Source organism: Leucoraja erinacea, chromosome 5, assembly GCF_028641065.1.
Source record: "Leucoraja erinacea ecotype New England chromosome 5, Leri_hhj_1, whole genome shotgun sequence".
NCBI classification, from domain to species: Eukaryota; Metazoa; Chordata; class Chondrichthyes; order Rajiformes; family Rajidae; genus Leucoraja; species Leucoraja erinaceus.
In genome coordinates this window covers 27,086,169-27,337,772 of record NC_073381.1, presented here as the reverse complement: position 1 = coordinate 27,337,772, position 251,604 = coordinate 27,086,169, and the positions used below count along the sequence as shown (strand labels likewise).

At 43.1% G+C, this 251,604-nt stretch overlaps 4 protein-coding genes across 9 annotated transcripts; 3 read left to right on the top strand and 1 right to left on the bottom strand.

The window, feature by feature from the left end:
• The first annotated feature begins 32,129 nt into the window (after positions 1-32,129).
• Positions 32,130-58,584, top strand: LOC129697065 (uncharacterized). Of its 2 annotated transcripts, none has more exons than XM_055635278.1 (10): positions 32,130-32,296; positions 37,517-37,667; positions 42,303-42,394; positions 43,032-43,194; positions 46,119-46,176; positions 47,458-47,877; positions 50,568-50,942; positions 52,899-53,249; positions 56,017-56,152; positions 58,014-58,584. In XM_055635278.1, exons 2-10 carry the CDS (start codon positions 37,656-37,658, stop codon positions 58,102-58,104), a joined length of 1,698 nt encoding a protein of 565 aa, XP_055491253.1. In that variant the 5' UTR covers positions 32,130-32,296; positions 37,517-37,655; the 3' UTR covers positions 58,105-58,584. The 2 variants fall into 2 exon arrangements, with proteins under 2 accessions (XP_055491253.1, XP_055491254.1); XM_055635279.1 differs by having other exon boundaries at positions 32,140-32,296; positions 58,017-58,584.
• Positions 58,585-64,995: 6,411 nt separating this feature from the next.
• Positions 64,996-74,829, bottom strand: cmpk2 (cytidine monophosphate (UMP-CMP) kinase 2, mitochondrial). The gene is made up of 5 exons (XM_055635277.1): positions 74,157-74,829; positions 73,313-73,427; positions 70,402-70,603; positions 68,132-68,365; positions 64,996-66,278 (listed from the first exon to the last, which is right to left on the bottom strand). Exons 1-5 carry the CDS (start codon positions 74,748-74,750, stop codon positions 66,149-66,151), a joined length of 1,275 nt encoding a protein of 424 aa, XP_055491252.1. The 5' UTR covers positions 74,751-74,829; the 3' UTR covers positions 64,996-66,148.
• A 12,741-nt stretch (positions 74,830-87,570) lies between these two features.
• Positions 87,571-99,805, top strand: rsad2 (radical S-adenosyl methionine domain containing 2). The gene is given in 7 exon segments (XM_055635276.1): positions 87,571-87,867; positions 87,869-88,182; positions 92,555-92,716; positions 93,509-93,738; positions 95,518-95,667; positions 96,494-96,526; positions 97,816-99,805. Coding segments are annotated over 7 exon segments (1,182 nt in total). The 5' UTR covers positions 87,571-87,739; the 3' UTR covers positions 97,981-99,805.
• An 8,485-nt stretch (positions 99,806-108,290) lies between these two features.
• On the top strand, positions 108,291-237,352 carry LOC129697061 (probable E3 ubiquitin-protein ligase RNF144A-A). 5 transcript variants are annotated; one of them, XM_055635272.1, is made up of 10 exons: positions 109,132-109,473; positions 138,680-138,764; positions 139,032-139,108; positions 145,197-145,343; positions 155,968-156,072; positions 156,696-156,756; positions 160,274-160,484; positions 163,089-163,239; positions 170,716-170,805; positions 233,316-233,892. In XM_055635272.1, exons 4-10 carry the CDS (start codon positions 145,209-145,211, stop codon positions 233,511-233,513), a joined length of 951 nt encoding a protein of 316 aa, XP_055491247.1. In that variant the 5' UTR covers positions 109,132-109,473; positions 138,680-138,764; positions 139,032-139,108; positions 145,197-145,208; the 3' UTR covers positions 233,514-233,892. The 5 variants fall into 5 exon arrangements, with proteins under 5 accessions (XP_055491248.1, XP_055491247.1, XP_055491246.1 ...); XM_055635275.1 differs by lacking the exon at positions 138,680-138,764 and adding an exon at positions 234,487-237,352 and having other exon boundaries at positions 109,173-109,473; positions 233,316-233,348; XM_055635271.1 differs by lacking the exon at positions 138,680-138,764 and having other exon boundaries at positions 109,133-109,473.
• Positions 237,353-251,604: the final 14,252 nt, after the last annotated feature.

Below are 251,604 nucleotides of genomic sequence, written 5' to 3'. Positions count from 1 at the left end.
GAAATGCTTAAATACATGGTATCGCGCCCACCGCCCAGGTTGCGTTCCTGGGAATTAAAGCATTAATGGAATCAGTGCTAACAGAGGCCATGGTAACATCACATAGAGAGATACGTTACTGACGATGCACCCTGCGGCGGGAACCTAATCCAACCCCTGTGCTCCCGACTACTACGTTGTGTAGCTGGGAATCTGACACGAATGCCTGCTCACAGCTGGAGCTCACTGCTGGTGGTCTGCCTGTGAGATCTAATATTGGGAGGGCTGGGACGAGCGGTGCGGCCGCACGCTGCTGAGACGCGAGGCTCTGACTGCACCCTGGGGAAGGTAGTGGATGTTCCATGAGGGCACAAACTGCCCAGATTCTCCAGTCTCTCTCATTACCTCCTCTGTGCAGCAGCAGCAGCAGCAGCAGCAGGGAGAAGGGCAGAAACGGGGTGGGATCCCGACCCTGTAGCACTATTGTAACGCATGTCTCTACAATAATGGCCCCTCATGGAGGCGATTGTTGCTGTTGCCTCCCACTCTCTCTGCATGCCTGCACTGCCCTCCCCTGCCCAGTGAGTGCATAGCCACAGAGAAATATCCAGACAGGGGAGCAACACGCAACCGAATAGAGGGCGAAGCCGAATAAAGAGTGGAGCGTGGGACGGAGAGGACAAGACAGGAGCTTACATCACACCCGACAAGTGGCGGTGAAGGATATTGCGAGATCCATGCGGTCTGTCAAGAGACAGGCGCGGCAGTCAGCCTCACATCTCTGCGCCGAGTTGCTGTACCGCTCACCTGACCCGCCCAAACGCCAAACATTACACATAAATCACCGCGTCTGTGTCCTGGGGCGAGTCAACACTGGGGTTGCATCTGGTTTCTGACACAACAACATTTCACTGAGGTCCCTTGCAAAGAATATAGAGGAGCTCCTCTATAATCTTTGGTCCCTTGTCCCTGGCGACAAGCCAGTATTGTGCTCCATAATCCTAGCACAGCCGTGCTGTTTGTAACACTTCTCTGTATATACTATGATGATTCCTTGTGTGCTGTAATTCCTGATAATCCAACCCGAACCACTCAATATGCCAGTGCATTAGGGATGCTATCCTTTGATCAGATATCAAAATGATACTTGTCTCCCTTCTCAAAGAATGCAATAAAATACAAATGAACTATTTTCTGAGGAGAGAACAATATCCTTGGCGAACATGGGGCCAACATTTATCCCCCAAACATGTTTGTAGAAAAGCTCACGAAAATCCAAAGTCATAGAAGCTGTCAGCTTATTTCATAAATGTCACATAAATTTAAAAAATGGCATCTTTGGAGGCAGATTAACGAGTTGATGTTACTTTTGTAATATAAATAATTTGGTTATCATCATATTGCTTTCTGTGGGAGGTGACTGGTACATGACCAGTAGGTTGCCTATTTAACAGAAAAGGGTTCTCAATTTGTTTGAAATTGCCAGTAAAATAGTTCGGAGCACGCTGAAACCTTAAAAGGCGCTCAACAATAAAATATTATTGCCAAAATACTACAGTTAAAGTAGTAATTTCAAAACTACAATTCAACAATTTCTTTAAACGCAAGGATTTTCACAATAATCCTGTTTTTGGCATTCCTATAGCAACTACACTCAATTAAATGACTCAATTTGCTTCGGTAAACCTTTCTGTTTGCAGATTGCTGGGTTTTATCTATGCTAATTGCACCATATTCATTTCACTATTATTTTCCCCAAAGGTTCCAGGCCATTATTTCACCCAGATTGTCAATTTGTAGTTTGTAGTCTCATAATCCATGAATATAAGGTCTGCTGCCAATGAACAAACACAAATTAACTCCTGTGCTTGGGGCTTGGGATGTCTTCCAGTCTTAATAATAAATTTTGCATCTGTTTTCAAATCTCCCCATCGTCTCACACTCTCTGTATCTTTGATCTGTTCCAGACCTCCTGATATCTCAGCTTGTCCCCATCTCCAGTATGCCCGTGACTGATGTCTATACCTTGATTAGCTGAGGTCCTAAGCCCTGCATTCCCACCCAAAGCCTCTTCACATCTCTTTTCTCTTTCAGTTTTTAGGGTGCTTTCTAATGTCTCCCTCTTTAACCAAACATTTGCTCATCTTATCACCACTATCACCACTTTGCAGGGCTCTGTGATTGAATCTGTCTCAATATAAATATCTGGGAATTATAATTGATGATTCTCTTTCTTTTAAACCTCATATCCAGCAACGTGAAAAAACTAAAGATAAAGTTAGGTTTTTACTTTAGAAACAAATCTTGTTTTTCTTTTGAAGCCAAAAAAAGACTTGTTGCTGCAACGTTTATGTCTGTGTTGGACTATGGTGATGTTTTATATATGAATGCATCTTCAAAATGCCTACAGTCTTTGGACACGGTCTACCACGGAGCACTGAGATTTGTTACTAATTTTAAAACCCTCACGCACCACTGCTCTTTGTATGCTCAAGTTGGATGGTTTGCCCTGTCCACCCGCAGACTCCATCATTGGCATATCCTTATTTATAAGACTATCCTCGGTGTTCTTCCTTCATACCTGCAGAAGTATGTAATTCGAAAAAGCACAGGAACTTATCAGCTCCGCTCTGAGGACTTGTTCTTACTAACTGTACCTAAAGTCCGTACTGAACTGGGGAAAAGGGCATTTAGTTATGCTGCTCCCTTCGCATGGAACCAGCTGCAGAATGAACTGAAACTTAAGGAGCTGGTTTCTATAAACAGATTTAAATCCCTTCTTAATGATGTTGAAGCGGGCTCTTCTGTCTGTACATGCTTTGTTTGATGATGTTCTGACTGTGACTATCTATATGTTCTCTGTTGTTTTTAAATTATTGTCTGTAACTGTGGAACTGTGCTGCTGCCTGTCTTGACCAGGACTCTCTTGTAAAAGAGATTTTTAATCTCAATGAGACTTCTCCTGGTTAAATAAAGGTTAAATAAAAAATTAAAAAAAAATAAAAAAAATCTTATATTTCCTTGGGCAGCTATGTTAAGTAATGATTAATGACACTCCGATGAAGCAACTTAGGACACTTGATTATGTGGCATTGCCACATAAATACACACCTTTGTTGCAAGGCAAGACACAACATGCATGAGAAGTCTGGAACAAAAAACTCCACTACGGATTCAATGTATGATACTAGATCAAATTCTGTTTCTAATGGCAGAAATGATTTTCAAATGTGTATTAGCATAACACATCACCTTACTTGTCTAACTCTTTGTCTCTACTATTGCTACTGATAAAATGTGTAATCTCAAGGCCATCTATTTATGGTCGGTGCAGTCATTGCCACATAAGGTTGTAACAACAATGTGAATGAATGAATAAGTTTATGAGTGAATGAATGAATGAATGAATGAATGTATGATGACTGAATGAATAAGTTTATTGGCCAAGTATGCACATACTAGGAAATTGCGTTAGTGCCCCGCCCGCAAGTGACAACATGGCATACAGTGGCAGTTAGGAATGACACATAAAACAATAAACACTAATAATAAAACATCATCGATTAAACATGTGAATTAAATTAAATGCCAGAGCAAAAAGAGGCTTTTTGGTTATTGAGTAGAGCTGCTACTCGTGGAAAAAAATGTTTTTATGTCTGGCTGTGGCAGCTTTGACAGTCCGGAGTTGCCTTCCAGAGGGAAGTGATTCAAAGAGTTTGTGGCCAGGGTGAGAGGGGTCAGAAATGATCTTGCCCGCTCGCTTCCTGGCCCTTGCAGTGTACAGTTTGTCAATGGAGAGAAGGATGCAGCCAATAACCTTCTCAGCTGATCGGACGAATCGCTGCAGCCCCCGGATGTCATGCTTGGTGGCTGAGCCAAACCAGACCAAGATGGAGAAGGTGAGGACATACTCTACGATGGCCGAAAAGAATTGGAACATCATTGCCTGTGGCAGATTGTGCTTCCTCAGCTGCCGCAGGAAGTACATCCTCGGTTGTGCCTTTTTGACTGTGGAGTCGATGGTAGCCCCCCATTTAAGTTCCTTGGAAATGATGGTTCCCAGGAACTTAAAAGACTCCACAGATGTGACTGTTGATGGTGAGTGGGGTGAGGGCAGGGGGAGCTCTCCTAATGTCTACAATCAATTCCACTGTCTTAAGAGCATTGAGCTCTAGGTTGTTGCAATGGCAGCAGGACGCCAGCTGTGTCACTTCCTGTCTGTAGGCAGATTTCTCCCCATCCTGGATCAGTCCAATCAGGGTTGTGTCGTCTGCAAACTTGAGAAGTTTGACAGAGGAGTCAGTGAAGGTGCAGTCATTGTTGTAGAGAGAGTAGAGGAGAGGGGAGAGTAATCAGCCTCGCGGTGCTCCTACGCTGAGGGTTTGCGGGTCCGAGATGTGCTTTCCCAACCTCGCATGCTACTTCCTGTCTGTCAGAAAGCTGCTGATCCATCGACAAAGGGGTTCAGGCACAGTCAACTTGGAAAGTTTGGAGTGCAATAGCTCTGGCACAATGGTGTTGAATGCAGAGTTAAAATCAACAAACAAAATCCTCGCAAAGGTTCCCTGGCGGTCCAAGTGCTGGAGGGTGAAGTCCAGGTCTAGGTTGACTGCGTCATCCACAGATCTATTGGCCCGATATGCAAACTGCAGAGTGTCCAGCAGGGGGCTTTGTGAATATGTTAAGCTATAAACAATGCAAACACTATTCTACAACCTTAGAATTACAGACACCCCACTCATAAGTTAACATTAATTCCCAAATGTTTCCATGTTTTTAAGATACAGTAAGTGAACTTTTACATGGCCTGAGTCTGCCACCTTTGATATAGTCAAACGTCGACAGGAACCAGACAGTGATGGAAATGGGGGGGGTACGCAGGGGGACGGCATTCCCCTACTTTTCAGTTTCCAGTTAATGTCCAATTTCTGTACTAGAAGTGTGTCGGAGACGTTTATTAGCTATCCTCATAGCTTCCAAGTAGTACGGATTTTCTATAATTCGTACGGAAATGCAATACGAATATGGAAATATGAATTCCCGTTGAATTCCCGTTGTTAAATACGGATTTTTGTTTAAAAACGACCAAGGATAATCGTTACGAGTCACCGCTGCAACGGCCATGAGATGAAAATGATTTGTTAACTACCACTGTTAGCACTTGTTAACAGCCAGTAGTTAACACGTAATTATACAATGTGTCATCAATACATCGATCCACATTCCTCAGTAAATATAATTGTGTTTTGACCAAATAGTAATGACACTGCGTCCCTTTGAATAAAATTCACAGGAGAATTTCTTAAAGCTCACTGTCATTGAGGGCTCCGGACCGCGAGCACGGGCTTCTTCCTGGTGTGCCGGTAAAGTCATTCACCCTCTCTCCTCTCCCCCCTCTCTCCTCTCCCCCCCCTCTCTCTCTCTCCCTCCATCCCTCGTTCTCTCTCCCTCTCTCACTGTGTCGCTCTGTCTTTCGCTCTCTCCCCCCTCTCTCTCTCCCGCTCCCCATCTCATCTCTCTCTCACTCTCTCACTCCCTCTCTCTCACCCTCTCGCCTCGGCATTCCCGGAATCATTTGGCGTTTTGCGGGGACGGCTGCATCTGCGGTTCCTTCATGTTGGGGAGGGGGAGCCCTGGCGCGTGGCGGCTCCTGGTCCGTTCCCTCCGTGGGTGCTGCCTGGCCCGCTGAGTTCCTCCAGCACTCTGTGTTTTTTGTTTGGCTCTGGAGTTGAAGGTGGACACGGGGGCTGGGGTGGCTCAGCGGGACGGGCTCTGTGGAGTGGCTCTGAGCATTTTGGGTCGAGACCGTTCTTCAGACAATCACAAGTACTCTCATCGACGAGAGTTCTCTTCTCTCCAGAGTCGCTGCCTGTCCTGCTGAGTTAATCCAGCTTTATGCCTATCTTCAATTTCAGCGTTAAATAAAAAACACAGAGTGCTGGAGGAACTCAGCGGGCGAGGCGGCATCTGTGGAGGGAATGGATTAGGAGTTGTTTCGGGCCAGGGTTCTTCTTCAATAGGAAGGAACTGTAGATCAAAGATACTAGAGCGGATACTAGTATATTTGCTGAAGATCAGGCATGATATTCTTCCGATTTAAATCGGAATTCCGATTTTATAGTTTTCCTATTTGTCAATTTTTTTTGTTCCCGATTATTTGGCGGCCAATCAACCGCTGTCTCCAAGGGGGTTGAGGCCAATCACCGACCAGCTTCCCTTAAAATTCCCGTCCAATCAACAAATCGGTCTCCTCCCTTCCAATCATCCGCTGTCTCCAAGGGCATTGTGTCCAATCACATAATGCGCTGGTCACTCGGCGGCCAATCAGACACAATCTCCGAGGGGCGTTGTGACCAATCACCGACCTGCTTCCCTCACCGAAGCAGACGATGGCTGCAACCAAAAAAGAGATAGAGAGAGAGAGATGCAAGAAAGCAGCTATGACATATAATACACAATAAACTGTATTACAAATACACAATAAACAAGTTATGCATTCTTGTACTTTTACATGGGTATGACCGTATATCAAATTTCTAAAAATCCCCTTTCCCCCTTCCTTCCCAACCTCAGCCTCACGGACCTTAGCTTACCCCAAAGTAGCTAAAACCCATTGCCATCACTGGAACCACGTCACCGAGAGCAAGGAGGGACCAAGAGGGACCAAGAGGGAGGTAGACCGGCGAGAGCAATGGGGGGCCTGGCGGAAGGCCATCGAGAACTTTGGGGGACCCAGAGTGGGGGCGGGTGGCCAGGGAGACAAAGGGGGACTCTGCGTGCAGGGGCCAAGAACAAAGGGTGGCCCGGCAGAGGGTCGCTGAGAACAAAGGGGGGCCCTGCGTGGGGGGGGGGGGGCAATAAAAACGGGAAATGCGGCTTAAGTGGGGGCGCCGAGAACAAAGGTGGAATTGGCGATGGGGGGGTGCTAGCACATGCGGCATCAGGCATCAGATAGAACTGTTTGGTAATTTTATGTAACTTTGTCGGTACCCACAAGTGGCAACACACGTGTACTGCCTAGGTTGTATGCAAAACAAAGCTTTTCACTGCATGTGATAATAAAGAATAGTAAGATTAAACGAGAACTTATCAGTTTGAAGTTTGATCTGTATTTTATGAGGAGTTACGATGGGGGATTACGTGAAGAACCCGTCCAGCACGCATGCGCGACATACTTCAAAGCAGCGGTGTGGAATCACAGAAAGACACAATAATTGAAATAAATATAGTAAAAAAAAGGAGAGCTTAGATACCAGTTTGATCTCCATTATTGAGGGTGGGAGCGGAGGGCACGTAATCTCTCATCGTAACTCCTCATAAAATACAGATCAAACTTCAAACTGGTAAGTTCTCGTTTAATCTTATTATTTTACTTAGGAGGAAGTATGTTATCGTAATCAACCATGAATCTCTTTGTAAAAAACAATAATGGTGTTTATTAACAATAACAAAAAACAAATTGCTCCCTCGGCTAAATTATATATTTGCAGATTCTAATATTTTCTCTGCAAATGATGCAGGTTCTGCCAATGGCTTATTATAAAAAGTTTGAAACGTTCTTTCCCCAGACCACCCCGCTGTAGCCAGGATTTGGTCTATTGGTACGTCCATTCTCTTAGCCGCCAACGTGGATACTGCCCTGGTGGAGTGAGATTTATACATGTTAGTATTTATACCAGCGGCTTTCAGCACCTGCTTGAGCCATCTTGAAATGGTTTGGCTCGTTACCCGACCATAAGGTTTCTTGTGGCTGACCCATAAGGCTTTTTCTCTCCCTCGAGGGATTTTAGTTGTGTCAATATAGTTCAGTAGGTGGGTCATGGCACATAACCATGGTTCTGGTGGGTAGGCCCGGAATTCCATGACTGGATTTGATGTTCCTGGCCTGCTCTGTTTGACCAGCCCCTGGATAGTAAATGAGACATGGTCTGGAATTATGATCATGTTGTCCAGTCGTAATAGGTGAAGTGACTGGACTCTTTGTGCTGACACAAGTGCCATCAGCATGACCGTCTTCAGAGTTAATTGTTCCAGGGTGAGGGACCTGGCTGGTGACCATCCCCTGAGGTATGGCAGGACCACACTGACATCGCAGATATGGGTGTACCTTGGTCTGGGGGGATTGGAGTTAAATATCCCCCTCATGAGCTTGATCACCAGCGGGTGGAATCCCATGGCCTGTTGTCCTGGTGCCTGAATTAAATAGGCAGACAGAGAACTTCTGGTTGTATTAATGGCGCTGTAGCTGAGTCCTTCATTATGGTGAAGGCCTGCCAGGAACTCCAGTACATTGGTTACAGTTGTAGTTGAGTAAGTGGTTCCTGTGTCCGAACAGTATTTCTCCCACTTCTTGATACTTGACAAGTATTGTTTCCTTGTGGATACACGGTGGGATGCTGTCATGGTGTTGATGGTGTTTTCTGACAATCCCAGGCCCAGCAGAGGCCTTTTCAAAATCTGCAACCCAGGAGTTTAATTATATCGTGGCATGGGTGGCTTATGCCAGATACTGGGTGAGTGAGCAACTGGGCTACTGAGAAAAGTCATTGGTGTCTCGACGATCATGTCGAGGAGCACTGGGAATCATGGCTGTGTAGGCCAGTCGGTTACTATCAAAATACATGAAGCAGAGTCCATTTGTATTTTGCATAGTACCTGACTGATGAGGCAGAAGGGAGGAAATGCATAATAGAAGAAATTTCCCCAGTCCAGCGCGAACGCATCTACCGCTGCTGCCTCAGGGTCTGGTTCCCAAGCGACATACATAGGAACCTGGTGATTTAGTCTGGATGCAAATAGATCGATATCTGGCATGCCATATTGCTTGGTAATTTTAGCAAATACTTTGGGATTTAACATCCATTCGGTGTTATCATTGAATTTGCGTGACCTGGTGTCTGCCACTATCTTTGGCTTAACTGGCAGGTAAGTTGCTGATAGCCAAATATGTCTGTTGACACACCATTGCCAGATTGTGTTGACCAATTTGTCACATGATATCGATTTTATGCAGCCCATATGGTTAATATAGGCCACCACCGTGGTATTGTCTATTTGTAACCGAACATGCAAGTGATACATATTTGTTGAATATGCTTTTAATCTATAAAATGCACCCAACATTTCTAGATCATTTATGCCCAGTGTAAGTAGTAATGATGACTCTAGGTTAGTCCATGGATATGGAATTAGTTGCTCCCCAGCCTTGAGCACTGGCATCTGTTTGAATAATTAACGTAGGGTTAACAATGATGATAGGGCTAGAACTATGCCAAATGTTCTCTACCCACCACTGTAACTCTGATATTGCTTCAGTGGGTAATTTCATGACCCGGTCAAAGTGACCTGCATGTCGTTTTAATTCCTGCACTCTCGCTCTTTGTAAGTTTTGATAGTGCAGAAGTCCAAATTGTGTAGCTGGGAATGCTGCTACCATCTTTCCAATTACTCTCGCCACTTGTCGAATGGTTGGTCAATCGTTGATCATTAAATTGTTACATGTATGTGCCAATTCTGCTGTTTTGTCTTTTGGCAAAGTTACAGACATGTGGACTGAGTTAATTGTGAAGCCCAGATAGTTCATGGTTGTGGATGGCGTCAACTTAGATTTATCTGGATGTAAGACAAATCCCAAGGTTTCAATTAATTGTTTGGTAGCTGACACAGCTGATATAGCCGATTCTATGGTTTTGCCTACTATTAAGATATCATCAAGATATGCCATGACAATATGTTTTTGTTTTTTTATTATTGCCAAGGTTGGTTTTAGTGTCTTGGTGAATAATCTTGGGGCTGATGTTAACCCATTAGGCAATGCTTTAAACTGCCATTGTTGCCCCATCCAGGTAAATTTCAGGTATCTGCAATGATCCTTATGGATGGGTACTGAATAGTAAGCATCTTTAAGGTCGATGCTTGCCATGAAGTATCCTTTGGAAATCAGTTGTTTGGCAGTTACAAACGTTTCCATTTTGAAATGTATATACTTAACAAACATATTTAATGAAGTTAAGTCAATGATGATGCGACATCCACCATCTTTTTTGGTTTTAGTGAATATATTAGAGACAAATTCCAAGGGTTCATGTTTTTTTTTTCAATGATACCCTTGTAATTAGCCTCACCAGTTCAGCTTGTCCCTCTCGTTTTTCTTTAACTGAGAGGGAAAGGGCCCTTTGGGGTGAATGCTGAACTGGTGGCAAGTTTTCTAGAGTAAACTCTATTTTGTATCCACGAATGCTGTTGAGTATATATTTGTCATTCGTGATAGACTTCCACGCTTGCACAAACAGGTGTAATCTCCCCCCTGTTGGTATAGAACCCGCACTTTTTATATGCTGGTAGGAACCAGACCCACCTACCTCCATGGTTACGGGTGTTTCTTCTGTTTCTTTGTCTGACGATGGGTTTTCTGATGTGTTGTCTGACGTGTTGCTGCTGGTTGGGGGTGGTGCATTTTCCATGGGGTCCACTCTGGGCCTTGGCCTAAAAAAGGCTTCCGGTGGTGATGTGCGGACCCCAAGCTTTCACCAGTCCCATAGGGTTGATGTCGACTGGTGGACGCGGTGGGGTACTGCCGCTTGGGTTTAGGGGCTTTGCTCGTCCCGGGGCCTGCCCTCACAAGGCCGAATGTTTTGGACTCCTCCTCCATGTCCTTTACTTTTTTGGAGAGGTCCTTGCCGAAGAGCAGGATTTCTGGCTCTGTAGTCGGTGTTTTGCACAAACCCGCGAATGTTGGGTTGAGGGGAGGTCTTATAATCTCCTTACGGAGGTTGTTAATTTCGAACTGGGTATTGCACAGCAGTGCAAGTGTATCCTGCTGATTCGTGGTCATTTCCACCCCATCCACGGAACGAGCATATGAAGTGATGGCTGACGTCAGGAGCCTGAGGATCCGCTGTAGTTTGAGCTCTTGGTGCTATTTGGCCCAACGTGCCCCCAGATTTGGCTATTGACGGCCGGCACGTTGGGAGGCGCAATTCTCTGGGGCCGAATACAGCTCTAGGGCCTCATTAACTATCTGCTCTTGTAGGGGCTTGAAGGACAGGTAGTTAATGCTGGCCGCCAGTTTTGGCTCTAATGGCCGTCCTGCTCATGGAGCTGCCACGTAGCGGCCTACCACACCCAGCAGCTCTTCCTGGTCCTGTACCCCAAGCGTACTCCCGACATCTTCGGCCAGTGACCCCTCTTCTTGACCAGCCCAGCCCTGGATGCCAAAGCTGCCCTCGGATGAGGGGGAAGCAATGGCTAGTGCATTGTGAGGCACTGTGGTGGGAGTGCCTGAACTCCCTTTGCGAGACTGCTCCATCTCCCGAAGCAAGTCTCGCTGGAGCATTTGCTCCACGAGCCGCTCCATGCAGCTCAGGCGGCTGTCTCTGCCCCGTGCGGGCGGTGAGACGTCCCCGTCCGAAGAATTGGATACCACCGGCCGGTTGGTCTTCTATGCTGCTTCACATCCAGCCCGCTGCTCAGGCTGCGCTAGCGGGACTGGGCTCGGCACGGTGTCGGGGATGGCGGACCGCTGGGTTTGCGGTCCTACCGCCTCTTGCCCCCCACTGATGGAACGCTCCTCCGTTGGAGTCAAATGAGGGGGCGGACTTCTTGGATTGTCTTGTTTTGCTCATATTCCTGGTGAGACAAAACAAAACACTTCATTTCGGGGAAAAAACGACCTCAGAATAAACTTACCTAGGTCCATCTTTTTTTAAGCTGTAGCGGGAGCGCCTGTACTCCCGCTTGTCGCTGTTGCACTGCGTGAACGTTCATGTCGCGCATGCGTGCTGGACGGGTTCTTCACGTAGTCACTCACGTGACTCCGAAGTAAAATCATTCATTATATGTCCATAGCCATGGATTCAACTCCGTCTCATACAGATGTCAAAGCTGTGCAGGCCAACTAGCTCTGAAACAAGGGTCAGGTTGCCACAGGTCGGAAGGCGTATCGTTTGAACATCTCTGATTTATGAGAGATATGGCATTCCCATATGTGATACAACCTGTTTAAAACCATCTTTGACAGCAAGTGAACTCAGATGGAAGCCACAAAGGTGGACACAAAGAGAGAGAAGCAAACAGTTCCAGAGAAGGATAGGATATCACAGAATGTCAGCAGACATTAATGGCATGGACTGAGTCTAGGGATACAAGGGGAAGCACTAGAAGGTTATTGGACAATCCAACCACCCCTCAAATCAATCATGTGAATATTCGCTGCACATCCTCTAGCAAATGGAAAAGCAAACACAATAATCCAGATGCATCGTCACGGGGACCATGTATAATTGAAACAAGATGTTAAGATGTCTCTATTTCAGGTACTCAAATCCTAAAAGCCAACTCCAAAAGGTAACTGCATGTTAACTCTGAGTAATTCCTCTGAATACCATATTGTTCAACCTCTCACCATTTAGAAATAAACTTTGCTGTTTTGTTTTTACTACCAAAGCAAATTGCCTCATATTTTTCTACGGAGGTAGACACAAAATGCTGGGGTAACTCAGCGGGTCAGGCAGCATCTCTGTAGAGAAGGAATGGGCGACATTTCGGGTCAAGAGACCCTTCTTCAGACTGATTTTTCTACATTATATTCCACCTGCCATGTTCTTGTCCATTAACTCAATCTGCCCAGAACTCTCTCAGCACTCTCCTTATGCTGCAACTTAGCTTTGTCATCAGTAAACCTGGATGTATTACATTTAATTACCTCATCCAAATGGCAGAGAAACTGTTATCATTTTATTTGGTGCTTTCACCAGCTTTTCAAAATGCCTGCTGAATTGAATGAATTGAATTTCAGTGTAACTGCTTGAAATTAGGTTTGTTCTGTAATAATAGCACAGACATTGTAATATTCACAACAGAATTAGGAGTGTAACTCCAATGGTTTTTAATAGCATAAGCATTGCAGTATTTATAACATAATTAGGAGTGGAACCAAATCAGGAGTGTAATAAATGTTTTTTATTATTTAGAACAGTTTTGACAATGCTCTTTTTATTGTGAGTCTGTATTTGTGTGAGAATGACTTGAATTCCTATGGGTTTTGTTTCACCACTTTCATATGCCAGTATCTCCTCATTCTGTCCCTTTCGGTTTAGGTACAATATAATTCAGTCTAAGTGAGGCATAGTATGGGAGAACAGATTATTGTTATTTTTAATGACAAATCTTTCTACGGAAAAATATCCATCCTTTATTGCCTGAAATGCAAAACAGGCTGTAGAAATGTGGAAAATCCAATTTCAAAGGTGTTCTGACTTCTTTCATAACATATGGCCCACAATATTTCCTTACATTTATTTTAATGTATTCCTCAATTTTTTGAACCATGGTTTCATCAGAGTAGATATTTGCATTCTTGCTGCTAATGTTGCATTTTGCCAGTTAATCTTAAATTTAATCATATTGTGGTCACTAATCCCCAAATGCTCCACTACATGCAGATTAAGTACGTAATCATTTGCAAAATAGGTCTAGATGTGAATTACATGTAGCTATATAACTAGGTCAAAGAGAAGCCTGATGCCAATAGACGATATGTTCAACAAGTGACATGATTAAAATAATTTTGAGAATCAAATTCCCATCCTAGCTAAAGTTAGGAAAATCAGGCCACATTTTCATTCAAATGATCAAACACAAACATTACACTTGTTTTTGGTATGAAATAGTGATGTATGAAATAGTGAAAAACTGCAAATGCTGGAATCTTGAGCTAAACACAAAGTAGAAATTCAGCGGAAATGGTACAAAGATGGGTCCCGACCCGAAAGGCCGCCTATCCATTCTCTCCACAGATGCCGGCTGACCCGCTGAATTATTTGAGCACTTGGCCTTTTGCTTATGAAATAATAATGTCAGGGAAATATTTTATTATCCGTAACTTTTGCTAAGAATGCAACACCTAGCTTCTCATTTCAATTTAATTTTTTTTAATAGGATCTATTAATCTTTGTTTTTCAGACTTAATTTTCCAAATACACTGATATTTAATAGAAAGTTGAATAATTTAATTCCAGCAAAAATTACAATGAATACAATAGCAAGATCACAAACATTTATGCTAAACAATAGCAAATTTTTTTTGTAGAAATCATGATCAGAATCTTATAACTAAATCATCTGGTATTTTTGCCTACATTGATACGGGCATTGAGTATAATAGTCAGGAAGTCATGATGCAGCTTTATAGGACTTTCATTAGGCCACAGTTGGAGTATTGTTTGCAGTTCTGGTCGCCCCAATACAGAAGGTCTGTGGAGGTTTTGGAGAGGGTGCAGAGGAGGTTTACCAGAATGATGCCTGGATTATGGAGTATTAGCTACAGGGAGAAGTTGTACAGAATGGAATTGTTTCTTCTGGGACACTGGAGGTTGTGGGGAGACCTGATGGAAGTATATAAAATTACACGAAGTACGGATAAGGTAGACAGTCAAAACCTTTTTTCTCATGATGGAAATGTCAAAGACCAGAAGACATAGCTTTAAGGTAAGGAGGTAAAATTTAAAGGAGATGTGCGGGGCAAGCTTTTTACACAGAGGATGGCGAGTGTCTGAAATGCACAGACAAAGATGGTGGTGAAGGCAGATATGATAGTAGCATTGAATTGACTATTGGATAGGCACATGGATATGCAGGGAATGGAGGGATATGGATTATGTGCAGGCAGATAAAAGTTGGCCTTGGCATCAAATCTGGCACAGACGTTGTGAGCCGAAAGGACTGTTCCTGTGCTGTACTGTTGGATGTTCTAAATCACCTCTCTCTCTCCACAAATTCTGCTTTATCAGCCTAATGTTATTTCAGATTCCCAGTATCTGCTATATCTTGCTTTTGGATTAATTTGAAATAATGCAATGGTAACTATCTAAAAGTTCCACTCCTGTGACGAATCAATCTATCATGTGAGTGCAATCATTTTTCACTTTAGTCATTTTACTCTCAGCCTCATTATTACAAGAGACACAAAAAGCTGCAGATGTTGGAATCTTGAACAAAAATCTAAGTGCTGGTGGAACTCAGCGGGTCAGGCAGTGTCAGTGGAGGAAGTGGACAGGTGTCGTTTAGGGTCGGGACCCTACTTCAGATTGACATCGGGGGATGAAAGCTGGAAAAGAGGTGTGGGTGAGGCCAAACAAATGATAAGTGGATAGAGGTGTGGGGGTGGGTGATTGGCAGATGGGTGGAGATAGTGACGCAGGCTAGAGGTGAAGAGGAGACAAAAGGGTGTCAGATAAGGAAAGAAGTGAAGTGAAATGTAAAACTGGAGAGAGGGATATAGGTGGGATGAGACAGGGGGAAGGGGAAAGATAGGATTCAAAGGGATTTGAGAGTCTCAGGGATGGGAGCAGTGGGAGTTGAGCATATGGAAGAGGGGAGAGGAGCAGGGTGTCTGTGGTGGTGGGAGAAATGTGTGCACTTGGGACAGCTGGGGAGGAAGAGAAGGGAAAGAGAGGAGGTCACATTGGGATTAACATTATCAATTGGATTTGGTGATCTCTATCTTACCTCCTTCTACATCGGCGAGACCAATTGTAGACGAGCTGACATTTTCGTGATCACTTGTACTCTGTCCACCAAAGTATTCTGGAGCTCCCGGTTGCTAATCATTTTAACTCCGTTTTCCAATACGACCTTTTCTGTCCTGGGCCTCATCCATTGCCAGTGTGAGACCTCATAGAAACTGGAGGAACAGTTCATATTCCGTTTATATTCTTAACCTCATATTCTACCTGGGTGGCTTACAACCCAACGATAAGTACTAGGAAAAAGGCACAAAATGCCGGAGTAACACAGCGGGTCAAGCAGCATCTCTGGAGAACATAGCTAGGTTTGCATCCGAACCCTTCTTCAGGCTGAGTATGGTGGGGAGGAGAAAGCTGGAAGATTGGTAGGAAAAAGCCTGGCAAATGATAGATGTAAACATTTGAGGGGGGGGAGGGGTTAATAGGCAGATGGGTGGACCAAGGCCAGAGATGACAAGACAAAAAGAGTGAGATAGGATAGTTGAGATATAAGAGGCGCCAATTGTGAAGGCCAGAAGAGGGAATATATGTGGAAGAGTTCCGGGGGGGGGGGGGGGGGGGGGGGGGGTTGATTGTAAGTAATTTACATAAATTCAATGTTCAAGCTACCCAAGCAGAATATGAGGTGCTCTTCTTCCAGTTTGTATGTAGCCTTATCTGGTAATGGAGAAGACCCAGAACAGAAGTGTCAGTATGGGAATGGGAATGGGAATTGAAATAGTTAGCAACCGGGAGATCCAGCAGGCCTTGGCAGACTGAGCACAAGTGTTCGATGAAATGGTCTCACCAATGTAAAGGAAATGCAGGAGATGAGGTTAAAGGACGTGTACGTGAACCTGTCTTACCTGGAAGGCCTGCTGGGATCTCTGGACACAGAACATTCCAATTTCAAGTAATTCCCACTCTCTTACCTCTCCCCTGCCCCACCTCCAACCAGGTCCAGGCACATTTATTCCACCACCCCTGTCACCCTGCTCCTTCCCCTCCTCCTCAAGCTCATTGTCCACCTAAGTTCCCCATTTCCCCTTTATTCCAACGAGTCCCAACTTGAGAACGTCATCGGTCCATTTCCTCCACAGATGCTGCATGACCTTCTGAGTTCCTTCAGCACTTCATTTTTTTGCTAAACATATCAGATTTGAAAGTAACTCTGGGAATTGTTGTTTATGAAAAATGTGGTGATTTTGCAATATTTTCTGTTTAGTTTAGTTTATTGTCATGTGTAGAGTGAAAAGCTTTTTTGTTGCAGCGGAAAGACTATACATGATAAAAATCGATCTGCCCACAGTGTGCAGATACAGGATAAAGGGATTAACGTTGTGCAAGATAACTGGTTGATGGTTCAATGGAACTTTGTCACATGTGCAATTGCACAGTGAAATTCTGTTTGCATGCGGGCGCCAACATGTTTTGGTGCCACTTCCAAAGCCCAACGTCTGGTACAACCATGTGCTCTATTGGAGTAGTTCCTGATCTTGGTAAGCCCCAGGCTCCTGCAGGGCTTTCCTCCGTTGCCGTTGACTGGATTTGCCCGCCATCTGATGTCTCTCTCCTCACCTGGCCATCTTTGTGTCCCGGGACGCCTCCTGCAGCATCTTGAAGGCAGTGGAGGCATTACCGTGGTTCACCCTCCTACCAGCCCTTGCTCCTTGCGTCCGACGCCTCCAGAGACTCTTCCCGGTTCCGCTGTCAGCAGAGCCTTCAGGGCAGGTCCCAGATTCCACGGACAGCCAAGCCTTCAGGGTGGGATGTCCTGGGGGTTCTGTGGCTGTGGCACCTCGGGGAGCCCATTAGACCAGAAAAGTCAGATTCCAGACAGTCCGAGGGTCTCCATTATCAGGATCGCTCTCTAGTTGGTGATAGGATGGCACAGTTGGCAGATAACAGCTGGGAAGAAACTGTCCCTGGAGGTATGCGATTTCAAACTTCTGTACCTCTTGCCTAATGGGAGGGAGAAGAGGGAGTGGTCAGGGTGCGACTCGTCCTTGCTTATGCTGGTGGCCTCGCCGAGGCAGCGTGATGTGTAGATGCAGTCAACAGAAGGTTGGTTTGTGTGGTGGTCTTGGCTGCATCCACAACTCTGCAATTTTTTGCGTCTTGGATGGAGCAGTTCCCACACCATGCTTGATGCATCCCAATAAAATTATTTCTACAGAGCATCTTGAACAAAGAGCATCTGTAGAATTTGTTGAGTTGTTCAGGATATGTTGAACTTCCTAAGCCTTCTAAGGAAAGCATTGGTGTGCTTTCTTGACCATTACTTTCATAGTTGCTAGTCCACTACAAGGTGCAATAAAGCTTCATTGTAACTCAATGCAGGTGACAATAAACTAAACTAAACAACGTAGTAAATCGAGGCAAACAGTAGTTTTAAATGTCTGCTGGTGATGTGGTTTTCCAAATGCCTCTTGGACATTGTGGTAATTGAAAAATAAAACTGTGTAAAGAGACCGTGTTACAAGAGTTTTAGAGAATAGACAATGGGTGCAGGAGCGAGCCAGCACTGCCATGCAATGTGATCATGGCTGATCATCCCCAATCAGTATCCCGTTCCTGCCTTCTCCCCATATCCACTGACTCCGCTATCTTCAAGGGCCCTATCTAGCTCTCTCTCTCCCTGCACTGGAGACCCGACCTTTTCTCGTCGGGTTTTCATTGTCGTTGAGGCCGCAACGAGGAGCGGCCTCCAACAGGAAGAGACCGGGGACTCAGGTGCCGACTCACCGTTGCCGTCGCGGAGCTGGCCGGGTCCGGAGCGGTGGAGGAGCGCTGCTGCTGCTGATGCTGTTGCTGTTGCTGCTGCTGCTGCTGCTGCTACCGGAGAGTCGGAGGCTCTCTACAGGTCTGTGGACGGCGGCGCCGGGAGCCCACGGCTCCTTGGAAGGAGACTGCTTTTCAGGGCTCCTGCAACGGCGAATTCTCCCGCCCGAGTTGCAGGGTTGAAGAGCTCCTGGAGCGGGGCCTGACACCACTGCCCCGCGCGGCTGGAATGGCCGCGGACTCTGCGAGCGCACACCGGGGGCTCCAACATCAAGACCCGGTGTGCAACCTCGCACCACCCGGCGTGGCTTTAATGGCCGCGGGACAATCGCCATCGCCAGCCGGGGGCTATGACTTTGACTCTGACATCGGGGGGGGGAGAGTGCAGTGGAGAGATAAGTTTATTTGGCCTTCCATCACAGCTATGTGATGGATGTTTATGTTAAATGTAATTATTGTTGTGTCTGGGGTCTATTTGTATGTAATGTATGGCTGCAGAAACGGCATTTCGTTTGGACCTCCAGGGGTCCAAATGACAATTAAATTGACTCTGACTGACTCTGACTCTGACTCTTGAAAGTATCCAGAGAACCGGCAGAGAATTCCACAGACTCACCACTCGCTGTGTGAAAAAGTTTTTCCTCATCTCCGTTCTAAATGGCTTACCCTTTATTCTTAAACTGTGGCCCATGGTTCTGGATTCCCACAACATCGGGAACATTTTCCTGCCTCCAGCATGTCCAAACCCTTAATAATGTTATGTTTCAATAAGATACCCTAATTCTTCTAAATTCCAGAATATACAAGCACAGTCGCTCCATTGCCTCAGCATATGACAGTCCCGCCATCCAATTAACCTCGTGAACCTACGCTGCATTCCCTCAATAGCAAAAATACCCTTCCTCAAATTTGGAGACCAAAACTGCACACAATACTCCAGGTGTGGTCTCACTAGAGCCCTGTACAACTTCAGAGGGACCTCTTTGCTCCTATACTCAAGTCCTCTTGTTATGAAGGCCAACATGCCATTCGCTTTCTTCACTGCCTGCTGTACCTGCATGCTTACTGACTGATGAATAAGGACCCCCCAGATCCCGTTGTACTTCCCCTTTTCCCAACTTGACACCATTTAGAAAATAATCTCCCTTCCTGATTTTGCTACCAACGTGGATAACCTCACATATATCCACTTTAAACTGCATTGTTGCGAGTTTTGTTACAAGAAATTAAAGATTGGCGTTTTTAAGACTTACTCTTAACTGATCTTCGCACATTGCTAAAGTCCTTCTATTTATGTAATGCATATGGGATAAAATTGTATAGTTATGATGAAAATAGAGGAAAAGATGCAATTTGTGCAAATTTGTGGAAAAAGAGAGACTGTGTTTCACTGTGTTGACCAGGCTGCGCTGCAACGTCTATTCACAGGCGCGATCCGACTACTGATAGGCACGGGGGCTTTGACCTGCTCCGTTTCCGACCTGGGCCGATTCACCCCTCTTTACACAACCTGGTGATTCCAGATTCCTCCGGAGACACCATATCGATGCCCAGCTTAGCGAGGACACCCGATCGGCACAGCCCGCAGCAGCCCAGAACTCCTGGCCTCAAGCAATCCTCGAGCCTCCGCCTCCGAGCAGCCGGATTACAGGCGCGCGCCACCGCGCCCGGCAGTAGCAGCGCCGCCACCAGCCTACTTCACCCGTCCGCTGCACCGCGTCACCGCCTGCATCACAGTATATGTAGCAAGATGCACATTCACGCCGCCTGCTGTCACATATACATGAGAGCACTGAATAAAGAAATACAGCATGGATAGACCACGGGCAGGGAGCACATAGTAACCCTGCTAAAGTACTCAACACCCCATGCATTTGGCTTTTTGCACTGTTATTGTTTGTTTGATTGTATGTGTACATCTGTGTGTGCGTGCGTGTATTTGGCTTTTTGCATTTGTTTTTTTGCAGTGCAGTACTGTAAAAGTACAGTGGAGAAAATGTAATTGCCTATTATAAAAGTTGTAACAGTAAGAGCAATTGGAAAACTAATTTTACTTGACAGCGGATGTGGCGTAAACCGGACCTTTAGAGGTTCTATATAGGGCAATATATCATAGGAACTATATGATCATATATCGATATATACAGTATATATATGTCTGTTTATATATATATAAATATATATGTTTATAAATAATTAACAGATTGGACATCTATAGTTTCTGCGTTTGTCTATAAGTACAGTGGAGACACACGTAATCACTTATATATAAAGTTTGTAACAGTAGAAGAACAAGATGCTGGTTTGAACTCATTCCCTCTTGACAGCGATGCTGGCCTGTCACGCGGTAACAGAGGTTCTGATAGGCAGCATCTATCATAGAGAACTATATGGGTTTCAAACCAGCAAACCAATAGCGAACGATATGACTCGTTCCGAAACGTCACCCATTCCTTATCTCCAGATGCTATAGCCTGCCTGTCCCGCTAAGTTAGGAACTTTGCAGATGCGGGATTTGAAGTCAATTCCCTTTCTCTTTCCACAAACCTGCAGCTTCTGGTATCTGTGACTTCGCATTTCTGTTCAGATGAAGAAATAAGTTCAGTCATACTCCAGTGTAAGTCTTCACACACACACACACACACATATATATGTCTGCAATTGGAACAAGTAGGCGGACCCACGACACTAGACTTCCCACACTCGCAGCAATTAAGCGTGTGCCTCCTATTTCTCTGTGCAAAATAAATCTTCATTTAAAAATATATATACAATTCCACAGTTGCAAAAATTTTATTTTTTCTAAAAACTGAACTTATTTCTTCACCTGAACAGAAATGCGAAGTCACAGATACCAGAAGCTGCAGGTTTGTGGAAAGAGAAATGGAATTGACTTGGTTATCCCGAAGATAGACACGAAGTGCCGGAGTAGCTCAGCGGGACAGGCAGGCAGCATCTCCGGAGAGAAGGAATGGGTGACGTTTCGGATCGAGTCCGTATCGTTCGCTCCTGCAGCGTTCCTCATCCTCATCTCCTCCGCCACCCTGTCCACATTGTCCCTCTGCAGTCCCAGAAATACCTGTGTTGGTTGCTGCCTCTTGTGCTGCCTTTGATCCACGAGGGCTCAGCGAAGGGATTGGACGTCTTTTGAGAACGACTCCCCTGAGTTGCGTTGTAAATTGACATTAATGCAAGTGTAGTGGATGCACCATGGGCAGAATCGCGGTAAACGACCTGGCGCAAATGTTGAAAGGGCCAATGTTGCTATATGTCCCCAGTTGCATCGTAGCGTTCCCGATCGGACTGTACGGCGACATTGTGCATGTGACGGTGCCCGTGAAAGTAACGACCACATCCTATTTACACGAATACATGAGCCAGAAAAAGAGAGCATATAACAATGGACTATGAAAGGATTACTTGAAGACTGTGACTCTACCTTGATATTAGACGACTTTATAAAAAACGACTTTATATAACACATGCCATAGAAGCGGGCGTGTGGCTCATCTGTGCCAAATTAAAAATATCCCTTTCGTTTTTTTTAACCACCCATTCCTACTGCCTTTAAGGATCAGTGGATATTCAATCTTTGGTCATTCTGTTCTTCCACAACACCATATAAGCTCATATGTATTACCTTTGTTTTGTCATTTTCAATTATCTCTCAACGAAATTCTATTTGCTATTTCTCTTAGCCAACCTGGCTTCTTCCTTTAATCAAAGTTCCAAAATTCACTCTTGGATAAGTTTGTTTCAGCCACAAACATATTTCCTGCATTCAGCCTCCAACCCCTATATTTCTAGGCCCTAATAAAAAACAGTATAAACCAAGTCTATCTTTTCGACTAAGATTTGGTAATCATTCAGTAATGTCTCCTCAGTTTGAGAGTTGGGCAATACTCCAGGTTTTCAAGAACAATGATAAACCTCCTGCTCCTATACTCAGCAAAAAACAGAAACTAGTCTGAATCAAGAGCCTCACCCAAAATGTTATCTGAGTCTGAAGGAGAATCTCAACATGAAACATTATCTGTTCATTTCCCTCCACAGATGCTGCCTGGCCTCTGAGACCTTCCAGCACTTTGTTTTTTGCTTGACTAGTTTATTCTGTTATTGGAATAATTGGTGGAAAGATTTCCCATCAAAATGTAATTATATGCTGTAACAAAATGTAGGGGTGGGGGGGGGGGGGGGGGGGGGGGGGGTGTAACAAAATGGGGGGGGGGGGGGGGGGGGGGGGGGGCTGATGCAAGAACAAGCCTCAAAGTGCCTTTAATCTACAGAGAATGCCCAAGCACTGTACATTCAATATGTATCAAGCCATTGGATGGCATGACTAGAGACTTGGTCAAAAACCTATGCCTTAAAATGGGTGAAAGAAGGAGTAAGTAATGGAGAGGTAGAGAGGTGTAGTGATGACTTTCATAGCAGAAAGTTTGGAATGAATGTACAGCTGGCAAAGCTAAAGTAAGTGAGGATTCCAGGATCGGATGAATGCAGTTCTTGGACAGAAATATAATCTGAAGGAGATTACAAAATAGGGGGGACGTGACCATAAAGGAACCCAAACAATTAAAAGGAATTTTAGGTACACAAAAATGCTGGAAATACTCAGCGGGTGCAGCAGCATTTTTGGAGCGAAGGAGATAGGCAACTTTTCGGCCCGAAACGTTGCCTATCTCCTTCGCTCCATAGATGCTGCTGCACCCGCTGAGTTTCTCCAGCATTTTTGTATACCTTCGATTTTCTAGCATCTGCAGTTCCTTCTTAAAAGAGATTTTATTTTTAATCTAAGATGATATTGATAGAAGATGAATGCTACCAAAATTGCACAGATGACAGAAGCCTAAGTGAGAGTTCCAGCCCCGAGTGGATTGAAACTGAGCTGGCACGGAGTTGGAAATAGCCAGTTCTAATGAAGAGGCTTCTTTTAATGAAGCACATCTCGGAATCAAATGGAATTGTACACTTGTCAACAGTCTAGTGTAACATAAGAGTTAGTTAGGTAGTGTAAGAAGGAACTGCAGATGTTTGCTTATACTGAAGATAGCACAAAATGCTGGAGTAACTCAGTGGGTCAGGCGGCATCTCTGGATAGAAGGAACAGGCAATGTTTCTGGTCAGAACCCTTCTTCAGATAGAATTGGTGACACTGTTACTGGATTTTTTATATCACCGGAATACAATAGCATCTATTTTTCCAGTGTTATCAGGATAAGCTGATGGACACCTTGGATTGAATGCCCAACAAACAAGTGGTGGAGAGACTGAGCAAGGTGATGGAGACATAGTACAGAATGATGTGAGTATGCAGGTGGAATCTGACTCCATGCCTGAGGAAGGTTTCACAAAGAGATAGTTAAAAGTAGGGACTTCCAATGATATAGAATCTTATAACATCCCAAAGAATATTCCAGGCATATATTTGTTAGCTGAACATCACTGTGGTAAACTAATAGGTATTCCTGGTAACATTTAACAAAGCAGATCTGTCTTCATAATGGTTGTTAAAATGATTTGATCTTCTTGTACTTTCATATCTGGAAAAATAGTTAATCAAATGTCACTTAAAACATAAGCCATGCTCTTGGGCATCAAGGTTGACTTGAAGCCTATGATTTACACTTAGTACTAAAGTTTAATTCATGCTGATAATATGGATCAGCTTATTTCAAATTGCTTTGTCCATGTTAACAAAATAAAACCTCCAGGTCCCTGCCGTTCACTGCATATGTACTAGCCGAGTTTAACTTCCCAGACTTTGCACTTGTCTCTTCCCCAGCTGATCAGTATCCCGTTGTAACATCAAGCAACCTTTCTTACTGTCCTCTACACCGTCATCTTCAAATTTACTAATCATGTCACGTGTTCTCGTCCAAATCATTAATATATTTGACAAACGACAGAGGACAGCACCATTCCCCATTATATGTAAAGGGTTGATTAAGGGCTAACAGTGGAGATGCAATGGCGAAGATTTAAAGACTGCATAGATGAACTCCAGAAATTGTTCATCCCTGTCTGGCGAAAAAATAAATTTAGGAAGGCGGCTCAACCGTGGCTGATGAGGGAAGTCAAGGATAGTGTTAACGCCAAGGAAGGGGCATATAAATTGGCCAGCAGAAGTATCAAACCAGATGACTGAAAGAAATTTAGAACTCAACAGAGGAGGAGAAAGGGGTTAATTAAGTGGGGGTAAAAAAACAGCAGAAAAGAAAGATTGCAGGAAATATAAAAACTGACTAAAAGTTTCTATAGGTACGTAAAAAGGTAAAGATTAGTGAAGCCGAATGTAAGCCCCTTACAGTCAGAGACAGGTGAATTTATAATGGGGAACAAGGAAATGGCAGGGCCGTTGAATGAGTACTTTGGTTCCGTCTTCACTAAGGAAGACACAACCAATCTCCCAGAAATACTAGTGGACCGAGGATCTAGTGGGAGGGATGAACTGAAGGGAATCCACATTGGTCAGAAAATGGTGTTAGGTAAACTGTTGGGACTGAAGGCAGATAAATAACCATATAACATATAACAATTACAGCACGGAAACAGGCCATCTCGGCCCTACAGGTCCATGCCGAACAACTTTTTTTCCCTTAGTCCCACCTGCCTGCACTCATACCATAACCCTCCATTCCCTTCTCATCCATATGCCAATCCAATTTATTTTTAAATGATACCAATGAACCTGCCTCCACCACTTCCACTGGAAGCTCATTCCACACCACTACCACTCTCTGAGTAAAGAAGTTCCCCCTCATATTACCCCTAAACTTCTGTCCCTTAATTCAGAAGTCATGTCCTCTCGTTTGAATCTTCCCTATTCTCAAAGGGAAAAGCTTGTCCACATCAACTCTGTCTATCCCTCTCATCATTTTAAAGACCTCTATCAAGTCCCCCCTTAACCTTCTGCGCTACAGAGAATAAAGACCTAACTTATTCAACGTATCTCTGTAACTTAGTTACATCTCCAGGGCCAGATGGTCTGCATCCCAGAGTACTCAAGGAGGTGGCTCTAATAATTGTGGATGCATTGATGATCATTTTCCAATGTCCTCTTGACTCTGGATCAGTTCCTGTGGACTGGAGGGTAGCCAATGAAACTACACTTTTTAAGAAAGGAGGGAGAAAGAAAACAGGGAATTACAGACCAGTTAGCTTTACATCGATAGTGGGGAAGATGCTTGAGTCGATTATTAAAGATGTTATAGCAGCGCATTTGGAAAGCAGTGACAGGATCAGTCAAAGTCAGCATGGATTTATGAAGGGGAAATCATGCTTGTCTAATCTTTTGGAATTTTTTGAGCATGTAACAAGTAGAATGGATAAGGGAGAGCCAGTGGATGTGGTGTATCTGGACTTTCAAAAAGCCTTTGACAAGGTCCCACAGGAGATTAGTGTGCAAAATTAGAGCACATGATATCGGGTGTATGGGTATTGGCATGGATAGAGTAGGAATTAACAGGTCCTTTTCAGAATGGCAGGCAGTGACTAGCGGGGTGCCGCAAGTCTCGGTTCTGTGACCCCAGTTGTTTAAACTATATATCAACGATTTAGACGAGGGAATTAAATGTAACATCTCTAAGTTTGCGGATGACACAAAGCTGCGAGGAGGATGCTATGAGGCTGTAGGTTGACTTGGATAGGTTGGGTGAGTGGGCAGAAGCATGGCAGATGCAGTATAATGTGGATACATGTGACGTTATCCACTTTGGTGGCAAGAACAGGAAGGCAGATTATTATCTGAATGGCGTCGGATTAGCAGACGAGGGGGTGCAACGAGACCTGGGTGTGGTTATATATCAGTCACTGAAAGTAAGCATGCAGGTACAGCAGGCAGGGAAGAAAGCCAATGGCGTGTAGGCCTTCATTGCGAGAGGATTTGAGTTTAGGAGTGAGGAGGTCCCACTGCAGTTGTACAGGGCCCTGGTGAGACTGCACCTGGAGTATTGTGTGCAATTTTGGTCTCTTCATTTGAGGGAGGAGTGAGTGCAGCGTAGGTTCACCAGGTTAATTCCCAGGATGGCGGGACTGACGTATGATGAAAAGAATGGGTCGGCTGGGCTTGTATTCGCTGGATTTTAGAAGGATGAGAGGATATCTTATAGAAACATATAATAATAATAATAATAATAATAATAATAATAATAATAATAATAATAATAATAATAATAATGCATTTTATTTATGGGCGCCTTTCAGGACACTCAAGGACACCTTACAGTCAAAACAAGCATGAAACAGAAACAACCTATACAGCAACAATACACAATTCGGAGAGAGAGCAGCGGCAGCCAATCACGCTAGCATTCACTCTCACCTCCAGCAGCCATGTTTTCTGAGCCATCTGCAGCACACCAACAAAAACAAAACACAACATCAAAGAATTTAACACTAAACATAAAAAAATCCCCCACAATGGTTCCCACTGTGAGGGAAGGCAACAAAGTCCAGTCCTCTTCCTCATTGTTCACCCATGGTCGGGCCTATTGAGGCCTCCGCAGTTGCCGAAATGGCAGCCCGTTGTTACAGGCCCTCTCGCCGGATGATGGTGCTCCGGCGTTGGGAGAACACTCCCAGCAGCTTGGAGTATCTGGAAGTCCACAGGCCACGCTGGTCGGATCTCGGTGAGAGATCCCAGGCTCCGCGGTGTTCAAAGTCAGCGCCGCCCGCAGCTGGACGCTAAGCAACCACAGCTCTGCGATGTTGGAGTCGGCGGTCTCAGCACTCCGGAGCTTACCACACGGTGACCCAGGTAAGGCATCGCCCGCTCCGCGATGGTGCTTCAGCGCTGTGCCGTTGCCGAAGCTGAGGATCTGGCCGGTCCCGGCAGGAAACGCCGCCGTAGACCCGTTGGTAGGCCGCGAGGAAGGGGCGAAGATGCGGCTCGAAGGAAAGCTGCAACTCCGACTAGGTAGGGAGCGAGAAATACAGTTCCCACCCCCACACAAAAAAGAGTAGACCTCCAAAACAAAAACTTTTAACAAAAAAGGAGTGAAAAAGACAAACAGCTGCAGGCAGAGCAGCCATACTCGACGGCACCCCCTCGAATATAAAATACTTAGAGGATTGGACAGGGTAGATGTAGGAAAAATGTTCCCGATGTTGGGGGGTCCAGAACCAGGGGTCACAGTTTAAGAATAAGGTGTAGGCCATTTAGGATGATGAAAACTTTTTCACACAGTGAGTTGTGAATTTGTGTAATTCTCTGCCACAGAAGGCAGTGGAGGCTAATTCACTGGATGTTTTCAAGAGAGTTAGATTTAGCTCTTGGGTCTAAACAATCAAGGGATATGGGGAAAAAGTAGGAACGGGGTACTAATTTTAGATGATCAGCCATGCCCTTATCAATCCTCTTGGTCACCTCTTCAAAACCAAAACCATGTTGACTAATCCTAATCAGTCCTTGCCTTTCCAAATGGTGTAAATTCTCTCTCAATAACTGTTTGTCATTGATGTAAGGCACACTGGTCTGTAATTCCCTTGCCTATTCCTGCTGCCCATCCTTTAAATATAGGCATGAAATTAGCGACCCTGTAATCGTCCAGTACCTCATATGTGGCAATAAAGTTTTGACCACTGACATAAGGCTCAGCTGCCTGTAATTCCCTGCTTTATCCCAGCTGTCCCTCTTAAATACAAGCATGGCATTAATGCCCCTGTCTCACTTAGGAAACCTGAACGGAAACCTCTGGAGACTTTGCGCCCCGCCCAAGGTTTCCGTGCGGTTCCCGGAGGTTTTTGTCAGTCTCCCTAATGGTCGAAAGTGGTTTCCGCTTCTTCTGGCGATTATTTCAAAAAATTCAAAACCGGCCGCGACTAAAAATAGGTTGCCGTTTTAAAAATCGGTAATTTTTTAGTCGAAGCCGGTTGCGATGCTAGTTGTAGGTGGTTGCCGGAGGTTGCAGGTAGTGGAAGGTCTTACCTCTGGACCCGCTCCAAAGCCAGCACAAAAGGGAAGACGGGGAAGTAACGCATAGCACCAGAGGGGGGGAAAGCTGGGGCGATTGGAAAGAAAACCCAGAGCATAGAGGTGTGGATAATGAATGGATGGAGGAGGTAATGGAGGGGAAAGGAACTATGGGAGGGGATAGGGAACGTCATCTGTTCTCTTCCCTCCACAGATGCTGCCTGGAATATGGGATGTAAGCAAGCAAAGGTTAAGATTTATCTATGCGGAATATGGGGAGAGTGAAGAGACTTGGGCAAGGGTCAGTGGAAGAATTGGTGCTTGATGGTCTGCTTCCATGCTTTAAGCATAATAAGTATATACGTCATAGGAGAAGAATTAGGCCATTCGGCCCATCAAATCTACTCCGCATTCATTCATGGCTGATCTATATGTCCCTCACAACCCCATTCACCTGCCTTCTCCCCATAACCTTCGACACATAACCTTACTAATCAAGATTCCGTCAATCTCCGCTTCACAAAATACCCTTTTAAGAAAGCAACGCAGCATTCCCTCACCACAAGCGGTGCATGTGGGGTCTGCTCACCACACTCAATGGCAAGAGGACATGACTTCAGAATTAAGGGACAGAAGTTTAGGGGTAATATGAGGGGGAACTTCTTTATGCAGAGAGTGGTGGCGGTGTGGAATGAGCTCCCAGTGGAAGTGGTGGAGGCAGGTTCGTTGGTATCATTTAAAAATAAATTGGATAGGCATATGGATGAGAAGGGAATGGAGGGTTATGGTACGAGTGCAGGCAGGTGGGACTAAGGGGAACAAAATTTGTTCGGCATGGACTTGTAGGGCCGAGATGGCCTGTTTCCGTGCTGTAATTGTTATATGGTTATAAGTGGGTATGATCGACCAATGCTGACCTCCCAATGATGAAAATGATAAAGCCTAGCGTGCTGGATGCATTGAAACCTGTTACAGTGTTACAGCTGATACAGTGCAGCCAAACCCATATTGCCATTGCATTCCCCTCTGAATGGCTGAACCCCCAAATGGACATCATGCTCCTATGATGTTGAGATCCTGCAGGAGCCCATTTACCCCCACCAAGACCTTCCACTACTGATTTTTAAAACGGCATCCTATTTTTAGTCGCGGACGGTTTTGAATTATTTGAAATAATCGCCGGAACATAGAAGAAGCGGAAACTACTTTTGAACATTAGGGAGACTGACAAAAACCTCCGGGAACCGCACGGAAACCTTGGGTGGGGCGCAAAGTCTCCAGAGGTTTCCGTTCAGGTTTCCTAAATGGGCCAGGGGCATTAACTGTCCTCTAGTATTCTGGTACCTGTATGTGGCAAAAGAAGACAGGACCATTTCTGCCATGGTCCCTCCCTTGCTTCCCATAACATCGTAGGTAGGTTACACCTGGATCAGATATTATATCTGATTTTATACAAGGATGATTGGAAAAAAATTACCATGATGAAGATATAGTGATGTACTTTTCATAAAGCATTATTAACATTATCACTATAATCCCAAGCATGACATCATGCTTACATAATAAATAGTTGTGTTACATGGCGGGCAATCAAATGAAAAGGCATCTCTTTCCTAATGAAGGAGCGGTACAGTTGCGCAGCAGAAGAGCTGCTGCCATACAGCGCCAGAGACCCAGGTTCCACCCTGACTATGGGTTCTCCCTGTGACCACATGGGTTTTCTCCAGGTGTCCCGGTTTCCTCCCACCTTTCAGAGCTGTGCAGGTTTGTAGGTTAAATTGGCTTCTGTAAATTATCCCTAATGTGTGATGGTTGATGATTGGTCAGCGCAGTCGCGGTGGGCCGAAGTGCCTGGTTCCATGTTGTATTTCTAAATGAAACAACATTTTAATTCCATGTAATCAAGTTGAAAATAGTATGCTGAGATAATCAAGCATTTTCCCATTTCTGCAACGCTGTCACCTCCAAAGGTAGAGAGACCATGAACCTGCTCCAGTAAAATGCAGTCATATTGCTATAGAAATTGACCTCTTAAATCAACTTCTAAATTAACTTTCCATTTCTAGCAATGTTGTAGTTTAAAGTACAAGAAAGCTACTGTATGCTCTGGTTAAGAGCAATGTGGAATTGAATGAAGTTGTTCAGAATGAACGATATCTTAATTCTCTAAGTGATTTGAACATTCATATATTGGGTGGTACTTCGATTCAGATTATGCCATCTTCAAGAAGCAAACAATTTTCATCTCAGTGAGAATAGAGCAGATAATTGCTTAAAGTGATTTACTTATAATTGTCAATGTAAAATGGATAATTAAAAACACGCGTCATCTGCCTTTTGTCTGACTAAATCAATAGTGTAACGTCATCTACTGTTCCTACTACCTCATCTCAGCCATTCCAACAGCTGTCTATATCTCTCCCCATGCAGACCTCAAGCTTGCTCTGAATGAGCTGTACGCCACTATCAACAGCATTGAGAAATCCTGGTCACTGTCGCTGGGCACTTCAACCAAGCCAACCTCAGGGGCGTACAACCAAAGTACTAACAGCATGTCTCTTGTACCACAAGGGGCCAGAACACCCTCGACCACGGCTGCACATCCATAGAAAAATGTCTACCGCTCTAGTCTATGAACCTCAGCCCGATGTACATACTCCAGTTATTCAAGTAGTCCAGTGCAGAGCAGAGAGCCAGTGTGATCACATCTGCTGTCAATCTGTTGTGGCAGTAGGCAAATTGAAGTGGGTCTGGATCATTACCGAGGGAGGAGCAGATTTGGATCATAACCAACCTCTTGAATGACTTCATCACAATGGACTGGCTGCTGTGTCAGTAGTCATCGAGGCATGTCATCTTACTCTTCTTGGGCACTGGTATTATGGATGTCCTTTTAAAACAGGTGGGGTTCTCAACCTGGTGGAATAGTAGTTGAGGAAGTCTACAAAGACTCTGTCCAGTTGGTCTGTGCAGGTTTTAAGAACATTTACAGATACTGCACTGTCAAATACTGGTGATGGTGGTCTTTCCTGCTCTTTAGTGCCAAGTATAAAAAAGTTAAGATTGTGTGTTGGCTGGAGTATGGTATTTAAAGATGTCAAAGCAATTGTTAAATCAACACTCACTCACTATGGTTTGTCTATCGCATTGCGACAACATTGTTCATACTTTCTCATCTCACATTCCATCTGCTACTGTTAGGAGATTGCACAACAATAGATTCTGGAGTGTTCCTATTACAGTTATACAGTTATACAGCGTGGAAACAGACCCTACGGCTCAACTTGCCCACACTGACCAACATGTACTATCTACACTAGCCTCACCTGCATGCATTTGGTCCATATCCCTCTAAACCTGTCCTATCCATGTACCCGTATAAATGTTTCTTAAACGTTCGATGGTACCAGCCTCAACTACCTCCTCCGGCAGCTTGTTCCGTACACCCACCACCCTTTGTGTGAAAAAGTTACCCCTCAGGTTCCTATTAAATCTTTCCCCCCTCACCTTAAACCTATGTCCACTAGTTCTCAATTCCCCTGCTCTGGGCAAGAGACTGTGTGCGTCTACCCGATCTATTTCTCTCATTGTGCCTATTGTGTATAAATAAGATGATGCTTTTGTCTTAGCCCTGTTAGTTCATCCTGTTTTCCATGTTTCCATCCTATACATGCAAATGCAATTCTCAGAAATAGGAAGAAGTCCTCAGTAGATAGCCCATTTCAGGAAATCTTGACCTAGAGAAAGATATAAAGCAATGCAATGAATTAATGCAGATACTTTCAGCATAAAGCTAATCAATATAGATTATTGAACAAATTTGATATAAATAACATTTTATTCTGTTTGTAACCATTGCTGCATATAGACTACTGCATTTCTAATGTTGGCAATCTTCTCATTCATTTAATATTGAAGCGAGTATTATTTTCTGGGTTTTTGTTTCCTTTCAGAGTAATATTAGGCCTATCTTGCTGTTGCCAGGTCATAGACAGCAGTTTCCTTCAACTGGGGCTCAGTTCCAAGATCTGCTAACCTTTGGCCTGTCGAGGGTAGAAGAGGGTGGATGGAAGAGAATGTGAAACACAGGAAGGTGGTAACAAGAGCAGAGCCCTTGCAGGTAAACTGGAGTAAATCAATATAAATGAACTGAGAAGGAGTGTGTCGGAAAGAACTGCAGATGTTGGTTTAAACTGTGGATAGATATAAAAAGTTGGAGTAACTCAGAGCATGCTGACTGGTTGCATCGTGGCTTGGTTCGGCAACTCTAGAGTCCAGGAACGGAAAAGGATGCAGAAAGTTGTGACCACTGCCCAGTCTATCATCGGCTCTGACCTCCCCACCATCGATGGGATCTATCGCAGTCGCTGCCTCAAAAAGGCTGCCAGCATCATCAAGGACCCACATCATCCTGGCCACACACTCATCTCTCCGCTGCCATCAGGTAGAAGGTACATGAGCATGAAATCTGGTACATCCAGGTTCAGGAACATCTTCTTCCCCACAGACATTAGGCTATTAAACTCGCCATCAAACAAACTCTCAACTGTAACAGCCTATTGCACTTTATCTGTTTATTTATGTGTATATATATGGTCTATGTTATATAGACACACTGAACTGTTCTGTATTTATGCTTACTATATTATGTTGTGCTGCAGCAAGCAAGAATGTCATTGTCCTACCTGGGACATGACAATAAACTCTCTTAACTTGACTTGACGACTTGAGGTACACGGTCTGAAGCAGGGTCTCGATCCGAAACGTCACCTATTCCTTTTCTCCAGAGATGCTGCCTAACCCGCTGAGTTACTCCAGCTTTTTGTATCTACTCTATGTTAGGATGAAAATGTGTTTGTTGTGCAACAGTAGAGACCTTCTGCTGTGAACATCTGTCTGTTCCGAGCCATCGATGTCAAAATAATCTGAACCTTTTGTGGATTCTTCTAATGTATTCCCCAGTCTCAAAGAACACCAATGGTGCACGCCAAGACTTTAAATTAAGAGCATTCAGGGGACATATTAGGAATATGCGTTTTGCAGATGCCATTGTTTTCAGATTGGGCAGTGTGCAGTGAACTGGATGATCCACATTGCCTTTATCCCTTCCAGCATTAATTTTCTTCCCAACCTGCACCCATCATTGTTTTTCATTCTGGAGATCTGCCAGGAGAATGTGACTTTGATACATTCTCGGTTTCTTAAGTTTCCAAGGTGAATGCTATCCTAACAAGTTTTCCCTGAAGGGGGGAATTATGCGATTGTACAATCTGTCATGGTGGCAACCTGCAGTGGATGGCAAGCCTGTTATGGTATGTGAAATCCCAATGCTTGAATTTAATAGTTCGGTATCCTGTAGAGCACTACCCCAAAGTCCCTCTGTTGGTGTACTGTGACTTCAAACATTGGAAATGATGGAGTGGTCAGGGTGCTGTGTAAAAGCTGATATATTGACAAACTGAATTATTGCCCAGTCTGACTCTCAACATTTAACAAATGGGAAGCTCTATCCAGCATCATGATGTTAAGTGAGCCTCTACTACCCATAGGGCAGAATTATGCAAGCATTCAAAAATGTAGCTAATGCTCTACTGTTATTCATGCTCAGTAAACATCTTGCCAGTCCACTACAGACAACCTTATTCTCTCACTGTCACCTTGTACTAACTTGCATGTCCTATGCCGCTGGTTAGGGGGTCACAGCTTAAGGATAAAGGGGAAATCCTTTAAAACCGAGATGAGAAGAACTTTTTTTCACACAGAGAGTGGTGAATCTGTGGAATTCTCTGCCACAGAAGGTAGTTGGGGCCACAGTTCATTGGCTATATTTAAGAGGGAGTTAGATGTGGCCCTTGTGGCTAAAGGGATCAGGGGGTATGGAGAGAAGGCAGGTACGGGATACTGAGTTGGATGATCAGCCATGATCATATCGAAGGGCCGAATGGCCTACTCCTGCACCTAATTTCTATGTTTCTATGGTTCCCAACCTCCAGCCGCGGCACAAAATTGGGCTGAGAAGGACTGAAACCATGTCATGACGGGGTCCAAAAAAATCTTTTTTTTATTTATGTAAAATTTCGGCAAAAGTTGATGGAATAGTTGACGTGCATCCTTACATCTGCCGTGCAAGTTTCAGTACACAAGGGCAGGGCAGTAAATCAATAGCAGCAAACATTATATTTTTTCTGTAAACTCTTGTAACTATGTCTCACCATTTTAATGACTTCAAAGATGATTTTTTGCAGTTTTGATTCAAATAAACAAAAGCTGGTGGTCAAACAAGACCATTCTGTCTTTAGTGTCATAACATTCTCTCACATTCAGCTTCAAAAGCCAGGAAACTATGACAACATCTGAAAACTAATCATCCTTAATTGAACAATAAGCCAGGTGAATTCTGGCAAAATAAACTGAGTGGCCTAAATCACATAATGTAAATCACATAATCACACAATGTGCTCGATGTTCTGTGAAAAAGACTACAGGGGCATCCTTTGAAGTTGCTTGGAAGATTGCTCATGTCAAGCAGCCTCACAATATTGGCAGGACTGCCAACATTGGGTGAGAGTTGAGAGTGAGAAATTGCGAGGGAGTGTAGCGACTGAGGGGGGGAGGGTGTGTTCCCCCTCCCATAGTAGGCTCCGGAGGCTGCACTCACCCGGTCCGCCCCTGGCTCCGGGCCGGGGTTAAAACTCCATGGGGTGTGGACAGAGCGGTCGACGGACATAGAGCCGCCGGAGGTGAGGGTGGGAGGTGTGGGCGGGAGGTGTGTGCCGTGCCTCAGGGAGGAAGGGGGAGGGGGGTTGGTGCTGTTAGTTTGATAGCCCTGCTTTAAACCAATCCCCTCTAGTGCTTGAATCACAAATCCTGGGAAAAAGACTATGCATTCACCTGATCTTCCCCTCATGGTTTTTACTCACCTCTAAAACAATTTTTGCTTTATTTTGAACTTTCAGCACCCGCAGATATTTGAGCGTGAGAAATTTTGTGATCAGCGTGAGAGCATGAGAATTTTGTGAAATGCGTGAGTCTCACGCTCAATGCGTAAGAGTTGGCAGTCTTGCTAATAATGCAAACATTTTATGCAAGTTCCAATTGTTTGGACAAAAATCACTTATTACTGCTGTATAACAGTTAAGTTACTTTAAGACCATTTCAGAAATGATGGCACTCAACAAACAATCAACTAACAAATTAAAGCAAACTAAAAAGTTTGACTTGAGAATTAAGGGACTGAAGTTTAGGGGTAACATGAGGTGGAACTTCTTTACTCAGAGAGTGGTAGCTGTGTGGAATGAGCTTCCAGTGAAGGTGGTGGAGGCAGGTTCGTTTTTATCATTTAAAAATAAATTGGATAGTTATATGGATGGGAAGGGAATAGAGGGTTATGGTCTGAGCGCAGGTATATGGGACTAGGGGAGATTATGTGTTCGGCACGGACTAGAAGGGTCGAGATGGCCTGTTTCCGTGCTGTAATTGTTATATGGTTATTATATGGTTAAAAAGAAATAACATGTTCCCTTTCCTGACAACCTCATAAGTACTTTAACGCTGTTAACAGAGCAAAGGGATATTAATCTCAAGAATCAAAATGGGGAAAGTGGGGGCAATTTTGCTTAAATGATCATTCTAAGCCCATTCAGATCTGTACAGAGTCAGAGTTATCAACATGTACGTGGCTGGCCCAATTTGTCCATAATGATCAAGTTGGCATTCTGCGTGCCCAGGGACTGGCTGCCGTTCCCAGATTAGCTCGCGTCCCAGGGACTGGCTGCAGTTCTCAGGTCGGCTCGCCTGCCCCGACCCTGCGAAAACAAATTGAAAAAAAACGTGGTTTTTCGGGTTACGGGCCGGATTCAGCCCGTGTGCCGTAGGTTGCCGAACCCTGTCCTAGATGTTTGGCCTCATTGTGGTCCCCCCATGTTTTACAACCGATTCACCTGGTTAGTTTTATCTCCGGCTGCTTCATGTTGTCGGCGGCTGCACATCCAACCAAGAAAGAAGAGAAGAGAAGAGATGTGACGTCACTCACAGCCGCCAACTGACGCGCTTCCCCAGACCGCACAGATCGTTGTGATGTGGCGCAAAAAGACAAACTGTGCAGGGACTGAAGACAGCGTGAGAATTCTGTCATCAGCGTGAGAATTGGCTGAAATGCATGACTCTCATGCTCAAAGCGTGAGAGTTGGCAGCCTTGTCTAAGGCCAGGATATGACAACAGACGCACAGGGAGACACATACACGAAGGAAGACACACACACACACACAGGGAGACAGACACACACACACAGGGAGACACACACACACACACACACACACAGGGAGACAGACACACACACACACACACACAGGGAGACAGACACACACACACAGGGAGACAAACACACACACACACACACAGGGAGACAGACAGACACACACACGGGGAGACACACACAGGGATACACACACATAGGGAGATACAGACACACACACAGGGTCACACACACACACAGGGAGATACAGACACACAGGGAGACACAGACACACACACATGGTATATTTGTTTAATATTTGTCCGTGAGGCTTTAATTTTATATTCAATAATTTAATCTGATTTTTATTTCATGCTTTAATTTTGTGTTCAACTATTTAATCTGAATTTTATTTCATGCTTTAATTTGTTTTCAATTATTTAATTTGATATTTAGTTAATGCTTTCAGTTGTGATTATTAAGCTAAAAAGGAATGCTTTGAAAACACAGATTATCTTGACAGAATTATCATTTCATTTATCATGCTATCTTAAATTATGGGTTGTAAATCCAAATGTTTGATCAATTTTTGACGAGGTATGGTAAACTTTGGGAGCATTGGGTTTGTAAATATATATGATATATCAAATGCTATCTATAGCTTGTAATTTGTGAGTGATGTCCTTTCAAAGTATAGATCATGCCCCTCTAAAGAATATTAGATCTGCAAACATTCTTAAGTCGATTTTGTCCGCAAGTCGGAAAAATTACTTGATGTGTTAACCATACCTCCACAGTATTATAATGAAAGGCATCAAAAGCACATAAGAATAATAAGAAAGAACAGTTACTAAAGAGGGAGAAGACTGATTGTGTCCCTTATAGGAAGGACTATATGTATGCGTCAGAAGTATGAATTTCATAATATTATGGGACCTTGTTCATACATGGTTTTTCCCACATGGTTTTTCCCACAAGGGAGGTGTTCATAGCCCAGGGATAGCCCGCCTGCCTGGTTTTGTTTCAGTTCATGTCATCAGGATTATTTATGTTTTGTTTTCCTCTGTAGAGGCTTTAATTTATAATTGCCTTTCTCTCATTTTCAGGTAAACTGTAAGGTTGTACTTCTAGCATTTGCGTTCACTCGGGGCTCATTTTCAATATCAGTAAAGCCGAGTGTCCTGTGGAGTGCAGACAGTGGAAACTACAGAATGTGAAACACAAACAGAGTTGCTGACAAAAGAAATGGCACTGCAGGTAAACTGGGCCGAGATCTGTGCATGCAGCTTGCATTACCACTCAGGTTAGGCTCCAGAATATAAACATGACCCATGTATAGTATAAGTTGTATGTTCAATACTGGTGCCAATTTGGCTGGAGTGTTAAGTGTTATTCTTAATAATTCGTGAGCAGATCACCATGTTGGTTGCAGCAATCACTTGGGCAACTTTTTCAAACGTCATGAGTATTCATGGCAAATAGCAAAGTCAATCAGAATACAGCATTGATTTGACGACCATGCTTCTTCTTTTTTTGTGTCCATCATCTATGTTTCAAATGTTCGGCCGGGCTTTTGCACAGTGGACAGCCTTTCTGTACCAACGCTTGATCTTCAATAGACAATAGACAATAGACAATAGGTGCAGGAGCAGGTCATTTGGCCCTTCGAGCCGGCACCGCCATTCAATGTGATCATGGCTGATCATCCCCAATCAGTACCCCGTTCCTGCCTTCTCCCCATATCCCCTAATTCCGCTATTTTTAAGAGCCCTGTCTAGCTCTCCCTTGAAAACATCCAGAGAACCTGCCTCCACCGCCCTCTGAGGCAGCATTGTTCACCAAGAAGTGGGCATCTGTTTGGCAGCGCGACTCACCCGTTGCAGCGGCCCCTACAGCCTGTCTGTCTTTTTTTATTTTTTGTCTAGTTAAATGTAGTGTTTGGTGTTTTTTAATAGTATTTTTAAATGTGTAAATGTGGGGGGCGGGGGGGGGAGGGGGAAACTGTTTAAATCTCTTCCCTGTCCGGGAGACCCGACTTTTTCCCTGTCGGGTCACGGCTGTCGTTGGGGCCTAGCACCGTGGAGCAGCCTCCAACCTGAACGACCCGGGGGCTCCAGTCCCGGAGACTGCGGAGCTGCGGAGCTGCGGATCTGCGGACTCACCATCGTCGGGGGTGGCCGGCCTCGGAGCGTGGGGAGCGGCGGTGACTCGCTGCTGCGGCTCGACTCCTGGGGCTCGGAGGCTCCAGCAACGCAGCCGCAGGTCCGGTGGACTGTGACATCGGGAGCTCGCGGGTCTGGGAGGAGAGAGAGAGACCGCTTCCCGGAGCTCCCGCAACGCGACTTCTCCAGCCGGTGTCACGGGGTTGGAACAACCCGGACCGGGACAGTACATCACCCGGCACGGCTTCATGGCCGTGGGACTCACCATCGCCCGTGGGGGTTCCAACCTTGGACTTTCAGACCGGGAGCGGGGCCGTAAATCGCCCCGCGCGGCCTAAAATGGCCGTGGGACTTATCATCACCCGCCTGGGGCTTGGACATCGGGAGAGACACGGAGAACAGGGGAGAGAAAAGACTTGCCTTCCATCACAGTGGCTTCACTGTGATGGATGTTTGTGTGAATTTAATTATGTGTATGTCTGTAAGACAGTGTCTTTGTTTGTATGGCTGTGGAAACAACATTTCGTTTGAGTCTCACTGGGGCTCAAATGATAATAAATTTGTATTGTATTGTATTGTATTGTATCTTAGTAGGTGTGGCATGGATTGTACAGATGTTCCACATTCACATTCTGTCTCTGCCGCATCTGCATAGCCCCATTTCTTCGTATTGGTCTTGCATCAGCCCATCCTGGTACGAAGCCTATTGAAGGACTTCCAGGTCTTCCAGTCACACCTGTGACCAAATGGTGGCTGTTCCTTGGTTGGGATAGGCATCTTTACGTGGTGGTGGTTTTCACTGCATTTCTTTTCCCACAAGGCTAACCTGGTTGCTTGAGGAGACTGTGACAACAGCTGGACCGTGTGGAGGAAGCTCTTCCTCAACTTCAGCCGTTTTGGGGCTGGGTGATGGAAGTGACAGGAATGGCGGGTGTCCCCAACTTGCCTTCTACGTTCAGTTCTACCAGCAACTGATCTGCGGATTCCAGGTGGAGCAATACCGGCCAAGGCATGCAAGCTATCCACATCCGCTGGTTTAAAGCAGCCAGTGATGAATCTGCAGTTGTCATTAAGGGCTTTATCAACTTTCTTCACATGAGATGACCTCTCACAAACAGGACAAGCATATTCTGCAGCAGAGTCGCACAGAGCAAGAGCAGTTGACCACAGTGTGGATGCATTGGTACCCCACAACTAGTTTTCCAGCATGCATAGGAGGCTGTTCCTCGCGCTCACTTTGCCCTTCACCCTTTCGATGTGTTGCTTGAAGGAGAGGGTTTGGTCCAGAGTGACTCCAAGATAGGCACGGTAGTCACATGTTAAGAATAGCCATTCCATGTTACGAAAACAGCTTCTTCCCAGCTTCGCCATTACAAAGGTGGAACAGGCTAACTTGACAACCATGCTACAAAATTGACATAGAAACATAGAAACATAGAAATTAGGTGCAGGAGTAGGCCATTCGGCCCTTCGAGCCTGCACCGCCATTCAATATGATCATGGCTGATCATCCAACTCAGTATCCCGTACCTGCCTTCTCTCCATACCCTCTGATCCCCTTAGCCACAAGGGCCACATCTAACTCCCTCTTAAATATAGCCAATGAACTGGCCTCGACTACCCTCTGCGGCAGAGAGTTCCAGGGATTCACCACTCTCTGTGTGAAAAAAAGTTCTTCTCATCTCGGTTTTAAAGGATTTCCCCCTTATCCTTAAGCTGTGACCCCTTGTCCTGGACTTCCCCAACATCGGGAGCAATCTTCCTGCATCTAGCCTGTCCAACCCCTTAAGAATTTTGTAAGTTTCTATAAGATCCCCTCTCAATCTCCTAAATTCTAGAGAATATAATTGTCATCCACTGCAATTGTGACATCCACAATTGTAGTTAATTTCTTGTGCTCAAGTCACATGAGGAACCCAGTATTAATAAAGCCTCACATCCCCAAAACATGACCTTTGTTATTTAGTTGCATGTGGGACTGGGCCCTTTGGGATGTGTGTGCTTTTAATTAGTTATCCATGTCTTTGTAATGTGCACTTCCTTACTCAGAGACGGGCTTCTTTGGTGTCATTCCTGGCTACTGCTGATTACTCTCAGATGGATCTACCTTACTTGATTGGTTTGTGTTTTGTATCCTTGTACATTGATTATGTTTCCCTTGCATCTGCCTCCCTGGGGGCTTCAGTGTTTCTCTGAGCCCTGCCTGTTGTAAGACCATAAGACATCGAAGCAGAATTAGACCATTTGGTCCATCAAATCTGCTCCACCATTCTATCATGGCTGATCTATTTTCTCTCTCAACCCCATTCTCCTGCCTTCTCCCTGTAACGTTTGACACCATTATTCATCAAGAACTTATCAATCTCCGCCTTAAAAATATTCAATCCACTTGGCCTCCACAGTCATCTGTGGCAATGAATTCCACAGATTCATCACCCTCTGGCTAAAGACATTCCTCCTCACCTCCATTCTAAAGGCACATCTTTTTATTCTAAGACTGTGCCCTCTGACCTTAGACTCTCCCACTACTGGAAACATTCTCTCCAAATCCACTCTATCTAGGCCTTTCATTATCTGGTAGGTTTCAATGAGATCCTCCCTCATCCGTCTAAACTCTGGCGAGTACAGTCTCATAGTCATCAAACGCTCCTCTTACGTTAACCCAATCCACCCCTTCAGTGTCAGGATCTCGGTTATTCTCCCATTGCAAGATGAGTAACTGAGCTGCTGCCAGCAAGCATGACCTTCTTAACCACTGGCTGGTAGCTCAGTCATTAACACTGCTTTTGACTACTGATGGTAGAGTGATTATGATGAGAGGGCTGTTACCAATGAAACATTCACCTTTGCACCATCTCAGCTGGTAAATCAGAAGAGTTTGTGTGATGAAGAAGGATATTGCATGTGCCAAGCAGCATCAAGCATGAACTCACTGTCATCATCAGTGGCCTCTGACGGACTCAATGATAGTTGCTCTGATAGTGACAATGGGTGTGACAAAGACCGTGCCTTTCTGGGCCTATACATGTCCCCCGCTGATCTGCCCTTCCTGCTCCAACCTGTTGTGTGCCATCACATTCTGGGAGAGGCAAGTTGGCAGGTGATTGTCGTGCATGTGTCATACTTCTGGACCAGTGACTGTTGACCAGATGACAGCATTGAAAGCACATGTTTAGGCAGGAAATGCCAAGAACTGCTCCTGATGAATAGATGTTGCCAATTGGTGGATGTTTTGTGTTATCAGAGTGTGAGGCTGAGAAGCCAATTATTGGAAAACAAGATTTGATTATATTGGGGAATCCCAGTTTGCCCTGTTGATTGTGTTGGTCTCCACTGGTGTGAGATTCACCACCATCTCTCACTCAGGTTGTCCCAGATTTACAACCAGTCTTAGCTGGTAGGAACCAAACTCTAGCTATTTGGTTCAGAACTCTTGGCCACAGCCAGGATGATATGTCCCATCTATTTTTTATTAATTAAAATAAACTTTATTCAAAATTAAAAATATGCACAAAATACGGAGGCTATTGATACATACATTAGCATCGTATCGTAGTGTTCCCCGAAATATCATTATACCCAGCTTTCATCTTGTCCTGGGGAGAAGGTGACCTCAGCCTTTATATGGGTTATTCCACACAACTACATACTGAGACTTTCATATACAATGTAAGGGCTGATCTTAAATATGTGCAGAGTGTAAGGAATTCTGTTTTGTGTCTAATTCTAGGCAGCAAATATTACCAACAATGTTTCAACTACCAAGAAGCAGAGTGGGAAACGCTCGCCTGAAAAATGTAATAACGAAAACCCACCCAAGAGGTTTGATACCAGCTTTCAATTTGCATTTTGGGTATCATTTAAATGATGAGAGTTGCTGAATGTTTATTTGCCTTTGATAATGTAACCATCTGCTTCTTGAATCCATCCCATTAATTGTTTTACTTTTATCAGATTATGGTGAGTTATTGAACAATGAAAATGCTTTGTATATGTTCATAGAATTTAAATTGTACAGGGTCTTGAATGGGAGGTTACCAGGGAATCGATGTCACTGCTGTAGATGTCATTAACAATGTTGGAAAATGTTTCGCTCAGAGTCTTCAACTTGTCATGGGTTCAACTTGTTCTCTTTCTTCCTGTGTACTGAAACACTTCCTTGTAGCGCTGAAACACTTCCTTGTTTGAAACACTTCTGTGCAGGATCACGTTTCAATCAATGTTCATCGCCAAGTCAACTAATGGATTGAATGGCAGTAACATGATAGATAGGATTTCCTTATTTCAGGTTTACCATACAAACATTTTGAAGTTTATTTAGTAGGTGACTTCTACTGTTAATCATTGTTCGATTATAAATGTACGTACACTGTGTACTCATGCAAATCGGTGTTTTGCAACTTTCGATAATCTTGTGTCTACTCTGAGATTAATTTTGATTGTGGAGCTTTTTTCACAGAAGGAGGCATATTTTAGCCCCTTATTCCAAAGTATCGCCTGCACACACCCCGGGCCCGGGCTCTACATACATGGTAATGAAGACTCCCGTATCGAATCGAATGAACACCGGTCATTTCTCAGCTTGGGGCGCAGAAGACGATCAAATCTTGTACTACATGCAGGTACACTGGACAATAGCAAAATCATTTGCATTTGACTGCACTGCCTTTCAGTGTGGGACAAAGATACAATGGTAGCACACAGGTTTAATTACAAGGTTAATAATTCAGAATTCGGACTATCAGTTCAGGAACAGCAGCTGTGGAATTTAAATTCACTTAATAATGTGGAACAACAGCTAATCTTGGTAATGATCATTGTCATAGACATTGATTGTTAAAGAAACACATCTGGTTATTAATATCCTGCAGGGGAAGGACATCTAAAATCCTGAAGTGGATGTGATTCCAGACCCATGCTATCTGCTCAACTAATGAAATGTCCTCTGAAGTAGTTTTGTTCTGACCACCATCTTCTCAAGGGGCATTTGGGAATGCAAAGAATAACATTCCCAAGAGTATTGGGAATGCACAAAGTACTGTGTCCATGTATCTGTTGTACTGCTAGAAGTAAGAATGTCATTGTTCTGTTTCGGGACATATTGACAAAAAACACCTCTGATTTGACTCTTGACAAAGCAAATACTGGCATTGTCACCATTTGCTTAAAGAAAGCACAGGGATGGTAAATAAATACTGACATTGCCAGGGGTGTTAGGATACAAGGAAATTAACTGATTTAACTCAAAGCCTTTTTGTTTTTGTTTAAATTGACCTAATTCATGAGCAGAGCAGCAGATGTATGAAAACCAATTTAAAAAGAACAATTAGAAATATTAGTCTCTCCTCAAATGTTGACAACTGTTCCAGTGCCATCCTGATGGCTCAGAGATATAAAGTAGGTTTAGCTCTAATCAAGAGCGGCCAAAGAACTCCCGTGTTTAATCAGCAGTCCGTATTATGTTACCAAATCTCAGTTGGCACAGTTATCCAACTGCCGCAACAGGAAACCGTCTGTCAGGATTTCCACTCTTAACGTAGGGAGAACCAGCCCTGGGGGATGCAAGTGTTGAGGGATATCCTGCGAGTGCTCCAGGCGGAGATGTGTTGACACAAGAAATAAAGCCAACCAGTGTTTGCTGCCAAAACTCGTACACGGATGAAACGTATTTTTGGAAAGAAGTGGAAGACCATCACCACAAGAATAACACGGGTGAAGAGGGTGTTCCTACAAAAGCGGAGAGGAGCAAAATGTTTGGAAATATTTACATCTTCCAATGTGCGTTTTTCTCCCCTATATTTAAAACAAAATTTGAGGATAATTTGATGTCATGTTTCAAATCCCATATTAACCATATAACCATATAACAATTACAGCACGGAAACAGGCCATCTCGGCCCTACAAGTCCGTGCCGAACAAATGTTTTTTCCCCTTAGTCCCACCTGCCTGCACTCATACCATAACCCTCCATTCCCTTCTCATCCATATGCCTATCCAATTTATTTTTGAATGATACCAATGAACCTGCCTCCACCACTTCCACTGGAAGCTCATTCCACACCGTTACCACTCTCTGAGTAAAGAAGTTCCCCCTCATATTACCCCTAAACTTCTGTCCCTTAATTATTGTTTGCTTCTGAATATCTTGCCAAATTCCTAATGGTTACAATTTCCCCAACTGGCTGAAATCCAAACACTTATTGTTTTCCAGTTCAGTTCTGATTGTTGGCTTCCTGCCACGTAAAGTACAGCAGTTGCTGGAGAAGGTAAGAGCTGGACATTCTCTGGCGAGTTCATCAGATTAAAAAACTTTGCGCAGGACAAGAGAGTGATGGCATGTTCTCCACTTTCCCTCGTGAGTGCAGCTGCTTAGGTGACTATGTAACATGCTCGATTGACACATCACCCTGCAGTTTATCATCTGCTCTCTTCACCACTGGCGTTCTGTAGCTCCAGCGTGTATTAAGGACACTTTGCAGAATTTGCATCATCTCAGAAGCCCCATGACACACAGCACCTACAAAAGCAGCAGATTGATCAGAACACCATCACTTCAAGAGTCTCAAACACCATCGCAACTGGGATGGTTCATTCAGCGCAGTTGGATCTGAATTAAGGAACTCTATACCTAACCACAATGTCGTGGAAGTATCTTCTAACATGGAGTGCAACGATTTAGAAAGGAGATGGAAGACAATATTTTATTTGGTCATCCTCAGTCTGATGAAAGGTCTTGACCTGAAACGTCACCTATTCCTTTTCTCCAGAGATGCTGCTTGACCTGCTGAGTTACTCCAGCATTTTGTGTCTATAATCATTTTTTTTAAGGGCAACTGGTTAAGGGAAATAAATGCCATGAAATAAAATGAACCCTCATTCTGAGGTATAGGATGTAAAACATGAACCGTTTTCACAAATGTTGTCTGTACTGAATGTATCCTGCATTTTTCAGCTTTTACTAGAAATAAATATCAGACATGCCCAAGTGCCAAATATTACCATTTAATATCTCAAAAATCAAACAATGTGGAAACCAAAAATATAGTTGATTGTCCGCCTGGCATGGTTGAGGGGTTACTCCTGAATAACAGGGCTGAAGCCGAGATCTTTATGGTTTTGTGATGAAATTCGATTTTTAACAATTTGCCTTAATATAATGGAAACCAGACACAAAATGCTGGAGTAACTCAGCGAGACAGGCAGCATCTCTGGAGAGAAGGAATGGGTGACATTTCGGGTCGAGGTCCTTCTTCAGACTGAGGATGACCAAAGCAGTCTGAAGAAGGGTCTCAACCCGAAACGTCACCCATTCCTTCCCTCCAGAGATGCTGCCTGTCCCACTCCACTCCAGCATTTTGTGTAACACATTTTATCTGTGCCTTGATATATCAGGTCAAAGATTATTTCAGCAGAATGGTTAATTAGGCATTAATTAATATTTTAAGTGAAAATGGTTTATTAAAATTACTCAACTATATTATTTTCAATAAATGTCAAGGTCTGAGAGAAAGGCAGTCACTCTCTTCCCTTCATCCTCTTTAACAGAAGACTGGCGACAACCAATCAGTTGCTTCTGTAATTGTTTCAACACCTTGGCAAAAAGGTAACATTTACTAACTTACCTTGTGAAGTGTCAGCAAGTTGTAAACTGCTTATAATTAAATATATATATTCTAGATAAAGGCATGGCAACCTGCATTGTTGATCTGTGCAGGTCCCTCTAGATCACAATTAAATTATTTTAGGCTGAGGGTATAACACCATCCAAAATATATCACAATAAACTTTGTGCCCGTGATGTTACTTTGAAACTCGTCTTGAGCTGCAGCAGAGGTTGCCTGAGGATCTGTTTACTGCTCTGAGTCACGGTGTTATTTAATCCGTGTTTGCGCCACCCAGTGTTTCCTTTTAGTAATTACCTTTCAAGCTTGAATTGTTTGGCTGAAGCCCTTTTCCAAATCACTCTGAAGAAGGGTCTCGACCCAAAACGTCACCCATTCCTTCTCTCCAGAGATGCAGCCTGGCCCGCCGAGTTACTCCAGCATTTTGTGTCTATCTTTGGTTTAATCTGAAGTTCCTTCCTGCACATGATAGTATAACATTAGAAACATCGGTGCAGGTTTAGGCTATTCGGTCCTTCAAGCCATGCTGATCATCCTAAATCAGTACCCCGTTCCTGCTTTCTCCCCATATCCCTTAATTCCGTTAGCCCAAAGAGCTATATCCAACTCTCTCTTGAATACATCCAGTGAATTGGCCTCCACTGCCTTCTGTGGTAGAGAATTCCGCAGATTCACAACTCTCTGGGTGAAAACGTTTTTCCTCATCTCAGTCCTAATGCCCTTTCCCTTATTCTTAAACTGTGACCCATGGTTCTGGACTCCCCCAACATCGGGAACATTTTTCCTGCATCTAGCCTGTCCAATCCCTTAATAATTTCATATGTTTCCATTAAATTATTTTCTATAAAATCAGTTCAATTTCAGTTTTATTCCTGTTTTTATCTGATGATAATCCCAAAGGGATGGGAATCAGGTAATAACACTTGGCTGCAGTAGTGGCTCAAAGCTCATTCTGACCTGGGGATCTGTATTGCAACAGATATTATCATTGGTCTTGATAATAATAGCTGCTTATCCTGAACTCCTTGATGGGTAGCAGAAATATTGTGGGTATAGGGGGGAGGAATGGTTGTGGGAGGATGGGAGGAGTCTGGCATGCTGATTGTTGTTAAGCACTTACATTTGGTGGACCTATACCAAACTTATGCATGCAAAACCTATAAATTGAACATTAAAATACTTATTGAAGTTCACAATTGATCAGTATTTTTAGCTTTGAATAGGGGATGCATTGAAAACTACCATTACCTGTCCTTTTGTAGCATCCGAGTCATCGCAAAGCCACCTGAATTCCAGAAACAACTGTGCTGAGGATAAAAAGAAAAATACCATCTCCACTTTTAAGGTGACCCACACCAAGAAAACTCATACATCCTGTGCAAGAAGGGCAATGCAAAATTCAAAGAAGAACCAAAGAAGCATGTATTGTTCTAACTTTAGCAAAAGACTCATTAACATGCCTGAAGCCCGTTTCCCCAGAGGCTCTGATGACCATGATGAGAAGAACGCTGTCAATTCATCAGACACGTGGACTTGTGACGCATGTTTGATGCCAAACAAAAACCCAGCGGTGAGATGTCGAGGCTGCGAGTCACTTAAGTATGGAGTTGGGCTGGAAAGACAATGGATACCAGCAGTAGACATGAACATTGACACAAGCTGCAACGAGATTCAGACAACCGGTAAACATGTATACTAGAAATCTAAAAATAAGTTTCTCAAGAGAACTGGCCAAGTTTATTTTCTGATTTCAAGTTTAAGAGGGACTTAAACGATGGATGGAGAAAAATGGCGACACAGTGGCACGAATGTCTCCTAGTTCCAGCAAGCTGGTTCAATCCTGACTTTTGGTGCTGTCTTTGTGGAGTTTGCACCTTGTCTCTGTCACCACATGGGTTTCCTTTGGGTGCTCTAACCAATCTACTCCCACATCCCAGTGTGTGTTGGCCACTGTAAATTGCCCGCAATGTGTAGGTCGGTAGTAGAATCTGAAGGTAATTGGTTCGGAATGTAGGTAGAATTATTATTTTTTTTTTTTTTTAATGGGATTAGTTAAACAAGTGCCGGATGATTGTCACAGATTTGATTGAAAGGGTCAAAGGTGAGCTCTACGACCCAGTGGAAACCTATGACCTGGTTTGAGAATTTAAGACAAGGGGATGCAGTCTAATAGCTATTGACGGCCCTATCAGGAATGAAATTTTAAAGCAATCCTACATGTAATAGCTTTAGCCAGCATATTGTCAAAAGTCTTAGAAAGCATTCTGCTGGATAGAATAAATGAGTTTGTTAACTCCACAGATAACCAGTGTGGCTTTAAAGCTAAACATGGCACTGACTTATGCATATATGCCCTAAAGGAGATTGTAAACAAATATAGAGGCAAAAACTCTTCAATCCTTATGTGCTTTATTGATGCTTCCAAAGCCTTTGACCGTGTTAATCACAGAAAGCTGTTTGGTAAAATGAGTCAAAGAGGGGTGCCTAAATACATTGTTAGAATTCTGGCCTACTGGTATGCCCACCAGACTATGCAAATAAAATGGGGCAATAGGGTCTCAGCCCCATTTGGGGTTAGCAATGGTGTTAGACAAGGGGGAATTTTGTCCCCAGTCCTTTTTAATCTATATATTGATGATCTGTCTAAACAATTGAAAGCCTGTAACACTGGGTGCGTGATTGGTAATATTTTAGTGAACCATATTATGTATGCAGATGATCTTGTGGTCTTTAGTCCATCTAGCGCTGGTCTCCAGCAGCTCCTTACTATATGTTCCGTGTATGGTGTGGAACACGACATTAAATATAATGCTAGTAAGAGTGCTGTTATGGTCTGTCGAACCAAAGAGGATAAATGCCTAAAATATCCTGATTTTAAATTGTCTGACAACAATCTTAGTGTCTGTAATAAGATAAAATATCTAGGGCATATTATTACAGAACAAATGACAGATGAGGATATTTATAGGCAACGACGCATGCTGTATGTACAGGCAAATATCCTCTTGCGTAAATTTGGTGCGTGTGCAGATGTGGTGAAGATGTCGCTATTTAGAGCATACGGCACACACTTCTACACTGCACACCTGTGGTCGAACTATTTAAAGACAAGTATGCAGAGACTAAAGGTGGCATATAACGATGCCATGAGAACACTGCTAAGGCAACCTAGATGGTGTAGTGCCAGTAATATGTTTGTGGCTGCAGGAGTCAGTACTTTAGAAGCTATCCTAAGACACCACCTGTATAAATTCATTTGCAGGATAAATGCCTCTAAAAATGTGCTTATTGTGGCCTTGACAAACATAAGGGTTAGCACTACACGGTACAAATCCCAGCTGTGGAGACACTGGTATCGTTGTAGGACATTGATCATCTTTTAATCTGGATTTTTAACTTAAGTATTGTGGGTTTAAAAAATATATAGTTATGATGTTTTTATGTGATATACCATGATTTTATATATATTTATGATATTTGATATGCAATGCATTTTTAATGTAATGTTGCCCCTTGTCTGGACCTTGAGTCCATAATAAAGTTTATTATTATTATTAATAGGCGGAATACGTGGAGGTATATGTAAATTAGATTTGGTGTTTGGTCGAATATTAATCTTAACTTGTCAGGGGAGATAGTCGAGGCAGGGACTATCCCCATCTTTAAGAAACAGTGAGACAGATACATGGGTAAGACAGGTTTGGGGGGCTATGGGTCAAACACAGGCAGAGGGGACTAGTGTAGCCAGGACATGTTGGCAAGTTGGGCCAAATGCTCTGTTTCCATGCTGTATCACTCTGTGACTACTCTACGACTTAAATCTGAGATTTGCAGTCTTTTTTGTTTAAACCACGAGATTAAAATATATTGTTCAAAAGCAGTTTCTTGGAGTTAGGTAATTTGTCAACTAGAATATTGAAGTGCAGAACAGGTGTGAACAGCTAAATGCACTACACTTGCTTCAATCATCTGAGATTCCTAAATTTCAGCAAGGGAGTGAAAGTGGGGTCTTGGAAATAGAGTGTGTGGACAAGGGACGTGAAGGAAGAGAATATTGGGGATAAACATAATGCTGTGAAAAGGTGGGGAGTGAACACTCACATATTTGGTAAAAGTTCAGAGAGTGAGGGAAAGCACAGTCATGAAAGTAGCCAATTTGAGCACAAGAAGAGGAGGAAGAGTCACATTGGGATAAACATAAGCACAACTGGGTAGAATAATGGTCCCCACAAATCCTACTGAATATTAGATTCTTACATTAGATAATAGAGATCGGAACATAGATGAAATATTTAAATGGTGCCAAGCTTATTTAGTGATTTAGCATGTTGTAATCTTTGAAAATAACCAAAGCATAAACAAATATTTGCAGAATTAAGTGCCGATACGTACATGGTGGAGCACAGTTCAGCAGCGGCCCCTCAGACCGCTGATGGAGCAGAGCAATCGCCACCCTGTGCACTTTCCTCCGATTCTCTCATGGCTGATGATGTTTCCCCTCACTCACAAATGGTCACTTCCGACAACTCCCCCGGCGTTAATGCAGAAGAGAAAAAGTCACTGGACTTCGTTCCGCTCAACACAGAGTGCACAACGTTCCTCCCACCTGCTCAGGGAAGTCCTGCTGCTTGGTTGCCACATGGGTTCACTGGAACTGAGAATTTTGAACAATTGCCTGAAGCTGCAACATCTCCTCCAGGGCCAACACAGCACAAGGTCCCACCAGGAAGCAGGGAACAAAACAAAGGTGAGAGAGAGAAGGCAATTGCCACATTCAATTTTGTGGAAGCACTTTATTTAAATTGATGTTGATTATTATAAATTAACATTTAATTTGTAAGAGTTCCCAATTAATTAACAAATCCTTATTTCCTTCCATTGGAGAATGTGATTGGACAGAAGTAGCAGTAACAGTCAGAGATGGACAAGGTGGACAACAAGTGGCGGACTGGCCAGGGTGTCAGCTTGCCCGATGGCAAGTGTGCCCTGATGAAGTGGGCCCTCTATATCAAGTGGGCCCTGATGAAGTGGGCCCCCTTTGTCTCCTGGCAACCAATAATTTTTGACCCAGTCCGCCTTCATCAGTCAGAGTAGACATTCTTGCCATAGAGGGAGTACAGAGAAGGTTCACCAGACTGATTCCTGGGATGGCAGGACTTTCATATGAAGAAAGACTGGATAGATTCGGCTTGTACTCGCTAGAATTTAGAAGATTGAGGGGGGATCTTATAGAAACGTACAAAATTCTTAAGGGGTTGGACAGGCTAGATGCAGGAAGATTATTCCCGATGTTGGCGAAGTCCAGAACTAGGGGTCACAGTTTAAGGATAAGAGGGAAGTCTTTTAGGACCGAGATGAGAAAATCATTTTTTTTACACAGAGAGTGGTGAATCTGTGGAATTCTCTGCCACAGAAGGTAGTTGAGGCCAGTTCATTGGCTATATTTAAGAGGGAGTTAGATTTGGCCCTTGTGGCTAAAGGGATCAGGGGGTATGGAGAGAAGGCAGGGATGGGATCCGGAGTTGGATGATCAGCCATGATCATATTGAATGGTGGTGCAGGCTCGAAGGGCCGAATGGCCTACTCCTGCACCTATTTTCTATGTTTCTATGTGACAATAAACTCAATTGGACCTTTAACTTGTGCATATTGTGCTCCTGGATTTCACGCCTAATTGGACCAATTAATCTCCCCCCTTTCTCAATTCCCCATCAGAGAAAATTCCTTGGTCCGATCATGCTCATGTTTACACTCACGTGAATACACAGCAAATTAATGCAGCTGGCCTGAAATAGTTTGAAATTCTTGTTTTCCTTCTGGCCTACTCCTGCACCTGTTTTCTATGTTTCTATGAGTATTGAGTATAGAAGTTGGGAGGTCATGTTGCAGTTATATAAAAAATTGGTGCGACCGCATTTTGAATATTGTGTTCAGTTCTGGGCACCATGTCATAGGAATATTGTCAAGCTTGAAAGGATTCGGAAAAAATTTGTAAGAAGCTATGTAAGAAATCTGTAATTAAATTGTCGCTTGCTACTATTTGTATACATGCTTCTAATAAAAATATTATATATAAAAATTAAAAAAAAGATTTACAAGGATGTTGCCAGGACTAGAGGGTTTGAGCTATAGGGATAGGTTGAGTAGGCTGGGTCTCTATTCCATGGAGCGCAGTAGGATGAGGGGAGATCTTATAGAGGTATCAAAATCATGAGAGGAATAGATCTGGTAAATGCACAGTCTTTTGCCCACAGTAGGGGAATTGAGGACCAGCAGACAAAGGTTCAAGGTGAAGAGGAAAAGATTTAATAGGAATCTGAAGGGTAACTTTTTCACACAGGTTTATGAAACAAGCTGCCAGAGGAGGTTGAGGCTGGGACTATCCCATTGTTTAAGAAACAGACAGGTACATGGATAGGACAGGTTTGGAGGGATATGGACCAAGTGCAGGCAAGTGGGACATGGGTAGCTGGGACATTGTTGGCTGGAGTGGGCAAGTTGGGCCGAAGGGTCTGTTTCCACACTGTATCACTCTATGACTCTACAATGATGTAGATAAGAATCCAAATTTTCTCTATCCAATTGTTACAAAATTCTTTGTTGAGTTTTATGAAGCTACTGTCATTAAGTTTTTTAAATAATAATAATTTTTACTCTGAAAACCAAATGAGTGTTTTAATTTGTGTTTCCCTCCTAAATGCAGATGATCCCAAAGCAAATGGACCCTTCAGTTTCGAGGCCTCAATGACCTGCATATCTTTCCCGTACGTTTTTGGCCCCCCTCCGATCTACACCATGTGCAGCTCTGCAGGACCACTCACACTTGACGTCCCTGCTGTAACTGGGTCCAACATGACCACCGTGATAGCTCCCAGCCTTCCATTTCAAATCCCGTCGATACTTCTTGGGAGCTCCAACGAAATGAGCAACTACAATCCTAACTATGGAATGTTTGCCTCCCCTGGCACCTTTGGACAGACAGGCCCAGAGCTGTTTAACACTGGAGCGACTAATCCTGGAATCGCTGGGAATCCTTCCCCGTTTCTATCTGCTGGTATGAATTATGCAGTAAAACTTTAGACTTTGTAGCAAGTAGCTTTTCTTAAACATCATGGATGAGAAAGACAAGTAATTTTTACAGTTCTCTGCCTTAACTTTGGCATGAAATAAGAATGCCAAAAACAACCTTCCACCAATTCACAAAGCAAGAGGATGGAATTTAATTCCATTTAGATTATGAATGGATGCCAAATATGTTAAAAGAAAATTATTCATCATTGCCATTGTAGGAACTGGTGTGTAAAAGTTGACAATTGATGAATAAATTCAAAATATTTATTTCATTGAAAAAACATCTTTGACTATGGGTATAATGACGATTTCTGTTTATTAAATGTTCAATCATCTGATCTATTTAAAATATTTCAAAATATTTCATTATTGAATGAAATTAAAAAACAGATGCTGCTTTATACCAAAGATGGGCTCAAAACATTGCAGGTGATAGACTTCTAACCGACATACACTATAAACCCACTGACTCCCATGGCTATCTGGACTACACTTCTTCCCACCCTGCTTCCTGTAAGGACTCCATCCCCTACTCCCAATTCCTCCGTCTACGCCGTATCTGCTCCACGGATGAGGCGTTCCACACCAGGACATCTGAAATGTCCTCACTATTCAGGGAACGGGGGTTCCCCTCCTCCACCATAAATGAGGCTCGCACCAGGGTCTCTTCCATACCCCGCAACACTGCTCTCTCTCCCCATCCCCGCACTCGCAACAAGGGCCGAGTCCCCCTAGTCCTCACCTTTCACCCCACCAGCCATCACATACAAAAAATAATCCTCCGTCAGTTTCGCCACCTCCAACGTGACCCCACTACTGGCCACATCTTCCCATCTCCCCCCATATCTGCCTTCCGCAAAGACCGCTCCCTCCATAACTCCCTTGTCAATTCTTCCCTTCCCTCTCGGTCCACCCCCTCCCCGGGCACTTTCCCTTGCGGCCGCAGCAGATGCAACACTTGTCCCTTTACCTCCCCCCTCAACTCCTTTCAGGGACCCAAGCAATCGTTCCAGGTGCGACAGAGGTTTACCTGCATCTCTTCCAACCTCATCTATTGCGTCCGCTGCTCTAGATGTCAGCAGATCTATATCGGTGAGACCAAGCGGAGGTTGGGCGATCGTTTCGCCGAACACCTCCGCTCGGTCCGCAATAACCTAGCTGACCTCCCGGTGGCTCAGCACTTCAACTCCCCCTCCCACTCCGTCTCCGACCTCTCTGTCCTGGGTCTCCTCCATGGCCACAGCGAGCAGCACCGGAAATTGGAGGAACAGCACCTCATATTCCGTTTGGGGAGTCTGCACCCCGGGGGCATGAACATCGACTTCTCCCAATTCTGTTAGTCCTTGCTGTCTCCTCCCCTTCCTCAGCTCCCCTGCTGTCTCCTCCCACCCTCCAGCCTTCCGGCTACTCCTCCTTTTCCCTTTCTTGTCCCCACCCACCCCCACCCCTGATCAGTCTGAAGAAGGGTTTCGGCCCGAAACGTTGCCTATTTCCTTCGCTCCATAGATGCTGCTGCACCCGCTGAGTTTCTCCAGCTTTTCTGTGTAACCCATGGGCTCAAAACATATTGGGTTGGGATCTTACTTCAGACTGATAATAGGGGTAGTGGGGAAAGAGGAGGCACAGGACAGAAAGGGAATTCAAATGGTAGTTAATGTTGTTAGCCGAGAGATCCAGTAGGCCTACGCGGGGACTGAGCATTAGTGTTCAGTGAAATGGTGGCCGGCTTTATGCTTGGTCTCGCCAATGTACAGGAGCAACATCAAGAACCCTGGACTTGATAGATGACCCTCCTCCACTAAAACTCTGTTAATGACGACCGTCCAGTGGCCTTAACATCCAGCATCATGAAGTACTTCAAGTACATCAAATCCAGCCTACCAAGCAACCTCAATCCACTGCAGTTCACCTACCGTCGCAATAGGTCCATGGCTGATGCCATCTCCCTGGCCCTACACACTCACCTCTGGAACACCTGGATAAGAAGGACACCCAAGTCAGAATTCTATTCATTTACATATGCAAAATGCTGGAGTAACTCAGTGGGTCAGGCAGTCTCTCTGGAAACTGGAAACAAGAAAAAACACAGGACAAATTAAAGCTAGCAACAGATGACCTCAAGCAAGGAGGTTCCCTGGTAGAGGATCATTGTTCGCTAGAGACAGTGTGATCCTCAAGAGGGATACATCGTTGCAAACGGTACAACTGGTTAACTGACCTTTAGTGGAAAATATCGTGGAAGGGGAGGAATGGGGTGGGGTGAAGAGGGAAGGGTGTGTAGGAAGGAACTGCAGATGCTGGTTTACACCGCAGACACACAATGCTGGAGTAACTCAGTGGGCCAGGCAGCATCTCTGGAGAGAAGATGTGGATGACGTCTTGGGGCGAGACCCTTTTTCAGTCTGAACAAGGGTCTCCACCCGAAACGTCACCCATTCCTTCTCTCCAGAGATGTCCCGCTGAGTTGCTCCAGCATGTTGTGTTTCCATTACCCTCTGTAACTGGATTCTCTACGTCTTGACCCACAGATCACTATCAGTATGAATAAACTAAACTAAACTACAACTAAAGACAATCAGTCTGAAGAACGGTCCAGATCTTAAATGTCACATCAATATTTTCCAGAGTTGCTGTCTGGCCCGTAAAAGTTACTCCAGCACTTTTGTGTCCTTCATAAGTATTATGTTATTTTACACTGAGATTTTCTGAAATATAGCATGGAATAACATTTGTTCTTAATCTCATTCCAGGGCCTGGTTTCCAATTTTCTGGCAATTTGGTTCCAGCTTTTAATTTTAGCAATTCAACCAATAATGCCATCTTTCGATTTGAGGCAAATAACAACAATCAATTATTTTCTAATGAACTGGTAGATGCTGCCAATGAGTAAGTACTTTAACAACACTTTCTTCCTTGCTACATTTTTAAAATTATAGAAATACATTTCTGCTGCACTTAATTTCTGCAAAGTCATGTCTACTCCTACTTGCTTATTTTACGTTGGTCACACAAAGAGAACCAGAGGTCTTCACGTAGACATTATTGTTCTATCTTCAGTATGTGATAAAATTACACAACAAAACAGCACAGGAAGCTATTGCTCAAACAACTAACTCTGTGCTGACTTTTTCAAAGAGTAGGTGAGTTTGTCTCATTTTCCCTCATTTGTCATGCAACTACAATAGTTATATTCCAAGTATTTATCCAATTTCTTTGTCGACAGAATCTGTTGCTATTACCTATCAGGCAGTTAGTCCAAAATCACAATCGTTCATCATGCAAATGAGTTTTCTCCTGTTGCTTATGGTTCTTTTCTCACTCACCATGGATCTCTGCACACTATACCTCCTTCTAGCTGAAAGAGAGCAGCCATTCACCAATACTCTCTCTCTGCTAGTTCTGCACCTTTACTGCTTCTGTCCCATTTATATTATTATCTTCAACATTCCTAACTATACAAGCACTTGGTACTTCATCACACATCCTTTGAAAGTGAGTTTGCAGATCATTTACCCTCTCAGGTCAATGTAGTTCATCAAATCCTATTTGTGCTGATTATATACAATGCTTTAAATGAACAGCCTTTTGGACAAACAGACACCAATTGTCCAAATGGCTGCTCATTTGACTGTCAAATACGTTTGCTTGGTTTGGGAATACTCTGCTCACAGAAAACAAATCGACTGAGCACCAAATGACAGCGCCAACATCAATGTCTCCCTTATGGGCCTGTCCCACTTAGGCACTGTTTCAGCAGACAGTCGCCGGCAGTCGCCTGACAAGCAAAATTCCCACAATGCAAAGCCAAGGTGATACAGACACACACCACGATGAACAGGAAGGTTGGCGCTGTAATTAAGATGGCTAAAGCACAGTGTACAAAGTCCTTTACAAGAACACACACACAAGGAGGGAGACACAAGCGGAGACACACACTAAGAAGCCAGAGACACACACTTGGTGGACATTTAACACACAAAACATTACTTACCTTTCTTTCACCTACACCACAAATTCACCAGTCAGCACCGGCTCCAACCTTACGAGAACCTCCGAGAACCTTCGACCTCCTGGCCACCCATCAGGACCTCCTGGCGACCCACCTACGGCTCGAGAATTTTCGCCAAACTACATGGCGACTTCATTTTAGTCGCCGATAATGTTTTAACATGTTGAAAAATTCTCGGCGACCATAATGAGGCCGCGAACTCCTCACGACCATGAAGGCGTCTAACCCGGCAACCACCCGCAAACATGTGGAGACCGCAAAGTCTCCTGCAGTTGCCTAAAAAGCCACCTAAGTGGGACAGGCCCATTAAACTAACAAATGGCTGCACATTATTGCCAAAGGAGCAAAACCAGCCGGTCAAGGAGAAAGGAAATAACAAAAAGGTCACCCAACCCCACCCCAACTGCAGCAGAAGAATACCTCAAGTTGTACAAGAGATTCCTTCTCAAAGCTAGCTTAGATATTTGTTTGGCAAGTATTTGTAGAGCTTCATACACATTTTTAATATATCACTCCTCGTCCTTTTCTCAACTTTGATGACTGTAATGTTTGTGAACTTGGAACCAAAATTATTTGGACTGGTTTCACAATCCTGAGATTAATGTTGGCCAACAATGACTGTGTGGAGTGATGTGTACATGAGCACACCCCTGTTGGTAATGTTCTTTATGTAAGCTAGGATTAATGCAGTAGAACGCTGAGGTCCAGTATGAAGACAGTAATTATTTTTTTTTGCAGCAGGGCATCAGAAACGGTGTACACAGTGCAACCAAGTAGCATCTCCCATCGAAAGATAAAAACTGCTGTACGCAAGCGAAGGCCAAAATAAACCGGCAGCTCGTCTAGTTCGTGTTCAATCTTTACGTACGTGGCACTTTGTTTTCTCCTGTTTCCATTTTGTCAATTTGCTTTGGGAATAATATAAACAAAAAGGACACCACAACTATTTTACTCCTTGTCTTTTCCTGGTGTTTTCAGGTGTGATCCATGCAGTTGGAAACTGTAGCGAACTAGTTAATCAGTGGCACACCACAATGCTTGGGGTCAAAATGGTTCTGTTTCAAGAGGTCAAGAATGTTTAATTATATAAAATGCACAGGGACAGGAACAATGACATTCTTTCTTGCTGCAGCTTTGTTGGCACATTAAACCCAGCAACACAACAAATAAATATACAATAAATTATCCGTTAATCAAGGCAAACCAGTGCAAGCCAAAGCATAAAGTGCAACATTTGGTAGTGAACAGTCCATATTAGTTCGGTGCTGAGGAAGGGTTGTGGTCAGGGTTGTACGGGGTGGTTTAAGTGTATGATGGTTGATAGGAAGAAGCTGTTTTTGAACACAGACGTAACAATTCTCAAGTCCCTGTACCTTCGTCCTAATTGTATAGAACCATTAAAGCATTGTATTATTAGCCAGTTATTAATGTGTAACATAGAAACATAGAAAATAGGTGCAGGAGGAGGCCATTCGGCCCTTCGAGTCAGCACCGTCATTCATTGTGATCATGGCTGATCGTCCCCTATCAATAACCCATGCCTGCCTTCTCCCCATATCCCTTGACTCCACAAGCCCCTAGAGCTCTATCTAACTCTCTCTTAAATCCATCCAGTGATTTGGGCTCCACTGCCTACTGTGGCAGGGAATTCCATAAATAAGTGTAGGATCCTGAACTTGGATAAAGGAGACTTTGAAGGTATGAGATTGGAATTGGCTAAGATACACTTGCAAATTATACTTAAAGGGTTGACATTGGAGATGCAATGGCAAAGATTTAAAGACCGCATGGATGAACTCCAGAAATTGTTCATCCCTGTCTGGCGAAAAAATAAAACTGGGAAGGCGGGTCAACCGTGGCTGACGAGAGAAATCAAGGATAGTGTTAAATCCAACGAAGAGGCATATAAATTGGCCAGAAGAAGCGGCAAACCAGAGGACTGGGAGAAATTTAGAACCTAACAGAGGAGGACAAAGGGGTTAATTAAGAGGGGGGAAAAACATGAAAGAAAACTTGCGGGGAGTATAAAACTGTCTGTAAAAGTTTCTTTAGGAATGTAAAAAGGAAAAGATTAGTGAGGACGAATGTATGTCCCTACAGTCAGAATTTATAGTGGGAAACAAGGAAATGGCAGAACAGTTAAACAAGTACTTTGGTTCTGTCTTCACTAAGGAAGACACAAACAATCTCCCGGAAATACTAGGGGACCATGGATTTAGTGGGAGGGACGAACTGAATCCACATTAGTCAGAAAATGGTGTTAGGTAAACTGTTTGGACTGAAGGTAGATAAATCCCCAGGGCCTGATGGTCTGCATCCCAGAGTACTCAAGGAGGTGGCCCTAGAAATCGTGGATGCATTGGTGATCATTTTCCAATGTTCTCTCAACTCTGGATCATTTCCTGTGGACTAGTTACCAATGTAACTACACATAGTTTTTAAGAAAGGAGGGAGAGAGAAAACAGAATTATAGATCAGTTTGCCTTACATCGGTAGTGGGGAAGATGCTGCAGGCAATCATTAATGATGTTTTAGCAGCACATTTGTAAAGCAGTGACAGGATCGGTCAAAGTCAGCGTAGATTTTTGAAGGGGACATCATGCTTGACTAATCTTTTGGAATATTTTGATGATGTAACGAGTAGAATTGATAAGGGAGAGCCAATGGATATAGTTTATCTGGACTTTCAAAAAGCCTTTGACAAGGTCCCACACAAGAGATTAGTGTGCAAAATTAGAGCACATGGTATTGGGGGTAGGATATTGACATGGATAGAGAACTGGTTGGCAGACAGGCAGCAAAGAGTAGGAATTAACGGGTCCTTTTCGGAATGGCAGGCAGTGACGAGTGGGGTGCCGCAAGGCTTAGTGCTGGGAACCCAGTTGTTTACAATATATGTTAGCGATTTAGACGAGGGAATTAAATGTAACATCTCTAAGTTTGCAGATGACACAAAGCTGGGTGGCAGTGTGAGCTGCGAGGAGGATGCCATGAGGCTGTAGGATGACTTGGATAGGCTGGGAGAGTGGGCCGAAGCATGGCAGATGCAGTATAATGTGGATAAATGTGAGGTTATCCACTTTGGCGGCAAGAAAGGCAGATTATTATCTGAATGGTGTCAGATTAGGAGAAGGAGACGTGCAAGGAGGCCTGGATGTCCTTATACATCAGTCACTGAAAGTAAGCATGCACGTACAGCAGGCAGTGAAGAAAGCTATGACATGTTGGACTTCATTGCGAGAGGGTTTGAGTCAAAGATCATAGAGCGGAGCAAGATGGACCACTCCTGCAAAATCCAATGGATTGACGTGTAGTACGGAACGGAGCGGGACTTAGCAAACAAACCCGACCCAACTTCCGTTATGCCTTTCGCAGTGTAATCCAAAGATCATAGAGCATGTTGAAAGACGTTTTGGGTCGAGACCCTTCTTCAGTCTCGATGCGAAAAGTCACCCATTCCTTCTCTCCAGAGATGCTGCAGCTTTTTGTGTCTATCTTCGGTTTAAACCAGCATCTGCAGTTCTTTCCTGTACACACGTATTGTGTCCAGTAGGGGGCACACTATTGGTGATCGAAATACAATGTGAGTGTCCAAGGATGATTAATGCACCTGGCTCCATTTATGTACTTAACTTCATCCCGCGTTGAAACCGATCCCAGTGTGTATTAATCACCAGTAAATACACGCTTCATTCCCCTCTTTTCAGATCTTGTATGACAGTTTCTAAAATCGGTGCACACAATGCTTTGGGGCCCGTTTGAATGGGTGAAAAATACAGCAATTCCGAATCTCGCTGCACTTAGCCCAGTAGGGTTCTTTTCTTTACTCGTTTCAATGCGCTTAAAAGCAAATGACATTACAACACAAAGATTTTTGTCACAAACAACCAAAAAAGCTTGTAACGATTAGCATTTTATTAACATTTCGCCTTTTCATTTTGGATCGAATAATAAAAGTGATAGACGTTTACATGGAATTCGAAATATATTTTTAATATGGGTAGCATTTTGGAGATTTGAGAAATGGAACACTTAATGTAGAGGCACCGTTACTGTAAACCGACGCTTAAATTGCCTGTATTTTAAAATCAAAATATTTCTTTGCTGTAAAATAGTTACACATGGTCATAGCTGGTTACCCTATATTCTACTAATTGGTATTCATATATATATATTTTTAAATGAGTAAATGATAAATTGCAGGAAAACCGTGTTTTTAAAAGAGTTCACTTCAGTTGTGATTAGTTAACGTGTAAACCATTTGAAATAGAAACCAATTATATTTTCCCAAAACAAAAATCGAGGAAAAATGTCCTGAGCATAAATTCCTAATTCACAATCAAGAAACTGCATCAAGAAACATTGGATTATAATTTGATTTTAGACTCCCAATATGATCCATTAGGAACAGCAACAGTTCTGCGTGCGGCACGCACTTGGGCAAATGAAATGCATCGGTCTTTAGCGATTCAGAACTGTGTTCTGCATTGCAACAGTTTCATACATATTGAGCTCAAAGCTGAAGCTAGCGTCTGCAGTTTTAGAGCACGGCACAATTATAGGTAATCAAAAGAAAAATAATTAATCTTATCTAACACCTGGGTGAGAAGTGTCTCGACCCGAAACATCAACAATTCATTCTCTCCAGAGATGCTACCTGGCCCGAACCGCTGAGTTACTTCAGCTTTATGTGTCTATCTTCAGTGTAAACCAAAGATCATAGAGCGGAGCAAGATAGTCCACTCCAAAGATCATAGAGCGGACGCCATGACCAAAGATCATAGATTGGAGCGGAGACGGAAGCCGGTTACGGAAATGGCGCTGAGGATTACCCATGACCCACTACGGCTTTTTCGATGAGTGGACTATCTTGCTCCGCTCTATGATCTTTGGTTTGAGCTTAGGAGAAAGGAGGTCCTACTGCAGTTCTACAGGGCCATGGTGATATCTAACCTGGAGTATTGTGTGCAATTTTGGTCTCCTAATTTGAGGAAGGGCATTATTGCTATTGAGGGAGTGCAGCGTAGGTTCACCAGTTTAATTCCCGGGATGGCCGGATGAAAGGACGACTAACATATGATGAAAGAATGGGTCGACTGGGCTTGTATTCGCTGGAATTTAGAAGGAGGAGGGGGAGCTTATAGAAACATAGAAAATTCTTAGATTGGACAGGCTAGATGCAGGAAATATGTTCCCGATGATGGGGAAGTCCAGAACCAGGAATCACAGTTTAAGAATAAGGGGTAGGCCATTTAGGACTGAGATGAGGTAAAAACATTTTCACCCAGAGAGTTGTGAATCTGTATAATTCTCTGCCACAGAAGGCAGTGGAGGCCAATTCACTGGATGTTTTCAAAATAGAGCTAGATTAGCTCTTATGGCTAAGGGAATCAAGGGATATGGGGAAAGAGCCTGAATGAGGTATTGATTTTGAATGATCAGCCATGATCATGCTGAATAGCGGTGTGGCTCGAAGGGCCGAACGACCTACTCTTGCACCTGTTTTCTATGTTTCTATGTGTTGCGGATAGGGCACATTTAATGCAAAACATGTTTTTTATCCACATGGTGCTTTATCACTGACAGCACTCGGTGAGTTTGGGAATACTATCTATTCTTTTTGGTGCATCAAAATTCATGAAGCGTACATTTGCCTATTTGTACAGTGCAATCATGTTGCATTTCAATTTTGGTTGTCGGGTTTTTTAAATTATTTCACTTGTTTCAGATGCAATGTTTTGACTTTATTTTGGCACCATAAACTTTTCTTCTTTCAAAATATTGTACTGATCATATTTTCTATATTTTAATTTTCTATATCTTAAGTATTACTTTGTAGATGAAGCAACTGAGGGCAACACTCCTCCTTTGTCACCAATGTAAGTGCGATTTAATCAAATTTCAGAAGTGTACAGTAAACCTCTGACAATATGTTATCTGACAATCCAGAAAGCCGATTTATCGATGGGTGGTTTGCTGACTGCTGTTTCTCGTTCTCCCTTTATAACATATTAGGGCCTCAATTTCCACGCTCCCAAAAATGTATTTGGGACACTGGTATCCATGTGCCTTTGAAGTTCATTTGGTTTATCTGGAGTTGCCTAATTATTGATATTGATTTCACTAAAATTCTTATTGTGGTGATTAAATTTCCTGTATCTTCATTCTCCCTGGTTCACTCATTCCTTCGCACCCAAGCCACCCTCTCCCCAGGTACTTTCCCCTGCAACCTCAGAAGGTGTAACACCTGTCCCTTGACTCTGTCTGAAGACGGGTCTCGCCCCGAAACGACACCTAGTATTTTCCTCCAGAGATGCTGCCAGACCCACTGAGTTACTCCAGTAACAAAAGATTTTCACTGTACCACGGTGTACATGACAATAATGAACTCATCTAATCTCCTCCAAGTACGTGTTTTGTTGCTGGCCATCTGCCTTGGAGTGCACTCCAAGGCCTCTTGAGTTCTGCACGGCTCAGTGTCAGTGATTATGCTGGATTTCACCCACTCCCATCACAAACTGCACATGTTCGTTCACCACTCAGTTTGGGTGGGAAACACACGAATGGTGAAGCACACTTGTTTCACATCCATTACATAACTATTTGAGGGGGCCCAAATTGGCATTAATGCTATGCACAAGTATTTTTTTGTGCACCAAAAAGGATTTTTTGTGTACTTATCTGCATTAGATGGTGAAAATCTAGCTATTTATGTTCTGCAGTATACAGCCCCGATCAGGAAATAGACCTGGGCTAACATTGCCATGATATCAGATTAGACAAAACTACAAAAAAGAAAATCCAAAACAAATCAGCGCAGCTGCTAAATGACTTGTTTCTTTTCCAATTTATTTTGCAGGCATTAAATAACCCTAAAAAGTTGTTGAATGAATGGAAATCATTTAAAAATAAATATTGTTGCAGCAAAATGAAGGAAGAACACAGATAGAAACATAGAAAATAGGTGCAGGAGTAGGCCATTCGGCCCTTCGAGCCTGCACCGCCATGCAATATGATCATGGCTGGTCATCCAACTCAGTATCCTGTATCTGCCTTCTCTCCATACCCCCTGATCCCTTTAGCCAAAAGGGCCACATCTAACTCCCTCTTAAATATAGCCAACAAACTGGCCTCAATTACCTTCTGTGGCAGAGAATTCCAGAGGTTCACCACTCTCTGTTGTTCATTTAAGGTAGTTTGAACCATATATTGAGGTTTTCTGAATTAAGAATTTTCTCATTTCTCTCCCAAGGCTCTGCTCATTAAAGTGGCTTCAGCTGCTGTGCTGCAACATTGAACCACGTGAGCACATGTGAAAAACAAACGACACCCTTTCTGGTCAACATTATGGGGCCACCTATGGCCGTGCTTGCTGTTTACTTAGAGACACAACTACACTTCTGATTGTAAAACAGTAGAAACACAAGAGTGAGTCGAACTCAAAGAGTCATTTAAATTTGCTGAAGTGAAACAAAGGAGGTGTACGAAATTTGGGTGCATGCTATCCAAACAGTTAAGTTTTCCTTTCTTTTGAGATACACAACTTTCAGGAAGTGGATATCCAACTTGCCGCCTGGCTTGATCTCAATGTCTCTGTAACGTCCTCAGGAGAAGACAGAGTTGGGAGTAAATACTGAACTAAAAGAAAATCACTGGCAACATAAGTTGAACAATTTCAGAGCATTTCACACAATGATACTGATTCAGAAGTAGAAACTAGTTGGGTGTATTTTTTTATTCCATACAAAATATGGCCCGATTACAGGATGATTGTACATAACAAAAATGATCAATACAGTGAGATGATCAATATTCAATTTGGGGTTTATTGTAGGACAGAGTAGATTGTGTGCAGATAAGAATAAATGCATCGTTCATCTAGAATGAACATATTGGAACCTCTGAAATCTAAAATACAAACATTAAATGCAATTTTAATTGTAAAGTGGCTCATTCCTGTCACAAAAGTAATTCATTCCTATATCACTTGACCATAACCTGAAAAATGTGGAATACAATGTTTTGAAGGCCCTTTCAGTTTTTGTAGGATTCAGTTTATAATTCCTCTCCAAATTTTAACTCACACGGAAGTAATCTGTTTAATTGCGGATCAGTTGTAGCTCTACTCACATCACCAACTATTTCAGTATAACTTGGACCCTGTCCAGTGAAGATGTAGTTAGGAGTCTGCAATTATTGAGTTCATACAATTTCCTCAGGACTATCTGCCTTTCACATGAGTGACATATTTGATTGACTTCTCCCCACATCCTTTCAAATTATTGATCACTGTTGATCAACATTCTGCATTTATTTGGATTAGAAAGGAAACCAAGTCTTGGTGGTGATTTCCTTCTTCACAGGGTGGTAATCTGCCTGAATGCAGCATTTTCCCGTTATGCTTGGCCGATAATGCTGCTACAAGTAAGAATTTAATTGTGCTGTTGTCGGTACATATGACAATTAAGTACTCTTGACTCCTACTAATGAATCTGATTTGAAATCAATGGAATGGAAACCAGGGCATGTTCCAGCGAGGTAGGTGACCCACTGTGCCTGGCTAGTGGAGAAGCTGGGAACTGACCCATGATCTCAGATGTGGAGACTTTGGTATGTTTAGGCAAATACATGGGACTAGCAAACACTGAGGCAAGTACAATTCTGCAGAAATATTTTCAGTCACTTTGCAGTATACGTCACAAGCAAATTTGTTGATCACTTTATTTATTAGGCCTTGTCATCGCATGCCTTACCTACATATCCAAAACAACCAAAGAGATGTCGGTAATACATTCATGCAAGGTTTTTGCATTGATTACATGAAATATATTTTTGACTCAATTAACGCAGCCCAAATGTATCAATGCATGAAGTCACGTTTTTTTAATGCCACAATATTTTTCAATTATAAGAAGTGCAGTTTTGAGAACCTCTTCCTTGGATGCACTAGCATCAACAACGACACAAGCTGGCTTCTCCATTCTTCTGTATGTTGCTTCCACCCTATAATAAAAAATAAGATTAAATGCATATTTTAAAGAAAGGATGAAACAGTTCTTACCACATACCATGACATTTGTTTCAGCCAGTTAACTTACAGTTTGGAAACAGTTCCAGTCCTGGAACATGCCAGGTTTTGTTGTTTATGATGCAACCTTTAATTTCAGTTTCATTTTCCTGCCCATATCCAAATGAGGTTGCAAGTCACTTAACAGTGTGTTACTCAGTCATCAGAGGCATCAGGCGTGGAGGTAATCCTGGCTAATAGTCAGTGAAGGAAGGAACTGCAAATGCTGGTTTATACCAAGCATAGACACAAAATGTTAGAGTAACTCAGCGGCTCAGGCAGCATCTTTGGAGAAAGGGATAGGTGACGTTTAGGGGGTTCTGACCTGAAATGTCACCTATCCATTTTAGCCAGAGTTGCTGCCTGACTTGCTGAGATACTCCAGCACTTTGTGTCTATCTTTGGCAAACTTTGGCAGGCAATCTGCAGCATTACTAAAGTTGTCTACTTTAAAGAGTGACTCCTGCTGTTACCTTATTTACTGAATTTCTAATGGTCTAATGCATCCACCTGCAGTATTTGGATCAGCATTGTTCAAATAGTAAAGCTAGTGGTAAAGTAGCAATCCCTTTCCCTTGACTCTCAGTCTGAAGAAGGTGCCTCAACCCAAAACGTCACCTATTCCTTTTCTGCAGAGATGCTCTCAGATTCAGATTCAGATTCAATTTTAATTGTCATTGTCAGTGTACAGTACAGAGACAACGAAATGCATTTAGCATCTCACTGGAAGAGCGACATAGCAAATGATTTGAATAAATAATAATAAGTGTCCGGGGAAGGATGGTGATTGACAGTCACCGAGGTACGTTGTTGAGTAGAGTGACAGCCGCCGGGAAGAAGCTGTTCCTCGACCTGCTGGTTCGGCAACGGAGAGACCTGTAGCGCCTCCCGGATGGTAGGAGGGTAAACAGTCCATGGTTGGGGTGAGAGCAGTCCTTGGCGATGCTGAGCGCCCTCCGCAGACAACGCTTGCTTTGGACAGACTCAATGGAGGGGAGCGAGGAACCGGTGATGCGTTGGGCAATTTTCACCACCCTCTGCAATGCCTTCCGGTCGGAGACAGAGCAGTTGCCATACCATACTGTGATGCAGTTGGTAAGGATGCTCTCGATGGTGCAGCAGTAGAAGTTCACCAGGATCTGAGGAGACAGATGGACCTTCTTCAGTCTCCTCAGGAAGAAGAGACGCTGGTGAGCCTTCTGACCCGCTGAGTTACTCAAGCTTTTTGTGTCTTTTTTTAGTTTAAACCAGCACCTGGAGTTTAAGCCAACATAAATAAATAAACTCATTGCTTTTCAAACCATAACTTTATGATGAACCTCCCATTACTGTTGCCTGAATCTGTCCCTGACATTTCATTGCTCGCCATACTCCAAAATCATAAAGTACACACTGCAACAATTTTCTTGGCTGAACTGAATACTGTGTAATGGATTTGGAAAGACAAAGAATCAAGGAAGCAGATGGTATACATGTATGGAAAATCAAGTCATGGAAGCAATTAAAAAAAAATACATATCTTTAAATAGTGGAAGTATTTTATTGTCCTCAATTAAATTAAACATCAGTACCCCAGTACTAAGAACTTGCATCTGTAAAGAAATGAAAACTAGTAAATGATTGAAGTTGCATGACAGAGATGTGGGAAACAGTGCCTGAATCCATGAATCAAGTACTTGGTCAAAGCAGTGAGTTGGAAGAAGGCAAAGGGTTAAAGAAGCAAAGTAGGCAGATAATTCTGAAAAATTATGTCAAAATGCCTGCAATTAATTCTGCCAATTGGTCTTACTTTTGTCGAAACAGGCTGTTGATTTCCAGTTCAGCTTCTTCCTTTGTTTTCATCTCCGCTCTCTGTTCCAAGCGCCGGATCCTCTCGTCCGCACTGACTGTGAGCAAGAGCACCAAATCCGGTTGAAGTAGATCTTGGGGCCACTGGTATAGTTCATGGTGGGGTGGAGGGAGGTTGTCCACCTTTCCACTGACTTCAGTCGCAATTGCATATGCTGCGGTACTGTGCCAGAACCTGGAGAATAGCACAGCAGAGATAGTCAAAGCCCAATGGATACATTGATTATCTGTGAAAAGTATTGTGCACTTAGTAATGTGTGAGAAATGCTAACAATAACTTGTGCCGTTGATATTCTAAATGAGAGCCTTAAACAAAAAGTTGGTTGTTTCTGAACACTGAATAGATCAATTAGCAGTCAATAAGTCTCATTTCCCTTGCTGACTATATGTTGGATATTGAAAAGAATATTGAATGGAATAAGTGCTGGCTAATTGTAAAGAAAGCCATGACTTGCTTCATCAAAAGATACATGTACGAAGGAACTGCAGATGCTGGATTAAACCAAAGATAGACACAAAATACTGAATTAACTCAGCGGGACAAGCAGCATCTCTGGAGAGATGAAGAGTCTCAGCTCGAAACATCACCCATTCCTTCTCTCCAAAAATGCTGCCTGGCCCGCTGAGTTACGCCAGGATTTTGAGTCTATCATCAAAAGATACATTGGAAAGTATTGTGTTTCCCAAAATACAGCAATTAAACATAATAAATTAAAAAAATGAATGAATAATCCTCAGAAATGTTATTAATTACATTTCATTTGTTTTTAATAGCTAGATTGTAATGACTTAATCATCAACTAAATAGATTTTGAGAAATTACATTATTTAGTGCAAAGAAAGTTGGTGAATAAACAACTCAACTGCAAAATGTGCTCCATGCATCTCATTAAAAATAGATTCACTCTCTCGAGCTTATTCTGTAAATGGCTGATCTAAATCCTAACCCCATCTGTTTGTTTTCATTGTAACACTCATAAATTCTTCACACAATATATCGAAACACATAGTGTGGAGTCATCACTGCCTGAGCTGCTGAGTTACTTCAGTGTTTTGCTCAAGATTCGAGCACCTACAGTTCCTTGTACCTCAACAATATATCAATCTCAGTGGTGGAATCTACAATGGTGCTAACAATCTTGTTTGGGTTTGCAGATTCAGTTTGTGTGCAAAGTTGTTACTTCCAAGCATCCACTTCTGAATGTCCTGCTCCATGTTTAATGTTATTCCCCTTTTTTGTACGCTGACATCAGAGGAAATACTGTCTCTCTGTCTCCATAACTGAACCCTTTTAAGTCCTGTTATATTCTGCTGAATACAAAGCACCATTGCTAGGTTATTGCATCCTTCCATATGTGTGGTCCCTGGCGCTGAATGCACTCCTGCAATAGCAACTAACAGCAACTTTACATTCGGGAACAAAACTTCAATACCTTGTGCCGTGTCTTTCCAGGATAAAATATTTGGAGGCACAGTGGCACAACAGTAGATTTGCTGCTTTACAGCGCCAGAGACCCGGGTTTGATCCTGACTATGGGTGCTGTGTCTACGGAGTTTGTACGTTCTCCCCATGACCTGCTTGGGTTTTCTCCAGGATCTCTGGTTTCCTCCCACACTCCAAAGACGTATAGGTTTTTAGGTTAATTGGCTTGGCATTATTATAAAATTGTCCCCAGTATGTTTAGGATAGTGTAAGTGTGCAGAGATCTCTAGTCAGCACAGACTGGGTTGGCCAAAGGGCCTGTTTCTATGCTGTATCTCTAAACTAAACTAAACTTTTTAATGATTAATTTGTACCTGTCCACAATATTTTTGTCATTTATATAAGGATCCTTAAAATGCTCTTTTCCACAACTTTACATTATGTATAAAGAATTTAGATCTATTTTCTCAGCGGGAGTGGTTGCATTTCCCATGTTGAACTTCTACCAGTGCATTTCACAACTTTCTAACAATTGCTAGTCTAACAGGTCCATCATTTCCTTCTGCTAACCTTCTAATGTGTGCAGACGTATTAGCAACTTTCCAATGTATTCCTTAATCAACCAGTTTTAAAACATTATGGTAGAAATCTGCTCATGAAATGTAGTTTACTAATAGCTATGTTGCAACACACATCTATCATTTCTATCTGCCTCATGGGGAAATCATCCACGTCGCTTGTAAATTCAGTATCAACCATACATGGTAATTTCTAAAGATTATACTCACCGATCCACAATAACTGGGGATGTTTCTGATGCACTTGCTATGGCGGAGGCAGTTATGTAATTGCCCAAAGTATAAAAGGCTCGCCGGATTAGAGGTAATTTTACATCAAAAGCTTTTCTCAAATGCCCAATGCAATCGTGTGGTGATTTCAAAAGTGTTGCTTGGATCGATGCTCTTAAAGACTCAGTCAAAGTACTTTTTCCTAAAGATAATCCCAGTAAAGACAATAGGATAAAAGCTGATCTCATAATTAACCATAAAGTAATTAAGCTTTGTTGTCATTTAATTTGTACTTAATTGTTTGCCATTTACTTCAAGTCTGTAAATTTAATTTTAAATTTACTGTAAATTTAATTTTAAATTTTGTTGTACATGGTTCATGTTACAATGACAATAAAGAAACTATTCTATTCCATTCTACTGTAGGCTGCAATGAGCCAGGGACTTAAAGCAGAATTAAACAATATTTTTTAATGAATTTTAAATGGACTATCTAGTGAGCCACATCAAAAAGAAAGCCCAGAGTTTGTCATTCAATGATGAGTTAGTTGACTTGGGACAATGAGTACTTCCAAATGAGGGCAAAAACAAAATCATCTGGGATTCCCACTCTAATTGCTGTAGGATGATGAGGGAAGTAGGAAGGTGTGATGGTTTTTGTTATTGTACAGCAAACTGGTATGTAGTCTTGTCTCATTTATATAAGGAGAGATTGATTGTCATCCTAATAGGAGAGGGGAGAGGGAAGTGCAGGGGAGAGATACGTTTTTTTTGCCTTCCATCACAGCGAGGTGGAGATGCGCTGTGATGGATGTCTGTGTAAATTGTGTTGTGTCTTGGGTCTTTTTTTTCTTGTATGTATGACTGCAGAAACAACATTTCACTTGAGCCTCTATGAGGTTCAAGTGACAAATAAATTGTATTGTATTGTATTGTATAATAAGAACAGCCCTTTTCATTAGGAGTGAAAAAATAAATTTCCCATCTCCAGATCCCTTCTCCTACCCGCGACTGTATATTGAAGTCAAATACTATCAATAAAGGGAGGAAAGTAATATTTACAAGGCATTCAGATTCCAGCAAAAGAATCTTACAATTTAATTAATTTATCATACTTGCGTCACATGCTGAAAATCTATTTTATTGACCTAACTACTCGTTATTACTAATAAAACTTAATATCAATCTATTGATTTTTGCCTTTTAAATTATTGAATGCTTTGTTTTCACTGTGTGGAGAGAAAGTTATTTGAAGGGATCCTGCAGGGCAGAATCTACATACATTGGGAAAGGCAAGGAGTGATGAGGATTTGGCACAATGGCTTTATGTGTGGGAAATCATCTCACAAAGTTGATTGGGTTTTATTGAAGAGGTGACAAAGAAGATTGGTGGAGATAGTGTGGTAGACTTTGGCTACATGGACTTTAGCGAGGCATTTGACAAGTTGTGCAATTCTGGAAGGTTACACCACATGGGATCCAGGGCAGGCTAATGAGTTGGATACAAAATAGGCTTGAAAGTAGATGACAGAGAGTGGTGCTCTGAAGTGAAGCATCACCTAGTCATATTCTCCAGTTACTTCAGCACTGTGCCTTTTTATGTAAACCAGCATCTGAAGTTCTTGTTTATAATGGAGGTAGACAGTTGCTTTTAAGATTGGAAACCTGTATCAAGTTTGGTCCATGTTTCTCATTTATATTAATAACTTGGATGTGAATAAAGGTGGCTTGGTTAGTATGTTTGTGAATCACATCACAATTGGTGGCATAATGGGCAGTGAAAGAGATTATTAAAGATTACAATGGGATCTTGATCAACTGAGCTAAAGGGCCCAGGAATGGCAGATGGAGTTTAATTCAAATAAATGCAAGGTGTTCCATGTTCGTAAGATAAACTGGGGAAGGATTTGTATAGTGAATGGTAGGGCCCTATTGTAGAACAGGAGGACCAGTAGAACGGGTGTACATGTATGGTTCCATTAAAGATAGACGGATTGGGGAAGAAGGCCTTTGTCAGTTAGTGTATAGAGTACAGGTGGTGGGATGTCATTACACTGCTGTATAAGACAATGGTACAATCCCATTTGGAGTACTGTGTACGGTTCTGTTAAACTGCTGTAGCAATGATAGACTTATATAAAATCATTAGTGGCACAAATAATGTGAATAGCCAGTCTTTTTCTAAGGTAGAGTCTAAAACTATCGAGCATAGTTTTAAGACAATGGGAAAAGAAAGACCTGGGGGCAACCTTTTCACACAGAGGCAGTGGTATGAGGAAGTGTACAGTTATGCCATATAAAAGATAATTAGACATGTACATGAATAGGAAAGGTTTGGAGGGATATGGGCCAAGCACAGGCAAATGGGACTAGCTTCGTTGGGTGACTTGGTCAACATGGGCGAATGAGGTCAATGAGCAAGTTTTCATGCTGTGTAACTTTGCAACTCCACATTATTTGAAATAGCTACTCAATTTTAAGGGCCTGTCCCACTTTCCCGAGTTACTCACAAATTCTCCTGAGTTTTCCCCTTGATTCAAACTCAGAGATGCCAGCCGTAGGTACTCGAGGCTATTTTTTTTACTCGTGAACATTTTTAAATATGTGGCTTACCTGATGCCCCGAGTACCTACGGCTGGCATTACAAGCCGCTACGAAATATCTACGGCCTCCTATGGACATTTTCCGAGTTTGAATCAAGAGGAAAACTCGGGAGAATTCGTGAGTGACTTGGGAAAGTGGGACAGGGGCTTTAGACTGTCCTATTGTTAACATTAAAAAAATACTTTATACATTTTATACAGAAAAACATTTATATGCGATGTTCAGTTCTTGGTACAGCACATCTTGAGACAGGTGTTACTTAATATATAGTCCAGGTTTTTTAATGAAACATCCTGATAGTCCTCACCTGTGGCATCGAGCCCTTCTATCACAATTACTGGGAATCGACCCTTCTTGTAAGTCCCATTATATTGCGCCACTATTTGCAAAACCTCCTTGGCTTCAGGAAATAATTCGGCACACTTTGATGAGAGAAATAGAAACACAGTATTTAATGGAACAGTCCTCGGAGTAACCACCCAAGGAACCGCAAAAGCTGGTTTACACAAAAGGACACACATCTACAGTAACTCGGCAGATCAGGCAGCATTTCTAGAGAACATGGATAGGTGATGTTTCGGCTCGGGATCGTTCTGTCTAATGAAGGGTACCGACCCGAAACATCACCTATCCATTTTCTCCAGAAATGCTGCCAGATCTGCTGAGTAACTCCAGCGCTTTGAATCGTCAGAGCAATCTGTAATCACTGATAGCTTTTGCCATTCCGGTGTTTCATTATCATTGCTTAACACTGTCATTTATGTATTTTATAATAATGTTTTAAGAGGAAGATGCAGCAATAAAAGCAGAAACTGTTTTATCGTATCCTGTAGAGAGGGCATTAGCTTTGTTTGATCCACTGACGTGTCACGTTTAGGGTCGAGACCCTTCTACAGACTGCATACAGTATGGTGTCACCTCTGCAAATATCCCACACTCCTGCTTATTATCCTGGATTATTTAACAAATTATTTAATAAAACCGGGAAAGGCCAGGAAGGAACTGTGGTAAGAGAAACAGCGGACGTTTCCGATCACCGGACTCTCTCCCCACAGATGCTGCCCGGTCAGTTGAGAGTTTGCAGCGTTTTCTGGCCTCAGTTCAAAATTCCAGCATCTGCAGATTTCTAATTCTCCCGCAGCCGGACTTACCTCCTGAAAGACGGCGCAAGCCTCTTCATACTTGGAGAATACAACAGAGTTTTTGATGTTTAAGACGGAGGGGTGCAGCTGCGGTTTCTCGGCCAGTGCCAGGCAGTTGTTGAGGATCTCCCCGCGGCTGCCCTCGCTGTGTCGCCCCAGGCTCTGCCACATTCTGCCCTCGGCGCCCCTCCAGTAGGTGCACAGGCAGGTCTGGCCGCTCTCACGGGCCAGATCCCGCAGCACACGCTCCGTGGTGAGACAACCTCCCTCGTCTTGGACCAGGAACCCTTTGATGGAAGAACCCTCTTCGTTGGGGAAGAACGCGGTCATTTCCAGGACTCGGCATCTGTCTGGCAACCGGGCGAGTTCGCTCTGCAGCCTCACGTACGCCTCTGCACCGCGGACCCTGCTGTCGGAGGCGACGGACAGCGAGTAGGTGGCGGTGCGGCTGAGCAGCCGGTGCAACCTGCACCTCTCGTCCCACTGCCCCTCGGCGCTGGGGCTCAGCGCGAAGTACAGCGGCTCCGAGCTGCTGCCGCACTCGATGGCAAACACCCGCTTCGCCCACTGCTTGTAGAGCACCGAGCCCAGCGAACTGGCCATGTCCCGGCTGGTCGAGACAGTGGTTGCAGGTTCGGGCCGGACAGCCGGTCGGCCGGGGGTGGGTGTGTGTGTGGGTGGGGAGTGGCGGCGGCGCTGCGGAATCGAAACCCAGCCGCTTGCAAACAAACGTGACGTCCAGATAGTGAAAGCCACAATACCCGGAGTCGAGAAACGAAAGTCGGCCGCCTCCTTTCCCCAGATTCATCTTATCTCCAGCTTGCGTGTGGCAAAACAAATACAGTATTTACAATAAGGGGGAAACGGTAACACAAGGAACTGCAGATGCTAGTTTACAAAACAAAACACAAATTGCTGGAGTAACTCAACGGGTTTAGCCGAGTAACTCATTCTGAAGTAGATTTAACCATATAACCATATAACAATTACAGCACGGAAACAGGCCATCTCGGCCCTACAAGTCCATGCCGAACAAATTTTTTCCCCTTAGTCCCACCTGCCTGCATTCGTACCATAACCCTCCATTCCCTTCTCATCCATATGCCTATCCAATTTATTTTTAAATGATACTAATTTCTGCTTACTCTTATCTGCCTGATTTATTTCATGCCCCCCACCCCCACCCCCGTTATTGTCCTTCTCATTTCCTTCTGAAGTATGTTTCTCAATCCCTATACTCCTGCAATGATACATTTGGTCCCAGCAGACCCCGACCCGAAACGTCACCTCACCATGTTCACCAGAGATGCTGCCTGACCGCCTGGTTTACTGTGGCACTTTTAAGGGAAAAGAATAACTAGTGAGAGAATGTGACTCCTCAGAAACGAAATTGTCACAGATGTGCGGAGCCCCAGGAGATGGGCAATGTCCTCAATGGTCATCAATGGTCCTTGCCCACCACCTGTGGCTCCACACATGGATGACCATTTTGATTTGTGAGGGGCCATATTCTCTCACTAGTTACTCTTATATACTTTTTAATTTCATGCCCTCCCCCCCCCCCCCCCCCCCCCCCCCCCCGCCCCCCCCCACCGTTCGTTTTTGCCCATCTCATTTCCTTCTGAAGTATGTTTCTCAATCCCTTATACTCCTGCAATTAGACATTTGTTCCCAGCAGACCCTTGCCTTTTTCTTGACTGCAGCCCAATTTTCTCTCCTCTTTTAGGGTTCCTTACTCCTATCTGCCTCGCTCTTCCCTCTGTCTGAAGAAGGGTCTTGACCTGACTCGTCATCCCTTCCTTCTCTGCAGAGATGCTGCCTGGTCTGCTGAGTTACTGCAGCATTTTCTGTCTATCTTTTGCCCTTCTCTCTACCAGGGACATGCATACCTTGAACTTTCACCATCACACTTTTAAAAGCATTCCATATTTCGGACACCTGTTTGCCCTGCAAAGAACATACTCCAATCAACTATACAATTTTCTATTATCAAAGTTGGCCTTACCCCAATTTAAGTCGTCGACCAATCCATAACTGTTTTAAAGCTAATGGAACTGCCGTCGCTGTTATCAAAGTGCCCTTCAGTTTTCCCTAAGAATAGTTCAAGCTTTGCCCACTCCCTTGTTGGTTCCTCTACCTATGACCATGAAACTCTCCTGAATACACAACAGATTCCACCCCATCTAAGTCCTTGGCACAATGGCAGTCCCAGTCTATGTTAGGAAAGTTAAAATCCCCTATCATGACAACCTTTAATATTCTCGCAGCTGTCTACAATATTCCAGCGTATTTGTTCCTCTAATTCCTGTTGACTATTTGGGGGACTGTAATACAATCCTAACAAACTTAAGTTTAAGAAAGAACTGCAGATGCTGGTAAAATTGAAGGTAGACACAAAATGCTGGAGTAACTCAGCGGGTGAGGCAGCATCTATGGAGAGAAGGAATTGGCAAACCGAAACATCACCAATTCCTTCTCTCCATAGATGCTGCCTCACCCATTGAGTTACTCCAGCATTTTGTGTCTACCTAACAAAGTGATCATCCTCTTTTTATTTCTCATTATCCATTTAGCCAAACTGGATGATCTTAAAGACAATTTCGGAAAGCTTCAACCAGTCCCCCTCCGCTCAGCAGGTGCAGAGGATTCTTCCCATCAATGAAAAATAAAAGTGTTATTAGTGTTTAAAAAATGTTGAGAATCTTTCTCCTGTCAATCACGCCATGAAGGCCACACCTTTTCCGGTGGGGGGGGGGGGGGGGGGGTTATAAAACTTAGAAGTGTGGGTGTGGCTCAGTCTCTGCATGATGGGGGAGGGAGAGGTCACGACTGTCTGAGCTGTGAATCAACTGAACACACTGAATGTCTACTGAACTGAGAGTTTGGTGTTTTGTGTGGTTTTATGGTGGTTTCATCCTGCATGGGGTCAAGGAAAGAGTGTTCACGTCGCGGCCCTGTTTCCACCATCTTTCCACCACCACGCACAAGAAGCACAAGAAGCGACAAGACAGACACCATTGTACGCAGATGCCGAGAGGTGTGTTCAGCTCTGGCTGAACAACTTTTAATCCTGTGTGTGGACTCGATAAGAAGAAGAAGATCCTGCATGAAATGGTATGAAGCTGCATTTGAATGTGGTGGCCTTGCACCCTGCTTGAAATGGAATGAAACTGCACTTGAATTTGGTGGCCTTGCACCCTGCTTGAAGTGGTATGAAACTGCACTGAATTTGGTGGCCTTGCATCCTGTTGAAAGTGGTATGAAACTGCACTTGAATTTGGTGGTCTTGCACCCTGCTTGAAGTGGTATGAAACTGCACTTGAATTTGGTGGCCTTGCACTCTGCTTGAAGTGGTTGGAAACTGCACTTGAATTCGGTGGCCTTGCAACCTTTTCGAAATGGTAAGAAACTGCTTGAATTTGGTGGCCTTGCACCCTGCTTGAAATGGTAGGAAAATGGATTTGAATTTGGTGGCCTTGCACCCTGCTTGAAATGGAATTTCAAGGAATAGCCAGCCATGAGTCAATTGCCAGCCCACCAGCCATGAGTGAGCTGCCAGCACATCAGGCTTGAGGGACTGAGCTGCCACCCCAAAAACCCATACCAGTGCTCCAGAAAGCCTCCCCACGGGCCACCAATATTGGAATTGGTGGAGAGGTGGAATATTGCGTTGAGGGACCATGTGAACCTGGGACCCAACGGGTCCCACTTAGTCTAGTACATTATAAAGGAATACTTTAAAACTGATTCGGGAAGAAACATCACAATTTTTTCTGTGGAATTCCCTGCCACAGAGTCAGTGGAGGCCAATTCACTGGAAGTATTCAGGAGAAAGTTAGATATAGCTCTCCGGGCTAACAGAATCAATGGATATTGGAAGAAAGCAGGAACGAGGTACTGATTTTGGGTGATCAGCCATGATCATATTGAATGTTCGGTGCTGGCTGGAATGGCCGAATGGCCTACTCCTGCACCTGTTTTCTATTTTTCTATGTATCTTCACCACATGTCAACACCAAGAGAAATGCATGCAGGGAATCCACATGGCCCTTCTTGACTTCATACAAACCTTTGATCAGATCATTTGAGAGGAACTGTGCAACACCAATCTCAAATGTGTCTACCCACAGAAATGTATTTCCATCTTATTGCTGCTACATGATGGCATGTAAGCTCTGATCTTAACCAACAGCCTTTAATAACCTCATCTCAGTGCAATTAGGTGAGGCTGTATCATTGCCCAAAAAATTGATTTTTTTGTTTTGTTTACAGATACAGCGTGGAAACAGGCTCTTCTGCCCACTGAGTCCACACTGACATTCAACCACCCACACAGTTTGATATTATCCCACATCTGATTCCTACACAATTGGGGGCAAGCCAATTAACCAACAAACCTACACGTTTTTGGAGTGTGGGAGGAATCAGGAGCACCCGAAGAAGACCCACATTGTCAAGGAGAAAATGTACAGATAATACCTGTAGTCAGGACTGAACCCGCTAGCTCTGACGCTGTGAGACAGCAGCTCTACTGTTGCGTCTACCCTCTACTCTGTGTCACCCTGTCAGTCAGTCTCGTGGCATGGCTGCCCTTCATCTCCAACAAAACATTCCACTGGATTCAAAGTAACATTAGCAAATTTGCAGATGACACAAAGCTGGGTGGCAGTGTGAACTATGAGGAGGATGTTATGAGAATGCAGGGTGACTTGGACAGGTTGGCTGAGTGGGCAGATGCATGACAGATGCAGTTTAATGTGGATAAATATGAGGTTATTTAAATGGTGTCAAGTTGGGAAAAGGCGAAGTACAATGGGATCTGGGGGGTCCTTGTTCATGAGTCAATGAAAGTAAGCATGCAGATAGAGCAGGCAGTGAAGAAAGTGAATGGCATGTTGGCCTTCATAACAAGAGTAGTTGAGTATAGCAGCAAAGAGGTCTTTCTGCAGTTGTACAGGGCCCTGGTGAGACCACATCTGGAGTATCATTTGCAGTTTTGGTCCCCTAATTTGAGGAAGGACATTCTTGCTAATGAGGGAGTGCAGCGTAGGTTTTCAAGGTTAATTCCCGGGATGGCGGGACTGTCATATGCTGAGAGAATGGAGTGGCTGGGGTTGTATACTCTGGAATTTAGAAGGATAAGAGGGAATCTTATAGAAACATATAAGATTATTAAGGACATGCTAGAAGCAGGAAAGATGTTCCTGATGTTGGGGGAGTCCATTTAGAACGGAGATGTGGAAACACTTTTTCACACAGAGTTGTGAGTCGGTGGAATTCTCTGCCTCAGAGGGCGGTGGAGGCCGGTTCTCTGGATACTTTCAAGAGAGAGCTGGATAGGGCTCTTAAAGATAGTGGAGTCAGGGGATATAGGGAAATCAGGAACGGGGTACTGATTGGGGATGATCAGCCATGATCACATTGAATGGTGGTGCTGGCTTGAAGGGCCGAATGGCCTACTCCTGCACCTATTGTCTATTGACAATACTGGAGGGGGCTTAGTTTTAAGGTGAGAGGGGAAATATTTAATAGGAATTTGAGGGGCAACTTTTTGAAACAGAGGGTGGTTAAACAGAAGGAGCTTCCAGAGGAGGAAGATGAGGCAAGTAAAATAACATTTGAAAGACATTTGGACGGGAAAGGTTTGGAGGGATATGGGCTACGCGCTGGCAAATGGGGCTAACTGGGATTGGGCATCTTGGTTGCCATCAACCAGTTGGACATGGAGAGCCTGTTTCTGTGCTGTATGGCTCCGTGACTATTACTTCATATAATAAAGCCAGTACAGCAGTAAATGAAACCGAAACTTGGATCACCTCCACGCTCCTTCCTCTCAATGCCAAAGGTGACTTCTTTCAACTTCATTCATTGAGGTGTGATGCTCACAGATGCCTGGGTTCAATGGGCAAGCTTTGGATCCTGGTCGAACCTCACAGAAGTGAAGGAGAGAATGGGCCATACACTTAACATTCTGCAGTACAAAGATTCTCTGCAAAGCTGTGCCTTATACAGCACCATTCTCTGAATTCATTTCACTTGCACTTTATGCGCAATGTGACGAATAAAACCGTATTGTTTTGTATTGTAATAAAAGTCCTGGAGATTGAGGACCACATCCCACATCTTGGGACTCGTGGAATTCATTATCGATTTCAGTACAGCAGCAAAGTCCTTGCATGTGTGCAATAGAAGGTAAAACTATCAACGTTCATGGACTAGCACACAATAGTGACCCTCCTAAACGCTTCAGATACAGAAATGCAGCAGGTACCTGTGCTTTGGAGAGCAATGGCCAACACTATCGAGATAAAATCCTCCAAATTCCCCGACAGGATAAATCAATGTCACCACCCTCGAAGCGTAGCACTGAGGCCCCACTCATCTCCAGTTAGCTCAAAGGCCACCTCCTTTGCATGCCTGACACCAGACTCCCAGAGCAGCCATTGGAGTTTGAGCATCAAATTCAAATTCAAAATTCAAATTCCAATTCACATTTATTGTCACATGCACCAATTAAGGTACAGTGATGTTTGAGTTACCATGCAGCTATACAATTAAAAGAACACAACACAATTAAAAGTACGATAGAACTTAACATAAACATCCACCACAGTGATCACTGTGATGCAAGGCAATAAAGTTCAGGCAGTCTTCCTCCTTTTCTTCACCCGTGTTTGGGGCCTTGACCCTTCGTAGTTGCCGCTACGGACGTCGCGATGTACAAGCCCTCTCGTCGGGATGATCAAAGTTCCGCAGCTTGTAGTGCCCGAATCGGCCACTTTCTTATCGGAGACCGCGGCTTCTCAATGTTATAGGCCGCAGGCAGGCCAGTGGTCGGAGCTCTTCTCTGGTGATCCCCGGCAAGGGATCCCTTGCTCTGGGATGGTAAAGTCCACTCCACGCCTGCTGCTAGAAGCTCCTCAGAACACAGCTTCACAATGTTAAACTCAGCAGGCCAGCAGTCGCAGCCTTTCGTCTGGCTCTGCGATATTAAAGTCCGGGCCTGCTGCTGAAGCTCTGGGCCATCTCCCGGAAAGGCCGCAACGATCCAAGTTATTAGGCAGCGAGGGAGGGCGAAAATGCGACTAGGAGAAAAGTCGCATCTCCGCCGAGGTAAGTGACTGGAAACGGTTTCCCCCTATTCCCCCTCGCCCCACCACCCTCCACATTAAAACATACCGACAAACATTAACACATAGGCAAGGCAAGGCAACTTTATTTATATAGCACATTTCATACACGAGGCAGACTCAAAGTGCTTCACATAAAAACATGTCATACAATAAAATGAAATAATAAAATGAAATAAAATAGAACTAAAAGAATAGAAAAGCAAAATTAAAAATGCATTACAAAAAGTGCAAAAGTTAAAAGTGCAATATAGTTAAGATTTAGCTGAAAGCTAAAGTAAACATAAAAGTTTTCAGTCTTGTTTTAAAAGTGGTCAAAGTTGAGGCAAGTCTTAAATCTTCAGGAAGTTTAGTCCAGCTATTTGTTGCATAGTAACTAAATCCTGCTTTCCCATGTTTTGTATTTACTCTGGGAATCACTAACAGATTGGTTTCAGAAGATCTTCGCGGTCTAGAAGGCTTATATAGTGGAAGCATGTCAGTGATATACTTTGGTCCTAAACCATGTAGTGATTTATAGGTGAGCAGCAGGATTTTAAAATCAATTCTCTGACATACAGGGAGCCAATGTAAGGATTTAAGAATTGGTGTAATGTGTTCAAATTTTTTGGCTTTTGTTAGAACTCTAGCAACAGCGTTCTGAACAAGTTGTAGCTGCCTGACAGTTTTTTTAGGAAGACCTGCAAGGAGACCGTTACAATAATCTAGCCTGCTATTAATAAAGGCATGTACCGGTTTTTCTAAGTCTTGAGCTGACATGAGTCCTCTTAATCTTGCTACGTTTTTGAGGTGATAGTAGGCCGATTTTGTTACTGATTTGATGTGACTGTCAAAATTTAAATCTGAATCCATAATGACCCCAAGATTTCTGGCTTTGTTTGACGTTTTCAGGGTCAGAGAGTGTAGGTGTTGGGTTACTTTAAGCCTTTCTTTTTTAGCACCAAAAACAATTATCTCCGTTTTGTCCTTATTTAGTTGGAGAACATTTTGGCACATCCAGTCTATGACTTGCTCAATGCACTGGCACAGCAGATCTATGGGGCGATAGTCATTTGGTGATAGCGCTACATAGATTTGAGTGTCATCGGCATAGAAGTTGTGGTCATACTTTTAGACATACTAAAAAATAACAAAAAAAAGTCGAAATGACAGACACACTGCAGGCGAGGCTGACGTGCGCGGTGCCACTCAATGATGTGGATGACGTCCAATGCAGGTGGACAAGGAAATGATTCAAGCAATTAGTCTTTGCATGTTTGGAACAATCCCCCCTCATTTCCCATCCCTGCTACAGTATGTCCTCCAGCCTTTGACTTTTCTACCTTGAGAAAAAAAGTTCTGACATACTCCCCTATCTGTATCATAATGTGGCAAAGCATTTTTTTTAAAGAAATGTTTTTCCTTCAGTAAATGTGCTGCACAAATATAAGTTGTTGAGTCAGTGAAGTGTCTAACATGGGTCCAATATTTGTTGTCCTAAATGTAGCAAACAGCATTCAAAAATGAACTTGTGTTGATAGATTCCCATTCACTCTCTTATATGCTTTCCAACTTCCTCCGATTGTTCAAGTATCTCCCTGGAAGGAGTGTGGATGTCCCAGATAAAAACTCAAGATTATTCTCGGCATGAAATTTCCTGCTGGTCTCACCAGAAGTGATAATGAGCTGTCACGCCTATCATGCATTATCATTAAATTGAAAACATTTAAAATTTGATGTATTTAATTCTCAGGGGCATTATTTTACTTGATCTACCCTGTGTGTTTGCTTGTGCAGAGTAAGATCTTGTTACATGCACAGCTCCAACCTCCCAGTTGCCTTTCAGCCACTGCAATTTCCATACGATCCAGATTGTTCAAGTGTTAACTTCCATTATTTTCTCTGCGAGGATGTTGCAGAGACCTCAAAATTACTGACAGGGTTAAGGATGCGACATCAGGGTCGCACTGTTGTAGTTTTTTCTGAATAATGAGTTGAGCTGATTATAACTCCAAATAAAGCTGCTAAAGTTGTTTCTCCCACTGTAACATTTGCTAGTCTCTGAATGTGGAATAGGAAACTTTCATCACAAGCAGCAAGGCTCAAGATCATTTAACAAACTAAATTACATTAGATAAATGGAATGGTTTTTGGTCATTGTTTTTTTTTTTTCGGAACACGGTTTAGTTTTTGTTCAGTTTAGTTTAGTTTATTGTCACGTGTATTAGTTTAGTTTATCAGTTTCAGTTTAGTTTATTGTCACGTGTACCGAGGTACAGTGAAAAGCTTTTTGTTGTGTGCTAATCCGTCATCAGAAAGACAATACATGATTACAATAGATACATGATAAGGGAATAACGTTTAGTGCAGGATAAAGCTACCAAAGTCCAATGGTCATCAAAAACGTAGAAAGTAGTTCAGCACTGCTCTCTGGTTGTGGTAGGATGATTCAGTTGATAACAGCTGTGAAGAAACTGTCCCCGAATCTGGTGGTATGCGTTTCTGCACCTTTGCCTTTAGCCTGATCAGAGAGGGGAGAAGAGGGAGTGACCGAGGTGATACTCATCCTTGATTATACTGGTGGCCTTATTGAGGCATTGTAAAGTGAAAATGGAGTAGATGGAAGGAAGGTTGGTTTGTGTGATGGTCTGGGCTGCGTTCACAATTCGCTCCAATTTCTTGCGGTCTTGGAAAGAGCTGTTCCCAAACCATGCTGTGAAGCATCCTGATAAAACGCTTTCAATGGCGCATCTGAGAGTTGTTGGGGACATGCCGAACTTCCTAAGCTTTCGAAGGAATTAGCGGCATTGGTGTGCTTTCTTGTAAGCAAGATGTCTCATGCTTGAGGGCCTGTCCCACTTTCACAACTTAATTCACGATCTTATTTACTCGAGGACATTTTTCATCAGGCTGGAAAAACGCCCCAACCTACTTGATGCCACGAGTACCTACGACGACGACCTCCTACGACCTTGTGACGACCATGCTGCGAGTACGAGTCAAGGGCAAACTCGGCAGAGTTCGTAAATTACGTCGTGAAAATGGGACAGGCCCTTTAGGATTTTAGCAAATTTCTAACTGCTGATTAATCTTCCTTGCTAGGTACAACACCACAAATATTCAACCTATAAATCGTATTGCCGATATTCACTTCCAAGTTGTTCAGGGACATTATAAGCATGAAAAGTTCCAGGACCAATCTGTGTAATACTATTGGTCACAGACTACCAATGAGAAAAGCAACCCTCCACCACCACCCTCTGCCTCCTATAAACGAGTTCGGTATTCCGAAAAATGCAAGGAATCATGGTATTTTGTCAAAGGTCATTCGCCATAAAGAAAAAGCGAACGAAGTGCTGGCTGAAGAAACTGTGTGAAAATTATTATCTTTATTCATAATTTATGTGTAAAAATATATTTAATCTGAGGAACGGGGGTGCCAGGTCGTGGGAGAGCGGGTATAATAGCAAGAGAGGGGGCAAATGCGAGTGGTAGACATGGAAGAGCGCGCAGCCGGCGTCGAGCCCAGATCCCCAGCCCCACGGGCACTGCCGAGCCGCCGCTGGACTGCCTTGTTCCTTCCCCCACTGGGTGTCCCGTCGCTGCCCAGGGGGCGGCCAGAGACATCCGGGGTGACCCCGGAGCGGCGGCCCACAGGCTCGCGGCCAGCGTGGGGGGGGATGCACCTGCTCCAGCCCGGCCCCGCTTCTACTTCCGAGGAACGTGCTCCTCGGCAGGCCGGGGTCCTCCGGCGGCATGGCTTGGCAGCAACACCGGTGGGGGGGGGGATGGGGACGGCCCAATAGCGGCGCAGGCGACTCGCGCCAGACCCCCGATCCCACGGAGCAGCACGAAGCATAAAGCACTCACCGAAGCATAAAGCAATAAAAACGACAAAATCATCGCAGATTTATACAAAAGGACAATAAATAGTTGAATTCATAGTTTGAAAGCAGTATTTTCTTACCTAGAAGAATCAAAGATGGAAAATATGGATGAAATGAAGGTCTGATAACACACAGCAGATCCACACCAGACAATGTTTATGGCGAGTGACATATGACCTGGGGCATGCACAGTCAGAATACCAAACTTGCTTGTTAACAAGTCAGTTTTGGATCCAATGGGCTATTTTTCCTTGGATCCAATCTTTGGGACAAGCCCACATCCCTTATATTGAATGAAACCCTGACTAAAGTCTATGTAAACATCATAGACCCCAATGCTTTTATCAATATAATTTGTTAGCTCTCCAAAACATTAGTGGTGGGTAATTAGGACAAGATGCTGAGGCATAAGATCTACCTGCATTTTAATAACAAGGACCAATTAGGGTAGTCGGCATGAATTTTTACATGGAATTATTGCCTCCCAAATCAGTTTTTCTGAAGAGGTAGCCAAGAGGATTGATGAAGGTTAGATGTTGTCAATATGGAGAACAAGGACAAGGGGTCACAGTTTAAGGATAAGGGGGAAATCTTTTAGGACCGAGATGAGAAAAACATTTTTCACACAGAGAGTGGTGAATCTCTGGAATTCTCTGCCACATAAGGCAGTTGAGACCAGTTCATTGGCTATATTTAAGAGGGAGTTAGATGTGGCCCTTGTGGTTAAAGGGATCAGGGGGTATGGAGAGAAGGCAGGTACAGGATACGGAGTTGGATGATCAGCCATGATCATATTGAATGGCGGTGCAGGCTCGAAGGGCTGAATGGCCTACTCCTGCACCTATTTTCTAGGTTTTTATGGCACTTCAGCAAGGCATTTAATAAGAAACTGCATTAAAAACTAATTGGTTAGATTCAATGCGATCCAGGAAGCTAAAAAATGGAATACATAATTGGCAGGGTGGAAGGGTGTATTTCGAACTGGAGCCTGTGACTGGTGCCTCAGTGGTTGCCGCCCATTGTTGTTCATCATTTATATAAATAAATTTGATGAGAATGTGCATGGCATTGTTAGTGAGTTCGCAGATGACACCATATCGGATGGTATCTTAGACAGCGAAAAAGATAATCAACATTTACAGTGGGATCTTGTAATGAATTAGAGGGCTACAGAATGGCATTTAATTCAGATAAGTATGAGATATTCTATTTGGGAAGTCATACCAGGTTAGGACTTTCGCAGTGAACGGTCGACCCTGGTGATTGTTGTGGAACAGAGGGACTGAGGTGTACAAGTGCATAAAGGGCCTGTCCCACTTGCATGCGTTTGGCGCGACCAAACGGAAGCGGATTTTGCACTAAGTTCGCGCTAAGTATGCGCTAAGGTACGCTCTAAGTTCGCGCGTGACGTAATTTGCGTCATACTTACCAATCAGCTGGGCAGGAGGCGGGCAGAGTGAATTTGAGCGTCGCACGTCGTCGGTCGGTGATGTCATCACGCAACACCATGCCAGGCGGTGAGGTCATCGCGCAATACCATGCGCTAGGTGTACGCCATCAAGACGCTGCGTACGCCATCAAGACGCTGCGTACGACCGCAGTGTGCCTGCGTGCCGACAGGCCGTTGGCGCACGAAGATTTCGGACACTGTCAGATTTTGGAGCCCCGCACGATGTCGGGACTAGCCCCGCACAACTCTGAGCTTCTGCATGGGACCGGCCCCGCGTGGCCATATGGTGCCCGTACGCCTCAAGCGACCACGTTTGGCCACGCCAAACGCATGCAAGTGGGACAGGCCCTTAACTCCCAGGTTGAGTGGGTGTTGGAAAAGGTGTTTGGCATGTGGACCTTATCAGTCATGCCACTGAGTATTGGAGTTAACATAGAAACATAGAAATTAGGTGCAGGAGTAGGCCATTCGGCCCTTCGAGCCTGCACCGCCATTCAATATGATCATGGCTGATCATCCAACTCAGTATCCCGTACCTGCCTTCTCTCCATACCCCCTGATTCCCGTTGGGACATTATGCTGCATGAGGCTGAGGGGTGATCTTATAGAGATATATAAAATCATGAGTGGAAGAGCCAAAGTGAATGAAAGTGTTTTATTTCCAGTATAGAGGAATCAAGAACTGGAGGGGCTTAGTTTTAAGGTGAGAGGGGAAATATTTAATAGGAATGTGAGGGGCAACTTTTTGATACAGAGGGTGGTTAAACAGAAGGAGCTTCTAAAGGAGGAAGATGAGGCAAGTAAAATAGCATTTGAAAGACATTTGGACGGGAAAGGTTTGGAGGGAGATGGGCTACGCGCTGGCAAACGGGGCTAGCTGGGATTGGGCATCTTGGTTGCCATCAACCAGTTGGACTTGAAGAGCCTGTTCTGTGCTGTATGGCTCTGTGACTATTACTTCATATAATAAAGCCAGCACAGCAGTAAATGAAACCGAAACTGGTTCACTTCCCGCTCCTCCCCCGCATTGGCAAATGGGGCCTTTTGTTTGTGTGCAACGATTCATAATCAGCTGGAAATAGATGTCAGGACTTTGTTTACATTTTCGATTTTGGTTTCGGATGAAATGAAACCTTGGTCGTTCAAATGAATGTGATTGGTGGACGTCACCACTTGTATCAAACAGATGACCGTATTAAAACATCGAGCCGCCAGCTGAAATTATTACTTGCGAGAAGCAGACTCGAGATCAGTGAGGCTCGGGACCGAAAACTAAACAAACATGTACGTGGTGCTTCTTTGCATTAAATTCCTGCTGCAGGCTTGCCTGCACAAAGCAGGCGAGATCTCACGGTGGGCGATGAAGCTCATTGAACTGTGCAGATTTGAGATCGATGTGGCGGGGCGAGAACGAGTGAAACCGAGCAGAGGGAAGAGTGGAGGGCGTACAAACATCCCACTGAGTGTCAATTACCACTTCACCCGCCAATGCAACTACAAATGCGGCTTCTGTTTTCACACTGCCAAGACATCATTTGTGTTACCCCTGGAAGAAGCCAAAAGAGGACTGAAGCTACTGAAAGCAGCCGGTAAGTCAGATAGATGAGCGATTCACCATTGAAGTATAAAACAGCCCGAATAACTTTTTTCGGTAGCATCTCTGGAGAAAAGGAATGGGTGGCGTTTTAGGTCGGGACCCCCTCTTCAGACCTGTCGCTGAGTTACTCCAGCACTCTGTCTATCTTTGGTATCAATGAGCATCTGCAGTTCTTCGTGTAGGCAGATGCCGGTTTACACCGAAGTTAGGAACAAAATGTTTGGAGTAACTCAGTGGGACTGGCAGCACCTGTAGAGAAAAGGAATGGGTGGCGTTTCGGGTCGAGACCCTTTTGCAGAGATGCTGCCTGTCCCGCTGAGTAACTCCAACAAGTTGTGTCACTCTGCAGTTCTTTGTTTCTACAATATTTATATTATATTAGCCAACAAGTATCCGCAGAAAGCGGCAAGAAGTGGCTCCGTGGGAGAATGTGTTGGAAATAACTGCTCATTGCTTAAACCGAAGATAGACACAAAATGCTGGAGTAACTCAGCGGGACAGGCAGCATCACTCGAGAGAAGGAATGGGTGATGTTTCGGGTCGAAGAAGGGTCTCGACCTGAAATGTCACATCCCCTCTCTCCAGTGATCCTGCCTGGCCCGTTGAGTTACTCCAGCGTTTTGTGTCTGTCTCCCATGGTGAAGGTGTGTCAACAAATAGGTGGAGCGCTTAACTCATGGGGCAATGCCTCCACCAGCTCACCCCCCCCCCCCCCCCAAACAAAAGGCAGAATGAATGCTCCAACCATCGCTCCTCTCTCTAACATGCAGAATAAATGCTCTGACTATATCACTCTCTCTAAACAGCAGGGTTCATTTCAGATACTGTACATTAATAATGGTGCATGCATTTACAACAGAAACTAGACCAAGTGCAATCTGTTCCCCCAACGTGTGGTTGTGGGGGGGGGGGGGGGGGGGGAGGCGGCATGCAGCGTCACAGGGGGGGGGGGGGGGGGGGGGGGGGGGGGGGGGGGGGGGGGGGGGGGGGGGGGGGGGGGGGGGGGGGGGGGGGGGGGGGGGGGGGGGGGGGGGTCTAACTACCCCCCCCCCCCACGGGGGGGGGGGGGGGAGGAGAGAGGGGGAGGAGAGACGGAAGGGGGGAGGGGGGGGGGGGGGGGGGGGAGGGGGGGGAGGAGGGGAAGGGGGAGGAGAGGAAAGAGGAGAGGGGGGGGGGGGGGGGGGGGGGGGGGGGGAGAGAGAGAGAGAGTGCCTTTTTACTTCAACCCAAACAACTATTTGCAGGCAGTGGTTTTTTACCTCTAACCATATTTTCATTTTCAAACCAAATTAAGGGTACTCGCAGTGCTGTAGACATTTGTCAGTGTCATTCAAAGCTCTGATTGAGGCACACCACTTGCAGAGACAGATTGAGGCACACCACTTGCAGAGACTGATTGAGGCACACCACTTCCTGGTTTTATAGTTGCTCCCCCTCCCTCCAGCAGGGGCAGCAGAGAGAATGTGGAATGTTGTAAAAACATTAATATCTCTGTCAATTTTCATCGACGGGAAAAATCTTCAGCACACACGCGGCGGAGGGGGGCTCTGAGCGAGGTGGCCAAAAATGACGGCCGTAGGTGACGGAGTACTCTCGGAAACCGCAGCACAGAAAGCCGAAACCGGTCAAGAACAGAGTTTTAGTAATATAATAGATAGGGAGGTTGCACGGCAGTACGGGTCACAACCAGCTACGCCAGCTGGAGTACAGGCGATGAACTGCAGGTAAGCACTTACCATTGTTTCCTGCGTAGCGGCCCGTTAAAAACAGCCGAAATGGTCAATTTTTGCGCTGTAAATAATTATGGAAATCGGGGTAAGCATGAGAGACATTTATCCTACTTCAGAATTCCAAAAGTGAGGAGAAATGAAGGTAAAGAGAAGCGAGAACTGAAGGGACTACAACAGCTAAAGTGCTTGGCGAGCATTGGCCGTGCAGGTATCAAGATTGAAAATATTGGGAATTATCGCGTTTGCTTACTGCATTTCATCAACAGTAAGGCATTATTTATGTTTTTTCTTGATTCCTTGGTATCTAAAAAGTTTCAGAAGTGATAAATCTGGCTGTAAAAATTTTAAATCGCCCATAGTTCTCAAGTGAACTATGGCCGATTTAAAAAAGAAAACGCTTCTGAAGCAAATTTTATCATTAAAAAAAATTGCAAACCAGTCATGGGTTTTGAATTGCATTTTACTCAGATGCAAGCCAAGGAATGGCATAATTGTTAGCTGTTAATTGGACATAATCAACCTCAGCAAATTGACAATATCCTATTGAAAGGGTGTGGGTGTTGAAGCTGTCAAGACATTTTATTATTTGCCAAAAATATATCTCAGTAGCATAATGATAGAAAACTTACTTTTCCACACACCACTCGTACGTCTGGAGATTTTTTTAATGATAAATTTAGCTTCAGAAGCGTTTTCATTTTGCATGTAAAAACCTACTTCAGAACCATTGGCGATTTAAAAACTTTACAGCCAGATTTATCGCTTCTGAAACTTTTTAGATACCAAAGGAATCAAGAAAAAACACAAATAATGCCTTACTGTTGATGAAATGCATTGAGCAAACGCAATAATTCCCAATATTTTCAATTTCGATATCTGCATGGCCAATGTTCGCCAAGCACTTCAGCTGTTGTTGTCCCTTCAGCTCTCGTTTCTCTGTACCATAATTTCTCCTCACTTTTGCAATTCTGAAGTAGGATGAGTGGAGTAAGTGTCACATCTGTGAGTTCCTGATACATACGCAGTCATGGCCCAGAGGTTACCAGGAGTCATTGGGGATATTGCATTTGAAGGAAGCTCTGAGCTATGTCAGTTTTGTAGTCTTTCACCACAGAAACTACGTAATGTATGTTTCAACAGAGATCATTGCTGGTTGCCTAGAAACTGAATTACATCTACTGTTTCGGAAGGAACTGCAGATGCAGGTTTAAACCGAAGATCATCACAAAAAAATGGAAAACCAAAGATAGACACGCAAATCTAACGAATTGTTTCAACCAGAAACGTCACCCATTCCTTCCCTCCAGACATTTGTTAGTGCATCTGTGCAGCTTCCAAAAAGGCCATTTTCAGTTAAGTGTAGCTGTTGACACTTTGCTGTGCAGCGATTAGCAAAGGGCATCGGCCCAAAAAGGGTGTAATCCCCAAGTAGCCAGTCAGCCGCAACACACGAAGAAGGGTCTCAACCCGAAACGTCACCCATTCCTTTCCTCCAGAGATGCTGCCTGTCCCGCTGAGTTACTCCAGCAAGTTGTGTCAATCTGCAGTTCTTTGTTTCTACAATATTTATTGAAATGTTTCTCACGCTTACCCCGATTTACACAATTATTTACAGCACAAAAAATGACCTTTTCAGCGATTTTTAACAGGTAAGATAGTACGCATTTCGTGTATTAACAGTATATGCCGGAAGCTGCCATGTCCTCCACATGGAATGAGCTGGTCCGTGCGTCACGCCCTTTGACCCGATGACCTTACGTGCAACCCCCATGTAGAATAAAAAATGTTGATGAACCGAAAATATCGAGGACTTGAGCTATAGGAGGGAGGTTGGGCAGACTAGAACTTTATTCATTGGAGTGCAGGAGCGAAGGGAGATATTGGGTGAATGCACACAAATACATCACAAAGATGACATTTTCTGAGCTAATTTGTTGAAAGTGCATAATTGTTGGCCACACTGGTATTATGGTAACTTATTGTATTTACTTTTACTGCTTTTCTCGAATCCGGGATGACTGAATTGACTTTGGATGTCTATGTATTCCAATCATTTATGTTGAAATTACATACCAGTAATCTATGTTCCTTTAACGATACAGGTAGCCCTGCTTTAATGCTTGATTCCATAAAATGAATTTAATGCAACCCGAGTGATGAATTAGGAAACACAATCTGCATTAGGCATTAGGACAGTATTGTTATAATGTAATTTCGAAAGCAATCGGAAGAAAACAATCCAAAGAGCAGTCAGTTTCACCGTGGGTGGCCATTGAAACTGATAAGTCGTCGCTACTATAGACACGGATGCAAACGTACTCTATTAAACAATGTAACATATAGGCTGTCGTATTTTTTAGCGTGCAATTACAAAAATCAACTTGTTGCTCTAGAAAAGACCTTTATTTTTGAAAATGCTGAGGGAAAATAATGTTATTTTTTCGAGTTTGAATCTAGCAGCTAACGCCATTCCAACACGATTGTCACTGTATCGCGAATTTCCACAAGAGGAGGATTAACTGTCGTGTTATGGCCGAACTACCCGTGCTAGTAGAGCTGACCGGATCAATGATGTTGTTTCATCAACTCACCAACTTGGTATTTGAATTGAAACCATGTTTTTCTCTTGGCCAGGCATGGAGAAAATAAATTTTTCAGGAGGAGAGCCATTTATACACAACAACGGAGAGTTTTTGGGGAAGATGGTGCAGTACTGTAAACGGGAGCTCAACCTGCCCAGTGTCAGCATTGTGAGCAACGGGAGTCGGATCACCGAGAAATGGTTTAAAAGCTACGGTAATGTCTTTCATCAAGCCTAAGAAAGCGCATGCCCTTGTATCCATAATACATTTGGGACATGTCTACATTCTAAATAAAAACCGAAATAAGTTAAAAGAAATATGCTCTTCCAATGGGCCAAATTATGAATTTACCATCTAATGGAGATTTAACCATCTAATCCACAAGTGCTTTGTAGATAAAGCAGATTGTGCATTTTACCTCTCTATCAGCATGAGGTCCTCAAGTTACACCAGGAATCCCTCCACACACTATTCTTGTGGGTATTGTTGAGATGGATTGTTAAATGGCCACTATTCACCATTCATATACATTAAGTCATGACATTCAGTCTCTCTTGAGGGTGGCTTGGCCTGTGGCACTAAAAGTGCTAATTGTTTCCAAAGTTGCACCCAAGAAAAAAAAAATGATGTGGCTAAAATGTTTGTCCACAACACGCCAACTTTGTGTAAGGAGAATAATATATTTCCTGGACTACTCTAGTTCAACAGCTGAACACTGGAAAATTGTGTCATAATATTCACTTCTGCCATGATTCCTATTAAGGACTGTAGATTAATGTGCACACTTGATTTGTGGAGCAGAAGTGAAGCAACTTGTCTAGAAGGGGAAGTAAAATCAAAGGCCAATCAACTTCCCCAATTAGCATGATTGCAAAACAGAATAAATAACATGATGCCTGATAGTTTTTCTTTCAATGATAATGCAGTAGAACATGTAATTTCTAATATCCAATTTTTAAAACTAAGGCTGACGATAAACATTTTATATCAAATGTTCATATTACAGGTGAGGATTTGGACATTTTGGCCGTTTCATGTGACAGTTTTGATGAAGACACCAACCGTATCATTGGCCGTGGGCAAGGGAAGAAAAATCACATTGAGAATCTCCACAAGGTCCGAATGTGGTGCAAGGATTACAAAGTGGCTTTTAAAATCAACTCTGTCATTAATAGATTCAACATTGAAGAGGAAATGATTGAAGAAATCAGGAGTCTGGATCCAGTCAGATGGAAGGTAATTCAATGAACTTGCACCTGTGTTAAAAAAACATACCTTTTAAGAATATAGGCAGCAAAGTGTTGAATGCTAGTGTTACTGCAGTTAGGGGTGAAATTAAATACTGAATTGTTCCTAAAGTACCAAGCTAGGGAGTGGCAATTATATTTGTTGGAATGGTTCGATTATTTTGATGAGCTTGTTCTTCATTTGTCCAAGATCACCATCTTCTCAAGAGTATCCAGGGTTGGGGAATTAGCCTTAGCCACAGCAATACAGATATCCCCAAAAATAAATGAATTAAAAAAACACCATGCATAACAATTCTCTCAATCTCCTTCCCGTATTCTATTTTGGAGGAACATTTTAAGTTAGCCCCCCTTCTCTGCCTGATGCCTGGGTGTGAAGACTGGTGCTTTGTCCGTGCACTGCATCACAGTGGTCATGCTAGCATCATAACACAAATATGTACAATTATGCATCAATACATCATACTATGCAACATTATCACTGTCTTCAGGAGCCGCAATGTTACTATAGGAAGAGCATATTGATTGACTTCAGGAAAGATTGCGACAGTTAACAAGACGTAATAAATAGTGGAATTTAATGCCTATCCATGTTTTCCAGAAATCCTGCCTGACCTGCTGAACTACTCCAGCATTTTGTTTCTTTTTTTGTAAAACAGCATCTGCAGTTCCATGTCTCGGTATTTAATGACCGTTGTTTTTTTTTTTGCATTCAGCAGTTAAAAGAACAAAGTAATCCAGTAAATGGATGATTTCTTATTTTTAAGACAATGACTACTAGATCTAGATTCCTCCATATAAGGAAATAACCACACTGCCAAGATTCCTCAGGATCCTATACCATTAAGTCACCTCTTACTTACACTTTCAATCTCCAGGAGATACAACCCATCCTGTTTATTTATTTATTTCGGCCTCACCCACTGAGCTTCTCCAGCATTTTGTGTCTACCTTCGATTTTACCAGCATCTGCAGTTCTTTCTTCAAACAAACTGTTGAAACTTTCTTTAGACGAGAAGTTTTGAGCAGCAGTAACCTGTTTGTTGTGGTTTTCATACATAATAACTTCATTCCAGCATAATGTTATGTTTTGAAAAGAAGTAAAGCAGGAATCTAAAGAGGCATGAGGAAGTAGTTTCACTTGGAGTATAGCACTGTGTACCTAGACGTGATTGTGCAAGCTCAGATTTTGAACTGGAATGGCATAGGCTGGGTTATGTCCAAAAAATAGTTTCTCAACTGTGGTGGTCATAGATCAATGTGCTGATGGTGAGTGGCTAGTGATGTTCTGCTGGGCTCACTGTGCCCTGAGTGTGAAGGTGGCACTGGTTGGGAACACTGTAGCTGATGGTCCCAACTAGAAATGTATTCTAATTAAATTAATATACTTTACCACTCCAGTTATGATGAAAACAGATGAAAGGCAATTTTTCCAAATCCATTAACTCAATTGCACAGCAGGATCTTACATGCAACTAGACATTAACCTGCAATTAACCCGGCAGTCTTACAGAGGGAGGTAACTTGAATAGAACACAAATTGGTAGAATAACTCGGTATAAAGAAGGTTTCCGACCATAGGTCATCCATAGCATCTAGAAATGCTGCCTGACCCGCTGAGTTAAGGCAGCATTTCATGTTCAAGATTCCAGCATCTAGTTCCTTGTGGGAATACAGGTAAAAACATAACGTAATGTTGAAGTTAACTGGGAATGTGCCTGGATGGTTCATTTGATCATAATTGATGTACTTACTTAATTCACTGCAGGTTTTCCAGTGTTTATTGATTGAAGGAGAGAATGCTGGAGAAGAGGCTCTAAGACATGCAGAGACATTTCTTATCAGCGATGAAGATTTTCAGAGGTTCTTGGATCGACATAAAGACATCAAGTGCCTTGTGCCAGAATCCAACGAGAAGGTCAGTAAGATATATAGGGAAGGAATAGAAACATAGAAATTAGGTGCAGGAGTAGGCCATTCGGCCCTTCGAGCCTGCACCGCCATTCAATATGATCATGGCTGATCATCCAACTCAGTATCCCGTACCTGCCTTCTCTCCATACCCTCTGATCCCCTTAGCCACAAGGGCCACATCTAACTCCCTCTTAAATATAGCCAATGAACTGGCCTCGACTACCCTCTGCGGCAGATAGTTCCAGAGATTCACCACTCTCTGTGTGAAAAAAGTTCTTTTCATCACGATTTCCCCCTTATCCTTAAGCTGTGACCCATGGAACTGGGACTATCTTGTGAGTAGGGTAATTATATCCTATAATTACAATACTTCTGTGATAGTTTTACCCAGCATTTCTGATTCCATCGTCATTTACAATGATTAATTTGAGGACTTCCACTATTTCTCAGTTTTTCCCCATTATTGACCGACACCTGAAGATCTATTGTAAAACCCACAGTTGTGGACACATCTGGCAATGAGTTTACTACTATATTGCCCATAAAAATATGATCTTTGATTAAACACCCAATTGTACTCTTGTGATTTCAAATGGAACAAAAGAAAGTTAATTTCCTCTGATGATTCATACTTAGAGTATGTGTATAGAGCCAAAGATTCATTGAAAAATTCAGACAAATTACTAGTACATCCATATTTATCTGCATGTTTTTCAGTTTTATGTCTGTGCTGTTTTATTTAGTCTTGGCTTTTGTACATTTTAACAGAAATGATTAAAAAATGACAACCGTTAAACAAATAACATAGTTTATTTTTTTGTCCTCTTCAGATGCGAGATTCCTACCTCATCCTTGATGAATATGTAAGTAGTATTTTATTACAATCACAATGACTTCAGTCCCGTTCCCACAAATACACATTGTGAAAAATGATACCGTAATATATTCTATAACAATAATGATATTAGAATTGGAATTTCAAAGGAATAAAACCACATTGGTTTTACTTTTTGAGAAACTTAAAGTAATATATGTTAAAAAAAAGAGACAAAGTACGGGAGTGAGTCGGCAGGTCCGGCAGCATCTCTGGAGAACATGAAAAGGTGACATTTTGGTTTGGGATCATTGTTCAACTATTCTTGTTGCCCAGAGATAATACCTGATCTGCTCAGTTTACTCCACTACTTTCTGTCCTTTTTCATAAACCAGTTCCTTGAGTCTCCATATTATATATAATATTTTCAGTGCTGTAATGTTTTAAATTGAGGGGGAAAGCTGTCTTAGAAGCATTTGATTATTTGCCATTTGAATTAATGTTTAAAAATTTAAATGAAGACAGGAAAGGTACAGATATTTTATGTATATGTTTTAAAGTATGAATGCAATAGGTATACACCTAAGCTTGCTTAAGTGTGTACTTGTGGTTAAATGCTGGTAAAATATCACTGATATGATCTTATGCACCTGACATCACATGAAACTTAATTATTTCTCTAGTGTACAAATGGGAATGCAGAAGCATTCTGGTGGATACTATATGGAGTCTATGAGTCCGCTCAGGAATCTGCTCTAAGGTTCTCTGTCAGTGAGACCCTGGGGCAGGAACAGCAATCCCATTCTTACCATTGGCACTTTTAGGATAGGAAGAAAGATAAGAGGCAAATTACATTTATTAAATTACCACTTCTATAATAAAGTCTTTATTTTTTTAGATTGATTTAAGTGGTTTTAGAAGATTTCCATTTTAATTTTCCACGATAACTATTACAATTCACTTTTAAGTATTTTTAATTATGAGGGATACTCCAATGGATTTGACCACTGGTAAATCGGGAGCTGTGGCTTTACCATCAGTCAAAATCAGAAGGATTTTGAGGAGTTTTCAAAGGTATTTTGTGGGTATGTTTTCTCCTGGTACATCTTTGTGCTTCAATTTATAAGGATATGAGCCAAACACAGCAAGAAGGATTTGTGTAGAGAGGTATATTTTTCAGAATGGACAGGTTGGGCTGAAGAGCCTATTAATCTATGGATCTCTGAATTCTATATGGAGTAAACTGAGAATGCAATTCAGAGAAGACAAAATATGCATACTAATATAATTTTATTTCCATATTTTAAAATAACAATGCAATTATCTAATATTTTTCAGATGCGCTTCCTTGATTGCACACAAGGCAGAAAAGATCCATCCAAATCCATCTTAGATGTAGGCGTCGAGAATGCTATTACATTTAGTGGATTTGATGAAAAGATGTTTTTCAAACGTGGAGGGAAGTACAAATGGAGTAAAGCAGATATGCAGCTCGAATGGTAACTGCTGATTGCTGTTTCAATCTGACACTTATGAACAGTATTTATGCCAGTTATTTTCTGCATTCAGTAACCTTTTGTGCACATAAAATCCCGACGCATTTGCAGTAAAGTGAAGAATGTATAACAATGGACCAAAAAGAAGATCCTATTTAAATCGCAGGATGAACTTTGAAAATTGTGATTGAGTTGCAGATTCAGCAGACAAATTATCGAATTGAAATACTGAATATTGATACCAGTAATTTGCAGAGCCTCAGTAAGCCAAATGCTTTCTGTTTGGAAAAACATCTTAAACTAGCTAAACACTTCTTATAATTTGACATAAGATTCTATGACTAGTTGTTGCAGTTGAGTACCAGCTGCTGTTGTCAGCTTGTCAGTGAGGATACTGTAGTGATCGCTGTGGTTCCGGCAGTGATATCCTAGAGGAATGGATTGCTTTGCTCCTTCCCATAACCAGCAATAAACAAGCCAAATTGTGTGTTTATATGCCTTTGTATTTCAAATAATTAGAGATGCGCATGTAATTTAGGCTCCAGCTACTGTAAAAAAAAAACTTGAAGGTTGTTTTATTTTTATTTTTGTCAAAAATTGCAAATTTTCAAAATATTTTTTATATATATTTGAGTTATAGGTTTGACATTCAACGAGAATCGTTGCATTTTTTATAATCATATCTTGGAAGTTTTATGTTTTATACATTAAATGTTTAAAATCATTCAAAGAATCATGCATGTATTCAAATTTCAATCTGTAGCAATGCTAGTTTTCCACCAGCAGTTTGCGTTTTGCTTTGGCACCATTATAACCATTGTGATATAACTTTAGAGTGCTTGTTCGTTCTGATTGTCCGTGAAACTACCGTACCAGCCACTGGGCTGAAAGTGGGCAGGACATACAGCAAAACAAATTACATTTTTAAGCAAACAAATGAGAAAGACAAGTTTGTTTCAAATCTTGGCAGAAGAAGGAGATGCAGAGGTGAAAATGTGTGTGTGTGACGCTGCACGCCACACGCCCCTGCAACTGCGCGTTGAGGGGATGGGACCCAGCGGGTCCCCCTTGGTCTAGTATCGTATAATCGTTTCAAATTCAAAATAAGTAGATTGATAGTATAGTGAACGGAAAGAAATGAGTCCAAATATTTAAAGTGATCTCAGCATAACATTGAGTGACGTTCCATATCCCATGTTAGTAAGATTTTACAAATGTCTAAATTCTTATCTCTTCTTTGCAGATTTCATATTTTAGACAGAATTTACAAGAACTTGTAACTAATGTAACTTTTGAAGAGCTTTACACGAACAATACCATGCAATATTTGACTCGGGGCTGCAGAAGGAACTTTTAGAACAGGAAAGAGTGGGGTTTTAAGAAGTGTCGTAAAAGTAGATGCAGCAGAAAGAGGGTGGGCCAACATCCAGAGGTATGACTTTCAACTGAGGAATGATAAAACCAGCCGTGTGCAGAAGTCAGAGAGAGGAGAGCACCAAGATCTCATTTGTTAAATCCGGAGGAGATTAAGGAGATAAGGACAAGAAAGATAAGGAAAAGAAGACCGCGGTGGGGTTTTAACACAGGGATGAAAGTCTGAAATTGCTGGACGAGATGCCAAAGTGCATCATAGAATACAAGGGTGATTACTGACCAGTGCTTGGTGCGAGAGTTAGGGTATTAATATTGCTTGGCACTTTTAAAAAGTATACGGGTCCACAATTCAATGTAAAATTCAACTTGCATTTCTGTTAATATGACATTTCCATATTTTGTATTACTAAGTGAATTAAAATTGTTAATAAAAAATAGAAAAATATGCAGTGCATATGTTGTATTCAATCTTTTGAGAGCTAATTTATTTGTGGAGAAGTAACACTTTTAATTTATCTACCATTAAACAGATCTTTCCCACTTTATTTCTAGCAGCATTGAGTCCCTGCAAGTAATGCGTAAAATATAACGTCATAAGTGATAGGAGCAGAATTATGCCATTCAGCCCATCAAGTCTATTCCGGCATTCAATCATGATTGATCTATGTCTGCCTCCTAACCCCATTCTCCCGTCTTCTCCCCATAACCACTGATACCTGTACGAGCCAATAATCTATCTGCCGTAAAAATATCCATAGACTTGGCCTTCAGCCTTCTGTGGCAATGAATTCTACAGATTCACCATCCTCTGACTTAAGAAATTCCTCCTCATCTCTTTCGGAGTGGCGGCGCGGCTCTGGCTGCAGCGGCTCACCGGCAGTCCCGTTTGTTTGTGTTTTTTGTGTTGTTTATTTTGTTTTGGTTAATCTAGTTTTTTGGTTTTTTAGCTTGTGTATTTTTGTGTTTTTGGTTTGTTTTGTTGGGGGGGGTTGGGTTGAAACGGGGTTTGCAGTCTCTCCCTGCGGGGGAATGCGACCTTTTTGTCGTATTCCCCTTCTCTGCCTCCGTCTGTGCTGAGGCCTAATGGAGCTGACGACCTAGAGGCTCCGGAGGCAGAGCCCGTCAGGAGCTCGCTCCCGTCAGGGTGGTCCGGCTTAGGGCTGGAAGAGGTTGGGATGCTCCCGTGAGGGCGGCCAGCCCGAGGGTGGAACGAGGCTCTCGTCGGAACGGCCGAGTTCGGGGAGGTGCGGTGCTCGCAGCCCGAGGGAGGTTGGCGCCCATGTCGGGGCTGCCTGGCCCAAGGGAGAAGCGACGCCCAAGTCGGGGCGGCACGGACCAGGGAAGAAGCGACGCCCATGTCGGGGCGGCCCGGTCCGGGGGAGGTTCGGCGCCCATGTCAGGGCGGCCCAGCCCGAGGCTGAAGACGGTGCGGTACTCGTGAGGGTGGCTGGGACGGTATTCTGGCGGTGGTGGCCTGAGTCCGGGCCAGCGGCTGCGTCTGCAGGACTGGTGGGCGGCAGCTTCGACCACCCCGGGCCGCGGTGTTTGAGCCGCGGGACTGATTTATAACATCGCCCGGGGGGGTATCGCCTCAGCGCAGAGGGAGAAGAGGAGGGAAGAGACTGCAGACCTAAGACTTTTGCCTCCATCACAGTGAGGAGATGCTGGGTGGACTCACTGTGGTGGATGTTAATATGTGTTTATTGTTGTTTTTATTGTATTATATTATATGTATGACTGCAGCAATTTCGTTCAGACTTCGGTCTGAATGACAATAAAGGCTATCTAATCTAAAGGAACATCCTTTAATTCTGAGGACCAAGATCCTCTAGACTATCCCACTAGTGGAAATATCCTCTCCACATCCACTCTATCCAGGCCTATCACTATTAGGTAAGCTTCAATGAGATCCACCCACATCCTTCTAAACTCCAGCGAATAGAGGCCCAATGCTGTCAAATGATCAACATAGGCTAACTCACTCATTCCTGGGATCATTCTCGTAAACCTCCTCTGAGCCCAGAGCCAGCATATCTTATCTCAGATATGGGGCCCAAAATTGCTCACAATATTCCAAATGCGGCCTGACCAGCGCCTTAGAGCCTCGGCATTACATTCCTGTTTTTGTATTCTAGTCCAAGAAATAAATGCTAGCATTGGGTTTGCCTTCCTTACTACCAATTTGACTTGAAAATTAATTTTTTGGGAATCCTGCACCAGCACTACCTAGTCCTTTACCACTTTCGATTTCTGGATTTTCTCCCCATTTCGAAAATAGTCTATGCCTTTATTTCTACTACAAATATGCACTTTGCTACAATGTATGCCATCTGCCACATCTCTGTCCACTCTCCCAATCTGTCTTGTCATTCTGCCGAGTCCCTACTTTCTCTACACTACCTGCCCCTTCATTTATTTTCGTATCTGCAAACCTGGTCACAAAGCCAATCCCCTCATCCAAATCATTAATATATACAACGTGAAGAGTTGCGGTCCCAGCACCGAGCCCTGCGGAACTCCGCTAGTCGGAGATGGCCATCAAGGCTGTGCTCCCTGCCGATCACCAGCCCCTCACACCCCCTACGACGTGTACGTGGCACTGAGCAGGATTAATGCATGTAAGGCTGCTGGTCCTGACGGCATCCCCGGGCTCGTCCTCAGGGCCTGTGCTATGCAGCTGACAGACGTCTGGACTGACATCTGCAACCTGTCACTTGCCCAGTTGTCCCCACCTGCCTTAAAACTACCTCCATTGTGCCAGTGCCAAAACATTCCACTGCGACAAGCCGCAACGACTTCCGCCCAGTTGCACTTATTCTCATCATCACCAAGTGCTTCGAGAGGCTGGTCCTGGCACACCTCAAAGGCTGCTTACCCCCCACATTGGATCCCTATCAGTTTGCCTACCGCAAGAACAGGAGGACGTAGGATGCCATCTCAACGGCACTTCACTCCGCCCTCTCCCACCTCGACAACAGAGACACTTACGTAAGAATGCTGTTCATCGATTACAGCTCAGCATTCAACACCATTATACCATCAAAACTGATCACCAAACTCGGTAACCTGGGCATCGACCCCTCCCTCTGCAACTGGATATTGGACTTTCTAACCAACAGACCCCAGTCTGTTAGGTTAGACAAGCACAACCTCTTCAACCCTCACCCTGAACACCGGCGTTCCACAGGGCTGTGTGCTGAACCCCCTCCTCTACTCGCTCTTCACCTATGACTGCACACCTGTGCATGGTACTAACACCATCATCAAGTATGCAGATGATACAACGGCACCCCCGCTGGGTCTATGCCATCCCCGCTGGGCTTACACCACCCCTGCTGGGCCCACGCCACCCCGCTGGGTCCACGCCACCCTCGCTGACCCCCGCTGGGCACACACCACCCTCGCTGGGCCCACGCCACCTTCATCCCCCCCGCCCGCTGGGCCCTCGCCACTCCCACGGGGCCCACGCCACCTTCATTCCCTCGCCCGCTGGGCCCGCACCACCTTCATCTTCGCCCCCCCCCGCAAGAAAGAGGGGGGATGTGAGGGGGGGAGGGGGAGAGAGAGAGGGGAAGGGAGAGGAGAGATGGGGAGGGGAGAGGAAAAGTGTGAATATCTTGAGTGAGATTGCAAAATTAAGGTAGGTTTTAGAACTATTATAGTTTCTCTTCCATATGAATAATATTAAACAATATCAAATAATATCAAACAATGGAACTGCTTTCTTTTCCTTGATAACAATACTGAAAAATATGAATTCCATAGTTTGTGACATAAATACACATTTTAATGGGATCATTATACAGGTGCACAACCTTTTACCCGGTGTTCCGGAAACCGAAAAACTCCGAAAACCATTTTTTCCAGATTTCGTCTGCGCACCAAAGCTCGCGTTTGGCGCCAAACTTGACCCGAAACGACCCACGGTCAACCCAGGTCTGTACTACTGTAGCGGCTGCCTCCTCCCCGAGAACGGGAGACGCTTAAACATCTGTAAATCATTGCTTAAATGTTAGTCAGTTAGTTTGGAGGGCTTTTATGTGAAGGGAGGGTGAAGGGGTAAACTTTAATTCTTAGTCCCCTACCTGGTCGGAGAGGCGGGGAGCGGTCAATGCCTTACCGGGTCGCCGTGCAGTAAGCTCCGCAGCGCTGTGGCCGGTGGGGCTGCGGGCGGCGCCGGTTGTAGCTCCGACCCCGACAACTCTACCCCTGGCTGCGAGGCGCTCCAAATCCAGCGGCCCGCGGCCGGACGCCCCAGCTCCGTGAATGTCGGGAGTCAGCGGCGTCGCAGCGCTGGGATACCAGCGGGGAGCGGGCAATGCCTTACCGGGTCGCCGTGCGGCAAGCTCCGGAGCGCTGTGGCCGCCGACTCCCAACGTTCGCGGAGCGTCGCTGGATTGGGAGCCGCGCAGCCAGGGGTAGAGTTGCCGGGGTCGGAGTTCCAACCGGCGCCGCCCGCGGCCGGACGGAGCCCCCCGCTCCGCGAGGTTGGGAGTCGCCGACCAGGTAGGGGACTAAGAATTAAAGTTTCCCCCTTCACCCCTACTCCACCACCACCACATAAAATCCCTCCAAACTAACTGACTAACATTTATGCAATGATTCTCCCGGTCTCCGGGGAGGAGGCAGCTGCTCCAGACTTTTCAAGCCGCCCGCGCTACCTACCTAATCTACGCTAAAAATCTTCCATTCGGAAATCCGAAAATGTCCGAAAATCCGACAAGTGTCTGGTCCCAAGGCTTTCGGATAAAAGGTTGTGCACCTGTATACAGATGTAACATTTCCATTTTGAGATCGGAGGGAGTGCTGGGGGCAAATATGCGTCAAGCCGATAGCCTAATCTTTAAAGAGTTAAAAGATAGCTTAATCGATAAAGCGCTGAGAAGAGGAATCAGAGCAGCCAAGGAAAGGTACTCTGAGAAGTTGAGGAGCAAGTTCTCAGCTAGTGATTCTTCTTCAGTTTGGAAGGGCATGCAAGAAGTCACCAGCTATAAGAGGAAAGCCCCCCTGCTCTTTGGACAATCGTCAGCTGACGAACAACCTGAATGAGTTTTACTGCAGTCTTGAAAATCAGAAACGTAACCCTGAAACCCCCTCCCCAACAAACACAGCCAGACCCCAGTCTGCAAAGATTGGACCCTGCACCCTCTCCTTGCCATTCACCACTTCACACCTACTTAAGGCAAGACTCCAGTATGAAAAGAGTGGAACCTTTCCCACCCCACCGAACCACTTCACACACCCACTCACAGCCTGACCTCAGTCTGCAAAGACTGGGCCCTTCTACACACACCCCACTCCAATCACCACTTCACACCCAATGACTGCACCTCCACAGACACCTCTGTCAAGCTTCTCAAGTTTGTGGATGACAATTGGCCTGATCCAGGATGGGGATCTTTTTACTCTTTTCAGTTTGACATCTTTCCTATTCACAGAGTTGATGTGGACAAGCTTTTCCCTTTGAGAATAGGGAAGATTCAAACAAGAGGACATGACTTCAGAATTAAGGGACAGAAGTTTAGGGGTAATATGAGGGGGAACTTCTTTACGCAGAGAGTGGTAGCGGTGTGGAATGAGCTGCCAGTGGAAGTGGTGGAGGCAGGTTCATTGGCATCATTTAAAAATAAATTGGATAGGCATATGGATGAGAAGGGGATGGAGGGTTATGGTATGAGTGCAGGCAGGTGGGACTAAGGGGAAAAAAAAGTTTGTTCGGCACGGACTTGTAGGGCCGAGATGGCCTGTTTCCGTGCTGTAATTGTTATATGGTTATATGGTTATAACACGGTGTCCAGAATTGAACACAATATTCTAAATGCGGTCTCACCAACGTCTTATACAACTGCAACATGACCTCCCAACTTCTATACTCAATACTCTGACTGATGAGGGCCAAAGTGCCAAAATACTTTTTGACCACCTGATACACCTGCGACACGACCTTCAAGGAACCATGCAACCATCAACCATTCCTCTGCCCACCTGGCTAATTGATCCAGGTCCTGCTGCAATCTTTCACAACCATCTTCACTATCTACAAAACCACTCACTTCTGTATCATCAGCAAACTTGCTAATCTTGCCCTGTTCTGTGGCGTTTCAGAGTGCTGGAGTAACTCAGCGGGTCGGGTGAGTATAGAAGTTGGGAGGTCATGTTCCAGTTGCATAATTGGAACTGTTATGTTTGATATTTATGTTTAGTAGAGAGTAGAGTGTTTAATTTAATTTGTTCATGATATATGTATTTTTATTTCTATTTACTTGCTGTTATTTGTACTGCACACTGAACGGACACTGGTTGAGCAACGTTTTTTTGTTTCCTCTGGGTATGTGAGTACTCAGGAAATAACAATAAAGATATACTGATACTGATACTGATAAGAAGTTGGTGAGGCCGCATTCAGAGTATTGTGTTCAGTTCTGGGCACCATGTTATAGGAAAGATGTCATCAAACTGGAAAGGGTACAGTGAAGATTTATGAGGATGTTGCCAGGACTAGAGGGCCAGAGCTATAGGGAGAGGTTGAGTAGGCTGGGACTCTATTTCATGGAGCACAGGAGGCTGAAGGATGATCTAATAGAGGTGTATAAAATCATGATTTGATTAGATATGGTTGAGTCTTTTGCCCAGAGTAAGTGAATCGAGGAGCAGAGGACATAAGTTTAAGGTGAAGGGCAAAAGATTTAATAGGAATCTGAGGGGTATGTTTTTCACACAAAGGGTGGTAGGTGTATGGAACAAGCTGCCAGAGGAGGTAGTTGTGGCAGGGACTATCGCAACATTTAAGAAACAGTTAGACATGGATAGGACAGGTTCGGAGGGTTGTGGATCAAACGTGGGCAGGTGGGACCAGTGTAGATGGAACATGCTGGGCCAAAGGGCCTGTTTCCACACTGTATCACCCTATGACTCTATCTTTCCCTCTCAAACCCATTCTCCTTCCTTCTCCCCATTACCTCTGACACCCCTATCAATCAAGAATCTATCAATCTCCTCCTGAAAAATGTCCATTGACTTGACCTCCACAGCTGTCTGTGGCAATGAATTCCACAGTTCACCACCCTCTGACTTAAGAAATTCCTGCTCATCTCCTTCCAAAAGGAATGTCTTTTAATTCTGAGGCTGTGGCCACTGGTCCTAGACTCTCCCACTAGTGGAACCATCCTCTCCAAATCCACTCCATCCAGGTTTTTACCAGGCTGGGACAGACGGCAACAGCTTCACACCATGTCCCAAAGCTTGTGTCCTGTCCTGCATCACCCAAGGCAGCAGAGACGTTATAGGAGAGGGCAAGCACTCTAACAAAGTAGCTCACGATGGTTTGGGTAACATTCAGGAATGTCTATGCATGGCACATCATGAATATTACTGAAGAACGGTCTTGACCCGAACTATAATCTATACCTTTTCTCCAGAGATGCTGCCTGACCCACTGAGTTACTCCAGCACTCTGTGACATGTCACCTATCCATGTTCTCCACAGATGCTGCCTGACTCACTGAGTTACTCCAGCACTCTGTGATATGTCACCTATCCATGTTCTCCACAGATGCTGCCTGACTCGCTGAGTTACTCCAGCATTCTGTGAAATGTCTCCTATTCATATTCTCTGCAGATGCTGCCTGACCCGCTGAGTTACTCCAGCACTTTGTGACTATTTTCCCTTCACCCATCTGTCCAAGCCCACTCTCCCCCCTCCTTTCCTATGTTCCTTTCCACCCATAAACCTTTCTCTGCCTTTACATTTCACTCATCTTTCAAATCTGTTCTACTTATTCTACATGCATTTTTCTTCTTCACTTTTTAGTCATAGAATGATGCAGTGTGGAAACAGGCCCTTCAGCCCAACTTGCCCACACGGACCGACATGTCCCATCTTCACTAGTCCCACTCACAAGCGTTTGGCCCATATCCATCTAAATCTGTCCTATCCCTGTACGTGTCCAAATGTCTCTTAAACATTAGGATAGTCCCAGTCTTAACTACCTCCTCTGGCAGCTCGTTACATACACCCAGCACCCTTTGCGTGAAAAAGCTACCTCAGATTCCTGTTAATTTCTGAAATATTGGTCATAAATTTGGTGCAAAAATGCTCCAAAACAAGGCTCAGAATGCATCAGAAAGCATCTAAAACCCCTGAGCTTCCAGGACCCTTAAGCGGGCCATGGACCCCGGCATCGAGGGACTTCACGCTTGGCGCTCGTGATGTGTGCAGCGCACACATTATTTCACATTAACTTTTTTGTAATCCTGTCATGCCACCCCCCCTTTTTGAAAAGCTTCGTACGGGCCTGCTTCGGTCTCTCTTATCATGAACTTCTAAGTACTCCGTAACTTTACAGTTATGGGAAGCAGGCAAGAGAAAAGTAGTTTGATGGTGACAAATTATGTTTCCTCCCACTGACTGATCTGCTCAGTGACTACCAGTTAACGGGCATCTGGAGTTTCTAGCCGCCCTGGTACAAATAGCAAGATCTTGAACACATTCTTCTGAAGACGGCCAGGAAATTTTTGGACTGTACGGTGTTGTTGAATTGCAATATAGATAATATGCTATTTTTAATGAGACATACAGTGATTAGAAATGGAAAAAGTATAGTTAGTCCCGATTAAGATTTTTTTAAATGTTCGCGTCAATACATCGGAAAATAATGCTGTGTAAACCTGTTGTACTTTGGAAAGATCCATAGTGAAAACATTGACAGTGCGATCAATTGAAATGGGCCTAAGGAATTAAGTAAAGGTTGTCTTCAGAATTGTGAAGTGGTTCAATACGGTAATACACACCCAGGTATGTGGAAATCTAAAAGCAGGTAATCAATAAATCAACAAAATAATACAGAAAAAATGTTGTTAGTCAGCAGATGGTTTCAATTAACAAATGTATTTCAGGGGGGGGGGGGGGAATGGAGGCAAGTACACGAGGGAGGAAGCAACAGTAAGGTAGAGATAGGATGAGATGAAATTGTTCAATGCGCAGCAACAATATCTATGTGGACCGATCAGCGGAGGGATCCGCGGATCAGTTTTTTTTACTTACGGACAAAACCCCGCATATTTAATAAGTATTTAGGTCATGCGTGAGTGGGTGGACGCAGATGGGAAATTTAAGGTCATGGTTATAAATGTTGCTATTGTATTCAAATATTCTAATAGCCAACCTTTGTCCATCAGGTGGCTCCAAACCACCCCTCTTCGTTCTCCGGCAAACGTGCTTACACGACCTTTCCTTTGCACCTCTGGACTGATTCCAAGCGTACACACACCGGTTGCATTGTCCCAAACATAAATGCTTGAGCGCTGATGTTGCAGATCTAAACTGGAGCTTACCCCGAGCTCCACTGTCTGGAATAGAGCTCGAACCAAAATGATTAGGATGCAGAGAAATCAAACATTTCCCATGCAAAGCCGCAAATTCACATGGCTGCTGCACTTGATGCGAAACGTTGTACGGACCTTGACCCTTGTGAAACGTCGACTGTGTTTCTACCGATGTGTAGGAAATAAGAAATGCAGATGCTGGTTTAAATCGAAGGTAGACGCAAAATGTTGGAGTAACTCAGCGGGACAGGCAGCATCTCTGGAGAGAAGGGGTGTTTCTATCAATGCTGGTAACTGATTTAGTTGGTGCAACCTTGCTGCAGGCCAAGCGCGAGCCGCCGTCTCCCGGGCCACATAGGCGCGAGCCGGGCGGACAGACCATTCATCAGCTGCCCGGGCCTCGCCGCATTCTAACCGCCGCCTAGCAACGCTCCGGAAGCGTTCTATTCCGATTGTCTGGCCCTGTGCACGCGCGGCCCCCGCGCCTCCATTGGCCGGCGCTGCAACAGCGCAGCTCGCAGTGGGCGGGCGGGATCCCGACATGACGCAGCCGCCCGCTGATGGAGTGCAATCGCTGTGGTGCTTGGCTTGGCTTGCCGGATGCAACCACTGTCACCTCTGCAGATAGTAACGTGAGAGAAACATCTTTGCAAAAGCCCCGTCTGCCCCCACGATTTTATTGTGGTGAATAAGCCGGGATCAGTAGAGTGTGCTGCCTCCTCCTCTCAGCTTCCCTGGGCAGCCGGAGGTTAGCTGCTGCCTCGATAGGATTTGCAACTGGTCCTCAAACAAAGAGACAAAGGTGGGTCTTGCGTTTTATTAAAAGAAAACCCAGAATGTCTGTGGCGTGACGAGACCGGTTTAGGAGTCTGTAGTATCCATGGCTCGGGCCCTGTATGATTGTCTTTTATGCAACTAACAACTTGTGCTGTCCTGACGTTTCCGCGATAGCGCTGTTACCCATCTAAACTGGGACTTCCAGCTGGCTGAGGCAGCCTTTGCAACGCGTTGGATTGCGAGATGCTACCTAAGGGCCGATACTTTGTTAATATTACAGTGAGAGACGAATTTGCACGGAGTAAACACTGGCACAAACATTTAGGAGCGATGTTTTTTTTACTCTCCCACGTCGCTCAATATTGGCAGCTGTATCTCAATTATAACGTCGACCAAATGACAGGGGTGCTTTGCAGCAATGGTCACCGGATTGTATATTTCTCTTTAGACATTGCACTGAGTACCTTTCTCAGCCAATGACAATACGTTGTAAAACGGGTTAATTTTTTCAGCTTTGTATTATATGCAACCATGAAAGTGCCAGGGAGTAACTCCTTGTTAGAACCCAGTCATCAATGGCATACTTGGTAGGTTTTATCTCTACCGGTCTAAATTATAGAACAAAACAGGAATTAGTACATTTCTTATTTGTTCAATCTTTTGCGTAACTCAATGACACGGGCCTAGAAATCGCGTGCAAGATAAACACAAAATAATTTAAACTCTTGGATCGGACATTAACGTGCGCTGTTGGTGCGAGTGTTTTTAAAATGATTTTCCAGGTTTAAGGCATGCATCAAATTGCTTATTTTTTTGTGCAACACCCATTTTAAATTGAAGCTTAAAGGTTTACCTTTGATCTTTGAGGAACGGTGTCAAGTGCAAGGAGGAACACGTTGCACTATTGTTGCCTTTTTTGTTCTTTATCAGAACACCTGGCTGACATTGGGAGAACTAGAACGGTGTCAACCCGAAACGTCACCCATTCCTTCTCCCCAGCCATACAGCCTGTCCTGCTCAGTTACTCCAGCATTTGTGTCTGTTGTGGGAGACTTACTTGGGCAGCATCATAATGGATGGCAGGCTGTTCAAAAGTAACTTTTCCAGCATTTTGTTGCTGAGATACTTTCATATCGGGATTTCAGTGAGGATACCATTAGCAGCACCCGTTTACAGGAGAGGTCATTGTAATTCTGGTTGGCCACTCAGGATGGATGGGGAGCTCGGGGCAAGAATGTGAGATGTGATCCACTTCTGCATAGCCATGATCATATTGAATGGCAGTGCTGGCCTGAAGGGCCGAATGGCCTACTCCTGCACCTTTTTTCTATGTTTCTATGTTCAGAGATATCACAGATATGTGATGAACAGTTAAGTACCAGAAGGCACAATACACAGGTGGAGGATCACAGCTGATCAGGCAGCATCGGTGGAGGGAAATGCGTAGTCTGAAGAAGAGTCTCGACTCGAAACGTCACCCATTCCTTCTTGCCAGAGATGCTACCTGTTCTGCTGGGTTACTCCAGCTTTTTGTGTCTATCTTCGGTTTAAACCAGCATCTGAAGTTCCTTCCTATACAATGCAAATAAGGTTGGAGGGTGGTGTGCGAGAAAGGATCATAAAAGATTGGTGGAGAGAGAAACGGACAGGGTGGGGTGGATATCACTGAGATATGTGAAGCACTGTGGGACGATCTTTGACCAGGCTTTAGAGCTGGATCTGTTTAAAGAGATGTGCGGGGCAATTTTTTACACCGTGTGGTGGTTGTCTGGAACCCACTGCCAGGGATGATGGTAGTAATGGCAAAAACGATAGTTGCGTTTAAGGGGCTTTTAGTTAAGCAGGGAATGGAGGTTATTGGAGCGTAAAGAATATGGGGTGGATAGTGATGTTAAGGTAAAAGATCAGCCATTGATCTTATTAAATTGCAGAGCGTGCACAAGAGGTGGAACGGTCAACTCTGCTTCTGTTTGATAATGATAATTGTTTGGCTTCTGCTGCATTAAAGTCATTATTTTTCCAGTGTATGTCCAGCCTGTAACAAAAACTTTAATAGGAAATAAAATCTCTTATTGTACCTTGTTGATGAAAGGGAACTTAATGAAAGGGAACTAATTTATGCAAGGAATAATTAAGCTAGTAATTGATTTTGAGGAGAATTTTGAAGTAGTGAGGGAAGTTAAAAGACAGGAAGAGGTTCAGGTTGCAAATTTATCAGTAGGTCTAAAGGGCCTGTCCCACTTTCATGACCTATTCACAACCTTTTTTACTGGTGGACATTTTTCATCATGCTAGAAAAACGCCCCGACCTACTTGATGCCACGAGTACCTACGACTAGCATTACGGTCTGCTACAACCTACCTATGACCTCCTACGACCTAGTGACGACCATGCTGCAAATATGAGTCAAGGGCAAACTCGGCAGAGGTCGTGAATTAGGTTGTGAAAGTGGGACATGCCCTTAAGGATGCTCACTGGTTTGGGAGAAGAGGCTAGCATTATGCAAAAAGGTGTAAGAAAAGACACTAAATTGGGATATTCGAAGGTAGACAAAAAAGCTGGAGAACCTCAGCAGGTCAGGCAGCATCTATGGAGCGAAGGAATAGGCAACGGGAAAAAGGAAGGAAGAGGCAGAGACAGTAGGCTGTGGGGGAGAGCTGGGAAGGAAGGAGAAAGCAAGGACTACCTGAAATTGGAGAAGTCAATGTTCGTACCGCTGGGGTGTAAACTACCCAAGCAAAATATGAGGTGCTGTTCCTCCAATTTGCAGTGGGACTCACTCTGGCCATGAAGGAGGCCCAGGACAGAAAGGTCGGATTCGGAATGGGAGGGGGAGTTGAAGTGCTGAGCCACCGGGAGATCAGGTAGGTTATTGCGAACTGAGCGGAGGTGTTGGGCGAAGTGATTGCCAAGCCTGCGCTTGGTCTCATCGATGTAGAGCAGTTGACACCTGGAACAGCGGATGCAATAGATGAGGTTGGAGGAGGTGCAGGTGATCCTCTGCCTCACCTGGAATATGGTGTGCAGTTTATATACAAAGACCTTTACTTCAAAAACAACAGAAAGATGCAGTGGGTACTGTTTAAACATTTAATTTCTTACAGTTAAATAACAGGTCATAAATTAGCAGATACTTATAACACTGTTAACATCTGTAAAACACACTCGATAATGGTGCTTCAAACATGCCAGATATAACTTGCAGTTTGTACAGTAACTGGAAACTCAAAACAAACTCTAGTTTCAGTCACAAGTATGGCTCATGATTAATGGTTTATATTTAGCTGACTCTGGCCTGTTGCTCACAATCTCTACCTACTATCTCTCCATGCCTCACCTTTCCTGTCCTGGGTGTGAAGGGCCTATCTTATGGACCAGATGTGCTCTGTAGTCCCATGGCAGGGCTTGACACACAGTAACTTTGATGCAAAAATAAATTTAAAAAAGTCAAAAATATTTTAAACAGACATAACATGTACAAATATTTTAATATCTTTTGCTTGGCAAACATTTAAGAAGGAACTTAGTTTATTGAAAAGTGTCCAGGGAGACAGTGAAATGCTTGTTCTACATGCTATCCAGTCAAATCGTACTACACAAGAGTACCATAGGTCTTAGCCATTGCCTGTATAACCCATGCCCGTCAATTTCAATTGAAATCAGTGGGTGACATGCAATGCCAAAAGATAGTTTTCCTCCAGCATAATTGTCAGGAAATATCAGTTGGTGGAGCAGACTGATGGATTCAACATTCTAGATATGTCAATAAGTTTAGTACTTTCATGCTTGACAGCACATGCAGACTGGCTGTCCTTCTCAGAACCCACAACACTAGAGCCTGAGCAAATCATCATTGATCTTGAGGATTACTTTGGGGAAAAGAAATGTCACTAGTTTAGTCCAAGTCACTGACATTCACCAGAAGGCAGGACCAGTAGACTCTTGAAACCTTGTGCAGCTACAGTATTAGAATCTGCGCGGCAAAACAAAATAACTGGATCTGTTGGGTCTTCTGTGATTGTAAGGTTGAGAGTTATCTGGCTAGGAAGATGTAAATGACAGGACTGTTGATCTCATTGAATTGTGTGCAGTGTTGATGTAAGGCTACCGAGAGGAGTTGGATTGGGTCGATACACGTGGGATTAACAGTCTCAGATTTACACAGAGAAAACATTTCTCACAACATTAACTCTGTTGTGATTAGAGCTGTTCTCTCATATGAAAATAATGCAAATTGGATTTGAAGCCTTTTTGATGTATTGTAACTGTGACATTCAACGAGATCCCTTGTTTTTGTGCCCTCCGCTATCAAAGCCTTTTCAAATCAAAGCACTGGATTTTTTTAAATGTACAGAGCGAAGTATAGATGATTTTATTGAAGGTGAATATATGTGATTATACAATCACACATACAATACACATTTGTGATTATACAATCAGAGGTTACCTCCTCTGTTGAACACCTGATTGTATCAAGAAAGTGCTTTCTGTAAATGTGCTCTTGACCATCAGCTCAGTTTTCAGTTCAACTCTTTGCTTCATTGACACTCTGAACTCTCTATCCTCCTTACCCGTTGGAAACTTAAAGAAGCTGCAGATACAAAAGAGTTTAGAGAAATATATAGATAGGTGATGAATGGGCAAACAGTTGGCGAATGGACTGTAAAGGAGGAAAATGTGAACGCTATTTTGTTTCAGACCATAGAAGACACAAAAAATATCCAAACGCTGGATAAACAGGGGGCGGTAGGAATGGAGGAGCTAAATACTATTAAGATCAAAAGGAGCAAAAAAAATTAATGAGACTGAAGGAGAAAATCCCCTGCAGAAAGGGAGGGAGATAGCGAATGCCTATGTGCATGGAAAACCCCTTGAGGCCCACAAATGTTACAGGGATGGAGAAAATGGCCAATGGAATGTATTTAAAAAGGAAGATCCCAGGTGTGGAAGAGTTGTCCTACAAGGACAAATTCAAACAGATTGAGTCTCTACTCATTGTTGCTATTGGGTTTTGAAATTGTCACTTGTACTGAGACACAGTGAAAAGCTTTTGTTTGTGTGCTCTCCAAATAAACCCGATAGTACTGTATCTTGAGTCATAGAGTCATACAGCATGGAAACAGGCAACTCATTCAAGCCGACCAAGATGCCCCAATCTAAGCTACTCCCATTTTTCTGTGTTTGGCCCATATCTTTCTTATCCATGTACCATCTAACCTTTCTTATCCATGTTACTATCCAACTGTCTATTAAATTTTGCTATGTACCTGCCTCAACTGTTTCCTCTGGCAATTCTGAAGAAGGGTCTCGACCCGAAACATCATCCATTCCTTCTCTCTAGAGATGCTGCCTGTCCCGCTGAATTACTCCAGCTTTTTGGGACGAAATTTGTTTGACATGCCTACCACACTCTATGTTATAAGGCAGTGCTTCTCAGATTTCCTATCTTTTGACCTTAAATTTATGCTTCTCTTTGGAGTTTATGATCTCCCTTGATTATTGATTGATCCTACCCAGGATACCCAATACAAACTACAATACACATATTTGCATTGTCTCTTTTAGCCTCAGTGAGGAACTCTTCACAAAATTCCGTTTCACTGCCCCACAGGAGCATACAAACAAATATAATTTCCTACAGACATACACACAATTTAATTCACACAAACATCCATCACAGTGAACCCACTGTGATGGAAGTGCAAATCGCCTGGATTTTCTTTCCCCTTTTTTTTTTTCCTCCGGGTTTCTCTCCCGATTTTTGTCCCCCAGCACCAGGCTTGGGCGATGATAGAGTCTGTGTCTTGTCACGTGGCCATTTTAGGCCGTGCCGGGCGATTTACGGTGGTCCCCTCGCACCTACTTTCTATGTTTCTATGTTTCTAAAAGTTTAGAGAAATGTATGGGTGAGCCCCAAACAGTGGGCGGACTGTAAAGTGAAGCTACGGCCATGAATTAAATGGAGCCGCACCGGGCGAATGCCTACATGGAACCCCGCTTGCCGGGTCATTCCAGGTCTACACTGGCTGGAATGTTGAAGTCGCGTTGTGGGAGTTGTCTACGGGAAAATTCGATTGAGTCTCTACTCATTGTTGCTATTGGGTTTTAAATTGTCACTTGTACTGAGACACAGTGAAAAGCTTTTGTTTGTGTGCTCTCCAAATAAACCCGATAGTACTGTATCTTGAGTCATAGAGTCATACAGCATGGAAACAGGCAACTCATTCAAGCCGACCAAGATACCCCAATCTAAGCTACTCCCATTTTTCTGTGTTTGGCCCATATCTTTCTTATCCATGTACCATCTAACCTTTCTTATCCATGTTACTATCCAACTGTCTATTAAATTTTGCTATGTACCTGCCTCAACTGTTTCCTCTGGCAATTCTGAAGAAGGGTCTCGACCCGAAACATCATCCATTCCTTCTCTCTAGAGATGCTGCCTGTCCCGCTGAGTTACTCCAGCTTTTTGGGACTAAATTTGTTTGACATGCCTACCACACTCTATGTTATAAGGCTGCTTCTCAGATTTATATCTTTCACCTTAAATTTATGCTTCTAGTTTATGATCTCCCTTATTATTGATTCCCCTACCCAATACAATACAATACAATACAATATTTATTGTCATTTGAGCCTCAGTGAGGCTCAAACAAAATTCCGTTTCCACAGCCATACAAACAAAGACAATTTCCTACAGACATACACACAATTTAATTCACACAAACATCCATCACAGTGAACCCACTGTGATGGAAGGCAAAGTCTTTTCTCTCCCCTGTTCTCCATTTCTCTCCCGATGTCCAAGCCCAGGCGGGCGATGATAAGTCTCATGGCCATTTTAGGCCGTGCCGGGCGATTTACAGCCCCGCTCCCGTTCAAAAAGTCACAGTGTTGGAGCCCCCGGTGGGCGCTGTAATGTCCCACGGCCATGAAGCCGCACCGGGCGATGTACGGCCCCGCTCCGGGTCATTCCAATCCCGCGACACTGGCTGGAGAAGTCGCGTTGCGGGAGCTCTGGGAAGCGGTCTCTCCACACGGACCCGCGTGCTCCTGATGTCCCAGTCCACCGGACCTGCGGCTGCGTTGCTGGAGCCTCCGAGCCCCAGGAGTCGAGTCGCAGCAGCGAGTCACCACCGATTCCCACGCTCCGAGGCCGGCCAGCCAGCCCCACGATGGTGAGTAGTCCGCAGCTCCGCAGTCTTCCGAGCCCCCGGGTCGTTCAGGTTGGAGGCCGCTCCACGGTGCTAGGCCCCAACGACAACGGAGACCTGACAGGGAAAAGGTCGGGTCTCCCAGACAGGGAAGAAATTTTAAACAGTTTCCCCCTCCCCACCCCTTGGAAAAGACTTTACATTCACCCTATCTATTCCCCTCATGATTTTATATACCTCTATAAGATCGCCCCTTAGCCTCCTGCGCTCCAAGGAATATAGTTCTAGTTTGTCCCACCTCATGTCAAGGAACATGGGAACTTCAACAACTCTAAAGACTCTTCCTAGTCACGCATCACTTTCCATAAATGAGTAAATAAAAGCTGTGGAATTCAGATTTATTCTTGGTCATTTGCACTAAATAGAGAATGTAATACAGGTTGTGTGTTGCGTTTTTCTTCTTCCAAAATTTATTTTCATTGATTATTTTTAATGTGCTTTGAAGGGAGTACTAGAGTTCAGAATACTAGATAGATTTTTCGAGCCAGGCCATCGTGCTGAAGTGGATAAATGGCACTGATATATAAATCATCCATGTTTTGCCCTTGGGAAGGGTCTAAAATGTCTTGTCAGTAGGATGGGAACTCCAGAATAGGTCTAGAATGGAAAGAGGGGTTTAATAAATTAATTTGGAAAATAATGAAAGTGGATTTGGAAAACGCTGTCAGTGTTTAGTGATGCATACTTAATGCAAGGAATCAGGTAGACAAAGCAGAGAACTGGGCAGAAATGAACATGGGGAAGAGTGATGGTTTAGCTGTAAATGAAATAAAGCTTACCATGGCATAGAAATGGCAGCTCCGTGCTCTGATTTACAGGGTTATTCATGTGAAATGAAAACAAGGATTAAACAAAGCTGAAGGAGCAGTATTGGCTGAGGACATAATTACAGCTATAAAAGCATAGTATGCTACAGTGATCACCAAATGAGAGTTGCCATGCAAATAAACTGAGTACAAAATAGAGGACGTAAATTGTTGGAGGTATACAAGAGGTCCATGAAGAGTCAGGCGGAGGTCAAAGGACAGTCTTGTCAGAAAACCTCTGGGAAGCGCAAAAATAAAGAGGGAATTCGGATAACCATCTGGGACAGAAATTGTGAAAAGATTTACAGGACGGAAATCTTCTGAAGAACTATTTTAATTAGCACATAGCAAGTCCATCACAAGAGGGGGCAGTTCTGAACTTGGTTTTAGAGAATGAAGCTTGTAATTGTTAGACGTACATTGTGATGTTACTGATTTTTAATTCAGTCAATTTATCATTGTTATGGTAGTGGATAAGATAGACCAGGGGAAAAATATGGAGGCCAGGTCAATTTTCATGGTCTGAGATACGATTTTGCAGAAGTGTACTGCAAGCAACTTCTTGAAAGTTTATCAGTGGGACCACGGATGCAGCTTAAGAGGAGACAAAGTGGCTGCAAATGCTGGAAATTTGAGGGAAAAAGTCAATGTGCTAGAGGAACTCAGCAGGCCAGGAGGAATCTGTGTAGGGAAATAAAATGATAATGTTTTGATGGAGGATTTTTCATCAGACTGATGGAGTAGAGGGATGAAAGCTGGTAAAGAGAAGTGAGGGGAAGGGGTGGGACAAAAACAGACAAGTGATGGGTGGATTCAGATGAGGAGGGTTAATTGGGTGGTTATAGTAACATGGGTGAAAATTGAATGAAATGGATATTGGAACGGCGACTACTCTTCAGAAGTCATGGTGCATTGTTAATGTTCTTTGGGTGACTTGCAGTAGTGAATGTTACCGTGTAGACGCATGTCTATGTACAAGACTACTGACCAGCAGCACTATCTACGTGGTGATGTTGTGCTTTGAGAGGTTTGTGTGACGTCTATTATTTCCTATGTTAGCAATGACCTGGAGCTACTACAATTTGCTAACCGCCACAATAGGGGGATGCATCCCCCAACGATCAATGGGGGATGCAATCTCGCTGACTCCCCGCTATGCCTTGGACCACCTGGGCAAGAACAACATGTGGTCAGGCTGTTGTTCATCGTCGACAGCTCGTTCATCATTCAACACCACCATTTCCTCCTAACGTGTCATCTGGGAGCTCGGTTTCTGCTCATCCCTATGCAACTGGATCCTCGACTCCCTCATTGGCAACAACACTTCCTCCTCGATAACCAAATCACAGGAGCACCTTAAGGCTGTGTGCTCAGTCCCCTGTTCTGCTCACTGTATACACAATACTGTGTACTCAGACACGGTTCCTATGCCATCTTTAAATACGTTGACGGTACTGTTATTAGACATATAAAGGTGTTACGATGAATCAGAATATAGGAGGGAGGTTAAAGTCTGATTAAATGGAGGGGCATCAATCTTGCTCTCAACATCAGCTAGACCAGCTGATTGTTGACTTTAGATGGGGAAAGCTGAGGATCCACAAGCCTGTCTTCATCAACGGTTGACGGTGGGGAGAGTCGATAATTTGAAATTCCAGGGCGTGCATATCTCTGAAGATTTCTCCTGGGCCCAGGACATTGATGCATTTATAAAGAAAACCCATCAACACCTCTACTTCCATAGAATATTAAGTAGATTTGGTATGTTGATGGATACTCTCTTGAACTACCACACGTGTATGATAGAGAGCAAACAACTGGATGGAACATGGTCTGGTTTGGCAACTCGTACATTCAGGAATGATGGAAATTACAGAGGATGCTAGACCCTGCTCAGTCCATCATAGGTAGTGATCTCTCCACAATTGAATGGATCTAGTGGAAGTGCTACCGAAAAAAGGCAGTCAATATCAAAGACCGAAACCACCGTGGCTTCGGTCTTATTTCATTCCTACTGTCGGTAGGTCTGGAGTCTGAAACTGTAACAACCAAGTTCAAGAATAGCTTCTTTCCAAAAACCATCAGGCTATGAACACTGCACAACAGTAACCTCAACTATGAACTATGGACTATCTTTAGTTGACTATGGGTCTTTTCCATTAGTATTGTGGTTATTAATTCATTGAGTTTTTTTTGTTTATTACATATTATCTGTGTGTTGCGTTTGTAGGCATGTTGTGTTGCTACAAGTAAGAATTTAATTCTGTATGTCAATTGAAGACTTGAAAATCGCTAATTATTTGAAATGTGATTAATCTAAAACTTGTCATAAGTGATAGTTGTAGAATTAGCCCAATCGGCCCATCACGTCTACTCTGCCATCCAATCATGGCTGATCTATCTCTCCCTCCTAACCCCATTCTCCTGCCTTCTCCGCACCCACGACACCTGTACTAATCAAAAATCTATCTCTGTCTTAAAATTATCCATTGACTTGGCCTCTACAGCCTTCTGTGGCAAATAATTCCACAGATTCACCACCCTCTGACTAAAGAAATTGCTCCTCATCTCCTTCTTAAAAGTACGTCCTTTAATTCTGAGGCTATGACCTCTAGTCCTAGACTCTCCCACTAGTGGAAATATCCTCTCCACATCCACTCTATCCAAGCCTTTCACTGTTTTGTATGTTTCAATGCGGTCTTCGCTCATTCTTCTAAACTCCCTGTTTCTACTTCCCTGTTTTTGCATACAAGCCCTCTTGAAATAAATGGCAGCACTTGTTGTGGCTTGCTGAGCTGTAGTCATATCCTTCAGTTAAATACGGTATAATTAAGTTTGGGTTACAGCAGGTGCCGAGGTCCTTAACCATATAACCATATTCCACGGAAACAGGCCATCTCGGCCCTACAAGTCCGTGCCGAACAAGAAGTCTGCCTGCACTTACCATAACCCTCGAAATCATATGCCTATCCAATTTATTTTTAAAATGATACCAACAAGAACTTTGCACGAGAACTTTGCATCGCGAAACAGAGCGAGTTTGCACACCTAAAGACCATTTCCACAGAGCATCAGATTACTGGCACAAGCCAAACAACATAAGCAACAAGAAAGTAAGGTTGTAGATTGATCTGGAATGATACGAATGCAATAATATTTGAGACTAGCTTGGTCTCTATCTTTTGTCAATAGGATTGGCCCATAGAAAGAAGAAATGGGATGGATGGGATCTGTTCTCAAATAAAGAAGGGTGAGACAATAAAGCACTATATCAAAATAAACTGCAGCAGCTGGATCTGAAATATAGATGGGAAATGCTGGAAATACTAAGTTGCATCTGTGGACGTTCAGGTCCAAGACCATCTCCTTTTACAGTGGTGTTGCTTGACCTGCCAAGTGCAACCTGCGTTATCTGTTGATATCCATCATTCATTCTTGTTGTACTGCATTTCTCTGTTTTGGTATCAATTTGAATCGGTGTGTGTACTGAGCGTGTGCAGACGTGGCGTCGAAGTACGAGATGTCGAAGCGAAGAAGTGGAAGCCAAATAACCGAACGGAAATAACGTCGAAAAGCCAAATAATCGAACGGGCGGATCGCCGAAAACCCAAATAATGGATAAGACGTCGCCGGGGGGGGGGGGGGGGGGACTTGTCAGCGATTGGTCCAGACCCCCGCGTCCATCACATCACGGGCCGGGGAGACGGGAGGTTGGGGGGCATTTTTAATTTTCCTTCGCCGCTTTTGGACTTTCCTGAATATAAAATAAAACCCCGTGTGATTGGAGCTTTCGGCTGATTTAACAAAATAATTATCCAAATTGGTTCCATAGATATTTACACCAACTGTAACAATTATATTTTAACTACATTTACATACACTATCGTGCATCTTGAAGGCCAGTATGAATCGAGAAACCAGTCGAAAAAAAAAGACTTTTTTTTAAAGAATATCTTCGCTCCCTGAGTCGGTTCAGTGATATGTCGGGGTCCACGGAACGTTTTTGAAAGTGGGGAGGCTGAGCGATCACTGATCACCGGCCTCAGGGGTACCCAGTGGGGGAGCGGAGCAGGGTGTGGGAGGGTGGCACAATTATTATTTGTTGTTGTTGTTGCTCGACCTCCAAAAACTGGGATAATACAGGCCATCCCCCTACTCAAAGTGGGGGGATATATCCCCCATCTCCCCCCCCCCATCTCTCTCTCCCTTCCTATCGGGGCCGTACTGAGTTATCTTTACGTTGCCATAAAATTAGTAGTCAGGAGCTGGCTCAATGGTAATTTACCTGTTCAGTGAAATTATTTTCTTCAGAAATAATGCTTGAAAGGAAAATTCCACACCGTAAAACAGAAATGTACTGCGTGTCAAACATTAACATATTTGTGCTGCGTTACTGTTTAGAATTTCTGTAAAGTATCTACTTGGGAAATAATGAGCGCTCTGGCATGTATACGGAGGAGGTGTGAGGGGGTTGATCACGGCCATTGATTATTTAAATAAATCCCACTTGCCACGACTTGCATAGGCATGCTGCTGGAAGTTTCGGGAGATATCAATGAGTGCAGATTCCAGCACTGGCATCCTTTCTGTTCCTGCTGATCATGTTCCAACAGCCCCCCCCTCCTCCCCTTACATTACTCCACCTGCCTCCATATTTTCCCCTTTCCTATTTTCTCTCCCATTTTTTTCCTCCTCTATCTGACTCTATCCATTATTTATCTGCTCCTGCCTCTACCTCCACCCATCCTGCTCCGTTGCTTTAGCTCCCTATGGCCATCAGTCTTATCCCCTCCTCTCACCTCCACGTATCATCTCTCACTTCTGATTCAATAGCCCCTAGTAGGAAGCGAGTGCATGTGAAATTATGAAATTCCCAGTCACAGAGGGCAGTGGAGGCCAAGTCACTGGATGGATTTAAGAGAGAGTTAGATAGAGCTCTATGGGCTAGTGGAGTCAAGGGATATGGGGAGAAGGCAGGCACGGGTTATTGATGGGGGACGGTCAGCCATGATCACAATGAATGCCGGTGCTGGCTCGAAGGGCCGAATGGCCTCCTCCTACACCTATTTTCTATGTTTCTATGAAAGTGGGATAGCATAGAACTAGTGGGTGATCGATGATTGGGGTGGACTTGGTGGGCCAAAGGGCCTATTTCCGTGCTGTATCTCTAAACTAAATTACCAGTGGGCTATGTCGAAGTCGGCGTTTTGAGTGAGCTTTGTTGTGATGTTTCTGTTAACGTTTCTTTGTCGGTTCTTGGTCTGTTAATTTGTCGCTTTCTGTCCATTGCTGAGGGAAACGGGGAAATTTGAAAGGTTTCAAGGTCAGTTTATAGTCACATAGAATGATTAATAAGAGAAAATTAGATGTAGCGTTGATGTTATCCCCAGCAACAAGATTGCAGTTTGAGGTTTGTGCGATTCAGCCTTGGTTTCTCATGCTGTGAAATTTGATGTTTGTTGAATAAAGGGCACTGTTCACGAGGAGGTGTGGGTACAGTGTGGGTATGGCTTCATGTCAGTGCATGCGTGCATTAAATTGTCAGGCAGATTTACGTCATGTCATAGTGGGGCTTAAATGTTGAGAGAGTGGTTCAAAACACACTTGTTGGTATCATCAATGGAGGCAGAGTATAGAAGCAGAGAAGTCATGTTGAACTTTTATAAAACTCTTGTCTGTGTCGCAGTTAGACTATTGTGTTCAGTTATGGTCACCTCCTGGTGTGAAAATTGTGCAGATATTAGAGAGGGCGGAGAAAATATTTCCAATGTTCTTTGAGGTGAGTCTCTGCAAATGGAAAGATAAATTGTCGAGGCTAGATTTGTTTTCCTAGGAGAGGAAATTTGATGGGAAAATGACAAGTGATCTGGATATAGTGGATTGTGGGAGTTGTTATCATTGGTGGAAGAGTTGGGGAGGAGAGATCACAGGTTATAAACCAAAGGGAAAGAGTTGAGAGTGACAATGACAATCTCTTTTACCCAGTACATGCAGATTGTGGTGAAGGCAGGTCCCATTGTTGCCTTCCAAGAGGGAATTAAGAAACGTGACTAGGAAAAATTTGTACACCAATGTAAAAGGGTTTTGGAATGAATTATTGAGCTGCTCTGATACAGACCCGGCACAGACACAATCTGCCAAATGACCTTTTTTCTATGCTTTTATGATCTACGCTTACTGGAATTGTAATATTCTTCATGCGTGGAAAACTATTATATCCTAGTTGGATTTCATGAATAATGTTAGTAGAAAGTGTTAATGCCAATATACAGATTACTGAATGAATTATGCATGTACAAATTTAAAATTGGACCAAGGAAAGCCCTTGAGGTACAATTGATGGCATGACTTTGTGATAGCCATAGATTTAATGCTATATTTTCAAATAACCTGAAGTACATGTGCTGATGGAATTAAGATCCTGCTGTGCCACATTGCTTTCAGTCTGTGAAAACACTAAGTTTAAGGTGAAGGGGAAAGGATTTAATAAGAATCTGAGGGGTAATGTTTTCACAAAAAGGGTGATGGGCGTATGGAACGAGCTGCCAGAGGAGGTAGTTGAGGCAGGGACTATCACAATGTTTAAGAAACAATTAGATAGGTACGTGGATAGGACGGGTTTAGAGGGATATGGGCCAAACACAGGCAGATGGGATGTTGTGGACATGTTGACCAGTGTGGGCAAGTTGGATCGAAGGGCCTGTATCCATGCTGAATGACTGAAATTTCAAGCCAGAATGAGGCATATACTGTAGATGGGTTGGGACAGAGGTGGTGGAGGGCACAGAAAAGCAAGAGAGAGAGAGAGAGGGAGAGGGGTTTGTTACCTACAATTATTTTACCTCACCCTTTCTCCCCTCATCTCTCTTTCCTGTTTCCCCCATCCTCCTTTCTCAATCATCCAGCCCTCTTTTACATACCCTGTTCCTTCCACCTATATCTTTCCTTCCAGCTTTACTTTTCACTCCTCTCCCCAGCTGACACCTGTTCGATCCGAAACGTTACCCGTTCCTTCTCTCCAGAGGTGCTGCCTGTCCTGCTGAGTTACTCCAGCATTTTGTCTACCTTCGATTTAAACCAGCATCTGCAGTTCTTTCCTACACCTTTTTGATTTTTAGCCTTTGTCCACCGATCTGTCACTTGCCAGGTGATATATCACTTGTCCTGTCCCCGGACTTTACCAAACTTTCTCCCCATTACTGAGCCTTTTAATAAGATCAAAAGCTGATCTGAAGAAGGGCCTCGATCCAAAACCTCACAGATCCATGTCCTTTAGGGATTCCTGCTGGCCCACTATCACTCCAGCATTTTGTGTCTTATTCAAGATTCCAGCATCTGCAGTTCCTCATGTCTTCACAAATAATGGGGGGGGGGGGGGGGGGGGGGGGGGGAAAGGAACACATGGGTGAAAGGACAGTAAGCAGGAGCGATCCAGTGATTCATGTCATTATGGTGAAGGAAAAAAGTGACAACTCACAAAAGGTGGGCACAAGAACATTATAAATGTTGACACCAAATACTGTTTCAGATGAGATGTGGAGAAATTAACAATGGTGGAAATCAATTGCCTTTTTCCAACATCACTTAAATCCATTTGTCTTTTGGAGTAATGTCTTTTCTTTTTAAATCTGTGCCCCTCGTTTATTGCTTTCTCATGTATATTTTATCGTTTCCTGTTTTATTGGAAGTATATTTCATTGCATGTAGATCAAATTCTTTCAGGAAAGTTATTTTGCGCAGTTCAGCCTGATGAAGGGTCCCGACTCGAAACTTTGTCTGCCCATTTCCACCACAGATGCAGAGATGTTGAGTTCCTTCAGCACTTCTCCAACACTTTGTTGTTGTGTTTTGTGCTGTCACCTATGGAATGCAACAGGTCAGTCACGCTCCCATTCTATTCTTAGGTTGCGTTCTTCACTTTACCTGGGCTTTAGAATCCATGCTTTTTTTTTTTTTTGCAAAACCAGAATTTGTCAATGTGACAGCTTCTGTATCAATGGCTGTTGGAAATGAATGACATGAAATAGAGCTCACATATTTGCCTCTGGTGCAGTAATAAAACCATTGGGGCGTATCATGCAAAAGGCCCAGTCAAACGAGATCCAGACCCCCCCTCCCCCCTTTTGAAGCAGGGCAATCGTACAACTGGTGTCCAAAATCAAAAATCAAATGTTAATGGATTTGTGCACAAGGTTACCTGGCAGTTGCATTGCTTTTTGAATGCATGGTGGAAAGAGGGTGAAGCTCTGAAATTGAATAAAGGTATGCAATGGTTCTTTGATGAAAATATTACCTTTGTAAGAATTTATTTAGCTAATTAATGTTCGTGACCCAGAGTCCTTCGTTGGTTGCTGAGTAATAAGGAGTCGGAGATTTGTGCAGCATAGAGAAAGGCCCTTTAAGTCCACCAAATCCATGCCGACCTTTAAGCCATTAAGCCTTTAAGCACCCATCATAATTAGAGGCACTTGGTGTCTAACCTTCTATGTCTTGGTGATCTAGGTACTCATCAAGATGCTACCATCCCATTTCTATCCACCACGCTTCTTGTTTTGTAAACCAGCATTTGCAGTGTCCACATGTCATGGAAGGCTGAATATCTGAGAACTGGCAGCATCACTGCAAGAATTTATATAATATTTATCAGAATTTGTAACTGTAAATTAGTAAATTCTTGATTCCGTATCTGTTGTGCTGCTACAAGTTAGAATTTCATAGTACCGTTTTGGGACATATGATGATAAATCACTCTTGATCCACTCTTTCAGGATAACCCTATCTTGTATAACCATCTCCAGCCTCACAGGACCTCCACTCTCCCTGCATGGCTGAATCCCCTGCAGCCCCTTCCCCCCCCCCCCCCCCCCCCCCCCCCCCCACCCCAAATCCTCACATGATCCATTCTCTGAACCTGCTCCTCATTGACTTCCTGTATTCGATCTATCCTCAATTCTCTGCCATGCAGGGTGATCAAGGAGGGACCCATACTACTTCATAAAACATCTTGCACATATGTGGTAGAATATTGTTGGTTCATCAGTGGACCAGCCAAAGTGTCGCCACACCCCATTGTTCAAAATAGCCCCAAGCTGTTAACCACATTTGGATAACTAAGGTCTGCTTTTTTTTTGTTTGCAGGAAGGGTTTGAGACAATATACAGAATACAATGGTAATTCACTGGAAATTCTGCCTGATATGAAGAATTGCAAACAGAACTAAAAGAATGTTTTTTTTTCCTTCAGGAAAAATCTTCAACAAATTAATCAGGCATTGATGTAAGATTACCCATAACGGATTAGTTTGGAAAGAGAAGGAGAGATAGTGTGACGAGAACACAATGGTCACATGGCATTACGATTATTAGTGTGGTTAGGTCAGGTATTATAAATTCAATATCTATATTACTAAATCTCTGATCTTGACCGCTTTTGGCCGACTATGCTGCGATTTCCGAGAGAATGCCGCCACCTACGGCCGTCATTTTTGGCCACCTCGCTCAGAGCCGCCCTCCGCCGTATGAGTGCGGAGGATTTTTTCCGTCGATTAAAAATGAGAGAGATATTAATATTTTTACAAAATTCCCCATTCTCTCTGCTGCCCCCGCTGGCGGCAGGGGGAGGGACTATAAAACCAGGAAGTGTCGTGCCTCACTCAGTCTCTGCCAGATCCAGGAAGTGAGAGGGTCACAGCTCTCTGAGCTGCGAATAACACTGAACGCACGTCTACTCCACGGTGAGTCCCCTCGATGCGGCTGTAAAGTGGCTGCAGCCCTTTTTAACAAGTTTGTGTTCACAAAATGAATTTTGGTTGTCGGGTGTCTGCAGCCCAATTGTTTGCCTCGCCTTTTTTTTAACAAGTTTGTGTTCACAAAATGAATTTTGGTTGTCGGGTATCTGCAGCCCAATTGTTTGCCTCGCCTTTTTTTTTTTAACAAGTTTGTGTGCAGCCCGCAACACCCATACTAGCACAACAGACGGCACCCCCCACCCCCACTGGCGAGCAGTATTGGAATTGGTGGAGAGGTGGAATATTGCATTGGTGACCAGCCCTCCCGTGTGATGCCGGGACCCAACGGGTTCCACTTAGTCTAGTAACTATTATATTTCCATCGGCTGAAGGTTAATTAAAATTTGACACTGTTCTTAACCCGGACCTATGATACTGATATTTATTAGTGGCTCCGCAGTGTAGACATTGTTGTTGGATGGCTTTTGGTATCCGATTAGTTGAACTTCTGATTGGTCTGAGGGCCATGCCATATAAAATTGTTTGAAATACAGTTCAACCCATAACCTGACAATATAAATTAAATTATTTATCCAATACTACTCCACTATATCCCAAAGGTTGAACAACCACTGTGCAGAGTAATGAAGCTGCAAATCAAATCCCCAGCAATGGCAATTAATCCTCTAATGATTCATTCATTCTTAAAATATCATGATAATGATTTGGTTGGTTGCTCGATGAAAGCAGCCAAACGATCCGAATGATCTGGAACATTGATGGTTTAGTGTGATTTCTGAGCTGCTGGTGCTAATTGGCAACCTAATTAAGAAATATCTTCTGTGGTTTACCAATGAATGCATTGGTAAATGATAGCTTGATATATTACAAATGATAGCTTGATGTATTAACTTTCCTTCCTCCCCCCCCCCCCCCCCCCCCCCCCCCCCCCCCCAGATTTACCATGAGAAGAAATGTTGTAATATATCTTGATTTAACGAATGGGGCAGAATCATATCTCCAATTCTGCCCTATTTACTTAACATCCTACAAGATGATAATGGTCATCAAAAGAAGGGGGCCTGGATGGATAGAACTTCTTTCTTCCCAACAAAATGTTCTGATATAAGTGCTTCTTATGCAGCTGTGGTGGAACAGATGCTTTGAATAATTAAACTGCATCAGAGTAATGGATGGGCAATTGGCCTTTGTGCGGTGTCCCTTTGCCATTTATTGGAAATATGTTGTTCAGTAGAGGAATAAGAGGTAATGTTTATCTTTAAGGCTTTAAAAAATTTAAAAAAAAATTGAATGCAGGCCCCAGTTCTCTTCAATGTAATCCATTTCAAATTCTTAGTGTCTTTGCAGTGTGATAGTATGGTGACTCGTTAAGTTTAAACCCTTTGATTGAGTCTTGCAGCTTACTCATTGCAAGTGTGTTTGATCAGTCAACATCTGCAGAACTAACAGGGTTTAATAATGAAAATAAACAGAATATTTACAAATAGATTTATTGGATTTTTAATTTATTGCATATGTGAGTTTTATTTTCGAAAGAAGACCAACTTGCATAAAAGTGCAAAGCTGATGAATTCACTTCTACTCTGGTTTTATAATTCTGAAAGTAGCTTTCGGTTATTGTGGCGAAGAAAGATAAAACGTTATTATTGGAATCACATCCGCAGTCATATGGGTGGCACAGGAGTAGAATTGCTGCCTTACAGCTGCAGCGACTTGGTTTTGATCCTGATTACGGGTGCTGTCTGGACAGAGTTTGTACATTCTTCCTGTGATTGCTTAGGTTTTCTCCGGGTGTTCCAGTTTCCGACCACAATCCAAAGATGTACAAGTTTATAGGTAAATTGGCTTCGGTAAAAATTGTAAATTATCCCTGGTGTGTAATATGTTAGTGTAAGGGTGATTGCTTGTGGGAGCAGACATGGTGGGCCAAAGTGCCTGTTTCCACACTGTATCTCTAAAGTCTTAAAGCCCAAAGTTCTTAACACTCACAAAATGATTAGGTCATTTTAGGCCAGATCCCTATATTAAGCCAGGTTGGATTGTGCAGAACAACTGTTTAAAAATTGACCAACCTTTGAACAGATGGCAAAAAAAGTATTTCAAGCTGAGGATGCTAGTGGGGCTGTGAGAAGTATATTGTTACTGAAGAGGGAATGTAATGGCTTAATCTCAACATTTGGGGACCTCTAATTCCAGGCTAAGAAACGGCAGAGGAAGGATATAAATAGAAAGTGTGTTGCCTGGAGATTATCCTTTGTCAGTTGCACATATAGCAACGCCAGCACATTGTATGGCACCTCTGAAATTCATTCCATGAAGTCAATGGAATGCATTTGGGAAGTGGAGTACAACACACCAACATTTGTGGAACATCGTGAAGACACGACTACAAATGTTAGAATTTTGAGGAAAAAAAACTGCTGGAGGAACTCAAAATGGGTCTGGCAACATCTGCGGAGGGAAATGGATAGACAGAGTTTTGGGCTGGGAACCTTCTTCAAGTCTGGAGTAGAGGGGAGGCAGCTGATTGAAAGGGTGGGGCGAGGGCTGGTGTGGAGATGGACACAAAGGCTTGAGGTGGTTTCAGATTCAGATTCAGATTCAATTTTAATTGTCATTGTCAGTGTACAGTACAGAGACAACAAAATGCATTTAGCATCTCCCTTTAAGAGCGACATAGCAAACGATTTTAATAAATAATAATAAGTGTCTCGGGGGGGGGGGGGGGGGGGGGATGTTCAAGGGAGGGCTGTTCTCCTGGCAGTCACCGAGGTAGGCCCTCTTGTTGAGTAGAGTGACAGCTGCCGGAAAGAAGCTGTTCCTCGAGCTGCTGGTTCGGCAAACGGAGAGACCTGTAGCGCGTCCCGGATGGTAGGATGGTAAACAGTCCATGGTTGGGGTGAGAGCAGTCCTTGGAGATGCTGAGCGCCCTCCGCAGACAGCGCTTGCTTTGGACAGACTCAATGGAGGGGAGCGAGGAACCGGTGATGCGTTGGGCAATTTTCACCACTCTCTGCAATGCCTTCCGGTCGGAGACAGAGCAGTTGCCATACCATACTGTGATGCAGTTGGTAAGGATGCTCTCGATGGTGCAGCGGTAGAAGTTCACCAGGATCTGAGGAGACAGATGGACCTTCTTCAGTCTCCTCAGGAAGAAGAGACGCTGATGAGCCTTCTTGATCAGAGTAGAGGTATTGTGGGTCCAAGAGAGATCATCGGAGATGTTGACTCCCAGGAACCTGAAGCTAGAAACACGTTCCACCTCCGTCCCGTTAATGTGGATGGGGGTGTGTGTGCCGCCTCTGGACTTCCTGAAGTCTACAGTGAGCTCCTTGGTCTTCTTGGAGTTAAGGGCCAGGTTGTTGTCAGCGCACCATGCTGCTAAGTGCTGGACCTCCCCTGTAGGCCAGCTCAGTTTGCAGCATGCGATTCGTTGTTGCTGATGAGGCCAATCACCGTTGTATCATCTGCATACTTGGTGATGGTGTTAGTACCATGTACAGGTGTGCAGTCATAGGTGAAGAGGGAGTAGAGGAGGGGGCTCAGCACACAGCCCTGTGGAACGCCGGTGTTCAGGGTGAGGGTTGAAGAGGTGTGCTTGTCTAACCTCACAGACTGGGGTCTGTTGGTTAGAAAGTCCAGTATCCAGTTGCAGAGGGGAGGGGTCGATGCCCAGGTTACCGAGTTTGGTGATCAGTTTTGATGGTATAATGGTGTTGAATGCTGAGCTGTAATCGATGAACAGCATTCTTACATAAGTGTCTCTGTTGTCGAGGTGGGAGAGGGCGGAGTGAAGTGCCGTAGAGATGGCATCCTCCGTACTCCTGTTCTTGCAGTAGGCAAACTGATAGGGATCCAGTGTGGGGGGTAGGCAGCTTTTGAGGTGTGCCAGGACCAGCCTCCCGAAGCAGTTGGTGATGATGGGGGTAAGTGCAACTTAAGGAAAAGGCGAGGACAAAGAGATGCAGATGGTACATTCTGATAAGAAAGGAATATAAGGCACAAAATGTAGAACCAAAGGCAGGGATGATTAGATGGGAACAATGGAGGGGGTGCCACGGGTGGTAAGTAGGGTATATGGAGGGGCTAGGGATTGTGATGAGTTTGAAGGAGGAGGGAAAGGTGTTGTGATGCAGGAGTTGGGTGTTTAGGATTGAGGTGGGGATGGTTTGCACTATGCATTGTAAATCTTTGGAGTTCTCTGCCAGAGGGTTGTGGATATACAAGTGGATCATGAAGTAGATCTCAAGTAACTATGGAGCCCAGAGCTCAGGGTGAAATTGAATGGTTCTATTTACCGGAGGTACAGATTAGTCAGCAAACCCGATTTCTATTTTTGCTTTGCAAATGAAGTACGCCACCTCCATACATGTGAATCAACCATTTTGTTACAATTAGATGTGTAGTTACTTATGTAGTTAATTTTATCCTTGGATTCAAGGAAGGGAATGTTTTCTGCGGAGAGGGAGCTGGTCTGGAAAATGGCTATATCTGGAATAAAAATCTGCATTGAGCCTTTTAAAAAAATCCTGAATGGTTTCAAAACTCTTCAAAAGCCAATCCAATCTGGCACTGTTATTTTAAACAATTTGTTCACATCTCTTCAGGATAACGCCAAAAATATATTGCGAGCAACACTTCTGTCAGTTTGTGTAAAATTAGTTCATGCATCAGCTCAGTACAGTGTTGCTAATGTTTTTTTTTTAAGCCATTGATGTTAAGAAGGAAGATAAAAATCAGTGAAGCAATCAACAATTAAAAACACAGATTTTTTTAAAACTTGAATGTGCTAAACTTTACAGCTAAGAATCTTCATCACTTTTATGGAAATCAGTTAAATTTCCAGTTCCAGGTGCGTCCCAAAGCTTTATAATTGTTTTGCAGCTCAGATGATTTAGTTGAGAACACTGCAAAGGCTTGGATTTGTGCTTTAACCATCTCTGTGGACCTGCAATAATCCAGAGGGCCTGGTACCTCAGTTATTTATGTAGCCTATATATAAAGATATATATAAATCAGTGAATCAGTGATTCGTCAGGTGCCTCATGGATGCTCTATTTCCCTCCTCCTCTCCAGCAGATTGTTATCCATACTGTTCCCTTGTTAACGAGAGAGTGGGAAGGCGACAAATGCAATATGGTACATGGCACAGGTATCAATTAGTTTACTAAGTATAACATAGTTGGATTGAAAAACTAGCACAGGAAACAGAGTTTGTTCTGTACACTGCTCCAGCACAGATGACGATAGCGACATGTTTGTGAACAGAGTTTGTGAGGTTGGCCCCTGGTAGGCTAAAGGAATCAAGGGATATGGGGGGAAAAAGCAGAATCGGGGTACTGATTTTGCATGATCAGCCATGATCATATTGAAAAGCTTGAAGGGCCAAATGGCCTACTCCTGTATCTATTTTTCTATGTGTTCCTGCTCTGTAATTGTAGTAGATAGCAATGATTGTCTTACATAGAACAGAGAACAGTACACGAACAGACCCGTCAACCCATAATGCCTGTGCTGAACACGATGCCAAGACCCCAACTATTAACTGCCTGCACATAATCCATATCCCACCATTCCCTGCATATCCATATGCCTACCCAAAAGCCTGCAAAATGCCACTATCGTGTCTGCCTGAACCACCAGCCTCAGCATCGCGTTCCAGACCCTCCCCGCCCTCAGTGTTTTTATAAACAAACCAAAACAAAACATGCCCCGCACATTTCCTTTAAACTTTGTTCCTCGCGCCTCAAAGCTATGCCCTCGGGTGTTTAATTTTTCCATCTTGGAGAAAAACGTTCTGACTGTCTACCCAATCAATGCCTGTCATAATTTTATAACCAAGCACGCCCGACTTGCGTAAAAGGCGAGTTACATGAACTCGCACTTATGTAAACAATTCACAGTAGGTGGTCCTGTTTCCTGAATGACCTGTGTTGTTGCAATGGGATGATAGCGAGGGCTTTCCGTCCGCTCGTAGATATAAAAGCATTGACTGGGTTCGTTGCTCTTCCAGTTTTGGCCACTGTCGGTGCGACACTGGGAAGGTGAGTGAAACGAGGGAGGCGGTGGAGAGCAACTCCCGGCCGAGTTGCTGACATCTTCCACAAGGTGCACCAGTGTCACCAGCTTCCGCAACATCTGGTTGACATGGCTGTTGTTGGGGCACATGGTGTTGTCCCTGGTTGACAGCACTTTTTTCAGGCCACGGACAGGGTGCGTTTGGTCACTGTGGGACTCTTTCCCTTCTCACCAGCTGCTGCTTCTTCCTGTCGGCCGTCGCTTTGCCCGTTCTGCCGTTTCCACCTCCTCCTGTCGTTTTGTCCACTTTGTGCTCCCCCTTCTATCACTGCCGCCTTCTGGTGAGAGTGGAGAGAGTCTTAGGGTGACCGTGCATGTACTGTTGGTGGCGGAGGTCTGAAGAAAACTTTGTTGGCCAGGGGCTACAACGTGAGCCACAATAACAGCCGTGTCAACTGGATGGTGCAGCAACTTGTAAAGAAGGGCTCGCTGGTGCCCTTGAAAGTGCTGAAAAAAACTCAGCAGTTCAGGCAGCATCTCTGGAGTACATGAATAGATTACATTTTGGGCTGGGGCCCTTCTACAAACTGATTTGGTCTGAAGAAGTGTCCTGAATCTAAACGTCACCTATCCATGTTCTCCAGAGATGTTGCCTGATCTGGTGAGATACTGAAGTACTTCATATTGTTTTGTGTATTAACTAGCATCTGCGGTTAGATAGATACATGGACAATAGGTGCAGGAGTAGGTCATTTGGCCCTTCAAGCCAGCACCACCATTCAATGTAATCATGGCTGATCATCCACAATCTGTACCATGTTCTTACGTTCTTCCCATATCCATTGATTCTGCTAACCTAAGAGCTCTATCTAACTCTCTTTTGAATGCATCCAGTGAATCGGCCTCCTGAGGCAGAGAATTCCACAAATTCACAACTCTCTGGGTGAAAAAGTTCTTCCTCATCTCAGTTCTAAATGGCCTACCCCTTGTTCTTTAACTGTGGCCCCTGGTTCTGGACTCCCCCAACATCGGGAACATGTTTCCTGCATCTAGTGTGTCCAATCCCTTAATAGTTTTAATATGTTTCTGTAAGATCTCCTCTTCTAATTTCCAGTGAATACAAGCCCAGTCGCTCCAATCTTTCATCGTATGACAGTCCCGCCAACCTGGGAATTAACCTCGTGAACCTACGCTGCACTCCCTCAATAGCAGGAATGTCCTTCTTCAAATTAGGAGACCAAAACTGCACACAATACTCCATGTGTTGTCTCACCAGGGCCCTGTACAACTGCAGAAGTACCCCTCTTTGCTCCTATACTCAACTCCTCTCGTTATGAAGGCTTTCTTCACTGCCTGGTGTACCTGCATGCTTACTTTCAGTGACTGATGTACTAGGAGACACAGGTCTCGTTGTACTTCCCCATTTCCTAACCTGACACCATTCAGATAATAATCTGCCTTCCGGTTCTTGCCACCAAAGTGGATAACCTCGCATTTATCCACGTTATACTGCATCTGCCCACTCACCCAACTTGTCCAAGTCACCCTGCATCCTCATAGCATCCTCTTCACAGTTCACACTGCCACTCAACTTAGTGTCGTCTGAAAATTTGCTAATGTTACTTTTAATTCCTTCATCTAAATTATTAATGTATATTGTAAATAGCTGCGGTCCCAGCACCGAGCCTTGCGGCACCTCAACTGCCTGCCATTCTGAAAGGAACCCGTTAATCACTGCCCTTGTTTTCTATCCACGTCAATACCCTACCCCTAATACCATGTGCTCTAATTTTGCCCACTAATCTGTGCGTTACCTTATCAAAGGCTTTCTAAAAGTCCACGTACGCTACATCCACCGGCTCTCCCTTGTCAATTTTATTTGTTACATCCTCAAAATTCCAGAGGATTTGTCAAGCATGATTTCCTCTTTGTGAGTCCATGCTGACTTGTACCGATCCTGTTATTGCTATCCAAGTGCACTGCTATTAATTCTTTAATAATCGACTCCAGCAACTTCCCCACCACTGATATCAGGCTAACTAGTCTATAATTCCCTGCTTTCTCTCCCTTCTTTCTTGCAAAGTGGGATAACATTAACTACCCTCCAATCCACAGGAACTGATCCTGAATCTATAGAACATTGAAAAATGGTCACCAATTCGTCCACGATTTTTGGAGCCACCTCCTTAAGTACCCTGGGAAGCAGACCATCAGGCCCTGGGGATTTATCAGCCTTTAGTCCCATCAGTCTATCCTATACCATTTCCTGACTAGTGTGAATTTCCTTCAGTTCCTCTGTCACCCTAGGTCCTTTGTTACCTAGTACATCTGGTAGATTGTTTATGTCTGCCTGTGTGAAGACAGAACAAAAGTACCTGTTCAACACTTCTGCCATTTCCTTGTTCCCCATAATAAATTCATCGTTTTCTATCTTCAAGTGAACCACATTTGTCTGAACTATTTTTTTCCTCTTCACTTACCTAAAGAAGCTTTTCCTATCCTCCTTTATATTCATGACTAGCTTACCCTCGTACTTCATCTTTTCTCCCTGTATAGCCTTTTTAGTTACTTTCTGTTGATCTTTAAAAGTTTCTCAATTCCCTGGCTTCCCACTATTCTTTGCTATGTTAAGCGTCTTCTCTTTTATTTTTACACTGTCCTTGACTTCCCTTGTCAGTCATGGCCGCCTCTTACTCCCCTTAGAATCTTTCTTCCTCTTGGAAATGAACTGATCCTGCACCTTCTGTATTATTTCCAGAAATACCTGCCATTGCTATTCCACCAACCCTGCTAGGGTCCCTTTCCAGTCAACTTTGACCAGCTCTTCTCTCAGGTCTCCATGGTCCCCTTTGTTCATCTGCAATAATGACACTTCTGATTTTACCATCTCCCTCTCAAATTGCAGGTTGAAACTTATCATATTATGATCACTGCCTCCTAATGGTTCCTTTACCTTGAGTCCCCTGGTAAATCTGGGAAGTTCTTTGTTTCTACCCAGTTTTAACATGTAAAATCTGACTTGCGTAATGGTTTACAGCACGTAAATTTAAGGAACATAAATGTAAATCAGGGAGTGTCTCTGCTTCCATCAGGTCTCCCCGCAACCTCCGGCGTTCCAGATAAAACAATCCAAATCTGTCCAACCACCCCCTGAAGCTAGTACTCCCTAATCCAGGTCAACATTGTGGCAAATCTCTTCTGCAAAGCCGCCATGCCCTTCCTGTAACAGGACAACCAGAACTGGTCAGGGTTTTCAGCTTTCCATTTCCTGAGTTGCATCACAGGTTTCAGATTGGAACAGTAATGACTGTTATTCTAATTGCAACATCAAAAACGTGTTTGACAGGTTCTGTTGATCGCAGTGTTAAATGTTTTTTTTTTTACACGGGTTTAAAAGGTACATTTCAAACTATTTGCATTCGGTGACTCGTTGCCAAATCCCAAAGTCAAGTCGATGTCATCTGGAAAATTAAGAGAATTATTTTCGTTGAATTATTGACGTTGAAATTATTGACGTTGAACAAAGGGGACTATGGAGGCATGAGGGAAGAGCTGGCCAAAGTTGACTGGAAAGGGACCTTAGCAGGGATGACAGTGGAATATCAATGGCAGGAATTTCATGGAAATAATACAGAAGGTGCAGGATCAGTTCATTTCAAAGAGGAAGAAAGATTATAAGGGGAGTAAGAGGCAACCGTGGCTGACAAGGGAAGTCAAGGACAGTGTAAAAATAAAATAGATGACGTTTAACATAGCAAAGGTGAGTGGGAATCCAGGGAATGGAGTTGTAAACAAGAATTGTTTAAACTGCTTATTAATAATACATATAGTTTGTCAAACTAATTCAGTTTGGTGTGAAAATAGTTCCAAAGATTATAAAAGTTATCTGTCATCATAAAGCCAGGTCAGACAACATTTGAATGGTGTTGGATCTCAGCAATTGGTCGACGGAGCAGGTGTGAACTACCCATAAATTCAGGTGAAGCTTTGGCTAAAGTTGAGTAATTCTGTTTGTCTGAAGGACAGTAGATTTAAGGGAAAGATAGACACAGAAGCAGAAATAATGTAGACAATAATGTGAATGTAGACAAAAGTGCTGGAGAAACTCAGCAGATGCGGCAGCATCTATGGAGCGAAGGAAATGGGCAACGTTTCAGGCCGAAACCCTTCTTCAGACAGATGCAATCGAACCTGCCTCCACCACTTCCACTGGAAGCTCATTCCACACCGCTACCACTCTCTGAGTAAAGAAGTTCCCCCTCATGTTACCCCTAAACTTCTGTCCCTTAATTCTCAAATCATGTCCCCTTGTTTGAATCTTCCCCACTCTCAATGGAAAAAGCTTATCCACATCAACTCTGTCTATCCCTCTCATAATTTTCAAGTCCCCCATTAACCTTCTGCACTCCAAAGAATAAAGACCTATCTTGTTCAACCGTTCTCTGTAACTTAGTTGCTGAAACCCAGGCCACATTCTAGTAAACCTCCTCTGTACTCTCTCTATTTTGTTGACATCTTTCCTATAATTTGGCGACCAAAATTGTACACCATATTCCACAATTGGCCTCACCAATGCCTTGTACAATTTTAACATTACATCCCAACTTCTATACTCAATGTTCTGATTTATAAAGGTCAGCACACCAAAAGTTTTCTTTACCACCCTATCTATGGGTGCTGTCAGTACGGAGTTTGTACGTTCTCCCCGTCACTGCGTTGGTTTTTTCCGAGTTCTTCGGTATCCAAAGACGTACAAGTTTGTAGGTTAATTGGGTTGGTGTATCTGTAAATTGTCCCTAGTGTGTGTAGGATAGTGTTAGCGTGCGGGGATCGCTGGTCGGTGCGGACTCGGTGGGCCGAAGGGCCTGTTTCCGTGTTATATCTCTAAACAAAACAAAACAAAATATTCTTGTAATGCAGTTTGGAAAAATGGATGCCTTCATGAAAGGAAGGGAAATTTGAAGTGAGTGAATCTTTGAAGATGGCGTTAGAGGATGAGAAGTTTGCTGAAACAATTGGGATAGTTAGCTTTATTGCAGGAAGTACTGAAGCAAAGAAGCCGCACCATTCACCGGTTAAGCTCCAGCTGGAGTTTATGTCCAGTTCTGAACACCTCGCTTAAGGGAGATGGTAAAGCATTGGAGAAGGTCGAGATGAGATTTACCAAAATGGTATCTGGAATGAGTTATGTCAAGAGGCTGGAGAAGTTGCGATTATTCTCATTGGTGTGGAAAACATTATAAAGAGTTTATAATGGAGACGAGTATTTACTGTGACAGAAGCATAAGGAATGAGATGACATGGTTTTAAAGTGCTGACTCAAAGGGTGGAAGAAGCAGATTTGATAATTTCAAAAAGATATTTGTTCATTTGAAATGTAGAAAAATTGTAGCAATCGGGTAAACGAGTTGGAGAAATGGGTTGCTTGAATATCTCTTTTACAGAGCTGGATACGGGATAAAACGCCCTGACGTGCTATATCATTATTCGATTCTATGATAGTTGAGTGCTTGCACAGAAATATAAAAGGTAATTTAAATTATGTAAAGTAAAAAAGCGCAGCAAAATGACAATTTAATACTTATGTTATCATAGTTTTGACGTATAAAAATTAGATTTAATAATGCATTTGAAATATGTTGGACAAAAAGTTTGGCAAATTTTAATTGTGTTTACTACAATAAAAGAAGGTTAGATTTTTGGGAATGAATTGCTCCAGATCTAGCTAAAACACAATGTGATACTTGTAGCATCAACTTGAAACTTTTTTTTACAATTTTCTACCTGTCGTTTCAGATCAGTTTCATGATACATTTAAAAGCGGCCACCAATGACCTCTTTGTTCTGTGGCCTGTTTGGAACTTGGCCCAACAGTAAGTAGATTACTGCAGCTAAATTAAAAAAAACACTGTAAAATGTTTACGTACAAGTGAAAACTATACATTGGTTAAAAACATTCCGCAACATGCGTTAAGGTTTTCATTAGTTTCAGAAATGCAGTTAGGTAGGGTTGTAATAGTTGTTCATTTTATGCTGTAGGAAAAAAAAGTGAAAAATACTTCAGTTTGTCTGTTAATATAGAATAGTGCAGCACTGAAACAGGTCCTTTGGCCACAATGTCTATGCCGAACAACTCATGGCCGTCTGAAGGGGGGGTTGGGGGGGTGCATTGGGTGCGACCGCACCCCCCTTTTATCCCCCCCAGTAAGAAAAAAAGAAAAAAGTTCAGAGAAAAAAAATCAGCGTTTCCACTTTGGAAACGGCCAGTTCTCCGTTCTCCCGTCGCCGGGCGGGAGTGGCTGAATCTGAACCCAGCGGCTGTAACCCCAACACCAGACGCCGCTGCGGCGGGGCCCTCTTCCCCTCGCCTCCCCCCACCGCCGGGGCCCAAGCCATCTTCCGCCCACGCCACCCCCGCTGGGCCCACGCCACCCCCGCTGACTCCTGCTGGGCCCAGGCCACCCCCGCTGGGCCCATGCCACCGCCGCTGACTCCTGCTGGGCCCATGCCATCCCACTGGGCCCACGCCACCCCCGCTGACCCCACGCCACCATCATCCCCCCGCCCCCTGGGCCCCCGCTGGGCCTGTGCCGCCTTCAGATTCGCCCCCCCGCCAGAAAGAGGGGGGATGTGAGATGGGGGAGGTGGAGAGAGGGAGGGGAAGGGAGGGGAGAGAGAGATGGGGAGGGGAGAGGAAAAGGGGGAATATCTTTAGTGAGATTACAAAATTAAGGTAAGTTTAAGAACTATTATATTTTCTCCATATGAATAATATTAAACAATATCAAATAATATCAAACAATTGGAACTGCTTTCTTTTCTTGATAACAATACTGAAAAATATGAATTCCATAGTTTGTGACATAAATATACATTTTAATGGGATCATTATATACAGATGCAACATTTCCATTTCAAGATTGGGGGGCGGGGTTGGGGGCAAATATGCGTCAAGCCGATAGCCTAATCGTTAAAGAGTTAAAAGATAGCCTAATCGATAAAGCGCTGAGAAGAGGAATCGGAGCTGCCAAGGAAAGGTACTCTGAGAAGTTGAGGAGCAAGTTCTCAGCTGCAGTTTGGAAGGGCATGCAAGAAGTCACCAGCTATAAGAGGAAAGCCCCCCGCTCTTTGGACAATTGTCAGTTGACGAACGACCTGAGTGAGTTTTACTGCAGGTTTGAAAATCAGAAACGTAACCCTGCTACCCCCTCCCCCAACAAACACAGCCAGACCACAGTCTGCAAAGAATGGACCCTGCACCCTCTCCTTCCCATTCACCACTTCACACCTACTTAAGGCAAGACTTCAGTATGAAAAGAGTGGACCCTTTCCCACCCCAACCAACATCTCACACCCACTCACAGCCTGACCTCAGTCTGCAAAGACTGGGCCCTTCTACACCCACCCCACTCCAATCACCACTTCACACCCAATTACTAATTTTTAACTAGTCCCTGCAAACATGTACTGTCCCTGCCTGCTTCAAAGTCTCCACTATTGTCCCTGTACCCAAAAAGGCAAGGATTATTTGTCTTAAAGACTACGGGCTTGTCTCACTGACCTCTGTAGTCATGAAGACCGTTGAAAGGCTTGTGCTGGCCAAGCTGAAAAATATCACAATCCCTCTGCTAGACCCTCTGCATTTTGCATTTTGGGCCAATAGATCTGTGGATGATGCTGTCAATCTGGGCCTGCACTTCGTCTTCCAGCACCTAGAACGCCAGGGGACCTATGCGATGATTTTGTTTGTTGATTTTAGCTCTGCATTGAACACCATTGTGCCAGAGCTACTACGCTCCAAACTTTCTGAGTTGACTGTGCCTGAACCCCTCTGTCAGTGGATCACCAGTTTTCTGACGGACAGGAACCTGCATGTGAGGCGGGAAAGCATATCTCGGACCCGCAAACGCTCAGCATAGGAGCACCGCAAGATGCGTACTCTCCCCTCTCCTCTACTCTCTCTACGCCAATGACTGCACCTCCACAGACTCCTCTGTCAAGCTTCTCAAGTTCACGGATGACACAACCCTGATTGGACTGATCCAGGATAGGGATCTCTGTACTTTTTTCAGTGTGACATCTTTCCTATAACATGGTGCCCAGAACTGAACACAATATTCTAAATGTGGTCTCACCAACGTCTTATACAACTGCTACATGACCTCCCAACTTCTATACTCAATACTCTGACTGATGAAGGCCAAAGTGCCAAAATACTTTTTGACCACCTAATATACCTGCGACACGGCCTTCAAGAAACCATGCAACCATCAACCATTCTGCTCATCTGGCTAATTGATCCAGATCCTGCTGCAATCTTTCACAACCATCTTCACTATCTGCAAAACCACTCACTTCTGTATCACCAGCAAACTTGCTAATCTTGCCCTGTTCTGTGGCGTTTCACAGTGCTGGAGTAACTCAGCGGGTCAGGCTGAGTATAGAAGTTGGGAGGTCATGTTCCAGTTGCATAAGAAGTTGGTGAGGCCGCATTCAGAGTATTGTGTTCAGTTCTGGGCACCATGTTATAGGAAAGATGTCATCAAACTGGAAAGGGTACAGTGAAGATTTACGAGGATGTTGCCAGGACTAGACGGCCAGCTATAGGGAGAGGTTGAGTAGGCTGGGACTCTATTTCATAGAGCACAGGAGGATGAGGGATGATCTAATAGAGGTGTATAAAATCATGATTTGAATAGATAGGTGAAGGGTGCAAAAGATTTAATAGGAATCTGTGGGGTATGTTTTTCACACAAAGGTTGGTAGGTGTATGGAACAAGCTGCCAGAGGAGGTAGTTGAGGCAGGAACTATCGCAACATTTAAGAAACAGTTAGACAGGTACATGGATAGGACAGGTGCCTTCTCCCCATTACCTCCGACACCCGTATCAATCAAGAATCTATCAATCTCCTCCTGAAAAATGTCCATTGACTTGACCTCCACAGCTGTCCATGGCAATGAATTCCACAGTTCCCCACCCTCTGACTTAAGAAATTCCTGCTCATCTCCTTCCTAGAGGAATGTCTTTTAATTCTGAGGCTGTGGCCACTGGTCTTAGACTCTCCCACTAGTGGAAACATCCTCTCCAAATCCACTCCATCCAGGTTTTTACCAGGCTGGGACAGACGGCAACAGCTTCACACCATGTCCCAAAGCTTGTGTCCTGTCCTGCATCACCCAAGGCAGCAGAGATGTTATAGGAGAGGGCAAGGACTGTAACACAGTAGCTCACGATGGTTTGGGTAATATTCAGGAATGTCTATGCATGTCACATCATGAATATTACTGAAGAACAGTCTTGACCCGAAATATAATATATACCTTTTCTCCAGAGATGCTGCCTGACTCACTGAGTTACTCTGTGAAATGTCGCCTATTCATATTCTCTGCAGATGCTGCCTGACTCACTGAGTTACTCCAGCACTTTGTGACTATTTTCCCTTCACCCATCTGCCCAAGCCCACCCTCCCCCTCCTTTCCTATGTTCCTTTTCACCCATAAACCTCTCTCTGCCTTTACATTTCACTCATCTTTGAAATCTGCTCCACTTATCTACATGCATTTTTCTTCTTCACTTTTTAGTCATAGAATGATGCAGTGTGGAAACAAGCCCTTCAGCCCAACTAGCCCACACCGACCAACATGTCCCATCTAAACTAGTCCCACTAACACGCGTTTGGCCCATATCCATCTAAATCTGTCCTATCCATGTACGTGTCCAAATGCCTCTTAAACATTAGGATAGTCCCAGCCTTAACTACCTCCTCTGGCAGCTCGTTACATACACCCAGCACTCTTTATGTGAAAAAGCTACCTCTCAGATTCCTGTTAATTTCTGAAATATTGGTCATTTATTTGGTGCAAAAAATGCTCCAAAATAAGGCTCAGAATGCATCAGAAAGCATCTAAAACACCTGAGCATCGAGGGACTTCATGCTTTGCGGTCATGATGTGCGCAGCACGCACATTATTTCACATTAAGTTTTTTGTAATCCTGTCATGCCACCTCCCTTTTTGAAAAGCTTCGTACGGGTCTGCAACTTGCCAAGTTAACCTAAATGGTTCTTATCCTCTAAGAAGTCAGAGAAGCTGAAGTTGTTCTCACAGCAGAGAAGGGTAAAAAGAGATTTTAAAAGGCATTTTAATTCAGGTCGAGGTTTTTGTCATTTGCACATGTACGGCGAAGTGCAGCAGCGCCACAGACACATTGGGTCAATGGATTTGAAATGATACTTAAATCACACACATTCTGCAAGACAGTAAAATAAAAAAACAAGAAATACTCCATGATAGTGAAAGAGGTGATCCGTATTATGCCATTACCGAGGGAGGTTTTGGGTTGTGCAACTCGGTTCAAGAACCTGATGGTTGCAGGAAAGCAGTTGTTGCTGAACCTGGTTGTGTATATCTTTAGGTTCTGGACCTCCAATCAGACAGCAGTGGCGATAAGAGGGTGTGGAACGGATGGTAGGGATCCTGCTGCCTTCTTGAGGCAGTGCCTCATGTAGATGGACTGTGCCCTTGAAGGACCAGGCTGAATACACCTGCAGTTTCTTCTGTTTCTCTGCATTAAATTTGCTGTACTAGACCATGATGCAACCAGTTGGAATACTTTCAATGGCACACGTATGGAGGTTAGAGTAATCAATGACATACCAAATCTCTTTAAACTTCGAAACAAGACAACTTCTATCTGCTGGGCTGAGATATCATCTGAGCCCAGAAATTTGAAGCTGCTAACTCTCCAAAGCCAATCCATCAAAGAAAACTGGCACATGGTTTCTCAATTTCTTTTTTTCTGAAGTCATAGATTAGTTCCTCGGTTTGCTGACGGTGAGAGAGATGTTGTTATTGTGGCAATACTGAACCAAGTGTTCTGTCTCTCTCCTGTAGGCTGTATCACCACCAGTGATTCAGCCAACAACTGTGGTGTTGTCAGCAAATTTGTAGATGGCACAGGAGCTGTGTTTAGCCACCTAGTCATGGGTGTAAAGAAGGTAGAGCAGGGGATAGACATGCAACCTTGAAGTCCACCTGTGTTGATGGTCAGTGAGGAGAGGAAGAAACGAGGAGAAACTACTTTTAGTGACAGGTAGGTCATTCACGAAGCAGGAGCAGAATTGGCCAAAGAGACTGAAGTTAGTTTGTTAAGTATCTTTTTAATTCGGAGAGTTACAGTATTAGGATCTAGATTATAGAAACAAAGAGCTCCAGATACTGGTTAATACACAAATGGGCACAAAGTGCTGGAGTAACTCAGCAGGTTGGGCATCGTCTCTGGAGAACATGGATAGATAACGTTTCAGAAGAAGGGTCTCAATCAGAAACATCTATCCATGTTCTCCAGGGATGCTGCCTGACCTGCTGAGTTATTACAGCACTTGGTGTGCTGCTCTGGAATGTGTTGGCTGAAAGTTTGCTTAAGCCAGAATTAATAATAACTTTGAATAACAAATCGGGTAAGTATCTTGAGGGAGAAAGTTGCTTGCTTTTGGGGAGGGCAATGTAGTGGGACTAATAGAAGAGCTATTTCAAGGAGTTATCTCAGTCACGGGGGGGGGGCAAGCGAGTTCCGTGATGCAAGTTCTGCTATAATTTTCCATGTTGCTTGTTTCAAAGCATTTTTTAAAATTCTCGTATGCTAACAACTTAACTGAAATAATCAAACAACTTTTTTTGGCAAAGGAGAAATGTAATGATTTACCTTTAATTTAAGTTGGTGCCGCAGTGCCTGCAGTAATGTGTATGGCAAGTGACCTTCCAAATAACAAGTTAAGCGTTTACCTATCATGTGATGTTATGCATCTGCACTGTAAATGTTCAACTGTGAGAAATGCTGTCGGTTTGAGGAAAGTCATCAGTTGCCAATGTCTCATTTCATAGCTCTGATGTTGTCGATATTTTGCTCTAATTTATTCGACAAATGATTAAATTGCACTTATATATTTTCTTTCTTCCAGAATCAAATTAGAATGACAACGGAAAGATATAGGCCAACTTGGGACCTGGCATTGGATCCCCTTGTATCCTGTAAACTGTGCCTTGGGGAATATCCTTTAGAACAAATGACTACAATATCACAGTGCCAGTGCATATTCTGCACACTGGTTAGTATTATGTAATTTGTTACTCTCCAACGAGTTGTAGGAACTTGAACCAACTTTACAAAGCATCAATGCCCTCATTTACAATACATTTAATAGATTTGACAAGTATTATGTCAGTTTCCTTAATTTATACAAACTGCAGCAAGCAGAGATATGCTGGATTTGCATATCAAAACATTAAGATAGCAAAAATCCTTTGAATAACTTAAATTTTTTAATTTGCAGTCTGTTATTTTAGTACAGCACTTTTGGTTCAGAATCTCTACAAAGTTATGTCTCTGTCATTTATTCATTTTATTTTTATTTCAATGACAGTTTGTGGTCTTGGATCTTGTAGGATCTAATTAAATGATTTGCCACATATTTAATTTTGGAAAGTACTATTCAAATGTTTTACTAATGTAGATTTGTTTTGTAATTACTTTTCATTCAAAACAAACCAACTCCTCTGGGTAAACGCAAGACAGATTTTCTAAGAGATTTTAACATGGATTTTTTACATCCTGTCAAGAAAGTGTCACTAATATATCTGGTCATGGTATGGTATCTAATATTTATTGAATTTTAAATGATGCACCATCTGCTTTTACTGTAATGTGTATATCTTAGTGGATTTACGTTAATATTATTCTTAGGCCAATAATTTCCCCACATTTAACTTGGTTAGTGTTTATGGCATTGAATGTTGGCCCTTCCACTATGGGTGCCATAATATCAATTTTCATTGAGAAAATTTTAACAGGGTGAGGTCTTGCATGCGTTTATTTAAGCCTCTATACTTTCTATTGGGATGCATAAGAGGTACTAATCCTACTGTATTAGTTTTTTTGTAATTGAGTAAAAGAACATTTGTCTACTCTTCATGAACCTTGATTAGTTTCTAGACTGGTATCAGAATTCTGTGTCACTGTGTGGACTATCACAAGTGTATGGATTTGTGGTATTCTATTCACACAAGATGGGGTGGGTTCCACTCCTGAGATGATAACAGAAATAAACAACTTAATTCAAATTATACTTTATGATAATTAAACAAGATATACCTAAATTAGCAATGGAAGCTCCAATTTATAGGGGGAGAAAAATTGGGAAAGGTTAAGGAAGAAGATTATAGTCAGTTGAAGATATTGCCCTCTCGGCTTCAAAGGTGTTTTATATAAACCTCTGGGTCTTACTGCTCCTGTGTTTCTGCTGACAACAGATATTTTCAGTCATCATTCCATGGAAGATTCAAAACCCAGTTGCCAGTCAATGCAGGTGTCGCCCTGTAAGATGGAATAAAACTGTTGCATTAAAGCAAGTTAACTCTGAATGTTATTTCATTTTAAAGTAAGCCGACATAAATTTAAGTTGATGATAGGTAAACATATAACCTCTTAGAAGAGCAAAATCTTTATTCAAAAAATGAAACACATTTGAACTACCTACTGGTGTCATGCAGAAAAATTACAATGTTTGCCATTTGTAGAATTTGCTGAGCAAAACGTGGTAGCAAAAATGTTTATGTAGATGCTCATGAAAAATAGAATGATCAAACAACTCTGGTCAGAGCAACAGGCAAATGCAATTAATGAATTGCACACAGTGAGTATCTTTGCAAATGACCAAGAATGCTGAAATGAAATTGATTAGCTAATCAGTTTTAACTGATTGTCCTTGGAGTTTACAGCTTTAGTGACATTTATTAGCTGCCAAAAATGAACAGTAAAGGTAAATTTGTGGTGTAAGCACATTATAGGATTGCTTTACTTTTTGATGTTGAAAGAACAATTGAGCAGAATTGAAGGTAATAATCAAACTAAGAATGGATCGTAAAAAAAAATTATTAAAAAGGATATGTTTTCATTTTACTCACCTCATTTGACTTACCTCAACCACATGGATGTTTACGGTTCCATCCTAGATATTTATTGTGTTGGATCACATTTTGCAGGAAACATATTGCTACCTTTGAACTAGTTATCTGCAACTGAGATGCTTAAATCCACTGGCATTGGAGGCCAATTCACTGGATGTATTCAAGAGAGAGTTAGATATAACTCTTAGGACTAACAGAATCAAGGGATAAGGGGAGAAAGCAGGAACAGGGTACTGATTTTGGATGATCAGCCATGGTCCTACTGAATGGTGGTGCAGGCTCGAAGGGCCAAATGGCTTGCTCCTGCACCTATTTTCTATGTTTCCATGTTAAATTAAAGAATAACAAAATAATAACAAAGGTACATGTTATACCCTTTATATTTATATTTAACAAACTGCTTTCAGAACATTAAGATCTCCAGGTATCTAAATCTTTCTAAAATCCAAAAGGTTTATAAAGGTAACATGAAATAAACATCCTATCTGCTTCAGTTTTCAGAGATCAAGTACTACTGTGACCTCATTTTTTTGATATTGAAGTCCTGCTAAGCAAACCAGTTAGCAGGCATCCTTTTTCAAACTTTTTCATCTACATTTTTTTCATCTACATATTTGAAGCTTGTGCGATTGTTGGGGGTAGATATATAATGATAGATCTGGAATTCTTACTTTTTCCCTGCATATTTTAGTCGTAGAGTCACAGTGTGGAAACAGGCCCTTCAGCCCAACTTGTCCACACTGACCAACAAGTCCCATCTACACTAGTCCCACCTACCTGTTTTTGGCCCATATCTGTCCAAACCTGTCCTATCCATGTATCTATCACATTGATTCATAAACGTTGCAATAGTCCCTGCCACAGCTACCTCCTCTGGTAGCTTGTTCCATGCACCCACCACCCTTTGTATGGAAAAAGTTACCCTTCAGAAAGTTACCCTATTAAATCTTTTCCCCTTCATCTTAAACCTATGTCCTCTGATTCTGGATTTCCCCTACTCTGGGCAAGAGACTCTGTGTATCTACCCAATCTATTCATCTCATGATTTTATACACCTCTATAAGATCACCCCTCATCCTCCTACGCTCCAAGAAGTAGGGTCCTAGCCTGCTCAACCTCTCCCTATAGCTCCGGCCCTGGAGTCCTGGCAACGTCTTCATAAATCTTCTCTGTACCCTTTCCAACTTGACCACAACTTTCCTGTAACATGGTGCCCAGAACAGAACGCAGTACTCTAAATGAGGCCAAAGTTTCAAAGGGGATTGTGTTCCAAAGTTGCTGAAAGATTGACAGAACCTGGGATTCTCATGGGTGAACAGAAGAGGCAATATAAAATCAAAATCCAGTGAACTTTTAAATACATACATAAACACAAATATAACAAAAATATGGAGGATTGCAAACCCGGCCGGAAGGGAATATTCCTTTTATTCATCAGTACATAAAACCTATACACGTATTGACTACTTCCTAGTGGACCCGAAATTAATTCCCTTTACAACTAATCCTAAATATCATAATAGTGTCATCTCTGATCATTCTCCGTTAACCTTCTTCCTCGAAGGAATGTTCAATGAAAAATTGTTTTGGAGGTTAAATCCCCACATTTTAAACAACCCGGACGGTTGTATATACCTAAAACAATAGATGGAACTTTTCTTTGAGACTAACGATACCCCAGACATCTCACCCTCCCTATTATGGGAATCCCTCAAGGCGTCTAGCAGAGGTTCTATTATTTCATACCAAGCTTTTCAAAATAAAAAGAATAGGACGGAACAATTGCAACTAGAAGAACAAATTAGACAACTTGATTTCGAAAACGCGAAAGATCCAACTATACATAAACACAACAAGATAGCAATATTGAAATTTAAACTAAACCAAATTTTATCTGCAAGAGTCATTAGATTATTACAAATTACAAAACAGGAAAATCTCGAATTCAGCGATAAGCCACACAAACTTCTGGCACGTCAGCTGAAAAAAAGTGGAAAATAATCATACTATTCTAAAAATCAAATCGGATAAAGGTGAATTGCTGATGTTGCCTAAAGATATTAATAAAAGATTTGCTCAATTTTATCAAAATTTATATACATCCAAAACAACACCAGACAGCAATAAAATTATAAACTTTCTGGACAACTGCAATCTCCCAAAACTTAATCCGTTGGAACAAGAGGAATTAGGAGCACTGGTTTCAATCAAAGAAATAGAAGAGACAATAAACTCACTGAAGAATGGTAAAACACCGGGACCAGATGGATTCAGTAATTAATTTTATAAAAGATTTTACAAAGTAATCTTACCACGTTTACACAAGCTTTACACATATGCATTTAAAGAACAGACACTACCATAAACACTAGCGGAATCAACTATTACACTCGTACCCAAAAAAGATAAAGACCTAGAAGACCATGGTTCATACAGAGCAATTGCATTATTAAATACAAATCAGAAAATACTAGCGAAAACTCTGGCAAGAAGATTAAGTAAATACGTTAGTAAATTAATACATGCGGATCAAACAGGGTTTATACCCAAGAGACATTCATTTAATAATCTGAGACGTCTTTTTAATATAATGTATTCACACAAAATTGAAGAAGACATCAATTATTTCATTAGATGCAGAAAAAGCATTTGACCAAGTAGAATGGGAATACCTCTTCACAGTACTGCAAAAATTTCAGATGGGAGAGAACTTTATTTCATGGATAAAATTACTATATGACAGGCCGACTGCTAGAATATTGACCAACCACATACTTTCTCCGAAATTTCACTTATCCAGGGGCAATAGACAGGGTTGTGCATTATCACCCCTGCTATTTGCTCTTGCGATAGAGCCCTTAGCGGAAAGTATAAGAATGCATCCTAATATTCACGGTTATAATACTAAACATTCCAATAATAAAATATCATTATATGCAGATGACGTATTATTATACATTACAAAATCTCAAGTTAGTATACCAAATATATTAAATCTAATAGAGGAATTCGGCTCTTTCTCAGGATATAGAATAAACTGGAATAAAAGTGAAATCATGGCGTTAAAACCCCAAGAGTCGACACACCTTTTAAAATTTCCTTTTAGAATTGCTACAGAAAATTTTAAATCTTGGGTATCCAAGTAACTAGAAAATATAATTCTTTATTCAATTCAAACTTCCTGCCTTTAGTTACTAAATTAAACGCTTTGATTCAATTCTGGAAAACACTTCCGATGTCTCTAATAGGCAGAATAAATGCCATAAAAATGATTTTTCTCCCACAAATTCTCTACTTATTTCAACCCTTTCCAACTTGACAACTTTCCTGTAACATGGTGCCCTGAACTGAACACAATACTCCAAATGCGGCCAAAGTTTCAAAGTGGATTTTGTTCCAAAGTTGCTGGAAGATTGATAGAACCCGGGACTCTCATGGTTGAAATTCGTTTACATGTCAAATCAAGAAATTAATTTTGGGACAGCTTTAATTTGCTTGGCCAGTTTCATCTCTGTGAGGCGTGAGGGCAACTCCTGAATAAGGTCATGGTACACCAGTCATTGAAAGTAGGTACACAAAAATACTGGAGAAACTCAGCGGGTGCAGCAGCATCTATGGAGCGAAGGAAATAAGTGACGTTTCGGGCCGAAACCCTTCTTCAGACTGATAGGGGGTGGGGGGGGGGGGGGGGGGAGAAGGAAGGAAAAAGGGAGGAGGAGGAGCCCGAGGGCAGGGGGGATGGGAGGAGACAGCTATAGGGTTAAGGAAGGGGAGGAGACAGCAAGGGCTAGCATAATTGGGAGAATTCAATGTTTTGAATTGAAAGTAGGCATGCAGGTGCAGCAGGCAGTGAATAAAGCAAATGGTATGTTAGCATTCATAGCGAAAGGATTTGAGTATAGGAGCAGGGAGGTTCTGCTACAGTTGTACAGGGCCTTGGCGAGACCACACCTGGAGTATTGTATACAGTTTTGGCCTCCTAATCTGAGGAAAGACATTCTTGCCATAGAGGGAGTACAGAGAAGGTTCACCAGTGATTCCTGGGATGGCAGGACTTTCATATGAAGAAAGACTGGATAGACTCGGCTTGTACTCGCTAGAATTTAGAAGATTGGGGGGATCTTATAGAAACTTACATCATTCTTAACGGGTTGGACAGGCTAGATGTAGGAAGATTGTTCCCGATGTTGGGGAAGTCAAGAACAAGGGGTCCAGTTTAACGATGGGGGAAGTCCTCTTTTAAGGATGGGGGAAGGATGGATGAGAAGGGAATGGAGGGTTATGGTATGAGTGCAGGCAGGTGGGACTAAGGGGAAAAAAAATTTTGTTCGGCACGGACTTGTAGGGCCGAGATGGCCTGTTTCCGTGCTGTAATTGTTATATGGTTATATGGTTATAAGTCATTTAGGACCGAGATGAGAAAAACATTTTTCACACAGAGAGTGGTGAATCTGTGGAATTCTCTGCCACAGAAGGTAGTTGAGGCCAGTTCATTGGCTATATTTAAGAGTTAGATGTGGCCCTTGTGGCTAAAGGGTTCAGGGGTATGGAGAGAAGGCAGGTACAGGATACTGAGTTGGATGATCAGCCATGATCATATTGAATGGCGGTGCAGGCTCGAAGGGCCGAATGGGCTACTCCTGCACCTATTTTCTATGTTTCTATAAATTGCTAAACTAATGATATTTCTTTAGCCCAGTTTTTCTCTTCAAGAAAGAGGCAAAGTGCTGAAGTATCTCAGCGGGTCAGGCAGCATCTCCGGAGAACATGGATAGGTAACGTTTCAGGTTGGGACCCTCTTCAGCCTGATTGCAGGGGGAGGGGAATGGGGGAAGGGTGGGGGGGGGAGAGAGATAGAAAATTGGAACAGAGGAGGGGCAGGACAAAATGCGGCTGGTAATAGGTGAACACATGCAAGGAGGTTTTTTTGGTAGGCAAAGTATTGGACAAAGGCCAGAGATGGAAAAACAGATGTGAGCCCAAAAGGATCAAAGAGTTGTGATTTGTGAAAAGCTCATGGATAGAAAAGTGGTGAATTGTGTAGCTGAAGAATGGAATGTTGGTGGAGGGGAGGAGAGAAACCAGTGCAAGGTCAGACAAGGTTCAGGGGAGAGGAGTTAAGGGTGAAAAAGAAAGGGGGGAGCTTTGGGAGAGAAAGAGGAGGGTGAAGGGGGGTGTTCGTAGAAGTTACCTAAAATTGGTTTGTAAGCCACCCAAGTGGAATATGAGGTGTTTGTCCAGTTTTTGTGTGGCCTCACTCGGGAGGAGACTGGGATAAAAAGATCAGGAATGGAAGGGATGTTTACTGTTCCTATCCTAATTTTGTTTCCTTTATCATCGTTACTTTTTTGCATATCTTTCATTTATTGTTCTTTATCTCTTTGCATCATCATATATATCTCTCTTTTCACTTATCCCTAACCAGTCTGAAGAAGGGTCACAACATGAAACGTCACCCATTCCTTCTCTCCAGGGATGCTGCCTGTCCTGCTGAGTTACTCCAGCTTTTTATGTCTATCTTTGGTTTAAACCAGCATCTGCATTTCCTTCCTATACTAATTATTTATTGTGTTGAATCACATTTTGCATTATTCACATTGCAACCTTTGATCTAGTTCTCTACAACTAAGCTGCTTATATGAAGGAAATACAAAATATATTACACCCTTTGTATTTAAATTTAACAAACCTATTTAAGAAGATTAAGATCTCTAGGTATCTAAATCATTCTAAAATCCAAATGATTTTCAAAGGAAAAATGAATGAAATAAAAGCCATCCTACAGTTTTTAGAGGTTAGAATCTAACTCTCATCCAGAACGCTCAGTTTTTTCTATTGAGCCAGATGCAGCCTTTAATCAGAATAGAGGAAGAGAGTTGTTTTCGCAGAGAGAAAAGGTACTGACTTGTATCTTTCTCTTTTCCCGTTCCGGTGAAGGTTGTGGACCTGAGATGTTGACTGAGAATAATTTTGGGTCGTTCTAAACGTTGCTGATAAATGGTGTCCTGCCTTTGCTCATTTTATCTTTGGCTGGTATTTCAAATATCTGTGAGCAAGGCTGGATGGTGTGATTGGTCAGGAACTTTTACCGGTGTTGTGGCCCGTTATCAGAATCAGAATTACACTTTATTCACCAAGTATGTTTTGCAACATACGAGGAATTTCATTGGCCAGGTCACTCATCTTGACTCTCGTAGCCGGCGGCGTTCGGGCCTTCCACGTCGAGGCGATCAGCTCCCGCATCGGGGGGGGGATGTCAGCTCCGGATCAGATGTCAATCGAATTGTGTAGGATTGTAATTTACCGTACTTCTAATAAAAATAATTAAAAAAAAAAAAAAAAAAAAAAAAAAAGATGTCGATCGAATCCTGCGTCGGGGCTGGTCGAGCCTTCCGCGACGTTGGTGCTCCCGACTCGGCCTCACCCGAGACTGTGAGCCCTTGGTGTTGATTCCGTGGTGGTCGGGGAGGGAGCGATCCCAGGCAAGGGATCGGCTCCGATGTTAAGTCCGCGCCCCACGGTGTGGATCACGACAGTCCGAGGAGGCTTCCAGCTCCATTGATGGAAGGCCGCAGAGCCCGGAGAATGTGATCCGAAAATTTATCACATCTCCGGGAAGGTAAGAACTTGAAAAAAACGTTTCCCCCTCTCCCCTTCCCCTCCCCCCTTCCCCTCCCCCCACATAAAACATACCGAAGAACATTAAAACAAACTTTTAACACACTAAAAAATAACAAAAGAAAGAAAAAACGAACAGACTGCTGGCAGGGCGATCATCTCCCCAGACTGTGGCATTTTCACCTGAGTTACAGAGCTTGGATCAAGCACATCTCCTGTTTTTAATCCATTGATGCAATCATAAAGCCCTTAGAAGATTGAATAGATTCAGTATGTCAACACATACAGTGCTCTCCATATTGTGTGGGACAAACGCCCATCATTTATTTATTTGCCTCAATTTGAGATTTATAATAGAAAAAAAAAATCACATGTGGTTAAAGCGCAGATTGTCAGATTTTAATAAAGGCCATTTTTATACATTTTGGTTTCATCATGTAGAAATTACAGCAGTGTTTATACATAATTTCCCCCATTTCAGGGCACCATAATGTTTGGGACACAGCAATGTCATGTAAATGAAAGCCATTTTTAGTATTTTGTTACATATCCTTTGCATGCAATGACTGCTTGGTCTGCGATTCATGGACATCACCAATTGCTGGGTGTCTTCTCTGGTGATGCTCTGCCAGGCCTGTATTGCAGCCATCTTTAGCTTATGCTTGTTTTGGGGACTAGTCCCCTTCAGTTTTCTCTTCAGCATATAAAAGACATGCTCAATTGGGTTCAGATCGGGTGATTGACATGGCCACTCAAGAATTGACCATTTATTTAGCTTTGAAAAACTCCTTTGTTGCTTTAGCAGTATGCTTGGGATCATTGACTTGCTGTAGAATGAACCACCGGCCAATGAGTTTTGAGGCATTTGTATGAACTTGAGCAGATAGGATGTGTCCATACACTTCAGAATTCATTATGCTTCTATATTCAGCAGTTGTATCATCAATAAAGATAAGTGAGCCAGTTCCTTCAGCAGCCATACATGCCCAGGCCATAACACCCCCACCACCGTATTTCACAGATGAGGTGGTATGCTTTGGATCTTGGGCAGTTCCTTCTGTCCTCCATACTTTGCTCTTGCCATCACTCCGATATAAGTTAATCTTCGTCTCATCTGCCAATAAGACCTTTTTTCAGAACAGTTTGCTCTTTTAAGTACTTCTTGGCAAACTGTAACCTGGCCATCCTATTTTTGCGGCTAACCAGTGGTTTGCATCTTGCAGTGTTGCCTCTGTAGTTTTGTTCATGAAGTCTTCTGTGGACAGTGCTTATTGACAAATCAACACCTGACGAGTGTTTCTGATCTGTTGGACAGGTATTTGGAGATTTTTCTTTATTATAGAGAGAATTCTTCTGTCATCAGCTGTGGAGATCTTCCTTGGCCTGCCAGTCCCTTTGCGATTAGTAAGCTAACCAGTGCTCTCTTTCTTCGTAATGATATTCCAAACAGTTGATTTTGGTAAGCCTAAGGTTTGACTGATGTCTCCAACAGTTTTATTCTTGTTTCTCAGTCTCATAATGGCTTATTTGACTTTCATTGGCACAACTTTGGTCCTCATGTTGATAAACAGCAATAATAGTTTCCAAAGGTGATGGAAAGACTAGAGGAAAGACTATGAGAGCTCTCTTATACCTGCATTAAAGAGGCAATTAAACACACCTGAGCAATTAAGAGCTGTGAAGCCATGTGTCCCAAACATTATGGACCCCCATCTCTATTCCTATGTTTTCAGTGTATTCCTGTCTCATGCCTGTTGTTGGTAGACTCAAAATGCTGGAGTAACGCAGCGGGAAAGGCAGCATCTCTGGAGAGAAGGAATGGGTGACGTTTCGAGTCGAGACCCTTCTTCAGATTTCTGTTACTTGTTGGCAGTCTCACTTTAGAGTTGCTGTCACATGAAAGTACAACACACTGTTACCATTCTGGCTGAGCCAGATAAGCTTAGTTGAGAAAGCTTTGGTAATCTTTGACCTAGTGTTGCACATGTATGGCTGGGACGAGATATCGAAGGGTGGGAACTGCACACAAAGTATACTTAAATCCACAGGAATTTCAACTTTTTATGATGTATCTTTAGGTGCAGTGAAAATTCACCCGCATGGTGGTGAAGAATAACCGTTTAAAACTTCTCTCTGGTTTGCCAACAGTGTCTGAAGCAATATGTGGAGCTATTAATTAAGGATGGTTTGGAATCTGCAGTTAGCTGTCCTGATGCTGCTTGCCCTAAGAAAGGTCACCTACAGGAAAATGAGGTATTTCCAAATTTAATGACTCGGGGATTATACAGGTTATATATCTTTCATTACTCTGTCCAGTTTAGTTTAGTTTAGAGATACAGCAAGGAACCAGGCCCTTTCGGCCCACCGGGTTCGCGCTGACCAGCGATCCCGGCACACTAGCACTATCCTACACACACTATCGACAATTTTTACAATTACCAAGCCAATTAACTTACATACCTGTGTGTCTTTGGAGTGTGGGAGGAAATTGAAGATCTCGGAGAAAACCCACGCAGGTCACGGGAGAACATACAAACTCCGTACAGACAGCACCCGTCGTCAGGATCAAACCCGGGTCTCCGTAAAGCAGCAACTCTACCTCTGCGCCACCGTGCTGCCGGTTCTTTCCGAGTTCTTTCCTCTATGTGTCTGTGCACTCATTTGGGTGAATTGTGACTCTTTCTTAATCCCAGAAATAATTCTTAGTATTGGAACATTATAATCCAATGGGCTTTCTCAATTCAAATGTACGTTGCATAAATTATTTCTGAGTGCAACACAGAAATCCCAAAACTGTTTTAAATAAAAGCTTCATTCATGCTCTCTGTTCAGCTTTATTTTATTTTCCCTTCTGAAACTCTTTATCTTACCAACAGATTGAATGCATTGTAGCAGCAGAGCTTATGCAGAGATATAGAAGACTCCAGTTTGAAAAAGGCAAGTAAATTGTTCCAAGTAAACTGGCTACTGCTTTGGATTAGTTGTCTTATTTTTAAATTCACTTTGATTTTGGTTGCATTTCCTATGTAGATTTTCCTATTTTAATTTTAAAGTTACCAGATTTTGAAGAACTAATTTATAAATTATTGTGGTATATAATGATAGTCAGTAAGATTGCCTCTCCTTCTCTCTTACTGTCCCATGCATTTTGTTGGAAAACTTGTTACCCAATGGGGTAACATAATTTTTAGCATTCGATTTTATTTTCAATTTTGCTGATAATGAAGTAGCCCAGTTATTGTCACAACCAGACCCGGATAACCTTCTGGCTTGCACTAATGAGTGACAAGCAAAAAGACTTTCTTTATATATATATATTGGCCAGGCAGTGACCATCTTATTAATAAAGGAGGATTTAAGTATCTCCTCTGACGTTCAGTGGCATTGCATTGCCAAATCTCCTCTCCTCAACATGCTGGGGACTATGAGAGTCATAGGTTCAATGAATTGTTACAGACTCAAAGGCCCATTGAGTCGTTGCTGGGTAGAGGTGTCCCATCAGTCACATTCCTGTGCTTTATCCTGCAGCCCTGCAAATTAATAATTCAGATTATGGACTAAAAATGTAACTGCTCCAGATGCATAAGTACTGTGCCTGCAAGAGTGAGCCAAAAACAGGGTATCCAACGGTGACTGACTAACCTGACTATGCAAGGCCTTTGCACCAACGCGAGGCTGGCCGACTTCGGGGCTGTGGTTGCGGTGCGACCCAACTTCCGACCCGACTTTGGAGCCTCGGAGGCTTGGCCGCGGGCCAGTGGACGACATCGTCGGGAGCTCGCAGGTCACAGGCAGTGACCTGTTTTTCCGGAGCTCCCGCAACTACAGCTGCATCCGCTGGACTGGAGGGCGGCAGCTTCGGCAGCTTCGACCGCCCCGGGCCGTGGAGTTTGAACCGGCCCGTTTGCGGAGCTCGGATTCAGCCGCGGGACTTGCTTACCATCACCCGGCGGGGCCACAACATCGGAGGCTTGGATTGCCTCAGCGCAGAGGGAGAGCAAGGAGGGAAGAGACAATGACTTTGGGACTTTAAACTGTGTTGAGTGTTTGTTATTTATTCTATGTTATGACTGCAGGCTAAACCATTTCGTTGCACTGAAAAGTGCAATGACAAAAAATCCAATCCAATCCAATCCAATATGCGAATCACACTTCTATAAAACTGAATAGTTGTACATAAAATGTATTATGAAAATATATATTAGGCACTTTGGTGCCATATGACTGTACTTACTTCTAATAAAATAAAATAAATAAATAAATAAATAAATAAAACTGAATAGTGTGGATAAAAAGGATACCTTCTCAATACCACATTACACAGCCGTCTCCAGTGAATAGTCTTCCAACTCTCAGAGACTGGCAATTTCAATCTAAATAGTGGAAATCAAACCCATCCAATCAAACTTCCCTGGTGTTCAGGAGACAAGCAACAAGCAACAAATGTTGTCAGGAAGAACAATGCAAACGTCTACCTCCCAAAGAAAAGTGCATAATTTAAAAACAAATGAATACAGCAAAAAAAAAAAATTGTCTTGGTTATTATAAGGTAGTTGAGGCCAGTTCATTGGCTATATTTAAGAGGGAGTTAGATGTGGCCCTTGTGGCTAAAGGGATCAGAGGGTATGGAGAGAAGGCAGGTACAGGATACTGAGTTGGATGATCAGCCATGATCATATTGAATGGTGGTGCAGGCTCGAAGGGCCGAATGGCCTACTCCTGCACCTATTTTCTATGTTTCTATGTCCTCGCCATCATAACATATGTTCTGGAATATTCCAAATGTCTATCTGCTATAGAACTATTGTCCTGGTTATGTCATAACGTTCTTTATTAATCATTTGTTGATGGTGTGGAGAGAGATGGTGGTGTGTTGGTGAAATGGGCTGGAAAGTGTCATTACGTTTAAATCGGACAGTGAGGCAATGCATTTTGGGAGCACTTATGTATTGAGGTCATAAACTGTGAGTTATGAAGTGCATTAGAGAACAGGGGTGCAGAATTCCATAGATCTTTAAAGGTGGCAATGAAGGTAGGAAGGCATATGGGATATTGGGCTTCATTAGTCAGTGCATTGAAAACAGAGGTAGGAAGATAATGCTCCAACTTTATAAAACCTTGGTCAGACCTTGCCTGGTGTTAATGTGTGCAGTTCTAGTGACCATGGTACAGGACTGATGTGATAACAGTGGAGCGGGTGCAGAGGGGTGATGGTGCCACTTGTGATGGCACTTTAGTTACGAGAAGAGGCAGGGTCTGTTCTCCCTGCAGCGGAGAAGGTTGAGAGAGGACAATTGAGGTATATAAAATTATGAAAGGTGTAATAATAATAATAAGTTTATTTATATAGCACATTTATAGTCAATTTTCATTGACCCCAAAGTGCTTTACATAATTTAAAAATCAGTTCCATACAAAGCATAAAGATGGGTTAACAAAATAATAAAATGCATAAACAGGACACAACATGTAACATAAACATCCACCACAGCATTCATCACTGTGGTGGAAGGCACAAAAAAGTTTGGCCGTCCTCCTCCATTTCCCCCCCCAGGTGTAGATAGGGCGGACTGCAGGAAACTTTTTTTCCCATATCAAAGATAGATAACATTAGAGGACATGCGTTCAGGGTAAGTGGGAAGAGATTCAGAGGTGATATGAAGGGGATTTTTTATCACCGAGACAGTGGCAACTACCTGTAAAGCACTGCCTGAATGAAAGATTGAAACTGGACTGCCACTGACAGCTTTTAACAGGTGTCTAGATGAACACTTGCATTGCGATGGATTAAGCTGCTGCAGGAGCTTCGATCGCCCCGACGGATGTTTCGACTGCCCCGACCGCGGGAGAAAAATGAGGGAAGAAGATTAGAATTTATTGCCTTCCATCACAGTGAGGAATATGGGGAATCCGCTGTGGTGGATGTTTATATTAACTTTTATGTCGTTGTGTGTCTTGTTGCTTTTTTGTGTAGTAATACGAATATCACTGTACCATAATTGGTACACGTGACAATAATAGACCTTTGAATCCTCTGAGGTAATGCTACATCAGATCATCACAAGTGTATACAGAGTTCAGTTTAAGACCAGGCAAGGTGGTAGGATATGGAGCAGATTTTCAGAGCTTTGGTTTTGCCATTGAAGACACATCTAGGATTATCAGACCATATGGTATATCCTTTTTAGTTACTATCGTGATATTTTTGTTTTATTTTTAATGTTTCAAAAGCTAAAATAAGACATAAAATTTCAGTGAATAACAAAATTAGTTCTTTATTCTGTACTCATTTGGTCACATTATAACCTTGCTACCTATGCTAACATTTATATCAAGAGGACTGGAATAACAAAACAGAGCTGTAATGCTGAGACCAAGTCACTGGTCAGGAGTACTGTGAGCAAATTTGGGCTCCATATCTGCCATATTGGTTACGTAACTAATTGTTTTTCAGAAGTGCTTTTGGATCCATGCCGAACCTGGTGTCCGTCCTCTGCCTGCCAGTCTGTCTGCCAGATCAAGGAGGTGGAGTTGCAGCAGCCCCAGATGGTACAATGTGCAAGCTGTAAGTTGGAGTTCTGCTCCCACTGCAAAGCAAACTGGCATCCAGGACAGCCTTGCCAAGAAAACCTGCCCATCACCTCATTACTTCCCGGAGAAACAAGGTACTCTTCTGCTTTACTGGCAGCAGAACCTATCTTTGCATTTACTTGTGCCTTTTCCACAGTTCTGTTGGCGGAGTTGGTCTATTTCTGATTGTAAAGTTGTTTCCGGTTGGGTCCATGCTGAACCTTATTGGAAAAACTGAAGACAGGATTGCCAGCAGGAAAAAGTTCTGAATACAAACATTAGTATTTTGTAAGTACAATCCAGGCACGTGCCGTCAGGGTAGGTAAGGTAGGCACTGCCTACCCTGACTAAAATTATAACATGGTAATTACTAAATATAAATAGTAAAGGCATGGGAGAATTATGCCTATCTAAGAGATCGATCTCTTAGGTAGGCATAATTCTCCGTGCATTTCATCTGCAGCACTTGTAACCCTTGAAGGTCTGTGCAGCCCACGTGCCGTCAGCACTGCTTCAAGCCGTCAATTTCAAGCGGGGCTGAAGGCAGCGTAAATTCTGCCTTTGCAGCACTGCGCATGTGCAGCAGCCTACTGCGCATGCGCAGCGCTGGTTTCTTGGCGGGGTTTTCAAATATGGATTGTCATTATTTTAAGTGTATCTTAGGAAACAAAGAGAGAAGAATGGAGTTTGTGTACCGATGATGTGTTAAGTACATTTCTTGGTGATGTTTTTAAATACCGTATTGCCCGGGGTGTGGGGGTGGGGGCGAGAGCTACTTTCACAGCGTTTGGGGAGTCTGGCCCGGGGGGTAAAGTTGCGGGGAGGGCAGGAGAGTTGTGAAGGAGGGGATCTGGTTCATGCCAGTAATCCACTTGCGACGCTCCTTGCATGGAGCCACCGCATTGAGGCGGGGGGGGGGGAAGAAGTAGCTTGGGTGGCTGCGAGCAGTTGAGTTTACTCGGCTGTGGGAATTTAAGGATTTGCGGGAAGCGGCTGACAAGAGCGAAGTCGGCGCGCGGCAGGTGAGAGATGTTCAGACGGAGAGCACTGCCAAAGGTGAGCGGGCCGGCAGAAGGCGTTGAAGTGGCGGCCAGTTCTGCTGTCGGGCCCTGGCGGCCGCTCGCAGCTACCCGAGCTGCTTCTATCCCCGGCTACAATGCGGTGGCTCCGCGCCCGGATTGCCGCAGCAGCGGTGAGTGAGTGAGTTACTGGCATTATCCCCGACCCTCTCCTTCTCAACACTCCTGCCCTCCCTGTAACTTTATCCCTGGCACAGACTCTCCACAGGCTGTGAAAGGAACTCTCCCCCCAATTGATTCCTTGAACAAGTGTTGTCATTCAATTAGATGACAACTGATTCAACTTTTCCCTGTGCTTCCGTTTTTCCCACCATCTCTCCACCTGCCATCACCCTTCACCCCCACCCATTCAGTAATTCAGAATAAAAGAGACTTGGAAGCCATGGCCAAATTGAATTGTTACTGTTTTTCTTTTTGCTTTTTTCGGAAAGAACAATCTGCGCATGCGCGGTTTAATTTTTTTTTTTAAAGCTGACTGACTACCTACCTTGAGTAATTAATCACGGCACGTGCCTGGGACAATCGAACTACTAGTTTACATCTCATGTTTTTTTTTCAAAGTACAGATATACTTGTCTATCTTTTAACTGAAGCAGGAAAATTTTGTTGTTACTTTCTTTACCTGTGTTGCATTTTATACCAGTATTAGTGGTCATTTTACATGCCTTGCCAACCAGTTCCCCATTATTACATTGTGGATATTTCCAGCCGTGCAATAGATCTGAATCGGGTTTGACTGTTCTTTGTGAGGTGTTAAGGGCCTGTCCCACAGGCAATTAGGCGACGACAGGCGACAAGGCTGTCACCACATGGTCGCCGGGGTGTCGTCTGCATGGCTGTGAGTAGTCTCCTCAATCGCCCAAAGAGTCGTGGCGTCTTTCTGGTGGATTTTCAACTTTTTCAAAATTTTCGGAGACAGTCGGTGACAGTGGGTTTAATGCCAGTGAGCGTAGCTTGACTTTTCCTGACGTAGGTGCTGTCATAGTTATCGCCAAGTAACGTAGGTTGTCGCTGGTGCTGACCGTTTTTTTTTTTTTGTTAAAGTAACGATTCCACTTCAAATTTTATGTCAAAGGGGGGTCCAGTAGCCGGTTTTTCGGTGACCTGCTAGGATTATGACAGTCTCTGGCTATCGCCTAAAAATAGCTTAAGTGGGACAGGTCCATTACTTATTCAAAATGATCGCAAAATCTATCTGGTCATGTGCTGTTTTGCAGAATATTCCTTCGTTCAATTTGGCAGTTAGGTTGGCCTACTCAAACAAATGGAAAATATAGCACTTGGAATGTTACTCTTTTCCTTCATATCATCTGAGGAAACTGGGCAAAGAAATTATAAAATTGAATGTCCGAAATGCCAATATATTAGGTTCTAATGATAAAATCCCTGATTCATATCGGTTAACAGGAACCATGTACTGAAATTGTAAATAGGCTGTACCTTTATCTGATGAGTGCTTTTTATTTGGGTGCAGATAGCAATTGAAAATAGTTGCCTCGGTTGACATCTGTGGCTGATTTCCACAATGATTATGTGGTGTGGCAATCTCTGTGGTATTGTTTGAGATATCTGAACCAGAATTCTTTGAAAATGATTTTTTTTCTCTCTCCCTTCATCTAGTTCATTCTTTGAAAATGATGAAGAGGATGATGTCCCAATCAAACGTTGTCCAAAATGCAAAGTCTATATCGAAAGAGATGAGGGTTGCGCACAAATGATGTGTAAAAACTGCAAGCATGCCTTTTGCTGGTACTGCCTGGAATCCCTTGATGTAAGTGAAACAATAATTGTTTTAATTAATATATATGTATTTATGAACATCCATATGTGCTTTCATATTTGCACGATACACGGTAAAATGGGTTGGGAGGTAACTTCTTTCGCATTACACCAAATTGACAAAGAAACACAATAAATAGCTGCAGGAATAGGTTGTTTGGCTTTTTTTTGTAAATATATTTATTAGAAGCATGTATACAAATAGTAGAAAGCGACAATTTAATTACAGATTTCTTACATGGCTTCAATTTTTAATTTTTTTTTAAAGAATGAACATAAAGAGAGAAAAACATAAGAGAAACTATAAACTAATAGAGAGAAAAAGAAGACGAAAACAGAAATTACAAATAACAAGATTATGGAGATAGATCCAGGAGATATTAAGTATAATTATTCATCCAATCCCAAACTCAAGTTTCAACCCTGATTTTGTGTTAAACCAATTCACTTTTTTAAGAATTCAATAAATGGAGACCATATTTTAACAAATAATTCTGGTTTGTCAATTAAGACAAATCTTATATTTTCCAAATGCAAGGTCTCAGTCATTTCCGTAATCCACATTTTAATTGTGGGGGCTGCTAGTTTTTTCCAAAATTTTTGTATTGATTCTTTCGCAGTTATTAGACTGTAATCAAGAAAGTGTCTCTGACTTATCGTAAAGTTTATGCTATGTTCGATAATCCTAATATTATCAATTTTGGATCATGGTCCAGTTGGTTATTGATAACTTCAGAAATAATTTTTAAAATGTCCGTCCAAAAATTTAGAATTTTTATACAAGTTACAAAAGTGTGGGCTAAGTTGGCTTCTTGAAATTGACATTTATCACAAAGAGGGGAAATACTTGGAAAGATCCTGTTTAATTTTGTCTTTGAATAATGTAATCTATATAATATTTTAAATTGTATCAAGGAGTGCCTAGCATTTAACGAACAATGGTGTATATACAAGATACAAGATACAAGATAGATTTATTCATCACATGTGCCAGATGGCACAATGAAATGAAATTCCCATACAGCCATACAATAAAAAAAGGGACACAACACATTATGGGGTTTGACATAAAACATCCCCACACAGCAGAATCAAAGTTTCCCACTGTGTGGGAAGGCACCAAAGTCAGTCTCTTCCTCCATTGTTCCCCGTGGTCAGGGCCTCCCCAAGCCCTCCGCAGTTGCCGCTACGGGCGGCCCGATGTCCAGGACCGCTCGCCGGGGTGTTGTAAGTCCGACGTCGGGGCTGCGGGACGTCCTCAGCTGCGTGGACACCAGAGTCAGCCCCCTCCTACCGGAGTCGGCGGCTTCCAAAGTCCGCAGGCCGCGCCGGGTGGAGACTGCTGCTGGAGACCCTCTGCAAGGCGCCCCAGGTCTCCACGATGACGGTCAGCGCCGCCCACGTTGGAAGCTCTCCGCACCAGAGCTCCACGATGTTGGAGCAACGGCTCAACGCTTCGGAGCTCCAAACGGCGACCCAGGTAGGTATCGCCCGCTCCGCGGTGACTCCAACGCTGCGCCGCCGCTGTAGCAGCCCTGGTCCGGTTTACGGTCCCCAGCAGGAAAGGCCGCTCCGATCCAGCTGGTAGGCCGCGAGGTGGGGGGCGAGGACGCGACTCGGAGAAATAGTCGCGTCCCCGCCAGGAAGAGACTGGGAAATGGTTTCCCCCTTACCCTGCCCCCCTCCCCCACATAGAAAAGTGAAAGTTTCCCCCAACACAACACTTTAGACTAACTAAAAATTAAAAAAAAAGATAGAAATAACAGACAGGCTGTAGATAGAGGCTGCTGCCAGTGCAGCGCCCCTAGTGAATGGAGTATATATTGTAAGCTTTCATCCCATGTGTTTTTCATTATGGGTTGAGCCAACTGGTCCTCCCATGTTCGTCTGTATGATTCTGATGACGGAACCTCAGCATCTAAGAGGATATTATAGATATAAGATATTAATTTATTTGTGTTGGGATGTCTGTTCAAACATTCATCAAGGGTTTCTGGACCCCTAAATCTATAGTCATGCGTGTGAAGTTTTACATAGCCTCTAAGTTGCAAATATCTAAAGAAATTATAAGCATGCAACTCGTATTTCTGCTGTAATTCCTGAAATGAGTTAAAAATGCCATTTTGATAAAGGTCTCCCGCCATTTTAATAAAGGTCTCCCACCATTTTAATTCCATGGGTTTTCCATGGAACAAATCCTCTATCTAATTTTACCCAATTTTAGAGTAGGTTTTAATTGTTTCCACATACGTATAACATTATGCATAATCAGGTTTCCTCGGTATGTTTTTTTTATTCAAATTTATTGGAGCTAAAAGAATCGAGCCTATTTCAAAAAGTAAACAATCCTCCTTCTACATCTTTAGCCAGTCTGGTTGTTGATCAATATCATCCAGCCAGAGGTAATATTTTTAAGAAGTTTTGTAAAGCTAATCCTCCATTAACTTTGGACTTGCATAGGTGTCCCTATACATTTATTCTGTGGTTCTTATAATCCCAAATAAAATTTGTAACAATTGAATCAAATTTTTTTGGAAGATATATTGATTGGAATAAGTATAATAATTGTGGGAGAAAAATCATCTTTATAGCATTAATTCTACCAACTAGTGAGATGGGAAGTGTTTTCCAATATTGGATTTTTCTGTGTAATTTAGTAAGTAAAGGAGGAACATTTGATTTGAATAAAGAAGTATACTTCTTGGTCACATAGATTCCAAGGTATTTAAACTTTTCATAGACAATTTGAAAAGGATATTGTTGAAGTATAAATGGGTTTTGTTCCATTATTGGCATAATTTCGCTTTTATTCCAAATAATTCTATCCCGAGAATGAACCAAATTGAGTTATGAGATTTAATAAAGTCGGAATGCTAATTTCTGGGTTTGTGATGTATAATAATACATCTGCATATAAAGAAATGTTGTTAACTGTATGTTTAGTGTTATACCCATGTATTTCTGGGTGGGATCTAATATTCTCTGCAAGTGGTTCTATAATAAGGGCAAATAAGAGGGGGGACGTGGACATCCTTGTCTACAACCTCTGGATAAATGAAATTTGGGTGACAACATTTGGTTTGTTAATATTCTAACTGTTAGGCTTGTATATAGGAGTTTCATCCATGAACAGAAGTTTTCACCGTTGAAATTTTTCCATCACAGAAAAAAGATAGGGCCATTCCACCTGATCAAATGCTTTTTCAGCGTCTAGCAAAATGATTGCTAAATCTTCATTTAATATTCTATTTATTATATTAAACAAACGTCTCAGATTATAGAATGAATATTTTCGAAATAAAACCTCTTGGCTTCTGATGCTTACTCCATCATCCATTAAAATCATGGCTGATTTTATTTTACTTCATGCCACTTTCATGTATAAAACCACATCACATGGATTCCCTTAACAGCTAATAATTTATCAAACTCTTTTTTTAATGCATTCAATAACTGAGATTTCAAATTTAAGTTTAATAATTCCAATCAAATCCCCTATAAGACATTCCTCTCCTGTGTCCTTTGATTCTGACACTTTACTCCATCTATGCTTCTTATACTTTTAAATAGGTCAGCCCTCTGCATCCTTGGCACCAAAAGCCCAGCCTGTCCAATCTTTCCCCGCAAGTAAGGCCTCGAATTCAGACAATAACCTGGTGGCCTATCCAGTGTTTTGTATCATTAGAACATGACGTCCCGACTATTATATTCTGTGTCCTGACCTATGAAGGGGAGCATGCCATGTGCATTCTTCACAATCAAACCTACTTGTGTTGCAACTTTCTAGAAACTATGGGCATGGATTTCAAGGTCCCTCAACACTCTCTAGCACCCTGCCGTTTACCTTGCATGTCTTTATTTGGTTGTTCAAAGTGCATCACCTGACACTTGTGAATAAATGCCAATGTTCTACCCAGCTTTTAGTCGAATCCTGCTGTAGCTTTAAACAACCATCCTCTCCTTACACAATACCTCCAACTTCAAGGTCATCCAGGCATTCCAGTTTCCTCCCACATCATCAATGCATGTTGGCAAGTGAATTGGATTCTGTAAATAACCCTTTGTGTCATAAAAATCTCTCCATATACAGTATTCTCCTTTGATTGTGGTTCTGTTGCAAATGTTCATGCTTAAATATCTGATTTTACATGAACACATGTACATGAAGTAACTTTGTGCATCAAAGATCCATGTCAGGTACAAATGTCTTGGACACAGTTCAGAATTCACCACAGCATGTTATGGTTTGATCCTTGCTCTTCGTCATTGTGGCTGCATTGTGTTCATTGTTTGTTGAAAGGTCGGAGCTGGGATTTGATCTGCCAAATGTCTGTTTGCTCTCGTATTTATTAACTAATTTGAAGAAGTTGAACGAAACGTTACTGTGTCACTTGCATTCATTGGTTCTGATAGATAGGTAGAGACGGGCATTTTCAGTCGGAATTGAAAGTGTCAATGCAGTTATTTTAAAAATCTCCAAGCGTGGTCTCTATAAATAGTTTGAGTTCCAGACGGTGAGGTCATTGTGCACAGAGTGTTTCTATAAAATGTTTTAAATGTGTCTCTTGGTGTCATCTGCTGAAGAAAAATAATAATTTCTCTCACAGCTTGCAGATATTTTAATTGATAAAAATACATCTATTGATGCTCCTGAACACATCATTAGTGATGTAACCTGGGGTCATTGGGTGTGTCAACATCAGACACCCTCGCCCAGGCGACCCAGCCGTGGTTGATCAGACCACGACTTGTGTTCAGGTGGCATTCGCTCCTCCCCATGGACCTTATCTCCTGATCCAGAGCCATCTCGAGGCCTTCTCTGCTGCCTCTGTGGTGTTCTTGATGGCTCTTCTCCTCACCACTCCGTTGATGCCCAGTGCACTCAAGGCTTTGTAGAGCGATTGCCCTGCAAAACCTCTGCAGCCAACCTCGATGGGCATACACCTTGCCTTCCAGCCCTGCTTATGGCAGTCTATGACCAGCTCTTCATACTTGGTCATCTTCCTCTCGTGGGCCTCCTCCAGACGGTCCTCAATCGTTAGGAGAGAGTGTAGTTATGCCCTTTTTGGAATTTATGAAGTGCATTTCTCACGACAGTGATTATGACTGCATCCTGGCATTTGCACTTCAAATATTCATTATGAAAAGTGTTCTGCCCAGGAGAATGTGTCAATTGACCAGGGTGATTGAAGAAAGATGACCACAGTCCTGAGCGTTAATTACAGAGGATGCACAGCACAGAAATGGGCCCTTTGTCTCAACCTGCATGAGCTGGTGATCATGCTGATCTCCTGCTCCTCCCATCTTTTCCAAACCCCTCAGTTAATTCTGCTTCTCACTCCTCAGATGCTGCCTGTCCTGCTCAGCAATTCCAGAGGTTTCCATTTTATTTATTGTCAACGGAAAATCTGCCAAATCCTCCAACTGATCGGTGTACAATTCTTTCCCTTTCCTAGGCAGACACCTTTCCTTGTCACCACTCGCAGTTGCATTGAAGCAGTGCTTTTTGTTACCCATTTACCATAACAATGGATGCTTCAACCCCTCTAGTTGCTGTACAGGTACTTAAATGAGCCAAGCAGAGATGGATATGGATTTAATGGCGGCAATTATTTTTATTTTATTATTTATTAGAATTAGAATTGGTCTAAATGAGCACAATGGCCATCAAAGACGTAATAAACTGAAAGGCCTGTTTCCATGCTGTGCAATCCTGAGCCTCTATGACCATTGCTGTTTCATTGTTGTATATATGTTTATGTTTTGTGCAAAAAATTATTTCACCAAATTGGTAATTTTCATAAGCTGACCATACCACAAGAAAGCTCAGATGAAAAACAGTCATTGACTTTAAATTAATGCCTCTTCCAAATTCCTGGCATTGGCATCCCTTTCATTATTGAACTAAGAATGGGCATTGGCAGATAGGATCTCAGCAGAACAGTCTGAACAGATTGAAGATAGGACAGCAGAACAGTCCAGCAGAACAGTCCAGGAACAGGCCCTTTGGCCAACAATCTCTGCTGAACACTCTGCCCACACGATGCCAAGATAAACTAATCTCATCTGCCTGCGCACGATCAATTTCCCTCTATTCCCTGCATAGCAATATATCTATCTAAATGCCTTGTAAATACTAGCATATCTGCCTCCATACATATCCCCCTCAGCTGTACTTTACAGGCACCCACAATTTTCTGTAAACAAAACATTTGCCCAGCACATCTTATTTAAACTTTGGCCATCTCACTTTCTTTTTTTGTTTGTTTTTAAAATGCTCTTGTGAAGTTCTTATGTTTATCATTGAACAGAGCGGTCCATGTTGGATGGTGTGGCAAAATGATCTTTTCCCATTAAATGTTATAGATCCCATTATGATCCCGAATGGCCTACTCCTGCACCTAATTTCTATGTTTCTATGTTTCTATTACATCTTATAGAGATCTTTGAGAGGTGTGCAAAATCACGAGTGGAATAGATTGGGTAGGCGCACAGAATCTCATGCCCAGAATAGGGGAATCAAGAACCAGAGGACATAGGTTTAAGGTTAGGGGGGTGGGGGGGAGTAAAGATTTAATGAGAACATGAGGGGTAACTTTTCACACAAAGGGTGGTGGGTGTACGGAACAAGGTGCCAGAGAAGGATGTTGAGGCAGGGACTATCGCAATGTTTAAGAAACATTAAGACAGATACATGGATAGGATGGGTATAGAGGGATATCTATGACCAAATGCAGACAGGTGGGACTACTATAGGTGGGGCATGTTGGTCAGTGTGAGCAAGTTGGGCCAAAGGGCCTGTTTCTACGTTGCAAGACTCTGTGAGATTAGTGAATAACAGTGCAAATCCCTCAGGACTGAAAATTAAAGCTTTCCTAGTCTGTATTTAATACACTGTTGTGAAGGTCTTCTGTTTATCATTGAACAGAATGGGCAGTGTTGGATGACGTGTGGCAACATGATCTTTTCACACTAAATCCTTTTTGCAGTGCTGAGCCTGCAGTGCTGATTGCTGACAGCCTATTGTTGGCTCTTCTCTCCCTTGTCCCCAGTGAGTATTTGTCATGCTCAGCAAATCCTCAGAGGTTCATGGAAAAAGATACCTGTAAAACTTTAAAAACAGCCAGGGAGAAATAATAATATCACAAGACTTGTTCATGTAAATTAAAAATATAATCTATTTATCTTAAGGCCATAAGTGATAGGAGCAGAATTAGGCCATTCGGCCCATCAAGTCTACTCTACCATTCAATCATGGCTGATCTATCTCTCCCTCCTAACCCCATTCTCCTGCCTTCTCCCCATAATCCCTGAGAGCTGTTTTAACTCATTGGAAGTGATGAAAATCTGAGTTTAAAATTAGAACGAATTTCAAAAATTATCTTTTACTTGAGATTTAGGAGAATATTAAATGGATTTTGTCAAGTTTGCTTTAATGTAAATCTATTTAACTCTTTTTTGTAACTAGGATGACTTCCTATTAATTCACTATGATAAAGGACCTTGCAGAAACAAGCTTGGCCATACACGTGCCTCTGTCATTTGGCACAGAACCCAGGTGAGTGATAATTGCTTGACACTGACACAATTATTTCAAAGATTTGACTTTGAAATGGCGAATGTTTATACAGGCAGTGAGACCGATGAACTTTGCCTATCTGCCAGTGCAATTCTCGGGAATCACTGGAACACACAAATGAAAAGTAGGTGTATTGGTAGCATGTGTTATTCCAATATACATGCCTTCCTCATAAAATCAATCCAGGTAAAGTTGGAGGGGAAAAAGGTAAAAGTTGATAGATTCATCTGGCTTCCCCTTCTTGGAACATATCACTTCAGATCTCTTCCCCTTGTGGGACATGTCTTGTGGGTCACAAGCAACTAAAGAAGAAAAAGAAGCAGAATATATTCTCATGATTGGTCTTCAACCTGAAACCTGATTGCCAGGTTTATCAGGTTTATAGTTTCTATAGATCATTACCTGAAACTTGAATTCTGCATCTCTCTTCATGGATGCTGCCTGACTTGCTGAGTCTTGCATTTTTCTGTTTTAATTTTAGATTTTAGCATCTGTAGTGTTTGATTTTTAAGAATTCATAATCTGAAACTGATGCATATTATTTGCATTATTTACAAAACTTATCTTGTTATTGAAATATATAACTTTGCAGAAATTGTTAATCATTGTAACCAATTTTAGCAATACAAAGAATGTGTTTGACAGACCAATGCCTGGTTTCCTGATGCTATTTGAGAAGGTGTAGATTTGAGGACATTTGGTCAGCAAATATTCTTTATTCCTGTGTAAGATATCTGCTTAATTTAGAAATTAAACGGGTTATTACACAATTTAATTGTCTGGAAAAGTCAGTTGTGACAGCTAAATGAAAAGGCCTGTGGGTGTGAAGATTGCCAGGTTTATAAGGTGAACATTTCCATTGACCATTAGTTGTATCACCTTGTAAACTGCTCATCAATTCCCATTTTTCTACCCGTTATGTCTGAATACTTTCATGTGATCATTAGGTTTTATCTCTGTTCCTTTTTGTTATTGTTACAATTGTTATCTTAAATCATTGGTTTACAAATGACAATAAAGAAATCTTCCATTTTCACCAGCTATTAACTCATTAAATATTCTTAGATGAAAGTTTAACATTTTCGGAATTATTGCATGGTATAGCAATCATATATTATCTTCGTTCTCTCCTTTAGGTAGTTGGAATATTTGCGGGCTTTGGCCTTTTGCTCTTAGTGGCATCACCTTTCCTCCTGCTTGCGACACCATTTGTCCTCTGCTGCAAGTGTAAATGTAACAAAGGAGATGATGATCCTTTACCCACATAAGCATGGAAAAAGAACCAGAAGGATGAAATTTTACAAACAGTCTTTCCTATATAACTATCATCTTAAATTGTCTGATTTTGGCCCAAGATATTCCCCAGTGTCAACATTTGTTTTCCCAGCTTACACAACTTCAGTGAATTAAAGAAGTGTGGAAAAGAAGGTTTTGGGCTATACAGGAGACAGTTTATTTCAAGTGAATGCACAAGAGTGTGACAGTGTACAAAACTCGTTGAGTTACTCCAGCATTTTGTGTCTATCTTAGAACGTGTTAAATGGTTTCAAAAGAAGCTGTATTCTAGACAGTGCTGGACATTTAAGAGTAAAACATAATAGATTGAATAGGGTTATATGCGGAAGGAAAATAATTAATTTTGGAATAAATTTGGAATAAATTGAAAATGGTTGTGATGTAAGGAGATGCTGCTGGATAAATAGAGAGAAAAAGCCTTCTCTCGAGATTGCAACAAATAATGATAGCTTCTCTACCATTATTTAAGGCAAATTCTATGAGAATTAGAGATTGTTTTATGTTTTTTTAAATCAGTCCTGTACTCTTTAATATAAAGAGCCAAATGTAAATGTTACTGTATATTACTGCTTTTGTGATTTTAATTGGGGATATAAAGGTTTCATAATTTTTATGTCATGATTTTTTTTCACGCCATTTATCTGGACTTGCTATCAAAATAATATTTCCACGTTTTTGTGTGGTTATTCACTGAATACATGAAGGTGCAGTTTCTTAATAGATATCTGCAATAATGTTTCTGTAATTTTGACAGATTGGAGAATGATTACTGATTATGGGACTGTGAACATGTAAACCTATGCAAAACTGATCACAATCTCAATGTCGGGATGATGTTTGTTGAGATTCATTCCTCAAAAATTACTGTGTTTTGCGCTGAGCGCAGATGAACTGAATTTTCATTTGATTTGACCAGCTAAAACTTACTAATTGCCTCTGGGGGAAAAATGACATGCCCTTTAAAGACTATAAATTGCGCTTTGCACAGCCTTTATGAAGTCCATTTTGTGATCTATTTCAAACGCATTAAGAATCACAATTTAAAAATATTAAACCATTTTAAGTCCTCTTCTAGAAATTACTACTTGGTCTGTGTAGTTGAAAGATGAAGACTTAGTAATTAGAGGCATGGATTGAGGAGGTAGGTAACGAAGTGGACAGGAAGTCCAATAGTTTTAAATGAACTGATTCTGAAACAAAAATCTAAGTAATAAGAGGAAGCTGGGTCACCAAAATAAAAACACATTGAGGAGTGAAATTGAGTTCTGCTGGTCAGCACGATCTTCTTGCCTGTTTGGATGTTTTGCTATCAAGTTCTTGTAGTGTATTCTTGTGTTTCATCTATATCGTAATTGGAAAGGATTTTATTCTAACTTCACAAAGTGTACAAATGTTACTGGCCATAGTAACCAGCAGGAAGAAAGTGGAAGGGGTTTTTTAATCACAGTTTATATATTTTCAATGTGTAATAATAGGGTTGGAAAGTGAATACAGTTCATTTTTGTGAAAATACAAATTAAGTCAAGCACATATAATATCAAGCAGCAAAACTAGGAAGCAGAATAACCAAAGGTACACAAAAATGCTGGGGAAACTCAGCGGGTGCAGCAGCATCTATGGAGCGAAGGAAATAGGCGACGTTTAGGGCCAAAACCCTTCTTCAGACTGATGGGGGGGGGGGGGGGGGGGGGGGGAAGGAAGGGAGGAGGAGGAGCCCGAGGGCAGGGGGATGGGAGGAGACAGCTCGAGGGTTAAGGAAGGGGAGGAGACAGCAAGGGCTAGCAAAATTGGGAGAATTCAACGTTCATGCCATCCGGACGCAAGCAACCCAGGCGGAATATGAGGTGCTGTTCCTCCAATTTCCTGTGTTGCTCACTCTGGCAATGGAGGAGACCCAGGACAGAACGGTCGGATTGGGAATGGGAGGGCGAGTTGAAGTGCTAAGCCACCGGGAGTACAGGTAGGTTATTGCAGACTGAGCGGAGGTGTTCGGCGAAACGATCGCCCAACCTCCGCTTGGTCTCCCCGATGTAAATCAGCTGAATTTTAGAGCAGCGGATGCAGTAGATGAGGTTGGAGGAGATACAGGTGAACCTTCAGTTTCTCCAGCATTTTTGTGTACCTTTGATCTTCCAGCATCTGCAGTTCCTTCTTAAGCAGAATAACCAGGTTGGTCTGTACTTGGAAAGGTTCATGAATTTTGGGATATCTTGGCTTCTTTCGAGGATGTTGAGGTGGAAATTGTAACTTGGGTTGGTTAGGTTCTGTTATTATTTTTTAATAATGGCAATTGTGAAATGTTTCATGCTTTTAATTTCCGTTTCCTAATATCAAAACAATTGCTGCACATTAAAATAGCTTTAGTTAGTATATGCACCAGTAACTGAGTGTTGCCAGTTTGCAGTTAGTTATAGGATTGTGGGATAAGATTACCATTGTACTTTGTCCTCCATTTTACTGGGATATCTGGTGGAATTTGCAGCTCTATATGTTGCTATCACTAGCTGAGCTTTTGTGTTGTGTTCTCATGGATTGATTGGAAACCTGGCTTCATTTTTTTTTTAGTTTTACTGTTTATGAAACAGTTAGAATCTGCACAACTGCTTCCTTGTCTAAGCAGACAGTAAGTATTTATCAATCTGACAATGCAAGTTGACACATTCTTATTCTCACCATTGACAGAAACTTCACACCATACCTTTGATTGACTCGGGTTAATAATTACTTTCCTTTATTGACCTGGATCAAATGGATGAAAATAACTTTGTATAATATAATGGAAATATAAAGAAAACTGCCAAATATGTATAATTCATAGTAACACCATGGAAGGTATGTATACAAATTAAGTGATTCCTTCCTTAAAATCAAAGGCATGCAGTCTGGGAGTGCAACAGTTTTCCCTTTATTCTCAACAAGACACGATTAAGGATGTGCATGCCATGGCTAATTCGTAGACTAAGAACTAAACTTAAGACATCTCTGGAGACATCTCACGGAATTATACCTTCTTTGCCTTCGGGGAGCAAAATGATTTGTTCTGCAACATTTTTACACATGAATTGAGGTTGATGCTGCGCAATGTAATGCAATATATATGAACCCAAATATTCTTGAGAGAACCTGAAATTAGAACGTATCTTTGATTTTGGAAGCTGGCGAAACTGTTCATTTGCCAGACCATTGGCTTCTGTTTAGTCTAACTGGACCAAATCTCAAAACATCGCTTGTCCATTCCCTCCATAGATGCCGCCTGAAGGCTGGGTTCCTCCAATACTTTATTTTGCTGCAGATTCCAGCATTTTCCTGCATCTCAATTAGCTACATTGTTTACTGCTGATACAATTGTCTGGTGGGTGGTGTTGAGGTGGCTGCAAGGACCCTGACCTCCAAACACTTATTACTGGTTAGGCAAGTGAAGACCCACGCATAAACTCTGCCCATTTCATTATCAAATTTGAATCAAGGGCTTACCTTTGGCATTGTGAACCATATAGATATGAACAGTCACGTGCAGTCTGTTTCAGCTGGTCATTCTGCATGTTTAAAGTTCAGTCAAGATGTTGCAACGGGCACACTTTTGCTTGCATGCAGCAAATAAACAGTCACCTCTTTCACCTTTATTTATCTTCCAAAACCAAACAGATTTTCAGTTTCCACTTTTCTTCTCTTCCCACCTCCATTGGATCTTTAAATAGACAATAGGTGCAAGAGTAGGCCATTTGGCCTATCGAGTCAGCACTGCCATTCACTGTGATCATGGCTGATCATCCACAATCAGTACCCCGTTCCTCCCTTGTCCCCATATCCCTTGACTCCGCTATCTTTAAGATAACCAGGGTAAAGCCAGGGTAGAGATCCAATCGGCCATTAAATTGTATCTCTCCCAAGTTGCTGATGGTTAATTGATCTTGATGAACGTTCATTAATGTGCAACAATGACAATCTCAGCCTTTGTTAAAGTCTCCATGATCTCAAAACTCGAAAGGAGACCAGTTGGACGTGGAAGCACTCATGGTTGCCTGGGGTTGGACAGTCAGATTTAGCCGTTTCATATTGCTTTAAGAATACTGGTTTATAAAGGAAGCAGAAAGAGAGATCTTCATAAATTCAAAATGTGGTAATGAAAATGAACACTTCATTCCTCTACTGGAAATCACAATAAAATGTTCAATTGTGGGTGACACAATAATGCCTGCAGCATGGCTTATGTGAGCGAAGATTTGAATATATTGGGATGATCCAGACTGTACCTTTTTATTCAATATTGCCATTCAATTCAAACTGCATTGGGTTTGACTCGATTTCCTTCTGTATCACTGGAAGCAGTTCCTAAAATTATTCTCAATTTGATGTTAGTCGCCACAAGTTAGGCAGCTATAGCAAGTCATCTGCTGTCCTCGTCCGATTGTTACTTTTTTGTAAAGCTTATGGATTTCTTAAATATATCACACAAAGCAAAAACCTATCAATGATGATAAAAGCACATGTGTTGATTTGTGGAAATCCTTGTGAAAAGGTCACACAATCTTAAAAACGGCGCATGACTCTATTTTGAGTTTACATTGAATTCGCCACACAAGAACAGAATATTCATCCTAACTGATTTATTTCATTTTGATCTCAACTGAACCTCTATTGCCTTTGCTCTCCATGTACTTACCTGGATTTCCCACAGTGGCGTCTGCTTTGCTTGCCTGAAAATTGCATTTTGTGTTTTGTGATTGATTTTTTTTGATCTTGCATATACACAGCATATTTTCTGGACATAAATATAAACTATATTGGTTTGGCATTAGAATAACTAATGCTCACTATATAATACATTTCATAATAAAAATATTTCAGGAGTAAACACAATAACTTTCAGTCATTGACCATATCATTTGGTCTTTAAATATTTTTAATGGAATCATAGTAACTTGTGTTGCAAAATGGGTTGCCTTTTACCTTTTATTGGTCCATTTTATGAAAGCAAAATGGTGGTAATTGTCGTGGGAACTTTTAATAATTTCTTCTTAGCTTTTTTTTAATGCAGGTATGTTGCCAAAAATGTTATTGTGTCTGTTTAAAAAAAAATATGAATGATAAGGAATGCCCAAATAATGTCAGCTTTATCTTTCCTCCTCTTTTCCAAAATGTTGCCAAGTGATTTAAGCCCAGTCTCTATTTCTGGTTTTGTAAACTGTATTGTGCTAAGGGTTCAATTTTATGCCTTAAAATGCTTGTGTGAACCATGTCAATGTTAAAGGAATTGATCTATATTTAAACCATAGCTCGCCAGTGCAAAATATTTGTATAATCCCATATAAATATATGAAACTCTCTATAATCTCGATTCTGTGTATTGCTCAGCAGCATGGACTAACCTTGTCTGTAAATAACTGTTTACAATTATATATAATTGGTATCTCACTTTTAAAAAATAAAAGAATGCAAGTATCCAAAATTCCTTTGTGCATAATTGTTATAAATCCTTAGTGTATTATAATATTGAAAGTGTACCGAAAAGGTTTTGACTGCATATAAACAGCACAGCCTCAAGTTCTTGACAAGGTCCTATGGACATTTGATTCTTCTATCAGCCTTTAACTTGGTCCATTAAAATTCCTAAAGGGCCTGTCCCACTTTCACGACTTCATTCAAAACCTCTGCCGAGTTTAAAGGACCTAAAAAATAAAATCAAGATCGTGGTAATCTACGAACTCCTACGACCTTCAACGACTATGTTCACAAACTCCTACGAGTATGTCTACGAATTCCCACGACTATTTTGATGCCCTCCTTACGAGTAAAAAGTTGCAATTTCTTTCATCCCAACCATTTTTTTTAAATTCGTGGACATTTTTTGATCGGGCTGGAAAAAACGTCCCGACTTACCTGATGCCACGCGTACCTACGGCTAGCATAACGAGCCACTACGATATATCTACGAACTCCTACGACCTCCTATGGACTCGTTACAAACATTCTGCGAGTTTGAATCAAGGGGAAAACTCGGGAGAATTCGTGAATTACCTCGTGAAAGTGGGACAGGCCCTTAAGACTTCCATCATAAAGAGGTAATATTTTCCCAAAACATTAGCTGTGCCACAAAAAAGCAGTCCGGTGACATCCCAGTGGTATACTTTTCCATTGCTTTTAAATAAACAAACAGTTAATGGCCTGGCAATTCTGGTCACCTCGGAAAGTCCGAAGAAGGGTCCTGACCTGAAACATCACCTAATGGGCCTGACCCACTTAGGCGATTGCAGGAGAATATTCAGTTTCCACATGTTGGGGGGTGGTTGCCGGAGAGTCGCCTTCATGGTCGTGAGGAATTCCCGCATTCTGGGAAGTAGTCGCAGCCTCATTATGGTCACCGCAAATTTTTCAAGCTGTTGAAAAATTAGCGGCGACCATAATGAAGTCGTCATGGAGAGTATCGAGAATTCACGTGCCATAGGTGGGTCGCCAGGAAGTCCTAGTAGGTTGCCAGGGGGTCAAAGGTTCACTTAGGTACAGGTGCACAACCATTTATCCGAAAGCCTTGGGACCAGACACTTGTCGGATTTCGGACCTTTTCGGATTTCCGAATGGAAGATTTTTAGCGTAGATTAGGTAGGTAGCGCGGGCGGCTTGAAAAGTCTGGAGCAGCTGCTTCCTCCCCGGAGACCGGGGAATCATTGCATGAATGTTAGTCAGTTAGTTTGGAGGGATTTTATGTGGTGATGGTGGTGGTGGTGGTGGGGTGGGGAGGGGGGTAAAGGGGGAAACTTTCATTCTTAGTCCCCTACCTGGCTGCCGACTCCCAACATCGCGGAGCTGGGGGCTCCGTCCGGCCGCGGGCGGCGCCGGTTGGAGCTCCGACCCCGGCAACTCTACCCCTGGCCGGACGCCCGTAGCCCCAGCTCCGCGATGTTGTGTGTCGGCGGCCACAGTGCTCTGGAGTTTACAGCACGGCGACCCGGTAAGGCATTGCCCGCTCCCCGCTGGTATCCCAGCGCTGCGACGCCGCCGACTCCCAACATTCGCGGAGCTGGGGCTGCGGGCGTCCGGCCGCGGGCCGCACTGGATTTGGAGCGCCGCGCAGCCAGGGGTAGAGTTGCCGGGGTCGGAGCTACAACCGACGCCGCCCGCGGCCAGATGCCCACAGCCCCAGCTGGGAGTTGGCGGCCACAGCGCTGCGGAGCTTACTGCACGGCGACCCGGTAAGGCATTGACCGCTCCCCGCCTCTCCGACCAGGTAGGGGACTAAGAATTAAAGTTTACCCCTTCACCCCCCCCCCCCCCCCCCCCCTTCACATAAAAGCCCTCCAAACTAACTGACTAACATTTAAGCAATGATTTACAGATGTTTAAGAGGCAGCCGCTACAGTAGTACAGACCTGGGTTGACCGTGGGTCGTTTCGGGTCAAGTTTGGCGCCAAACGCGAGCCTTGGTGTGCAGACGACATCCTGGAAAAAATGGCCGGTTTTCGGAGTTTTTCGGTTTCCGGAACTCCGGATAAAAGGTTGTGCACCTGTATTCGTAGGTTGTAGCCGGAGCTGACCGATGAATTTCATTGGGGGGGAAAAAAACGTAAGCAGTAGTTATCAGAACCAAGGATAACCAAGTTAATGTCCGCCGAGCTTGACAGCCATGTATCTCTGGCCACCTAATAGTTGTCTCCACTCCTTCTCCCCCTGCTCCCCCCCTCTTTTAAAGGACTTACCGTACACTGTGCTTTTTAGCTTTTTAATTACAGCGCCAATCTTACTGTTCATTGCGGTGTGCGTCTATCACATTGGCTTTGTACAGTGTGAATTTCACTCAGACAGCGCTCCCCCCGCTTGCCCTGCATAACGGGCTGATGAGGGGTGTGTGTGTGTGTATGTGTCATCCCCAATCAGTACACCGTTCCTGCCTTCTCCCCATATCCCCTGACTCCACTATCTTTAAGAGCCCAATCTAGCTCTCTCTTGAAAGTATCCAGAGTACTGGCCTCCACCGCCCTCTGAGGCAGAGAATTCCACAGACGTACAACTCTGTGTGAAAATAAAATGATACTCTGCATTTCTCTTTGGACTTTGGCCACAGGGAGAGGGTGCCTCTCATATTGTTTTCTTGAAACGGATGCCTACTACTAAGAATACAATTGCCTTGTGTGTAGATTGCATATAACAGCATAGTGGTATTGGTTTATTATTGTCATGTGTACCGAGGGACAGTGCTAAACTTTGTTTAGTGGGCTATCCAGGTAAATCATACGATGCACAATTGCAATCAAACCTTACGTGAGTACAACAGGTAGTGCAAAAAATGAAAGGCAGAGTGCAGAATATAGTGCTGCAGCTACAGAGAAAATGATTGTTAGTATTAACTCTTATATTTGTAAGACCAATCTATCATCCAGATCTATCTAGGATGAATTATTCTCAGAAGCGACACCCATCTCTGCGGAAGGGGCAGCAGCAGTGCAAGTGTTTGGTTGCACCTGGCCATGCTGTTGGAACCGAGTCAGAGGATGGAGGATGTCCCAGGATTTGGCAGGCACTGCAGTGATGTGTTGTGCTGTTACTAGGGTCATCCATTGTCCCCTCTGTCCTGCACAGATGTGAATGATTCAGAGGCCGCCTTTGAGGATGTGCACGCTTTGGCTCAATGTTGCAGCAAGCAACAACCTTCCTTCAGCATAAGAGATGGGTAATCTGATTATTAATTGAGTGGGATCTTGCTGTGTGTAAGGTCAGTGCACGTCAAAGGAAAGCTTGCTGTGGAAAGCTTTGTTCACCTTCATGTATGAGCCGGCTGTATCTGGCATTGCATGGACATTTGTAGCCCAGGTCAGGTCATTTCACACATCCTGTCTTTCTTGGCTACAGCTGGTTACTTGGACGTAACCTGCTGTGTTCAGCAGTGTGAGTTGGGGTACTTCAAGTGTTCATCCAGGAACCTTTTCACTCTGATGAGGATTTCTATCTTGAGTACCACCTCAGGCAGTCATTTCCAAACCTCACATGCTCTAGGTAAACTTCCTCATGTAACATAGTGCTAATTAGGTTAACTATAATCGCCCTCCATATTGACTCTGGTTTTCTCATTAAATTCTTTACAATTTAATCACTTTTAGCCTTTGCAGTTCCAAAGAAAACAGCCTTTGCCTCTTCAATCACTTCTCTATCTCTGGTTATATTCATGCAAACCTTGGGTGCTCTCAAATCCCTCATGTTTTCTGAAGGCCAGGAACACACATCATATTCCAACCAATGTTTTACACAGTGATAGTGTGAACACGCTGCTCATATGAGCTGTGCCTCAACCAAGCAAGGTAGACACGCATATGTCACACTAACTATACATAGGCAACCTTCAAGAATCTCGAGACACCAATCTGAGCTTCTCTGTTTCTCTGCTATGTTTAGATCCATCTATTGATTGTTTGGTTCCTTAAGTATACAATCTTGCAATAGCTCAGATCAAATTTCATCTGTCACCACTGCCAGTTAAAAGGTTCAAACTGAGCAAAACATACATACATACTCACATATTTGAGGTTTTTGGGGTTCACTCCTGGACTCCCAGGCAATGCTTTGTTCCAGTTCTTGAGGTTTAGATTCCTGGGATGTCCAGACTGATTCCTGGGATGTCAGGACTTTCATATGAAGAAAGACTGATAGACTCGGCTTGTACTCGCTAGAATTTAGAAGATTGGGGGAGGGGGGGATCTTATAGAAACGTACAAAATTCTTAAGGGGTTGGACAGGCTAAGTGCAGGAAGATTGTTCCCGGTGTTGGGGAAGTCCAGAACAAGGAGTCACAGTTTAAGGATAAGGGGGAAATCTTTTAGGACCGAGAGGAGAAAAACATTTTTCACACAGAGAGTGGTGCATCTCTGGAATTCTCTGTCACAGATGTTCGTTGAGGCCAGTTAATTGGCTATATTTAAGAGGGAGTTAGATGTGGCCCTTGTGGCAAAAGGTATCAGGGGGTATGGAGAGAAGGCAGGTACAGGATACTGAGCTGGATGATCAGCCATGATCATATTGAATAGCGGTGCAGGCTCGAAGGGCCGAATGGCCTACTCCTGCACATATTTTCGATGTTTCTATGTTTACATGTTGTACAGGCATAAGGACCCGCTGAGTCCTTCAGGTATTCTGTTTTTCTTCCAGATTCCAGCATTTGCAGCCAATCCAATCGAGCTAAAGCTTCAGATTTACCTTCAGATTCCTTGCACTCTGTACAGAATCTCTTATTAGCGGTTATTTTCAGCGTACTGTTTATGGATGAAGAGTTGTCGATGTCACAAGTTCCCTCCCATCAACCCCCTCAGCTCGAAGTAAGGACAGCAAACCTCCTAAATGCAAATGGTGGTCAACGATCAGTTACTACTCAAAATGATTTTCCTTCTTCAAATTAGACAATGACATGTTCGTCGTCATAAGGTCATATACTCATACAGCAGGAAAGGTTTCATGCTATTAAGCTTGGCCTTCCAAATATTTAAAATTATTTCAATGTATTGATGGTGGTAGCCAAGACAATCCACCAATTTTGATATAATTATGTAACAATAACACAAATCATAAAAGCATGCAAACTGAAAGCTCACAACCTCCACACAAGGTCTGGCCTGAAAGTTTTCCAAAAGTTAAGGTTTGTTGCCTGGCAAACATTGATAAGCCAAGCAAGGATCATACTTTGAAACATATTGTTTAAGCTCAATGTCATTCAAGACCTATATTAGCAACTTTGACCTCTTTGAATACAATCTCCACATGGTATGTGTTGAATGACAAACTAATATTAGTTCTCTACGCAACACAGCTGGCATCCAATGTTGCTGTTCTTTGAATATCAATTCCCCTTGGATAAATAGTTCACCTTGGATGGCCAAGTGGGTGGAGCCATTCAGATTCCTCAGATTTGTCATAAAGCCAGCCATGTGGAATAATAGCATACAGCTGCTCCTGAGCCTGCTTATTTGCTACAAGATTATTATCAAGTTGCTGTCATTTCATCTCCAAATGGAAGCGACTTGAAGCAATCATTTTCGTCCAGCTGATGTAAAATCATAGAAAACTAGGCTCCCCCAACGCAGGCTTCCCTACCCATAGCCCCCACGGGAGACGTGGTCTTCCAACTCAAGCTGTTCAGGACTCAGCAGTGCGGCTGTTTTTAAATGGCGTCTTTAAGGCGAGATTCGGGCACCAGCAGCCGTTATGGTCGCTGGCCAGCAGGAGGCGACAAAATGTTAACTGCAGAGAACAGAACCACTTTTAGTTTATTTTCCGAAACAAGGAATCTGTAATTAAATTAGCTCAGTTTGAACATAGAACACAAAGAGGTAGAGCTGCTGCCTTAAAGCGCCCGAGAACCGGGTTCGATCCTGACTATTGGTGCTGTATGTATCGAGTTGATACATTCTCCCTGTGACTGCATGGGTTTTCTCTGGGTGCTACGGTTTCCTCCCACACTCAAAAGACGTGTTGGTTTGGAGGCTTTGTTTAAATTGTGAAAACACACCATCAGATTCAGGGACAGTTTCTTCCCAGCTTCCCATCAGGCAACTGAATCATTCCATCACAACCAGAGAGCAGTGCTGAACTGCTATCTACATCTTTGGTGATCCTTCAACTATCCTTGATCGGACTTTGCTGGCTTAACCTTACACTAAACGTTATTCCCTTATCATGTACAGTATCTATACACTGTAAATGGCTCGATTGTAATCATGTATTGTCTTTCTGCTGACTGGATAGCATGTAACAAAAGCTTTTCACTGTACCTCGGTTCACGTGACAATAAAATAAACTAAACTGTCCATAGTGTGTAGGATAGTGCTAGCATACAGGGATCGCTGGGCAGCATGGATTTGGTGGGCCGAGGGGCCTGTTTCCACTCTGTATCTCTAAAGTCTAAACATAGAACCTTATAGCACAGGAACAGGCCCTTAGGCCCACATGTTTTGTGCTGACATGATGCCAAGTTAAACTGATCTCATCTGCCTGTAGATAAACAAAAATGATGGAGAAACTCAGCGGGTGAGGCAGCATCTACGGAGCAAAGGAATAGGTGATGTTTCAAAGGTCGAGACCCTTCTTCAGACTGCCCGTACATGATCCATATCCCTGTACTTCCATATGCCTATTCACAAGCCTCTTAAACACCATTATCATATTGTATCTGCCTCCACCATCAGTACAGCTGCTGAGAATGTCAGAAGAATGTTTGCATAGTTTTGTATATATTTTGAATAAAGTTTATTTTTGAAAAAGATTAACCATAGTTCTGATGGGTGTTGGGAAAATTAGGAGGGGGAGCTGATAGGCATGTGAAAGACAATAGTTACAGGGAAATAAGCTGGTTTAGATTTCATAGGTCGTGTGTCTTCCTACATTATAAAACTATGTGAGAAATTATCTCGGGTATAGCCCATTAAGAATCTGCGGGTCGCTCTCAATAGCTGTTCCTGTGCCATTCCCTCTCTCCCCATCCCTCCTCCAGTCTAGTCCTCTGACCAGTCTGACTATCCTCGTGATTAAATGTTATTGTTATATGCCTTGTTGTCACTTTCCCTTTAGCTAACAATGATCTATTCTACATTTTCCTTGAGCTTCGTTCCCTTTGATTTCTCGTTTTCACACCTTCCCCTTCCATATCTCTGTGTCTCCCTCTCCCCTGACTCGGAATGAAGAAGGTTCTCGACCTGAAACGTCACCCATTTCTTCTCTCCAGAGATGCTGCCTGTCCTGCTGAGTTATTCCAGCATTTTGTGTCTATCTTCAATGTAAACCAGCATCAGCAGCTCCTTCCTACACATTTCTATTCCTTCCAGGAGCTAGATGAGTTTACAGTAAGTCTTTGGTGGAATGTATTTTATTCACATTATTGCATTTTAACTGATGATATTTTGGTCTGGGAATAATAGCAGAAAATGCTGAGAAACAGAGTTATAGGAGCCAGGATGTCAGTAAACATTGATTCAGTTTCACGGGTGCATGGTACTGATTCAAGGACAAGTGGTTATTGCATGACAACAGTAAAATCTATGCACCGCAGGGTTTAAAAGTGCACATGTTGCTAAAGAAAACTGATCCCAATGAGGTCTTGAAAAATTGGGGTCAGCCCCAGTGCAGTGGTGTTTTGCCAGGAGGAGGGTTAAAGAATGGTTAAACCAATAAATCTATTTTTCAATATATAGAGCCCTCTGCTTTGGATCATGATCCCGACAATGGACATTGCAGATTACGACACTCAATCTGAGCAAGAAACACAGTGCTGGAGATACTCAATAGGTCAGGCAGTATCTGTGGAGGGAAACAGACAGATGCCAATTTGGGTCAGGGCTCATCAAGGGTGTTACCCCCAAAATTAGTTTATTTTTCTGAGTGGATGTTGTCTGACCTGCAGTTTGTTTTCAACGTAAGATTAGAACATCCGCAGTCCCTGAAGTCTAAATTTTGTTCCAAATTGGCTGAGCATTTGAGCTGGATCTATGAAATAAGAACAAATGTAAATATAATCATATGACATTCCTCATAAAACATATTCCCAAGAACATGTCATCATACTACAACTAATTTCACCTTGAATGGTAATTATCTACAAGCAAAAGCTGCACTGTATATGTGTGATGCATATATGTAGTTATATTGATGTTTTGAACATTCATAAATATAGAATCACCATGAATTTCATAGAGCAAGTAATACAAAAACAGGAAAACACATCTAGAACTAGCAAGTATACAAAACAACCAGAGAAAAAAATTGAAACAATATAATTGATTGCTGAATATTGTGTTTCCTGGACCAGGCTGAATGCATAGGAGGATTGGGGGAAGGAACTGCAGATAATGGTTTGCACCGAAGATAGACGCAAAATGCTGGAATAACTCAGTGGGACAGGCAGCATCTCTGGGGAGAAGGAATGGCAGGGCCGGCCTTAAACCGATTGGATCGATTGCTCCCAATTGGGCCCCGCGAGTAAGGGGGCCCTGCGCCAGAGTAATCTCTCGGCTCAGGTAGATCTACCCCAGGTGGAGGGGGGAGAGAGGGATGGAGAGAGGGATGGAGAGAGAGTAGAGGGGTGGAGGGGGAAGAAAGGGGTAGACGGGGAGGGGAAATGGAGAAGGGGCAGCGGGGGCGCTCCCGCCCCTCCAGTCGCCGTGCTTCACACACACAGCCCCGGCTTCATCCCTCTCCCTCCCCGGGGAGACGGGTGAACAATACACGGAGGGCCGGGCCAGGAGTTGGAGCAACGTCTACAAACATCGGCCTCAGCTCACACCCACCCGCCCAAACCCCGGCATCCACTCATGCCGCCGGCCCTTTCCCTCCCTTCTCTCCTTCCCTTCTTCCCTCCCTCCCACCCTTCTCTCTTTCCCTCCCTCCTTCCTCTCTCTTTTCCCTTCTCTCATTCACTCCACCCCTTCTTTCTCTCCTTCCCTCCCTCTCTCTACTTCCCTCCCTCCCTTCTGTCCTTCCTCCCTTCTCTCCCTCCCTCCCACCTTCCCTCCCTTCTCTCCCTCCCTCTCTCCCTCCCTCCTCTCCTTCCCTCCCACACACACATAACGCACAGCCAACTAACACACATACATAACCCACAGACAACTAACACACACAACTAAGTTAGGATGGGGTAGAAGCCCAAAGGGTAGGATGGGGCTGAAACCCAAAATTTAATGCCTGTACTGGTTTTTCACCAATGGTTATTGGTTTTCCAGGATCTATTTAATTAATTCACTTTTTTTTTCATTTCACAGTCACTAAAAGAAGTGGTATTGTAACTATGTACTTTTCAGAGGTGATCTACACATTTTGTTTGTTACTTGTAGGCTTACATGTATGCAATTTTATATTAAAATGTAACTTAGATCTGTTTAGTCCATTAAGTCGCAGGCACTTTTTATGCGCACATTTTGATTACTTTCCATTCTACCATAGAGATATAAAGTCTTTAATAGACTTTAATTATATTTCTACGAATCAACAGACCTTCGCTGGGAACCTGGGGCTCACAAAAATAGTTCCCAATTGGGCCCCGCAACTCCTAAGGCTGGCCCTGGGAATGGGTGATGTTTCATCACCCACTCCTTCTAATCAGAGATGCTGCCTGTCCCGCTGAGTTACTCCAGCATTTTGCGTCTATCTTTGGAAGAATGGAGGAAACAGGCACAGTCACTAAACAGGTTTTTCTTTTGCAAGTTGACAGCTACTTTTTCAAAATAGAGAGATGAATGGCATCTATTGAAAACCCTTTGACTAATGTAAATTAGAGACTAGAGAGTAATGTAAACCTTTCTTCTTATAAGGAGGTTGGATCACACAATTCTCTCCCTTAAGCTATGGTGCGGGCAGAGTCCATAAATTCATCCAAGGGAATTTAGCATTTATTGGGAAATAATAATTCTAAACAATAATTCTAAACAGGAGTAAGCAGCATAGCTGTTGAAATTAACAAGCTGTTTTATATGAAGATGATCACTAACAAATAATTAATGAACTGAATAGGTTTTCACTATGTCATAACCTCACATAATTTTCCTTAACATCCAGAAAAAAATGGTGCAAAATGGAAATATGTGTACAATCAACCACTTGTTAAATATTCAGACTGATTTACCATTTAGAAATAATCATGTTACAGTGAATGGCAGTGTCCTATGATCAGCATCAAGTATCATGAGCTTTGGAATGAAATGAACAATTATCTTATTTCAGATGCTGTGTGGGAATGCTGTCCATTATTGCCAATTGTCCATTATAACTGAGTGAGGGATTACGGAGTAATAGAGTATCATTGCATTAGCAGAATCAAAGAACTGGAGATGCTTGTTAATACACAAAAGGATACAAAGTGCTTGAGTAACTCAGCATGGTCAGGCAGCAACTCTGGAGAACATGGTTAAGTGACGTTTCAGTCGAGACCCTTGTTCCCGACCACTTATCCGTGTACTCCAGAGATGTTGCCTGACGTGCTGAGTTACTCCAGCACTTTGCATCCTTTTGTGCATTAACCAGCATCTGCAGTTCTTTGTTTCTACAATGTGATTGTGATGATGCACTAACCTCCCACTAAATCCTGCAATAGGAGGCGGTGGTGGCGCGACTCACTGTTGCAGCGGCCCCTACAGCCTGTCTGTCTTTTTTTTAATTTATGTCTAGTTAAATGTAGTTGTTTGTGTTTTTTAACAGTGTTTTTAACTGTGTATATGTGGCGGGCGGGGGGGGGGGGGAAGGGGGAAACTTTTAAAAATCTCTTCCCTGTACGTGAGACCCGACCTTTTCCTTGTCGGGTCTCCATTGTCGTTGAGGCCTAGCACCGTGGAGCGGCCTCCAGCCTGAACGACCTGGGGGCTCCAGTCCCGGAGCCTGCGGAGCTGCGGACTTACCATCATGGGGCTGGCCGGCATCGGGGCGGGGGAAGGGGCTCCCGTAACGGAGCTCCCGTAACGCAACTTCTCCAGCCCGTGTTGCGGGGTTGGAATGACCCGGAGCGGGGCCGTACATCGCCCGGTGCGGCTTCATGCCCCGCGCGACTTCATGGCCGTGGGACATTCCAGCGCCCGCCGGGGGCTCCAACTTTGTGACATTTAGACCAGGAGTGGGGCCGTAAATCGCCCGGCACGGCCTAAAATGGCCGTGGGACTTATCATCGCCCGCCTGGGGCTTGGACATCGGGAGAGAAATGGAGAACAGGGGAGAGAAAAGACTTTGCCTTCCATCACAATGGGTTCACTGTGATGGATGTTTTTGTAAAGGGAATTGTGTGTATGTCTGTAGGATATTGTCTTTGTTTGTATGGCTATGGAAACGGAGTTTCGTTTGAGCCTCACTGAGGTTCAAATGACATGTAATAAATATTGTATTGTATATTGTATATTGTACTCCCAGAGAGAAGGCCACTGAGCTGGTTGGCGGACTGGATAGAGACTTTTCATCGAAGGTAGACACAAAATGCTGGAGTAACTCAGTGGGTGAGGCAGCATTTCTAGAGAGAAGGAATGGGCGACATTTGGGTTGAGATTATTCTTCAGACTTTTCATGTTCCTCCAGAAGGAGAGGGTGGGTGCAAAGCAAACTCTTGACAGAAGTTCATCATGTGAATTCCTAATTATTGGTGATCATCTGGGATTTTTATTACATTGTATAAAATAATTGCTTGTTGTATATTTATTTATTGTGATGTTGTGTTAATGTGTCTGCACAGCTGGAGCAAGTAAGAATTCCATTGCCCCATTCTTGGTGCATATGACAATTAAACACTTGACAAAAAAACAGAGCTGGAGAAACTCAGCAGCTCAGGCAGCATCTGAGGAGATAATGGACAGCAAACCTTTGCGGCTTGGGACTCTTTTTCAATTTGAAGAAGCGTTCCGACCTACTGTTTGATCTAAATGGATTTAGTGAATTTCATAAAGAGTGAGCTTCAATCATTTTTGCTGATTTGAAAAATATCCATAGAGCCTTTTGTGAGGGAGAGAGGATGAGGAATCTTTGCCCAGCAGCAATGTGAAGGCACAGAACAAATCATCTTTCATTGGCAAAACACAAAGTTCTGGAGGAACTCAGTGGGTCAGGCAGCGTCTGGGGAGGGATTGGGCAGGTGACGTTTTGGGTCAGGACCCTTCTCTTAACCTGAATTCTCGTCTGTCTATTCTCACTAAAGATGCTGCCTGAACCACAGAGTTCCCGCAGGGCTTTGTGTCTTTCTCAAGATTCCAGCATCTGCAGTTTCTTGTGTCTCCCTTCATTGGGATTGGCTCAGAAGGTCTAACATAACTATGCAAAATATCAGTGTTAGAGGATCCTTTTTGCTTGGCTAATGTTTGAATAATATGATGTGGTTTATCCATGCATTCTAATGCTGTGCATCATCAGTCCCAACTGTGATGTTACAATTTTCTGTGTTCCAAGGGGATTTATTAAAGTGATTTTTGGCTCCATTAATTCCTTGTAATAGCACAAATGAGATTTAGGAGATTTACAACACAAATGCTTCATCAGGACATCCCATTATTCAATGCATACTCATTTTGAGTGGATCAATAATAGAAGAAATTACATTGCAATAATTGTTCCAAGTGGAAAATGGCCTTATAAATGTTGCGAATTATAAGAACAGGTGAGATTTAAATGTTAAATTTGATAAAAAAATCAAATATGCAAATGCTTGCAGGCTAAAAATGCTGCATTTATCATAGAAACATAGACATAGAAAATAGGTGCAGGAGTAGGCCATTCGGCCCTTCGAGAGTCCATTCAATATGATCATGGCTAATCATCGAACTCAGTATCCTGTACCTGCCTTCTCGCCATACCCCCTGATCCCTTTAGCCACAAGGGCCACATTGAACTCCCTCTTAAATATAGCCAATGAACTGGCCTCAACTACTTTCTGTGACAGAGAATTCCACAGATTCACCACTCTCTGTGTGAAAAATGTTTTCCTCATCTCCGTCCTAAAAGATTTCCCCCTTATCCTTAAACTGTGACCCCTTGTTCTGGACTTCCCCAACATCGGGAACAATCTTCCTGCATCTAGCCTGTCCAACCTCTTAAGAAACCCCGTAAGATTCTATAAGATCCCCCCTCAATCTTCTAAATTCTAGCGAGTACAAGCCGAGTCTATCCAGTCTTTTTTCATATGAAAGTAGTGACATCCCAGGAATCAGTCTGGTGAACCTTCTCTGTGCTCCCTCTATGGCAAGAATGTCTTTCCTCAGATTAGGAGACCAAAACTGTACGCAATTCTCCAGGTGTGGTCTCACCAAGACCCTGTACAATTGCAGTAGAACCTCCCTGCTCCTATACTCAAATCTTTTTGCTATGAAAGCTAACATACCTTTCGCTTTCTTCACTGTCTGCTGCACCTGCGTGCCTACTTTCAATGACTGGTGTACCATGACACCCAGGTCTCGTTGCATCTACCCTTTTCCTAATCGGCCACCATTCAGATAATAGTCTACTTTCCTGTTTTTGCCACCAAAATGGATAACCTCACATTTATCCACATTATACTGCATTTGCCATGCATTTTCCCACTCACCCAGCCTATCCAAGTCACCTTGCAGCCTCCTAGCATCCTCCTCACAGCTAACACTGCCCCCCAGCTTCGTGTCATCCACAAACTTGGAGATGTTGCACTCAATTCCCTCGTCCAAATCATTAATATATATTGTAAATAGCTGGGGTCCCAGTACTGAGCCTTGCGGTACCCCACTAGTCACTGCCTGCCATTGTGAAAATGACCCGTTTACTCCTCCTCTTTGCTTCCTGTCTGCCAGCCAGTTCTCTATCCACATCAATACTGAACCCCCAATACCGTGTGCTTTAAGTTTGTATACTAATCTCTTATGTGGGACCTTGTCGAAAGCCTTCTGGAAGTCCAGATATAACACATCCACTGGTTCTCCCTTATCCACTCTACTAGTTACATCCTCAAAAAATTCTATAAGATTCGTCAGACATGATTTACCTTTCATAAATCCATGCTGAATTTGTCCAATGATTTCACCACTTTCCAAATGTGCTGCTATCGCATCTTTAATAACTGACTCTAGCAGTTTCCCCACTACCGATGTTAGACTAACTGGTCTGTAATTCCCCATTTTCTCTCTCCCTCCTTTTTAAAAAGTGGGGTTACATTAGCTATCCTCCAATTCTCAGGAACTACTCCAGAATCTAAAGAGTTTTGAAAAATTATCACTAATGCATCCACTATTTCTGGGGCTACTTCCTTAAGTACTCTGTGATGCAGCCTATCTGGCCCTGGGGATTTATCTGCCTTTAATCCATTCAATTTACCTAACACCACTTCTCGGCTAACTTGGATTTTACTCAGTTCCTCCATCTCATTTGACCCCTGGTCCCCTGCTATTTCCAGCAGATTATTTATGTCTTCCTTAGTGAAGACAGAACCAAAGTAGTAATTCAATTAGTCTGCCATGTCCTTGTTCCCCATGATCAATCCACCTGTTTCTGACTGCAAGGGACCTACATTTGTTTTAACTAATCTTTTTCTCTTCACATATCTATAAAAACTTTTCCAGTCAGTTTTTATGTTCCCTGCCAGTTTTCTTTCATAATCTATTTTCCCTTTCCTAATTAAGCCCTTTGTCCTCCTCTGCTGGACTCTGAATTTCTCTCAGTCCTCTGGTAGGCTGCTTCTTCTGGCTAATTTATATGCTTCATCTTTTGTTTTGATACTATCCCTGATTCCCCTTGTTATCCACAGATGCACTACCTTCCCTGATTTATTCTTTTGCCAAACTGGGATGAACAATTGGTGTAGTTCATCCATGCAGTCTTTAAATGCCTTCCATTGCATATCCACCGTCAATCCTTTAAGAATCAATTGCCAGTCTATCTTGGCCAATTCACATCTCATACCCTCAAAGTTACCTTTCTTTAAGTTCAGAACCCTTGTTTATGAATTAATTATGTCACTCTCCATCCTAATGAAGAACTCAACCATATTATGGTCACTCTTGCCCAAGAGGCCATGCACAACAAGACTGCTAACTAACCCTTCCTCATTACTCAATACCCAGTCTAGAATAGCCTGCTCTCTCGTTGGTTCCTCTACATGTTGATTTAGATAACTATCCCGCATACATTCCAAGAAATCCTCTTCCTCAGCACCCCTGCCAATTTGATTCACCCAAGCTATATGTAGATTGAAGTCACCCATTATAGCTGTTTTACCTTTGTTGCACGCATTTCTAATTTCCTGTTTGAATCTATCCCCAACTCCACTACTACTGTTAGGTGGCCTGTACACAACACCCACTAGTGTTTTTCTGCCCCTTAATATTTCGCAGCTCTATCCATATCGATTCCACATCCTCCAAGCTAATATCCTTCCTTTCTTTTGCGTTAATCTCCTCTCTAACCAGCAACGCTACCCCACACCGTTACCCTCGGGCTGGGCCGCCCTCATGGGAGCGCCATTTCCCTCGGGCTGGGCCGCACTCACGGGAGTGCCGTTCCACCTTCGAGTTGGGCCGCCCCGATGGGAGCGCCGTTCCACCCTCGAGCTGGGCCGCCCTCACAGGAGCGCCGTTACCCTCGGGCTGGGCCGCCTCGACAGGAGCGCCGTTACCCTCGGGCTCGGCCGCCCACACGGTAGCGTCTCAGCCCCTTGCCAGGCCGCCCTCACGGGAGCGTCACAGCCCCACACGGGAGCGCCGTTCCAGCCCCGAGCTGGGCCGCCCTCACGGGAGCGAGCCCAGGGCACAACACTCTTACCCCTTATACAATAATGTTGAAAAGTGGCCCTGTTTGATTTTTGCCCTGGATTTGTCTGCCTGCCACTTTTACTTTTCACCTTGCTACCAATTGCTTCTACCCTCATTTTACACCCCTCTGTCTCTCTCTGCTCACACATTTAAGAAACCCTTTCCCTTTAACTCCATCTACGACTATCCCATTTGACACCCCACCCCCCTTATTCAGCTTAAAACCACCCGTGTAGCAGTGGCAAACCTGCCTGCCAGAATGCTGGTCCCCCACCTGTTAAGATGCAATCCGTCCCTTTTGTACAGTTCCCCCTTACTCCAAAACAGATCCCAGTGATCTAAGAATCTAAATCCCTGCCCCGTGCACCAGTTCCTCAGCCACACATTCAGGTCCCGTATCTCCCTGTTCCTGCTCTCACCAGCACAAGGAACTGGAAGCAAACCGGAGATAACAACCCTGGAGGTCCTATTTTTCAGCATTTTTCCAAGCTCTCTAAAGTCACGCTGCAGAATATTCATCCCCTTCTTTCCAACATCGTTTGTGCCAACATGCACTACCACTTCCGGCTGTTCACCTTCGCCCTTGAGGATTTTCTGCACTCTGTCCGTGACATCCTTGATCCTGGCACCAGGAAGGCAGCACACCATCCTCGCATCCCGTCTGTTGCCGCAGAAACCCCTGTCCGTACCTCTCACAATGGAGTCTTCCGCTACAATGGCGTTGCCTGACTTTGGCCTTTTTGGTTTTGGCTCAACAGCCCTTTTTGCCTCACAAGCCAGAGCGCCGCTCAGTGTGTTAACGTCTTCTGTCCCGACAGCTTCTAATTGGGTGAACCTGTTCACAAGAGGTAAAACACCCAGGGACGTTTGCATTCCATGCTTCACTCCCTTTCTCACCGTCAACCACCTTCTCTCTTCCAGTACCTTAGGTGTAACAATTTCACTGTATGACTTGTCGAGGAACGACTCAGTTTCTCGGACGAACCTGAGGTCATCCACTTGCTTCTCCAGTTCCCCAACACGGTCCTTCAGGAGCTCTACCTGGATGCACTTCTCACATTTGTAGCAGCCAGAGGCACCAGCAGTGTCCTTGACCTCCCACATACTGCAAGCATCACACTGAATCAGCTTGCCTGACATCTCCTTCTTTCGTCTCTCCCTCTCCAGTGTTTTGCGGAGCCTCCTCTCCTCAGCCTCCTCATTTATAGACTCTCAAGCCAAAGACTCACACTTTTCTCACAGGGCACTTCCCTCACAAGGCCGCTCCCGAAGAGCCGTCTTGCTTATATTGACTGGTAAATTGCCTAATTTACAAACCAAATTCCTCAGCTTTCAATTGTTTTCCCCCCTCTCACTTCTAACTCTTCTCCCACTTGGGCTAGAGCCAATCAGTGTTTTCTCCTGCTGCTCTTTGTTGCTGTTGCTTCCAAATCCACAGGAGCTCTGAGGAAAATTTAGTCTTTATTTCAGGATAGCAACCGCTCCTGCACTAATCTGAATCCTGTATCCCCATAGAAGCTGCCACATCTATAACATTATAATAGCATTTTGTATTAATCTGAGGGAACGCCATAAAAATTTGATTCACGGACAAGATATTTTTCCAGACCTGATTTTGACCAAGATTTAGAAACAGTAGTGCCTGTCGAATGTGTGGTGAACTTTCCCTAAATGTTACTTGCTGACTGTAAGTGGCTCGTGATTTTGAATCTAACCTGTTTACAGCATCACTTTAAATCTGTAAAAGAATTAAAAGGAATCTTGCAGTGATAGGAAAAGTGCAGGTGAACAGAAAGTTCAGTAAATAGTATACAGAGTGTGGTTCTAATTGTGATAAGAGGTCTTGGAACATTAAGAATACAATAAACGTTAGAAGATAGGAAGGTGAATAGGCCACCCAGGCACTCAACAATGCCCTGCCACTTAATATGATCAATAGCTGATCTGTCCGCACATCCCCTGCTCCGGATCATCATCGCCTTGATTACCCAAACGTTCAAAAGGTGATCAACCTCCTCTTTTAATAATAATAATAATAATAATAATAATAATAATAATAATAATAATAATAATCTTATTTATATAGCACATTTTTAGTCAACTTGCATTGACCCCAAAGTGCTTCACATAATTACACTACATTTACACACAGGCAAAGGTGGGTGAAGTGTCTTGCCCCAAGGACACAACGACAGTATGCACTCCAAGCGGGATTCGAACCGGCCTACCTTCCGCTTGTTTTAAAAAAATATTCGTCCCTCAGGATGGGGATTGTTACAAGTTATTTCCTAGTACAGGTGCACAACCTTTTATCCGACAGCCTTGGGACCAGACACTTTTCGTAATTCAGAATTTGTCGGTCTTCGGAATGGAATTTTTTTAGCGTAGATTTTAATGGATCGAGTGCTCGGCTCATAATCAAAGGTCGCGAGTTTGCAGAGATTCACCATTTGAGTCCACCTGAGAAGCAGTTCCTTTGCCCATCAGTGTTAAGGGCCTGTCCCACTTTCCCGAGTTATTCACAAATTTTCCTGAGTTATTCAGATGGGAATTCTCCCAAGTTTTCAAACTCGCAGAATGTTCGGAATGTTCGTAGGAGTCCGTGGATATATCGTAGCGGCTCGTTATGCCAGCCGTAGGTACTCTGGGCTATTTTTTTACTCATGCACATTTTTCATCAGGCTGGAAAAAACGTCCTGACTTACCTGATGCCATAAGTACCTATGGCTGGCATACCGAGCCGCTACGATACATCCACGGACACCTACGGCCTCCTACAGACTTGTTACGAACGTTCAGCGAGTTTGAAAACTCGGGATAATTCGTAAATAACTCAGGAGGATTCGTGAATAACTCGGGAAAGTGGGATAGACCCTTATAGCAACCATTTCCTTATCTTGTAACTTTATCCACTTGTTTTAAAAAAATATTGTTCCCTCAGGATGGGGATTGTTACAAGTTATTTTTTCCTAGTATTGGAAACTAGTCTGTTGATACTCTTGGGATGCATGCAGTACTCCATCATGAACACTAATGGATATAGGTGAAGAAGGTTTTGGCAGATGAGTGGAGTAAGTGTCACATCTGTGAGTTCCTGATACATAGTTCTAAGGTCTCCAATACTAGTGCTTCCACTGTACGCAGTCATGGCCCAGAGGTTACCAGGAGTCATTGGGGATATTGCATTTGAAGGAAGCTCTGAGCTCTGTCAGCTTTGTAGTCTTTCACCACAGAAACTTCCTAATATTTGTTTTCAACAGAGATAATTGCTGGTTGCCTAGAAACTGAATTACATCTACTGTTTAGGAAAGAACTGCAGATGCGGGTTTAAACCGAAGATAGTCACAAAAAGCTGGAAAACCGAAGATAGGCACAAAAATCTGAAGAATGGTCTCGACCAGAAACGTCACCCATTCCTTCCCTCCAGCGATGCTACCTTTCCTGCTGAGTCACTCCAGCTTTTTGTGCCTATCTTACATCTATTGTTGGTGTGCGTGAAAACATTGTTGAGTTTAGAGTTAGTGCCAAATTGAATTCAGCTCAAACCCCCCACCCCCCCCCCCCCCCCCCCACCCCCTGCAAAATCTATGAAGTGCATTTAGACATTTGTTAGTGCATCTGCGCAGCTTCCGAAAAGGCCATTTTCAGTTAAGTGTAGCTGTTGACACTTTGCTGTGCAGCGATTAGCAAAGGGCATTGGCCCATAAAGGGTGTAATCCCCAAAGTAGCCAGTTAGCAGCAACATATGAAGAAAGGTCACAACCCAAAACATCATCCATTCCTTCCCTCCAGAGATGTTGCCTGTCCCGCTGAATTACTCCAGCATTTTGTGTCTATTCTCAGTGTAAACCAGCATCTGCAGTGCCTTCCTACACACCACATCCAGCTGGCAGTAGGTCGGAGTCCACGAAGGCCATAACTGCAAGCTGAATGGGGAGGAGGAAGACAGCTGCAATTGGCAACACATCTCACTGTTGAATTTGAATTACGAGATCCAAGGTCACAATCGGATTGGCATTTACCATTCCAATGTGTCTTGCGAATTGGATTGAGTGTTTTGAAGGAGTAGCCAAGAATATTGAGTAGGGCAGATATAAGGATTTCAGCAAAACATTTGATTAGGTTGACTGTCAGAGTGCAAAATATAATATTATGATCTAATATTATGATCCTGATAATATTATGATCTAGTTTTGCTCTTTACGATGATTATTGTAAAAGTAATTTTAAGAATGGAGTGTGTGATTTCTTTGCATCCAGCCATCTGAAAATCAATTTGAATGCTGGAGTATGTACTGAAACCTTAGCCACATACACACATTACAAGCACTATCTGAGGTTATAGCTTCACCTTGTGGCCAATGCCTAAACTGCTTCTCCAGTAACCCAGAAACAGATCCCTGTTATAACTTGGATTTGAATTCTGGAGGACGTACTAAAAATAGTACAGCAATAGTTATATCCAAACTAAAATTATTATTAATCTACAGAAACAAATGCTATCTTTCTGCATATTAGCACGTTAAAGTGTGCTTTGAAGCTTCTGTTCACCAGAAATGAAAAACGCTTTTGAAACATCAAAGAACATTACTAACAATTGGGCAGGTTTAGGTAATTTGTGGCTGAACCATATAAACCAGAAAGATAGCGCTGTGAAAAAGGGCACAGTGATAGAGTTGTTGCCTTAGAGACCCAGGTTTGATCCTGACCACGAGTGCTGTCTGTGCGGAGTTTGTATGTTCTCCCCGTGACTGTGTGGGTTTTCTCCATGTGTTTCAGTTTCCTAAACTAAACTACTTGCACATGTAGCCTTTGTTACTTGTTAACTAATCTCCGGAGCTGGAAACAGAGAGCAAACGTTGATCATTGTGCAGGAACCCAAACTGAGAATGTGAATAGGAGAGGAGAGAATTGGTGGTAACATTGAACTGTTAACCTAGCTTGGCTGAAATGTGACATTGAGCCTCTGGGCTTTGGCAATGGACCAACCACCAGAAGGTTAGTACAACTTTAGCAAGATCCACATGCTCAGGAAATGAGAAGAATAGAGAAATAAAATAAAAATAAATAAATAAAAGGGCGTACCTTTAGAAAGGAGATGAGGGGGAATTTATTTTGTCAGAGGGTATTGAATCTGTGAAATTCATTACCACAGAAGGCTGTGGAGACCAAGCCAATGGATATTTTTATGGTGGAGATTGATAGATTCTTGATTAGTACAGATGTCAGGGGTTGTGAGGAGAAGGCAAGAGAATGGGGTAGAGAGGGAAAGATAGATCAGCCATGATTCAATGGCAGAGTAGACTTGATGGAACGAAAGGCCTAATTCTGCTCCGAGAACATGAGCTTATGAAATTCTTAAGGGGTTGGACAGGCTAGATGCAGGAAGATTGTTCCCGATGTTGGGGAAGTCTAGAACAAGGGGTCACAGTTTAAGGATAAGGGGGAAATCTTTTAGGACCGAGATGAGAAAAACATTTTTCACACAGAGAGTGGTGAATCTCTGGAATTCTCTGCCACAGAAGGTAGTTGAGGCCAGTTCATTGGCTATATTTAAGAGGGAGTTAGATGTGGCCCTTGTGGCTAAAGGGATCAGGTGGTATGGAGAGAAGGCAGGTACAGGATACTGAGCTGGATGATCAGCCATGATCATATTGAATGGCGGTGCAGGCTCGAAGGGCCGAATGGCCTACTCCTGCACCTATTTTCTATGTTTCTATGTTTCTATGAGCAAGTTGGGAGATATGAACACAAGATAAAATTTTACTTTCAACCACAACATTGGGAAACATTTACTCATCATATTGAGAAGATTTGAAATGGGAAACAGTGCAAAATATATTTGCACATCTTCCATTCAAGCTATGAAGTGTTATTGAGATGAGGTATTGAACTATTTAATTGAGATTCAACTGAGAAAAATACTTGAAAATAAATATCTTGTGGGCTCAAGCATTTTTCAATTACATAAAACATGTTAAATAACATAAAACAAAAAGGTGAAATAAATGGGCAAGTTTCAAACTGGGAAGCTCTTACAAGTTGGGTGCAACATGGTTAACAATTTAGAATCTCTGTGACCATCTAAAAAGTGGACTAAGTATTTTGTAGTGGAGTACGAAGATAGATGTGTTATCAATTTACAATGAGGGCAAAAATAATCTACAACGGATATAGTTAATTACCCAAGTCGACAAATATTTGACAGATGAAGTACAATATGGAAAAATATGAGGTTGCCCATTTTGGTGAATGTTAAGTGGACTTAAGGATATTGATACACACTTTATGGTCTGTTTAGCCTGATAAATAATTGCTTTGGGTTTGTAAACAGTGAGACTCTCTGTTGCTTAAGAACATTGAGGAAACTAAGTGAGAAAGTTAAGATAATATGAACAATTCTCAAATGATCATTAACAGGTTCATCAAATACTGAGATGAGATGACAGATAAGGAAGGAAAATTTGTGATTATCCACTCTGGTAGTAAGAATGGAAAAGCAGAATATCATTTAAATTGTGTGTGATTATTGAATGCTGGTGTTCATGAAGATCTAGCCATTCATATACAAGAAGCATTGAAAGCTAGCATGCAAAAACAATGATTTTTTGAGAAGACAAGGTGAGTGTAGGCCATTATGGTTTAGTTTGGTTTATTATTGTCACGTGTACCAAGTACAGCAAAAAGCTGTTTGGAATGGGGAAATTGAGAGCTGCTGGTCTGATTAGTGGACGGCTCAATGTCCAGGGATGCAGATTTACAAATATAAGTAAAAGACATGAGGGGAGATGTGAGAGACAAGTCTATGATCTGGAGCCCAGTGGAAATAAATAGTAAGATTAAACGAGAACTTACCAGTTCGAAGTTTGATCGTTATTTTATGAGGAGTAACGTTGAGGGATTACGTGAAGAACCCGCCAGGACGCATGCGTGTCATTCTTCAAAGCAGCGGTGTGAAATCACAGATAACAGTAATGACTGAACATAGTAAGATTAGAGAAGAGGATACCAGTTGAACTTTATGATCAAGGGTGGGAGCGGAGGGCATGTAATCCCTCAACGTTACTCCTCATAAAATAATGATCAAACTTCGAACTGGTAAGTTCTCGTTTAATCTTACTATTTTACTTCGGAGTCACGTGAGTGACTACGTGCAGATTTCAAAGCTCTGTGATTTCATGCTGTGGAAACGAGTCTATGCATCACATCTGCCTTAATTGACTAAGGGAGGAATTGTGTTAACATGTTTAAACATGAATCCGACATTGAAAATCCATGATAAATTTATTAACAACAAATTATAGCCCCTATTTCATGGTGAGAAATCATATTACAGAACTTAAAATTGATTCTGCAAAAGTTCCAGGTTTAACCACTGGTTTATGGTAGAATTGTTGGAACGTTTTTTCCCTTGACCATCCTGCTGTCTCCAGGATTTGGTCCATCGGTACGTCCAACTCCATAGCTGCCGATGTAGCTGCAGCCCTGGTGGAATGAGATTTGAATATGTTAGTATTCACCCCAGCTGTTGTTAAAACCTGTTTCAGCCATCTGGAAATAGTTTGAACCGACACTTTTTTGTGGGGTTGCTTGTGGCTGATTAGTAGTGCCATCTCATTGCCTCTGATGTTTTTGGTGTTCTCCATATATAACAATAAATGTCTTATTATACAGAGACGATCACCTATAGGGTAAGTCCTAAATTCTATTTTGAGGCCCGATGATCCCAGTCTGTTCTGTTTGACTAATTCGTGAATATGAAAAGTTATATTTCTTGTTGAAGAAGTCATTTTGTCCAGCCTTAACATATGTAAAGACTGTGCCCTTTCTGCTGTGACCAAAGCCATCAGCATGATTGTTTTACGCGTCAGTTTTTGCAGGGACAGAGCTGTTGCTGGAGACCAGTTCCTTAGCAACGTTAGGACAATACTCACATCCCATATTTGAGAGTACCTTGGGGGATTGATATTAAAAATTCCCCTCATAAGTTTGGTTACCAGGGGGTGAGTCCCAACAGAATGATGCTCTGATCCTCGCCTTAGATATGCTGAAAGGGCACTTCTGGCGCAGTTAATGGCACTGTAACTGAGCCCCTCATCATAATGGAGGCCTGCCAGGAATTCCAGAACAGACGTTATGTTCATCGAGCTGTAAGTGATGTTGTTTTTGTGACAATATATCTCCCATTTCCTGATGTATACCAGATATTGTTTTTTGGTGGACTGCCTGTGGGCCGCTGAGATAATGTTCAATGTTCGGTCCGTCAGTCCTAGTTCCAGTAGAGGTTTCTTTAGACTCTACAAATTAATAAGTTTGTCGTATTATGACATGGATGGCTATCCCCCGTTATGGGATGAACCAACAAGTCTGGTCATTTCAGGATGGTGATACATGGTTCTAAGACCACGTCGAGTATCACAGGGAACCATGGTTGAGTAGGCCAATCGGGCACTACCAAAATACCAGACGCTGAGTCTTGTTGTATTTTGCGTAATACCCGACTGATGAGGCAGAAAGGAGGGAATGCATAGAAAAACAATTTCCCTCAATGCAGCGAAAAAGCATCTATCGCTGATGCCCCAGGGTCTGGTTCCCAAGAAACATAGTTTGGTAACTGGTGATTGAGTCTAGATGCAAATAGATCGATATCTGGTGTTCCATACTGTGCTACAATATCAGCAAATACTTTTATATCCAACATCCATTCAATTTTTTCATTGAATTTGCGTGACCTGGTGTCTGCCACTGAATTTAGGTTACCTGGTAGGTAAGTAGCTGATATCCAAATATTTCTCTGGATACACCATTGCCAAATTGTATTAGCCAGATTGTCACATGATGTCGATTTGATTCCACCCATATGGTTAATATATGCCACCACGGTGGTATTGTCAATCTGTAGTCTAACATGCTGGTGATATATTCCAGAACAGTATGACTTTAGGCCACAGAATGCACCCAACATTTCCAGGTAGTTTATGCCAAGTGTCTGTAGTAATGATGCCTCCTGGGAATTCCATCTACCTCCACAGCTGGAGATGGAATTGGTAGCACCCCAACCAAGCGCACTGGCATCAGTTTGTAGCACCACTGAGGGGTTGCTGATAATGATAGGGCTGGAACAATGCCGAATGTTATCCCTCCACCATTTTAATTCCATAATTGCTTTGATTGGTAGCTTCATTGGTCTGTCGAAATGACCAGCATTAATTTTGAGTGCTTGTATTTTTGCCCTTTGTAAATTTTGATAATACAAAGGTCCAAATTATGTGGCCGGAAAAGCAGCCACTATTTTGCCAATCACCCTTGCTACCAATCTGATAGATGGTTCACTGATGTCAATGAGGTTGTTGCAGGCCTCAGTTAAGACTGTAGCCTTGTCGATTTGATTCCACCCATGAAGATTGTCTTTGGTAAAGTCATCGACATGTGAACTGAGTCAATAGTGAACCTCAAATAATCCATTATGGTGGAAGGCGTTAGTTTAGATTTAACTGGATGGATGATAAACCCCAGTTTCTCAAACAATTGTTTGGTGGTTGATACAGCTAGTTTAGCTAATTCCAAAGTTTTGCCCACAATTAATATGTCATCTAGATAGGCCATGATCATATGTTTTTGTTTCCGAAGAAACTCTAGGGCTGGTTTCAACATTTTTGTAAACAGCCTGGGGGCTGATGTTAATCCATTTGGTAGAGCTCTATACTGCCAAAACTGCCCCATCCAGTTGGATTTTAAACAACGTCTGTGGTCAGTCCATATAGGCACTGAATAGTAAGCATCTTTTAAGTCGATGCTAGCCATGAAGTAGCCTTTGGAAATCAATTGTTTGGCAGTAACAAAGGTTTCCATTTTGAAATGAATATATTGCACACATGTATTCAATTTGGTCAAATCTATGATGATGCGACAACCACCATCTTTTTTGTTTTTGGTAAAGATATTAGACACAAATTCCAGGGAATCGTGTTGGGTTTTTTCAATTACCCCCTTTGCGTGAAGTCTCACCAGTTCAGCATGTGCTTCTAATTTTTCTTTTCGTGAAAGTACGAACGTTCGGTTCGGTACATGCTGAACTCGGGGGGCTATTTTTGTGCACAAATTCAATGGTATATCCCTGGATACTTAGGATATGAGTGTTTGTTGTTAATGCACTCCATGCCTCCCAAAATAAGTGTAATCTTCCACCGATATGTGTATTATCCACACTCCCTATAATTTGTAAGGGAACAGACCCACCTACCTCCATGGTTACCAGTGGAAGTTTTACTTCTTCCTGTGTAGTCTTCGAGGAGGTTGAGGCGCCAGTGTCTGGGTTTGGGTTTAAGTTTGGGGTTTGCGCATTTTCCACGAAGGCCAGTCTGGGCCATGGCCTAAAAAAGACTGCTGTCCTGTATGCCCGGCCTTTGAGCTTTCACCAGCTTCTCTTGTTCTGCTGGTGGGTGCGTAAGGGTGCTGTCTTTGGATGTGAGAGGTCCTTGCTGTTGTCGCCTTTATGAGCCCCAGGGTTTTTACCTCAATACAATACAATACAATACAAATTTATTGTCATTTGAGCCCCAGTGAGACTCAAACGAAATGTTGTTTCCACAGCCATACAAACAAAGACAATGTCCTACAGACATACACACAATTAAATTCACACAAACATCCATCACAGGCCTGCCACTGTGATTTAAGGCAAAGGTCGGATCTCCCCTGTTTCTCAATTTCTCTCCCAGAATGTCCAGCCCCCCTGTTGTGATGATAAGTTCCTTCCCCATTTTAGGCCGCGCGGGGCGATTTACTGCCCCGCTCCCGGTCTGAAGTACAAGTTTTGGAACCCCCACGGGCGATGGTGAGTCCCATGGCCATGAAGGTGCTTCTAATGTACGGTCCCGGTCCGGGTCGTGATTCCAGACACAATTATTCACGACTGGGAGCTCCGGGAAGCGGTCTCTCTCCCAACCCGTGACTCCCGATGTTTGGTCCACCGGACCTGCGGCTGCGTTGCTGGAGTGGTGTCCGATCCCAGGAGTCGCGTTGCAGCAGCGAGTTGCTGTCCCACGCTCCGAGGCCGGCCAGCCCCACGATGGACATCAAGTCCGCAGCTCCGCAGTTCTCCCGAGCCCCCGGGTCGTTCAGGTTAGAGGCTGCTCCACGGTGCTAGGCCCCAACGACAACCGAGACCCGACAGGGAAAAGGTCGGGTCTCCCCGGACAGGGAAGAGATTTTAAACAGTTTCCCCCCCCCCCCCCCCCCCCCCCCCCCCCCCCCCCACCCCCCCCCCCCCCCCCCCCCCCCAGATGTACACATTTAAAAACACTATTAAAAAACACCAAACACTACATTTAACTAGACAAAAAATAAAAAAAAGGCAGACAGGCTGTAGGGGCCGCTGCAACGGGTGAGTCGCGCCGCCGCTCATCGAGCTCCTTAACCTGCTTGGACAGGTCCCCCCAAATAATAATATTGGTGGCTTTGTGTCTCCAGGTTTGCACAGGCCTGCAAATTTTGGATTTAAGGCAGGTCGGATGGCACTCTTTCTGATACTATTGATTTCATACTGCGTATTGCAGAATAGTGCCAGTGCATCCGGTTGTTCTTGCGACATTTCCTTCCCATCCACTGTGCGAGCGAATGCTGCGATCCCTGCTGTTAGTAGTTTTAGTATTTTCTGGAGCTTGACATCCAGGCTTCTAACTCCAGCTCCGACTTGATTCCAGATATAATTATTCACGACTGGAACATTCAGGGATACGCAATTTCCTGGTGCCAGATATTTGGCAGTGGTGTCCATCACAGCCTGTTCCTGTAGTTGCTTGAATGACAGGACATCAATGCTGGCAGATAGTTTCTATTCTAGGTTTCGTCCAGTCTGATCCGGCTGTATGTAGTTGGACACCATGTCCAGTAGATTTTCTCCTTCCTGCACCCCATGCACACTTGTAGTTTGTTCAACAACCCCTCTTCGGGGTCAGCCCAGAATTGACCCCCAGTACTCCCCTCTGACGAGGGAGATGCACTGTGCAGCCCTACGTAAGGTGCTGCTGTGGGTGTTAGGTATGACCCACGGTGACTAGACTCCATCTCCCGGAGTCTGTCACGTTGGAGCATTTGCTCCATGAGCCGCTCCATCCGGCTCCAACGCGCACGGTCGCTGGCTGCTCGCGGCTCCTCAAATTCGAACTCATCAGAGTCAACGGCTCTGTTTGTTTTTCGTTTTGCCTTCCCGTCCGGCCGCGGTGTTGATCTGGCCGGTGCGGGGGCTAAGTCGGGCACAGCTGATCCCATTACGGGTGATTCCTGTGCCGCCGGCCGCTGCTGGCTGCCCGCAACTCCGCGGTCCTCCCCCGCCAGCTTTGTCGCAGCTCTGGTTGACTTTTTCAATTTGTCCATCGTTTCCCCACCTGTGAAACAGTGTGGGAACAATAATGACCGCATAGTAACCACTTACCAGCTGGTCCTGGCTTTTAAACTTGCCGCTGCGGGGGAACGTCCACCCCGCCTGTCATTTTGCAATGCGTGTAGCGATATGACACGCATGCGTCCTGGAGGGTTCTTCACGTAGTCACTCACGTGATTCCGAAGTAAAATTTGACAGTCAATTTCACCCTGATACAATCTGGAAACCGGGTAAATATGGATTGAGAAAAGCAAAATTGGATGGGCATGAGGAAAGATAATTTACAAAGGTCTGCAGAAAGAAAACTAAAACAATACTAATGAGATTGCTCTACAAGAATTAATTCAGATTTAACTGGCTGAACCCCCTTCCCCCCCCGTCGCGGCCTACCAACTGGATAAATCCCCAGATAGACACACAATGCTGCAGTAACTCAGCGGCACAGGCAGCCCCTCTGGAGAGAAGGCACGGGTGGCGGTTCGGGTCGAGCCCCTTCTTGGACCTGCTGGGATCTGTCTCAGGTTAGTGAGAGAAGACATTGCGGGAGCCTTGACAACAATCTTTGTGTTTTGTCTAGCCACAGGCGAAGTCTCGGAGGACTGGAGAGTAGCTAATGCCATTCCTTTATTTAAGGAAGAATCCACGGAGTTGTAGGCCGATGAGCCTTACGTCAGTAGTAGGGAAGCTATTGGAGAGGATTCTTCACGATAGGATTTACTTCCGTTTGGAAGTGAATGGGTTAATTAGGGACAGTTAGCATGGCTTTGTTCATGGTAGGTCGTGTCTTACTAACTTGATTGAAATTTTGCTGAGGTGCCAAAAGTGATCGACGAGGGTGGGGTCATGGATGTTATCAACATGGATTTCAGTAAGGCATTTGATAAAGTCCCCCATGGTAGGCTGATCCAGAAGATTAAAATGCACGAGAAGACAGAGGGATGTTGTGGAAGGACAATCTTCAGGCTAGAGGTTGGTGACCAGTGGAATTCCGCAGTGATCTGTGTTGGGACCGCTGCAATTTATGATATGTATAAGCATGGATCATCATATCTTTCTCTGAATAAACTAATTTTTCTGAGTCTGGTCTTTCTTTCTAGGGATTGGACTTTGACCTCCAAGATTATCCCTGGCGAATCTAAGCTTCAAACCCCTCAAAACTCAGTTTAGTTTAGTTTAGAGATAAAGTGCAGAAACAGGCCCTTCGGCCAACTGAGTCCACACCGACTAGCGTCCCCACAAATTAACATTACCCAGCACAGGCTAGGGACAATTTACATTTTTACATTTCTATACAAGCCAATTAATCTACAAACCTGCACGTCTTTGGAGTGTGGGAGGAGACCGAAGAACCCTCATGGTCACAGGGAGAATGTACAAACTCCGTAGAGACAGCACCCGTAGTCGGGATCGAACCCGGGTCTCTGGCGCTGCAAGGCAGCAACTCTACCGCTACGCCACTGTGCTGCCTCAGTTGTTTTCATATTTGCCCAAACCAGCCCCTGCTCCCTCCCCCAAATTCTGTGAGGGAAAAATACATGCCTTGACCTCCAGTCTCAGCCGCTCTCCCGTCCTTAGCTGCAGGCTCTCTCCCATCCCCTGATATCCCGGCTAATTTCATCCCATATGCTCGTTCAATGATCCAGCTCCTCCTTGATGATTTCCCCCGGGCGGGCTTGATAAATGAGTTGTCAGTAAGAGAAAGTGTGTTTCAATTGATACTGCGTTAGATTGCTTCAATATCACATTGTTCAGGTTTGCATTGAGAAGATCGAGGGTGTGTCTGAAAGCTGCAGCTATGCAAATTCCTGTTGAATTCTTACAAACCGAGAGCTGCTAATACTACATTCTGAATCTGAATTATCAAAGCTCAAATTGCACCCTATTCTTCTACTCAGCCATTTGTAACCTGAAGCTGCTTGGTACCAATGACCTCTTCATTGACTCAGATGTGAGTTTGATGAAGTGAAAGCCAACAAGCTTTTGGCAACTGCACAGCCTGTCCGCCGAGCCATTTATCATCGCAAACCAGCGAAGCTCTGTGAATGATGAAGACCGACTCAAACCATCTGTCTAATCTGTTGAGGTCTGAAATAAAATGTGCTATTGTTTGTCAACTAGTTAAATGTTAAATGCAGCTTAATAGCATAAATTGTTATCCATGGCACTATATCATGAGAAAAGGTAAATTCCAATTTTGACCCTGTGGTAACACAATTAACTGAAAAATCATTGATCTATTTTTTTTGTCATGCATTACTTCTAACTAAGACCGCAGTGTCTTGTGGTACAAGTGTCTGTGGGATCTGTTGTGTTGCTCTTCACTAAGGCAAGTATCAAGGACAGCACTACCTGGAAAGTATCCCTTACTGAATGTCATCAAAATTCAACTAACAACAGTGGTTGAGTCATAGATTCATAGAATCATACAGCGTAGAAACAGACCCTTCAGCCCAATGTACCCACACTGACCAACATGCCCCATCTACACTAGTCCCACCTGCCTCCATTTGGTCCATATCACTCTAAACCTGTCCTAACCATGTACCTGTCTAAATGTTTCTGAATGTTGTTGTGGCAGTGCAACAAAGGCATATCAAGTTGGGCCGAAGGGCCTGTTTCCGCACTGTATCACTATGCATCTTCTTTAACAAGCCCATCACTCAGAGTCACTACCTGCCTCCGCTCGCCTGGGCCAAACTCACCAACACCCCACACCCCAGACACATCTAACGAATCAAGGGAAAGCCTCGCCTCTGATTAAACTTCAGGGGAGGTACTGGTGACCACTCCCTCCCCAGAGACTATTGAAAACCTTTAAAAGGATACACAGCATGACTTTGAACTGCGAGGTAATTTCAAACAATATTTTGAGGGGGTGACGGAGATGATGGATGAGGATAGGGCAGTGGATATTGTTTACATTGACTGTAGCAAAGCTTTCAATACGTTCCTCATGGGAGGTTGATCCAGAAAAGATTAAGACCCATGGGATCCACAGTGACATGGTAGATTTGATTCAATATAGAAGGTAGCAGTAGAGGGGGGCAGGGAAGGGTGACAGTTTCTGATTGAAGGTCTCTGTGATGATCTGCAAAAATCAGAGCTGGGATTTGTTTTTTTTGTGTTAGTTATATTAAAATAATTTGGATGCAAATGTAGGTGGGCTGATCAATGGGTTTACAGATGACACAGAAAATTGCAGGGTTGTGGAGGAAGGTTGTCAAGGATTCAACGAGATAGAGACCAGCTGAAAATGGGGTGGGAATGGCAGACGGAGTTTAATCTGGATAGTGTGAGGTGTTGCACTTTGTAGAAAGGAAAGTGTGCAGTAAATTGCAGGACCCTCATGTGCATTCATGTGCAGGGAATCATGGGGTGCAAGTCCAGACATCCTTGAAAGTAGCAATACCAATAGATAGGGTGTCAAAGAAGGCTTATGGCATGGTTGCTTTCATTGGTCAGGGTATACTCTAAAAGTAGGAAAATCATTTTGCAGCTTCATGGAGTTTTGGTGATGCCACATTTGGAGGATTGTGTGCAGTTCCATCTCCATATTACAGGGAGAATGTGGAGGCTCTTGAAAGGAGGCAGAAGAGATTCGTCAGAATTAGAGAATATGAGCGGCAAGGAGAGGTTGGACAAACTTGAATCGTTTTCTGTGGCTTGTTGGAGGGTGAAGGGCAATCTGATGGAAGTTTATAAAATTATGAGGCATACACAGGGTTAATAGTCAGAGACTTTTTCCCAGGGTGGACAATGTCAAATACCAGAGGGCATTGGTTTAAGGTGAAAGTTCAAAAGAGAGTAACCAGGCAAATATTTAACGGAGCTTGTTAGGTGCGTGGAATACACTACCGGGGGGGAAACAGATACGATAGCAATGTGTAAGAGACATTTAGACGGACACATAAACAGCCAGGAGATGGAGGGATATAGAGATCAAGTGCAGGCAGACGTGCAATTTAAATTGGCATCATGGCCAACACAGACATCTTGAGGTGAAGGACCAAGCAGTGTACCGTTCAATGTTCTACGTCTCTGTTATTTTAATAACACTGATTACATTTAAAGTTATCAAATATCTCTGCTGCCTTATGATGCTGACATGAAAATATCTTGCTGCTAAATCAAATTATTCTGTTTGTGAATATTAAAAATACACGTTATCAAAATTGAGCGGGCATTGCAGGCTGTTTTCCAGTGGCAGTGCCTTCAATACAATCTTGGTTTCAATTGCGGGGGAAAGTACCCTATGGGAGGAGATGTGCTCAAATGGAAATAAAGCATTCAAATTGAATGAATGATCGGAGAAGAAAATTGTTGGCAGAGATCCGATTAGTTCATCGCCAGAAATCTGATGTATATGACCTTTTTTTTAATTCTTGACAGTAAGTTTAACTTAATAAAAATATATGGCTGTCTGCGCTTAAAAGGCAATGTCCTCATGTAGTTCTTCTCACTGCACAGCTAATATGGCACAAGGAATTTAATTCCCTCATGTACTCAATGCATATGCAATAGCAGATGGCCATGCATATGAATGAATACATATATTCCCAGGGTTTAGTTCTTTATTTGTTGATCTACCTCAGTTTAGTGCACAAAGGATTTCAAACAGGGTGAACTACCTGATAGCAAGTGGATAACTGAAATAAATAAGATTAAGTCTAGTGTCTGCATTGCTTTGTTCAGTTTGGTTTAGAGATACAGTGTGAAAACAGGCTATTTGGCCCACCGAGTCTACGCTGACCAGCAATCACCCATACGCTCATTCTATTCTACACATTAGGGACAATTTACTGAGGCCAATTAACCTACAAGTCTTTGGAATGTGGGAGGAAACCGGAGCATCCGGAGAAAACCTATGCGGTTACAGGGAGAACATACAAACTCCATACAGATAGCACCCGTAGTCTGGATCGAACTCGGTCTCTGGCGTTGTAAGGCAGCAACACTGCCGCTGCAACACTGCCGCTGCAACACTGCCGCTGCACCACTAGCTGCAATGCTTTAGTTTTTTTAATTGTATGCACATTTGAAGCTGACCCTAAAGTAAAAATTTAACCTCCTGTGTAACTTTTATTGTGGGCTCACCATCATCTCTCTTCATACATTACAAAATGTAAAACCAACTGGATATGGAGGGTAAAGAACTGAAATTAGTGTTTCATCAAAAGCTGACTAACTGGGCAGAATTTTGAACTTCAGCAGGAATATAAAAAATGGTTTGAAACTTTTGAAAATCAGCTGGGGTGTGTGTGACAAATATACAATCTATTCAGATGCCACCAGTTTCATGGACCAGCTGAAACTACAACACCAGCCTACCTATGGTGTTGTCAGGCAAAAAATCATCTTCTAGAAGCTGAGAGAGTTTAGTTTAGTTTAGAGATACGGCGTGGAAACATGCCCTTTGGCCCACTGACATTAACACTAACCTACACACATATACAAGGGACAAGTTATGCCCCTGTCCCACTTAGGAAACCTGAACGTAAACCTCTGGAGACTTTGGGCCCCACCCAAGGTTTCCGTGCGGTTCCCGGAGGTTTTTGTCAGTCTCCCGACCTGCAACCTCCGGCAACCACCTGCAACCTCCAGGAACCGCACAGAAACCTTGCATGGGGCGCAAAGTCTCTAGAGGTTTCCGTTCAGGTTTCCTAAATGGGACAGGGGCATTACATTCATACCAAGCCAATCAACCTACAAACCTGTACGTCTATGGAGTTATTATACTTATGAGTGGTGTTGCTTAAGTTGTTTGTTTGTTTCTTCTCATTTGTATTGCTTCCTTGGAGGAGATTGGCAGATCTCTCAGCCAGCAAGGGTCGAAGCAACTCAGAAATGGTGACACAAGGAATTGTAGATGATGGTCTACGAAAAAAGACGGCAAACTGGAGAAAATCAGTCGGTCAGGCACTGTCTTGGGGGAACAAGGATGGATAGGTGACATTTCAGGCCAGGACCATTCTTCAATCTGAGAAAGACCCCAATTCAAAACAGCACCTATCCATGTTCTCCCGAAACTGGAAGCATGAAAAAAACTCGACAAATAGTGGCCAGCGACAGATAACCTCAGGCAAGGAGGTTCCCTGATAGGACGATTGTTGGAGAAAGATGCTGTCATCCAAAGAAGGAGACATTATTATGGACTGTGGAACTGGTTAACCAACGTTTAGTGGAGGAAGGGGGAGAGGAAAAGGGTGTGGGGGTAGGGAGGGGTGGGGGAGGGAGGTGTATGTAGAAGTTACATAAAATTGGACAATTCAATGTTCATACCACTGGGTTGTAAGCTACCCAAGTGAATTGTCAGGTTCCTCCAATTTGCATGTTGCCTTACTCTGGCCCCTGGATAGAAAATGTACTTTAGCTAGATTTTGCCTTCCTTGAACTGATGCAAGTCACAGTGTCACTATCTGCCCTTTATTTTAGAAAAATAAATGGAAAGATACACCACTCTACATGAAAGGTTTGTTTGAAACGAATGGAAAACAATTTAAAGGCTATACTCTCAATTCAGAGCAGTGATTGAGAGAAATCATTGTTAGCAGACAGGACCAGCAGGTATGTGCAAATTACTTTAACGACAATGGAGAGGGTGTTAGAGTTTCAGAAATATGAGCTAAAACAGTTTCCTTGCCATAGGCTAAGCTTACTGATCTCTCTAAATACAATCCATCTTGTCACCACGGCCACTGAAATAAAAGATTGATGCCCGAGATAGCGGTGGCCTTCAAACTTCAGTCTGCAGTGAACGGTGGGCACACCCTGGATAAACACCCACACTGGATTAGACTCTCCCTGAGTTTCACATTTAAAGATTATTTTGTTGCGTTCAATCTATCACGACTAGGAGCTGATCTCAGATATATTTGATATAGTTGCTAGAAACTAGAGTGCAGGCTGGAAGGCGAAATATGTGATAGTGAGCAGGTCAGGCATATTTGACAAATCAACATTTTTTTACCAGAATTCAATAGCCTGATGATGTAACCAGCCTGGAACCACATATCCAGAGCAGTAATACAGCAGTACCACAAGTAGCTCCGGCACGTCTCAGGACTAGGAGATTAGAAGCTGGGAGGTCATGTTGCAATTATATATGATGTTGGTGAGGCTGCATTTGGAGCATTGTGTTCAGTTCTGGGCACCATGTTATGGGAAAGATGTTGTCAGGTTGGATAGGGTGCAGGGAAATGTTTTTGTTGCCAGGGCTTGAGGGCCTGTGCTATAGGAAGAGGTTGAGCAGGCTTGGATTCTTTCTGGAGTGCAGTGGGATGAGGGGTGATCTTAAAGAGGTGCAAAAAATCACGAGAGGAATAGATCGTATAGATGCACAGAACATCTTGTCCAGAGTAGGGGAATCGAGAACCAGATGGCACAGGTTAAAGGTGGAAAGATTTTATAGGAATCTGAGTGGTAACGGGTGGTGCAGCGGTAGAGTTGCTGCCTTACAATGCTTGCAGCCGTGGAGAATGGGGTTCGATCCTGACTATGGGTGCTGTTTGTATGGAGTTTGTACGTTCTCCCCATGACCGCGTGGGGTTTCTCCGGCAACTTTGGTTTCCTCCCACACTCCAAAGACATACATGTATTTAGGTTAATTGCTTGGTATAGATGTAAACATTGTCCCTAGTGTGTGTAGGATAGTGCTAGTGTGTGGGGATCACTGGTCGGGGCGGACTCGGTGGGCCAAAGGGCCTGTTTCTGCTCTGTATCTCAAAACTAAACTAAACTTTTTCACACAAAGGGTGGTGGGTGTATGCAACGAGCTGCCGGAGTAGGTAGTTGAGGCAGGGACTATCACAACGTTTAACAAGCAATTGGACAGGTACATGCAATTGGACAGGTACATGCAATTGGACAGGTTTAGAGGGATGTGGGCCATATGTAGGCAAATGGGATCAGCGTAGATGGGACAAGTTGGTCGGTGTGGGCAAGTTGGGTCGAAGGGCCTGCTTCCACGCTGTATGACTCTATGACTTCCAGCAGAGGAGGGAGAAGGACAGGATTGATGATGAAACAAGAAATATACCATGCTCAGCTATATTTTAAAGGAATTACATGCTATGTGAATGTATAAATGTCATTCAGCACTGTACCCTATGACATGTGACTTGCAATCCAGAAGTTATGAGCCGAGCTCCAATAAAACTGTCTGCCAGCAACAGTAAAGAAATAACCATGAAAGCAATTATTTTCCCATAAATATCTGTCACCCTCACCCAGACCAATCTATATGTCATTCTAATTCTATGGGAAGGTGGACTTTCAATGCTCTTTGAAACAACCTTGCCAATCTCACATGTGCTGAGGAAAGAAAAATCGCTCTTATTAGGTAAGACTATCAAGAGATGCGGAACAAAAGTGGTCAGATTGAGTTGTGCAGTGAGTTTACGCAGCAGGCTGCCTGTAGCAAATAACAAAGGACTTTGAGTAATTTTCCTTCTTGTTCACATCCAATCTTTCTGAGTTCTGTAATAGCTTTATGTTTCTCAGGAGCACAGGTTTTTCTGAAGGCGAGCTGTGATCAAGAAATGCAACTCAGAAATTTCGAATGTACCTATGAGAAATTGGCGCAGCGGTAGAGTTGCTGCCTTACGGCGCATGCAGAGCCGGAGATCCGGGTTTGATCCCGACTACGGTGCTATCTGTACGGAGTTTGTACGTTCGCCCCGTGACCGTGTGGGTTTTCTTCGAGATCTTTGATTTCCTCCCACACTCCAAAGACGTACAGGATTGTAAAATTTAAAAAAAAAAAAGACGTACAGGTTTGTAGGTTAATTGGCTGGGTATAAGTGTCAATTGTCCCGGGTACGTGTAGGATAGGGTTAATGTGCGGGGATCGCTAGTTGGCGCGGACTCGGTGGGCCAAAGGGCCTAATTCCACGCTGTATCGCTAAAACTAAAACTAAGCTACTCAGTGGCATAAAGAAGGGGCTTGAACTGAAACGTCGCCTATTCCTTTGCTCCATAGATGCTGCCTCACCCACTGAGTTTCTCCAGCATTTTCGTCCACTTTAGATTTTTCCAGCATCTGCAGTCCTTTCTTAAACACCAGGTGTGAACCAAGTGATTTTGTGATCCTCTTTACCTACAATGGCGAAAGTGCATTTTTAAGTTTAATTTAATATCAAGTGGAGAGAATCTCAAGGGGCATGAAATCAATGCATTTCAAAAATAGTATCACTTTGCATCAGTCATTGCTGCTTTACACCTCCTAAAAATGAATTTACTAACATTGATATAATATTAAAAATCAATGCTGAAGCAGTGTTATGAAATCCTGAGAGGATTGATGTCCCTCTCTCCAGCCTGTGCTGCACTTTTTCATGCTGCTAAATTTGTTGCGGGTCTTGCATTAGTAATAAAATGGCAAGTAAAAAATAATGAATAAGCTATCGTGATAATACCAGACTCAATCTTGCTGGTCTGGTCTTCTAGTCTGGAATTGATGACCACAACCTGATGACCACATCCCACTCTACCTGATTGGTTGATTAGTACGGGTGTCAGGGATTATGGGGAGAAGGCAGAGGAATGGGGTTGAGAGGGAAAGATAGATCAGCCATGATTGAATGGCGGAGTAGACTTGATGGGTCGGATGTCCTAATTCTGCTCCTAGAACTTATGAACATGAAGCTGCGCTCAACTAGCTTGGACACAGAGGGCCATTCTTGTCAGGCCTCTGGCTCCTGGAATCATCTGTGGGTGGCGCAGTGTGGTGGTCTTGCCCCCAAGAAGCACTAAGACACTGACAACCAGCAATGACCAGACTCGTTTGTGAGCTGCAATGAACTGGAATAAATGTTTAATCATATATACTTTTTGCTTGAAGTTTTAAACTGAACAGTTATCAAATTTACACTTAAAAAAACTCATGAAACCCAGCAAGATAAAAGTGACATTTTTCTTTAATTCCCATGAAATCAATGGGATGAAACACACAGTGCTGGTGGAACTCAATAGGTCAGGCAGCATTTGTGGTGGGAATGTACAGGCGACGTTTTGGGTGTGGCCCCTTCTTAGATTGTGTGCAATTTTGGCCTCGAAATTTGAGGAAGGACATTATTGCTATTGAGAGAGTGTAGTGTAGGTTCACCAGGTTAATTCCAGGGATGGCGGGACTGACATATGATGAAAGAATGGGTCGACTGGGCTTGTATTCACTGGAATTTAGAAGGATGAGAGGCAATCTTATAAAAACATATAAAATTCTTAAAGGATTGGACAGGCAAGTGGCAGGAAAAATTGTCCCAATGTTGAGGGAGTCCAGAACCAGGGGTCAGTTTACGAATAAGGGGTAGGCCATTAAGGACTGAGATGAGGAAATATTTCTTCACCCAGAGAGTTGTGAATCTGTGGAATTCTCTGCCAAAGAAGGCAATGGAGGGCAATTCACTGGACGTTTTCAAGAGAGATTTAGATTTAGCTCTTAGGGCAAAAGGAATCAATGGATATGGGGAACGGGGTACTGATGTTAGATGATTAGCCATGATCATATTGAATGGGGGTTCTGGATCGAAAGGCCGAATGGCCTACTCCTGCACCTATTTTTCTACATATGTTTCTAGATCCATTGCCTGTCCATTCTCTCCACCGATGTTGCCTGGATCTCTGGAGATAAGTAATGGGTGACATTTCGGGTCGAGACCCTTCTTCAGACACTGCAGGACCAGCTGAGTTTCTCCAGTAGTTTGTTTTTTCCTGAAGGTTCCACGCATCTGTAGTCTCTTGAGTCTACAATGTACGATATTGCATTAGCTGCTCATTATATGTCCCTTCTGACAATTAATTCCACCATTAAATGGCACTGAATATCAACCAAGGTCGTAACAGGCAGCAGATGTGCTGGTGTCCATTTCATGCAAGACTCTTTTCTACCTCTTTCTTTGCAAAGCTGTCTTGCACGGTATTAGTAAATGTGAGACTGGAGGTAACAAAGGTTGGATGAGAATCTGAAGAGCATTACTCAACTCTCCCAATCATACCAGGATTACCCGCAAGATTTGTTTCTCCTGGAACATTCATGTGATTTTCATGTCTACTTGTGTCAGGCCTTAAGATTCCCAACAACGTGTTTGTATCACATGTAAGAAAGTCAACAAAAGATAAATCTTATCCCCGGCTCCTAACTTTCGGAATTTCTCGCTGTGAATTATGAATAGGAGAGGAATAAACCTAACTTATTTATTATTCATTATAATTGCTGATTGTTATTCTAAGCATCTATTCGTAACAGATGGCAAATAACAGTTACTGAATTGTATTTAGGATTTGGGATGGTTGTAAACAGCTGTAATAAGCTTAAGATTTGTGTAATTGCTTTGGGTTCAATTGCTTCCATCTGCCGTTGAAAAAATAGTTCCCAATCAGACTAGGCTGACGTATTTTCACAGTACTTTTTTGCACTTTCCTTTCTGAGGTGTTCCACAGAAAGATTCCTAGCTCCACAACAATGAGATTCTTCTTAGGAACTGCAAACGCTTTCATACTGTGTGGTCTCAAAACCCTTGTGAATACTGTGAACGTTCTGAATTTAAATTCCAAGCTTGTTCCTGATCACTTACTGTAATTGCAGGCATTGGGAGCACCTTGGTATAAACTTAGAGTTTTTGCATTTCCCAATCAAGCCCTGCTTGTGATTCAAGTTTTCACCCAGCCGTTCCTTAGTTTTCCATCAGACATGCTGTGTAATGCCCCTGTCCCACTTAGGAAACCTGAACAGAAACCTTTGGAGACTTTGCGCCCCACCCAAGGTTTCCGTGCGGTTCCCGGAGGTTGCAGGTGGTTGCCGGAGGTTGCAGGTAGTGGAAGCAGTTAGGGAGACTGACAAAAACCTCCGGGAACTGCACGGAAACCTTGGGTGGGGCCCAAAGTCTCCAGAGGTTTCCGTTCAGGTTTCCTAAGTGGGATAGGGGCATTAGTCACTGTGCCATGGACTGAGTGTGTTTCCTCCATTGGGAGATGCTTGTTTGTTTGTAAAGTTTCTTTAAGGACCTGATCCACTTAGGCGACCTTATTTGCGAGTTCAGGAGACTCTGCGCTCGCCACAAGCTCGCCACGTGGTCGACACATGGTCGTAGGTGGTCTCTGGTGAGTCTCCTTCATGGTCAAGAAGAGTGCCCGCATGGTGGTAACTATTTGCGGCCTCAGTATGGTCGCACAAAATTTTTCAACATGTTGAAAATTTTTCCGCGACCAAAAATTGGTCGGCATGGAGAAAATCGATCCTTTTGAAGTCGTAGTGCAGTGGTAGGGGGGTTGCCCTGTTGTTGTAGGTAGTCTAGGCAGCCGTAGGTAGTTTTAGTTAATCTCCTAGGCCTATAAAGGGTTTGTGACTGAGATGACTTAGAAATAAATTGCAGCAGACAAATTGGAAGTGGATAGATGCAAAATGCTGGAGTAGCTCAACGGGACAGGCAGCATCTCTGGAGAGAAGGAATGGGTGAGGTTTCGGGTCACAACCCTTCTTCAGACTGAGAATCGGGGAGAGGGAGTCTAGAAATATGGAAGCGTAAGGTGTGAAAACGACAGACGACGCAGACGATGATAAGGAAATGAAGAATGGTTCATTGTTAGCTAAGGGGAAGGAGGATACTAGGTTTTGTTTTTGTTGGGAAGAATTTTATCTTTTGGTCTCATTTCGAACTTGGTCCTGGTTTGCACTATATTAACACATCCATGAATAGCTGTTGTGAGTGCAGATTTCAAAAAGCAAATATGTACCTTTCGGTGTTTTAAATTTAGCCGCAAGTCACATGCTTTTGAGTTCCTCATAAGATGCTGTCTGTAAATGCCACATCTTGTATTGCGTCCCTTTGAGGAGAAATGGTAATCTGAATGCTGGAGGTTATTTATTCGGTTGACCTTGAAGATGGTGCTTAAGCTTTGATCCTGGAATGTGAGATGGATGCTGAATGAGCTCTGCAATCAGTTATCAGTTCAGCCTTGCCAGTCCACCACGTGAGAGTAGGTTTGAACTTTCTGGAAAACTAATATAGATTATCTTCAGGATTAGATGGTGACAGAAAATCATTTCTGTGGCTCAAATGTATGTATATTTTCAAAGCAATGATTTTGTATTATGGTCGTCAAAGGGCTTGCAACACAAAATAAAATTGTTTCATAAGATAACCTGTATAAATATGCCATGTTGTCAATTTAAGCTTGTCAGATATTGGTGTAGACTTTACACAAGGGGAAGATTTCAGTTTTTCATGATCAACCTGACCTTAGAGCTGTTCCAATAGGAAGATCCATATCAAGCATTTACAGCTGACATTTCCACACTTACATGATTTCACATAGAATTATTTATCTCAGATGTTTGACATCATGCGTAGATGCTTGTTTAAACAGAAGATAGACACAAAAATCTGGAATAACTCAGTGGGACAGGCAGCATCTCTGGAGAGAGGTAATGGGTGACCTCTAGGGTCGAGACCCTTCTTCAGACCTCAAGCAATTGATTTGCTACATCAAGGCAGTGCAAGCAACAACACCTGAATAATTAATAGAGACACGAGGAACTGCAGATTATAGTAAAAAGACACAAAATGCTGGAGTGACTCAATGAGTCAGGTGTAATCTGTGCAGAACATGGAGAGGTGATGTTTTGATTCAGGACCCTTTTGTTTATTGGTCGGTAACCTAAAATTGGATAATTCAATGTTCATACCATTGGGTTATGAGATACCCAAGTAGATATATGAAGGAGAATTAAAATGGTTGAAACCAGGAGATCCAGCGGCATGGTCACCTAGTGTACACTTGGTCTCCACAAAGTAAAGGGGAGTATTCCAGATGCAGTAGATGAGGTTAGAGGAGGTACACTTGAAATTCTGTCTCACTTGGAAGGACCGCTACGGTCCAGGGATAGATGTGAGGGAGGAGGTACAGGGAAAATGTTACCATTCCTGTGGTTGCAGGGGAAAGTTCCTGGAGAGGGAAGTAGCAGTCTCTGCTGAAGGCGGAAAGTGATGAGGATGGGAAGGCGTGACAAGTGGTGGAATCTTGTTGAAGGTGGCAGATGTGTTGGAGATTAACGTGTTGGATGTGGAGGCTGGCGGGGTGAATGATGAGGGGACAGAGGAACTCCAACCTTGGCCGTCTGGTGAGGGGGGGGGGGAGCAAGAGCAGAACTATGACACACAGGAAATGTGGGTGAGGGACCCATTCATGACAGCAGAGGGGAAACCACGTTTACTAACAAAAGAGGACATCTCGGATGTCCTAGAGTGAAACACCTCACCTTGCGAGCAGATGCGGCAGTGATGGAGAAATTGAGAGTAGGGGATATCTTCTTTGTAGTGTGCAGGAGATGTAATGCCGATAACTGTGGGAATCACTGGGTTTGTAGTAGATGTCAGTAGATAGCCTGCCGTCTGTGTTGGAGACAGAGAGATCAAGAAAGGAGAGAGATACATAATCACAATAAAAGTAAGAATTTTGTGGATAACTTTTATCATTGACGATTTAATCGAAAAGTACTCTTCATGTTGCTGATATGCTTTCTGAAAAAAATTGATCAGGAACTTTGATCAATAAATGGCGTCAGGTACTGTCAGTTGGTTGACCAGTTAAGAATCCTTTGCGAAGCTTGTAATAATTCTAAACTATATCAAATATCCACATCGGTTAAAAATTCTGACTACTCCTTGAGGCAGGGGTGGGGAACCTTCTCATGTTGGAAGGCCGCATTAAGTTAGCTGTAATCTAATAAGGCCGCATCCAAGAAACTTAAATTAGATATACTTAAAAATGTACATTATTTTGTTTAAATAGCCCTCATGACTTACTAATGTTTTAATTGTGGCCGTCAGTCGGGGAGGATTATTTCCTTGAATCTTCTTTTACTCTTTAGTATTTGAAATACGTTCATTTTAAGATTAAAATAAAAAATAATAAGATGAACAAAAACATTAATAATAAAAAAAAGATTTGTTCTACAAAATTTGGATTCATTCAAAAGGCCGCACTTAATGGCCTAGAAGGCCGCAGGTTCCCCACCCTTGTCTTGAGGCCTTAATCGTGGCATATTGAGGGATTGATGAGAGTGCACAGAATACCATACCTTCGAACCAAGTGCTTACAACAGATCAGAGCTGTGACCGGCCAGACCTCTAGAATGCATCAATAATTTTTATTGTCATGTTGGAGCAATTATTGTATGCTAAAAATACATCAGGCTTCAATACATCTAGAATGTGCAATCAAATTCTGTTTTCCTTGGACACAACCTTTGTTTTGTAGTCTTGACAACCTGGAGATAATGCTGCACTGAGTTGCAAAAGATAATATTTTTACAAAAGTGAAGGCAAAAGGACTAGAAACAGCGAATGATGGAATTACTTATGAGGTCAGGCAACATCAGTGGAGAGGTAAATAATGTTTCAGTTTTGGTAACAAGAACTTTTGGAAAAAGACCGTTGCTATTTATCTTCATGTTCTATCAATTAAGTTCTGTCCTTTTCTTGCCTCCAGTTCAAGTGGTGATGGAGGTAGATACAATAGCGGTCTTTAAGAGGCTTTTGGATAGACGTGGAGAGATATGGATTGTGTACAAGCATATGTTTAAGAAAGAAAGACAAATCGAAGGTAGACAAAAATGCTGGAGAAACTCACCGGGTAAGGCAGCATCTATGGAGCGAAGGAATAGGTGACGTTTCGGGTCGAGACCCTTCTTCGTTCTGATGTGGGGGTGGGGTATGGGAAGATGAAAAGAAGAGGCGGAGACAGTAGGCTGGGGGAGAGCTGGGAAGGGGAGGGGGAGGAGGGAGAAAGCAAGGACTACCTGAAATTGGAGAAGCCAATGTTCATACCGCTGGGGTGTAAACTACCCAAGCGAAATATGAGGTGCTGCTCCTCCAATTTGCTGTGGTGCTCACTCTGGCCATGGAGGAGGCCCAGGACAGAAAGGTCGGATTCGGAATGGGAGGGGGAGTTGAAGTGCTGAGCCACCGGGAGATCAGGTTAGTTAATGCGAACTGTGCGGAGGTGTTGGGCGAAGCGATTGCCAAGCCTGCGCTTGGTCTCACCAACGTAGAGCAGTTGTCACCGAGAGCAGCGGATGCAATAGATGAGTTTGGAGGAGGTGCAGGTGAACCTCTGCCTCACTTGGAAGGACTGCTTGGGTCCTTGGATGGAGTTGAGGGGGAGGGGGGGGGGGGGGGGGGTAAAGCGACAAGTGTAGCATTTCCTGCGGTTGCAAGGGAAAGTACCAGGGAAGGGGGTGGTTTAGGTGGGAAGGGACGAATTGACCAGGCTATTACAATGCTAAATCAGAGCATTGAGTATAGAAGTTGGGATGTAATGTTAAAATTGTACAAGGCATTGGTGAGGCCAATTCTGGAGTATGGTGTACAATGTTGGTCGCCTAATTATAGGAAGGATGTCAACAAAATAGAGAGAGTACAGAGGAGATTTACTAGAATGTTGCCTGGGTTTCAGCAACTAAGTTACAGAGAAAGGTTGAACAAGTTAGGGCTTTATTCTTTGGAGTGCAGAAGGTTAAGGGGGGACTTGATAGAGGTTTTTAAAATGATGAGAGGGATAGACAGAGTTGATGTGGAAAAGCTTTTCCCACTGAGAGTAGGGAAGATTCAAACAAGGGGACATGACTTGAGAATTAAGGGACTGAAGTTTAGGGGTAACATGAGGGGGAACTTCTTTACTCAGAGAGTAGTGGCTGTGTGGAATGAGCTTCCAGTGAAGGTGGTGGAGGCAGGTTCGTTTTTATCATTTAAAAATAAATTGGATAGTTATATGGACGGGAAGGGAATGGAAGGTTATGGTCTGAGCGCTGGTATATGGGACTAGTGGAGAATATGTGTTCGGCACGGACTAGAAGGGTCGAGATGGCCTGTTTCCGTGCTGTAATTGTTATATGGTTATATGATTATATGGTTATTATGGGAACGATCTCTGTGGATAAACTATGTACAAACATATAAGTGTTTGTCTTGGCACCGTTCGGCTCAGATATTGCGGGCCATTGGGCATATTCTGGTGCTGTACTGTTCTATGTTCTATAAATAATGTATGCTATCAGAATATGCTTATGAAACTGAACACTTTCACGTACTCTGAAATATGGAGGATGCTGGACTTCAGGATTACACACCACACATCCGACCATCTGAAGTTAATGAAATAGAGTCACAGCCTTCCTAGTTTATTTTTTAAATTGATCATCTGGCATCCAGTTTTCTTGGAAGCAGAAAGATATATTAACAATAAAATTGATATGAATTTTAAGTCTTCATAAATGAGCAAATGGATATGTGAACATATGTTTTAGGAGCAGGGATAAGTAACTTTGCCACTCAGATTAGAATAGATTAGATTAGATTCCTTTATTTGTCATTCAGACCTTTTGGTCTGAACAAAATGTCGTTGCCTGCAGTCATACATGTAATAATAAATAACAAAACACACAATAAACACAAATTAACATCCACCACAGTGAGTTCACCAGGCACCTCCTCACTGAGATGGAGGCAAAAGTCTTAAAGTCACTGTCTCTTCCCTCCTTGTTCTCCCTCTGCGCTGAGGCGATCCAGGCCTCCGATGTTGTTACCCCAGCGGGCGATGGTAAGTCAGTCCCGCGGCCCAGCCGAGCTCCGCGAACGGGCCGGTTCAAGCTCTGCGACCCGGGGTGGTCGAAACTGTCGCCCTCCAGTCCAGCGGACGCAGCTGTTGCCGCGGGAGCTCCGTAAAAATAGGTCACCAGCCTGTGACCTGCGAGCTCCCGACGATGTCGTCCACTGGCCCGCGGTCGAACCCCGGATTCAGGTCACTGCCGCCGGAACGCCGCCTCAGCCACCGGAACGCCACCTCAGCCCCGAGTCGTGCCGCCGCCACCGGAGCACCGCCTCAGCCCCGAGTTGGGCCGCCGCCACGAATGCCGGAACGCCGCTACAGCTCCGAAGTCGGCCAGCCTCGCGTAGTCCTGGCTGACTCTGCTTCCGGAGCCTCGAGGTCGGTCGCAGTTGGAGGACGCCAGCTCCGCCGTTAGGCCTCGGCGCAGACGGAGGTAGAGAAGGGGGATATGACAAAAATAGCCGCATTCCACCAAAGGAAGATACAAGAAAACATGTTTCACCCCACCCCTACACATAACACACATTAACTAAAATTTAACTAAAACAAGACAAAAAAAAACCAACAACAAAAAAAGTAAAAACAGACGGACTGTAGGCGAGTCGCAGCTGTTCAACAGCACTCATGCAGCATGGTGGCGCAACAGTAGAGTTTCTGCCTTACAGTGCCAGCGACCGGGTTCAATCCTGACCACGGGTGCTTGTCTGTGCAGGTGTGCGGAGTTTGTACGTGCTCCCCGTACCCTGCGTGGGTTTTCTCCTGATGCTCCGGTTTCCTTCCACACTCCAAAGACGTACAGGTATGTAAGTTAATTGGCTTGGTATAATTGTAAATTGTCATCAGTGTGTGTAGTATCGTGTCATCAGGCACGAAATTTCGTTCAGACTGAAAAGTCTGAATGACAATAAAGGATACTTGACTTGACTTGACTAGGATACTGTTGATGTGCGGAGATCGCTGGTCGGAGTGGACTCGGTGGGCCGAAGGACCTATTTCCAACACTGTGTCTCTAAACAAAACTAAACTAAGTCTCCTAAGCTAAGCCACTTAATAAGATTATGTCTGTTCCAAATGTAACATCAGCTCATCGAGAAATGCAAGCAGAGAACGATGGGAATGAAGAAGCAGCCTGGTCTATAACTATTCACTGCTCTCAGAAAACAATGCAGTTGAAATTCAGTTGAGCAGGCTGGGAATTAGTGAAACAAACGCACCACACGCCAAGGAGCACGATTGTGGACATTTTATTTCCATATTCTTTATTTTTCTTGTATTTAGTTTTGCTGTTCCGCTTAGAGTGTGTTTATGGATAGTTGTTTGAAAGCCACAATAGTGACTTTTATTCTCTGGTTGACAGACAGAGCTTGTCCTTGGCAATGCCTGGAAGCTCCATTGATGATCTGTTTGTGAGGGCTGAGTGCTCTATCTCCTCAGAGCCAGACGACGTGGCAAGCAGCATGAGCTGACCCCGGAACTAACGCTGATCAACAGAAAGCTGGCACGTGAGCCTTTGAGGTGTCTCTTTGCGCACCCGGCAGTGAGAAAACCAGTTCTTTTATAGAGCTACCAGCAGCGAAAAGAGCTGACACGCATCTCACTGAGGGTGCTGAGACCCAATTGTACAAAGACATATTACAGCAGCCTCCAGAAATCATTGCTTTTCAGTAAAGGTTTGGGGTTCATCTCATAAGATATTGTTGGGTGAATATTTAGTCTGACCACACAGGTCAGTAATGCATTGGGCAAAGGGCTGTGCAGACTTTGCCCGGTGTTGGAGAGTGTCCAGTGCGTGGGTTGGAACGACTCCATCTACATTTGTTCCTCCCTTGCTGTGTGGTGAAGAGGGGCAGGGCACACGTCAGCCTCTGATTCGGTTACAAAACCGAATGCTAATTCCGGTCCTGGACTTTTGAATGGGCTGTCACCAGGGTAAATGCTGATTCAACTGAAACTTTGCAAAAGGAATTGAAAGAACTATGACTTAACATGGTAGTGAATATAAATCCAGAGTGTGGCTAAGACAAGATGAAATAAGAAAGGGCTGATGCAATCTTTGCAAGCCCTGAGCAGCTGCAAGCTGGGTGTAAATTTTACTGATTTGAGGTGAACGATTGTCACCATTCAGAGGGCAGAAGTTACATCTGAAGCAGTGTTGAACGCAAAGGACTTTTATATTCTCTAAAGCATTATAATGGTATTTTATTTTTCTCTCTCCCTTAATGCTGTCTGACCTGCCGAGTAGCCCCAAAAATGTTTCAGATTTTCAGCATCTGCAGTGGTGGTGTTGCTGCCTTACAGCTCCAAAGTCTAGGGTTCGATCCTGACTACGGGGGCTGCCTGGTCGGAGTTTGTACGTTCTCCCCTTGACCGTGTGGGTTTTTTTCCCAGGTGCTCCGGTTTCCTCCCACGTTTCAAAGACGTACAGGTTTGTAGGTTAATTGGCTTCGGTAAAGATTGTAAGTTGTCCATGGTGTGTTGGACAGTGCCATTGTATGGGATCGCCTGTTTCCACGCTGCATCTCTAAACTAAACAGAACTAAACTAAACTAATCTGCAGTTTATTTGGTAATAGATATTACAGAAGCTTGGCAGCACACACCACCAGATTCAAAAACACCTTCTTCACCCCCAGTTACTAGGCTTCTAAATGATCCTTTCATTAGCTGGGGTTCATTCCGATTCACCTCAACCTCGTTGTCCACATTGGACTTTGTCTATGGACCTGTTGCGCTATAATGTTGAGAACTATATTCTGCATTCTGTATCATTCCATTGCTCTCCCTGTTGTACTTGAGTTTGGTTTGACAGTATTTATGTATCGCAGTATCTGATTTGATTGGATAGCATTACAAGGCAAAGCCTTTCACTGTACCTCGGCACAAGTGATAATAATCAATCTAAAGTTAGAATAAGATTTAAATACTTGAGCCATTCTTTCTGTCAGACAGCTGAAGTCTTATCAACTGGACACAACCTTGTCACCATCAGGTCACTATCATTGCTGCAGATGTTAAATGAGGTCGCTATTTAAAGTAAAAACAAAGTAAAATAAAATAAATACAGTAAATCATTTGTGCCATTATCAGTGAAGTACAAGTGTAAACCAACTGACATATTACTAAAGAACGTGGATGCAATATGCTTATGAATTTTAGCTTTTGAGTAATTGTACATTCATGTCTAATTGCCTGCCATGCTGTTTCTGTAGAGTCCACCTTCCGGACTGAGTTAATTGAAGGCATTAACTCAGTCAGAAAGGTGTTTTCATTTCGAAAATCCAACCTATAACAAAGAATGCATTTTCTCCGACTGCTAGATTTTCTGCGCTAATCAATCACATAAAACACAGTGTGCATAATATTGTAATAACAATGATTTAATCATTCCAAATTGACAGCAGCAATACTATTAGTTTGCCATTAAATGATTAATGATCTTCCTCAGACAAGCAGAGCCTGCAATACCTTACAGTAATTCACATACCTTTACAGTAATAACATTTTAAATATAATCAAGTCATGATGTTAGTAATGTTGGATCAGCAACTCAGGACTCTCTTCCCAGAAGACAACTCAGAATACAAATTAATATGTTCAAATAAAATACCAGCGATTTTCAAGTTGAGATGGAAAAGGGCATTAAAAAAAAGGAAGTGAGCAGAATGATTGATTAGTTTACTTTCAAATACCAAATGGTTAATAAAATATGCTTCAATGATTTAAGCGTACTTTAATTAAAGAATATTTAACTTGCTAAGATCTTGGCAGCATCAGCCTGCTTTAGTTGGTAGCATAAGCTGATCAGAGGGCAGTAAGGCAGTAATCGCATTATCACCTATCTTTTGGATGTGATGAATGTTGTTAGATTTCCATTGTGGCTTTACCAACATGCAAGCAACCGTTTGCTGCGAAATGTATCAGTTGCCTTCTTGGTTCAGTGATTGAGAGTCAAGTGCTTTACTGTCATATGTCCCAGATAGAACAATGAAATTCTTACTTGCAGCAGCACAACAGAATGCCATTTAGAACGGAGACGAGGAAACACTTCTTCACACAGAGAGTTGTGAGTCTGTGGAATTCTCTGCCTCAGATGGCGGTGGATACTTTCAAGAGTGAGATAGATAGGGATCTTAAAGATAGCGGAATCAGGGGATATGGGGAGAAGGCAGGAACGGGGTACTGATTAGGGATGATCAGCCATGATCACATTGAATGGTGGTGCTGGTTCGAAGGGCCGAATGGCCTCCTCCTGCACCTATTGTCCATTGTCTATTGGTTGGTGCACTCGCACTCAAAATCCATTGGATGTCTGCACAAAAAGCAAATCGTGAATGCACCCAGTATTGGTGGCAGTGCTGATGACTTGTAACTTCAGCTGGCAGTACAGCCAATGTCCTCTCTTAACCTCAGGCATAACGACATGCTTTAATGCAAGGAATTAATAGAAGGAACTGCAGATGCTGGTTTACATGTCATCTGTCTATTTCCTTCAGCAGAGAGACACAAAATGCTGCAGTAACTCAGTGGGTCAGGCAGCATCTCTGGAGAAAAGGAATAGGTGACATTTCAAGTCGAGACCCTTCATCAGACTGAGCTAGTCATGCTGAAATTCAGACATGCTTTAAGTTGCAGATGCTGGTTACATGCACTAACACACACTCCACTAGAGCAATGTATCAGCAATCTGAGTATCAGCAATTGGACTTGTTTAGTTTTGTTTAGTTTTGTAGAATTGAAATAAGCCCCTCAGCTCACTAAGTCCATGCCGACCATTGATCACCCGTTTTACAATAGTTCTACATTTCTCACTTTCTCATCCACTCCCCACACATTAGGGGCAATTTACTAAGGCCAATTAACGCACAAACCCGCATGCCCTTGCCTTGGGATGTGGGAGGAAACCAAAAAACTCAGAAGAAACCCACAGTCTTAGGGAGAACATGCAAACATCACACAGTGAGCACCTGAGGTCAGGGTTGAACCCAGGTCTCTGACACTGTGAGGCAGCATCTCTATCCGCTGTGCCACAGTGACCTTCTAGTTCAGGGTCCTCTACAATATGTTGAAAGTCAGCTTGGAAACAAATAAATGGTACTGTATCTGCTGCTACAATGGGAGGGCAGGGAAGGCCCAATGTTGAGCCAGGCTTAAGACCTGTTTGAACGTATTAGCAGGCTGATCTGGTATGATAGAGATCTGCCTTCCCACCATGGTTCTCAAACATGTGGTGAGCTGTTTGTTCTACATTGGAGGCTGTGACTCTGGCCTTCAGAGACAGGTTTAGTTTAATTTAGTTTAGAGGTACAGCGTGGAAACCGGCCCTTCGGCCCACCGAGTCTGCACTGACCAATGATCCCCACACATTACAATACACGACACGCACTTATACCAAGCCAATTAACCTACATACCTGTACGTCTTTGGAGTGTGGGAGGAAACCAACGCTCACGGAAAAAAACCCACATGGTCACGGGGAGAACGTACAAACTCAGTACAGACAGCACCCGTAGTCGGGCTTGTGGTGAAAGCTTTGATTCCACTTCCAAGTTGGAAAAGTTGAATCCCATGCTGTGTGTTCGGCCCTGTGCCCGGATGATCCCACATACAGGTACTGAATGGACATGGAGTGATGAAGTAACTCAGCATCTCAGGCAGCATCTCTGGAGAACATGGATAGGTGATGTCTTGGGTTGGGACCCTTCTTCAGACTGATTCAATGTCTCAATGTGTCTGAAGAAGGGTCCTGACCCTATCCATGTTCTCCAGAGATGCGGCCTGATCCATTGAGCTACTCCAGCACTTTGTGTCCTTTTGTGCAAACCAGTATCTGCAATTCCTTGTTTCTATTGATACTGAATGCCAGTATTTTTGTTAGGCTTTCCAACAGATTGCACTTCGAGGTTTAAAATGGGAGCCAGAGGGTCACAACATCTCTAAAAAAGAATAGGTGCTTAGTGGTCAGAAGCCTTCTTCAGACTTCCTGAATGCTTTCAGGGTTTTCTTCTTAGTAGCGTAGGGAACAAGCAGGAATAATGATCATACAGATGCCTGGCGGTATGCATCTGCCTGTGAAAGGGGAGAGTGGGTCAAAATAAACGGAGGCACAGTAGGTAGAGCGTTCACCTTGCTGCCTTACAGCACCAGTCTAGATCCCCTGGTTCAATCCTGACAACAGCTGCTGTTTGCACAGAGTTACTGTTCTGGCTGTAGCACAATGTCTAATCACATCCCCGTGACCATGTGGGCTTTCTCCGGGTACTCCGGTTTCCTTCCACACACCAAAGACCTACAGGTTGTTCAAGGTTGATAGGTTAATTTGCCTTTGTGAATTGCCCTCAGTGTATAGGTGAGTGCCAGATTCTGTGGGGATGTTGATAGGGCTACAGGGAGAATACAGAGGGGCTGTTGTAGGTGGGCCGAGATGGTCGCCACAGACACTGTGCATCAGGAACTTGTTCGCTTGTGGTTGAGTCTGTTTGGTCCCTATGTTTGGATGTTAAAATGCTAAAAGATAATGCCCCTCATGTTTTTTGAGTGTTTTGATGATTTTCCATTGTAATTGGAATGTAATTTACCCAACAATTTGGTGGATGGATTCTGGGACATAATGGGTCGCCATAGTTCTTCTCCAAATATTTGCAGTGTTCTAGACCTCAATGTGAACCAAAAACCTTCCATGTGTGTGACCATTAGCATATATTCAAATATATTTTCTTGATTAGTAGGGTGTCAGGGACTATGGGGTGTGTGGGGTTGAGAGGGAAAGATAGATCAGCCATGATTGAACAGCAGAGTAGACATGATGGCCCTAATTCTGCTCCTATAACTTATTATGACGTAGATAAGAGAAAACCTGCTGGATCTTATATTTGTATTTGTATCAAACCTCACTGTGAGAGAATGTTTGGAGAACGTTCACCACAAGATATTACATTGTGGTTTGCAGGCAGAACTAAAGGAGCATGGACTTCCTGGAAACATTGTATCCTAATAATATGATTTATCTTAAAACTAGGTCACTAGGTTACTGTATCGCTGTGCCGTTGTGCCACTGTGCTTCCTTTGATCTTGTTTCTTCTCCCCCCCCCCCCCACCTCCCCAAACATTTCCTGTATTTCATTGTGAAAGGAACAAATCAAAGAACGAAACATGTGAATGGAAACGTGACTCTGAAGATTTTGCAATGAAATCATTAATTTACTTCTGCCAGAAGGGGGTAGCATTGTCTGAGGGAATCTGTCAATCCCCTTCATGCCACGGTCAATCAGTCTCCGGCAAGTTGAGCATCAGAATTACATCATTAGATCCTCTCAGTAATGTCATAAGGAAAAATAAAGCAGATTAGAAATCTGTGCATAAGAAACTATATCAGTAATTTGCAAAATTCTAATACACATAAACTTATAATAATACACATAAACACTGACTTGACTGCAGCTGAGAGAAGGTTTAAATGTATGTATGACATTGATTAGTAAGCATGGATGTAATTTTTAACCTTTGCAGTAATGCTGAACATCTCATTGTAATTTTGAATATTTTCAATTATCCTGAATTAAGCGGTGGCATGGTGGCGCAGCGGCAGAGTTGCTGCCTTACAGCACTTATAGCGGCAGAGACCCGGGTTTGATCCCGGCCACGGGTGCTTCTCTGTACGGAGTTTGTACGTTCTCCCCGTGACCTGTGTGAGTTTTTTCCGAGAACTTCAGTTTCCTCCCACACTCCAAAGATGTACAGGTTTGCACGTCAATTGGCTTGGTATAAATGTAAACATCGTCCTTAGTGTAGGATGGTGTTAATGTGTGGGGATCGCTGGTCGGTGCGGACTCAATGAGCTGAAGGACCTGTTTCTGCGTTGTATCAAACTAAACTAAACTAATCATGACAACCAAAATACTGTTAGATATTTAATTTGTGTTTTTTTTAATCAACTAAAATGTTTACCAGCAAAATAAAAAATTCCAGCCTAACACTTTTCATTTTGAGTAAGAAACATCATACAAACTTGGGATGTGTGAAATCTCACACATTGATGTACAGTTTTTCAATGTAGTAAATTGTATGTTCTAGCTAAGCTTTCATAAAATAATTTATTGTTTCAGGTTTTTGACTCATCTGAAGTATTTATCAGCCTAAGTAGACTAAACATTTCCCCCTATTGCCAGATAACCCATATTAAGAAATAATAGGCCATTTTATACATTTGCAATATGTACAATGAAGGTGGGGAGAAGTCTTCTAAATACAAATGAGATGACTATATTGCTCAGTGAAATGTAAGGGAACATTTTCCAAATAGGTTTACCACGATGAGGAATGAAGAAAGATTTAGCTACCACAATTATTTCTCATACTTCTCATGTTTATGAAATAGGAGGCCATTCAACCCATTAACTCTATGCTGGCTTTGAGATAGAGTTTCTTTGGATCCCATTCCCCAACTTGTTTCTAGGCAACTTATTCTTTCCCACATGCCCAGCAACTCCATTCCGATTCTCCTGCCACCTCCCTACACATGTGACAAATTAACCTACCAGGATGTCTTTGGGAGGTGTAAGGAAGCTGGAGATGTCAGGGGAATCCCATCTAGCCACAGTCAGAATGGGCAATCTCTATATACACAGCACCTGATATCAGCATTGAGCCTGGGTCACAGGAACTGTGAGGCCCAATGTATGAAAAAGTTAAATAAAGGCAGGAGTATGTCACTCAGCCTCTTGTGTACCTTAACTGCCATTCATTAAGATCATGGGATGATCTTTTAACCTGGCATCACTTTCTTAATCTAACCTTACTATCCAAAAACCAAGACGTGAATATATTCCACAGACATCTTAGGAAGAGAATTCCAATAATTGATTACCTTCAGGTACAAGAAATTTCCCCTCAAGTCCAGCCTGAATAACCAACCTTTTATTTTGAGATTATGAGCCCTGTGCTTTGGTTGACCAGCCAAAGGAGACATCTTAAATCTACCCTGACAAGCCCCATTATATTTGTATATGTTTCAATGAGATCACAGTTTATTCATCTAATCCACAGAGGGTAGGCCAGCCTAGTTAACCTCCTCAGAAGGCAAACCCCCATTCCAGGAAACAACTCGTGAGCTTTTGTGATGCTTCCTACTCTTTAGGTACACAAAAATGCTGGAGAAACTCAGCGGATGCAGCAGCATCTATGGAGCGAAGGAAATAGGCAACGTTTCGGCCCGAAACGTTGCCTATTTCCTTCGCTCCATAGATGCTGCTGCACCCGCTGAGTTTCTCAGCATTTTTGTGTACCTTCGATTTTCCAGCATCTGCAGTTCCTCTTAAACACCTTCCTACTCTTTAGATTGGATGACCAAAAACATTAAATGTGTATTTTGACCAGGGAACTCTCTCTGACGAAACAATGTTACCTGTGACCCCAATGAAAGTGGGGTAAATGTTAGGAGCCACAGGTGAGCAGATAGCGCCACTTCAAATGTTGTCCTTTTTTAACCTTTTTTTTGGATTTATTGACCTTTCTGAAAGAAATGTTGTGTCAGAGAGCTGACTTGACACATTGTACTGAAGAATCAAAAGATAAATGCTGGAGAAACTATGAGTCTTGTCTTATTGATTTTTGTGGCGTATGAACTCAGATAATTTAACTTCAATAAATAATCTAAGAAGCACCTACTGCTCAGTGAAATGGAAACATCCGTTACCCTGGTTATTACACATGCACCAACACATTCACAATGTTCTTAAAAGGGAAATATATGGTGTTCTTAAAGTGGATACAAATATATTATCAGAATTGTATAACATAACAGTGCAGCATTCTTTGTGTGCTCAACAAGTACGTAAGATATTAATGTTGGAAGCAAAACTATTTCTTCTGTATTGTAACCAAAAGCATAGTTGGTAATTGTCGCTAAATAATACTTGTGAAACCTTTTATAGCAATGGTTTGCAAGGTTTCTCGGCATGTTGTTATTTCCTTTTAAAGAGATTATTTTCCTCTCTATTACAGAAAGTCACAACAGCCATCACTGAAGGATGCAAGGTAATTAGAGTCATAGTCATACAGCGTGGAAACAGGCCCTTCGGCCCAACTTGCCCACATCTGCCAACATGTCCCAACTACACTTGTCCCACCTGCCTAAGTGTCACCCATATCCCTCCAAGCCTGTTCTTTCCATGTACCTGTTTATATGTCACATTGCGATAGTTCCTGCCTCAACTACCTCCTCTGGCAGCTCATTCCATACACCCACCACCCTTTGTTTTTTCCCTCAGATTCTTATCCCTCAGATGGATCAAGCCAAATGACCTTATTCCGTTCCTATGTTTAACCTACATAAACTTATTCCAGCATCTGCAGGCTCTTGTGTTTCTTCTCTATGTCTCTGCGAACTCACTTCACTCTTTATCATCTCACAAAGAGCCAAAAGCATTTTTATTCAACAGAAATATTGGTCTGTCCAGAAGAAGGAGCTCCAACTAAGTATTAATTTGGATTCTCATCCTCCATTTTTTTAATGAATTTGCCATTTAGTTCATGCATTCTTTTCAAATTTGCAAAGTTATGTTTCATTGATTATCTAATAAAACCTCTAATGGTGACATTAACCTGCTGTCAGGTCTGTAAGCCTGAGGAAATATTTGGCTTTTGGTTGACAAAGGTGTAAGATAAACAGAAAATGGCGGAAATGTTCCCCAGGTCAGGCAGCATCAGAGGAAGTGGAACACCTTTCATGCTCTGTTTCACTTTCCACAGATGCTGCCTGAGTGTTTAGAGCTTTTATTTTTTTTATTTCAGATTTGCAGCATCTGCAGTTAGTATGCTTTTCATTTACAGTGGTAAATGTGTGTTCTTTACTTCAGTAGAACCAAACTTGCAGAGTAAAAGTCAGTGTCAATATTCTGGAGCTAATTTAGAGTTTGGAACAAAACCTGTGTAGGAAGGGCCTGCAGATGCTGGTTTATACCATAGATAGACTCCAGAATCCAGAGATGCTGCCTGACCTGCTGAGATACTCCAGTATTTTGTGCCTATATTTTTGGAACAAAACGTTTCCAAATAACTGCCAGCAATTGCACTCCTGAGCAAAACTCTGTGACTGAAAAATAGCTGGCTGGTGTTAAGATGGGTTGGGGACACAATCAAATCAGAATTGTGCTTTGTCTCATTTTCCCCCTAGGCTCATTCAACATTTATGTTCACTGCCTGAGTTCAAGGATAAAGAGTAAAAAACTGGTGTTACCTGGTCCCTCACCATCAACATCCTGGCTTGTCACCACTGATGGGATACAGAACGCTTACATGGCTATGATGACTTTTTTTTCACGCAAAGAGTGGTGGGTGTAAGGAACAAGCTGCCAGATGAGGTAGTTGAGGCTGGGACTATCCCAATGTTTAAGAAACAGTTAGACAGGCACATGGATAGGGCAGATTTGAAGGCATACGGATCAAGCGGAGGTAGATGGGACTAATGTAAGTGGGACATTCAAGAGATTCAAGAGAGTTTATTGTCATGTTGGGCAAGCTGGGCCGAACGGCCTGTTTCCACACTGTATCACTATGACTATGACTCTAAGAGCAGAACTGACGCTGGGTATTCAATATTGAAAGGCTCAGTTTCAGTTTGATAAGTGAAGTCGAGGATGTTTTCCACAGTATTCTTCAGCAGGGGGTGCTCTGTAAATTTCATCCAAATGAAACAATGACCAGATATTTCCAGGTCTGAGGGGTGCATGAGGGGTGCATGAGTTCATGGAATGGAGAAGAGTACAGCACAGGAACAGGCCCTTCAACTCGCAATGTATGTGCAGAGAATAACAGAGTTAACATTTCTGTCAATGACCTTTTATCAGAATAATTGTTTCATGTAAAATAAGCAACTGAGGTAAAACCTAATGGTTGTGAAATTGAAAATAAAAATAGTACTTAATGAATTTCAAGTAATTGTTTCTGATTTGGGTTTTGTCTGTCAGTCATCGTGCTGTTGAAATGCACTCCAGGAATGCAGACTTAAGATATCCTGCTTTTAAAGGGGTCTAATGCTTGCAGTGTGGAGGTCAGTAGCAATGAAAACTCTCAGCAGAGTCTGCTCTGAGGGCTGCACTGGAAGAACAAAGAGGCAGATACAAAGCTATTACCCCTGCAGTGTAAACCTTGGCAATATACTATTGGGATATTTGTGAGTTTGGGAAGATAGAAATTAAACCAAATGGACTGGAATTGCTTCAGGGCGGCTACAGTTCAAATACTGTAACTGGCTGGAGCTGTGGCCCTTGAACTTAAGAACAGTTCCCAATGCACATGTGGTGGGGTTACAGCACTGCAGTGGGAGGAGAGGTTCCTCTGAGCAATTTCTGAGCTGAGATCTTCTTTGTTTTTTGCAAGGGACCAAAATGGTAAGAACAGGACTATCTGCATTTGGATCTGACTAGTATTGGACAAACAACACAAAGCTACTATCTAACTCATTGGAGACACTCTGACTACCTTTAAGTGGATTTTACTGGACTTTATCTTGCACTAAACGTTATTCTCTTCATCGCGTATGTGTACACTGTGGATGGCTTGATTGTAATCATGTATTGTCTTTCCGCTGACTGGTTAGCACGCTACAAAAGTTTTTCACTGTAACTCGGTACACGTGACAATAAACTAAACCAAACAAATAAAGAGCCCCTGAACTAGCAATTGCATTAAAAATAACAGTGGATAATTATGACAAAGAATGGAAAAATATCTCGGTATTTTTTTCTGAAGCTTAATGTTGGCCACAGCAGCAAGAGATTAACTTTGAATTTAATTGTGCTGCATCTAACAATGAAGTCAAAATAAATTGCAGATGGTGGAATTTACAACAAAGAAAAAACCCTGCCAGAATCAATAGGTCAAGCAGCATCTCTGGAGGCAAAAGGTGGAAGTTGATGTTTTCGATCCAAACCCCTGCCTCAGTACTGAGAGAGAAGAGGAAAGAATGACATTTCTTTATGTTTAATGCCAGGTCATAGCCTCTTCAAGCAGAAAACGAGATATTGTTCTACCATAGAACATAGAATATAGAACATAGAAGAGTACAGTGCAGGAACACAATGTCTGTGCCGATCATTCCATGCATTTCCACGTGCCTATGTAATAGCCACCTAATCGCCACTATTGTGTCTGTCCCCACCACCATTCCTGGCATTGTGTTCCAGATACTTACCACCCTCTGTGTTCCAATTTGCATTTGGCTTTTAATACTCAATCCATTGGGTTGTAACCCACCCAAGCAATATTTGAGATGATTTTTTGGGGATACAGTGTGGAAACAGGCCCTTCGGCCCACTGAGGCTGACAAACAATCACTCGTACACTAGTTCTATGCTACACACTGGGAACAATTTACAGAAGCCAATTAGCCTACAAACCTGCAGGTCTTTGGAGTGTGGGAGCAAACCGGAGCACCTGGAGAAAACCCATGAGGGAGAACGTACAAACTCCGTACAGACAGCAGGACTTTTGGCTTGATGGGTTCTTAACTAGGGCATGAAAGAAGGCTGACTTAACCTCTTGACATGTACCAGTGACACATCCTCAATAGACATTGGGAAGGGGTTAAGACCAGTTTCCTTACAATTTGAATCATACGGTCTTACTCATTCACGCCACAATGTGCAGCCACCTGTAATGATGTTCATTGCAGATGTACACAGGAGGTATTTCTTTTCTCCAGAGAAGCTGCTTGACCCACTGCGTTACGCCAACATTTTTGTGTCGATCACCTTTCACACTAATTTCATGTTAGAACACTTTTGCATGCACTCTCTACACATTGGATGTAATTTACAGAGGCCAATTAACCTACAGACCTGCACACCTTTGGAATCATAAGGTCATAAGATCATGTGATAGGAAGGGAATTAGGCCATTCGGCCCATCAAGTTTACTCCACCATTCAATTATTGCTGATCAATCTCTCCCTCCTAACCCCATTCTCCTGCCTTCTCCATACAACCTCTGACACCTGTACTAATCAAAAATCTATCTATCTCTGCCTTAAAAATATCCACTGACTTGTCCTCTACAGCTTTCTGTGGCAAAAAAATCCACAGTTTCACCACCCTCTGAGTAAAGAAATTTCTCCTCATCTCTTTCCTAAAAGAATGTCCTTTAATTTTAAGGCTATGACCTCTCGTTCTAGACTCTCCCACTAGTGGAAACAACCTCTCTCCATCCACTCTATTCAAGCCTTTCACTATACTGTACGTTTCAATGAGGTTCTCCCCCTCATTCTTCTAAACTCTAGCGAGTGCAGGCACTGTGCTGACAAACGCTCATTATAGGTTAGCCCAGTGATTCCCAACCAGGGGCCATATGGCTAAATTCAGGGGGGCCATAGAAAAATTTGGGGATTTAGGGGGCCACAGGTTCAATGAAGGGGGCCACTTTTTTTCCGCTAATAATGTCAGGGGGGGGGCCACAGAAAAATGAAAGAGCCCAAGGGGGCCATGAACTAAAAAAGGTTGGGGACCACTGGGTTAACCTACTCATTCCTGGGATCATTCTTGTAAACCTCCTCTGGACCCTCTCCAGAGCCAGTATATCTTTCCTCAGATATTATGCCATAAATTGCTCACAATATTCCAGATAGATGTGGACGTGCAAACTCCACACAGCGCCCATGGTCGGGATAGAACCCAGGTCTCTGGCACTATGAGACAGCAGCTTTACCACCAGTGCCACTTTGCCACCAACAGTGATCTTCCACTTAGCAGATGGTAAAAAGTCGTGCAAAAATATCAAGCATTTGTTTTCGCCTGGGAGAATTTTTTTTACCATTTGGCTAAGACCTTTAAAGATACATGTCATTAAAAGCGAACAAAGCAGAAACATTGTTCTTTTTGGGATAATTTTATGCAATATTGAAAACTGTAGATTTGTTTTCTTGTGTCGGAAGGAACTTCAGATACTGGTTTACTCTGAAGATAAATACTGGAGTAACTCAGCAGGTCTGGCAGCATCTCTGGAGAAAAGGAATAGGTGACATCTCGACCGTAAACATGACCTGTTCCTTTTCTCCAGAGATGCCGCCTGACCTGCTGAGTTACTCCAGCATATTGTGTCTAGTTTTGTCTTCTTGTTGGTAGCGTTTTGTTCCCTGGACTAAATAATTGGTTTGGTTTTACGACCAGCTCTAAAGTGGTAATACATCAGTCTGAAGAAGGGTCTGATCCCAAAATTATACCCATTCCTTCTATCCGGAGATGCTGCCTGTCCCGCTGAGTTACTCCAGCATTTTGTGTCTCTCTTTGGTAATACTTTAACACCAGCTCACACCTGCAGCCACCATGTTACTTTCTCCTTGGCAGCATCGGGGCATTTTGGCTTATGAAGTGCATTTTAAGTAGATGGATTTACAAAGTAATCTTTGCATCTATTATTTGCAGTCAGTGCTGGTTGTTATCTGACATTCAGTTTTTGTGATAATGAAGCTCTGCCCACAACAAAACATTCATTATTGTCAGTTCTCTAAGGGCAAATTGTTTAATATCGCAGGGGGCTTTTATGCACATAATACATTGAAACAAAGCTCTGCACGTCCCCATAATAATAATACTACTTCTTCCCAATCCCTTTTAAATGATCTGGATGCGCTAGCATGCTGTTCTACAAAGCTTTTATCTTATGCCAAAGCTTGGCAGTTGCAGCACTTAAGACTGCTTTCCAGAAATCGGTAAAGTCAAAGAGCAACGTAGCTGACTACTGTTACCATGGCACGGTGCTTCCTTGGATAACCTTAACTTGTAGTCAGAGCAATGTTATGATTGTAAATGTCTGTCTATTGACTTCAGTGGAAGTGAACTTAGGAAGCAGGACACAGCGCCCAGCCATTGTGCATTTAGGGCTGTCAATTGACGATGAGTTTCCAAGCAAGCACTTATCAAGAAGAAATATCTGACTGTTTTTTTTTGCTTGTACATTATCATTATTTGAGCTGAAGCAAATGCAGTTCTGTCTTTAAAAAAATGTAACTCATTGTAGTTGTCAGTAGCAAAATCAACGTTGTGGCCCACCCTTAATTGCCCTTGAGAGAGTGAAGGGAAACCACCTTCTTTGACAGCTGTAGTCCATCTGCTGAAGCAATTCTGTAAGGAAAAATATCCCAGGATTTTGATTCATCTGTGAAGGATCAGCAACATATTTAGAATTCAGGAGAGTGTGTTGATGTTGAGGGAATTGGGGGATACTGGCAGTCAGGGCTCCAGCTGCCATTGTCCTTGAAAACTTTAGGGGTGGCACAGCGGCACAGCGGTAGAATTGCTGCCTTACAATGCCAGAGACCCAGGTTTGACTACGGGTGCTGTCTGTACGGAGTTTGCACGTCCTCCCCGTGACTACTTGGGCTTACCCCGGGTTTCCTCCCACACTCCAAAGACGTACAGGTTTGAGGGTTAATTGGCTTCAGTAAAACTTGTAAATTGTCACTAGTGTGCAGGATAGTGTTAGCGGACAGGTATCGCTGGTCAGCGCAGACACGGTGGGCCAGAAGGCCTGTTTCCACACTGTATCTCTAAGAGGTATCTCTACAATTTGGGCGACGGTGTTGAAGGAGCTTCCTGCAGTGAATTTGTACACTCTTCAGCCACAGGGCTGCAATGATGGAGGGAGGGAATATTTCAAATGGACAGTGTGAAAATAAATAGGATGCTGTGGATGGTACAATGTTGAGCTTCCTGGTTATTTATGGAACTCTGGATAAGGAAAGGACATTCCATGAAGCTCATGGCCTTTGCCTTGTGATGGAAAAGCTTCTGTAGTCAGGGCTTGAGGCCCTCATTGCAGTACAGCCAGCTGCCAATCTGCACTTGTACGGGTGACACCTACACGGGTGTCAGGGGTTATGGGGAGAAGGCAGGAGAATGGGGTTAGGAGAGCTAGATCAGCATGATTGAATGACGGAGTAGACTGGATGGGCCAAATGGCTTAATTCTACTCCAATCATATGATCTTATAATTTATGATCTTACGTCTACCACTTCATGAGACAGATCTGGCTGACTTTCTGGAAATCGATGCCAGTGGAGTTGGTTGTGGTAATGCAACTGCACGTTAAAAGGAAGTATAGGAGGGAACTGCAGATGCTGGTTTACACAAAAGACCGACACAAAATGCTGGTGTAACTCAGCGGGTCAGGCAACATCTGTGGAGAAAAGGAATAGGTGACGTTTTGGGTCGAGACCCTTCCCTGTTAAACGGAAGTTTTTAGGCATATTGTGGTAGCTGTCTTTGACTGAGCCATGTATGTCAGTAACATTAATTGCTACACAAATAGGAAGAAAGTCATTGCTGATGATGGTTAGGTTCAAAGCACTTCCTGGAGGAAGTGATGTGCTGGGGCTGAGATAAATGTACTTCCATGAACACAATTGATCTTCCTTTCCATTAGATAATCTCTCCCTGTTGCAAATTTGATTTGATGTTATCAAGAATATAGAATCATGAGAGAAATATATTGGGTAGAGCACAGAGGGTGACATGGTTGCACAGTGGTAGAGTAGCTGCCTTACAGTGCTTGCAGTGCAGGAGACCCGAGTTCAATCTCAACTATGGGTGCTGTCTGTACGGAGTTTGTAAGTTTTCCCTGTGACCGCATAAGTTTTCTCCGAGATCTTCGGTTTCCTCCCACACTCCAAAGACGTACAGGTATAACCATATAACCATATAACAATTACAGCACGGTAACAGGTATCTCGCCCTACAAGTCCGTACCGAACAATTTTTTTTCCCCTTGGCCCCACCTGCCCACTCATCCATAACCCTCCATTCCCTTAAATATAGCCAATGAATTTATTTTTAAATACCCTCTGAACCTGCAGAGACTTCCACTGGAAGATCATTCCACACTCTCTACCACTCTCTGAGTAAAAAGTTCCCCTCATATTACCCTTAAAGGATCTGTCCCCCTTTAATCCTGAAGTCATGTCCTCTTGTCCTGAATCCTCCCCAACATGGAAAAGCTTGTCAACATATGGGTGCTATCTGTACATCATTTTAAAGATTTTCTATGTGACCCCCCCTGAACCTTCTGCGCTCCAGAGAATAAAGTTTAACTCCCACATCCAAAGACGTACAGGTATGTAGGTAAATTGGTTTGGTTAATGTAAAAATAGTCCTTAGTGTGTGTAGGAATGTGTTAATATGTGGAGATCGCAGGTCGGCGCGGACCCGGTGGGCCGAAGGGCCTGTTTCCAGGCTGTATCTCTAAAACTAAAAAGAGTCTCTTGCCCAGAGTGGGGGAATCGGGAACAAGGGGGTATAGGTTTAAAGTGAAGGGGGAAAGATTTTATAGGAATCTGAGGGGTAACATTGTCATGCAAAAGGTGGTGGATGTATGGAATGAGTTTGCCGGAGGAGATAGTTTAGACAGGGGTTATCGCAACGTTTAAGAAGCAATGAGGGAGATACATGGATAGGGCAGGTTTAGAGGGATATGGACCAAACGCAGGCAAGTGGAACAAGTGTAGGTGGGACATGTTGGTCGGTGTGGGTAAGTTGAGCCAAGGGCCTGTTTCCACACTATATGGCTCTATGACTCCTTGATGCCACCCTTGCTTTTGTGCTATCTTGGTGAAGAACAATCATTCTCAGCACACCCCTGGAATTTGGCCCTATTTTCCCATGTTTTTCCAAAGGCTTTTTCCAAAGAGATTCGAAGCTCCATGGTCTTGGGAGAATCAAAACTGAGTTTTAGTGAGCAGATTATCGGTACATAAGCATAGATTGATGGCACCTTCTGTTACTGTCAAATGAGAACAGAATAGACCTTAAGGATAGTAATTAAGTGGAAGAGATTTGTCCTACATTTTTGTGATCAGACATTCCTGGGCAATTTTCCATATTGTCTGGTGAACAATATTTAATTTTGTAGCTGCTCCTGATCACCCAAGCTAATGGTTTGGAGAGTTTTGGAGCACAATATTTCTTCATTATAGCTGAGATGTGATCAATGTGGTTTCAACGGTGCACTGGTACTTAATTGTCACATGTGCAGATGCGCAATCAAATTATTTTCTTTGCCATAACTAAGCACAATCCCCCTGATTAGCAAAGTGTATAGAAATAGTCCACTGAGCCCGCATACACGACGCACCATTTTTTTGGCACAATTTTCAAAGTCCAGTCTGCACTCTAGTTCTTACGAGCGGCCCATCAAGTCTACTACGCCATTCAATCATTGCTGATCTATGTTTCTCTCTCAACCCCATTCTCCTGCCTTCTCCCTATAATCACTGACACCATTACTAATCAAGAATCTGTCAATCTCCGCTTTAAAAATATCCATTGACTTGGCCTCCACAGCCATCTGTGGCAATGAATTCCACAGATTCACCACCTTCCGACTAGAGAAATTCCCCCTCATCTCCTTTCTAAAGGTCAGGAAATCTTGTCGGGAAATCAAGGAGAATCCTGCACAAAATCCAACCTACTGCCCAGCCACATTTTGGACAAGCAGAGGAGGTGAGTGGTGTGGAAAAGGAGGGGATTTCTCTACTGGGTAATTGAATATTAAACCTGTATTTGATTTATTAAATAAAGAGAGGATTGCAACATAGTAAATAGATAACTTCATAGGCATAATTGTGGCTTTAACAAGGCTTTTACACGGGCACATGGATATGTAGGGAATGAAGGGATATGGATCATGTGTAAGTAGAGGAGATTAGTTTACAATGGCATCATGTTCGGCATGGACATTATTGGCCGATGGACCTGTTCATGTGCTGTCTGGTTATGGATTCTAAAACATGCTTCGGTACAATCAAGAATTATGAGAAATGTTACAATGGTAGAATTTAAAGAAGGATAAAATAAACATTGGAATTGATATAGAAAATCATGAAATATGCCTGATAAATCACTGGATTACAGACCCTTTGACATATTAACAGTTTTCTGATCCAGTGGTGGAACAAACAGCTGAGTGTTGCTATGAAGACATAAAAGGTGCTGATATGCATATCATTTCTTTCTGCTAGTGTCTATGGCAGATCGTTGTCTTGTAAGCTGCTTGAGGTCCGAACCGACTAATGTGATGAACACATTTTATTGTTTAAACTTTAGTAATCTTTTCATAATTTAAATAAATTGAAAAAACATTTTCTTAACTTTTTCAATGTACTCGTGTGTCAAATGTAACTTTTTAGATGTACCCGTGTGAGAATTCATTCAAGATAATTTTAAAAAACCCTAAAAGTTAAGCAGGACAACTAAATCCTGTGTACATAAATAACTTGTTCAAGAAGGAACTGCAGATGATGGAAGATCGAAGGTACACAAAAATGCTGGAGAAACTCAGCGGGTGCAGCAGCATCTATGGAGCGAAGGAAATAGGCGACGTTTCGGGCCGAAACGTCGCCTATTTCCTTCGCTCCATAGATGCTGCTGCACCCGCTGAGTTTCTCCAGCATTTTTGTGTACCTTACATAAATAACTTGTTCAGGTAGGCACAAACTAGTATGTGTATGAAGGAACTACAGATGCTGGTTTAAACCAAAGATAGACCCAAAATGCTATAGTAACCCAGCGGGACAGGCAGCCTCTGGAGAGAAGGAATGGGTGACATTTCGGATCGAGATCCTTCTTCAGACACTTCTTCAGAGACTGAAGAAGGATCTAGACTCAAACTTCACCTATTCCTTCTCCAGAGATGCCGCCTGTCCCGCTGAGTTACTCCAGTATTTTGTGTCTATCTCAGGCACGAGCTAGTTGTCAGTTTGGCTGTCGCAGGCAGGCTCCCTCCCTCCAAATGCGATTGACCACACTGCCTGAAGACAGTAAAGGTGTTTCTGTTTAATGGATTGTACCCTGAACTAGGCTGTGGGTATTTCCGTGTGGTTTCTTGACTGCTAATATGTTGTCAGACTGAACAAGTCCTGGCTTACACAGTGCAAGAACTGACACACGTAGCCTTCTACCCAGTGCCTGCAAGCCATACACTTCTGTTCATATTTAACAGTTTTAGTTTTACCCTTTTAAAGATGCCTCCATTGATCTTTTGCCTTTAATACCCCTCCGTACAAAACTGCACAAATAATCGGAACATCTGTTTGACATTGCTCCGTGCGATTGCCACAAGGATTGATCTCTACAGATTTGGTTTTCTTTCTCAAATAAAATTCGGAAACAAATGAACATATTTTCTACAATATAATACAGGCATGGGTTAAGTATTGAATCCTATGCCTATCTTCCACTGCACCATGGAAACAAAATATTTCACTTCTAGAAGTGGATTTTCTGAGCTTAAATATTATCTTTTGATTGTGTAAAAACCATGTCAATTGCATGCTGTGGCAACAATTATTTTGATATTTTACATTTTTTTCAAATTATCTCATTCAGCTACATACTGGAAAACTCACGAAAAATATCCTGATGATGAATCTTAACCCAGAGAGATTTCTTTTTGCATTATAAGATCACGGGAAATTTTAAATTCAACACTCATTTTACTCTAAGTTTATCACCCTATAATAAAATTAACGGGCCACGTGTACTTCTTTAACGGAGGTTATGAAGAACTCACATTTCATTGCACTCTTGTGGTAACTTATTTTTTTCATTTGTCATGTACATGAAAACTGCCTCTCAGTTTGCAGAGAGAATCAAATTGAGTTATGTGATTTAATTTAGTTTCGAGATACAGTGTAGAAACAGTCCCTTCGGCCCACCAAGTCCCTGCTAACCAATGATCCCCGTCCGCCAGCACTAACCTACACATTAGAGAGAATTTACAATTTACAATCGGTTCCCCTTTCCACCCCTCCTTTCCCCTGTGTCCCATCTTGTCACAGGACTATTTCTCCCTCCTCTTACCCATCCACCCACATTACTTCCTCTAGCTCCACAATCGCAACTCTTCAATGCTTTTGACTTAGACCTTCTGGCTTTTTATCTCTGGCCTTTGCCCAACCATCTGCTTATCAATTAACCCTCTTTACCTGTATCGGCATAATACCTGCCAGGCTTTGTCTTGCCTCTCCTCTCTTCTAGCTTTACCCTCCCTCCCCCCTCACAATCAGTCTGAAGAAGGGTCCCAACTCGAAACGTTGCCTATCCATGTTCGACTGAAATGCTGCCAGGTGCACTGAGCTACTCCAGCACTCTCATATTTTTTAATAATCTCTATTAAATCCCTTATTAACATGGCCTGCCTTAAGGTTCTACAATTTCTCTACAGAATAGATGTTTCCAGGCTGATATAGTCTTGGTACACATCTGCAACCACTTTATACCTCTGCATACCTTCTCTGTGTAGTACAGGATCAGGAACCGAAAGTGCTCCAACTGATGTCTAATTCAGGTTTTACAGGGTGCTGCGGCCTCATTCTCAAGGTTTCAAGGGCAGTGTTTTGTCACATGTACCAATTAAGGTACAGTGAAATTTGAGTTACCATACAGCCAAACTAAGTGAAAAGCAACAAGACACTCAACCACATTAACATCGACCACAGTGGATTCCACATTCCTCACTGTGATGGAAGGCAATAAAGTTCAACTTCTTCCTCTTTGTTTTCCCGCGGCCGGGGCAGTCAAACTATCTGCAGTCGGGGCGATAAAAGCCCCCGCAGCCGACGATCGAAGTCCCCATCGGGGTGATCAAAACTCCCATGTCTGATTGGTTGAAATTCTCTCTGCGGCATGGAGCTCCCGAGTCGGCCTCTTCTTACCAGAGACCGCGGGCTTCACAGTGTTAGCCCCGCGGTTGGAGCTTCGATCCCCGGCAAAGGGATCGCAAGCTCCGCGATGTTAAAGTCCCGCAGACTCCAACGGGTTGGAGCGCCGGATCAGTCTCCAGGAAAGGCCGCCAACTCCACCATTGTTAGGCCGCAGTGGGGACGGAGTTACGAAACATAAAAAAATTGCATCTCCATTGAGGTAAGAGATTGCAAAAAAGTTTCCCCCAAATCCCCCCAAAAAACCCAAGGAACACTAAAATGTACTTTTTAACACATACTAAAAATACCAAAAAGAAGAAAGGACAGACAGACTGTTGGGGAGGCAGCCACTGCACTTCTATTCATGAATAAACCCAAGAATCCCACTTGCTTAAGGTAATAGCCTTCTTAATTTGTCGTGTCATCTTCAATGAATTGCATACCAATCCATCCCACCCACATCTTCATTTTGAGGTGCCTCTGCTCTGATGTGCACTTTAAAATTCACTACTTAATTTATATTCCATTTCCTTGTCCTACCTACTACATTCAATCACGTCACCCTTCCCTACATTTTATTCCATTGCCATCTGTTTGCTTATTTCACCAGTGTGTCTAATGTCCTCCTGACATCTGTTTTTATTCCCCTCATTACTCCGTACATTTCTGAACTTCATCTCATCTGCGAAACGTGAAAGAACGTCTCATATACCCAATCTAAGTCATTAATTTATGTAGGAAGAGGCAATGGGTCCTAATTCCAACCCCTGGGGATCAACACTGCGTGCTTGATTCTGGTGTAAAAAGATTTGAAGCTGTTCTTCTATTTCTGTCCCCAGACCAGCTTTGTAACCATGCTGCCACTTTTAAGCCTTTTAATTTTAATATTTCTGGCAAGACTGAGATGTGGCATGTTATAAAATGGTTTTTGAGAATTCATACATTCAACATCAAACCTCTCTGTTACTTCACTAAAGAACTTAATTAAATGTAATTTCCATTTAACAATCCAAACTATTTAAATTTATCACCACATCTTTCCCAAATATTAATTATTTATTTCCCAGCTGTAAGTTTAGTTAAATTGTAGTCAGCAGCTTCCTTCCTGACTTCTTTTTTTTATAATGACTGTGGTAAGTAATCTTTCTGATCATGAACAATTGGTTCTCTGTGGAATTACAGTGCAGCAGTCAAGTGGAATTTTTCTTTAATGGATGAGGTAAGTTTTGGTTTAAATGCCTTGGGATCTGTCTTCTCAGGAGATCTAGCAGCACTCTTTTACTGTCAATTGCACAGTAGCTTAAGACATAGTTTTGAATTTGTGTGACATGTCTTGATGCCTCCCTGAAATGTCTTCCTCTCTGATTCTTTATATCTCATTGAACAATGACCACAAATGGAAGAGATTTGATTTCAGTTAATTCAGGACAATTTGTATTGGTTCAGGTTCAGCACATTTTAACTGGAGTGTTTTAACACCCATTTTTGTAGAAGAAATGCAGAGATTCACAAGAGGTACTTTGTTTTAAAACTTCCCATAAACAGATTTCATTCATCTTTGACTAAAACCAGAACAAACAGGCTGGATATTTATGCCTGCTTTAAGGGTCTGTCTCACTTTCATGACCTAATTCACGACCTCTGCCGAGTTTTCCCTTGACTCGTACTCGCAGCATGGTCGTCACGAGGTCGTAGGAGGTTGTGGGTAAGTCGTAGCAGGTCGTGATGCTAGTCGTAGGTACTCGTGGCATCAAGTAGGTCGGGGCGTTTTTCTAGCCTGATGAAAAATGTCCACAAGTAAAGAAGGTCGTGAATTAGGTTGTGAAAGTGGGACAGGCCCTTAATTCTTTACCCACCTGATAAGATATACAAATCCTTTCTCTCTTAGGTTTGTAATATTATTTAAGTAATTACATACAGTATCATGTAATTACTAAAAGAATACCAAAGCATATATCCAAATTGACAGTTCCATGATTAAAATCATGACCCAATACTTCAAATAATTTATCTTTGGAAGTAAACCAACTTTACCAAATTTCTCCTCATGAACATAGTGTTCATTTGAGTGGCTGGGAAACGGTTTCTAAATGCATGCTTGCTTAAGGGTGAACCTGGTAATATATTCTGAGCTTTTTATAGGATTATGGGTTTTCAATAGGTCAGGCTACATGACAAGAGATCAATAGAAACTGCAGTCTGCACTTAGCTGAATACTAGTTCCATAAAAAAAAGAGAAAACTTTTTTTTTACATGGAGTACAATTGTTTTAAATAGTCTCGCCGTTCCATGAAGTTTGGCTAAAGTGGCACCTGCTTTAAAATCTAAACAAAATCTTCACAACCCCACAGAGCTCTGTGAATTCTCGGGGATTTAGAGGAATAGATCTATATAGGATTAGATCTATAGAAGCAAGAATGGATAGAGACGGCTGGTCGCTGGGCATTTGCGTTCAGTTCAGATTGCAACTGATAGATTTGTGGTGTCCTTCACCTTTCATTGGATGTGTTAATCAATATTTGGAAATCAGCTCTTTTTTTTAAAGCAAAATGAACGGAGAGCTATATTTTATGTTAAGTGGCTGCTGGCAATGGCAATAGCAAGGGAGAAAAGGAGAAGAACATTAAATGAAATCGGGATATAAGAATAGAATGAGAAAATTTAAGCTGGAGTCAATATAGAGGCACAATAGACATTCAAAAAGAGCATGGTCAAGTGGGTCAGGAGATCAGTTTGCATCATTACGCTGCGAAATGTGGCATCAGTAAATATTATTGATCATCATAAATTCTGCCTTCATTCTTCAGTCAAGAATGATAGACAATGTCCAATAGTTGGTATATTGGACTTGTCTATGTGCTACATAGTTTTATTTTTAATTTCATGTTATCTTTTTTGCAAGAATATGTCCATCTACCAAATTCATTTTCCTCGGCTCATGGGTTTGTCATTATTACTTTATAGTTTTGTAGTCTAGTCTAGTCTAGTCTTGTATTGGCTGTTATACTGTGGATGCTCACATGTAAATAGATGAACCAACACACATGCTGGTTGGTTTGTTAAGGAACCTTGACAAGGTTAAGGAATTTATTTGTTGAGATTTTATTTTCAGAGAGCTTCCCATGGCTGCCCTGCTGACTCTACGCCACCAATAATAACCTGATCATGGAACAAAGGCGCAATTGGTGATGTTAGAAAGGTAGTACTTGTCATCTTAGTACAGAGCATTAACATACTTCCTTGCACCTGAACCTGGAAACCATTATAAGAGGTAATTGATGTTTTCATGAAACACATGAGGGAGAAATTCAATCTCAATCAATAAAACTAAATATGCAACATAATAGTGGCTCTTGGCTACAAATGAGTTGAATGGCTGAAGCAGACCAAGGTACACAGTATTGCATGTTTAGTGTTATTGACCATGGATTTATTTTATAGGTATTTTCTCCATATTCACCTCAAGAACATGAATATCACCTTACGATTAAACCAATAAACGTGTTTTATCTGTGCTTTACATGTAACAGTAACAATTATAAATGAGGTTAACGTCTGTCACAGCATTACGCTGCTGTTTAGAAATTTAAAAAAACGTTTTCTTGAAATGGCTTTCTACTGATGTTCTGAGGTTTGAATCCCTGCCACTCCTGCTCTTCCTGAACAAATGAATGGGCTACACAATGATGTTTTGTGGGTAGCCTGTGCTCAAACATACAACACACATAGTAAATAGATTCCTGTGTTAGTTTTCTATTGAACAGAGTACTTGGACTGAAAGGTGCAATGACTTTGCCGATTAGGAATAGCACTACGTAAAGACTATGCTTAAATTCACTTGTGTGTGCTACAGGCTGGTTTAGAGTAAACGGTCATTAGTGGGTAAGAATTTCACAGGCCAGGAGCAACTCGGAGTTATGTATTTAGATTTGGGTTAATTCAGTATACCGATAAACTTGTTTTGCTTCTCGCCTCTAGTGTTTTGTTTTAAATAAAACTGAAGAAACACTTGTATGCCTCCACATTACCGATGGGTAAAGACTGTGAGAAGGTGCAGCAAAGGCTGATTTGCATTGCATTAATTTTTCCCTTTATAACATTATTTACACCATAACACACAGCCTCAGAGAGCTGCTGGGTGAAGATCAAATGCAGCTTACTTGGGATTACATCACAACTCTGGGCATTTGAAATAGAATTTTAAAGGACACTAGACCAAGTGCAGACCCGTTGGGCCTGCTCCCCCAATGGTGTGATCCCCCAACCCAATATCCCACCATGCATCCGTCTCCTCCAATGGAACTGAAGCCGTTCCCAAAGGTAAGATTCCAGCACTGCCCTGCCTCCCTCAGCAGTGGATTAAAAAAAAAATCCAATGGCACCTCCCTGCCTGCTGCAGCAGTGAAAAGTTCAGTGTTCCCTTGCAACTTTGTTTCGAAGTGTGTTGGAAGCTGACATGTAAATGGAGAAGCCAGTTAATTTTGAAATACCTGGGTGTGGAGGGGGGGGGGGGGGGGTGGGAAGGATTTGATTAAAAACGTACACTTCAACACGACGAAATGTAATGAGGAGTGGATACTTAGAAAGAAAAGCGAAATCTCTACCAAAATGGAAAAGATCTCGGAGATTGAGCATCTGGATTGGGCGTGGCAATGAATCAAAGGAAGAAATGCAGCCGGCAGCCACACATGGAAATGGATCCATTCCGATTCCGATTAGTATCAAAGCGAAGGATGATGCGTACAAATTAGCCAGAAAAAGCAGCATACCGGAGGACTGGGAGAAATTCAAAGACCAGCAGAGGAGGACAAAGGGCTTAATTAGGCAAGGAAAAATAGATTATGAAAGAAAACTGGCAGGGAACATAAAAACTGACTGCAAAAGTTTTTATAGATATGTGAAAAGAAAGAGATTAGTTAAAACAAATGTAGGTCCCTTGCAGTCAGAAACAGGTGAGTTGATCATGGGGAACAAGGATATGGCGGACCAATTGAATAACTACTTTGGTTCCGTCTTCACTAAGGAAGACATAAATAATTTGCCGGCAATAGCAGGGGACCGCGGGTCAAAGGAGTTGGAGGAATTGAGTGAAATCCAGGTTAGCCAGGAAGTGGTGTTGGGTAAATTGAATGGATTAAAGGCCGATAAATCCCCAGGGCCAGATAGGCTGCACCCCAGAGTACTTAAGGAAGTAGCTCCAGAAATAGTGGATGCATTAGTAATAATCTTTCAAAACTCTTTAGATTCTGGAGTAGTTCCTGAAGATTGGCGGGTAGCAAACGTAACCCCACTTTTTAAGAAGGGAGGGAGAGAGAAAATGGGGAATTACAGACCAGTTAGTCTAACATCGGTAGTGGGGAAACTGCTAGAGTCAGTTATTAAGATGGGATAGCAGCACATTTGGAAAGTGGTGAAATCATTGGACAAAGTCAGCATGGATTTACGAAAGGTAAATCATGTCTGACTAATCTTATAGAATTTTTCGAGGATGTAACTAGTAGCGTGGATAGGGGAGAACCAGTGGATGTGGTGTATCTGGACTTCCAGAAGGCTTTTGACAAGGTCCCACATAAGAGATTAGTATACAAACTTAAAGCACAAGG

What these genes read in the sequence shown, in the direction of transcription:
- LOC129697061 (XM_055635273.1), top strand. Translation starts at nt 145,209, where the DNA reads ATGACAACGGAAAGATATAGGCCAACTTGGGACCTGGCATTGGATCCC. An exon ending in GTCACCTACAGGAAAATGAG is followed by an intron (nt 156,073 to 156,695) that starts GTATTTCCAAAT and finishes TCTTACCAACAG; the next exon opens with ATTGAATGCATTGTAGCAGC. An exon ending in AAGACTCCAGTTTGAAAAAG is followed by an intron (nt 156,757 to 160,273) that starts GCAAGTAAATTG and finishes ATTGTTTTTCAG; the next exon opens with AAGTGCTTTTGGATCCATGC.
- LOC129697065 (XM_055635278.1), top strand. An exon ending in CAACGAGATTCAGACAACCG is followed by an intron (nt 47,878 to 50,567) that starts GTAAACATGTAT and finishes AAATATTTGCAG; the next exon opens with AATTAAGTGCCGATACGTAC. An exon ending in CTGGTAGATGCTGCCAATGA is followed by an intron (nt 56,153 to 58,013) that starts GTAAGTACTTTA and finishes TTTTTTTTGCAG; the next exon opens with CAGGGCATCAGAAACGGTGT.
- cmpk2 (XM_055635277.1), bottom strand. Translation starts at nt 74,750, where the DNA reads ATGGCCAGTTCGCTGGGCTCGGTGCTCTACAAGCAGTGGGCGAAGCGG. An exon ending in CTTGCGCCGTCTTTCAGGAG is followed by an intron (nt 73,428 to 74,156) that starts GTAAGTCCGGCT and finishes CTCTCATCAAAG; the next exon opens with TGTGCCGAATTATTTCCTGA. An exon ending in AGAAGGGCTCGATGCCACAG is followed by an intron (nt 70,604 to 73,312) that starts GTGAGGACTATC and finishes GATTATCTTTAG; the next exon opens with GAAAAAGTACTTTGACTGAG.